The sequence below is a fragment of the Gallinula chloropus genome, assembly GCF_964237585.1.
Source record: "Gallinula chloropus genome assembly, chromosome: 2".
Lineage (NCBI taxonomy): Eukaryota > Metazoa > Chordata > Aves > Gruiformes > Rallidae > Gallinula > Gallinula chloropus.
The window spans coordinates 136,030,848-136,312,933 of record NC_140086.1 but is presented as its reverse complement, the minus strand read 5'-3'; the positions used below and the strand labels follow the sequence as shown (position 1 = coordinate 136,312,933).

The 282,086-nt window shown below is 39.9% G+C and overlaps 5 protein-coding genes across 9 annotated transcripts; 3 read left to right on the top strand and 2 right to left on the bottom strand.

Annotated features, from left to right (window-relative positions):
* Nucleotides 1-14,969: 14,969 nt before the first annotated feature.
* On the top strand, nt 14,970-25,026 carry MIOS (meiosis regulator for oocyte development; the record flags this gene model as incomplete). Of its 2 annotated transcripts, XM_084280254.1 has the most annotated exons (10): nt 14,970-16,283; nt 16,484-16,571; nt 17,495-17,752; nt 18,942-19,111; nt 20,721-20,786; nt 21,455-21,613; nt 22,355-22,507; nt 23,762-23,966; nt 24,469-24,598; nt 24,839-25,026. In XM_084280254.1, 10 exons carry the CDS (start codon nt 14,970-14,972, stop codon nt 24,933-24,935), a joined length of 2,640 nt encoding a protein of 879 aa, XP_084136380.1. In that variant the 3' UTR covers nt 24,936-25,026. The 2 variants fall into 2 exon arrangements, with proteins under 2 accessions (XP_084136380.1, XP_084136381.1); XM_084280255.1 differs by lacking the exons at nt 21,455-21,613; nt 22,355-22,507.
* A 4,469-nt stretch (nt 25,027-29,495) lies between these two features.
* Nucleotides 29,496-33,262, bottom strand: RPA3 (replication protein A3). The gene is made up of 4 exons (XM_084280564.1): nt 33,122-33,262; nt 32,731-32,805; nt 30,547-30,655; nt 29,496-30,048 (listed from the first exon to the last, which is right to left on the bottom strand). The coding sequence occupies exons 1-4, from the start codon at nt 33,218-33,220 to the stop codon at nt 29,966-29,968; spliced, it is 366 nt and encodes a 121-aa protein (XP_084136690.1). The 5' UTR covers nt 33,221-33,262; the 3' UTR covers nt 29,496-29,965.
* Nucleotides 33,263-40,990: 7,728 nt separating this feature from the next.
* Nucleotides 40,991-113,139, top strand: UMAD1 (UBAP1-MVB12-associated (UMA) domain containing 1). The gene is made up of 3 exons (XM_084260008.1): nt 40,991-41,103; nt 95,584-95,669; nt 112,670-113,139. Exons 1-3 carry the CDS (start codon nt 41,022-41,024, stop codon nt 112,925-112,927), a joined length of 426 nt encoding a protein of 141 aa, XP_084116134.1. The 5' UTR covers nt 40,991-41,021; the 3' UTR covers nt 112,928-113,139.
* A 34,720-nt stretch (nt 113,140-147,859) lies between these two features.
* On the top strand, nt 147,860-203,620 carry GLCCI1 (glucocorticoid induced 1; the record flags this gene model as incomplete). 4 transcript variants are annotated; one of them, XM_084259960.1, is made up of 8 exons in its annotated part: nt 147,860-148,319; nt 167,346-167,497; nt 175,963-176,049; nt 183,272-183,385; nt 186,387-186,539; nt 195,096-195,306; nt 201,140-201,260; nt 202,332-203,620. In XM_084259960.1, 8 exons carry the CDS (start codon nt 147,860-147,862, stop codon nt 202,678-202,680), a joined length of 1,647 nt encoding a protein of 548 aa, XP_084116086.1. In that variant the 3' UTR covers nt 202,681-203,620. The 4 variants fall into 4 exon arrangements, with proteins under 4 accessions (XP_084116086.1, XP_084116085.1, XP_084116088.1 ...); XM_084259959.1 differs by having other exon boundaries at nt 183,269-183,385; XM_084259962.1 differs by lacking the exon at nt 201,140-201,260 and having other exon boundaries at nt 202,332-202,515.
* A 15,144-nt stretch (nt 203,621-218,764) lies between these two features.
* ICA1 (islet cell autoantigen 1) lies at nt 218,765-275,812 on the bottom strand (the record flags this gene model as incomplete). The annotated part of the gene is made up of 14 exons (XM_084280294.1): nt 275,781-275,812; nt 273,162-273,333; nt 271,659-271,731; nt 269,986-270,109; nt 267,610-267,808; nt 242,905-243,030; nt 242,619-242,717; nt 235,132-235,226; nt 233,182-233,231; nt 229,542-229,604; nt 229,375-229,416; nt 225,275-225,556; nt 220,449-220,544; nt 218,765-218,886 (listed from the first exon to the last, which is right to left on the bottom strand). Exons 1-14 carry the CDS (start codon nt 275,795-275,797, stop codon nt 218,765-218,767), a joined length of 1,560 nt encoding a protein of 519 aa, XP_084136420.1. The 5' UTR covers nt 275,798-275,812.
* Nucleotides 275,813-282,086: the final 6,274 nt, after the last annotated feature.

The window sequence follows — 282,086 nt, the reverse complement described above, 5'->3', positions numbered from 1 at the left end:
GCTTTTAATTTACAATAATCAATTTTAAATTTCATTAATAAGAAAGATATCCCTCCTAAATCCTCTTTTCAAGTCCAGCAAACATTTACATACACAGAAACCAGCAGTGTAGTTCTCTAGCAACAGCAAGAAAATACCATAGCTTCTTAGCTTCAAAGGCATTCAAAAGCAAACTGCAGACTGAATAAGCTGTCAGTGCAGAAACTGTGTCCAGTAGGTCATGTTTTGTACACAAAAATAAAGTAATCTGTAAACAAACAGCCTACCCACTTATAAGTGGCTCTACCTTGCATCTAGGTCCTTTATGGTCCATTACTGCTGTTTAGTTGGACAAAGTTTAAGTGAAGATAGTCAGGCACTTAGCCAAGGGCTGAGTGGGAGACCAAGCCATTTTATTAAAGGGACAGTGTCAGTCTAGGAGCACAAGTGCTTTCCTGTTTTAAACAACTGAACATTTACATTAAAAGCCTCACTTCTAGACAATCTGCGTCTTTACCCATCACTTTGTCAGCCACACTTCTTCAGCTTGCCCATCTTAATGCTGCAGCACTGGCTAGATCAACAATGTGAGAGTAATACATTATTATTTGAAGGCTAGAACTAGAAACTTGCAACAGTTTGTGAGTCTGACAGGACCATGAGTATGTCTCAAAAGTGGAAATAGAAGACAAGTTTAAGAAAAAATAAATCTTCATGAGTCATTTTCCTCAGAAATTCTGATCTTTAAATCATCTGGGGGATCAGACACAGACAGGATATCTAAAACAGGGCTGACATTTAGGTAGCTCTTCACATGCTGCATGCAAATTTTATTTGCTCAGTCAAACAACAGACTTCTTGTATTGTCACAGTGTTAAGTTAAAAAATCAAGAAAGTATGCCAGTGGTGTGTCTCAAAGGATCATGAGACACCTTCAGAGAGTTCTGCACAGATGCCAAGCAGGTCATCGCTTAGGCACTGCCTACCAGGCAAAATGTCCCTCTGCACCTCAGTGCCAGGAGAGAATGGAGAGCTCCTTTGCATGGTGCTGCAGAAGGAAGAATCACAGAGTCATGGAATGGTTTGGGTTGGGAGAGACCTCAAAGCCCATCCACTTCCAACGCCCACTGCCATGGTTGCCCTAAGCCTCATCCAACCTGGCCTTGAACACTGCCAGGGAGGGGGCAGCCACAGCTTCTCTGGGCAACTGGTGTCAGTGCCTCACAGTGAAGAATGAGGAGTCAGCCTTCATCACTGGGATGAATCAGGCCCTTGGACTGCTATAACCTACCTAAATACCCTAGAAATTGCACCCTTTAACTTTTCTTATGACAGATTTTCCAGACTTGAAATCAAATTGGTGGCTTGTGTCTGGGACATTACTTAGAAACACACACACCAAAAGTAAATTCAGTATCTAATTCTATGGGACAGTGATGTTGTCTATTCACTGGGGGTTTTGTGTGTGTTCTTTTTGTTCCAGCTCCTGATGGAAGTTTCATGGTGAAATTAATACCTCTCATTAACCAGAAGACACTTGCAGCAGGGTAAGTAGTGGGCAAAGCTTAGGAAGTGTTGTCTTACCAAGAAAAATATGAGTGTTGGGGCTTTCATTCTCTGTAAGTAATTTCTGCTCTTTTTTTTCAGTTCTGTAGGTAGAGCACATCTCCAAGATGAAAAGGCAGAGTATATTTGATTTCTAAACTTTGATTTTGATATTGAAGATTTAATTGGGTATTTAGTAGAATCAGAGTGAATAACATGTTTATCAATTGCCATTGGTGTATCTTTCTTGAAGGCATTCAGCTTTCCACGAAAAGCTAAAGCACATCTGTTTATTCTGCAGGAAGCACAGCTCTTTCCCAGCATGCCCTCAAGAAACATGCTAGAGTACAACATGGCAGAGTGCACATACTTACTCTCAGAGAATTCCTGGTCTCCTGATCAAAAGATTTCATTAACAAGGCTGATGATTTGCTATGATCCAGATTTTATTATGGGAAAATAGAGAGACAGAAATAAAACCCCAAACAACAACTACAAATCAAAAGATTAGCATTAATGTTGTTTCATATGCTAAACTAAAAATGCAAATTGGAAATGATTAGAGCCATTTAGAGATTCCCTGAGCCTAAGGAACAAGAAGGGCTTCTAGAAGTGCACAAGTAGCAAACACTGACCTCCTGTGATTATAAATCCACTGAACTATGCCTGCAGAAGCCTGTCTACTACACCCATAGAAACCCAAATCTATTAAAATTAATGGGGAATATTTTACTTACAACAGACTAAAGAAGGTGGGGAAAACATTTTTTCTCTCTTGCAGAATCCCAAGAGCTTCTTTTCTAACTCAAGTAAATTTCATGCAATCAGCCTTTGAGTTCTTTGGCTACTTTCTACGGGATTTAAAACAGGGATCCAAAGTTTGTGCACCTTTGATAAGAAACAGGAGACATGTAGTGAACACAGCACTTGGTGACACATACTACCACCAGCCCCTGACACAGACACACAGAGCAAAGAGCTGTCAGCCCTCACCTGACTTTCCTCCACCAACTGCTCAGTCCAGATGAATTAATGAACTTGGCAATCAGAGCCCAAGGCTGCAAACCAGGCACATCATTTAATAACTCTTACCAGAACAGAGGGAAAGATGTGGGCAGCTGGTAGAGGTGGTGGGAGCAGTGAGGACTGGGAAAGGGAATGAAGATAAAGAACTTAAGTAATATGGGAAGGAAGCAAAAGTACCACAAAAGAGGACCAACTAGGAGTCTTTAAGTAAGCAGAGTACCTTTCCTGCTGATATCATCAAAATTCTGGTGAAGGGGAAACAACAAGGAGAAAATAATACCGTATCACTGACCAGTGAGCAGATACACATTCCTGCCTTCATTCAGGCAAGTAGAACTCCTCATCTGGCCTGGAAGCAAGGTTTCCTCTATCATTAGAACATAGACTTTTTGCATCTCCAGTGGTAGATCTATTCTAAGAAAGGCTGCCAGTTAGAAATCATACCTTGCCAAACACCCACAACCTACTCGTGTGCTGTGAGGCACAAGGATGACAGCATATATAACTTATTTAAAGAGTGAGAGAAGACATACTAAGTAACCCTGTAAGGTTACCCTCTTACCAGAGTTGGAGATAACCCTCATCTGGTTGCAGGAGAGCGCTGTACACCTGCCACATCATTGTACAAAGTACCATTCCTATGCAGAATTGTCAGCCTGTGCATGCTTTGTTAACATGAAGAGTGCTGGAGGAACATGCTGCTTCCAGAAGAAAACCATACATGCACTGCTGCTTACACTATTTCCCCGTGTACCCAAGGAAGGATTAGCTGTCCCAGAAGCTGCATCCTGCTGCTGAAAGGCCTCCTCCCTAGAAAGCACTACATCATCTTCTGTCACATGAGGTACAAGCTTGGGCTTGTACAACTGAGGTTAACTGAATTAATTAAAGAAATGTTACCTTCATTATAAAAGCTGAGAATAAAGTGTTTTAATGGAATACAGTATTTCACACCAAATATTTGTTAATGCTATATATAAATGATAATGGCTGGCAGCATCCAGAATCTGTTTGATCATACACTAGGGTCATGATTAAAAAGTATTTTATTAGTAACAGATCAGTCATATGGATCACTCATACCATTTACATGCTTATTCTTACACTTATGCATGCTTAGATCAAGACTTGTAAACAGTCTGTCCATCCAGAAACAGATCATCAGCTACCGAATGCTTTTTCCAGGAGTCATCAAGGTTTATCTATACTATGTGCCAAAACAGAACTGAGTGAATGGATTTCCAGCTGTTTTCAAAGATTATTCACATTTTTGGTACCTGCAAAACTGAATCTCATCTGGCTGAGATCAGAAAATGTTAACAATTTATGATTTCAGACATAACAACCCCTGACTGGTCAGATACACATATAACCTGGTAGTTCTCATAGAGGTCAAGCTTGATTGTATTTCTCTGGCTAGAAAATTTGTAGGTCTGTTACATACTGTGAGTAATTTGTCACTGAAAACAGCCTAAGCTCTTATTCACTACTCACCATACTTTGGAAGTACAGTAAAAGTCATGACAGTTCTGTTACAGGATTGCATATTTACAATTCAGTGCTTTATTTTCTCACTAGTCTTGCCAATATGTAGTTTCATAACTTTATATTCACTTGGAAATCAAATCTGATGGAAGTAATGCCTCCAGATTTACAGCTGTGCTTTTAACACTACTAAGACTTCTTGTTAAGCTGTTTTTTACAGCAGTGTTTCAATGACCCACACGCTCTGAGCTACAAAACATCTAGGTACATCTAGCTCCCAGGACTATCCAATCTGTTTAAATGCACTCATTACATGGCCATACTAAAGCTCTGGTTTGCAATAGACTTTTATCTGTAAAGCTCATGTTTCTATTGAATTTTGAGTTAAAAATACTTTAGTTTCTGCATGCATGCTAAGTCACCTCTTGTACTGGATAAAAATCATGTATCAGCTTTATTTCCTGGTACAATACCTATCTTCCTTGAATACTTCTTGCTATTCTCTTTACTGCAATTCAAAAATGGTAAAGAAAAAGTAAAAGAAACAGAACGAGCTGACAAAGATAAGAGATAGCTTCTGTACAAAGACAGACAAAGTAAATGATGACCCTGTAGCTTGGAAAGCCACAACCAAATCCAAATGTGATACAGATCTATTAAAGTATGAAATAAGTGACTATTCTATAGTAGATGAATGCAATATGTCAAAAGGACTTGACTTTGGATCGGTTTGGTTTATGGTATTAAACAAAACTGACAACTATAAATCTACATTTTACCCTCAGAACGCTCTTCACTCAGCGAGGATAGCAGAATAGTCACTCTAAAGAATGGTAAGGTTTTTTTTTCTGGATAGTGGGTGGAACTTGCAGTTCATATTTTAAACAGTTTTTAAAACCCACTCTTCCTAATACTAGATGTGTCTTAATTCAGTGCCATTGTTATTCACACACTGTGTACATAAAGGCCTTTCTAAAATCAGACTGCGATAAATGTATCAAAAGGATCATTTAGTTGCTGAATTCAATTTATCTAAGCTATAAAGATATTTATGCTATCTAAATCCTGCCCTCTGGTGTATCTACACGATAATGCATAACGACAGGAATTCCTACTTGGCGACTCACTCAGCATTTAATCAGAACACAGCTAGCAAATGAGGCTACTGCCTGGACAAAATATTTGTCCTCTTGTAATAGGAGGTGGAAGCTAAAGGCTAAGATATTAGAAGACTGGGATACAGTGCTCCAAAAAGGAGGATACATCTCCTGGAAGAACTGGTTTGACTCCTCAGCTCCTATCTGACCCAAGAAAGCAAATGCTCATTTCACACATTTCTCTCCTGCAGATACCCAAGCTGGGTGACCTGGGACCTGACACATGGATCCTCCAAGCACTGCGAAACCAAGGAAAGCTGAATGTCACCAGTGAATGTATCAGCAGAGTGGTATGATCAGCCAGAGTAAGCATAGCTCAGGGCTTTCAGAGAATCCAGATGACAGTCTTGCTGTGTCACTCTGGAGCACATGTAATACAGGCCTCAGAAATGTTCCCCATTAGTCTTAAGGTAAATTATTACTTGCATTTTAAAGAAAACAGAGCAAGGATTAAAACAGTAACTGTTTCAAACCATAATTCCTTTATGTCCCAGCAGTCTAGTTCCTGAAAATCCACTCTCCTTTTGGACCAGGCTCACCTTGTTGTCTCTATAAAAAACACCCAAACCACCCCCAAAAATCTGAATTTAGATTTTGTTTTTAAATTAAATACTTTCTGACAAAAGATGACAGAAGTTTTTATGTGCTGTGATCACATCACCTGTTATGTAGTCACAAAGTAACTGCAAAAAATAATTAGTTTGGGGAGGTGCTTTAGTCAGGCTCAGCAATAAGGAAACTGATGAGAAGATAGCGTATTTGATCTTCAAATCCTTTAATCCTTGTAAAACATGTACACTTCGATTTATTTTTGTAAGCAAAACACGTTCCAAGAAGAACTGGAACTTTAAATGTTCTCAGTCACATAAATCCCTTGTTCTGTCCTTTTAAAATCACACTTTTTGTTCACAGGTCAAATTCGGACCTTGGACACGCAAACCTTGGGATCCCTTTGGTCCAGGTATTGCATTCGGACCCTGAATCCTTTAGATACCATAAAAAGATAAGGTAGGAGATTAACTCCAAACCTTTCATAGATTAGTTTTTCAATTAATACAATCTATTACCTTCAAAAAGAAAGTCTTGCAGCCTTTATTTCAAGTCCCCTCGCTCACATTTCTATACATCTCAGTGAACAAGGACAGCAACAGCTGATAATAATGGAACAAACGAAGCTCACCCAACCCTATGCAGTGGCACAGGATGCTCTGCCTTCTGAAAACATTCCCCCTCCTCACTCAAAAGCCTTATAATTTTGAATGCTTCAGTTAGTGAATGCTCAAGATGAAAGACCTGGTGGAAGAACTGGAGCCTCAGTACCTTTTTCACCGTGAAAATATTTTATTGCAAAACATGCTAACCTAAGCAGCGAAGAGCATGTAGATATAAAGGTATGGTTGCCAGCCATCCTTTCCTGCCTTGCTTTCTTTGGCACCTGAAGTATTAAAAGTGTTTTGGAATCATTACCACAATCCAGCTACATACTATAACAAGCAACAGTTGTATCGCTGAAAGTACAAGTCTTAGTAAACTCCATATTCCAGACTAAGATCTCTAAGTTATTCCTTTGTTCTGGAAAGTGTACAGCATTCTTGTTGAACACTTACATTTATGGGGAATTCTAGATGCAGCTAAATGATCCATGGGACCAGTCCTACAGGGCATTTCTCACGATCAACAAAACAAGCCTTGTGCTCCCTAAATCACCAAGGTCAGAACCTTGCAAACAGTTTTTTGCCAAGTATCACCTCTGGCCAGGGCTGGAGGGAGTCTCACATGCCTTACAAATAGTGACAAGCTTCACCAACAGCAGTGCTAACTGCATGCTATGGATTAGAAGTTGCAACTGGTTTTGTGAATTATTAGTGTCTTTTTGCCACAGTTCTTGAATCTCTACATTGAACCCTCTCAGTAACAGCATCAAACAAACCATTCTTTGAACAGCTGAGTTTAAGAAAACTATTCATTTATATCCTCTGTGTAATTTCCTCCCCCCAAACCACCACTTGCAGGGATGGTACATTCTACCTCTCCTCCCTGCTGACATGGATACACATCACCATCGCTGGGCAAAAGGCGACATATGTCCTTGACAGTTAAAGAGTCAGATGTGCTAGTTGGATAGTCAACATTCAAGTACAAAGTGGCCATCTGGTAACAACCAAACAAGACAAGTAACACCTGAGTTTTCCCTGTCTGCCTCTTCTTTAAAAAGGGTATTAATGAGGTACCTTTATTTCCCATTCAAAAAATGGTATAAACGTTAAGTATCTTTGATACATGTCCTCTTTCCAGTTTCACTGATGTTAACCCTGCAACTAAGAACCTACAACACAAGACAAAGTGACAAACAGGCAAATAATGACTTGACCTCCCCCACTGCTTAGAAACCTAAGCTAAAATTTAACTGCAGTGCTATTACCTTCCCACCTGGAACACTTTCTCCTCTCGACTCTTAATCATCTTTCAGACCGTCAGATCCAGGAGGTCCCTGATGATTAGAAAATAGACCCCTGCTTCAAACTCCAAGGAAATATAAAAATCAGGTATTATGCAGCAGCAATGAAAAGAATCATCTAGGTATGGCCTTAAAACAAATCTTCTTTATATATATATACATACACGTTTACATATTAATATATAAATATATTTATATTTAATAATATAAATGTAAATTTATATTATTTATAAATAAAGACGCTACTATTGGACAGAGGTGCAAATGTAGAGATACCTACAGGAAAACTAAAACTGGAAAATCACAATGTGGAAAACAGAAGCAAAGATCCAAGACCTTAAAAAGCTCAGAACTTTTGAGAAATTCACAGCTTCACTAAACAATTACTGCCCAAGCCTTTCTTTTGAGATCAACATAGGAAATGCAATTTCTCACTAGGGTAGAGTGATTTATAAGATGTATATGCCTCAAAAGGTCATGTGATCTAGTAACTGTGACACAGTGGCCTCTGAGAAGGTGAAGTTCTCTTGCATTCTAAAACCCTGAATAGCTCTTCTGTTAAACTTCCTTGGTACCTGTCATTAGAGTAACAGCATTTTTTGGGTCAAAATACAACTTTTCATTTCTACATTTCTCTGAATCTCTCTTGTCCCAGAGATACACCAAATGCCCCTTCTGTAGCTTGTGTATATATGTCAGTAGTGCACTTGGACCAATATTAAGGCTCAAGAAATGAGTAAGGTGCCAGGTATTTAAGCTGCTGCTTCCCTACTACCTAAAGAACTTTCTCTTAAAATCAAACTTGGATAATGTGATTACTGCAAGTATTATTTAAACTCATGTTCCCTACTTTCATATGGAAAAATGTTAGGAGCATACAAATGAGGTTAATCTGTTATAAAAAGCACCAGTAGGTGATTATTTGAAACAGATGTGAAAAAGTCATTATGTCCCATTCCAACAGTAGCAGAGGAAGTAGAATGATGAAAAATTAAACAAATAAACATGAATCTACCCCTTTGCCTTTGAAATATGATAGACTACTATATTTGAATTTGAATTTTTCCATCCAATTTCCCCTACTTTATTTATCAAAACAATTGCTGAGTTCCTAAAGATTCTCACTATTAAGGAAAAAAAAAATACTGGGTTTACAAAGAAAAATGCTTTTAAACTGGAAGGAATATTAGAATGAAATCTAAGCCAACTACTTATTGTACCATTAGACTACATTTGTGGCTTAAATTAATAAGACCTGTTAATATATTATACACCTGGAATTATTTATTGGATAATACAAATACACTATTTGCTGTTACAGTGAATTACCGGATCAGACCTCTGTTTTGCAGAAGTAGGCATCTCCTTTTACTATTAAGTAGTTGTTTTGTTTTGTATGAGAAGTCTGTCATGTATAGACAGAACGTAGGCTGTAACAATACCCAGCATTAATGCAGAGCTTCAAATACAGAGATTATAGAAGCCATAATCAAAATAACTAGTACATACTCAAAAGGAAAAGCTAATTCAATCTGGCCTACTTTTACCTTAAAAATTAGTTTAATAGAAGTCAGGTGTGACTTCACCTGGAAGACCAGCTGACATTTTAAAGTATTACAGACTGGATACTGCAGTGACAGCTTAATTTCTGCATGGAAATTCTGACTCCTTTGTTTCTCTCCTTAACGCCTTTCATGGCAGATCTTCAGTCTCCCTCATCCTGAATATTCTTCTTTCATGATCAGCAAGTATAACAAATGTTTTTTTCTTAGACAGCAGAAAGTTGGGTTTGCTAAAAATACTAATTTCGTCTACTATCAGGAAATGACACTGTCCCCTGGAGGGAAAAATGAGCAATACTGCTTTAAACTATGCAGGATGGAATTTAGGACAGAAGTTGCTTGTTCTGACTTGAGTAAACTCTCATTAACTCTCTACTCTCCTAACCTCAACTCTGTGTATCTGTGGTACTCTGCATTTGCTGTACTCTTTCATCTACTCCAGAGATGCTCACGTCCAGGCAGCTGCACAAGTAGAGTAGGAAAACTGGTCCTCACTTTGTCAGCATACAGAACTAGCAATATATGACAATGTTTATGAGATCCCTGTCACAGTAAGCAACTCTCTACAGATTGCTGTCTCTCCTCCAAAAAGACTGTAGAAGTTAAAACACCCACCAGCTGCTTTAACCCTTCACAGCAACTGCCAGAAGAGTCAGGGACCTGCCACTGACAACAGGGAATGAAAGAAAAAAAAGCATTGGGCAGTTGCTACCAAGAGGACTCTTCCTTTTGATTTTCCTCTGAATCAGCATGGAGCTACTGAACAACCACAGCCTTTCTGAGGCTCCTTCTTTGCCTGTTGGAGGAATTACTTTGCCAGTCATTCTGGGACAGTGCGGAAGCTGCCACTTTGGCTACTTCAGTAGCCTGCCAGAAATTCCAGCAGCAGGGAAAATGAACTGGCAGGTCTTAGGTGAAAGGTGTTGTAGTTTTGCATGGCTGGGTGGAGGAGGGGGGCTGCAGGGGTGGCTTCTGCAAGAAGCAGCCAGAAGCTCTCTGCAGACCCCAGAGAGTAAACAACAGCCAGCTCAAGGCCAGAGTTGTTGTTGACCAAGGCTGAGCCCATCAGCGATGGTCACAGCGCCTCTGGGAATCACATTTAGAAGAAAAAAAAAAACCACAAGCAGATGCATTTTGCCTCCAGAGAAGGGAGTGAGAAGATGCAGACACCAAGGCCAGGGAAGGATATGGTGGGGAGGAGGCGCTCCAGGTGAGAGAGAGATTCCCTTGCAGCCCGTGGAGACCACAGTGGAGCGACTGTGCCCCTGCAGCCCACGGATGATGACCGGGAGCAGAGATCCCATCTACAGCCCATGGAAGACCCTATGGTGGAGTGGGTGGAGACACCTGAAGGACACTGTGACCCTGTGGGAAATCCATGCTGGAGCAAGTTCCTGGCAGCAGAGCTTCCAGCCTGTGGAGAGACCGACCCACGCCAGAGCAGGTTTGCTGAGGGAACTTGTGAAACTTGGGGGGGACCAGGCTGGAGCAGTCTGGCCTGAAGGTCAGCATCCCATGGAAGGGAGCCACGCTGAGGCAATTGGTGAGGAGATGACACCCCAACAGAAAGGACTCACGGAGACATTTGTGGAGGACTGTCTCACATGGGTAGGACCCCATGCTGGAGTAGGGGAAGTGTGTGAGGTATTCCCCCGCAACTTAGAAGGAAAACAACTCAGGAGGAACTGACTGAAACCCCCATTCCCCCATTCCCTGACCCTCCCTGTGCCACAGTGCAGGGGAAGAAGGCAGCAAAATCATGACTAAAGTGAAGTCTGCTAAGAAGGGAGGGATGGAGGGAGGTGCTTTAAGATCTGGTTGCACTTCTCATTGTCTGACTCTGGTTTCACTGGGTGTGCAGTGCAGTGTAACAAATCAGAGAGTTTTCTGTCCTTTATTCTGTGTTGAGTCTGTTTTGCCCATGACACTGATTGCGGAATGATCTCTCCCTGTCAGCTGAAATGGGGAGTGACAGAACAGCTTTGGTGGGTGTCTGGCCAGGGTCCAACCACCAGAAAGGATAAAACATATCATAGCACATACCATACAGAGGGTTCGGTTGAACAGCTGACTGTACCAACACGGCTCTCCGCCTTGTGCCAGGTGTGCAGCAAATTCTTGGAATCACCAGAATATATTATTTTTTGTCCCCAAATGTGAACCATGTAGCAGTAAAATTAGACTGTATGAAATACAAAACAAACTCTGAGAAAACTATGCAAGAATACTTTTAAACTTTATGGCCACAAAATCCTTTAGAGCCAAATGGACCTTCCAGTCCCTACATATAATGAAAGACTAAAATGAAACATTTTTCTTTACTACTATTTCTTAATTATTGCTAATATATAATTCCTAACCATTAGCTTAATAAGAAACTCCATTTCAAACAACGGGCCAATATTCAGCATTGAAATACCCTGAACCATCCTCTTTCATGCCAAACGAGGTCTTTTATTGCCCTTCATAACCCCTCCTTGTTCACTGTAGTTTCTGATAGACAGCAAATGTTTGTTTGTTGTTTTTGTACAGGTTACCTAAAAAAACTTCATCACCCTCCCCAAGAGATTAAACGTAAAGTTTTCTCTGACACTCTTTTGACATGCAGAAGGCCTTCAAAACATGCCCTGAATAACTACCTTTTTTTTTTTTTTTTTTTTCCTGGCAAAACACTTTGGTTTTCTAACAGATTCTTCAAGTTTAAGAGATTTTATAGCTTTTTCATGTGACATATGAAATTTTCCTCTCTAATGATGTTTCAACCTTTGTTTTCCCCCTGTTAATTCCCTCACTCCTGAGGAGGTATTACAAACCCCAAGGGAGACACAACATTTCCCGTGCCTTCAGAATGTTACCATGCCACAAACCTACTGTTTGCTTTGGCAAAACCTCTTGCTTGCCTTTGCGTTATTGAAATACTTTGCTTACTCACTGCTCTCTAGGAATTTATAAACATTTCCATTTCATCTTTGATGTCATATGTAGAATGTGAGGGAAACCACTCAGAATTACCATCAATGGGATTTAGTTGTGATCCACGTGATAAATGCGTGCAATTGCAATGATACATAATCATAATCTACAGGTGATGTACAGCACAACTGCTCACCAACCACAGCCAATACACCACTAGTTCTCCAGTCAAACTGCCTCCTGGCCCATCTCCTAGTTATACATGGAACATGACATCATATCGTATAGAATATCCCTATAGCCAGTTTGGGTCACCTGTCCTAACCGTGTCCCCTTTGGCTTCCTGGGTGTCCCCCACTTTCTTGTTAGCAGGGCAGTACGAGAAGCTGAAAGGTGCCTGACTGCTTGGCATTATCAACATGCTTCTCACCCTAAATCCAAACCACTGCACTACTGCAGCTGCTAGGAGGAAAATTATCCCAGCCAAAACCAGGGCACTCTGCCAGAAAACATCGAGTTTCTACTTCCAGTCACCGGCCCTTGTAATGTCTTGATCTGCAGGTTTAGGAAGCACTCCAGTATCAGGTATTTCCTGAGAGATCAAGAAAATATTTTTTCCATGCTGCAAATACTATTTTTTAGGTTTGTTTTACTTGTTTTGTGAGGATTTCCAGCTTCTATTAACAAGGTACCGCTAATAGAGGGATTTTATGTCATCACCTGCCCTGCTCTGACTACAGCAGCAGCTCTGCAGTGGGCTTGCACATCCCACTGTTCAGCTCTCTCTACGCCCCACGGGCAAGAGGTACTTCTTACTTGCAGCAACCTGCTTTGCCGACGATGACCAACACAAACCACACCCCGGCGGTGGCTCCAGTTGGGACAGAAACATTCTTCCCATGGCAGTAACAGGAGCTCCTTTCACAGGAAGCAAAGCTACTCCTCGCAAAGTTAAAGTTTCAGTTGGGAAGAGGCCTGAAGCCCCGGCCGGGAACAGTTCCGGCAGTTTCTCATCAGTGGCGGCAGCTCCTCTCACGCGTGCGCGGGAGGAGCCGCGCTTGCTGCGCGGCCGGCAGCGCGCCGGCTGCCGGTGCCGCAGCTCGCTCCCGCGCGGGACGGGGCAGCCAGGCGGCGAGCAGAGAGGCGGCAGCAGGCAGCACAACCCAGGAGACTCTCCTGAGGCCATCCCAGTTCACGCGCGCCGCGTCTCCCTGCTCCTGCCCGTTCCTTCCGCTGGCGCGGGGCCCGCCACCCCTGTCGCCGCCTCCCGGTGATGACCCCGAGCGCCGTTACAGGCAGCGGGTACGAACAGGGACGGCGAGTGCCACGTGACCCTCCTCGCGACGTGACGCGCGCTCGCGCAGCGCTACGAGCCCTTTGCCAGCCCCCGCTTGCCGGCTTCCGCCGAGCCCACAGACCCAGCCTGGGCGGCTCTGGCCCCGCGGAGCTCCGGGCAGCTGGCGCCACTGCTCCCTGAAGCTGCCTGGCCCCCGTGTGCGGGGCCCTGCCCTGGCGTCCCTGCTCCCTGACAGCTGCCTGGCCCCCGTGTGCGGCGCCCGGCCGTGGCACCACCCCCGGCCGGTAGGAGGGGCTCCCGTGGGCCAATGACAGAAGCGCGGCCCGAATGCGGAAGCGAGAGCGCGGCTCCGCTTGCCGGAAGGCGCTTCGCGCGCCGGAAGCACGACGCTTTTCTGCCCCCGTGCGCCGGAAGCGCCGGAGTTTTTCCTCCTCTGCCGCTCCGCAACCGGAAGTGCTGGTGCGCAGCTCGTTCTTCCCTGCGGACGGTGGGGCTGGCCGGCCGCCGCCTCTTTGCCCTCGGGCGGCCGTGATGTTGGAAGGCCCCGCGGGGTGGGTGAGCTGCTGCAGCGCTCGGTCGGGGTGGGGGGTGGCGGCCGCCCGCGCTCCGTTCCTGCGGCCGGCTCGTCCCGGCCGGCCTCGGCGGCCTCTTCGTTCCGCGGCTCCTGCGCTGCGCTGCCCCTGGGCGGGGAGCGGCCAGGCGGGCCGGGGGTTCCCGCGCCCCCCGGGGCACGTCAGGGCCGGGCTGGGGAGCGGGGTGACCGGCAGCACGCAGAGGAGGCCCGGGGGGCGTGCGGCCCTCGCTCCTGAGACGCGGGAGGCTTGCGGGAGCTGCGAGGTCTCTGCGTACCGGCACGTTTAACGGTTCTGGGCCGCGCCTGCTGGCAGCGTCCGTGGAGTACAGCAGTGGCGTACGTGTGCGAGCCCTGCTAGGCCAAGTGTGAACAAAGGGAAGGTGATGTTGGGGCACGAAGTGAGCTCAGGAGCTGTGGGTAGGATGAGGAGCGGGAAGTTGTATTTCTGTAGGACTCCCCAAAGAGGGCAAGCCTGCCTGGCCTCCAGGACAGGCCTTGCAAACAGGTGCTGTTTTTTGTCAGTGTAGCTCAGTAGGCAGAGGAGTTTTTATCTGTGTGTTTCAGGGAGTGGCTTACCAGCAGCACACCCACGTACGATGCCTCAGCTCATCCCTTCTTCCTTAGTACTGGTGTGGAGTTTGTAAACACGGCAAAACCCTGCTGTCAGTTTGTGGGTAGCTTTGTTGGCTCTGTCTCCTGGGGTATATACCAGCAAACCCAAAGTGTGCTGCGGAGAAAGTGATGTAATGCAGGGAATGCTTACGGTTTTGGCCTGAAAAGTGTATGTGTTAAACCCTTGGGCTAAAAGTCATTAGGAGCTGTGTGTTTGTTTGTTTAAACATGATCTCAGATTGCAAAGGAATTGGATTTTGATAGCATTCCTACAAATTATTTTCTCAACAGTTTCCACATGCATGGATATCACCTGAATCTTCTTATAACTTCTTAAACTGTGTGTAGACTTCCCCTAAACATGAGTGGCTCCAAACCTGATATTCTGTGGGCCCCACACCACGTTGACAGATTTGTGGTATGCGATTCGGAATTAAGCCTTTATCACATTGACTCTGCTGTAAGTTCAGAACTCAAGGCAGGGTCCTTGCGGTTATCGGAAGAAACTACAGCTACGCTCCTGTCCATAAATTCAGATACACCCTATATGAAATGTGTGGCTTGGTATCCAAAGTATGATCCCGAATGCCTCCTTGCTGTTGGACAGGCCAATGGCCGAGTGGTGCTTACTAGCCTTGGTCAAGATCACAACTCAAAATCTAAAGACTTAATAGGCAAAGAGTTTGTTCCCAAACACGCTCGGCAATGCAACACCCTTGCGTGGAACCCACTAGATAGTAATTGGCTTGCTGCCGGGTTAGATAAACATCGGGCTGACTTCTCAGTATTGATCTGGGACATCAGTAGCAAGTATGCCCCAGAGACTGCAGTTGCTACAGAGAAAGTAAGACTTTCGTCAGGAGATCCGGAAGCAGGACTGGTAGTAACAAAGCCACTGTATGAACTGGGACAGAATGATGCGTGTCTCTCTCTCTGCTGGCTTCCACGGGATCAGAAGCTGCTTTTAGCTGGAATGCATCGAAATCTGGCTATCTTTGATCTGAGGAACACAAGCCAAAAAATATTTGTAAACACCAAGGCTGTCCAAGGAGTGACTGTCGATCCCTATTTCCACGATCGTGTAGCTTCCTTCTATGAAGGTCAGGTTGCCATATGGGATTTAAGGAAGTTTGAAAAGCCAGTTTTAACCTTGACAGAGCAGCCGAAACCTTTAACAAAAGTTGCATGGTGTCCAACAAGGACTGGACTGCTAGCTACTTTAACAAGGGACAGTAACATCATTAGACTGTATGACATGCAGCATACTCCCACCCCTATTGGAGATGAAACTGAGCCAACAATAATTGAAAGAAGCGTCCAGCCATGTGAAAACTACATTGCATCATTTGCCTGGCATCCCACAAGTCAAAATCGAATGGTAGTGGTGACTCCCAATAGGACCATGTCCGACTTCACGGTTTTTGAAAGAATTTCACTCGCATGGAGTCCGGTGACGTCCTTAATGTGGGCTTGTGGGCGACATTTATATGAGTGCACGGAAGAAGGGAAGGCTAGCTCCTTGGAAAAGGACATCGCAACCAAGATGCGGCTCAGAGCTCTGTCAAGGTACGGGCTTGATACCGAACAAGTTTGGAGAAATCACCTCCTAGCTGGAAACGAAGATCCCCAGCTGAAATCGCTTTGGTACACTCTGCATTATATCCTTTATTTTACTGTAGTTTGCATCTTAGAAGTAATATGCTTTTATATGTAAACCAGTTACAGAAAATGCATGAAAATTTTAAATATAATGCAACACCCTGTAAATATTTTGCATATGTTAATAGAATGTGACTTTAAATTAAAGAAAAAAAAAGTTTTTCACATATTTGGGACAAATTAGGCTTCCTATACATGAAAATACTTATGAAGCAGTATACTGAAGATATGGATCAAAAACTTACAGGAAATAAAGGCCCCTTAGTTTATGCCGGCATTAAATCAATTGTGAAGTCATCTTTGGGTAAGAATGCTCCAACTTAGATAAGTTCTGTTGTAGTATGTTTAAGAATGATGCACTCAATTTAAAACTTGTTGAAAGGCTATTTAAAATACAGGGATTAAGGTATTTTTGTTTGTGTTTTAATATGTGTAAGTTGAGAGTTTACAGTAATTTCCAGAATTCTTGGTATTCTTGGAAAGTCGGTAATGGGAAAATGCAAGTGTCCTCAGATGTAAATTTGCAACTGAACTATTTCAAACATTTGGGTTTTGAGTATGGCACTGAAAATTCTTTCTTCCCACAGAACGAATGTATTCTTTGAAGTTCCACGTAGGGCTGTAGTTCTAGGAAGCTGACTTTACTGTAGTCACTGCTAATGTACTAAGTACCTTTGTGTAGCTAGCAATAAGCTGTCTTGTCCTGAAGTGGTAATCACCTCTGGCACATGACATGACAGCTCTCATGCTTAGTGAAGTTTTTATTAGTATAATCTATTAATGGAATCTTCCCCCCCTTTATTCGTTATGTGTCTTATTAATATTTATGTGCCTTGGAGCAAAAAATAAGTCTGGTGGAAAATCTTCTAGCACATTGTTGCTTGCTAAGTGTAAAACTAGTAGAGCAGATGCTTGTCTGTGTATTACATATTTTCAAATTGAACATACTGGTAACTCCTGTCAACTCTTAACAGGAACCTCAAAGATCTTAGGAGGTGGAGGAAAGAAAAAAGACTTAGCAGGGGGCGTGTGTCAGGTTTAGATGGGTGACTTTTAGCAGATCAAAACAACTTTGTGTATGCTGCTCCTTACCATGGAGTTTTTGGTGATGTTAAAGTATTAAGATATGATACTCAGATACTCCTTCTGATAGAAATCAAAGCATTGCCTTGTGATTGCAATTTAAATTGCAATTTAAGCATAATTTACCTTACTTCCCATTTCTAGGAACAACAGAGAACCTCAGGCACAGCAGAAGTGGATCTGATAGACAGGCAGATATTATTCAGTATCTGAGTGAGGAGCGATCCTTGGCTTTGCAGCTCTGTGGGTGGATAAAGAAGGGAACAGACTTAGATGTGGAACCCTTTTTAAATTCATTGGAACAGGAGGGGGACTGGGAGCGAGCTGCTGCTGTAGCACTTTTCAACCTGGACATACGGCGAGCGATACAGATTCTAAATAAAGGGGCTTCCTCAGGAAAAGGTGTGTATTGTGTTTAGCATCTTTTGTTTTTGTGTTATATTGCCCTAGTAGATTTTTTTTTTTCTGTAAAAACAATTATGGAAGATAGTATGGAAAAGATGCCTATTATCTTATAACCACTTCAAGTAACAGTTTTGTATTTGAGCCTGAGAGTTGGACAAATCCTGATCTTTAACTCCTCAAACTATCATATGCCTTACTGTCTAGTTAAAATTGATTGTATGTTTCAGAATTTCCCATTGATACATACCCCAGGAAGTGTTACACTTAGAACTAGGGGGTTCTTTTATATTGGTAAAATTACATCTTGGCTAGATGTCAAGTAGACCTGCTTTTGTTGGGGTGTATGCAGCTTTCTGCCAGTGCTGTGGCTGTGGAGAAACTGAAATTTAATGTTCAGGGTTTGCAGAAAACATTTGTTTTTGAGTAATATTTGCTTAGAGTTGTAGTGTATGAGGGAATTAAGATACTGGGCCCTGGAAGTGAGGCTTTTTTTTTTTTTTTTTTTCAGAGCACAGACATGTTATCTTGAAATTCAAAAATAAAATTGAACTTTCTGTCAGAATGAACACTTCCCTGGCAGTGTTCAGGGCCAGTTTGGATGGGGCTTTGGGCAACCTGGTCTAGTGGAGGGTGTCCCTGCCCATGGCAGGGGGTTGGAACTAGATGGGCTTTGAGGTCCCTTCCAACCCAAAGCATTCTGTGAGTGAAGTATTTACATGAAGTAGATTTAATGTTTTTAGGAAATGTGTTAACTTGAAGCTGCTATATGCAGTTGTCATCTTCCAGCTAGGACTGTTAAGCGATGGTTATATACAATCCTATCTTTTCACTTCTTGTGGATATGAAATATGGTAGTGGCAATCTTTTATGTAGTGATGGAAACATATTTAGTGGTTTAAAACTGTTTCAAAAATACCAGAACTGATGTAATGTTGCTTAAATTATAACAAAGGCTGTCATGCATGTCAGCTTGTAACTTCTAGAACTGCTAACGCATCTGAGCAGAGGCATTCAAAGCAGAAACTAATAAATGCTCTTGCATGCACATTCATTTTAAGTAGTGTTAATTCTGCAGCATTTTGTCTTGTGCCCTGAAAAAGCAATTTCAAACTGATGCTTTCAATTACAGTTTTTTTTTAAGTTCTTAATTCGAATGTTGTTTTACTGATTGTTTCTAATAAATCAGGTGATCTGAACCTTAATGTAGTAGCAATGGCTCTATCAGGCTACACAGATGAGAAGAACTCACTTTGGAGAGAAATGTGCAGTACTCTAAGACTGCAGTTGAACAATCCGTACCTGTGTGCTATGTTTGCTTTCCTGACAAGCGAATCTGGTTCATATGATGGTGTTTTGGTGAGTAAACTTCTGTTATGTTAAAATTGCTTTAATTAAAATGTGCATATACACACACATATGTAGGGGAAGTGCTATATACTCCAGTAATTAATCAGATTAGAACGTATTATGTTCTCTTTAAGCTGGCAGATAACAATCACTGAGATGTCTTTTTAGCACAAAAAATGTTATGTTGGTGAACATGCATAAGCAGCCAAAATATTTAGTATAGTCCACACTTTTTTTTTTTAGAGGGAATGTTTTTTTTTTGGTGTGGAGTTAGTAAACCTCTAGAAATGTGGTATCAAAATTGTTTAAGCAGAGGCAGAAAGGGAAGAGAGGTTAATGATGGAAATGCACAAAACAGAGTAAAGTGCAGGGGAGTTTGCAGAACTGTCATCAAGCTAAATTTGCATTGAATTGTGTACTTTTCTTTGTTTACCTGTTAAAATAATTTGACTGTGCAGAAACAGTAAACAGAATCATTTCACATCTTTTGTAATTGGTACCAAATTGCTGTGTGAAGAGCAAAATAAATCTTTAATTGCAAAACACTTTGAGCATTTGGAGGAGTAACATATTCGAACCCTGGTTAAAGAACAACACCAATACTTGATTCAGTAGGAATTATTTAGCCCAAGGGAGGACTCCTGTGATGCAACAGGGTAACTGGCCTAAACTTGTTGAATATATAAAGTTGTCGTAATACATTGCTTTTAGGATATTAAAAAGAAAAAAAATATCCCAGAGGAGAGAAACGTGAGTCTTCCCCTGCACCCCAGGAGAGAACGGTCTTGTTCTATGGGTGTTAGGTAGTAATTTTATAGTTGTGTTTTTATTGATGAACTGGAAACTGACAGATCATAAGGTGTGGGGTTTTTCAAATTTTAAATTGAACTTTCGTGAGACGTGTTGAAGTTTTCCTGAAAAAGATTCTCCCAAGCACATCTTGTTTTGTCAATCACAATTTCATTGTGAGATATCAGGAGGGAAAAAATAATGGTCACTGCTATGTATCAGAGTTAATTTAATCAAGGATTATTTTTTTAATTCAGTGTCACATTGAGTAAAGGGAATAAAACCCAGAAATAAATATTACTGCATTTGTTGCACCTTGAATGCCAACATATTTGTGAGAAATCCCTGTCCTGGGTATTTGGACTGAGGTTTTGATTGTTTAACTTTCAGTTGTGATTTTAGGAAGGAATTCAGTGGTCAGGCTACTTATTTTGCAAATATGGTAAATGAAGGTTGGTTTGTTTTTCTTGCCCCTGTGAATTGGTGAGACTCTTGGCTGTATGTGCTAGAAGAGCTAAACCCAGCTCTACATGATGTGCAAAGCTTCTTTTTCTAGAGTTTTGTAACCACGTAGGATGTGCTGTACCAGGCTTTCCTGCCGTTTGAGTTGACTGTTCCAGTAGCTGCAGTCTTGCTCTGATACCTGTATCTGAGTATAATCAATTAATATATTTAGTGTTAGCTTTCTTCAGATGTGGTTTTCTTTGTACGTACTCAGCTTCACAGTATTAGTTATAAAATAGTGCAAAAGTTCTGACTGCTACAAATGACTTGCTAAAAAAGTGGAAACTTGTGTGTGATGGTGGTGTTCCTGGTTTTCTCTCCCAAGTACGAAAATAACGTAGCTGTACGGGACAGAGTGGCATTTGCTTGCAAGTTCCTCAATGATGCTCAGGTAAGTTTCTGTTTGCACATTTAAGCAAGCTGTTCATCTGGGCTTTAGAAGCAAAAGAAACTCAGGTGGAGGGGTGAACGGTGGAAGCAATGAGTCATGAGTGGTATGTTTTAATCTCACCATAGTAGGATGTGGTATAATCTGGTCTTCAGTTTGTACCTTCAGCTTGAATTTTGCCTTTGTTTGTTTGGTTTTTATTAGTATTTGACATGTGAGCTTAATAAATGCTGTTGCATTGCCTATATATCTGTTTTACTGGAGACTATTTGTACTTACTCAGTATTTATTTCCAGATGCTTACATTCTCTCGAATTAAAGTTTGGTTTTATAGCAGGAATGTTTTCTTTCAAATGCACTCAAGTATTTAAAGAACATGTAACATCTCTCTTAGCACTTCCTATCAGGAGGCTTAAAGTTTGCATAATAAATACTTAAATACTTGTGATAAAATGGATATAGGCATATAAATTCTGTGTAATAATTCTTGCAATATAGTGGATATAGCTATATAACTTCTTCTGGAACATCTGGCAGGCAGCATATTCTGTTAGCAGCAGATACTCTTAAGGAAAGCTTTTCAAATCCTGAAAAGTTTTGTCATATGCCAACATAAATGAGTTAGGGATGAACAGATGGCAAAAGTTAAGTAGTTGTTGGGTTTTTTATAGCTGAACAGGTTCATTGAAAAGCTGACGAATGAAATGAAAGATGCTGGAAATTTGGAGGGAATACTGTTAACAGGGCTGACAAAAGATGGAGTTGACTTGATGGAAAGTTATGTTGACAGAACTGGAGATGTTCAGACAGCAAGCTACTGCATGTTACAGGTTAGTGCTGCGCTCAAAAATCAGTCTTTGTAGAGGAGACCTAAATGTAGTTTCTTTAGCAGCGTAATGAATCTCGTGAACTAAAAACTAGTTTCTATTATAAATTGAGGTTATATCTATCATGCCTGTTTTGCACAATTATCTGAAAGTGTTAACTATAAACATGTATCTTCAATCTCTGGTGTAGGTAGCTTGAGGAGATGGTAGGGGAAAGAGCCAAAACCAGTTCTTTTCACTAGCTGAACTGGGGATGCCCACTGCTCTGCTCCCTGCTGGTGTGTTTCCTGATGGGTGTTTTTGTTTTGGTGTGTGGTTTGTTTGTTTGTTTTCTTCTAGGATTTTGAGAAGAGAACTGAGGTTTTTTGTTTAGATAGTGGGTTTGGGGTTTTTTTTTTTAGGAATTACTTGTTTTGACCCTTATGCAGATGCAGCTCTTGGTAGCAATGTGTTTAACTCCATATGTAATCATAACAATAATACAGACTGTGATATGCAATTGAACTATAATCCTGTATCTGACAGGCATGAGTTTCTAGGACATGGCATCATGGGTATTTTCAACCAGAGAGGCAAAGTGAAAGTGTATTTTACCAAACTTCATTACAGTTTAATAGAAAAAGTTTAATAGAAAATCAATCTTTTTCTGGAAAAATTACACTATATAATGTAAAGCCTTTGGAAGAGTGAGTACGTATTGTTTATCTTCAGTGTGTGTCTGATGTTTTTTCCTGTCTGCTTTAGGGTTCTCCATCGGATGTACTTAAGGATGAGAGGGTTCAGTACTGGATTGAGAACTACAGGAATCTTTTAGATGCTTGGAGGTTTTGGCATAAACGTGCAGAATTTGATATCCATAGGAGTAAATTGGATCCCAGTTCAAAACCATTAGCCCAGGTAAATGTAATTCTTGAATGGGTTTGACCTATCCGAAAAGGAAGTGGGATGGTACACAGAAAGTCGCTGGCTGCACCTTGACTGTCATGAAAATTCATGTGTAAATGAAAGATTTCAACTAAGGCTGCCCTAAAAATATAGCTGTGGCTTTGCTTTTATTTGTGGGGTTTTTTAAAAGTAGTATTCTAGAATGCTAGAGAGCACAGGAATATGGTGAACGAAGCTATGTTCTTCATACCTAATCTTCCCTACCTTTTGTATTTGTGGTATCTCTCTCTTTTTAACCTTTTTATTTCAAATACCAGGTTGTCTTTCAGAAACTGTAACTTTTCAACACTTCTGGGGATTTTTTTTTTTCACCCCATGATGAAAAACAAAATCAGGTATTAATTCATCTGAATTCTGCATCATAATGAAGACAATTCTGAACCCAGGGAATTGAACCAAGAACCAGTTCAGATTGAGGTTTACTTCAGTAAAAAGGAGCCACAGCTGTTTTGAAGCCCATTAACCTTAAACTGAAAGTGAACAGCAGCAACGTTCATTATCAGTTCTGAACATAAGCTAAACCAAAAGCTGACACCCTGTCCAAGCGATATCTACTTAACATCTGGGAGCAACTCTGGCCAACGTGGTCTTACCATAGCACCCTCCACGCTCGTGTCTGCTAAGAATGTGCATTACAAGCCTTAGGGCCAAAGGGTTTCTAAGGCATGCTATTCTGGAATTCATGTATGCATCAGCTGTTTAAGGAAAGCTGCATCCAGCTCCCTTCTCCAAGTGGGAGGGAGTTGTTTACTACTTCTTCCTAATGTGATCGACATCAGTAGCCCCTGGAGGGTTTAACATATTGCCTCACTTGTATCAAGTCATAACTTGTAACAGAAGGAAAATCCTCACGTTGGGGACTGTAGAGTGGGTCACCTGACTATAAGGAGGGAAAGACCAAATTTAATTAAGCATTTTTTTCATTACAGCAAGTATAGCATTTTAATATCTCAAATAATGCCTTTCCAAACCTTACCCATTATGCATGCTTTTATGTGCTTTTGAGGTAAATGGGCATCATTGGGGTCTACTTCTCTGTGCCAGATGTATAAGCCAAGATGTTAGGAACTCCTTCACAAGTACCCTTGGCCTTCCAGGACATTCTCTAGAATATACAGTATATAAGTCTTGCTAGCTTGAACAAATTCAGCCACATTTGTAACAAAAATGGAGCCAAGAACAATAAAGGGTTTTTGTTCTCTTTAGGTGTTTGTGAGTTGCAATTTTTGTGGAAAATCAATCTCCTACAGCTGCTCAGCTATTCCTCATCAGGGGCGAGGTTTTAGCCAATATGGAGTTAGTGGTTCACCAACTAAGTCAAAAGTTACAAGCTGTCCTGGTTGCCGCAAACCTCTTCCTCGCTGTGCACTTTGTTTGATAAACATGGGAACACCAGTTTCCAGCTGTCCAGGTATGTCTAGTCATTCAGCTAGAGTACTAATTAGAGACCTAATTACCAGTTCCTGTTGGAAGACCTTCTGTTTCACCTTTTTCTTTCTATTTGTATTCATGCTATAAATACTCACATGTGTCATTTTGCTGCTTTTATATGTGCATGTGTGTAATTTTTCTTTATTTATAATTACTGCAATAAAACAGGTCTGTAATTCACTGGAACATAAATTCACTGAAACATAAATCACTGCTGAAAGACATTCTGTCTAAAATTTGTTTAATAGGCAAGTTTAACGTGTCTGTAAGATGAAAACAACAGCTGAGCAATATAATTCTTGTTTTGGCTGTCCACCAGTTCTCTGTTTAATAATTTTACTGGCTTCTATTTTAAAGCCAGGCCACCCTTTCATGATGTTTGTCATTTCAAATTTGTTCTAATAGCGCTACTGGGACTGAAATATAAAAGCAGCATACTGATTTACATGCATATTTGTGGGGGTGGGTTTGCCTCTGCACAGGAGGATCCAAGTCGGATGAAAAAGTGGATCTTAGCAAAGACAAGAAGTTAGCCCAGTTCAACAACTGGTTTACTTGGTGCCACAACTGCAGGCATGGTGGACATGCTGGGCATATGCTTAGCTGGTTCAGGTAAGTTGATGTTAGTCTGTCTTACTTAGTATGCATATGTATGCCACAGTGAGTGAGTAGGACATGCCTCCTTTGCTGTATCCATCATTACAGTGTTTTGTTGGTTTAGAATGTAGGCAAACAACTATGATGCGGAGTTTGAGATACACTCAGATGGGTGCAGGGACATGGTATCTATAACAAAATTCTTGTTAAGTCTTATTTTATGTGTTTTTTCTTTTCTCTGCTATTGCTATCTAGGGACCATACTGAGTGCCCGGTTTCTGCCTGCTCTTGTAAGTGTATGCAGCTGGATACAACAGGGAATCTCATTCCAGCAGAGACTGTCCAGGCATGAATGCTGTAGTGGATGTCCATCATAGTCCAAGCATGTGTTTTAGACAAAGGTCACTTGTGACTTACTGACTGTGAAAAAAATAAAGTGCTGTCAGATTAGTAAAATGATGTGTGTGTGACTGTGCTTGGTAGAAACTGGTAATTCCTGACATGAGCCTCTGGGTGTACTCTCTGGTCCTCCTTCAGAGGGTTGAAGCAGTTCAGTTCAAAAACACTCCTGGAATTGTGGACTCTTTGGATTTGCTAAAATCCAAAGAACTTTATTAAGAAGTTTCAGGGTAACGCTGATCTGCCCTTTGCTTTGTTCAGGAAACAAATTAGTGTTTATATGCCGCAAAAGCCGTCTTCAGCAGATTGCAAAGTGATGCTGTGGATTCCTCTGTTCTTGTATGTAAATGATCATTTCCTTGTAAGCTCAAAGTGCCACTGCTAATTGTATTCTAAAGAACTATATTTTAAAGAAAAATCCATTTCTTTGTTAGTAGCAAAACAGTATCTTTGCAGTTCAGGGTCTGTCTTAATTTACCTACATATCTACCTGATGTGAATTGTAATGCTAAAGAGTTCTGGGGTCTTGTCTCCTAGCCATGTCTATATCCTAGAGCTGAGTTGCCTGAAAGATCATTTGTCTTGTTTCAGTGCAGAGTGCAGGCAAACTATAGGAGGTTTCACTTGATTGATTGATTTAAATGTAGTACTGTGAAGATCTGAAATCTTAAGGACTGGAGACTTGTAAATATTGAAGTTTTAAATTACATTCTGGGTTTTGACTACAAAAACATTTGAAGGCTTTTGGATAATCAGCATTGCCCCATACTTCTACGCTGGGAAGTGTAAAATCCACCTCTCTATAGGCTGTACTATTTAAAGGTCACTGACCAGAATTAATTCTAGATGCGTCACCAGCTTGAATGAAGATTACTTGCTAACTTGAGAGTCAATATTTTGCTAATACTGTGCTAGAAGCTAATGGGTAATTGTTGTCATTGGTTTTGTAGGCAACAAAATTCACACAAATTTGGGGAAAACCTGTTTTAAGGTATGTGATGATAACATCAGTTTACTTGGTGTGTGTTTATTTACTAGTAGAAACAGCACACGTAACACTTAGGTGCTGTGAAATACTCAATGGAATGCTAGCAATAAACTGGTACTGTATTGACAGGACTGTGAAAATTGGTGTTTTAAAAGAGAATATATTGTAATACACCACTAGTTCTAAGTACTCCAGTGTAGTTGCAACAGGGTGGAACGCAGAAACATTCTCTGTAGATGTACATGACTACATTCAGGACTTTGGGTAATATTTTCTGATTTAGCATTAATGTTGTAATACTTCTGCTACATTTATTCTGATCTAAAATCCTTGCCTAATTGACAAAGATCGTTTTTTAAGTTTAAAAATCTAAGAGGTACTTGATATTTGTAGGCATGGGAGAGCAGTTGATTTTTTTTTCTTGTTAAAATATTTGTCTTTACAGTGTTTTTTGCACACTTCATGTTGTTGAAGAGCTCTTAAAAATGTTCTCCCTTTATAAATGTAAACTGGGGTTTAGTGTGTGATATGCCTGATGTACGTAATACAGGCAATAAAACTTGCTTTATGGAAAGAGGATTTCTGAGTGTCAATGTTATGTTTTTATTCCTCTGTAGTAACAACACTTACTAAATTTTCCTAATAAATTCCATTTCCAGGTGAATGCACCTACTCATTTACAGTGTCTCTTTTAAGTAAAGAAAACTCGTTTATAATGTTTTCAACTTGACTATGTTGGTTTGTGCCGAATTCTATTACTTCATTAAATTAAATGCTTATTTTGATACTCAGCATGTTTTTGAAAATATTTGGATTTTAAATGTGGAATTCAAATGTGTAATTGGTAATCACAGTTTGCAAAATTTAGAGAGGTGTTTGGTTTGTTTTTAATAATCAGATTGTTTTTCCTTGTCTTTTAAATTAATAAAGCTAGGGTTTCAGGGGGTTATTTGTTGTCTTCTAACAGCTTCTACTAGCCAAGATTGCTTTTAGAATCTTCCAAAATTCCAAGATTCTAAAAGCAATCTTGGAATCACAGAATATGTGACCCATAATGATCATCAAGTCCAACTCCGGGCTCCACTCAGGCCCAGGCAAGTTTTTTTTTTTTACACTAACTGTTTTCTGTAATTTATTGAATTTTGATAGAACTAACTAGATGAAGGTGGCTTTGCATGCTAAAATGTTATTGACCCTATGGTTTCATTATTATTCCATTACGTGTCTGTCCTCAGCTCCCCTCCATGCCTAAGTACAAGTGTTTTCTCATCTTCCTCCTCACAGCCTGCTTGCGAATGAGCATAACAGGAGCTGTGGATGTGTCTGCTGTGCTTAAGGCAGCAGAGCAGGGCTGGCGATGGTAACCAGGCTCAGCTGAGAGGCTGTGAGTGTCTGCTGAGTCCATCGTGATGCCCCTGATGAGGCTTCTCCCTGCCTCCCCTCTTCATTGAGCTGATTTTCCCCAAAAAATTGGTCTGAATCTCAGTCTGTTCATTTCAGACTCAGGGCCAGTGCCTTAACCAGCTGGGACACAAACCCATCCTCCTGCTGGGCTGTCAGAGTGGAGAGGGAAGTCACAGTAGCATGCAGGCCCACACAGAGGGCTGCTCCTGACTTTCTCACGTGGGTGTCCTTCTGACCCACTGTTAGAGGGCTTTGTTCAGGAGCGATGAGGACTGCCATGTTGATCACCAGGGTCACTAAGGAAAAGTTTGGCTGGAAAGAGTGGGGGGTCCTGGATTGCAGCATGGGCCTTGTTACACTCGCCATGTCCTATGCCTCTGCAGCAGGGCTGCTGGGCTATGGCTGTGCTATTGCCCTCCTAAAGCATGATACTGGGAAGGGTGCTCCAGCTATTCTCTTAGCAAGGACAGGGAAAAAGATGCCAGGTTCCAGAAGCGAGTCACAAGTGTGGTGGGAGCATGGTAAGCTTGCTGTCCTGCTCCAAATGCCTGGGAAAGGAGGTTCCTGTCAGGCCTGATTACATCACTCACTTCATACATCTCTTACCCAAGTTTCTACCCTTCAGTGCCCTGATGTCCTCACAAAGAAACTGCTAGGTCTTCTTCACACCTTCCCTTACTGGCCCTGATTTCAACAACATCCCTCTTTGCCTTTATGATACAGCTGCCCTTGTGACCCCTTTGGTCACCAACCCACAAAACCACAATTTCCCATTTTATTATCTACAAGGTCTTTATCTTGTTAGTGCAGTTCTGAGGGTTAGCAGGTCCCATGGTTATTCCTTGGGTATCTGCAATGGGCTGGTGGTTTCCCATATTGCTATCCCATAAGGGCACATATGGCCCAAGCATTATTTTTCCTTTAATAGCAAGATTTTACAGTTCCTTGCATTGCTGCTGTTAGTATAGCTGTTCAGCCATCTGGCCAGGGTTAGGCTACTGATTCACACACCTTGAGAGCCTATAGGAAAGAGGATAAATGAACAGCATGTAGTGGAAACTTCTAGTTGTATACCACTTGCCTAGCCACGTCTCATTGCTGCAGGGCTGGATAAACAAGAGTCTTGACTGGTGGAGGGAAGCTGTGGGATTCCCCATTCAGCTGGGAAATGTACTCACGAGACCAGTTTCCCCAAATGTGTGTCTGCAGGGGAAGGTACTATAGCCATCTAGTGGCAGGCTGCTGTCTTAGGCCTGGAGAGTTTTGGCACATAGCTACATGCTTTACAAGGTTTCTACACATCCATAAAGTATCAACTTTCTGAAGTACAACAGTACAAAATACTTTTAAATGCTAGGAATACATGTATGCAGTTATTAAGAATGACATTTTGTTCTACTGAGCACTAAAATACAGAGCATAGCATCATACCACATATACCTCATGTTCTTGCTTACTGTATACAAGACCAACCCTTACTTCAGAAGCCCCCTCCTTCCCAGTGACAGTAACTTTGTCACTGCCTGTCTTCTAAGTAGAGAGGAAAAAAACCACATCACCTGTTGTCATCCACCCAGCCAGCAGTAACTGATAAATAAGAGGTCTTTAAAACATAAATTCCTTGACTGAAAACAGAGATGTCTACAAGTAAGCACAACACTAGCAATCTTATTAAGGTGTTAAATCTAGCTATTAAACCTGAAATCTGTTTGCTTTAAAAATTAATGAACATGGCTAACATTTATTTAAAATACTTTGCAGAATATATCCAAAGTTAGATTTTACTTTGGCTGTGCTGCTTTAAGAGATGTAAGGATTCTGCTATGTGCTCTGAGTAGCTGGGATAGTAACAAAATCAGGAACTGCCTGGAAGTGTGTATGATTAGTCATAACAAGCTGTTTGAATCTGGTATGTCTGCTTAGACTCCCACCAAGAATGAAGTTTGTGATGGGAACTCAGCGCTTGAGTTCCCCAAGCCACACTAGACGTCTTCTGAGTTTACCATCAGCACAAAAGGCACTTCGTTAAAATAGTCTGAGCCAGGTAAAACCAAACAGAAGTCACCACGTGTCACTGAAACCAGCACTCTATGATGCAATATTGACACAAATAGTCAAGTGTAGTCTGATCTTTTTTATTGGAGAAAATACCATTTTCAAGATGCAAAATACTCCCCATATTCAGTAGGTTTATATCAAAGCAAATGAAAAAAAAGCAACCTTTACACTAACACACCACCAAATGTCTTCAATACTAGTTCCCTGTCAAGTATCCTGTAACCTTTACGAACAACAACAAAAAGGTGCCTACAAACCTTCAGTTTCTCACAAGTCCAGTCCTTAAGGAGAACACTTCTCATGGACACAGAAGGTTTAAATATATACAGACAGTGAGATACCCACAGAAGTGTTCTTCTTGCCGAACAAGTATACTTTCAGAGATAACATTACCCACTTGCAATACAGTGCACAAGGAATAGCATCTTTTCAGTATATTTGCTGGAAATAAATGCAACTGTTACCATGCTGTCAGGAAAGAAAGCTACAGAACTGTTGTTCCCTCTGAAGCTCTAAATATATGCCAAGAAAAATCAATTGCTCCTCCCAGTACCGAACGGGAAGTATTCAGGGAATTCATGAATAATTTTTAGTGCTTCATTGTAGAGTTCCAGATCTGAAAGAGGTCAAAGAAATTGCTGATGATGCATAAGCTAAATTCCCCACCAGCAAATGACAGCATTAAAAAGCATGGCTTATTTTAAAGCGGTATAGCTGAGCACTCCCAGCCTCCCCCATCCTCCCAGTTTTCCCAAGGCAGCCACACTCCCACTGCTTGCTTTCTGCAGGGTTATTTTTGGACCTGCTAGCTATTTGACCACACAAGGTCCAGGGCAAGTCAAGAACCACATGGCCAGGAGTGGGAGAATGATCAGACCATGGCAATCATCTAGACTGGCTCCTGCTTTGAGCCAGTCCCTACAGTTCGACCGTAAACCAGTGTATTTTGTATGGATTTTTTCCCCATGACACTCCCCTTTTCTACATCCTACTCATTCCTGGCAGTGTGAAGAAACAGCTTGCCTGTATGAAAAGGTAACCAGGCTCTCCCTTACTTATTGAGTAAGCATTCAGAACTCAAAATTAATTTGTCATAATGTATATTCTTACTTACCAAAAGGACTTTTGTCTTCTCTGAACTGAACATATGACATGCACATGATGGTTGCCTGATTTGTTACTCTTCCGACTACTTCAAGAACTCCCGAGATCTCTTCGTCCAGCTAGAAAATATACCACTAAGTTAGCTGCTGTCTCTACTGCATAGCACTTAAGCTACCAACTCCCCACAGCTGAAGGCTTGCTCATGATTGATTCTGTTCCACGTCAAACGGTGCAGTACTACTGAGCAGCTCCACCTCCATCCCCCCAAAAGACCACAAGAGCCTTGTGCCACTTTACTGATCTACAGGTCTTATAACAGCCAATTTAGTACCAACACAAAAATGTATCAAGAAGGATCAGATGAAAGATACCGGTTCAAAAGCATATAAAACTGTGTAATTTAACTACTGAACAGAGATTAGTCTAGGACACAGAGCAGAAGAATCCAGACTTTAGTGCACTGCATTCAAACACGAGTAAATTACGGAACTCTGTCAGAGCTAAGGAGGCACCACGCATGCCAGACAGCAGTTCCAGTACTCCAGATCCAGGAGGTATAACTGGAAATCATTTTTACTGTCAGCAAGTTTTCAGAATACAAAGACATTAGCAATAACAAGCTTTTGTTTGAACAAGGCGGGGGGGAAGACTAAAAATTTTATTTTACTCTAAATGATAAAACCTGAACATGTTTTCTTTCTTTTTTAAGATACTAATTCTATGATTGCAGTACTATTTCAGTATTGCTCTTCCAACATCTAACTGTTCCTTTCAACTTTCCACTAAGTCTCCTGGAACACAGCAATAACTTCCCTCCCTACAATTCTGGGTTTCTCCATTAAAAGGATGAACTACACACATACAAAACAAAGGAATCTATTGGGGGAGGAGGGTAGCTAGAAAGCATTTTGATTAGCAAATATGTAAGTTCATCCACTAACACGAGGCAAACCAGAGAGATGGACCTGCCATGTCCTTTCTGCACACACCAGTTTCTCCTACAGACTGTGAAGTGCCCCAATGTTGCAGCTATACATTTACTCTGTTATGGGAAGTTGTGGGACCATTGGTCAGATGCTGACATCTGAAGTTTTAAGAACCCAAGGCAGGAAACCTTTTCATGAACTGAAAATGGAGTTAAAAGAGACAAGCAGAGCTTACAGAATAAGACATTTTCTTGCAGTCTGAAGATGAATTCAGCAAACTTTACATTTCTACCACAAAACTCTTTGCCAGATCAAACTGCATTTTTCATAAAAAAACCTCCTGTCTTGAGTGTACCACGTGCAATTCTCACACATGGGAATAGTGACATTTCACAAGTGTTTAAGAACTGGTTCAGAAAAAAAGATGTAACGACTACACCCATGCTCAGTTAAGCTTGAGCATTTGCCATCACAATGAAAATAATCCTTTAATTACAACATTTGCTAGAGAGCAAATATATTTAAAGACAGAAGAGAATGCCAGGATGTTATTCCTTTAGTGGCCCATGATAACAAAGCAATATTTTTTGTGCAGTAATTATAAGCATATCTTATATATTGCATTCATTGCTTGATTTTTCATTTTTTAAAAGAAAGAATGCTTCAAACTAACTAAAAAGGTTACTAGAATGCTATGACAAGTATTCTAAGAGGATACAGAAATGTCAACTCGAAAAACTCCTGAGAATACCATATTTGAGGGTTGTGGCTTTTTATTATCTTCATAAAATATTCTGCTAGGCACATAAAGGCAGTATGAAAAAGAGAGGGGGGAAAAAATAAAGTTAACACACATAGTGGAATATAATACACCGTAAACACAGAATAGAGTAAGGGAAAGTAGCCAGCCACAGCTGTGTCTGACAAGGAATGAGTTCTCTCTCTTAACACCAGTGGAAAACTGATGGAGACTTGCATATGAAAACTGCATGTTATCTAGAAGATATAACAAGCAGAGGTAATCAAACTTAGGAGGAGAAGAGAGAAGCCAGGGATTATTATTTTTTTCAGACTAAAAATACATGCAAAGTATGCACGGACTTCAGAAGGGGCAAAACTTCAGGGGAAAAGGAAAAAAAAAAAAAGGGTTTTTTTCCCCTGACTAAACTCCCAGTACATGCAAGGCATACCCAGCTTTCCTAAGAGACAAAACCTCCGCCGTCCTCAAGAGGCAACACCAAGTATTTCCAAAGTATTTCTCAACTTACAGGTTCGCTCAGCTCCACGGTCGTGTGTTTTCCTTCTCCATCCGAAAGCACGAAAAGCTTCCCGGTGGGGTGAATCTGTACAAGACATGAGGCCTGTGAACTCGAAAGGCAGCTGACTGTACGCGCCACAGGCTTAACCGCCTCAACCAGGCGCACAGAGGGACTTTCTCCGACGGAACCGGCCGCCTCCCGCCCTGCCCCCAGCCTGCCTGGAGCCGCCGGTCTTCCTCACGGGAAGCGGACAACTCCCCCCTCCTCCCGCCCACAGGGCCCGAGCCCAGAGCGCACACCGAGGCGAGGCCCTACCCAGGGCGACCGGGGCAGCTACACCTCCCGAGGCCCCGCGCCGCGTCCCACAGAGCGCAAACCGACCGCCGAGCCGACCGCGGACCTTCTCGACGCGGCCCACGAAGCAGACGGGCTTCCCGATGTGCTGCGCCAGGTGACCGGTGGCGATACGCGGCCGCGGTACCTCATGAACGTCCACCATCGCGGCGCGATTTCCCGCCCTTTTGCGGAGGGGAGGCGCGCCGTTACCCGCGGCAACGGGAAGGAGGGGAGGGCGAAGCGGCGGGGGAAGGGAGAAGCAGCAGTGGGGTGGGACTTCCCCTTGGCCTGACGCGATCCGGAAGCGGTGGCGGCTGTTGGTGAGCGGCTGCGGTAGCGGCACCGGGCGGCTGGGCCGGTGGGTGACGGCGGGGCGGGTGTCTCCGCGGCGGGGAGGCCGGCGCGGGGGGAGAGGGAGGGCTGAGCCCCGGGGAAGCTTCCCCGGGGCTCAGCCCTCCCTCTTCCCCCGCGCCGGCCTCCCCGTTGCTGCTCGGCTGGCACCTTCCAGCCCTTATCCGACGTAGATTTTGCTATTTAATTACTTTTCTCTTAAATTACCCCGTGTCTTCCCTCCCCGAACGGCCGCTTTCCCTCTGCTTTTCAGGCATTGCCGGTTCCCCTCAGGTCACCCGTCGCCGGTCTCGTAACCCTGGCTCGTTTTGCAGGATGCGTTTGACATTCAGAAGGCTGCGCGTTACTGCTGGGGTACCCACGCATTCCACACAGGCGCAAGGATAAACTGGGGGAGGAGAGGCAGGAGAGCTGCCCTGTAATAAGGGATCTGGGGATGCTGGTGACAGCAGCAGCTCAGCAGGATGCAGCCACGCGCTCTTGGCAGCCATGAGGGCAAACCAGGGCAAACCGCATCCTGGGGTGCACTGAACACTGTATAACCAAACTGGGCAAGAGAGATGGTTATCTGGCTGTAGTGAGCATTGGTGCAGCCTCACCTGGGGTACTGTGTGCAGTTCTGGGCCCCACGACTTAGGAAGGACTTTCAGGTCCTTGAATTGGTCCAGAGGAGGGCAAGCAAGCTGGTGAAAGGGCTGGAAAGAATGTCCTGTGAGGAGCTACTGAGGACTTTGGGTTTGTCTAATTTAGAAAAAAAAAAAAAGGAGTCTAAGGCATGACCTCATTGCTCTCTGCAACATCCTGAGGAGGGGAAGTAGAGAGGGAGGTGCTGAGCTTTGCTCCCTGGTATCCAGTGACAGGACACATGGGACTGCTTCAGAGCTGTGCCAGGGGAAGTTTAGAGTGGACCTTAGGAAACATTTCTTTACCAAGAGGGTGCTCAAACACTGGGACAGGCTTCTGGAGAGGTGGTCAATACCCCAAGCCTGTCAGTGTTTAAATAGCATTTGGACAATGCCCTTAATAATATGCTTTCAATTTTGGTCAGCCCGGAGTTGGTCAGGCAGTTGGACTAGATGATTGTTGTTCTGTTAATTTAATTTAATTTCACAATTAAAGAGTTTACACTTAATCCCCAGGATGACAGTGACTGGTGAACAAAAGACAGCTAGCATCTGGACGTGGCACTCTTGCCACACTTCTTGCCTTTTTCCTTGTGTTTTCCTAGACTGTCCCTTGCATGGAGACATTGTTCCCAATTGCCTGTATGGCAAATATGGCTAACAGTGTCCTGGGCTGCATTAGGTGTAACAATGCTAGCAGGCTGAGGAAGGCGATCCTTTCCCTCAGCTCTGGTGAGGCCACATCTGGAGCATTGGGTCCAAGTGCTGGGTACTAGAGATAACGTGGACAACAACAACAACGATTAAGGGACTGAACATCTTACATATGAGGAAAGGCTGAGAGAGCTGGGGCTGTTTGGCCTAGAGAAGGCTCAGGGGGATCTTACTAATGCATATATATATTGAAAGGAGGGCATGAAGAGAATTGAGCTGGTGGTACCCAGTGACAGCACCAGAGGGAATGGTCACAGACTGAAACACAAGAGGTTCCTTCTGAACATCAGGAAGTACTTATTTTGCTGTGAGAGTGACAAAGAAGCACGGGCACAGATGGTCCTCGGCAACCAGTTCTAGGAGGCCCTCCTTGAGTAGATGGGGGTTGGACCAGATGACCTCCACAAGACCCTTCCAACCTCAGCCATTCTGTGATTACCTTTCCACTTCCAGGACTGATGTTTCAGGAAATACTGGAGAGAACCTAACTCTGCCCTGGCTTAAAAGGGTGATCCCAACACCTGCTTGCTGGCTGTCTTTTCTAACCAGTTACAGGTTAGTTTAGCTTGCTTACCAGCAAAAAGTGGGTTTTGTTAGTTGGCTGGGCTAGTGTTGACATGGTTCTACAAGTTGAACCAGCTTGCAACAGAAGCAAGGTACAGCTAAAACCTGTGCAGAACCAGCACATGGCTAGGGAGTGCTGTGGGGTTGTATCTTTGATGGTGTGTAACTAGTTGTCATCTCCTCAGTGTCACTGTGCCATTCACCTTTTCAGTAGTTTATTACCAGAAAATACTCTCATCTCCTAAGCATATCCTCAGTGACTTTAAAGGAGAGATCTCATAAATGTAACAATTGGATCAAGATGCAGCAGCCTGCTGCAAAGTGACTCTTGTAGGGCTATTTGTCTGCCATGTCTGAAGGGTTGGCTGTTAGAAAAATACCCTGCAGAAGTTCATACATACAGCAGTATCATGCTTAGAACCTGTTGATGGTTTGGAGTCAATAGAGAACTATTTTCAGGGAAAGAAGTAGGTTTTAAGCTATTGAGTATTGCACCTAATAAGCACCTAGTTTTCTATTTCAGAATTTTCTATCACCTTCAGGGTTTTGAATGTTGACATGTTATTTCACTCCTGGCTTTGCCTTTGTCAGCTATGCTTCTATTGTCTGACTTGATTGTGGCTGATTATTTATGATTCAGCATGTTGGAGTGTTTTTATACTGTGGTAATTTGTCTTGGTATTTCTGCTTCCCTTAAATTTTCCTAAAACTTTAAAAATAAACATTCACATTTTATGTAAGTAAAAAAGTCTTTACTAGTGTGTTGTTGCATGCATATCTGGGGTTTTTTTTTTGGTATTTGCGTTTCTTTTGACACCTTCCCTCTGTTTTCAAGAAGCACAAAGTAAAGGAATATGACTAATGTTAATGCCAGATAAAACAAGTTATATGTTGTATTTTTTTACTTCTTCATGTAGGAAGTTATACTAGGCCAAAAGCTTTGGTGTTCTTTTGGTGTCACAGAGAAATCTTTCCAACATGTGTGTTCTTGACTCTTAAATCGTTTGTTTTCGTGTCACAGGCAGGGCTGTACAGGGCTGTAAACATCTTGCTCTTTTTCTGATTGCTGTTTTATTGGTGAATCACAGCGGATGCTGACACGGAAGACAGATTTGCTTTGTTTTCTCCTTGCATAGATTATATATCTTAAATTGCTAGATGTGAAACTATTCTGGTCCTTTCTTTAAGGCCAGTTTTATATCTTGTTCTGACCTCATTTCATCATTTACGTAATTGCAGGCAGTGCCACTGCAATTTTGCTCTGCTGTATTTCTTGGTATCCTCTCTTTATCTTACTCTGCATGTTTGGTGTTTTTAATATTAAATTACCTTCCTCCTCCTGTCACTTGTGAATGTTGAGGGAAAAAGCTGAAAAGTAACGCTAAATATGCTGGATCTTTATTGTATGGAAAAAATTTATTGGATTAAATGTATTGGTTTGGCTCAAAGGTCACCCATACTTCTTGTCAAAGGAGACTGACAAAATGCAGGAGGAATAAATTAACCCCTTTGTGCAGCTCTGTAACCCATCTTTGTCCAATCCCATGTATGTTCTGGGAGCCTCACAGAAAGATAAAATATTTTCTGCAGCCTCACAGAATTGCTGTAGTTCAGAGTTTATTACTTGCTAATGACTGAAGCAGTGCCAAAAGCATTATTCTTAACTATCAGCGATTGAGACCGAAGAAAGAAAAAGTTGTGTTCACTTTTTTGGTGTGGGGGAAACATGAGGAGAAGGGAATTTCATATTCCTACCAAGGGAGATTTTTATCTTTAGGCAATGAATTCAATTTCAGGTCTCCGATAGAAATAAAATTAATCCCATCTGGAAGGGAAAAGTGCTGTGCTGTGTAGGAGAAATTACTGCAGGGACGTGGTGCTGTCGCTGAATGGAGGGTGTATTTTCTGTGATTTTGTGCTGACAGCTTTAAAAAAAAAAACAACCCGCAACCACATTCTTTATCCTCTGGTCTGTGTGACCATGCACCCAGGTCCACAAAATTCAAATTTAATTTTTGTTCTGCAGTGAGATTTGTGTGGAAACCGGTAGTTCTCAGCTTTTAACTGAAACCTCATCTTATCTATAAGTAGTAAAACTCCAGCCTGATTCTGCAAGTGCTGAAACTGTGGTGTTATCTTCAAGAGCTGGAGTGTTTCCATTCAACTATGTGTTTCTTTGTTGGACGGGGGCTTTGTTCTGGTTTTAACATCTAATTCAAGAAATTTAGTGATTGCATTTCCTGTTGCTGGAGAGATTTATGTTTCCTTTGAAGCACCACAGTCGATAAAATGCTTAAGAGAACAAGTATCACAAATGTCCCAGCATTGCCTGTCTGCAGTTTTCCCTTTACCTATGCCATACTGTATACAGGTCTACTTTTCATTTCTGTACCCCCCTTCTATTTTGGTGATTGTTCTTTGTTGTTTAAACTTAATATGGTGTGCAACAAAGGTATGGAAATACTACAAGTAGTAGTTGGTGAGCTCCTTCCTCCACATCAGTTACGTAGACATGAGATCTACAAGCACATGCTCTGTTTCCAAGTGGTGAATGCTCAGAGAAGGAAAGATCCTCACTGATCATGTTAGTCTTTTCAATACATGGATTCCTTACCACATCCCCAACATTCACAGTCACAAAATACATGTGCTGTTCTCTTACTGCTTACTTTCTTACTAATTTGAGGGCTGAGTTTATGGGGTGCCTTGCTTTGTTTGTTTTTCTGCTTCAAGCAAGAGGATGTCTTTTGGGTTTTTTGTGTTTGCTTGTTTTGTTTTTTGTTTGGGAAATACTGCTGGCAGTGGAATTAAGTTAATGCTACTTCAGAAACTGAAAACCACAAAGTAAAGATCAAGCCTCACGTATGTAGACAAAATTAATTCTGTGGGTTTTAGAAAAATTTGGGATATTCAGGCTGCCTTCTGTCAATAGAAGGAAAAAAATCTAGCATGTGAAAGTGCTTGTAACATTAATTTGGCTAGATCGAATTGTACAGATTGTTAATTTACTCTGAATTGAAATGTCAGTTTTCCTTTAAGCAGTGAAGTTTAGATATGTTAAATATGCAGGATTCAAAAGACAACAAATGGCTGGTTTCCTGCACAAGTCTTCTGTGCCATGTATATGCCTATTAAGATGCATTTCTTTGTGCAAGAAAGAGAAAACTATTTGATGGAGCTGAAAACTGTACAATAGTGCAGAGAAAAAGAAAAAAAAGTGATAGGAGCAATAGCAGATCTGGCACCTGAAGTGGCTGGCTGGAATCTGAGCCTTTACCAAAGCTATCTGTAAGATTTTACACATCAAGTTGATTTTGCTTCTTGTTGCACACTTCGGATGAAGGTAAAATTGCATTTTAAACTGTTCCACAACTGCCTCTCCTTCATACATCATCGGAGCAGAAACCTGACTCTCGAGCATTACAGCACAGGTTTTTACCACTTGAGCTATGGGACTGACAACCCTAATTGGTAGCAGGAGAAGACTTATTCCCTGAGGGCTGAAAAAGGAATATGCTGCTGGCGCCATGTGTTGAGCCTGGGTGTGGGAGAAGGTAAGGAATAAATGAGGTAATTAGGAGTTTCTACTGTGTAATCTCCACAGAACTGGAAATAGCAGCTTTTCATGTAGTAAGGTAGGAAAGCAAGCAAAAAGGAATAAAGTGGAATTTACTTTATTTTTAAATTATTATTACTTTCTGCATATGTGGGGCTGTTCTTGTGTACATCAGTGTAGTTTATTTGGTTGATAGTAATTGCACTGCGTCAGCATAAGCAAGCAGTAACTGGCCAGCCTGCGGGGCGTTCAGTCTGAAGTCTCAGGTATCAGGCCACAGTTTGAATCCTTGCTGCTTTTGCCATGTTTTATTTATATACTGTTCCTTCAAGCTGGTGCTTACACATCATATAGGACTTTGTGTGATCTGGACTCTCTGCTATTGCCCGTAACAGAAGACTGTGAGGCAGTTTGATGAATAGTCAGCTGATTGTGCAGTTCATTGCTACAAGTCACTAGGACCAAAAAAAAAAAAAAAAATTAAAAAATATATATATATTGCTTGTGGTACCATGAATATTGGGGTGGGCAGTGAAGAATTCTGGCAAATAATTGATCCAGGATTTTTATCTTAGTAAAAAGTGCATAGTAGCACTCTTTTCTCTTTTCCACCTCCTAAAGAGTCGTCTTTGTTAAATTTAGTGTGAAATAGTGTTATTGAAACTTGACACAACTTTTCTTTAGACTGGACTCCTTTACTCTGTTGGGAGTGTGTATTAGAAGCTGTTACTGGTTTGCCAGTCTCTTCTCCTTTAAACATTGGTGTCTGCAAAATAAATCAGGATTCTTCTCCTCAAACTACTTGAAGTTACATTATTCGATTTTCCCAATTTTATATTGGTATTCTAACAGAGAACAGCTTCATGTACCTTTCATTAAACCTTCTTCCTCTGTGTTTGGCACACAGCACGTTTCAGACAGACCACAGGCTGCTCCATAGGGCAGCATCGTCCAGTGGTCCGAGTTCAGACCTCAAGGGCTGGACGCCAGTGCGCCTTCAAGGGGTGACCACTGCTGGGGTGTCTCTTCTCATTGTCCCAGCACTGTGGTTGGAGTTGCTGTTGCAGGAGGAGGCTGGGAAGACTCAGTTGCTGCATTCAGTGGTGCCATTTATGTAGAAAATAGGGAGTAGGTGGTGGTACATGGGTGGTCCACTCCATAAACTGAACTCGTGGATATGTGCTTTGTGTGGTTCTCCTGGTTGTTCTTCACGTGAATGATGCTTCGGTATAAAGCTTTTCTTAGAACTTTTTTTGGAAGGAGAGAAACTTCCTTGACTCTACATCTTAAAATTCAGAATAATTAGAGAATTTGTTTAGAAGAATGTTTTGTCACGTATCCATGTTCTTGGGGTGGTTCAAAGGACTTTTATTTGTAGAAGCTGGCCCAACTGCCTGTTGTTTGGCTACTGTCTTCTTGGGGTTTTAAATATGAATTCACCCTTTTAAACTATTCAGAATAGTTTTTATGTAATCTTCAAGTCTTGATAGAGAAGAGACACTGAGCATAAACATTTTCAGTTAATGTTTTTATTCCACTGGTTTCCTTGTTTTCTTCTAGCTGTTGTGAACTCAGAGTTCATAGTTTCTTTTAAGGAAATCAGTGGTAACTGTTAAAATAGACACTGCACTAATATTGTAGGCATCAGCGCATTGATCTTAATTTATGCACAGATGCTTAAAACTGAACATCTCTAATGCAATCTGCTTCATTCCACTATTCCTGCATTATAAAGCTGCATTTTCAATAGGATCATATTTTGGACTTCAAAATTGAGATGCTTGAGAACTAACTCTGATGAGAAAGTCTGTGCAACCACAGTTCTAAGTAGCAGAAAAATATGGAAACTGAGTAAATGCTGAAGGGAGTTTCCTTCTTTCAGTTTCCTTTAGAAGGGTTGAAGTTTGTTTTGTTTTTAATAGTTCCATTCCATTCCTAATTTAAGAGAAAAGCCTTTTATCCTTAACTCTCTTTTTGTGTATTGAAGTAAATATATACAAATGCTTGATATTTCAAATCTGATAATAAATATTAAGCTGTAATATCATGTATGTGGCCACTGGCATGGTGTGGACTTCTTAGGTTAAACTGTTATATTTATTGTCCATGTTTTGTCTTCATTTTAGATAAGGACTTAGAAGAAAAAAAAAGAAGAGATGTTCAGCTTCTTCCGAAAAAGTCAAGATTCAAAGAAGGTTACAGTGCCAGAGAGAGAAGCAGATGGATTTGTTATTGTGGGTAGGTGATACTTCTATATGATGTCATTCTTATGTTCGAAATGTAAAAGTTTCTTTGAGATGCTTGGATCAAATGAGATGCTAAGAGAAGCTATGGTAAAAATTGTTCAGAATTCTTACTTTTCCTGAAGGGGTTACTATTCCTAGTCTCATTATTTGGACTAAATAGTTGAAGTTTAATTTACATAGGTACAAAATATTATTCAAGAGCATTGAAAATGTGGGTTCCCATTTTCCTCTCATATTGTAATCAAGGAGAAGTTATATTCTTCCCAAACAAGAAAGCTCAAGAGTAGCTTTATGAGTTGCGGGAAGAGAGTAACAATGCAGTTGTTAGAGGAGTGTTTCTTATCATGTTCCTGCCTTTTAGTTTTACCCCAAAGTCTTTTTATATTGGAAGCCAAGAAGCATTTCCAGACAAATGCCGAATGTAAATGTTCTGTCTCAGAATCTGACTCTTGCTTAGCTTGATGAAAATTAAGCAGTTCAGCATTTTCAAAGTCTTTTTGTTCCTCATAAATTAATGTGAAGTGTACTTACCTGTGAAATGGCTAAATTTGCAGCTTTAATCAAGCTCTTTTACATTCTTGTAGGATGGCTCAAGCATGCAGAAGATAAAAAATTTATTGCTGTCATGCTGTAACTGATCCTTTTTCCTCTTCTGAAAATTTGTGTTTTCCTCCTTGTAAATCTGTCATCATCAATATTCAGCTTCTGCTGCTCTGATTTACAGACTTGTTCTTATCAGGAATCTTACAGTGTTTCTCTATTTAAGTGATACTTCTTCCTGAGCTTTTTCAAATTATGAAAGCCTCTGTATTACCAATATCTAATAGTAGGGATTTCTGGAACTTGTTCTAAGGATAACTTGCTTACTTACATTCTTTGTAATAGTTCTCTATTAAAACAAATATCCCCAACTACCTACCAGTTGTTACATCTGTGACTGTATTGCCATGTTTAATGGTTGTCTTCCAGTAGTTTTTTTTTAATCTGCAGTGGTTTTGATGGATACATCAAATCACTTCAGCATCCGTGTTGTGGAAGGGTCAAAGGAGATGCTTTGTTGTCCCAAAACGTCTGGAGACCATTTAGAGTTTCAAGTTATGTAACAGGCAGGGAGGTTCTACACCCAAATGTTGCTTATGTCCCACAGTTGCCTATCATGATTCTGCATTGAGTTTAACCTTTTTCCTAAAGCACTGTTAGTGACTAAACTTTTTTCATGTAAAATCATAAATTAATCTGTTAAATATAAACTTTAAAACGAGCAGTTTTGCTTGAATCTTTGGTTTTTGATTTCTTTGTGCTGACAGAAGTCAGTTTAGCAAACTGCAGTGAAATGGTCGGTAATTTCATTTTAACTTTTACAGGGCAAAAGAATTGCCATCAGCCTTGTGAGTGGCACATATCACTATCTTGCTAGGTGGATGTAAGTTGCAGAATTACAGGTCAGCACTTAAGCAGATACTTATCTACAAGTTTTGTTTGTCTAGGAATAGTGGCAGTCCAGAAAACCCACAAAACCACACCTACCTACTCTGCTAGCTACTGTTTAGTTACTCAGGTGGGAGGTTCTGAAGCTTTTTTTAAAATTTAGGTGTAAAATATTCTAAAATACCAGCACTAAATGTCTAACAAATCTCAGGAGGATTACAGAGCCATTTGTGTGAATACTGCTGCAGGGTGTGAATGCTTTTGAAGGGATGAGAATTTAATTTCTTATGTTTAATGTTGGTTCCTAAACCCAGTCTTTCCTTCAAAGCATGTAAGAACAAAAAGCCTAGTTCCCTGACACGCTGTGGACATGGGAAGAAGTGCTTTTAATTTCTTTCCCGAATTCCATTGTTGTGGTCAGAAGAGCTTGTCTGTCATAAATGCCTTGCAAGATGGTTCACACCATGCAGCACTGATAAGGGCAGCCAGGAGTCTTACTGGAAGTCTGAATGAAACTTATCAAGAGAGAATAAAGTGCCCTGTCCGTTAAAGTATAGAATAACTGTTCAGAAATACAGTGAGAGTACTTAGCATCACATTTAAATGTAGATAATTAACTGTGATTTTCCTAACAATATTTGATTACTTTAAGCTCTTTCTGTATCATCTGATATTTGAAAAAAGGGGAAGAAGTTTCATCACTTTGAGGAAGATCCATCAGAGCTATCAAACCTGTCAAATCTTGAGGATCTTTTTTTCCTGTTTTTCATAACCCTTCCAAGTCCTATTATATACTGAGATATTTTAAATCTACTTTTGCTTGTGCAATATAAATGCATTTGGAATTTCAATATCTGAATATCTATTATTTGAGTAGAAGATGACATAAAAACACTGGCAGCAACAAAAACAATGTTGGAGCATAGTAGCTGAAAGAAATTCTGTTTTTGCTTTTGGGGCAAGGACTGCATGTGTGAGAGTCAAGAAAAAAGAATTTGTAATTTATCCTCTACAAAATAAATACGAAATGTAATTTTCTACCAGGGACTAAAGCATTTTTTGTGTAAGTACCAGTTCACATATTTTCTAGATATGGGTCATTTCATTTGTTCATGAAGCTGTAAAAGTGGTGCTTGTTCTGTTACAAGCAGAACTACTATTCTGAAAAGGGAGAAGAGGTTTATGAAATATGCACAGCACATACAATTGGTTTTGAAGAGTGAATCAGTTACAGAAATATGAAGAATGTTTCATCTTGCCTGATCATCACAAGGTGGTTTTGAAGTTAGCGTTCCGAACACCAGGATTCAGAAAACAAGAAAGCTTTCAGTTAGCGTGGGCTTCTCCACAGCTCTTTGCCTGGACCTTGATGGATATGCTCAGGCAGCATGTGTCAGTGCTGTTCTTGGACATAGATGGCCATACCCCGTGGGGCTGTGAGCCCAGTGGTGCCCTGATGGCTGAAGGGCAGCGTTGGTTGCATTTTCTCTCACTAGTGCCTGGAGGGAGCAAGGTTCTCTGAGGAGCTTTTGATCTGAGCCTTTGACCATGCCTGATTTCAAGTCTGCTTTGTTTACTTTTAAATTGTATTTCTTAAAAAACCCTGTTTTGTGGATTTAAGAGTTGTTTGGTTTTAGTTTTTCTCAGGGACCTTATTATGTCATAAATTGGAATGGAGTAAATGGCTTAGAGAAGCAATTCAGTTGCTGGCCCTGATAAACCTGATTGATAAATGCATGTGGTGGGTTGACCTTGGTTGGACATCAGGTGCCCACCAAGCCATTCTGTCATTCCCCTCCTCAGCAAGACGGGGAGGTGGGGTGGAAATAAGATGGAAAGAAACTGTGGGTGAAGGTAAAGGCAGTTTAATAAAGCAAAAGCAATGGCCATGCACAGAAGCAAAGGAAAGACAAAAGACTTATTCCCTACTTCCCATCAGCAGGCGATGTCTGGCCACTTTTTGTTAAGCAGGGCTTCTGCACATGTTGTGGTTTCTCTGGAAGTCAAACAGTGTAAATAACAAATGCCCTCCCTTCCTCCTCCTTTCTTGTAGCCTTTCTTGCTGAGCAGAAATCACATGGTTTGGAATATCACTGAATCATGGTGGTGTAGAATGGTTCATGTATGCAGGCCTCCGGGTGTTTTTGCCTGCCTCTCTTTGTTGGAATGCATCACTCTTAAGCTTAGAGGTTATCCTGGAAGACTAACCAGCTTTCTTGGACCCCTCTTCCTTCCCTTTGTCCCATGGTACTTTACCAAGCAGGCCTCTGAAGAAGCCAAAGTCTGCTCTTAGGAAGTCCAGGGTAGTGGGCTTGCTGTGCTCACTCCTCACTGCCCTAAGGATCTTGATCTCCACCACTTCATGGTCACTGCAGCCAAGGCTGCCCTTGAGCTTTACATCCCCACAATCCCCTCTTTGTTGGTGAGTTTGGTCAGTTGGTCCCTTAGGCGAGTTTGGGTCAGCTGTCCTGTCTGTGTCCATCAAGGTCTTGCCCACCCCCAGCCTCCTGGTTAGGGGGAATGTTGGAGAAGTACCCTTGATGTGTGCCAGATGCAGTAGCCAAAACACCCTCCATGCTACTGACAGATAGCACAGTGCTATGGGGGCTGCTATGGGGAAAATTAACCCCCATTTCAGCCAGACCCAATAAAGTGTATTTAACTTCTGTTTCTTCCTTGAACTTAGGACAGCTTCCTGTTTAATTATTTTAGGTGTAAATTAACATGGATTTTCTACAATGGCTAATGCCAATACTGGCATTTTCAACAGTGGCTATTGCTTCAGAGCTCTGCTGTCAGTCTCAGGTGCAGATCTCTGGTAGGTGGTAGGGAGTATTGTTACTGACTTACAGAGAACACCTGAGTGTCACCTGAAGGTTGTTTTCTGAGACACAGCACTTTTGCTGTAGTTTTTTTAAAAGTTTCAAGAGTAAGTACCCAAGGAAAAATGGGCAGGCACCGGATTCTTCTTGGTGTAGAGTGTCACGGCTGTAGGAAGGCTGTGGCCAAGGTGAGAAAGGTTGGTGGGAATTTTATAATGAAGATAGATTCCTGGTCTGTAAGCCTCCTGTTTTTTCTACTGTGCTTTCCTAGATTCTTGGGAGTCCATCCAGAACTAGTAAACAAATTTTGGATTAACACCTATTTGTTATGCTTTGCACTATTGGAAAAAGCATGATTTTTGCCTGTTATCTTTCCTCTCAAGAGAAAGTAAACGCTTACAGACACAATTGTTTTGAAATCTCTTCCCAATAAGAAGGAGGATGTGTGCTATTTAAATGAATCTTGGATCTGTTCACCAGTCCAGGGAGGCAACTGTCCTGCTCTACGCTGCGCTGGTGCACACCTTGAATACTGTGCGCAGTTTTGGGCACCACAGTAGAAGAGAGACATAAAAATACTGGAGAGTGTCCAGAGGAGAGCAACAAAGATGGTGAAGGGTCTGGAGGGGAAGTCTTATGAGGAGAGGCTGAAGTCCCTTGGTTTGTTCAGCCTGGAGAAGAGGCGGCTGAGGGGAGACCTCATTGTGATCTATGGCTTCCTGAGGAGGGGGAGTGGAGGGGCAGGTGCAGATCTCCTCTCTTTGGTGACCAGTGATAGAACCCAAAGGAACGGTATGAAGCTGAAACAGGGGAGGTTTAGGTTTGATGTCAGGAAGAGGTTCTTTACTGAGAGGGTGGTTGGGCACAGGAACAGGCTCCTCAGGGAAGTGGTCACAGCACTGACCTTGACTGAGGTCAAGAAGTGTCTGGATGATGCACTCAGTCACATGCTCTGACTTGGCTGGCTCTGAGTGGAGCCAGGAGTTGGACTTGATGATCTTCATGGCTCCCTTCCAACTCAGGAGATTCTATGATTCTATGACTTGACCAACGTGTACCTTCTGTTTCAGCGCTGATGTCTGAAGAGAAGGAGCTCCACAGAAAAGATGTGGTCAGGTTTACACCAACATCTAAAACCTTACAGAAAAGGAGGTGGGGAACTACAGTTTTTCATCCTGTGAGATGAAATAAACAGTGTAAGGCAAATACTTCTTTCTTATTAAGAAACTAGAAGAGAACTACTATCAGGTGATACGTGGGCAAGTTCAGGATTTTTTTGGTGAGAAACAAGGTTTTGTAAATTCATCACTACTACACACTGTGACAAAGTCAGAAACATAATGGGATGCAAAAAGACTACACAATGAGTTTGATAAATTAGGATGTATGAAAGCAGATACTGGTGGCCAGGTATAACTTACTGTTTTAAACTAATCTCTGCAAGGCATTGGAACTTTGGCTTTATCTTAAATGAGGTACTTGAACCCTCCTCTGATGTATTCAATACATACATTACTGAGGTAATTTAGTATTATAACTCCTTTGTATGGGATCATCCTCATCTGTAGGCAGGAGCATCCTCACTCAGCTGTGGGAATGTGAAAAGTACAATTTATAGCCAACTGAGTGTTTCCCTTTATTAACCGCCGTTACATTTCAAAAGAACATCCCTAACAAATCAGGAAGTCTTCTGTACTGAAGATCAGAAAAAGTAAAGTGATCAACACAAATCAGTCTCTGGTTCTGGAAATCCTGACTGTTTTTCTGAATACCAATTTTACATATATTGCCCCCTTCTAACTTCCCCTTTCTGTTTTGCCATGAATTTGTAGTGTTTTGGGTGTTTTTTATGGTGGAAAAAAAGAAATTGCATATTTGAATTAAGGGACATCCCCACTGTCATCCAGCATGTAAAAAGACATTACATTTGATCTTAATAATACAGATCTCTACCTATATTTTGATGAACTCCTTAAATGCTTGCTTCTGAGAAAATATGCAATTTAAAAATCTTCAGGGGTGAGCCTGTTATGAAAGGGAAATTTAATATACTGGACCCCCCAAATCAAAGGACTGCCCCTGTACTAGTTTGTTACTGCAATTCCAATAAGTTTTGATTTCTCTTCTCTGCGTACACACCTCAAGGATAAAATTAATCAAGAGATACATAAAATCCTAGTGTTAGTGGTGCTGTTTGTTTTCTAGGAGCCAGTAGTAATGTGTAGTAGATTCCTGTGAATCTCTACATTGTTTTTTCATTAATATTTAAGGAGCTTTTAGTGCTGCTAGTAGGGAAGGCTGGGCTGCTGCAGTGTTTCAAAATATACTATTACATTAAAGAAATGCACAAGGCTTTGTGCCAGTTGGGAAAAAGGAATGTCTCAATGTTCTTTCACTTTCTGTATCAATGGGCTTATATTACATATTTTTTTTATAACAGTAAGTACTTGTGTAGTTATTTCCAACCTTGAGGTTTTTGAATAACCACTCTGCTATTTCATTGTGTTGTTTAAATTTAAAAATACTTAATACTTACTTGATAATAATCTGAGATTTGGGAAAATCTTTTAATGTTCTTATCTAATGAATACTTTAGATGTGTCAGCCTGTGCCAACATCACTGAACACTTTTGACGCACACCAAGAAGTTACTGCATTAAGTGACCTGTTTCTTGAAGCGCTGCTTTATGGGTTTAATACTTAAAAATCATTAGTAGCCCATTTGAGCATTGGATTTTGCAGAGTTGACTGAAAAGGGAAGAGGAGGAATTCAGAAGAAACAGTCCTCTGCTGTTACTGATCCTTAGTTGCATAAGGAGGTAATGGCTACCCTTCATTCAGTAATGAAGTCAAACTAATCCTCTTGGGTACTAATTTTGCACAAAAACAAACTGCATTTTTCAGTAGAGCCACTAGATGGGGATTTCTCTTGTATTCAAGAGTTGTAGAGCTTTTCTCTCCCTTTCATGCACATACACACACACACACACAAAGTGGAGTAGTAGTAATTATCAGCGCACCATTTTATTAGACTCTAGGTTTTCAACAGATTTATAAAAAGCTTTTTAAAGCCTAATATCAAATCTGTAATGGCATTCCCACCTAAAAAAAATAATGAAGCTTGAAATGTTGACAGCATGTATCTCGATGTTGGCTTGTAATTCCTTCCAAACAGATCTGTTGAGGCCCATGTGGGACCTAAATAACACAAAGAAGTAAATTTGCATATTTTACAGCAGGGGGAAAAAACAGAATGCAAAAACATGAATAATTAGGAGCACAAGCTTCATGCTATATTAATACTGTTGAAAAGCATGTGTTGATTGTATTCTGAAAGCCAGTAGTGATTTGGTTGAGTGAACTCAGTCAGCATCTCTTATGCAGATTAAAGGAACTGGGTTACAGAACAACTGAAATTCATTGTTTTGCTGTATAAGGAGGTATATTTCTTAAAGGATTCTTTTTTCTTCTTCTTCTTGGATTCTGTACAGCAGCACAGGGAATCTTTCTTTTTAATGCCTCATCAAAGCATGTTTTTGTTGACAAAGGACTGTGCAATTCTTCACTTACTTGTAGACCTCTAGGTTTTAAAAGCAGTTCTCTCAGCCACAGATCAGATGTTAGTATTTTTAGCACTCTAGTATACATGACCTACTTACTTCTCAGTCCGTAACTTTTTTTTTTTGCTTTCTAAGGCTTGAGCCCCTGAAACACATTCATGATGCCTCCATACTATGAATTTGATTATTTAAAAATTTGCAGAAATGCCCTTTTAAATGTTAGCATACAGGCCATTTTAAAATCTGAATAATACAAATCAGCATTGGCTTCTGTTGATTGCAACATCAGATCTATAACATGCTTCTTGTGAAAAAAAAAGTTACATACTTAAAAATGGTAAATAGTGTTAAAAGAGATTTATCGATTGCTTTGGATGTATATTGTTATGGCTAATTAACCAACAGCTATCTCAAAAAGTTACCTGGTTTTGAACGCTCAAGAGAGGAGAAAAGAAGATGAAGACTTCCAGTTTAACTTTTGCAGCAGTTTTCATTCTGGGGAGGAAAAAGAAGTATCTGCTGCTGTAGTAGAGAGGTTTATTTTAGGGCTTCAAGACACACAAAAACGCACAGAACCGAACATTTTCAATCTGTCTTTTAAACACATCATCTTAATTTGCATAACCAAAGGAGGAAAATGGTAAAACGCACCAGTCTTTTTAGAAATTGATGTAATTGTAAGAGGTTAAAGAGGCATCTGGCAAAAGGTTGTTTTGAGGTCACACATGCATCTGACAGTTTGCTGCCAGCCCTCTAAGAAAATATTGGTTGGAGTTACGTTCCTGTTTTTCATATTAACTGCCTTCTGACTTGATGTATAATAGTCATTTTCTGCATGTCCAGATCTCCAAACTGCTCCTGAGAGGTTTGGTCTTACTGATTTTAACTCTTGTAAATAGCGATGGAAGTAAAATATGCTGAAGTAAGAAAATACTTTTTTTTTTTCCCCCTAGAAATTTATCCTCAGAAAAGATGAAGGCATTTCTTGATCAGGACTATTCTTCAGTGATGTGTTTACATAAATTACATTGTGTTCTTTAACCTTTGCTTATAGTAGGGTTATCACTTTTGACACCTGAGTTCTGGCAGTTCTATTCCCATACATAGTAGTTTGCTCTCTAGTAGTAGTGCCTTAGTCTGTTGGTCCATATAGCATGCTTAAGGCAATTCGCACACTCATTGGTTATTGTAAAATAGAGTAAAAATAGCAAAATGTAGTGTAAAAGTAGGGATTTTCAAGTGCTGGTTGTAAACTTTGTTTTCTGGAATATGCTGGTCATTAAACCTCTTTTAGAATTTTTAGATGCTTTCCTTTATAATGCAAAGAAAACAGTCCAAGGTATGATCATGTATTTTTAGCCCAAGTCTGATTTTCCTATATAACGTGAACAGCTTGTATAGCTTATAGCTAGGGCTAACTGAAAAACAAGAGGTGGAAAATGTTTTGCAGGAGTGCAAGTTGCTATTCCAGCAAGTGATAAATTCAGGTTGAAGCCGCTCTTTCAGCAGTTTACAGCAGTTAGATCATTCTTTGCAAAGGGAGCCCTAGCCATTAGCCTATGCAATCGCTGCCTGTCTGGTTGGAGTCATTCAGACTTCTACATATGTTAATCAGTGTTAATTTTCTCTGAAGGAAATGGTACGTTGGCCAGATTTTACACATCCCCCTCCCTATCTCTGACAAATAAATGGGTTTTGTACGTTTTTTTCAGCGGAAGAAGAAAAATTACTTTGCCAAAGGTACATTGTTTTGTTCATTTTTAATTATGGCAGTATAAAGACACTCAGGAAGGTTAGGTTCCATGTTTCACAAGTGTTTAAATTTCAAGTCAGTCACCTGGTAGGCCTGAATGTGAAATAGAAAGGTAAGTGTAAGGCTTTTCTTTATAACATGAAAGATGGCTTGTCACTTTGTGCATAAAGGTGGTTTTTTTCTTTAACTGCTCTTTCTTGATCTACTGGGTTAAGTACCTTTCAGTAAGGGCCAAAGAAATTAAAGGACATAGGTGATTTATCCAGTCAATTGTTTTGCACTTCAGTGCTATTTCATCTACTTCTGCCATAACGCATCTTCAGTGGTTGCCAGAAATGTAATGTGCTTTCTGATCTCTGCTCACACAGCTGAATGATCTTCATCTTTTTCACGCTGCTTCTCCCCCGCAAATGAGGGCTGCGTGGAGTCAGTTCTGAAATTATCCTCTCTCTTCTTTCAGTCAAAAATAACCGTTTGCTCGCAGAGCTGACCATGGCTTGCTGGGGAAATTATATAGTACTCATTTTTTGTGACCATGATCACTTAACTTTGTGCTTTCTATATCTTCTTTTTATATCTTTTTGTTGTGGGGAGAAGTAGTGAGCTGCTTTGTTTGCGCAGCTTGTTTCTTTAATAATTAGCGCACACTTTACTGTTATTACAGTTAACTATGTACATCACAGGATGTAATCACAGGCTTAACTCTATATTGTTTCCTCAATTTATGCATGGTTATTTGCTACAAAAACTGTGTGTGGAGCAAAAATTATAATGGACAGAAAATCATTCAAAAACTTAAGTGAGTTTAACTCAGGAATATTGATTGATACAGTGTGAGTGTTTCTCTGTCTCTTCCCCTCCCAACAGCTGAGATAAATGTGGGACTTCAAATAGAGTCAGCAGATGTATGCAGTCTCTTCATTTCTGTTGTCAGGGTGCCTAGGTGAAGTTAGGGGAATATGGATTAGGTAAGTATAGATTTTGTATTTTGTTTGTAATATCATGAGTACAGACCATAGAGAGAGCGCTCACAGTTGGTAGTATTAAGTTATCAATGGTGAAATTATTTTGTTTTGGTGTTTTTTTGTTTTGTTGAGGTTTTTTTGTCTTTCAATTACCCCGCAGATTAATGAGCTCTTTGAGCACGTGACTGACATTAAACATGTACAATATGCTAAATTTTTTCCAGTTAAAATAGCAAGCTTTCTTAAAATGATCCTGCATCCTGGACCTTTCCCGAAACAACAACAAAGTTTTGCTGCTAGACAGTATCATTCTAAATCTCTTCCCGCTGAGACCTGTCTAGGCCAGCAATATACTGCAGTTGCTCAGGAGTTTAAGCACATACTTTTCCTATTCCAGGATGAATAAAGGAGAGGAACAAACAACTTAAACCCCATAAGTTTAATTGTTATCCATCTTTTAGTTTACATGTAGCTTCAGTTTTTTGAAAGGGAGGGTATTTTATTTTTGTCAGTGAGAACTCGAATACATCATTTCTTCTGAATGATTTCATCCTTAGGCCTTACAGAAGGGGAAGTCTATGACTACGGAAGATTTGATTTACAAAAGCATTAGCAAAGCTATTACAGCAGAAAGCGGCCAATATTATCCTTAGAACATGGTTTTTAAATACACATACCAGTGCACCTTTCATTAGGAGAGAGAATTAGGGGGGAGATTTTCCTTTTTGCTTGAACTGTTTTCTTTCACTCACCCACAAGTTGTGTCAATGCTATTACAAAGACATGCACAAAGAGCTTTCATTAGATTTAAACAAAATTTAATATATTGACTACAGTTGAATATAAACTTCAGTTGGATGTGCCGACACTTATTCCTACTTTACCACTGAGTGAAGCAGAGGTGAGACCCGGGAAGGAAACAGTTATGGTGTTCAACTTGTGCACTGTGTTTTAAAAAAATAGGAATGAGCAAACCAAGAAGTAGAAGTAAACGTGTCTGAAATTCACTTTACAAAATGTATTTTGAGCATATTTGTCTAAAATGACCCAGTGGCAAAAGTGGAGACCAGCAGCAAGCCTAAATTCTTGGTATGCTCTGGAGCTGACGTGTCTGAAGCAAGGCACTGTATATCAGGCATGTCTGTCCACTTGAGTCAAAACCAAAAGCTGAAGTTACAGCATGTTCTTCTTGAAATATATTTGGTGTGTACTTGTGCTTATTCAAGCTTTCATCCGAGAAGTGGGAGACCTCAGATCTGGTTCTGCATAAGCTTAGTGCAGGCAGATGCACATTTCCTTGCATCAAAGTCTAAAATAGTCCAGTCGGGAGGACTTCCATTGTTTATATTGGCTGCACAGTGGTTCTACTTCAATAATACAGGATGTAGGAGCTTCTCTGATACTGCATTAGTCATTGAACTACAGTGACCTGGGAGTAATGAGACTGGAATACTGGTCTTACTCCTTAGCCTAATGTGTGCTCTGAGTTTATGCTTTTTTTCTTAAACTGAAATGACTAAAGGTTAAAAAAAACCACTACCAAACACCACTCCCCCTCCCCCCCAACCCTGTGTTGCCAATTCTTAGGCATCAGGCTCAGTTACTTTCTGATTTGTTTTACCTCTGTCCCAGGCATCCTTTCCTTTTTTGGTGAACCAAGTCCAGCTTCAAAAGGGAGGGGAAAAAGATCCTCCAAGTAAAATAAAGTGTATTTGATCAGGAGATCTCCCTGTGGGAGGCAGGAGCCTGAAGACCGTTGGACTACAGGGCCCAGTTCTCAGGTCCATTTCTTCTCAAGTGGGCTTGTGGGGAAAGGCAGAATCTGCTCTGGTCTCCCCTGTTTTAATTTCCTGGGAAAAGGTGCCTGCTCTGCCTGGAGCATGCTGTGGGCAGGCGAGGGGAGGCAGGAGTTAAGCTGCTTCCTGATCAGATCCAGGACGCTTGTGTTCATGCTCAGAAGCGACAGCTAATGAATTTAGATCCCTAATGCATTTTGTGGCTTCTGAGACAGCTGCTTTTTTAGATTATTGTTTCGAGTGTGCCTTTCCAGGCATCATACCCATTCTAATCTTGATAGCAAAATGTGTACTGTGTGAAGATAATGAGTCGTGGTTTGTTGTAATATGCTTTTCATTTTAAACAGCATTAAACAGCAGTCAAATGCTATACTTTCGAGTCTTTGCTATTATACTAAATTACCTTTTTAGAAGTATTAAGAAACTATTAGAAGAAAGAAGGGGGGGATCTCTCAGAAAAATAATTGAAGAGCATACTTTCGGGTGATACTCGACTTGGCACAGCTGCGAACGCATTCATTATCTGTCAAAAGTTGATTAAAATAAGCCCTACTTTGTTGCTGGGAGGTGTGTTGCAGGCGCAGCTGTTGGGCGGAAGAGGGTGCGTTTTGTTTGTGCCTGCTCCTTGTTCGGCCTGGCGATCCGTCAGGCACAGGCCTCAGCTCCCGGGCGGCTAGAGCTGCCCACGCTGGCTGGGGGAAGAGATGGCGTCTTCGGTGTAAAAACAATAGTAAAAGCTGCCTACCTGGCACGTTCTGATTCCAGGTTTGATGAGAAGAAGCTATTGAGAGCTTAAGATTAGAAAATGTTTTATAAAATTTATTCATGTCTCTATTTCTTTTTTTTAAACCTGAAGCACACAGTACTGCTGTGGAAGTTGGTTTAAAGTTGTTGAGGGCCATGGTGAAATAGTGCTGGTCTGCTCTTTTCCCTTAGACCCTGAGATAATTTATCTTGCATTTTTATTTTAATTTCTTTTTTAAAAGACTCCCCTTCCCCCCAGTGTTCTCATGATACCTTTTACTGGTTAAGCAATATAGATATCTTTCAGCTGCATGTCTTACACGCTGACTTACTTAACAGCCACTCTTGAGCAAGAAATGCATTCTTTTCTAACCTCTGATGAATCTGATGGAAAATCTAAGGAAGCCTGTGTTGCTCTTGGGTTCTTATTTCAGAAGGTATGGTCGGTTTAAGCGGACTTGTCTACTACTTCCCTTCTCTCTTTTTTCTACCTTATTCCTTGTGTGTGCCTAGTGAAACTTTGGAATCCTCTGGGTTTATATTTCTTTAAGTCTTTGCGCATTCCTGGCAGCATAATCCATCTGTTTGCTTACCTTCCATACCTGAAGTCAATGAACTTCTTGTGTGGAGAATGAATTATGAAGTTAAGACATATCTGTTGAGAACATGTCTAGGCACTTTTGATCTTGACCCTGGAGATAAAGCTTAACATGGGCTGCATTCTTAGAGGCTCTTGCTTTAAAACTTTTATTTTCATTCTAATACTGATGACTTTCTGCATGTATACCTTCCATTACCTTTGCCAACTGGAGAGCAACAAGAAATTAATTCTGTTGTCTGACTGTGTGACTTAAAGTAGCCTAAATACTCTGATGTGATACCTGTAGTATTAAGTAGAGTCTACTGATGCAGTGTTTCAGGAGTCCAGTGAATTCTGCACTTTTTGAGAGGAATGAACCATGTGCTATGCTGATGTGCTTCAAGCAGAAGATGGCAGCTGGTAGACTATGGGGATATTGTTTGACTTCTGCTTTTAGTTTTGCTCTGCGAGCATGTCTGGGATACTCTTTATTACTGTAAAACTACACAAAAGAACAACTAAAGTTGAAGTGAAAAAAGCTGGCAGTTTTTGAGAAGTCAGGGTTTTGAATGTATTCTTTAAGATAACTAGATAGATAAATGCCATGTAAAATGCCTGAAGGTCAGAACATAATGTAGCATGGTCCTTGTCCTTCTTTCTTCCCTCCAAAATGATGCCACTTCTAACTAGGAGCTCATATTCTGAACTGTAAGTTGAATTGTATGAAACCTAGTTGTGAAGTACAATGTGCAGATAAGTAATGTGACCTCACTACTTTAGAAACATGCTGAAATGCTAGTCAAGCAGAGGCAGAAATATTCTGAAATGCATCTACTATAGCTAGTTGTTAAAATCCTGTCTACTTTTAAATATTCCTAGCTTCTGATGTATTTTTTAAATATAGACAGATAGAGTCTCAGCATGTACACTTGATGGACAAAATATATTCAAAAGAAGAGCTTTCTATATCCTTATGCTCCTGACACTCTAGAGAGATAATAACTAAAACAAAGCAGTTTTTCTTCTTAAATGGAAACATGTTCTTTGTACATGTTACTAGTCACTCTGAATCTTAAGCATGATGGACTCTAAAGCAATGTGGTGAAGTCTGTAGATTCCCTTGAAACCTTAGATATGTGTTTGGGGTTGTGTCTGTGGCCTTCCTAATTTCCAAAGGTGGATTGATATACAGTTGGTTTTGTTGGTAAAACTGTTGAGGTTCCCTTGCCAGTGAGCATAATCCATGCTATAGTCATGGTGAAAGTGTTTGGATGTTTTAGAGTTTGATGTAAACTTTTATGTAGATAGATCAAATAAATAAAGTTTGAATAAATAGGGTTGTGGATGGGAGAGGCTTTGTTATATTTAGTTTTTGTAAACTGAGTGTCTGGTTACCTTTTTACTCCCTTAAGTTCTGTCTCTGTTTTAGTGTGGGAGGGTAAAATTACACAATGTAGAGGAAATACTAGACTATGGAGTTGATCCTTATGGATCACTACTAAGAGTTTGCTGCATATGCACCACCTGCTTCTGAACAAAGTATTTCATAGCAAACCATATGTATATGCTTTTCTATTGCCAATGAATGATTTTCTGAGCAGCAGATTGAAGGAATAGCCTCTGTTAAAATAAGTGTGTGCACCAGAGGTAAATTTGGTGTAGTATTAAAGTTGAAAAGCGTCAAAGCTAAATGTGGTGAGACCTTCCAGTGGAGATCCTCAACCAAGCAAATAACACGTAGGCAGGGTAGCAGAAAGCTGATTAAAGTTGACTATCTTGTCCAGTCTCATAGCACCGTTTAATTCTTGTATCCTGGTACTCTTCACTTCACGTGTTTTAGTATCTCCTATGGTCATGCCCTGTTGACAAATGGGAATTTCAGGATGTTAAACATTGTGTATGGTGGAACAACTGCAAGTAAATCCTCTGTCAATGCCTTCCAACATGAGAGAGACCAAATATGTCTTTTATTTACCTTTGAACTAACTGATTTCAGGTGGCCTGTCCAGTAAGTCCCTTCGTCCATGTAAATTAGAGTGCCCTTTTGACCCCAAAGCTAACAAATTTTAAAGTGAAGAGGTAGACAGATAGAAAAAGCATAACTTACAAAGGCATGATGCAAAGTATTAGCTGTTCCTTTCAGAAATCAGCTTCTGTTGTTCATAAGACATAGATCTTACAGAAATCAATAGGCCTTGGCCAGTTTCCAGACACTTGGGGGAAATTTTAGGTTATACTTATGCTTTACAGCTTCTTTAAATTAAAAAGACCCCGAAAACACAATGTCATGTTGCCAACAATTGTGTCTTAAGTGCTTTCATTAAAACACATATAGTACTAATGAGAATATTTACTACTTAAGAAAATGAGTGAAATCTTTAGGAGTTTTTATATGTGAATATATTTCTCAGAGGTGTATGATTATCTATACAAATTGTTAGTTTCAGGATTTGGCCACACTGAGGTTGTTTGATTTTTTCCCCCCATGTAAACTGAAAGCAACCTTAGTCTACTTTTAAGTATGCTTACCTGTTATTTTTTGCATTGGATGTGTTGATGACATATATTTTGTATGCAGCTGTCTGTGCGTTTTCAATATAGGAGGAAATACAATCAGTTCAGCATGACTGGATTACTATAAATAGTTCTAGAAAATACTTTCATTTCCTTTCCACATTTATTTTTGTCATACGCCTTACCGACTCTTTAAAAATCTGTATGATGTAATCAAAATTGAGTGTTATATTTTTATTTTAAAAATCCAAAGTTATGACACAGAGTAGTGCCCATGCTCAAGAAAAATAACATCAAAATAGAGCCCATCTTATTAAAAAAAAATGGGGCATGTATTTCATTTTTTTATTTGCATTTTAGGGAAGTAAGGAATTTAATTATTGCAGATAATAGTGATGAAAGCAAGAATGCAATATATTCTTGTGCTAAAAACTTAAAAGTTATTTTGGGAAGTAAATAGTAAATTTCTACATTAAAATGAAAAACACAGATTTCATTCCACTTTTTTTTTTCTTCTAGTGGAAACTAATTAGATAAAAATAATTCTACAGTATTTCTAACTTAATATTAATTTCTATGTAAAAAAATATGACATTTTAAGTAGAGTAGTCATGCTGTCTAAATATATCATCGTCTGCTAAACTAATGTGACTTCCCTGCTTCTAACTAGTTCTGAGTATCATGCATTTTGTGAGCCAGATACGTGCAGGCTGCAGTAATGTGCCATGCAGAATGTATGAAAGGAAAAGCACCTTTCAGAAGAACTTGGCCTTCCATTACAAGCAGACCCCATACACCCTGCTCTCCTGCTTCACTGCTCACTAGCTCTAGCCCTCCTCCTTTATCCTCCTTCGGTCCCACCCCTTCTCCCACAAATCTCTCCTTTAACGGCTTGGCAAGGAATGGCACTGCCGAGACCAGCTGGTGTGCCGGTCCAAGGTCAGGTAGCCAGCCCGCGGGACAGTAGCCACCCTCCGATAAGCCTGATGGAATACCTGGCTTTGGGCTGCTGGTGAGTGACAGCTGAGTGGAGAGGGTGAGCTGATCTGGTTTAACAGTTCTGTTTTAGGGACTTGATTGAAGCTTGATTGATAGGAGCCAATAATAAGTTATTAATGAATAAAGAAGGAAAGCATGTGCCATCCAACTGCAAAAGCCTTTTGAAAAAAGAAATTTTAGCTGTATGCTACTTGAAGCTTTAAAAATATGAGGGTTTTTTTTTTAATACTCCTTGTGGAAGGATGTGTATTGTTACTCTAACATGTAGAAATGTTTTTCAAACTTTTAAAAACTTTGTTGTAGCCATTCTATAAAACTTTATTAAAACCGGGAAAAGTTTTTGATTTTCATGTGGAGTCACTGTTATATTTGCTTTCAAAATCAGGTGGTTCATTAATGTATTCCTTTTTTTAGTATCACAGTATTGTTTATGTATACAAGACTTGGCAGATGCTTAGCTTGTTCCACAAACACAGCTGAAGTATTGTGGCACTGGATTGATACTTATTCTTTTGTTTTGGGTTTTTTTGATTGACACTATTTTTGTCATTTGGCATAATTTGATTAGTACTTTCACACTGTAAGGTGGGAAACAGTTGAGAAATCCCTGAAGGAAATGCACTGGAGTGTGTACCTCAGCATGGTCTGTCAGTATACAGAATCCTTGTCTTCCCATTCCTTGCTATCTGCACCAGGTTGAAGAAAATTATATTAATGTGGCAAATAAATTTTCCATTATTTGTGCCCATACCCGGGAAGGATGACAAGCCATCTAGCCATATAACACCTGGATATTAAGGCGTGTGTCTTCCTCTCAGAAAACTTGTTGCAATTGCCAAATTCAAAGTAGATGAGAATGTGTGCAAGACATCAAGAACAACAGAATAAGGGAGTATACAATGAAATAAGTGTGCTGGAATGAAGATTGATCGGGGTGACTCTCTGCAGAAATAAAACTATGAACTTTGCTGTCCCTGAAAGCATCTCATTAGATGAATTCAAAGCCTGTCGATGGTGAGCTCACTCGCTTGGGTAGAAATAACTATAGGCAGCCTGTCTGAGAGCAACCATATGCTAGAAGCTGACTAAAGAGTATGATAAGGCAGTGATGTTTCACAGATGCATCTTTCCATAAGAGAAAGTTACTTGCTTTTGCAAATCTCTATGCTAGCTAGATAGTTGGATGGTTTGATACCTCAAATAGAGTCCTTTAGAAGGGAGAAAAGGCAAGTTTACAAGTGAAACATTTAAAGAAAAATGGTGGGGGGAGCATGGGTTTTTAGAAGACACACAGATTGGGAACTGGATGCCACAGCTTTGTTCCTGAGAACACAAGGTACCACCTGGAATTGTATTGGTGATTGAGAATAACTGCATGAAGTGTGATATTTAGTGGAAGAAATGAGTCAAGTCTGCAGAGTTATTGCTTGGTACCTGCAGAGCTACCTAACTGTTAAAGCCCAGTTTCATCCAAAGATAATGAATTCCTAAAGTGATTGACGTTGGAGAAAATACAAACTTAATGCGTGTATGTATACAGCTGCACCTGCATAGCTATTGCAAATTTGGTTGTTTTAGCTAGTAGATTCCAGGGTGTTTTCAACTGTAGTTTAGGTGTTTTTACTGGTATGTTAAGATGCTTGCTACAGTATCTTGATATGTTTAAGGAAAGGTGTTTTATAATCAAAACTTTTTCACAAGTGGAGTGAAAGCAGGTTCTTCACATTGAGTTTAGCACATGTGCTGTGTCCCACAGTGAGTTCAGGTTGAAGAACGTTCTTTAAGAAAAGAAACTTATTCTTTTAGTTTATCACCATGGTGACTTGTGAGAATGAAGCAGTGTAGTTGGTAGATCTGGTTTGATATTGAAGGAGTTCATCTGCCTACATTTTCTACATTGTTCTATTTCTTTCTGTTCTGTAAACCTTGCTAAATTTTGATGGCCTAGAAAATACAGAATAGAAAGATGTATCTAATTCTGTTGTAAATTAAAAAGTGCCTGTAGTTAAGACTTATTCTAAAGTGTGCCACACACACTTTCAAAGTAGGTTTTTGGAAACAGCTGAGTAAGGGCAGAGCAAATGCCCATTTCCAGAAATCTTTAGACAGAAGTTGGAAGCAAAGGAATACAAAGAAATACTCAGTATATAAGTGAGAGCTGCAGCAGTTAATGAGGTGGATTGTGTGGAATAGGTCTAGAAGTTGAGTGTAGCTCTGCCATAGAGAACTTCTGTTGGCTGTGCCGACCAAAGCTTAATAGTAGCGTCAGCCACGAAAGGTTGATTTACTTGGCTTTTGCTGTCGTTACACACTTCAGTTGAGGAAGTGTTCTGTGGCATGTGGACAATGGTAGTAGCATAATATTTTGATGTCTTTCCAAGGATGTAAGAAAGGCTGTTAGGAATTCTGGGCCTGCATACTCTCATGTGTTACTGATCCAGATTTCATATGGTGTTTATATTAATTACGGATATTTTTTCATACCTCCTTCCATTTGATCCTGTCCATGTACAAACTAAATTCAAGTTCTGTCTTCCAGTGTGTCATGGTTTCACCCCTACTGAGAGCCGAGATCCATGCAGCTGCCTGCTTTTTAAAGGAAAAGAGGAAGGGGAGAAGAGGGGAGGGGGTGTGAGGCAAGGGAAGGGAAAAGGAAGGGGCAAATAACAACCCCAAAACCAAGAAACCAAAAGCCCATGGGTTGGGATAAGGATAGTTTACTAAAAGAGCAGAAAGATAAAATATAACAATACTAACAGGACTTGAGAGCAAGAAATCTATGAAACTGTTGATACACAATGCAGTTTCGCACCGAACCCACAACTCAGGCCGTGCCACCCAGAGCCGTCCTGGAACCCGACCGTCCCCCCAAGAACCTCGCATCCTGGAGCCGTCCACTCCTCCTCCCATCAGCCCCCCTTTATACTGAGCATGACGTAATTGGCGTGGAATACTCTCTTTGGCCAGTTTGGATCACCTGTCCTGGCTTTGCCCCTCCTTTCTCATTAATAGAGAAATATGAAGAACTGAGAAAGTCTTTGACTGCTTGACCACAACTAAAACCATCAGGGTGTTATCAGCACTGCTTCCATTTTAACACCCAAACACAGCATTCCATCCACTGCTACAAAAGAAGTTAACTCCATCCTGACCGAAACCAGGACACAGTGCCACAGCAGATAGATGTGGAGAAATCTGTGTATTAAAATAACATTATTTCTAGGCTTTCAGTACTGTGGGTTCCAGAGCAAGTGAGCAACACCCTCACATTTGGCCACACACTGGCCACCCTGGTGTTTCAGAATCCACTTAACTCTAAATAGTCTTGCTGCTTTTGCCTGTTGATGCATCTGAGGTGAGGATTTCCTAGTGACTGGAAGACAATGGAGTTGTGTTGGTTCTACAGGGGACTTTCTAGATGGAGCTGTTGTAGGCGGAGCAGCTTCCCCTCTCTGTACATAGTCCACCAGAGGGAGATGAACACCAAAATTTGTTAGGAGCATACCAGCTAGGGGATTGGCCTGGCCAGCCTTTCTGCATCTGAAAGTACAATACCTTGCTGTCACCCCTGTGTGTCAGACTCAAGATGTGGAGTGGTGGGTTGTTTGCTGTACTCTTGCACAAAGAACAAGGCCATCACTGTATTTTTAACTTTTTTCTGCTCTACCTTTACCCTAGCAGACACTTGCAGGAAAGAGAGTCGTAGTGATACTGCTGTGGACTTTCTTAAGCCTTTCTGCCTGGATGGCCTGTGGCTCTTGCGATTGATTTAAAGTTTTATCTTTAGTGTGTCTGGGTTTGTATGGATGAGTCCAGTCACATTCCAGTTCATTTAGCTTGAATTCTGCAGGTTGTCTGGACATGGGACTTCTGTACTTTTTAAAAATGCGTCAGTGTTGAACAGTGCCTGAGCTGATGACCTACTGAGAGCAAGGCTTTGAATACTGTGACATTGATGACACGGTAATGGAGCTACATTGTCTAGGCTGGAGCTGCATTGGCTTCTGCAAGTGTAGAAGGGTTGGCAAAGTAGCTTGTCCATTAAGATATGGCTGTGTAGGCACATTCTCAGTCTCAAGGGCAAGCATATTACTCATTCCTGTCTGGAAACCAGGTTGTTTAAAAGAGTATTGAGATGAGTGGTTCTTTAGGTTCCAGAGACCAAGAGAACTTCAATAACCCACTTAATTTATTACTAATGGCTGCTACAGAATGTATACTGTAACTCTCTTTACGGTGTCAGACCAGTAAAATGTAACACAGAGAGGCTATATTTGAACCAAAGGTCATATGTCTTACAATTTTCGAGCATGTTCCAGAAAGGGATGTCCTTTCAACTGCCTTTTTTGGCATCAGTCTTGTTCCAAACCTGTTTAATCATAACTTCACTTACATCTCTTGTCAACTGATGTAATTTTCCCAGGAGTGGCTATTTAGTCAAGCATTTTAATTGAAATTGGGAGCATTCCTTAAATCTTAGTATTTATCCCAAACAATTCTAACAGTTTATTGTATTTAAAGAGTGTATGGGATGATAAACTTTCTTCCTTCAGTTACGTGTCCCATCTTTAGAAACTGAAAGCAGAGTTGTACTTTCTGAGTTTTGCTTGTTTGTTTTATATTGCACCGTATCATTGATCAAGTGATCAGAGACAGACCATTTGATTTTTAGCACATACCATTTCTTTTCTTATGCATTAGTAAACAGAAGAAATTGGGAAAAAACCTTACATGTGGATTCTACCTCACTTTAGAGCTCTGTTTTTAATAGTGGGTACTGCACATTATCTAGGCACACTATACTATCTTACACAGCACGTTATCTGCATATCTTTTACTGTTCTTTGTATCTGCTCACCTGAAATCTGCTGATTTCATAGTAGTGATTTCAGTAGTTCTGGCCCACTCTTCACATTAATAGACTGTCTGGAAAAGAATGGAAATTAACATCTGAGGATGTTTAGACGTGCCAGTAAACGAAATCATTGATTTCTCCTCGGGCATATGTTTAGCACTTACTTAAAAAGTGGATAGAGAAACTTTCTTGATGGAGAGAAGTTGAGAAGACAGTTCTTCTCCTGCTGTGTGATTCTGCTATGAGGGTACATGTGTGCTTGTTTTTTACAGATATGTCTATGGTTTTCAAAATACAAGCTGATTGGGATACCTAGGGATATTTAGCCAGAGGTGCTGTCATGTTCTTTAACCATTTATTTTTAACATTGTTAACATTAAGACTGCAGTAATTTCCATTTTACCTTGATCTAAAGTGTTTTATATTAGTAGCTGATGAAAAATTTCAACTTGGAGGGAGGACAGTGTTTTTTTCCCCTCCTTTGTGTTTAACATAACATAGCAAAATTAGCCAGGTTGGCAGGGGTTGATGTAGAAGTCTTAGGAGAAATTTTCCATTAACTGGAAAGTCCTGTAGATGTCAACTTTAAAGCCAAAATAGTTAAAGTTGTATACAACATGTCGTAAATAGTTGTCAGGTATATTTACATTTGATTTTTGCCATGGTATTTCTGGCCAGCTGCTGATTTTAGGAGAGTCACTAAAATTGCAGATGTGGAATATTTTGAAAGCCCCTTTTTGGGTTTGATTTTTTTCTTCTGTTTGCTGAAGAAATACATTCTTTGACAAATAGCACAAATCTGCTCTAGTAAATAGTTGTTCAGTTTATCTGTAATAGTTCAGTCTGTGTTTGGTAGAGATCTTGTCTGATTCTTTACTGTTTCTTTCATATTAAGCACTGCATGTATCAACTTGGATGGTATGGGGGAATCCAGGCCCTTACCACTAATTGTCTCCCTCTCAGACTTTTATTCTGATCAGTGAATTTTATGTTTTGGGTTTTTTTTATTATACATTTAAATGGTAAACCGCATTAGTTTTCCACTGCATCCTGTGATAAGCATGTTTAGCGAGCAAAGTATCTCATCCTTGGTCTTTTTTCTTTCACTTTTATGTTCAGCTGCTCCTGAATAATATACTAAAAATAAACTAACATTACTGAGATCTGTTGTTGACATTTGTATTCAGTGAGTCATTGTAGTGTGTTGCTATATGATTAAGATCTATTCTGGCTTTTAATCATACATCCATGTGGTGTGCTCTTGAAAACAAGTAATTGAACATTGAAAATTATGATTTCTGTCTCACCAATTTATTGAAGTCTAAATCTCTATATAATACTAAACTTAGCAGCTGTCTGTTGTCAGAATAGATCAGGACTCAGCTACAGTGCATTTTTTAATTGTTTTTTTATTTATCTTTTAGTAAAGGACACTTTTGGTACGTTATGAGAAGAGGGCACCTAGAATCTAGGCTTCAGCTAATTAATTTCAAAGCAAGCACACGAGAGACGTGTCGTAAGACCTGTGGGGTTTTTGAAGTAACTTTTGTGCATGCAATGTTAAACTTTCTGTAAAAGCATTGTAGAGCTGATGTAGATGATATAGAAATAAAAGCAATATATCATTTGCCAAATAGTATATGTGTCAGTTTATATGGATTTATATATAGCATTTACTCTTATCCATGATGTTTGTCATCTTGCATGCTATCTTGGGATAACCTGGCAGATAGTTTTTGTTGGTTGATGGTTCTGTGGTTGGCTTTTGCATGCCTATATGTGTATCCCCTGAAAAGTGGCAGCAACACACATTCCATGTGCCAACATTGCTGGTGTGGCTGCACACAAGTTGGATCAGAGGCTGTTTCAACTGATCAGGTACACCGTGAGAGTCTGGCCTGAGGGCGATGATGCAGCCTGGTTTGGATGGGGATGCAGGTGGAGAGAGGGGGTTTAAGCTGCAGCTGGTATTTAACGTTGGTTGAACTGATTGTGAAACCAGTCCTCAAGGTAAACCTGTAGAGTATATGTGTACTTACTACATTTTTGTAAATAAGGGCGCAGTAAGGAAAATCTAATGCTTCTCATGAAATTATTCTTACAGTTGTCTGAGTTTTCATAGTAAATGTTGCTGTTTCTCACAGGTGTGAATCAAAGAATGTGTGTAGGCAATGCAAGGGAGGTGTGCTTGCTAGAGTAGTTCATTTTCTGAAAACTAGTCTTTTTAAAACTCAACATAGAAAAAACTGAATAGAAATATATGTTAGAATTAAGCAAGCAGTGTATTTAACATAAATTTAAGAAATTAGGTTTGCTTATCATGATTGTGTTGATTCTACTAACAGTTACTCAGTAGTTAGATCTCTTAATGGTCTGGCTTGCTGCTCTTACTCAGGTAATACAAAAAGCCATCAGGTTAAATCAGTGAGGAGGTAGAGACCATGACACATTTGCATCCACATTTCTGAGGGGTTTTTGAGTCTATTGTAGGGCTCTGTAGGTGTAAAATTCTGTCCTGGCACAGTTTAAGGCAAATAGGAACCTTAATTTCTTAGTATGGAATATATTTTAAGCTGCTGCAAGATTCTTAGTATGAAACCATAAAGTTTTCTTCCATAAAATATCATACCAACTGAAAAGTCATGATTCATTAATTTATGGCTCACTATGTCACTTTATATGTGTGACTAAGTAATGGTGTTTTTCATGCAGTACCTTATTTTTTTTCTTCCTTCTTGTTTTATTGTTGCGATAGAGTATCACCAAACTGGGTAATAGCACGTTTGAACTTCAGAACTCTTTTTTCTTTTCCTAAGCTGGTTCCCTACAAAGATTTCAAGCCGTTATGTTTCAGAGTTTAAAACCAGAACATATGCCTTCATAGATAGTCTTGCAAAATTAGGAAGCTGTGTGCAAAACTAACTGCTTCCTTACACCATGCTTCAGTGCTGTACAACGTATTTCAAGGTAACCAAAGTTAGCACAGGTGTAAGATCTATGTATGTGTCTATATGTATTGTATATATGTATGTGGGAGGGACCTCCCCATCTCAGCTATAAAGAGTTGCTGCTTTACTGTGCTAATGTAGTTACTTCATTATAATTTTAATTTTCTACTTGGAAAACTTACAGCATGGCATCAGCTTTGTGCACGTTGCGTAAAAAAAGTTTTTAATCATGTATTTGCACTTTACAGCTTTCCTTAAAATCACACAAATGAAGCAGATTCTTAAATGTCAATGAAGATGTAGGTGTTCACACACTTTTCATATGCAAGGTATTATACCTCTGTTTGCCGTGATAGTAAATATGTTTTGAAGAACAATTGAAAATCAGTATTTTGGGAGTTTTTAAAAAGAAAAGGATTGTCAGATTTGTCTACTTAGTTGATTGCAACTTTCTGTTAAATAACAAACTTTTTTTGCCAAAAAGTTCTGTTAAACACAGAGCAAAAATAATTTATTCCTTAAAACTGAATTATTAATTTTTTAATATCTATTTGACACAGAATGTACAGTTTTAATTGACCAATATAAAGTTTTGAGTTTCAGTCTAGTTTTGTATGTGATATTCCAGCAGTCACAAAGATCTGATCACAGAGCATGGGACTAAGTGCATGAAATAGAATTTCTTATCTATTGTCACTGCTCACTAACCTGAAGAAACCATGTAGATACTGACACCATCATTTCAGTTTTGATCAGACATGCTTTAAAAGACTGTATTAGTTTGTCAAGAATTAAATCTCGCTTTGAGAAATAGCCAAACTTTAATAAATCTGTATCCAGTTCAATTTTCAGACAGTGTACAAGTAGCAAATGAAGGAAACTACAGAATGAAAGAAAAATCACCTCCACTTTACTGTATAAACAATGTTCTCATAGAGCACTGCTCAAGTAATAAATCTTCATATTTACCAAACTTTCATGTAATAGAAAGATATCCAGCTGATAAGAGTTCGGGTTTTATAGCTTCATTTATAGCCCTATCACTGTCCACAGAACTTGGAATGTAATAAGTGACTCCCAGAAGTAGTTCAACTAAATTATAGTTTAATGCACAGTGCTGGGTCTAGTGGAGGAGTGATTAGACTCTGCCTGAACACGCCTGCTGTCTAGTCGTTACAGGAAGGGACATTGAATTATTCTCTGTGCATCTAGTTCTCAAGTCCTTGCTGAAGCAAAATACTGCTTTCCTTGGGTTCTGTTACTGGCCACCAAAGAGGGGAGATTGGCACCTGCCTCTTCACCCCCCTCAACAGGAAGCAACAGGCCACGATGAGGTCTCTCCTCAGCCTCCTCTTCTCCAGGCTGAACAAAACCAAGGGACTTTAGCCTCTCCTCCTAAGTCATCCTTTTCAGACTCTTCACCATCTTTGTAGTTGTAGCTAAAATGATGCCTGTGCCATGCATAGGGACAACTTGTAGAGAGCAGTGGTAGTGACAGATTTTTATGCATTACTTAGAGACTTTTAAATTAAGTTACTGTATTAACTGATGCAGTGAGTTGCCAGGGATTTAAAACTGATTTTGTCATCCTGACCATCATCTCAGCAGGTTTCAGTCCTGTTTTGGGTTACTGTGCTCCAGACTATTATACACTTGAGCTTCAAATACTGGCTTTTCAGACTGAATTTTTACCTGTGAAGGTTTTTTTCTAATCAGTCGTTATATTAAGGCCATTACTACCTTTTAAAATACAGGAAACTCAATTAGTTACAGTAGTTGGTACTAATTTTTCTCCAAGCCACAGTCACAGTGCTTTCTAGGGCAAACAGGCCTAACGTTTTGCTTTGAAAAGAGATGCAGAACATCAGTGTGGTCTCTTCTGCTTACTGTTCTGCAGCTGCTCCAACTGGTGTCACATATCCCCACTGAGATAACATGTGAGACCGTATTTGAGATTTTGGACAGATGGTGTCAGTTATGGAACCGAGAACCGAACTCAGGAAATGCAGAAGTAAAGGCTTGATTACACTGTGTTAACTGTTTATCTGTACACATCGTATTAACGGCTCTAATTAATGACAACAGGCTATTTTAAAATAAAACTGTTTAAGATGTGACCGTACTTTGCTTTTTGTGCGTAACAATGATCTTTGCCTTATGCTAGGGATTCTTTGCTCTAATATCTTTGAACTTAAAATTGCAGAAATTTAATTGAATTTGCCTCATATTTCAAAAGGAGATTAGTCTTTGAATATTTAGTTCAGATTTTCTCTCCCTAAACCACAGTATATGAGAACATACTTACATGTTGTATTGAAAGCTTCTGTATTTCTTTTCTTCTCAAAGGAAATGTTGAACAGTTTTAACTCTTGAGGTAACCTGATCTCTCAGTAATTGGTATAGAGATTGCCTTCCAGAGCTATTTTTTGATTGATTTGGGTTTATTTTACAGAATTTGTATGTTTATTTGGTAAAATGCCTTTAGACAGCACAACTTTTGTAGGCAGAAGTAATAGCTCCTATTAACCATGAGACTTTTGGAGACACCATCCCTACTTCAGGTGTGAAGATGGAAGCTGCTGCTCCTCAGCCGGATAGCATCCAAGACAGTTGCTCAAAATGTAGGTAAACTAAATCATTCTGTGAAGAAGAGGGAGTTAGTGCTTTTGAAAGGAAAAAAAGAGCCAGTGGGGTGGAAGGAAAGGTGATAGGGATGCAGGTTTTTATGGGTGGGAGAGGTTATCAGAGGATGGGGATTTAGCATTGCTGTAAAAGAAAGATCTTTCTTGTGGCCACAGTTCTGGTGGACATTCATCAAAGAAAATAACCGATGCTACTTGCATCCGTTGAACTACAGGTGAACCTTGTGCAAACCTGTAGTCAACTCCATAAATTCATTTTGCACTCATACTTCATTTTCAAAGCTTAATTGCTTCTGGTTTTACACTCAAAGGACTTGCGGGACCCAAAGTCTAATATTTCTGTCTTCTCTAACTGATCTAATATATTACCTTTATTAGACTTTTTCCTGCAAGTGTTCTTAGAACTTTACAACTACAACAAACCACCAGTGGAGTTATTTTTTGAAGTTGCTTGTTAGTTGCCCATACTCTGACAGAGGATTTTTTTCATTCTGGTAGTTCTCTGGGAGCTTGTGTCAACCATTAAGAGATCATCTTGGATACTTACTTCCCCCATTGCTCTTTATTGACCATCGTTTTCCATTTGACACAATCTTCTGTTTGGGTTAGGCTTGTTTTTCAGTGAGATAAGTAGTTATAGTTGTTGTTATCCCAAAGATAGATCTGCTGTATTGTTACTGGGACCGCAACAAAGCATGTGCTTAAACTGGCAAGTTTAAAAGTGCCAGCCCAATTTAACTTTTCTGCACTAAATGCAGCACTTGTATTTGTGTGTTGTTTCCAAGTCAATTATACACATACGTTTAAAAAGCAATCGGATCTGGGCTGTTAGGTCCAGATAATATGAACATAAATGCACATTCATACAAGTAAGACGCCCTAAAAATACAAAGTAGAAAAACAAATGTAGTGTGAAGTGCTGTGTAAAATGCAGGCATGGCATAATTAGCAAAGGACAGTAGAAATGCTGTTGTGACCTGAATAGTAAAAGTCAATTAATTTCTCACAACAGGAAACAAAAGCATTTAATAAAGAAACATCATTTCACTCTACATAATAAAGGCTGTACAAAGAACTACAAAACTGAGACAATTAATATATCATAAGTCATGAATTAGAGACTGACTTCTTTGCAAAGAAAACTGTATCTGTACATTTGAATAATAATTGATATATTCTATTTAAAAAAAGTATATCAATGATTTTATTTTAACTCAAGCATATACACAAAGCAAAGCTAGGTATTTATGTTGCAGTAAATAACATGTACAATGTAATTGTAGGCTGGATAACCTAGGCATAGCTACCATTTGTCAAACTAACTGTAAAAAAATCAGATTATCCGTTCAAAGTTAGCTAGCAAGAGTGTGATTAATGCTTCTTCCTTTTCCTCAGTACCAGTATAATGGAAGTGATGTAAGTTGCATAAACAGAGAGGCAAAGCAGCATTGTGTTAGATGCAGAAATAGAGCGGTTACAAAAATAAATCAAGAGCTCAAGCTCTTGTAATAAAGTCAAACCTGACGATAAAATGTTTAGAGCTTCTACTTAAATGCTTTCAATTGCCCCCAGAAATGTTCAGTGATGATATGAACTCACTAGGCTCATAATACAGGTACCTTCAGTGAATTCCTTGTATTAGAACATGTGGATCTCTGCGACAAGTTTATCTTCACGTATAGAGGGTAGAACCTTTCTCTTCCTTTAGTAGGCTTGATCTTGCATCACTAAAGTTAATTACTTTTCATAGGACCAAGATCAAACCCCATTGCAGGATATGAGGATATTTTAAGGGTATCACAATTAAGGGGAGAAATAACATTATCTGGAAATATTTTGTTATCTAGAATTTTCAGTTTACTTCTCCACAGCTTTTTCAGACGTTACATGTGAGGGCTGTTGGGAAAGGTGCAACTATCCATGTAGTTCTGCAGAGCATGTGGGGATCTGCTAGCAATTTTTTTTTTCTAGTTGGAGTTATTTTGAGAATGATAGATGCCATATAGATATTCAGTAGATTTTAATAGATATGTTAAGTTGGCTGGTGATACCATGGGTTTTGATGGCGCTCCCTTTTGTTTACTTAGCATTTTGAAAACCCTGTTACAAAGCATGCATAATGTGGTATTACTCTTCTGGTTATTTAAGAAAAAACCCCAGATCTTTCCTTCTTTCTTTTTTTTCCTCCCCCCCCCCCCCCCCCCAAAAAAATAATATATATATAAAAGAAAAAAAATATATATTTGTGCCTCATTTAAAAGAGAGAGATGAAGAGTAATGTAAATTGATTCCAGAAACTGGATAAGGAGGGAACAGGGAGAGAGGGGAAAACAACTTGACTCTGCATTGCCTCTTTTACCCACAGAGGAATGTTGCCAAAAAGAATATGGACTTGCTGGAAATGAAGTAAAGTGATCCTTCTCGGAGCACAAAAAAAGTAAAATAAATACATCTGAGTTGCTGTTTTTTCGATGTTTTTTATTTCTGCTGCTGGGCCAATGCAGCAACACAGTATTAATTAATCACAGCAATCTAGTCCAACAGTTATACACAGAGTATAATATACTGCAGTCAGATATATGTGTAAAAACCTTGTCCAGCAGTTAATGTTTAACTTTACTGGTTTGCCTTTGGTTTGCATGTTCACAACTGTTTTTTCTTTTTTTCTTCTGCAATGTTTTAAGATATTTATGCACTGCAGAAGCACTTCAGGACTAATGCTGGAGAGCAGTAGCAACATCTTGGAAATTGTGAATCCCACAAAGGAGTTGGTAATAAGGACTTGAAAATGTACTGATAACCTGAGGAATTACAGAGTCAAATGAAAGTGAAATTTAGGGTATGCACAATGTGACATTTCATACTAAGTTCCAAAGTAATTTGTATTCTATTGGACATGGATAAAGTGATTTTTTTTTTTCAATTCCCCTACTTCAGCTCCAATAGTTTTGGGTTTTTTTTATCTGGGGGGATACTACTGTGCCATTGCAATGTTAAAATCCCATCAGCTTCTGCTGCAAACAATTTTAAAGAGATGTTCTACTGAAGGATAGTTTCAAAGCAAGGGGAAGAATTTGGAAACAATTTTTCATATATGCCCCTGGAGATACCCATCACAGATATTTAATATAAAGTGTCTGACTTCCAGTGCCAAAACCAAGGTGCTTTTTTGATTGGTATTTGCATATTAAAACTTTGTGCAATAAACAGTGTTGCATTATGTGTGGTAAGTGGTGAAATTTTAGGGCTCAGTGAATTGCTGATTTTCAGTTATCTGCAAAAAATACCCATTAAGCCTCCACACAGACACCTTTTCTGGGGCACTAGCTACAAGTGCCATTCTTCTCCTTCTCTTAAAAAAAAAGAGGGACAGATAATTTATGAATAATGGGAGAATAATCTCATGGGGCTTTGCCCAAGAGTCTTCCACTTAAGGTGCAGATAGGACTGATGAGTTCATGTAACAGATCACTGTCACCAGAAGGAGCTGGCTGCTGCTGCTCTGCACCTGAGTCAGTCTAGCCACTTGTCTGATTTCTTGGTGATTTGATTCATTTCACTAAGCTGGTGAAAAACAAGTCTAAGCTGGTGAAAAAAACAAGTCTCTTCCCCCACCCCCCTCCATGCTTTGGGGTTTCCTGCCTGCTTAATAAACTCAACTGTCTTGGCAGAGCACCCTGTGAACAGCAGAGACCAGCTCCTCTAGTGAAGTCTTACCTTGGCTTAGCTGTCTTAAAACTACAGGCTTGGAATGACTGCATAGTACATAATTTGTAAGAAGCAGAATCATGTTACTTCAGGTAAATACTCTGCAAAATCAGTTTGAGATACCGTTCTGAGGTCATGTTTTTTGCAGTAAAAATGCAAAGATGTTCTGCTGCTGTTGAATGAGAATTTGAGCAAAGATTGAGAGTAGTAACTAGAGCACAGAAAGGAAGTGGCATAACTGGGAGAAAAAAAATGCATAGAGGACCTTCAATAAGAGCAAAAGAAGACAGAAGGAATTGAAGAAAGGGATGGATTTTCTCTTCTGAAAACAATAGCTCTCAAAGTCAAACATTGCCATCAAGAGAAGCCAATTTAAACTGTGTCTGATACTCAGAGGAACACGGTCTTCTGAAATGTTGACTCCTATTTGCCTTAACTTTTATGTGGGCCCAAGCAGCAATATCACATATATTTGTGCTCTATTATGTATTTTTTTAAAAAGAAAATTAACCCTTTTGAAATTCAGTAGCTTCATGTTTGCATTGCTTCCTTAATCTGAGGAGGTGTAAAGCAGTAATTGATCACTGAACAAGTGTTTTATTGGTTAAATGGGAGCTTGCAGGGAGTGTGTTGCTGCCTCTGTGTTGTAGTTACTTCACTTCTCTAATCTCTAAAACTTGTGTGTGGTAAGATCAGCACTTGCCAGTTCTCTGAAATGCTGCAGATGTAGTGAGAAGCATGAACGAAAGTGTGCAGAAGCTACTTGACCACCAATCTCAAGCTGGAGAAAGGAGGTCACTGTGCAAACTGAGTGAGTGTCTTTGTGAAATTTGAAAGTGGAAACCTGTCCATGTAACTTAAAGTCTTCACACGCAAGCTGTGTTACAAAGGCACTGTGTCAGTGAGTTCAGCCTCTCAGCCTTACCTTCCAGGTCTTTTGCCTGCCACTCACAGTGCCTATTTTCTGGACTGACTGACCTTTTCAGAACAAAGTTGTGTCAGTAAATGCTACATTTGAAAACAAAAAAAAAAGCCTAAACTCTGTTGGCTATTGTTATCAGTAAACAATGCAAGCTGTAAAACACATCCTGGCTTTCTACATAGCCATTGCTCTGAATGCTCCTCCATGTTCTGAATGTTATAGTCCCTGGTAGGACATCAGTAATAAGGGAATTATGAATTATGGAAAATCTGCCACTGAAGTAAGAAGAAAGTCATGTTGCTTTGCCATGTATGTACATTTATATGAATAATATTAGGGTGGTAGTATTGAAGCTAATAATCTATTGCCTCAAAACTGTCTCTTTCAGTTGTTCACACTGAAAAGGACTTTCGTAAGGGGGTTTTGTAATGGAAAATGTGCTGTAGATTCTGCGTCTGGTGGTATTGCACTCTTTCAGATATCAGTGTCAGTACTGCTGCGTTGAAATTACTGGAAGTGCAGATGATTGAGAACAAAGGATTCATGTGATTTAAATGGTTTTAATCCTGGATTATTTCAGTCAGAACACAACCTTAAAATACAGTAATACTAAATGGGAGGCAAATGCTTTTACTGCATTTCATAGTTAATGAGAATGTATCTAGGTTGTTTAAAACATTTCTTAAGATTTACTTCCTAACTGAGGTTATGATAGTATCCAGTTGATTCCACTACTGCCAGGGTATTTTCTTAAAGTGACAATGGAATCCAAACACATTCTGTTGCCCCCTGAAATGCTGTTAGGTCTGCTGATTTCTGGTTCTGATCTTATTTTGATCTAGACTTTGTAGGTTGTGCCTTGCACTTTGTCACAAAATCTCTGACCAACTTAAATAGTTGGGACTGTAGTAACACTACTTTGTAGCCGTATGATACCCAGTGCAAACTTTCAGACCTCCCAGTTGACTGACATAATGACTGCTGTCTATGCTTAGTGTATTTTGGTGTTCGTGGAACTATATTGATTTTGGTTGGTTTTTATTTTGCATATCTAAATGTCCAAGTTTAGCTTCCTTTTGAAGGAGCTATGTATGAAGAGTATATGGTTGAAAGTGTTGCTTCAAAAAGGTTTTGATGCCTTTCTTAAGAGATTTTTGACCTTAGTTTACATGTACCTTACTAGTTTTCTTTTGAGACCTTAAGGAATGTCGCCTCATGTATCTTACTAACATTGCTGTAGTAGCAGGTCTTCCATCTGAGTGAATTGGAAAGTATTATCAAAAGTAAAAACAGCAAAAAAGGAGTTTCATAATACTCTGTAATGGTTAAAACAACTTACTTTAATTTGCATCCTAATGCTGATTCCGCATTTCTTTCAATTCAGAAGCTCCAGACTGGATAATGTTCTTGATGAAACATTTATTACATTATTAAAGATTAGATTTTCTTTAGAGTTTCTCATTCTACCCATCTAAAAATAATCAGTTGCCATAACAAAATGGTGACACGTGATCCATACACATGCTAGGCATTAAATGGTTTGGGGTTTTTTCATTAATAAATTGTAATATTTTTTTTGCCCTGCGTCCTGTCCCTGATGAATTCAAGTGAGACAACACTTAGGTCTGTCTGTGATTGAAAATAAGGATTCAAAATGGAAACAGCTAGCAAACAAGTAACTTTTCCTCTTTACTGGAGGGCTTGGAGGAGACAAGGATCCTAGAGCTTTTTCAAGTGGCCATCGTTAGGAGAACTAGTATAATGAGAAGTGATTTCTTGAAGAAACTAAGCAAAAAAAGTGTGCTTGTGCTATTTTATATGCCATCTTCCCAAAGGGAGCATACAGTTGTACAGTTACTAAGGAGTAGCTTCTAAAATGAAACTGGTAGTTTTGCTTCAAGAAGTTCAAAAGTTGTGCTGATTTAACTGCCTCAAAGACTTAAAAAAACCAAATCAAACAAACAAACAAAAAAAAGAAACAAACCAAAAACCAGCCTGGAAGTAGCAGAATAACTTTGTGACAGGACCTTATTTTTCTTAGGGTCAGAACTTGTCTATAGAAAAAACAAACTAAATAAAAAAAACCCCAAACAAATCAGTTATGTACTGTGAAATGCAGGGTTTACAAAGTGAAAGTAGTGTTTCCATTGAAATTGGAAATTATCATTTGCAGACAAACATTCATTTTTTCTGCATCTTTCACTGTGTCTTTTTTTGCTTACAGAACAGACTAAAATACCCTTTAAAAACAATTTACAAATCTCTTAACCTTTTCATATAGTGTGTTGACTTGCAAAGCCACATCCACCAATAGGTTTTTAAAATACTGAAGATTTTTTTAAGAAAGGGTTAAAATATAGTCAGTGTTTTCAGTTTCTTATCCTGAGCTATGACTTTCAGACTACATTGAAAAAAGCAATAAATATGTAAAATTTGTTTATGATCATTCTAAAACTGCAGTGATACCTGTAGCCTGAACCCAGTCCTTGTTAATTTGCAACACAAAATCAATTCTTTTCTGACCTAAAGGTAGAAGGGAAACTAAGTTAGACTAAGTTTCTGGGTTTTTTTCTCTTTGTATACCCTAAACTTAGTAATATTCTGAAGCCCTATGTAATGTCTAGTCTATACTTAGCCTGGTGTTTCTAATCTAACTCAAGTACAATAGGGAAAAAGACAAAATAAATGAATAGGGAAGCTACAGATAATTCTTTAAAGAAAAATCCTTAATGCAGCTCAACTTTTCCCCTCCCCTCTTTTTTTTTAATTATTGGGAAATAAGAGAATTTGAACACTTTGAAGGAGATGGTTCTCATTTCTGCATCCGTCGGCATTAGCTTAGGAAAAACTCCTGAATATTTTCATTTGAATAAAATGGAAAGTGTTTTCAGTTACATCCGAATTAGTTTTGGCTAAGTCATTAAATAAATCTAATGTATCAAAATAACTAAAAACCTCTCAGAATCTAACTAACCATTCACTATATTTTGAAGTATAAAAGTTAGCTGTAAAGTGTTTCCTGGACACATGCAAGCCTGGCCACCAAGGAGGTCTTGTTAGGATATTGTAGGAAACATATGTAAGAGTTTTAGTTTTGCTTTAGTATTTTTGTGGGTGTGGTTTTGGTGTCTTACAGGATTGGGTTTTTTCGATTATGAACACCTCCATTTTGTTGTGGTTATCTAGAAAAATGAGGTGACGCATACAGAGAGTGTGTGCTGCAGGTTGTATTATGACTTCATTTGCTGCACTTTGACTCTAAAGAGGTTGTTTTATTTCATATCTTCTGGAGATATGTGTGGTCTTGGAGAGCAGGTGATCAGGAGTTGGCTGATATTTTGTCTTGATGAAGGAGATCACAATTTTTTATCACTGTGTTAATGTGTAACAATAACAAAGAATTCCATGAGCTACCCTGTCACTGAATATTTAACCACTTCAGTGGAAATCAGCTGATCATCAGCAGTATCTTGGTTTGCTGGGGTTTTTTAAAGTTAAGAATTGCAGTTCCTATTTAATACAGCTGCAACCTTGCTGTAGATGCTCACTGAAAGTATCTACAGGAACCGGTGTAGTGTGTGTGTCCCTGGGGGAGGGGGTGGTTTGGGGTTTGTTTTTTTCATTCGTAGAGGAACACTGACGTAGAAATCAAAAGCTCAGAGTAAAAAGAAAACACTTGTTTCCAGAATAGTGAAGACTTCTTTTTTTTTTTTTTTTCAAGTCTTTGAAAATTTGGAAGTAGTGTGGTTTGTTTTTATTGTGAAAACTCTTGGGACGAACAATTCAGAGTCGGTGCCATTCTTCCCAGCTGAATGGTGCTTGGTTTGTGAAATGGAGCAGCTGCGGTAGTTTTAGCTTGGCTCACAAAACCATTTGCTTTTTAATCAAGAACTTCAGATTCTGGGGTGGTTGTTCGTGATGGAGATGGCCAGCTATGCCCTGTGAGACAGCTGTAGCATAATTGAGACAGACTATGTGAAGCAAATATAAATGCTGGATGGATGTATTAAAAGCTGGATATTCACTAAACTGTAGCTGAATTTTTAAAAGGATGAGAAGCGTTTATACAGGCAAGAATTTACTACACGATGAATACTACTCTATGTGCAGCGACGTTCTTAGGGACGTTGCATAAAGCAGGGTTTAAGTCTTGAGCATTAGCATTCAAGTTGCACAGTGCAGTAATGCAGGTTTTGGTGAAGTGTGTTTATAACTGTGCAATGAGAAACGCTCCCTTTCTCCAAAAACATTATTACAAATAGAGTTGAGGTATCTTTCTTAAACTATCTGGGATGCATTTTTGTCTGATTGTATGTATATATGTCACACATTCATACGTGTGCTTATTCTAAGAGGTAAAGAGGCTTATATTTTATCAAATGGAATAGAAAGCTACCAGAGGCATCAAGAGAAGTCAATAATCTTTGGTGGCAGCTATGGCAGTTAAATGTTTAGAAAAACTTTTTTAGGCAAGTAAGTATTGGTGCAATAAGTGCTTCATCTTGTATAATGTGAAATCTCAGACTGACACTTTGGTTCAGGAGGGATTTTTCTAAATAGCAGTGTTTGACTAAACCAAAAATATCTGGTTTCGCATCACAAATCAGAAAGTGCTGCCCACGTAGTAAAAAAAAAAAAAAAAAGTTGAGTTTTAACATTTTGTCATCATTTTAAAGTCACAGTTAATAACTATTTTTATATTTAAGTGGCTAGTTGTAAGTTTCATGCTGAACTATACATTCTTTATATATGTGACAGGCTTGTTACAGATTAGTTATACAGGTCAGAATGTGTTACTCTATCCAGACACTCTGCTCCACTCTCTTGCTGCCATTTACATAAAGATTAGCTTAACTTTTAAAAAGTACTATTGCCACACAATATGAAGATAACGGTCCATGTGGCAGAATATGATGTTGCTCCTAGATGTTCTCCTTTGTTTTCAAATTCTTTGTCCCATTTTATGTTTCCGATGTGTGCAGTCCCCAACCTCTTTGATGCTGACTAATTGGGGGGGGGAGAGACACACAATGTAAAAGGGTTAATCCGTTACACTGGTATTAATGAGTCAGCTGGATCCCTGCCATTCTCTTGTTTCTGGTTCACTTAGCACCGTTTAGTGCAAATGATGCTTGGTTTTGTGGGAAGCAAGCTGGGAAGACGGTAGGTAATGCAGACCTCAGATGAGAACAGCCTGATCTCAGGTTAATACAGGTAAATAAATCCATGCCGTGAGATAAGAAAATAATCCTGTTTTCCTGCCAGACCCCTGGAACAGAGAGTGTTAGTAGGGCTGGGGTATTTTAAGCTCACACGTGGTAGATCAAAAGGTGGTCGGGATGTTTTCTGAACTCTGTTCTCTGATGTGCTGCTGGGGATTCAAGCTTTGGATATACTCACCTGACACCCATGTATTAGAAGTGAGAAAGTTAAGTCATTGTCTGCATGTTTGTGCAGCTGAGAGGCCCTTAAATCCGAGACCTCTTGTAACAAAATTTTGAAAATGTTTGATTGATATTAATACAGTGCTAATGCTTCTGTGGTCTGTCTTGAACTTTTAATTTGGGATTCTGGGACAGTAATAAAGAGAAACCAATTCTAAGATGTATTTTATTTACTTTTGGTTGTGACTGTAAATTGATTAAAGAAGCAGATGAGGAGAAGGAAATCATGCTTCAGAACATACTTGTAGTCCAGTTACTTTTTACAGTGGTTTTTTTTATTAATTTAGAAACAAAGCATGGCAAGCTCAGAATATCTCTTATACTTTCATTCAACATATACACTAAAGTCCAGGTGAAGCTTGTGACTCCTGTCCCCTAGTGTTTCTCATTTGGATCTTTCCATGATTAAGTCAGAGCCCCCTGTTCCCACCTCATTCCTTCACCAAAGGCATTATTTCACCTGCATGGATGCCTAAAGGAAAAGTTGTGCAGGGTGGCTGCAATACAGTGTGGACCTCAGATAACTAAAGGAGGGATGAAGTGTCTTTTGTGCCAGAGCAGTTTCTCTCTCCCAGAATCTTTTCAGTTGTTGGGATGCTTTTAGAGGCATGTTCACATCCCATATCCAGAACTCTACTCGCTGTAGCAGAGCTTTTCTTCTGATGGCAGCCTTTCAGAACAGGTGCCTAGGTTTGGTCTACTCTTCATGTTGGACAGTGGTGTAGAAGTCATGGATTAGATCACTTAGAGGAGTGTTTGACTTCAGATGTCTAAATTCAGGAGCAATTCTTCAATTTAGTCACTGGACAGAAAGATGCTTCCCTGCATACAGACCAAGTGTTTAACATAGATGCCTCCTGGTCACTTTCTGGGAAGCCTGTTAGCAATGGCTGCATGAGCAGCCTGATCTCCTCATTTATGAGTCTGTGTTGCAGCTGTTCCCCTTTCCCAATAATGAGATTAGCCCCAAAGCATTCTGTGCATTTGTACACCACACCTACATTTTAACAAATCGCAACAGGCAGAGTCTTCTAACCTCCAAGTTGCCCTGAAAGTTTGATCCTGGCTGGTTTTGAGGCCTTCATTCCTGATAAATTTGGGGCAGGACAGTAAAGCAAAGCAATTTTTTTCTAAGCACTTCAGTAAATCTTACTTTGCCCCAGCTCCAGTATTTACTGAACTTTGTGAATCCACTGAATTCCCTGAAAAAGATAGGTTAATAAACAGAAAGTCTGATGTTTGTTGGTGTCATGCAAACAGGGCCATCAAATGAGAGGAAGAGGAATTCCCCTCCTTAATGGCAGCGAGTGATTCTATCAGCTCACATGGTCTCACAGAATGTTGCCTTTACTCAGACAGTGCTGAAGACTGATGATCAGATTTGTAGAAATAGTTGCTCTGTTGAGAGAATCACCTGTCTTAGGCCAGCTCTGTATGTAGCTGGACTGATCTTTTGTCCCCCGACAGAGGGTTGTTCCTTCATCCCAATTCAGACTCTACACTTCTTGCCATTGTTGATTGGTCATGGGGTCGGTAAAATAAGGGGAAAGACAGAAATGGGAGGTATGAATGGAGATGCATCCTTGGGCATATACCTGATAGGGGAGCCAGGGCTGCTTACTAAGGTGAGAGCATTCATCCAGGTGAAGCTGTTCTTTCGAGTAGAGGGCTGAGTGGACACCCCGAGGAATGATGCCAGCCTCAGAATGGATGAGAGGAATGGCAGTAGCAAACAGGGCACAGAGGAGAGGCAGGTCCACCCAGTTTGGTAGCATTGGGTCAGTCTGACAGCAACTATAGAGCTTGTGTGTGTAAACCTCTGAGTGAGCACTAAGCCTGTGTTCCTTGCCTCTTCTCAAAGAAGATACAAAATCAGTTGTCCTCCAGACAACTTTGGGGAAGAAGGGGGTGTCATTTTGTGTTCATGGCCCTGGATTTTTTTTCCTTCTATCTTTTCTGCACATTAAGCTGCATAATAACTGTGTGGAGATCCCAGTGTGAGGATGTTTGGTTCTTGGTGTTGGGTGCGTTCCCGAGTAGGGCACGCATAAAGCAGTAACTGCATCATGGAAACTGAATTCTCTCTTGTTCTGTGAAAATCATTAATCTACCGTAGAGGCTGCCTATCAGATACTGGAGTTCAGGTCTTTGTGACCTAGAATTTCATCTGCCAATTTCAACCAGTTGAATAGATATCTGGTAACACAACCCTTTGTGCATGGGATGGGTTGGTTTGTTGGCTTGTTTTACAGGGAGACAGCAGTTCAAAACGGAGAGGTGATAAGGAGTATGGCTAGAAATGGCAAATAATATCATTGTTTTGGGTCTCAACTTCACAAAATTCCTCATGTTCAGGGTTCATAAAAGTGCGTCTTAAGCAAAATTGCATGACCCTATCTACTTTTTACTGCTGTACCTACAAGTAATTAAATACTTGTATGCAGTGACTTTGCCGTAATAGTTGTCGAAGCCAGTTTATGGAAGCCCTGAAAGAGCTGTCATCCAGACTAATGCTGTTTGCTTCCAGAGGTGGCTCCTTGAACACAGCAGTTCAGCTTTGTGCAGTGGGTGTTCACTTGTCTGATTCTCTGGGGCTGCCAAACAAGTTTCTCATGAGGATAAAGCAAAAGTCAGAAAACAAGTTGTACTGTTGACCACTTAGGAAGAAAACTAAAAATATGTATTAACCTCTAGATTCCTACAACTTACTGATAACAGCAAAAAGGAGCATTTCCTAATCTAATAAATTGTTTGGGTTTTTTTGGTATGTTTAAGAATTTCATCGTGTTTTTTATATGGGAGTGCTAGCACACTTTTGAAACTTCCCATGTTACTTTGTATAATGTCCAGGCTATTTTAGGTTAAAAATTTTGCCTTGTTTTGGGGTTTTTTTCCTGATGGAAAGCAAGACTGTTGCTGTGGTTGGGTATGTTACACAGGACAGCGGAGCCACTTCTCTGTCTGAAGAATGGGTCATCCTGCTTCTTGCTCCTGGAAGCAGAATTACTTTCCATCATCCTTGTGCCAGCTCTGGGGATCACTTGAGGTCTCTGATTTCGCTCACTAAACTGGCAGAAAACTAATCCAGCAAGAGGGTGAATATGAATTTATCTTTTTTAACCAGTTCAGTGAGGTCAGGAGGCTCGCGAGACATCAGGAGACTCTGAGAGCCACCACAAAGCAAACAGGAGGAGCACTGGGGCTAGGGGGAGAGGCAGGGTTGCTCCTTTTGGCAGCACTGAGCTGTTAGCCTGACTCAACCATGTTGTGAAAACTCACCCTTAGGTAATAGTGTTTGCGCTACACATTGACTGACAGATCTTCAAATAGTAGCCAGAAGGGAGTTACCAGAGGTACGTGGTTTGTTTTTGTAGTGTGGCCTTCTCTCGTTTTGGTGTGATGTATTTTGAAACAGATACTTATTCTATTCTAATCGTGTTGTTGCATGAAAACCTTCTGCAGAAAAATTACATGTGCAGGGCAGACCTGTTTGGGAACTTGACGTTGAGCAAGTGGGTAACGAGCCACAGAACCTGGAAAAATTTGTGCTTTAGTCTCTGTGACAATCTGCCCATTGTATTTTGGAGAATTCAGAAACCTTTGTTCTTATGGTCTGCTGAACATTGCAAGCTTGAAAGCCTGAGACAGAGAGTAGTCCTTCATCTTTGAACATCAGGATGTTTTTCTTGGAAGTTCTGATAGCTGACAGATCACCATGGATCTTGAGCACTCATAAGCCCAGATTTCCCTTGAAACCCTGTCTGCAGAGTTAGAAACACACCGAGGTTCATCCCACCGGCTCCCCAAGGCCTCTGGGGAGGTGGATGATTGCTGTCTCAGGAAACAAGAAATGCTCTTCTTTCAAAAAGTGCCCATCTGCCTTTGCATTCTTGAAGCTGGCATGATCCCATGTGGGTAGTGGTTGGGTTTTTTTTTTGAGAGATTTAAATGCTTTGGTTTAAGCTGGAGAATGCCATTTCTCTACAGACTTTAAGGGAGGGACTGATGTACAGCGTAGGCATAACTCAGCATAAATTGTAGCCTTCAGACAGTTCCACACCGTTAACAGCTAATGATAAAAGTTGCAGCCAGCTGTGACCTTTCTTCATTTTCTCCATGTATGATAAGAATATGGTCCTGGCAGATTTTTTTTTAAAAATGAATTATTCAAATACTGCATAATTAATTTTTTTCTTTTTGCTTTGTGGACAGTGTAGTGTCACTTCTTGGTGTACACATAAACCTTTGGAAATACCATTGAGAGGTGGAGCCAAATCATACTGATTGCCCTCTTGTCTTTGTAAACAGATATTTTTGTGTCTTGTGCCTTATTTAGGTTTTGTAAATGAGATTCCTCTTTTCAGAAACTCTCTCTCATCTTTTTTCCCCAAAAATAACTTGAACTTTCCTCTTTGGGTACTTTTAAAGAATTCTGCTAATGCTTTTTTGTGCAGCTACTTCAATTTTTTCTAATACATCTCCCCTGCTATGAAGGAGAATGAAATTGAAGGTCCAGACAGTGGTCAGAGAGGTTTTGTACTGAAGCCAGAAATACTAAAAATCTGTGAATATTTAATGCTGTTTATATCATTGCCTTTAAAACCAAACAATCTAGCAATAATATGTCAAAGTGAACATTTCCATGTTGTTTACACACAAGTCAAAAGTAAACAAAGTGTTCCATAACATAGTTTAGTCTACAAAGCTGGCTTTAAAATGAAGTTCCTAGATATAGTAAACCATCTTAAAGCAAAAAAGTAAAAGGAAAATGACACTTTAATCCTGGTTAATCCATATTATTGACCTATGTGTGCTAATAAATAAATAAATAAAATTACATAGTCCTTTAATCATCTGCGTGGAGCTGGTTATTCATGAGAGAGGTCTGATCCAAGGATTAGCTACTGTGCTGTTTCTGAGGACATGTTAAAATGGGTTTGTGTTTTATTTTGTGAGGAGGCTGCCTAGTTCTTAACTTGTTTTGTTTGGGGTTTTGGTTTTAGATCCCTATCCTAGGACTGAGATAGATCACAAGATGGTAGTAATACAAAGGAATTTCCAATGTAATCCTAAAGTGATATTCTGGAGGCACAGATATTTTGTTTGTTTTATTGAATAATTTATTGAGATTGCTTTTGAATGTAGGTTTTTCTTTTGTTTTTAATATTAAGAATTTTTGTGTAAGAATTTTAGGTAAATTTATAAACTTGTACTTATTAGTACAGAAAATCCAGAGTTTATACGTCTTTTTAGAAGAAAACAAAATATGCTGTATTCAGGGATACTCTGCAAGCATGTTTCAGAAATGCAAAAGCAGCAGTGGATGTCACAAATTCTGCTCAGAATTGACATTATGTAGATTGTCACAGTGGCACAAGATTGTCAGGCTGCTTTCTAGAAAATAACTTTCAGAAAAATGTGTGGCGGGAAGCTTTTTGAGCTGCAGTATTTGCAAACCTCATGATGGAAGCTTAGATATTGTGATTGAACTCTCTGCCTCAGGTGTATTTGTGCCTGTGTGTCACACAGACACATATAAGTTGTGTATCAGTTTGTCTATATAAGTTTGTGTGTTGTCTCTGTGTTTTAAATTAATTCCACTTAACTTTATTTCAGAATTGGGTGGGTGTTTCCACGCCTCTGAGAGGATGGTAGCACTTACAGTATGAAATGATTATTACTTTGGATAAGAGTTCTTATAATTATGTCACACTGAACACTCATTTAACGTAACGTTTGTCCTGTGCAGTAATTCTTCTACCTCAGTGTATTAACTCACCTCTCTAGTGTTTTCAGGGTTTCTAGGAGATGAGACAAAAATTGTTCCTAATAACTAACATGAATATTGTAGGGAACTGCTCATGCATGAAGGCTAGTTGTTGGAATGAGGCTGTATATGATCTCTGCTCATCACAATGCATCCCACAGCAGCTAATGGAATGAAGATGTAAGTGACCCTGATATGGGTAGATTGAGTGAGTGACTCACAATTTTTTCTGTTGTATTTTCCCCTCTCCTTCATTATGTTAAAATTATTTATTTTTTAAACATACCTAAAATGCTGTCAAGATAGACTGAAACATGGCATTCACTGGATAGGAGAAATGATGAAGTTCAGCTTCTCCCAGACCTACTTGAGGATCTCATCGTCCTACCCCACCACAATAGCCCTGGCTGTTTCCCTCCATTGTTATAGTGGCCTTCCTTGCCTTCATTCCCAGGGACCGAACGCAGCAATATTTGCCAGTGGACCTGCTAGCAGGTCCTGGACTCCTGGGCTCTTTGTACTGTCCAGCTGCAGGTGACTCTATTCTGTCTTCTGTCTCAGAGAAGACTTCTCTCTCTGTGCCGGTTTCAACCACATTTGACAATGTTTTCCTGTGTTGTCAGAGACAGAAGATTGGTCATGTAAATCTAATTCCTTAGGAAACCAGCTTAAATTTGCATTATTTGTTTTCTACCATGATTTGCATTTATGTAGCAAGGTTCACATGCAAATGTCAGGTTATCTGTCGGTGCCTCAGCTTTTGACAGGCAAATAATTTTAATGTGTGCCGGACCTACTGACATGTACGTCACAGGGTGTAACCAAGAGACTGAGCAGGTGGACCACACTGCTGATTTTTAAGTGCTGGGAAGATCTCCGTCCTTGTCAAAGTGGGCTTCAGTGTGCTGTTTTCATTCTGGACAGGATTGCTTTTAGAACCACATCATGAATAAAACCGGAGGAGGGGAGACCTAATCTAATAGTTAATTGAGTATAGTGAAATATTCTTAATTTCATAGTGAAAAGTTGAATGTTCTTATAAATATTTACCTTTTGAGCAATGCCTGTAATTTGAGATAGGTTTCATAGCTTGATTTAACTAGTGACAAGAAAACGACACTGCTAAAACATGTTTAAGAGGGGGAGGTTGCTTGCCAGGAGTACTCTGTGTGTGCTGTGCTATTGTCTTCAGCTGAGTTTGTTGTTGTTACTAATGTTTTCCCAAAGCCTTTTACTGCTTATGGGGAACTGAAGAGGTAAAGACTTCTCTTGTCTTGAAGTTGAACTTTTTATCATCTTTCCAAGCAAAATTAGAAATTGTGAGTATCACGACTGTTGTATTCTCATCCAATGTAAAGAACACAAGGTTAGGCAAGGGAAATGGAACAAATAAAAGCACATAATCTTGTCTTTATCTCCCTTTCTTGGAAAAGCTAAAAGGAGCTAACAGGAGACTGTAACCATGGAAGAAAATCTAGCCTTCAAACTGCTGCTTCTTTTGCACTGCTGCATACTAGCCCATCCATATAGGAAAGTTGGATTATGCCAAGTTACCTTTCACTACCTAGGAAGCAGATTGGAGAATGAAATGGAAAGGAAAGAGATTATAAAAATTAACACCAAACTTCTCCAAATATCTAAGAATTTAAGGGGCTCCTTGTTTTATTCTTAACCTTAAAACAGTGTATGTATTCTGTGGGATGATTGAGCTGGTCTAGATGACCATGACAATAAGCTAATATGCAGTGATTAGATAAACAATACATCTTAAAAAAAGGAAATAATAAACAATTTATAAAACTTTTCAAAAAAGTAGACTAAATGGTTTACTTCCTCAGAAAAGTATGATTCACTTGGACTCGAAAGGTTCATTTGTTTTGATACGAAGAGGAGGGGCTTAACTGACAGGTAATGTGAATGACAGGAAGATTTAGTGGTTCTTTAGGAATGTCAAGAACTGCAACTTACTGCTTGTAGAGACTGGCCTATGGCATCTAATCTATGTCTTCCAGGCAGTTTTGCAGGTTGGGTTTTTTTAGGGACAATGTTCATTGTAAATGCTAAGATATAATAGATATGCTGGGGGCTTATCCACAGAACAGTATCAGTTGAACAAAGGGAGAGCAGTGAATAGTTTTGAGGCTCTCCCCGAGGCATGGGCACACACACCCTGATAAGCACGGTTGTTGAGACTTAGAGAACATACACTTCTCTTGTGTAGCTTTTGTTTTCAACTTCTTTCTTATAAAATTATTGAACATGTTAAGGCCTTACTTGGATCTGTACTGAGTTGGTTGCTTCAGTACTAAGGATGTATTGAGGAGCTGATAAGCCATATCGCCTGCTTATTCTGATAGCAAAACTAAGCAGGAAAGGTGCAGCAGCATCTAGAGTGATGAACACTAGAACGGGATTTCCCAATAGCAAATTGGAAAAGTGGGAACTACTGGAAGATAGGTTGTGGGGAGGGGGGTTCACTGTTTTTGTTGGCTACTTAGAAAGGCTGATATGTGCAGATACTGGAGGTGAAAGTAATTCTGTGGATTGATCACACCAGTAAAACAGAATGAGATTGGTCCTCGGCCTTTCTTTATGCCTGACATGGAAGTATCATAAAGTCAAAAAAAAAAACCCCAAAAAACATTTCACCATAGGGGTTCCTGACTCATGGGTGAATGCATTCTACAGCTTTCTTTGAATGTGGCTGGGTACCTGGAGGTAACAAATGACAGAGGGATAACAGAGAGAGAGACAAGAGAGGCTGTGGAATCTCCATCTTTGGAGACTGAAAATCCAGCTGGACAAATACCTGAGAAACATAGTTTCAGTTCTCAGTTAGCTGAACTAGAGGTTGGAAATAGCATGACCTCCAGGGATTCCTTCCAAATGAAATTTTGCTATGAAGCTTTGGCTTTTGATTGAACAGATTTCAGAAAGAGTTGGGCATCTCTTAAAAGAAAGCCATATAAATGGGGGTTGGGGGAGTTGGAATGATTTAGCCTCAGTTAAGTGCTTAGAGATGGAGTTGGATTTAAACTCTAAGGGTATTTTGGTTTAGGATCCAGGAAAGCTTTGAAAGAAGTCAAACTATTAAGAAGTTGGAAATACAAAAAAGCACAGAAATAAAAATGTTTTTTGCAAACTTTAAAGTATGTAGCTTTGGGATGCCGAAATTCTACAGGAGCCTCTGATCCTCTCATATTATTTTTCTATTCATATCTTCCTGAAAGTTTTCATTTGGATGAATATAGAAAGCTTTTCTAGGGGTGTTTTTAGTCTGTGGTTTTGCCTGTGATCTTGATAGTGAGGTGTGTGTTGAGAGGACCCTCGGATTTGCCAGATTTGTTTAGGAAAATGAAGACTCTGCATTGAGATCAACTGCAGAAGAATGGGATACCAAAATGAAATTGGGTGGCAATTTGGAGTGCCACTCCCATAATCCTTGGTGTCATGTACTGTAGTTGGATTTGCTACTCCTCTTAATTGGGAAAGGACTGAACTTTGTTGCTTCATGTCTGTAAATGCAAAAACATTCAGGTTAATGTTTTCCTCATTGAAGTTTCCCCATTCCCTTTTACGAGTTTAAAGAAATCAGTCTTTCAGAGTTCTCACTCGGAAAAGTTTATATAGATTTTACTCATGGTTTGCCAGGATAATTAGAGAAGATACTGGTAAGTTCTACTCCTGATCAAAGATTTATTTGTAGGACCCCATAATACACAGCTATAAAAACATTGTTGAAACTCAGTATATGGCTGCCAAAGACTTAACCATGTGCCTGCTTAGGCTAACACAGACCTCTGCCTTATCATGGGCTTACACAGACTTCCTTCTCATTCTCCCTTATGCAGCATAAACTCATAAAGTCTTGTTTTGCTGAAAGCTGCAGCTGTGGAGAATCTTCTTGCTGATATATTGGATTTTTTTTTTAAGGGAGTATTATTAGCTTGTTGAAATGAAACTGCTGTTGGTACAAAAAGCTTTAATATGAAACCAGGATGAGGTGACCTGAAACTAGGATGACTTCATTGTTTTGCCAAATATACATATTCTTGTGAGGCTATTATGTCTTGGCCATGTGTACATGGAAGCTAATGAGGATTAATGTGTAGATTTTATAGCACTAATGCTAGACAGAATGGTAGACCCATTTTTAATAAAAGAGAAGAACCATCTATCCATCAATACCCCATCTCTCCCATTGAGAGAACAGCAGCTGGCCAGTGCCTCATTTGGTTCAGATGGAACATTGAGTGGACTGTTAATCACCAATGGGAACTGTCAAGTTGCTTACAGCTTATTATATTTTACTATAATTGTGTACAGCGTATTGAGGGGGTTGGACTATATGGTCCTAAACCATTTTGTGGTTGTATGCATATTAGTAAAGATTTTTGAAGTTCTTCCCCCTGTCTTCTGGTAATTGTCTTCACCCCATCAAACCAGTGGAAGTTTGTGTTGTTGGTGCTGCTGTCAACGTTCCCTGATACCACCCTCTCTCAGCCCCCATCTCTCTCACTGGGTAGGACTTGGCTGGTAAGCATATTTGACCAATATCACGGATTGGCAGCCCAACACTTTTCTTTGGTACTAAATGTAGGTATGGGCCCTTCTGGAAAGGAACCAGGGTGATTGAGATGAGGCTTAAGGATGGAGCAATGGGGAGAACAGAGGGCACATGAAGTCCGTTGCTGATTGCCTATCGGCTGATGCACAAAGGAAGGAAAAGAAGTTTCTACTAATAAGCTTTCAGTGGTGCTGGAAGTAAATGGAGGCTCTGAGACCTTGGCAGTAGGTGCTGGAGAAACAAGCAGGGCTGGGGAGAGACTGAGCAGAAATGCCTTTCATCCCTGCTGAAGGAGCAGGAGGCTGTTTAAATGAGGCTAAGAGAAGAGAAGGGCTCAGAAAAGTGATACTATCAAACCCCTTTACATGGAAGAGTGATAGTAGGGACATCTGAGACTCAGACATTCAGAGAGGAGAGGGAATTACAGTACCTCTTAAATACCTCCCAAGATTGAAAACGCTACCTTATTGATGGACTGAAGGCTGAAGTTCTGGTAATTTATTCTGGATCAGGGTTGACTTAAAATTGGTGTGCCTGGCCTTTCTTCCTTATCTCAGGAAGAGAGGGGGAGATTTATGAGTAGCAAAGAGAGGCAAGAAACTGCAGTAAAACCTTGATGTTTCCACAGAGTCAGCCTCTCCTGTTTTCAGATCTTTCTAATCCTCTCTTAAAACATTTTGTCTTTTTGCTTCCATGTAGAAGCCAGAATGCTCTTTGTTTTCCCCATTTCTATGGAGGATGAAGGTAATGGCAAGCAACAAGGAGTTAAGTAACTAACTAAAGTAAAATGGAAAATAGATGTCTTTCATTTTTAAGTGTCGACATCTGAAAATCCATGTATTTGATAGCTAGTTAGTGCTTCTGAGTTCCATATTCTGCACTGTCTCACAGGATTCTTGCACAGATCAGGACATACGACAACATGAGTTACAGAAGACTAAAATATATTTACAATTGGTTTTAATTTTTTAAAATGAGGATGGAAGAGACTTTTAAATGCTGTGTGTGAATCAAGAGACTACACAGCTTGAGGATAACAAAATGCTGGAAGAGGAAAGAGTATAAATAGAAACTCTACTTCCTTGTTGAGTAGAAGCCAAGCCTGTGGTTGATCCTTTCTATACAAGAGTTTCCCGAGGTCCACTTAGGCAGCTGAATGCAGATGTCATAGAATCATAGAATGGTTTGGGTTGGAAGGGAATTCAAAGATCATCTAGTTCCAACCCCCCTGCCATGTGCAGGGACACCCTTCACTAGACCAGCTGTCCAAAACCCCATCCTGGCCTTGAACACTGCCAGGGAGGGGGCAGCCGCAGCTTCTCTGAGCAACCTGTGCCAGCACCTCACCACCCTCACAAGGAAGAATTTCTTCCTAACATCTAATCTAAATCTACCTGTCTTACAGCTTAAAGCCATCACCCCTTGTCCTGTTTCTACCTGCCCTTGTAAACAGTCCCTCTCCAGCTTTCCTCTAGGCCCCTATTAGGTACTGGCAGTGTGCAATAAGGTCTCCCTGGACTCTTCTCCAGGCTGAACTACCCTAACTCTTTCAGCCTGTCTTTGAAGGAGAAGTTTTTCAACTCTCTGATCATCTTTGTGGCCCTCTCTAGACTCATTCCTGCAGGTCTGTGTCCTTCTTATTTTGAGGGCCCCAGAGCTGGATACATTACTCTAGGTGGGGTTTCACAAAAGCAGAGTAGAAGGGAATACTCATCTCCCTTGACCTGCTGGTCATGCTTCTTTTGATGCACCCTAAGATACAGGTGTCTTTCTGGGCTGCAAGCTCATGTTACCAGGTCATGCTGAGCTTCTCATCAAACAACACCCCCAAGTCCTTCTCTGTAGTGCTGCTCTCTATCCATTCTATACTCAGTCTGTAGATGTGCTTGGGATTGCACAGACCCATGTTCAGGACCTTGCACTTGGCGTTGTTGAACTTCATGAGGTTTGCACAGGCCCATCTTTCAAACCTGTCAAGTTTCCTCTGGATGGCATCTCTTCCCTCCAGCATGTCAGCCACTGAAAGGACCAACAATTTCTGAAGAAACAAAAAATTCTGTGGTCTGAAAGGGAATGTACATGCACTGAAGACTGGACTGGGTATTTTTTCCCTGGGCAAGTCCTGGCTGCAGTTCTTGGAAAAAGAAGGTTCGGTGAAATTCAGAGAATATTGGGGTAAATCCAACACCAGCTCAATGAGAGGAGAAACATGTGTCTGACCTTTCAGTGTAGCACCAATCATTTGGACCTAGAAGAGGCTTTGTGTAACTTAAAAACAACCTCCCAAGACTAAACAAGTGAAATATGAGCTTATCTGGACAGTAGGATAAATTTGTCTACTGCTTTCTCTTCGAACGTGAAAGTATTTTCTTCCACTGATAAATAAAGGAATATTTTACAGCAATAAGTGTGCTTATTTTTTCCTGATACTTTTTTCTCAGTAATGTCCTGAATATTACAGACCAAGTTGCTGATATTTAAACCATATTACACTGAATTACATGAGTGCCCTTCAGTTCTCATTCTTAGTCTCTACATTTTTAGATATGTGACTTAGATTTTTTTGTTTTAATAGCAGTTTTATGAATAAAATTTTCATAGTGCTTTTACACCAAGGGATATATGAGCCAGAATCTAATTGTTTTGTAAAATGAATAATTTTGCCTGTCATCTCTTAATTAAACTATAGCTTTAAACTTGCTCTAGTTCAGACAAATGAATTCAAGAAATCTTATGGCCTGTGGTTTATACAGAAGGTTAGGCTAGATGGCTATGGTGGTCCCTCTGGCCTTATCTATGAAAGTATTTGCAATTCAGATCTAATTAAAGACTTTTTTGGGGAGTGGTGGTGGGTATTTGATAGCCCTTTCTACTAAGATCATGTGTTTGATTTTTTCAGAGCAAGATTTCAGTTGCTTAGTTTGGCAAAATTGTAATTATATACCTGTTTTCATCAGGATTGTATAAGGGGAATGGTTTGGGGTTTTTTTCCAAGGTGTTTGGGGAGGAGGGATGGTTTGGATGGTTGGGTTTTTTTCCCCAGTAGAAACCTTTCAACCAGAATATGTAAAGTGCTCAAAAGAGCCCACTTTATTTCTTCCTCCCAAAGGTCTGTGCTCTCATGGGATGTCTGTCTATTCCGTGTTTATCTTCATCCACCTTCCCAACATATAGATAGGCATGAAGAGGAGATTGCAGGGCTGCAGTGGAGGAGAAGGAAGCATTTGAAAGGCTCAGCCTGAAGAGAGAAGAGAAACTATGCTGTCCATTTAAGGGAAGAGATCTGAATTTAGGTCAGTGGGAAATCAAGGCAAGCTGGACCAAAAATGAAAACTAAAATGGGGTGGCTAAACAAGATGGGTCAGCTATGGCAGGCTTGGTAAGGTTGGAAACTGGTGGAGCTGGGGAGGTCCGTGATAATTTGGGCTACTATAAATAAGGATGACTAATCTGTTTGGATATTTGAGATAAGAACTGGTGAAAGAAGTGCACTGAAAATACTAATTTTTCTGTAAAACTCCTCTGTCCTAGTGGACATCTTGGGCAGTTTGGTGTGCAGCTGGTTATAACTTTAAACTCCATTAACTCAAAGGATAACAGTCTATGCAAAGATTTGTGGCTTATCCTTGCAGGACCATATGCCTGAAAAACTGGAAAGATGTTGGGCTTTTGCCATTTGCTTTTTTTTTTTTTTTTAAAGCAGTGGAGAGCTCTGCATTAAAGTTCAGTTTACAGAGGCATTTTAGGTTGTGAAACACTATAGATATTGCTACATTTTGGCCTCCTTAAGAACTTATGACCTCTGGGAGTTGGATGTCAAAGTTCTAAGTCAAAAAAAAAGTTGTTTCTCTCCAAATGAGCTGTTCTTATTCTTCCTTTCCTGTGAACATTTTTACATTTTTGACCTTTTGGTCCTGATTTCAAACAAAGATTTCTTTTCATCTTAAAGAAAACTAATTGCAGGGAAAAAAAAGTATATTCTGGATAGCATTAACACAGTTGACTTTGTTCTTTTGTTCTTTGCATATAAGAACTTCCAAGTGCTTTCTCAGGCACTCTATGTAAAGACAAGGAATAAAAAGTTGCTTCTTGTGCTTCTTAAGTCTCCAGTGTAACTTTCTTTCCGTGTGTTTATGCATACACACAGCTTTACCCAGTATGAGTCATCTCACTGAGCTCAATTAGCCATCCCTTAGCTACTGACTGGCTACCTAGCTTGGTCTTTACACACTTGATGAGTCTTCCTCCAGCTCTCTGCAGCCTACTTGCATCTTCACAAGTCAGCATAAGTTAGTTCCCTTGACAAATTTTAGGGAGGGGTATCCTGTGGAGTCTTTCCTCCTGCATCCTTCGTGGAATGTAGGACTGGAAGGAAACACAAAAGATCATTCATCTTCTTTGTCTTGGCAGGAGTGAAACCATTCATGACAGATGTTTCTTCAACCTACCTCTGAAATCTTTTGTAGATAGACCACTGTTTAGAGAGACCATTTCCTTAAGTTTTTTGAAGTGCTCAAGTAGCCTTACTCCTAGAGAAACAGTTCTAGCCTAAATTTGATGCAATTTAAACTTGTTTGCAGGCTCATCAGCAGTAAATGTAGCAAAAATATGTCTTACTGTCCTCTTCATGTCTGTTAACCGTTTTCATGCCTTCCCATGTTTTTGCAGTCTTTCATTTTACACTGTGTTTACAAGACCTCTAATAATATTTCTTTGCAGGCCTCTCTACTTGATTACAAATGTAAACTAATGTTTTGACATAATTTCTTTGAGTGGCTGTTACTTACCTCTTTATCTTATAGGCCCTTGCAAACTCTGCTTTTCACACTATTGTGGGGTGGAATTGAAGATGAACTGACTCCTTATTTCATTTTGGTCTACCTTCCCCCTCTCTTTTTCTTAAGAGATGATGTGAATACAAGTGCTTTGGAGTATTTTATGCAGAGAATTGCTACTTTACTGAAAAGCATTTTTCAAGTTAAGAAAAGACCATGAGAAGCATATACATCAATGGAATCAACAGGCATTAATGACCTACAACGAAGATAATTTATTGATGATTCTCAAAGTACAGTGTTAGGAATAAAAATTATGCCAGATGACTGAGTATTACTGTTTGTTTTTGTAAGAGACTTAAACAGATCTTGCATTGTGCCTGGGGTTTGTGGCCGGTCAGTCCTTGGGGCCAGCAATGATGTGGAACAAACATGCATGGACTTGGGTGTCATTGGCTTCCAAGCTAAGTGGTCTGGGCAGAGGCTGCTGTTCCTGGTGACATGTGCCAGGTAGACTGTCTCTAACTAAACCTCTGGAGAAAATGGAACAGGAAAGCTGAAAACACAGGTTTGGCAAAAGAGTTAAACTACAGTAACATGAGCCCTTTCATTTAGTATTCTTGCTGCAGGACTCTTTAAGGATACAGACTTTGGGAATAGTCCCTTACAGAGGGCAGTATCAGTTCAAATAAAAATCAAATCAGAATTAGGTTACTAAGTCCTTCATCTTTCCAAATTGTCTCCTCTCATGAACTGTTTGCTGAGTAGCACTAACAGCAGAAGGAAATAAGCCACAAAATCTTTACAATTTCTGTACACCATACCACTGGTAAAGAAGATTGGAGAAAGGCTAGGTTGATATTGGTTTTACAGTATCTGCAGCAGAAACAAATGCTGTTTTTCTTGGTTTATTATCTCTATCTTTTAAATTACATTAATAATGTACCTTCTGTCTTTAAAATAAATGTAAATACTCTTGTGTCTAGTTTGTTGCTGTGATATGCCCATCTTAGATTGGTACCAGATGCAGCTTTTTGGTTGAACAGAATCATGTCTTCTTAGTGAAATCCAGAGCAGAGGTAGCCACGTCTCTGCAGTGGGAGGAGGTTAGTGCCCATTCTCCAAGTAGTCATTGTCCCAGCATGGGCAAAACCAGACAGTTTCATTCAGTATGTTACATTTTTCTCTCAAGTACTAGTGCACAAATTTCCTCTATATGGAAACGAAGTTACAAATTAGAGTAAGAGTAGCAGTATGTGTGTCCTAACCTGATGTCCGATTGGGACGTGATGGATGCTTGCACCTGGCATTACCTTTGCACCAGATACTTTTACCGCTATGTCTCCTTTGTTTGACACTTTGCCAGTATTAGAACTTAATGGTCCTAAAATATGCAAAAATAGGGGCCCTGTTTTTTTTTTTTTCTGTGTCTTTTTTTTTTCCCTCCAAATTTTTCTGTTTAACCTCTTGACATGGATTTAGTCCCAGGTTTTGCAAACCACTTTTCAATATTTTTCTCTTTCCTCATGTTCAGAATTGTAAAACGTAAATGTGGCAACAGAGTTCCCCCTTTCACAGGGAATTGTATAATTTGATTTTAGGAAGACTCAAGTTTTTTCTTACTCTATGTAAAATATGAAAGATTTTGGTGATTTAATAGGTTGGGGTTTTTTATCTTGCTAGGTGATACAGTTGATGATCAAAGTAGAGAATCAAAGGATAAAACTTCATTTCCAGAGACCAGACCGATGTACAACCAGCCTCCACAGGTAGGACACTATTTCTTTATGCACATATGATGAAACTTCTCCATTTAAGAAGCATGAACGTCTTGCAGGAGAAGGTTTCAACATACTCATATTGCCCACTGACTGAGCGCATAATCAGCCTCCCTTGTCATCTATCATAAAAAAAGCATTACTAGTAATTAGATGACAATATTATTGAGGCCACCAATATGGATTTGAAAAAGAAATAGTAAGAAAGCTGGGCTGCATGGTATCACAGAGTATCTTATTTTTATACTTGAGACATGCAGGCATGGAACTGTAGCTAAAATGTTAATGAATTGCATAGAAACATTAGTGTGGTGAGTAGTGATGGAAAATGTTAAACATTTACATAAGTCATTTATTTCCACAGCTACCATCATAAGTAACATGTTGTAAATGTGTGAGTATTATAGACTGTCTTCATTGCGTGTTTGCTTTCTGTTTCAGTATTATGTAGCTGTAAATATGGTCGTCGGCTTCTTCATCTGCTTTATTTAATATTTAATACATGTATACCAAAGCAGGCTTTTCAGAATATATCTCTGTGTGAGCTACAGACATTTTCTTCTCTGAAAAAGTTTTTTGAAATGAGTATGATCCTTTTTTCCACTGCCATATAGTTTTGGTTACTTGCGAAATAACTGTGAGACATTTTGCTTGGACTTTTTTTGCTTTCATGGTGGTGGATTTTTTTGCTTAGCCTACACTTTCTCTATCTCTTAAACCTAGCCCTGGAACTAAGTGTGTCTCTGTCTCAATGCCATTCTAGTATCTATTATTGTTAAGTCCCTTGGTATAGCAGAGGTGCCTGTGATAATCGTAGAATAGTAGAATGCTTTGGGTTGGAAGTAACCTCAAAGATCATCTAGTTCCAACCTCCCTTGAGGGGTCCTACAGGAAAGTGGAGGAGGGACTGTTCACCAGGGAGCATAATGATAGGACAAGGGGGAATGGCTTCAAGCTGAGAGAGGACAGGTTTAGATTATATTTTAAGAAGAAATTCTTTACTATGAAGATGGTGAGGCACTGGAACAGGTTGCCCTGAGAGGTTGTGGAAGCCCCATCCCTGGAAATGTTAAACAGCAGGTTGGATGAGTCTTTGGGCAACCTGGTCTAGACAAGGTGTTCCTGCTCATGATGTTGCATCTTTAAGAGTGGTCAACGTGTGTGTGATCTGTAGTCTCATATTAATTTCAAATAAAAACTGTGTCTGATTCAGAAATCTTTAATCATAAGTTGGTTTGCATTCTGATAAGAAATAATCGCTAAATTTTAGTCTGACTTCTGAATCCACACACATCTGGTTTGCAGCTGAAGTCCTGCTGCGTTGAGGCAGTGTAAGGCATTGATGTTGTGGTTGCCTATTGCACAGACATAGTTTCCCTTAGAGTGATGTTCTCGCTAGGTATTGTGAACCACCAGTTATTGTAGCATTAGTGGTTTGTTCAGTTCTGTGGAATTTTGGTAAAATAGGAACTTGTGTAGATTTTAAATGTTTCCGAGTTAAAGGAAAGCAGTTTGCAAAATAAAATAGCAGATAGTACACTGAAAATAGAACAGATTTACTTTGACTTTTCTGTTAAAAAGTCTTATATATCAAAAAAATTCTGAGAATTCTGAGCACTGGACCAAGTTGCCCAGGGAAGTGGTGGATGCCCCCTCCCTGGCAGTGTTCAAGGCCAGGTTGGATGGGGCCTTGAGCAGCCTGGTCTAGTGAGACGCATCCCTGTCCATGGCAGGGGGGTTGGAACTTGATGGTCTTTAAGATCTCCTCCAGCCCTAACCATTCCATGATTGTATGATTCTGTGAATTCTCAATAGAGTAACCGGGGGTCATGGAAATGAAATAGGTAATTCTGGCCAGTAGGGAAGCAATGTTCCTATTTGCAGTGGTGAATGTATTTTTATAAAATTGTGGGAGAACTCTACAAATTTAGTGAAATTAGAAGAGCATTGTACTACATGTTCAAGATGTCATTGAGATGCAGAACATTAGTTGAAATAATAAACTTGTTAGCATTAAAAGAAGAATACTTCATAAACATAGTACAGTATATTAAAAGGCATTTATTAGACTGCAAAGTGTCAGGTACTTGTCAAGCAGAGTTAAACAGAAGAACGTTTATTTCTTCAATTGCATTTTTTGATTGATGGAAATTTACTTTTATTTTTAAATATAAATTATTTTACAAATTAATCAATACAGACTGTGAAGCATGGAAAGTGCTTTAGAAATGTGATTTAAAGAAGAATGAAGTAATACTTTGTTCATAGGTCACTTCCTTATTCAAAAGGGAAATGAGGTTGACTTGGATTTTTGAATAAAGTGTCTTGTGGAGTATTTTTTGTAACTGTTGTCATCCTTGGAATTTCCCATTTGCGTAGGTGCAGTTGGAATTGTTTGCTGTACAATTACTGAATTCTCAAGTACATATATTTATATAATCTTGCATAAATTATTTGAACTAATACATAAATAAAAGCTGTCAACATGTAACAGAATCTCTTGTAACAACTGCCATAGCTGCAATCTGCATTGTTTTAAGAGGTTTTGGTGTTGCATGCAGGTTAGAGGAACTGCAGGTGCTTAGAAACCTTGTTGGAGGAAGGGTATTCTCAAAAGCCAGCTTTAGTCCAAACATTTCATTTTACACTGCACGGATTGGGAACAGAAGCTCCTGCCTTGAACTGCTGTGTGGAGTATCGTTTCCATCTCTTGAGTGTGGTTGAAGGTTTGGGAGGGTCATCTCAGGGATGTCAGTCATGGGGAGATGCGTTGTCCGGCAGGGTAATGGGTGCTTTGGGCCTAACCGAGCGTGTACAGTCCCACTAAAGTTGCTTCAGGCTCATGAACTAAAAGTCACAAACACATTTAAGTGCTTCTCTGGATCGGGGCCAAAATGCTTAGCACTCTGCAGGGCCAAGAACTTAAATTAGTCTCTTTGTGACTCTGAAATACAAAGCTTCTAATTTTAACTGCAACACCATCATAATAGAAGAGATATTACAGATTTATTTTTTCATGCCTGTGAGATTTCCATTGTTATAGTACAGTTTCCAGATAATTCAATCCTTATCTGCTTTCACTGGGAATTTAGGGTTATAGAAACTAACAGAATGGAAAGGTTAGTTTCGAGATATAAAGAGAGCTAGAAACCCTCATAATGTGATGGGGTTATTTTTGATAATAAGCTGTTGCATTGGTAAAGCAAATTAGCACAACCATGTATTTTTGTCCTACTGTGAGATCAATTATGTAGCATATCTATTAGGAGACATAAAAATATTTATGACAGATGGTATGGCTGTGAATTAGGATTTATGAAGATTATTGTATGCCTGGTGTCCAGGACACCTGGGATTATTAAATTGATGTGAGAAATGACAATTAAAAAATTACGTTTCTGGTAATAGCTGCAGTATTTTGTATCTCCCTACTGTCACCTTAAGAAGCAGCTCGTGTTTATTTGATATTGTGCTTCTTGATAATCTGACATGTGCTCTTTAGCCAACAGATGTCAGCAGATTTAATGGGTAAAAATTGTACCAATAAGTGTATTAAAATAAGCTACCAAAATTGAGAGCTGTATTTCAATTGTAAATTAAGATTTTTCTCTTGCTGTATATTGGGTTTTTTTTTTCCTCTGTAGTCCTATTTCTCCCTCAGTTACTTAATAGCTATTGCCTCCTATCTAAGGAGCTTGTTACACATTTTCTAGGGCAAGAGAGAATCCCCCAAGGGATTGCTTAATCCACAATTATCTAATTTATATGTTGTTGTTATAGCCACTCTTAATTATATACCTTGCTGTGATACTTACCATCATAGGACATAGTTTTCTTTATGAATTGCAGTAGGTCTGGTGTGGTTCTTGTGCCCTTTCTCTTCATAATTTGCTACTAAAAATGAGAACATAGCACATAGAAGCCCAGGTTTCCTGAGGTAAATTTAAAATTATCTATGGTTTTCTGCATGTAGATACTGCTGTGCACCATTCTGGGCAAGTATCTAAATAAATTAGAAAAAAATAATTATATCTGAATTGCCAGATAATACCCTCATTCAATTGATCCTTTGTAAAGCTGCTATGTCAGGGTTCTGAACAGATGTAAATAACAGTTTCCTAGGCATCAGGTTAGGGGTTAGATTAGTAAATTGGAAAGACAGGAAAACTATGAGATATAAAATATTAAGGAATAGATAATGGGAGTTGAGGGCACAGAGTAGGAGAGAAAAATAATTTCATTTTCTTTTTACTCTTCTAGAGAAATTAGCAAGTATTGCTGATGTTTATAGATTTTTAAGACACCCTTTTGAGCAGGTACCTGATAAAATTCCAAGGCATAGATGATGCTGATGTTATCTTGTTTTCCTTTAAAAAAAAAAACCTAAATAAATTGATTCTTCCAGACCTATTATTGCCCAGTTTTTACTAAAGCCTGGCTATCTAGATTCTTTTTACAAGTTACTGGAAAAGGAGCTGTTGCTGATCATGTCTCTGTTCAGTCACCAAACCATAGATCTGCTGGAGTGAGTCCAGAGGAAGAACCCAAATGTGATCAGAGAGCTGGAGTACCTCTCCTGTGAAGACAGGCTGAGGAAGTTGGGATTGATCAGCCTGGAGAAGAAAAGACTAGGGAGACCTTAGAGCAGCCCGCGATTAACTGAAGGCGCCTACAAGAAAGCTGGGGAGAGACTGTTTATAAGGGCATGGAGTGATAGGACAGGGATAATAGGTTCAAACTGAAAGACAGGTAAAGTTAGATTAGATATTAGGAAGAAATTCTTCCCTGTGAGGGTGGTGAGGCCCTGGCACAGGTTGCCCAGAGAAGCTGTGGCTGACCCCTCCCTGGCAGTGTTCAAGGCCAGGTTGGATGGGGCTTTGGGCAATCTGGTTGAGTGAAGGGTGTCCCTGCCTGTGGCAGGGGGTTGGAACTGAATGATCTTTGAGGTCCCTTCCAACCCAAACTCTTAGTTATGGTTCAGAGGTTCTCATATTTAAAATCTTGACAGGAGTGTTCTGGACTAGTTTTATTGCACCATTTTAGATTTCGTACGTTTTCTGTAGAGAACCTGGTTTATATTTAAAAATTATTGGCCAGTGTTTGTGATTAGTTTGCTCCATTTTGACATAGTGTCTATGGAAAACACTGCTTAGACTGACTTTTTTGCTGTAGCTTTAGTAAGCTAGAATTCTAGTCATACCCTGGTTAGATTAATTGCTTGTCATATGTCATATTAATTCCAAGATCTTCTTTTTAACATATAAAGCCCTTAAAGCATGTTGGTTCATATTTTCTCCTTAATTGGGTATGTAAGCAATAATCACTTAATGAAATTACCCACTCTTAGAAGGGACTGCAATAAGACTGTCTGCAGCAAGTCATCCAGCATGTACTTTGAATGCTGGTACCATCAGAAGAAAGATGTTTCACTCAACTATTGTGTATGATCCTAAGCTATAGGAAGTGAAGTTTTAACATTACCTTTAAAGAAGGATGACTAGTTTTCCATGTTAGCAGCAGACATTATCTTTCTTAGCACCCTTGGCATATATATAGCTGGCAGTTCTTTGGGGGAATCCATGTGCAGCCACAGATGAGAAGTGTATGCAAAGTAGAGCTGCCATATGATAATAAAGGCACAATGTATGGTTGTGGTCTTTCTGAGAATAAAGGTAAATATCCCAATCAGCTAAAAAATCAACTATTACATCTTGCAACTTTTACTGTGCAGTAGTAAAATGTTTTATAAGTCTTCATTATATTGTAAGGTTCATATTGCTATCTGTTTGATACTTTACCAAAATATTTAAGAGGTCTTTTCTTACTAGGAGAATCTCCAGAATATATGGACCAGTGGAATTCCGTTTGCCCTTAACAGCTGGGCAACTTTGTAGGGAGGGTGTATGTACATATAGTATATAAGTACATTAGGTATACATGCATAGGTAAATTTAAGCCATGCGATCATGCATTAGAAAGTTTGCTTCTGCATGTCACAAAGGGTTAGTTGTGATGGCCTCACAAACAACGTTTTATGAACTCTGATTCATGTGATCTGTTGAACAAGGGTCAATCAGTACGACCTGGGAATGTCTTGTAAGACATTCCTTAAGCCTTGTGGGGTTTTTTCACAGTTCTAAAGTGAATGGTTAGACTTGGTATCTGTGTAACGTGATACACAGCTGGGATTTTTTCAGATACTTAGTAATTGTAGTGACATCAAAAATGCCGTGACAATTGTCGTTTTCTTAAAGGGAAGCGCTGTATTTTTAGATATAGGGAACTGGAGTTGGAGTTGAGAGCTGTGAATTAATGTGGTTGTCACCAACTTCCTCACTGAACTTAGAAAACAGTTAATTTTTTAAGAAGTAATGCAGCGCTCTCTTACCAAGCACTTTGCCACTGTGAAATACTGTTAAACCCTTTGTTCAACTCCAGTTGAGATTTCATTACGACAAGAATAGAGGAAGGCTTTCACAGTCTTTTAAGATGAGACTTGAATGTTCTGTCTGGCCAGCAAATACACATCAACACAGCCTGTGAGTCCGGAGTCACTGCTGCGGTCAGTTTGTACCATCAATGAGGTCTGAGCAACGGAATACAAAATCACCGCCTGCCATTCTGGGAAAGAATGGCACACAAGCATGGTGTGTTTTCACTGTTAAGTGCCTAAAAATACATGTAAAAAGTTCATAAAATAGTAGAATTGACCTGATTGGCAGTTTCTTCGTTTTAAGATCTAGGCTTTAGGAAAGGAACATACACACCAAATAGTGACCAAGACACGTGTATCCAGAAGCACAATAGGCATACCTCCCTATTTGGCTTGGGCAGAGACTCACTATATGCTTGACTTAATTACGTGCTTATTCAGTTACATTGGGTGCTTATTTGTAGCAGGAGATGCTCAAATTGGATGCCCAGATGTTCCCATCACATTTTTAGCCTTGTTCTAATTTTGAGATCTTCTGACTAGCTTAATCCCCAGATAAAACTACTGATTATCCTGTATCTCTTGCCCAAACACGTGCGGTTGGACTAAAAGCCAGTAATGCTGGTTCACTTTGCTGCTGTCAACAAATTGATTGGTCAGTCATCTTGCCTCTGGGAGCAACCCTTCTGGGCTTTCCAAATATTAAAATTGATCTAAAATGCAGTGTAGATCATACATCACTTGATGAGACTGTGCTAATACAGCCTGATGGTACCATGGTACTTACAACATGATGCATTAGCGTAAAATGGTGGCTGAAAGACTGTGGTGTAAGGCAGCTTATTAATAATTACTCTAAGCACCAAGAAAGGAAGGAAAATAACAATGTATTTAGCTCAGTTTCACTGCCACATTTTGAGGAAAAAAAGCCCCAACAGAGCAAAACCCACCACAAACATCACTGGGCAGTCCATTTTAATTGAAAGGAAGTATGACTGGAACACTGCCTCATTTCAGACCAAAGTACTAATATTGGTACAACAGAAATATGTTTTTCTGTACTTCACATCAGTATGGCTTGATCCTTTCACCACAATGTGCTGCTGCTGTAATTTTGGCCTTACAATATCCCCAAAACTTCACCACTCTTCAGTCACATCAGACTTGTGAAAGACTCTGCGTTTGGTAGCACATAGCCAGATTTTGTTCTAAAGCTCTTTTTAAAAAGAAAAGATAAAATGGAAATTGTGTGTTTGCAAGTTTCTTTTCCTTGCTTCCACAGTATTAAAATTTTAGGAATACTTTTTTGTTATTGTAATGCAACTATTAGTCCTGCTTGGTAAAAACAAGTCAGTTTTAAAAGCCAAAAAAGTACCCTTCTTCCCTTACATTATGGTCCTGTTATCTTTCTTCCATAGAGAACCAGGAGGCTGAAAGAGGCCACTTTAACTGCAAGAGATGACCAATATCTGTTTATTTTTAATTAATTAATCTTTAATTAATTAATTCCTTTACTGCTTTAAGTCATTGTGCTTTTATTCTCAAAACCTAAGCAGTAGGTGCTGAGGACAGTAGGTGCTTGTGGTAACCTGTTTGCTGAAGATGCTGTTGACAAGTGCTCCAGTATAGACTGCATATGAAAGTCCAATATCCATTCTTCATTACCCTTACTGACTGGAATCTCTGTGGAGAGAGCAGGAGGACAGTTGTGTTAGGAGATAACTTGCCTAATTCACTTTCTAGGCATTAGAATGTTTTTAATCTGTAAATAGGACATATTGCTGGTCTTGCCACGTGCTTGGGTTATAAGCAGCACAATAAAAACCTCAGAACAAAGCATTTAAAACAGCAGTTTTTATTCACACATCTTCCTGTGAATCCATTTATGTCCTTCAAGGCTGAGGAGAGAGACCTCTAGGAATATCCAGGGGTTGAGTTACCTATCAAAACTTCCGAGAGCATGGCTGTTGTTTGCAGGCATCACTGGATGAAGCTTCACCTGGCTTCAGACTAGTAATTATTTTCTCTACACTCGACTTAATCAGCTTTTTTTTTTAAACTGAATCCAAGGTAATTTCCTTTTCCTTTCCATTTAGTGTAGGTGGAAATTGTTATCCCAGTGTTTTTCCTCTCACTGATACTAATGTTCAAGGGAGACATTTCACGGATGTTGCTGAATACTAAATTACTGAAGGAGAGATTTCCTTTTCGTCTTGAAACAGTAACTTGTGATTTACAAAGTTTTTCCCAGTTGTTGCAATTTGCAGAAAAATTTATTGACTTCTTTGTGAAACCATCTTTGCTAAATATTTTCTTACTAGTCTGTTATGTTTAATTATCTAAGTTCTGTTCTTCAGTAAACAACTTCCTTTCCCATCAAGTCCTTTGATTTTCATATGCTTAGTATGCAGTATTATCCCACTTTTTTTTAGAGGTTCTGCTTCATGGACATCTACTATCTCAGAGAAACTGTCATCTTTTTTCCTGCCATAGCAGGTTACCATGTTGGAGCTTCTACAACAGCAGGGATTCGGAACAACAGGTAGAAACATGGAGGGGGATACCCAGTTTGCCTGAGCTCCTCCTATTCAGGACATCAGCTTCCCAAAATGTCTTTGGGATTTTATTTTTTTTTTGCTTGGAGCAGTAGAGAGAAATGCAGTTGTCACTAACACCATCAACCAAATGTAGCTGCTAAATTAAAATGGATTATTTAAATACCATTTATTTCATATGCTATTAAAGTTTTATAGAAAATTATCTTAATATATTCCCTGGCTGTATTGAAAAGTCACCTGAGTTTTGTATTGCATCAGAAATGAAGGTAGCAGCAACCTAAATGCGAGTACTTTGTGCTTTTGGATGACACTGAAGTTACAGAACAAATCCATTATCAGCATTTATCAAACTTCTCTATTCATTTTGCAATATATTGACTTGTCCTTCACTTCTGATTTGTGGCTGTGAAACACGCTGCTGGATGTCTAGAGCTGCCTGCATTTTCATTTACAGATCCTCTGTCTTGCAGTTTACTTACGTAGTAATTTTTAGGAACTTTTTAATCTTTCAGCGTGCATGCTACAGGCAAAAGGGGAAAAAAATCTGGCCTAGTTAGTAACATTTCCTGGCACTGGCAGGAGCAGAATGAGCTGAATATTGTTCATGTTGCTTATTACAATGTATGAGATCTTTGCTATGAATAGCTTGCGTAGCTCTTTGAAGGAACAGAGGAACTAGATAAACTCTGCCTTACTGAACCCACACCTCTCTCTTTCTTCTAAGACAATTCTTACCAAAATACTTATGTTGCAGAGGGGAACTTTATCCAAAATTCACCTGTTAGGACAGTACTCAGGGTCCTTCAGAGAGGCACAGGTAGGAACAGGAACCCTACTATGGAGGGGCCATAAAAGCTGATACAGCTCTTCAGTGGTCAGATTCAACAGTGCTAAGAAATGGGTTGGGATAGAAAGAAAGGGTATAATTGTTTTAGTTATGGTGGGAAATGAAGACTTAGCATTTTTAGTAAAGATCTAGAATCCTTTTCTACTTCCTTCTTATTTCTGGTTTCTCTTAGTTCTGCAGTCTGTCTTCATGTTGCATCTTAGCCTTGCCTGTTCATAATTCGACTTTCTCATTATAGACGCCCACTATTGACATGTTATGATTCTCTGTCTTCAGACAATTATTTAAATAATTGAATTATATGAGTTAGGAATAAAGGAATAAAAGTAAGAATTAGGAATAAAAATATCATTATGTAGTTTTGGTTATATTATGTTCAACATATTTACTCAATTTATCACCAACCCCTGTCCAAATATTTTCTGTGGCCAGTTGTTGCTGGGGCAGATTGAGGCAAATCAGAACCTTCATCTTGTTCAGGTTTGAGTTTGCAAAGTTGTTAAGAAAAGAATTTGTTTTTCTTGTAGGATGAGCAGATGAGATAGTTGGTTTAGACACTAGATATGCAGCCTTTTGTGGTCCTTAAGAACTTTTCAGGCTAGAATTATAATCTGTAAGTGTTTTAGAAAGAAAACTCACAGGCATCTCTAGTATTTGCTAGGAGAATGAAACTAACACACTTGAGCTGTGGAACATTTGTTGTCTCCACAGTTGAAATGGCAGCCTCAAATTCTTCCCCTCTGCAGACATTAACAATTTTAGCTGTTTGAGAATTGTTCCTACATTAGAGGAAAAGCTAGTTCTGGATAATTACACTTTTCTAATTGCTTTAATGCCAACAATGGTGCACATTTGTACATCGTTATTGATACTGAAAGTGTGGTTTAGCAAAGATTCCCCTACTGTTCTTTGCAGGCCAAGATACTTGGTGGGGAGCTTTGCTATAATAATGGAAAACTAGAATGTCAGAGGTACTTTTCACTGTTTCTTTGGAATTCTTATTCTTTAAGATTTCAGCAGCATTAACCTGACCTTGATTTTGTTCTTGTCTGAGAAACAGCTGAAAAGCATGCTTTTAAAAAGGAAAGTGAAAAAGAAAAATACCTAAATTGTCGCAAATAAGTAAAATGTTCTTAAATGCTTATTTTAAAACCTGGTTCTGTTTTACTCTGAAAAGCAATATTGATAAATGGAGAACAAACATGCTGCCTACTAATCACACAAAATTTGTCCAGGTAGCAGGAGCTTTTTAAGAAAGACAAATCACTGCTGTATCACAGAGTGAGAGCCATAAGAAGCTGGGAAACAAGACCCCAAAGCAAATGAGAAAGCTGATTTCCATTGACAGCCATTCTTGCTTATAAAAGCCTCTCCAAGGACTCGATCTTAGCCCGAAGCTTTCAGCGTGGAAGTCTGCCCTGTTGCAACCACTGACAACACCAATCTCAGGCTAGTATTACAGTCCCATTCACTGCCTTTCTGTTAAAGAAAGAAAGCAAGCGACCAGAAGCCATTTGGATACAGCAACAAGCTACTGCAAGGTCTCTGGCACCACTTCTTCCCTCTACTTTTGTTCTCCCAAATACTAATTACTTTTTTCTTGAGTCCCTGGAGGGGATGCTGACTAAACCTTTGAGTGAGCCTCAAAAGAATAGCAGCTCTCATGATTCACCTGAGGTTTTCTGATGCTTGGAGGCATCTGTATTGTGCTTGTCCAGGTGGGTTTCTTGCCTTCTTAGAGGTCTGTAAGCATATAGGGCACACACTTAGTGGTGTGCTGGGGGTGGGGGTGTTTTGTTGTTGGTGTTTTGGGTCATGTTTTTTATGACATTTTAAAACTTACCATGTCACGTACACCTTTCCCCCCTGCAGCAAGGTTTTACTGATTCTTTTCTCCTAGCTTAGATTATTTTTTAATACAAAGTGCTGAACATACAGGGAGCCTTAGGAGTAATTTTTCTTTTCTCCCTCTGTTCCTCTTTTCAAATGAGAACAGTAATGACAAAGTGAATCGTCATCAATGGAGATGCTCGCCCTGGAATTTCTACAAGTATTTTCAAATGCCCTAGAAAGCATGAATTGAAAAACAATTGGAAGAACAATTCCCTAAGATAATTTCCATTTCTAGATATGTCAGAAATAACTGCATATAAATTGAGATGCGATATGATACACTATTTGCTGTAATATTACAAAATTGCCTGAAATAAAGATAATATTTCTGTATCATCATTTCTATATCACCAGTAGTGCTGTACATCTTGTAATTATGATATTACTGGATATTTACTAAATACTCTGGAAGAGTGAACATACTGTTTGTTTCTCCAGGCTTTTCTTAGGTAAAATGGATCTGCTTCTGAAAGACCTCCCCCCCCCCTTTTTTTTAACAGAAATTACAAAATTCGTAAAATGAATTACTCTTTTTGCTAGAAAACCTTGTCCAGTAATTTGGATGATAGTAATGCTAGCGCTGATCTTTGATTTTTCTTCATAGCACTGTAAATTCAACTGCTCAGTACATTGTAAGCTATGCATTTTTTTTCTTCTTTACGACACTCTTGGCAGACTTTATGATTAGCATACAGAGATGCAGCAAATTAGATGTTTTTAAAGGCAGCTGAGAAACATTTTTCTTAAAAAAGGTCAAAGGAAGAATTTACTTTAGAGGTTAATTTTGTATGTTGTTACTTTTCAAATAGCATATAACACCCTTGCTGTCAGAGCACAGTCAGTACCTGGTGTCCAGCTACCATATGTATTTACATAGTGTTTCTTTTATCCCTGTTCATTTGCATTACAAACCAAGAATGAAGAAAACACCTTGCTTATTTGAATTACATTGGATTACCATATCTTCTGTAATTTTAACTGATTTTTTACTCCCTGGTGTTTGGTGAAATATAAATTGTTTGGTGATGTAAGTGCATTAAATTAATACTTCTCATAGCAGGATTGTCTGTCATGCATTTGGCAGTGCTTTGTTTAGATAATGTCCAGAGAATATGCTCTGAATAGATTGTATTCTGGATAAATGTTAGGCATTTCAGTAGAAACCAGTGTGACTAATGTGGGATATCGAATTCTCTAGGACTTGCAGTTCTCTATATGCTTGAAGAATGCATGCGTGAAAACACAAGTCATTTCATAACCTTGACTTTGATTGCATCACATAGCTTTGTGCTGCTGTTTGCGTTGCAACCAGCTGGGGTGATCTCAGCCATGATGAGTGTTTGGTGTCCTCTGCTCTAGTGTCCAGCCCTTTGTTACATTACCACAGTCACTGTAAAGCTGGCTGGTCAGGTTGGTTTCATCAAGGTCTTTTCAGTGATGTGGATTGTCCAGCATATGAGTGAAAAATGTGTCTTAGACCATTTAAATGATGTCTTTATAATTTGGAAGCACAAAAATATGTCTGGCTTGGGAAGATCTTGCATGAGGCCAGTGTCACTGCAAGAGTTCCCAGAAACATGTCTGCACAGCGAAGGGCAATGATTGCCCACAGTGACTGTGCGAGGCAGAACTGAAGAATTACTTGCTCAGCCTGCAGTGTTCAGGGGACAAACTTCTTTCTTTGTATGTAGATACCTAGCATATCACATATAGATAATAAAAAGGACCTGTTACAGCAAGTCCAGAGGAGGGCCACAAAGATGACCAGAAGGCTGAAGCACCTCTCCTATGAAGACAGGCTGATGGAGTTGGGCTTGTTCAGCGTGAAGAGGAGAAGGCTCCGGGAAGACCTTAGAGGAGCCTTCCACTACCTGAAGGGGCCTATAGTAAAGCTGGAGAGGGACTGCCTAAAGGGTTTGGAGTGATAAGGACAAGGGGTGAGGGCTTTAAGTTGAAGGACAGTAGATTTAGGTTAGATATTAGGAAGAAATTCTTCCCTGTGAGGGTGGTGAGGCCCTGGCACAGGTTGCCCAGAGAAGCTGTGGCTGCCCCCTCCCTGGCAGTGTTCAAGGCCAAGTTGCATGAGGCTTTGGGCAACTTGGTCTAGTGGGAGGTGTCCCTGACCTTGGAACTGTAATATCTTTGAGGTCTCTTCCAACCCAAACCACTCTGTGATTCTATAATACATTCCATAATTCATATGGCTCACTGTGTACCAGAGAAAAGGATGAGCTGTACAGTATTCCAGCAGTTAAACTGCAAATGTGACAGTTTTCCAGCAGCCTGCCTTCAGCTGTTTCAGGTTAACAGGACAGCGTTTTTCTACCATGTTTAGGTTTTAGATACTGCATTAATGAATCCCCAGGCTTTGTATCTTTCCCTATTGTTTAATTTGTTGGGACGTTGGTCCAGTAATAGTAACATACAATATGACTTGGAATAAATAAAAAAGTGAATGTGAACATTTTAAGACAGCGAAAAATCGCTGGTTTTATGAGAGAGATAGTAGTGAGTTTTGTGTGAAACTGAAATAGGAAATATCAAGTCCTTTTCTCATTTCTGCTGTACACTGATCTTACCATATTGGACCCAAGGCTTTCTTAGGAGGGGCTGGGTAAACTGGGACCCACAGACCATTTGTTCTAGGACCAGAATATACTGACCCAACACTTTTTTGCTCTTGACTTAACTGTACTGTATGTTTCGGGCTTTACTTGCAATACTGTTTTCACTCTTCAGATAGTATCAGCATCTCTAGACGATTCAGTACTTTGCTGACAGCATGCAGAGATTGAGCATGGTAAAGTTATGATTAACAGCAAAATAATTCCAATGTAATTCACCCTTCCTTGCTGCAGGCTTGCTTTGAAAAGTGCAGCGGGACTGCAGAGTGAAGAAAGCTGGGTCTTGCTCTGCTGTCAGTCCATAGTATCTGCTGTGTGCAGAAAGGGCTTTAATTTCTGGGGCTGCCCATTTGGCACCCTTCTGACAAATACAGTGTTTGTGGAGGAAAAAAAGATGATCCAAGAAGCTTTGCGCCCTCCAATTCATTTTTTTCCTCTTTGAAGTTAGTTTTGCCATGTGATTGTCTAGTTTGCATTTTAAATTGAGTTCATGCAGCTTGTAGGACAATTCAGATATAAACAGGTGCTCATAAAAGTGTAATTTGCCAAACAAAATAAACATTAGATGCTAGGGATTTCTGATGATAATCAGAGCTATGGGAGTAGGACAGCAAGCGGGGGATCATTTTTCCCTGGAATGCAGGAGTGGGGGGAGGCAGAAGGGTCTTTGAAGATCTTGTTTAATTGATTCCTAGACACAACCTTTTCCTGTTTCTCATTTGGGGCTTTCTGGCTCTGCTTTCCCTATCAGAATATGGGACTGATGTAGCATGAGCAAGTGCCAGGTTATTTCTTTCAAGAGGGCACATAACAAATTTGTGCAAAGTAGAAATTAAGTGAAATTACATTTACAGCAGCTACAAGTTAAAGTACTTATTTGAAGTATTGGGGGGTGTGTCTGATAAATATTAACATTAATCAGTGTTCTTGTACTTGGCAAGAGAATGTGCCTATAGCAGAAGGGGTTTATGAATTCTGTAAGCTTTATCTTAGTACCTATGGAAGCTAAAATCCCTTCTTAAAGTGAGGGCTGCTGATGTTCAACTTGAAGATGCTGGTGCTGATTACAACAGATAAGTGCTAGAGGTTTTAGGAGTTTTCCTGAACTAAGAGGCTTACAGTGCTGTTGCTTGTGGGTTTTTGCTCAGAGCTTGTAAGGCCACAGTAGGAGAACTGTGCAGGCAATCTTCATAACTTCTCTGCTAGCTTTACTGCCCTCTGAAGATACCAGAACAAGTAAGGAGGGGGAAGGCAGGGAAGGGAGGACCCAAATCAATCAGGATTTATACTAGGAAGTGAATCCCAGCAGCTCAGTGGGAAGGTGCTTTCCTCACTTGCTTCCTTTGGAGTTCATTGGCTCCTCTTTTGCATTGGGTCATAACCAGTAAGCTTAGTTCTGAGATCCAGTCCTCATTTCTTTTATTAAAATTTCTTAATCTTGGGAAAATTTACATTATTATCCTGTGACATAATAGTAACAGATCTTCTAATCATCACTAGTATAAATGAAAGATTCCAAGTGAAGATCCATTTCAGGGCGTGCAGCTCTACTTCTGTCCCAGTAGCCTGTGGAGGAGCAAGCTTCCTCCACCACCTAACACCAGTACTGACTCTGGACTGATTTAGATTGGCAAGATTATCTATTTCATTGTTGGCAGTTTAATGGGAGTTTAATGTTTGTTTACCTGTCCAACTAGATGAAATGCTGGGTTACATAAGGAAAGACTAGCACTCAGGTTTTGTTGAAGTCAGATGCAGTCCTTCCTTGGAGAAGGAGATGTGGTTACCTGGCCAAACGTTTGCTGTGTTACATATTCCCAGGCTAGAAAACTAACTACCCCCCAAACACCCCACCACCCAAAGTGTCCTTCAGTCAGAGAGCCAGAGCCTCAGGTTCTCTGTAACAACCATGACCTGTAACCTCCAACTCCAGCACAGGTCAGATCTTGAGCAGCACAACTCCCCTAAAAGTCATGGAATAATTTAGGATGAAAGTGACCTCTATACAGCTAGATCCATCAAACTCTTATGATCAGTTGAGCACCATATTAGTAGTTAAAGGTTTTGGTGCTCTCTCTCCCTTCCCTAATAGCAGTGCAAGCTTTGGATCTCTCTGGCTGTGTGCTAAATATGGAGGGTTGAAAGGAAGAAGTCAGGTCTGCAGTCAGAAACTCGTGTCTAATGTTCTTGACTCTTGCATGACTTGTTAAGCAATTTAGAGAAAATCACCGAGTATCTCTGTATGTGTGCTTATAGAAAATAGAAATCCATAGAACAAATGTCTTATTCCTAGAGATGACATGAGAGCTATCAGTTTGCATAGCATTTTATTGCTATAAATAATAAAACAAGTTAGATTTGATAAATACACAGTAACATCAGACGGAGAAATCCTACTAATCATTTAAAAAAATAAATCTGTTGTTTTAGCCTGAATTCAAGTCAACCTGACTCAAAGAATTATATCAATATATATTAAGAATAGCTGGTTTAGAACTTCCTGAACCAAATGCTGATTTTGTTTATTACTTTTTTTTTTTGGTTTTCATTTATTAGTAGGTCGTGATGGTTCTCAGTACAAAGCCTTAGCTGCCTGATCAGTGGTGTCTAAATTTCTGTTCTTCTGTCCCTTTTAGACAAACACAGGGCACCGATCGCAGTTGACTGTATCCAGTGCAGAGGTGGGAAATGAAAGGAATCAAAATTTGGAAAGCAGCCCTTTCATGTCAGATCTTCTGAGCGATGTACCCTTTGCCCTGGCGCCACATGTGTTAGCGGTACAGGGCACCCATAATGACGTTCCTGACCGATTGCTCACCTACGACATCAATGATAATTTGTCAAGATTTTGGTATGACTTTACACTTGAAAATTCAGTGCTTTGTGATCTGTGATATTTTCTCATTTTTTTGGTGTGGGCCTGTGTCAAGGAACAAGTGTTGAGGTGAAGATAAAGACTTACTTTAATCAACAATATTTTGAGGGCCTGCCACATTGGATCAGAAGGATTATTATTCACAACTGTGTTGTTTTGCTTAGCTTTAAGTGAACTATGTTAAATATTTTGTTTATCTCCAAAGAAGTCAAGCAAAACTGTTTCAGCCTGAGTAGGAGACTGGCTGTTGGTGTCTACTTCCAGTAGGTAGGCTGCAGACACAAACATTTCATAACTTTAAGATGAAGTCTATGCATGCCTGCTCTGTTTCCTTACTTCACTCAGATACTAAACACATAGATCATGTTACATGTGTTTCTTTTAGATCACCTCTGATTTTGTACAGATAGAAACCAGTATTCACAGCAAAGCAACACTGCTTTGTACGACCGGACAGACAGATTTCCAGTTTAACCAAGTTTTTAAACTCAAGAGTTAATTATGACCACTTAAAATAATTATGGGGACTTAACAGAATTGGTTAAACTTGCCAATTTCAAAGTGAAAAGCAGTTGCTCTGCTCCCTTTCCAGTAGATGGTATTTTTGTCCACCTCGTTTTGTGCCTGGAGAAGTCCTCCCCGCCTGCCTTTGGGCTGCTGTTTGTTCTCATTACCACATGTGTTCCTGATTTATACACTGATCAGCTTTTCCATTTTAACCTCTTTGCCCCCTGAAGGAGGAAATCTCAGGACACGTACTTTTAATGGTCACACCCTTCTTTTTTTAATTTGTGTGCCAGAGATACAGATGGCAATGTTTAACAACAGGAAAACATTACATTGTTTCTTATCCAGCTAAATTAAATGGCTGAGTACCTAAACATGCCTTCTCACAGACCACTGTGTCCCCCCCCAAGTTCTGAGCGTGTTTTCCCCGACTAAAACCAGAGCTGCTGTTGCATGAGCACCAGCTCTCTGATGTAACGGCGTGATTTGTGATGATGAATAATGGTCCGTGCTGCACAAAGCACTACACTTGTTTTCTCTCTCAGCATAGAATATTTATGTGGTGCCAAATGTTTGTGGATACTTTCATATATTTTCAATGCTCTGTGATAGTTTAAAATACATGTATTTCCAGACTTGTGTCCTCTTACAGTATTTGAGAAAAATACTGTAAATGATTGAGAAATTGCATTGTGAATATGTTTTAGGTTGTTAAATATTCATGGTTTATATTTTTTTTTAAATGTATGTATTTAATACTTGTGACAGTTACATTCATAAATGTTTTGCAGTTTCTGTTTCAGGGAAGGTATGTGTGCTGCACATCAATAAAAAAAATGCTAAATAATGGTTATTTTTTTATGTGTGAGAGTAATAGCTTGGCTTCTCCTGTATTGTTTACTGTAGCTGCGACCAGTCAGCCTTGAACTTGGAAATGCATTTTGGAAATCTCTTAAAAACATTTGGAAAAGTATTTTAAATTATTTAAAAATCAGGGTCCTTCTAATAGATCACACTTTCATCTGATCTATTCTGTGCACTGTGTTGTTGATATGGAAGCAGTTCACATGGCCTCTGTGACACTGCTCTGAGGATAGTGTGGCTGTGAGCTGGGAAGTACTCAGACCACTTTAAAGGAAGAAGTCATTTCACCAACTTCTTTAGAACTGTTTTGTGTGCTGAGCTTTCTAGTTAGCACATACCTGAAGTACTAAATTTAATTTTCATTATTGGTTTATATTTAATTGTTAAAAAGGTTAATCATTATGCAGATAACACATTGCCATTTGAGTTATCTGTTTCTAAACCAAAGTGTTTCTGCTGCTGGTGTAGAAGCAAAACACTGTTGAAGACTGGACAAACAGACAATGCTCATTCTTTGCTAGCTGACTCGGCATATAATTCATTGCAATTTTGCTTGAGGTTAAGTCATTTATCTAAAATAATTAAATCTTGTCACAACTGTGCTCTGTTACTCTCACGTGCATCCTTTAAAAGTAAAGGAGAGGCAAAGGAAAGGGGGGAGGAGGCTGTACTCACCCATGATGAGAAATGTCAACAATAGGTTAAACATTTGGCCTTCATCCTTAATCGTGGTCTGTAAAGGGTAAATTTTGCACCTAGCAATGAGCAGGGGTGCTGGGAATGTGTCTGACTGCCCACTCTTTAGGAAGGGCTGGGGCTCAAACCTTTCCCTCCCATCATCCATAAAAAACGGATTGAAGCCTAATGGTATCCAGACAGCAAAGGTGAATTTCTTCTCACTGGGGTAAGGAAAAAAAATACACTTAAACTGTTATAAATTAGAAAGATTTATTGATATTACTATTTGCCCACTAATAAAGTGAAGATAAATCTTTAGAAAATTGAAGAATCAAGAGAGTCCTAGTTAATGTAAAAATGTGCATTGCTTGTGCTAGATGTGTTTGATATCATATGCTAAGTGATTACTGCATAAAATATTTGTGAGTATATGTGTATCTGTCTCTGTCAACAAATACTGGACGATTCTGTATATTGTCATTCAAAAATTTGACCACCAGTGGAGGAATATAGTTATTTAAAAAAGAACAACTAGGAAATATTAAAATACAGTCAATACTGATACCAAAATAGTAATCCACCCTGGCTGTCCTCTCTGTGTGTCCTACGTGTAATAATGAGAACTGGAGTAGAACTGGGTGTTGTATGCTATATGAGTGTATGTAAATTGTTTAGGCAGAACTGAAAGATATTCCATAGCTGATGTCATTAACATCAGAATCAAGACAGGTTGCCAGCTCGAGGACTAATCAGGAAGGGCTGAGGTGTGATCCGGGGCCAGCGAAGTGCTGCCTGCACGAGCTTTGTCACTGCCATTCGAGGGTCTGTCACTAGGCCTGCAGTCCTGTGTTAAACAGTTTATGTAGAGTTACTTTGGTTCTTGGGAGATTTTGAAGTTTCCTTGCAGTTCTCTATGTTTTCCCTGCAAGAGATGTAATCTGCCTTGTGTGATAGCTTCCTTATGGAACTTTATAATAAATCAAACATAACAAGACACTTCTTATTTCCTCTGGAAAAGTTGTAAATACAGGCTCTGGAAAAATCTAATTTTAACCATAGGAAAAGGGGAGCAAAGCCCACATGTTCAAAGGTAAATCAAAGAATAATTGCATCCAGAGCTGCCCTACAGAAGGCTGATCAGGAACTGGTCCCTACAGACAACTCCCTGGTGACAAACTCAGAAGTGGAACCAGACAGTGTCATGCCCGGCAGGTCAGTCGAGGAGGTGGTTACAGATCCAGTTTCTGATGTTTTCTGTAAAGTGTGATCCAAACCCAGATACTCCAGTACTGCAGCTGGCAAACTTACACTTGTGTGGTCACAGATGAGAGGCTTTGACCCTAGAGCAAACAAAGGAAAAAAGGCAAAGAGCATATTCAGCACAGTAATTACAGTACCTCAAAATAACACACGGCTTACTGCATTCTTAGCTGGAGAACCTGTTGTGTTCACAAAAGCACTAAAGCAGCCTCCTGGGCAAGATGAGTGGGTTGTTCTGAACAACAGCATAAAACCTGAGCTCGAGAAACCGCTCTCCTCTCCTCCCCACAACCACCCTTTTCTTATGACATGATAATTCGTCTTGTTTTTGGGTTTTCTCTGCTCAGCCTAGTGAGCATGGAGAGGAACCAGAAGTGCAACGCCCAGGGGTAAGTCCTTCCCTTCTTAGGTAACTGCCATTCTTCTACTGATGACAAGGCAATTCCAGCTTAACCAGATTTCCTTTTGAAGCTGGAGAGTGTCTCTTACAGCAAGAGAGAGGCAGAAAATCATCCTTAAAATCCAGAGGTAGGCTGCTGTTCAGTGCCATAGGAAGAGGCAGGTTTAATAAGTGAAGTTGGGCTTGTTCAGCCCATCTGCTGCAGCTCTTCATCAGCATTGTTTGGCATTATGCAGTTAGAAATAGTTATATTAGGCCTGATCTCTTACCATAAATATGTCCAATTTCTTAAACTAAGGAAAATTATTGATCTCCCTGCATCCTCCATTGAGACCCTACTTGTTCTTTACCCGTTAGATCTTCACATCCTTTTAGTCTTCTTGAGAAATACTTCTCTTTTTTTAGCATCTTTCCAAGATGAGTCTGTTTTCTGAAAAGAGATCTGGGCTTCACTGGGCAAAAGGGATCTCTTCCCATAGACACTTTCTTTGCCTTCCTTTTTCCTGAATCACAGATGTTATTTCTTCTAGTTGTACAGGAGGAAAATCACAGAATCACAGAATTGTAGGGGTTGGCAGGGACCTCAAGAGATCATCGGGTCCAACCCCCCTGCCAAAGCAGCTCCCCAGCTCATATTGCACAGACAGGCATCCAGACGAGTCTTGAATATCTCCAGAGGAGGAGACTCCACCACCTCCCTGGGCAGCCTGTCCCAGGGCTCTGTCACCCTCACTGTGAAAAAGTTCTTCCGCATGTTGGTGCGGAACTTCCTGTGCTCCAACTTGCAGCCATTGCCCCTTGTCCTGTCTCCACAGACTACTGAAAAGGGGCTGGCCATTTCCCCCTGCATCCCCTGCCTAAGATACTTATAGACATTAATTAGATCCCCCCTTAGTCTTCTCTTCTCAAGACTGAACAGCCCCAGCTTATTCAGCCTCTCCTCAAAGGGGAGATGCTCCAGGCCCTTAATCATCTTCGTAGCCCTTCTCTGGACTCTCTGCAGGAGATCCCTGTCCTTTTTATACCAGGGAGCCCAGAACTGGACACAATACTCCAGGTGGGACCTGACCAGGGCAGAGTAGAGGGGGAGGATCAAAAAAATACATAGTAGTATTACATCAAACTGGGGCGAGGGTGGAATGTAGAGAAGTTTTCATAGAATTTCTGTAGTAGCTACTATTGGCTGTAATGAAAATATGGAAACTAAATGAAGTGCTGGTGGTAAGAATGTGATGACACTATTGTCTTGGTGCCCCAGGTCAGGAAGTAAGTCAGTGTTATGCATCATGCATTCATGTAGTAGATGGCACAACAGTCCTAACAGCTCTTTGCATTCACATAAATAACGGGAGAGTAATGATGGATCACATACACCTTTCAACATCCCAGAGCAGGTACTTGCTTTTAGTCTGCAGCCGTCCATGCTACAGTCTGTCTGTGAGGTTTCACCAAAAAAAGAGACTGTGAATATTCCATTGAAGTGTACTTTGTGGTGAGGTTTCAGGGTAGCTCAAAGAGCTTTGTGCAGTCACAGCTCAGCCATTTGTCAAACACATCCAAGGGTCCGAGCACACTGTGTGGTTCATACAGTAACCCGGGAGCTGCTGAGCTTTCAGCATTGTCCTGCAGGTTGCAGCGAGATGTTGGACGAGCCTTTGTAAACTTGTGTGGCAAAACAGAGTGTCTAGCGGTGGAAGTTTTGATGGCCCCAGAAGGATGCAGCAGCTGTAGAACAGAGACAAGAGAGGGCTTAGTTCTGCCAGCCAATTCAATTCACTTTTCCTTGCTGCAAAGATAAAATAAACTCTTGAGATCAAAGATCTCCTTTACAAGGCTGTCCTCTTAAGTCAGTCAACACATGCGCTTCAATAACAAAACATAAAAGAAACTGCTCACAAGCAAACAAAAAAAGATGAGCCTCAATTATAAACATCCTTCATCCAACTGCTTGAGGATATCAGCATTATGGTTCGAGGAGCCACTCACCTCCCCGTATTCATGCAACTGTGCAGCGGTCAGCCTTGGGCATCCGTCTGAATCTTGCCAGAAAAGAAGCCTGAAGCAGATGGGCTCAGAAAGCAAAGACTGGTGAAATGGACCATCATGGTTGCTTTAAAGCAACCAATGCTCGTTAGAACTGAGAAAGTTTATGGGGCTTCAGCCTGACCACTGTGTCACCCTTGTCATGAAGCGATCTGCTATTTCTCTGTTTTCCTTAAGAAAATTAAGCAATGTGTGATGTTTTGGAAACTGTACTGTAATTTCCTTTTTCAGCTGTTTTTAGAAACTACTGGTGCATCTGCTTGGCTTATTCTGCTTTTAAAGATATTTTTAGATTCCTGTAACTCTGGTTTTGTCGATTATATAGTTAAATAGGGCTTTTGTCAAAGACTTAATATTTATCTTGCCAACTGATTCAAGGATCTTTTTGTTGCTTCTTGACTTTTATGTCTTTTGCAGTTTGGTTAGTTCTTCAGTTGTCTCTCAAATAAAACCCATTTACTCTTTTCCTTCTACTTGGTAGGCTGGAATAGAACACATGCATTAAATTTATCCCCAAAAAGGCATAAATTTTGTTTCAAGTAGTATTACAGTACTTGGGGATATTACATATCAATCTTAATATCATTATGGCTTAAACTGGACATACAGGGTTAAAAATCTCTGTCTGTCAATGTAGTTTAAGTCAAGTTGTAGTTTAACTTATGTTTTTGGGATTAGCAAAGTGGGAAGGTGTCATATTACTGATTGATGGTTCCTTTTTATATGTTTACTGCATGTAGTGTGCTCATTGATCAGGTTCAAATAACCGTGCCAAAGCTAGAACCAGCCATCAGGTTTCTAAAGGGCATCAAATAAGAGGCTGCTGATTGAGAAATGGAAATGTAGTGCTTTGCTGCAGACCTCTAAGATGCTTTATGGTAGAAATTACTATTAAGATTCATCTTGAGTCTTAACATCATAAATTAAGTTGAAGATATTTGAAATCTTAGGGCAGCTGTAAAAAAATAGAGTGAATGAACAAAGATGGCTGTTGTGGTTTTGTTTATTTAGAGGCTAACCAGCAAAATGATTCATCTTGCAGTTATTTCCATAACACCTTTGGAATGGAGGGCTATTGTCCTAGCTATTGGTTTGTACAAATCTAAGAGTATCTCTTCAAATAAAGCCATTTTCCAGGACGATAGGTTTTGTCCAAAACTGTTTGCCTCAATATTTACAACCTCTAAGTCTTCTCCAAACTAACCCTTTTCACCACCACCTCCAATGGCTGCCTCTCCTGCAAAAGAAAGTTGCATCCTGTTTTAGAAACCTCAGTCCTAGGTGTGGAGGGAAAACCCCTCAGCCTCCTTGGGGACAGCCTATTCCATCCAGATGGGCCTTGACAGATGCTTTGCTTCTGGGATAGGGCATATCCTGGTAGACAGGCATCTCAAGGGTGATGGTCCTTACAGAAAAGGATGTTGCACAACAATACCCTGTGTGTAAAAACAATGCAGACTTGACTGACTTATGTTCCTGTCTTGTACCTGACCAGTCACACAGTGACAAAGATGTGGCACAATTATTCCAAGCATGCAAGGTGGTGCTGAAGTCCCACCCTGTCTTCTCAGCAAACAATTTACCTTTAAAATCTTTGAATTCGGCATGATCATATTCTGGTGATCCACCAATCTCAGCAGATTGCCTGAGCCATTTCACCCTGCTTAGACCAAAAGGGAAGATCTAAGCCAAGATGCTAAAGGCTATCTCCTAGAAGAAGTCGTCTTGAGACTCATCTGTTCACCACAGACATCAAAAGCAAGCCAGATGAGACTTACTCTGTGAGGACCTCCTGTAGAAATTGAAATCTCTGACTATTTATAAAAATACGAGCAGATGGTCTAAAAAAATCCCTTTTGGGTATTAGACGGGTTGGTGTATCTTTGTCTTTATGGCATAGAGTAGGAAAGATGATTGTAGTGTGTCCACTGCAACAGCAAGCTTCCTGCACAAAGATTAGTTTATCAAAAATAATTGTTGGTTAGGAAGAATAAAAGTCAACTAGTACACCATTCTTAAACAAACAAGGCAAGGCAAGTGAAGGATAAAATCTTACTTGGAAATTTGCAAATAGATTATTGTGGTTTGAGATAAATTGCAATTAACTGAACAGGGCCTTTCTGGCATCTACTGCCTCATCTTGCTTCAAAGAGTTACTTTGGCTTGTACACAAACTAATATTCTGCTTCCCCAAAGGAATGAACTATGGAGATAATGCTGAAAAAGTTCTCCTTTGGAACACCATTTGCTTATGATATATCACTTCAGCCTGAAAATCATAACCCAGTAATTTATCAGTCTCCAAGAGAGTAGTCTGCTCTCATTTAGGACTTACTTTAAAACTGGTATCTGAACAGATAATCTGTGCAAAACCATCTCAGCAAACTGGAGCAGTAGAAGCGTTAGAAGATGAGAGGAGGCATCTCCACAACGGGGTTTAATGTAAAGCATTGGTGGCATTAGGAATGAAAATAGCTTATGCTTTTCATTTAAATAAAAAAAAGGAAAAAGTGAGGTGGCAGCCTGGCACGTGGATCGTATTTTTTTAAGCACTTGTAGTAACCAACAGAAATGTTTTTGAGAACATGGTGGTAACCCAGTAACACTTGGATTACTCTAACTTTTCCTCCCTGTTCATCTTAAACTCCTTCGACCTACAGAAAGCCTCTTCTACAGTGTTTACTACATTATTAAGGTGATGAAATTTGGGATAAACAGAGAAGAGGGATGATACTTATCTGAGAATTTCCTCCCTTGAACCTTTTGTCCCAGATAGATTGAACCTGGACTTGTAGCTGGCTTTCCTGAGTGCCTGCTGGCATGCTGGTCAGGCCAAGCCAGAAGCTCCAAGCAGGGAATTGCTGAGATCCAAATCTCGTCTCTTCTTCCTTCATGCTGATGTGCTTAATTATGATCCCAGTCATCCATATTTCCATCTGCTCACAGGAAAGGAAGGAAAGAGGAGCTCTTCAGCCAACGTTAGGATGAGAGTCACCCTCTGGCTTGTCCTCTCTTCCTTTGGCTGGCTAAGCACAGAGCCAAGCGTGACTGCTGCTGCCAGAGATGGCTCCAGCAAAGTGCCTGGAAACGGGACGGATTCATCTCTCTCAGCCGTTTTGTCCTACTTTTCTCCTGAAGAATTACTTCTGCAGAGATGAGACCTGCCATTAGCAGTGGAAGGCTTTATTACAAACGGGAACTAATTTACTTTTAAATAAGTATTTTGATTTGCCCGGAATGCTTTAAGTCCTGGCAGTGTGGTCTGGGAAAGGTTCAGCGGGATGTTTCTTTGCTTCAGATACAATGAAAGAGCTGGTCTGTTGCCAGCCATAGAGGGAGGAGGAGGAAATTAGAATATGCAGCATTTAGGGAAAAGTCAGATAAAAATAAAACTTTGTTCTCTAGATGCAGTTTTAGTTATGAAGTGAGCAGCAGTTCAAAGCAGAGAGATGCAGACGAAGTTAATTTATAACGATCACTTCCTAAAAGGGATTGAGGTGGGATGCAGAAAATGCTGTGCGGATGTAGGCCAGCAACAGGCCCTTTTCAGTCTGCTGTCCTCTCCAAATGTGTGAGAAAACGACCAGGTGAATTCACCTAACTTCCAGGAAGCTTGTTGGTGCCTGCGTCATGTCCTCAGCCCAGATATCTTTTACACACACAAAAAAGCAGCTCTGAAAGGAAGAAGGGAGTTTTGCACATGCTTGGTTTTCAGCAAAGTTCTTGCAATCCACCTCGTCACAGCTCACAGGGTTTGTCCTGAAGGTTGCAGCAGAAGTAAGGTAAGAAAGGTTGGGCAACAGAAATGTGTCATAACTGCAGATATATATATATATATATATGGAAAATGTATGTATATATATCTGTGTATACAAGTAGGTACAGATAGACAGACAGACAGACACAAACAATGATGTTTCACAAAAAGATGCATTGTGTGAGATTGGACTTCAGTTCTTCCAGGAGAATTTTGTGCCCTTTAATTCAGGTGTCAGATGCTTCACATGACTCTACTGGATGGAAACCTGGGTTGTTCTTTCATATACACTGTTCAAGTGCCATGTCCAGTTCTGGGCCCTCTCTACAAGACAGACCTCGATGGCGGCTGAGGGAGCTGGGAATGCTTAGTTTTGAGGAGAGGAGCCTGAGGGGAGACCGTATTGCTGCCTGTAGTTATCTGAAAGGAGGTTGTAGAGAGGTGGGCGATGGTCTCTTCAGCCAAGTCACAGGAGATAGGACAAGGGGAAATGGCACTAAGCTGCACCAGGGCAGGTTCAGATTAGATGTTTGGAATGTTCTTCACTGAAAGAGTTGTCAGGGCCTGGAACAGGCTGCCCAGGGAGGTGGTTGAGTCACCATCCCTGAATGTGTTTAAAAACAAGTGGATGAGGTACTTGGAGATATGGTTTGGTAGAGGACAGGTACAGTTGGGCTCGATGATCTTAAAGGTCTTTTCCAACCTAGTGATTATGTGATTCATAACACAGTTACCAGCTAGACCACTTGTACAAAAAAATGGTGGGGTTGTTTTCTTTTTTTTTAAGCCAAATAAAAACCAGTACTTGCAATTTTCCCATTTGTCACTTGTGTGAAGGCATTAAGTGCTTATATGCACAGGTGAAGCTGCAGTTTCTAGTCCCAAGTCTTTGCTGGTTTCATGGGAACCGTGTGCCTTTAAGAGCTACTCTCTATCCTCATAATTTCTTGTTATAGGAAATTGCAGTTGGCAGCAATCAGGTTAAGTATTTAAATATTTTACATTTAATTGAGGGGATTAAAATCACATTTCTAATTTCAAATGTTTTCCCATCTTAACTACAAACCTGGGGTGTATGTTTTACAGCTTTTTAAAGATGTTAATGCTTAGTGTGGAAGTACTGGATTTCCAGAATACCAAAGAAAGCACCGTTACCTTTTTCTTGTCATGTAAAGACGGACACGTTGTCTGGCAGGTACCAAGTTGTTTATTATTTCGATTGCCACCTTCCCTTCACTCCCCTTCTCTTATCCCTTTCCCAGTGTTTGGTTTTAAGTGTCAAATGTGGAGAAAATCCTTGTAACAAAAGAGCTGGCAGAATCTGGTCAAGAACAATGATCCCTCTTTGGTAGGGGATCACATCCAGCTCATTTTTTTGTACTCTACATCCTCCTGCTTTATTTTTTTAGTGTAAGTGACTTAGGTATTTCCAAGAATGAGGGTCGGGGAAAAGGAATCGCAGTGGCCTCTTCTTTGAAGTAAGATTTAAGAAAAAAAAGTCGGGGAGAAACTCTATTAAAATGTGGCTGCCTTCCATGCTTTTTAAAGCTGTGCTGTTTGCACGTGCAATGCCTGCCAAGGAGCCCGTCCGCATCTTGTGTGTTGCAGTCAACAGCTCTCACCCTGCAATCTGCAGCTCGTCTCCCTCTTCGGGCAACTCTGCCTCACCTTTCTGGGTTCATCTTGTCTTAGGCTTGTTTTCCTTTTGTAATTCTAGACAATTTCAGCCATTTAATTCTAATCTAAAAGTGCATTAAGATCACAAAGCTATGCATGAGAGTTGTGCTGCTCTGGGGGGGACAGCCTGCATCTGGAGCATTCCCTCCAAAGTGGCTGGTACCGACAGGCTCCTAAAGGCAGCCAACATAGGAGCTGTGCTGTGTAGGCCAGCTCGCTCAGCTAATTTGCCTGTCTCACTGACACAGATTGGAGCCTGCAGCCCCTCGCTGGGTTCACCTGCTGTTCCTGGAGACAGAGTGATCATTGATCTCAGTGGAAGCAAGGAGATCAGTTGGGAGCCAGGAGCTTTTTTTCTTATGAAGGCAAAATTTTGCTCCCGTGACTAGTTGTTGCTCCCGTTTCCAAGCTCCTGCTGGACCTGATCCCTGCTTCTCATGGATGTGGACTCCTACTTCATAGTTGCCAGTAATTATACATCTAAATCAGGGGTCAGGAAGACTTCTTGCCTCTGACACACACCCAAATTGTATCCTGGGTACAGATCAAGACAAGGCCGTGGCGTCTGGTATTTTTTTCTCCACGTTGCCTTCATTTGGAAAGAATGTGTGTGGGCAGAGGAGGAGCTGTGGTGCATTTCAGCAGATCCCCATCTGGACCATCAGAGATCCAGGGCTGCAGGACACAGCTTCCCACATCCCAGAGCATCCCTTCCCATTCAGCAGGCTTTCACGAGGGGCTTTTGACCCTCAGGGTTAAATCCTTTCCTTCCCCCTCCACTTCATTCAGTGGGGTATATGTTTTACCTTTAGAGGTGGGCTATAACAAAAGGTAGGTTTTAAGAAAAACAATCCAAGAAAGATGATTTGAGTACAGTCTGTTCATAGTGAAAATAAAGTACTATTGGAAAACATATGTTTCCAGGTGTTGCTCAGAATGAAGGATGAACTAGGCCTGATGTCATGGGCAAACAAGTTCTACACGCTCAGGTTCACCACAGCAACAGCTCCCTCCGTGCCTGAGGCAGACCAACACGATCTCTGCAGGCTGTGGAAGTGTCGCTCAATCCATCTGCCGCTTACTGGGGTGACCCGTAAGCTCCCTCAGGGTGGACATGGCATAAACACAGTTTCTTAACCTGCTGAGTGAGGGTGCGGTGGGAGTGGGGAGTGATGGAATCCCTGGGTTTGAAATACTTACAGGGTGGTCGCGTCTGTGCAGGACAGGAGGTTTCCCCAAAATCCCGAGCCCTGCCCAGTCTCTCAAATGAACACTGGCTTAAGGTGATACTCTGGGTACTACCCCTTGTTAATACCCAGAGTATTAACTCTTCCGTTCAGCGCTGCCCATGCCATACTACCACAAGTAGTGCCGCCCAAGAGGGGTGGATCTGCAAAGTGAAACCCCGCCAGGCTGAGGGTTTAACACTTGTTGCTACAAGTGCTTTTAATTTAGAGTGTCATTGCTCTTGTCCTGCAGGACAGATGTCCCCTGGACTCCAACACACATCTCCTGGGTTTGTTTCATTCAAAAGAAAAGCAGCTTGCTCTGAGATGGCTCCGTGATTCCAGCGGGGACATGGGACGTTGGGATGATCTGGAGACGGACTCCTGAGCGGAAGTGCTGACGTGTCTGCTAACATGCATCTGTGTGTAGGGCTTCACCGCAAGAGCTCGGCAAGCAGGGGCTCGGGCTGAAGAGGTGCCGAATGTTCCCCTGAAGTCACAAACCAGGGATTTGGTGCATCAATTATGTAATTATTACGTAATTGCCACAAAAGTGGGATTTGTCATAAAATCAGTTATCCTCTTATCCTCTCGATGCAGATCAGATAACTATATTTTGATTCCAGAATCCCATCCAGTTTCCTACTTCTTTTCACTCTCTGGATATACTAAGATACCACGATAAATTACTCTGAGGCGACTCTTAGCTCTCTGTGCCTTGCCTTTTATACACATTACTGTTGGGGAGACAGATTTTTTTGTGGTTTTTGGAAGATTAAAAAAAAAATATTATTACAAATTGAAAGAAAACACATTCATCACGGAGACACATAAAAGAGGTCACTTCTGAGTTTGCATTACTTAAAACTGTAAAGTAATATATAAAAAAACCTTTTCCACTTTCAATACTCATTTTTTGGCACAGTAATTTTGAAAACAAACATGAGCAAAATGTTGAAATAGGTATTAATAAAAACCTCTTCTTTCCTTTCCAAATGGAAAGTTGCCAGAATAGTAAAGCGTGTGAAGAGTTTAAATTTTGATGACTATTGACTTTTTAGTGGAAAATACTCTCAGTGAAACTGATTAGTTGCTTCTTTAAAAGTAAGGAGGAAGATGATAAACAATGCTTAGTTGGAAAATGCCTTAATCTACCCAAAAGCAAAAGCAACTATAAGATTTTGAACCCTCCTTCAAGTTCTTCATAATCATTATCTCAGATAGCCTTCAAATTGTGATTGCCATGGTTAGTGAACTTGGTGAGGAGTATTTTTTAACTGGAAAAAGAAATAGGAACACAAACTGTGCTTTCTGTATGGTGCAATAGCTTTCATAACTTTTTTCTAACCACACCATGAGATGTAATACGGCCAGGTAGTGCCTACTAAGAGTTTTGGTGAAAAGAAGAAGCACTTTTCATGATCCAGCCTTCAGATTTAGCTTTATAAGACTCCTATATTTATACGACTCCTTTATATGACTCCTAAGTTGAGAAGATTTATGTTTCCCCTCCAAACAGAGCCATCTTCCCTAATCCATACTGTATTGAACAGTTTGAAAATAACATTATTACTGGGCAGGCAGTCACCCACAGAAAGCATAATCACGTTTCATTTTAGAAAATATTAACAAATTGAACGCACTGCCTGGATCTCACTTGCCTATCTGCCTTTTACAGAAGGATGTATGGGCTATGGATAATTTATAAACAATAGTATTATATTATTGATCACTAATCTCCATGGTTACTGGGCTCCTCCAGTTTCATCTTGGCGCCTATGTAATTAAACCTTGTTGCACACATACCACAATGTAAACCAGATTAGGCTGGAAACACCAGAATCATTACAAAGGACAAAGAAAGAAATTAGCTTTATTTCTCACTGTGGCGTGGCTGGCAAAGCTGTTCTGTCTCTACATGTGGACCTGGTGAAGGAAAAAGCAACACTGTGCTCAACACACCAGAAACCAAGTTCAGAATCTTCCGTGCGCAGAAGTTAACAGCGTGCTGGTCAGATTTAGGTCCTGATCTTTGTCCATAGATTTGTAACAGACCTTTTTGGCACTTTCCATCTGTTGTCATGCTGGGATCTGTAAGAATACCTTCAGCTTGAGCATCACTCTGTTCTAATGTAATCATAAAGTAGTATTGAGTACTCTGGCTTATACAGTTAAATATTTAATTATCTTTTCTTCCTTCTTGCTGTGTGAAAGATCAAGGCTATCAATGGTACTGGTACTATTTTTAAATAAATAAAATTTAAAAAGAAAAAAAAAGGCACATGAATATACCCACAACATATTGTTAAGTACCATAAAATTGAGCTTCCCCTCCCTTTATTCTTCAGTTACAGTAATCTTGGTCAGTTCTTGGAGCAACGCTATGTGAAAGTTTAAAGCAAACTTCACCAAAGCTTACTTTTTGAACAAATATGTTTTGAATACTCTCCTATGTCACCTTTGAACTGACCTGAAGCAGGCTTGTTCTCTTCTAGATACCTTGAGTCCAAGATACCTAACTACTTTAAAGGCAAATAGGAAATAGTGGAGGATGCTTTTGCATCCTGAAATAACTTTTAAGGAATCCCTTTCAGTCTCCATTCACTTACTTTTCCTTATCAGACTGTTTTCCATTTAACTTTAGTTTCCCTGTTTCTGGATTCAATTTCCCCTGGCTTCATTTATCCTGCCACAAGCTGCTCCCCGAGGCTGTGGATATCTGTTTTCCAATCTGATTGCAGAGGTAACTGCTCTGAAGGGCACAGTCACCTTTACCATGGCAGCTACTAAAGGGCTCTCCAACTGCTCCTTCTCCTGCATTTCTGCATAGTTTCAACCTTCAAGGTACTGCCTGTTAGCTGGGTCAATATTTTCAGACTCTGTGGGCTCTCTCCTCCCTTTCTGTTTCCCAAAGGCCATAGGTTCCTTCCCAAATAAAGCACATTAATGATTTTAAAGTTTTTTTTTCTCGTTCCACTGTATGTTCACTCCCAAATACAACACTTTCTGCATCGACCATATCTCTTGAGGCTCCCAATGGAAGTGGATATTCACAACTAGTAGCAGATAATAAAAACCAAAAATAAGATATACAAAGATTTACAGAATATTATTTCCACATTATCCATTTCTGGAAAAGCAGCAGAAATGAAAGGGTCCACATACACAAAACCCATGAAGTTGTTAAACCAAGATGCTCAGGTACTGCTGTAGTCACAGGAGGTCCGTGAGTGGCAAAGAAATCCTCTTCTAAAACACTAAGTATGTACAAGACCATAGAAAACAAAACATTCAGTGTGTGGAAAGAGGATTTGTGGGTGGTTTTGGCCAGATCAAATCCCAAAAGTTGACAGGAAGAGTAATTCCAGAATTGAGATGACACTTTCATAAAAACAACAGCAAAGCAACAATATAATTCTGTATTTCTGCACAATTGCATCACTCCACCTGCAGGGTCTAATTCCCTGAAACTTTTCCCTGTCTTGAAAAAGGAAAATAGTGGCCAAGAAGTGAGCCCAAATGAGTCCCCTAGTGAGGACTGAATATAGGGAATTGCAAAATGAAGTGTATAGAAAAATTACCTCGATATATATGTGTATTAAAAATTCTAAAAAGTGGCTTTGGGAATCAAAGAGAGCAGTTTGGTTTTCGCTTCTTTCTAAATAAGAATAATAAATTGCAAAATCTTCAAGGCTGGGTCACATTAGAGAATTCTTGTAAATTATATGTTACATAGTTGGACATTAAACTGTTAACAGAGGAAAGCTTCGGAGTGTGGGTTTCCAATTTCCACTTTATGAAATTTTTGTCAGCACAGCTTCCTGTGGTCAGATGACGTATCCTGTCAGTGCCAGGCTATTTTTTTCCCCAAAATACTTAATGGAATTTTAATGTCATGCAGAAACTCACACACTGGTGTTGGGTTGAAAGGCGGTGCCAGAGCCCACTCTGCTATTTTGCCCCCGATTGTACCTTCGTGATTTCTCACCATATTAATTCCTGCAAGCACGTCTAATTTTCTCACCCAAGACTTAGCCATGTGAGCCTTAATTAAACACGTTAGTAGTCATGGAAAAATTGAAGTAAGTCTCCATCAGAAAGAATTGGTCTGCGGGGAGGAGCAGCCGTGGAGGAAGCGTTCTGTGTGCGAGCACTTTATTTACGCTGAGAAAACCCCAGATCCAATCAATAACAGTTTGCCTAAAGAAGAAGCCATCATGCCTCATGGACTGACACTAAAGTCTTCTTCTTGCCTATTATTCTTAATACACAGGCGCTGTCACGGAGCTTAATCAGAATTCATGAAGCTGCTGAACCCAAGAAAGATTATTGATCTTATTAAAGATGTAAGAGCACCAGGCTGAGGAGACGGGGCCTCCAGAGGAAGGAGAAGACAGGAGCCTCCAGGGGAAGCCGAAGCAGCTCTACTTCGCAGCAAGGATCCAGCAGCGTGTTTCTTCCCCAGATCAGGAGCTTGAAAGCCTGGGCACAACTGCTCCACATCAAGCACCTAAATCTCTTTACCTATAGCTTCTAAGTATGCCTTCCCGGCCATCATCAACAACATTTTAATTAACTTGGAAGGCTCAATTCTGTCTTCAGTTAATCCTCTCTAATGCCACTGAAAACAAAGGAGTGGCCTAGGTGTAGCTGGATGGGAATTTAAAAATTACAAGGATGTTACAGATGTCCTAATTTGACTGACACAGCCGGTACTAACACGGAGAGACATCATGAAGGTGTACTTTTATATCCTGGGGTTTTTTTGCTGTATTAACTCTCTTTAGAGCGCAAATTAATTGCTGTATTTATAGAAACTGTTGAGTGATGACAGCAGAACTAGAGCTGTGCAAATGACTTTTTTTTTTTTTGATCAGTTGCCAAACTGAAAAATTAAATAAAGTTTCCTTAGAGTGAGCCAAAATTATTGACTTTCATTTTTCCTGATGAAAATAAAACTCAAAAAAGCCGCCATTTGAATAACTTGTTCCATTTGACAGGAAATTAGCTACCTTATTTAGGGGTGGCTATAACCAGGAGGACTCAAAGGGGTCAGTTTGCAGAAACTTGGAGTTGGGGGATCCCCCTGCTGAACAGCTGCAGGGTCATGCTGCGTCAGGCAGCGAGACGCAAGGACCCAGATTAAATTTGGAGGGATGCTCCAACCTCAGGAGACAGGAACTTTGGAGCTGAATCTCCCTCAGTCTCCGCTGCTTCAACCCTTCAATCCCACTTCTATATAAAATGCATAATAAATATTAGGTCAGTCAGAGCCCATCCCTTACTTCTGTCCCTCGCATCTTTTTCATCTGCCAAAGGGATGGAAAGAAGGACAGTGGAGAAGGAGAGGCACTGGCTCTGGCCTCCCTTCACCAGCCAAGGAGGGCAGAAGAGCCTGCAGCTGGACACCTTCAGGGTGGGGACCTGCAGCTCCTCCTGACCTTCCCCCTGCCCTGCTTGTAGAGGTGCTGCTCCACCCTGAGTGTTTAATTACATACACAAAATACACCAGTATCACAGGCAGGGACTGGGGACACCACCCAGTAAAAGCTAGTAATATGGTAATTAGAGGACTAATTTAGGTAGGAAATTAAAAATCTGAATTCAAATAATCTCATGAAGAGGAAGGTCTCAAATACCCCACACCCATGTTCTGCATTGTGCCAGGTACTGCATCCAAGAATGCACAAACCTTTCCTTTCCCTCCTCCAGCTTTACTTATCAAGGGGGGGAAAAAGTTAGCTGAAACTACTTGGCAAATCTTGTCCAGATTAAAGTGGGGGTGAAACTAAACCCAGTACTTCTGATAATTGCTGTAGTCACCTAATGCACTGACCCAGCTGAAGGCCACGGTGGTATTCTTACAGCACACCCATGCAGGCAGGATCCTCAAGCTGGACTGGAATTCATTTTATCTATCCACAGCAGGTGAAAATTAAAACTGAAACCCAGAAGGGAGTAACAGAGGTTTCCTAGCCAGCAACCACTCTCCTGATAACAGGTGACATGCAGCTGCTCTTATCGGGGTAAAAAACTACTGCCAGATAGGTAGGAAAGAATGTTTGGGTTCGTTCCCATTGCACAAGGTGGCAGGTTGGCGCTGGGTGAGCCGTGATGCTGGGAGGTATCCTGTCTGGCTCCTTACCCTTCCCAGAAATGTCTCTTTCCATCACAGTGTGTCCCTCTGTGCCAGCCCAGGCAGTTTGTTGCTTGCAGGGGGCAGGGGGAACATACTCATGTCATTCAGCAGGAAGAGAGAGGGGCCGGAGCACTTGCTTGCCCTGTTTGTCCACCAGGAATGCATCACTGCAACTGAAGAGAGAGCTGGACCATGGCTGTGTGTGTGCTTACAGGCTGTGCTCATGCTGTGCTTGAATTTCATGCCAGTGACGTCATTTCCCAGCAACCACGGATCAGGTTGGGCTTTCAGTCCCACTGTGTTGTTCAGGTAGTGTAATAGATTATTATTTCATCTATAATTTCTATAATATGTATTTACCCAACCAATTTGAGAGACTTTTGGTTGCGAAAAGGAGTTATGGCTTCATCAAGGAGGTGATAAGTAAAATGCCATCTCAATATTATCAAGCTGGATAAAATATTTACAGAACGTCTTCCATTGCAAAGATGAATTTTATTCTGACTCTCCTAAATTAGAAAAAGGAGATTTTGCTTCCTATGACAGTCCTTTGAAACCAACCTTGACAGTTTCTGTGGTGTGAGGGCTGATCTCAGCTTGGGCTCATTTGTGGAGCCAAGTGTGTCAACCCACACGTGCCAGGTATGTTTTAAGCAAATAATTTCATGCATATCGTCATTTAACATCCACGTCAGTCTGAATAGTTAAATTCAGTGGCATTATGTATTCACTGAGCTAAGAAAACCATTTGCAGCGTGGAATCTACTACAAAGCCAGTGCACACTTGACACGGTAACAGAAGAGGCTGCCCAAATGCAGGGATATTCTTTTGCAATGTGTTGTGTATCACTGTGCCCCTTCAAAATCCATATTAAACATGAACATAACTAAGAAGAATTGTAAAGGGGTTTATTTTCAGATGGGGACACTGTTCCAGGACAGGTAGCAGAGAAGTGAGACCAGGAGGGGGGACCTCTGAGGGATTTTTCTCCCTTGGCAAGAAGGGCACCATAATCAAGCTCTCTCTGATCTGCTGGATGTCTTTGTAAAAAGACCAATGAAGAAAGAGACAACTTACTCCAAGGTGCAGCAGACACTATGCTTCCACTGATGATGGGTGCAAGTCCACCGTGTGCAGAGCGTATTATATCTTATGCAAGGAATGAAAGATGATCTCAATACGGACAGAGTGACAGGAAATACCAGCTCTGCAAAATAAATAACAAGAGGGCAGCTACATGGCATGCAATACCAGCAGTAAGGATACTCACCAATAAAGACTTCAAAAGGGTGGAATTACCTTAGTTAGGAGTGCTCTGTCTTTCCAGAGTCAATGCACTGTAACCAATACCAAAGACATGCTCTAAGAAATCATATGTAATTAGGTCCATTTATGATTGATTTGGCAAAGTGTGAAAAAGCATCACACAGGGAATCCACAGACATGTTTTGTTGGTGCAAACAGTTACACATTTCTCTGCGTATATCATATGCTCCGTATCACACGAGCAAAATAAGATATGCAGATATAAAACTTAAGCAGCAATTCTTACTCACATCATCTAATTAATTTCTTGTACAAGTTTCTTCCTTACGCCATGAACTATATCAGATCACCCTTATTATGTTGTTATTCTATTGCTGTACCATCTTTATTTAGAAATAGGATAACAGTAGATTGAAATCAAGGTTTCTCTTTCCAAACTGCTGATATATAACAGAATTTGGCACACCAACTAACCTCCTTGGTTTTCTTAAAACCCTGTCATGTAATTACACTAAGCATTTCATTTTCTCTCTGAACCTATATGAACTCATAATCGTGTACTTTTAAAGCTAATGCTTTTCTTCTGAAGATTCAGGTTTCCTCGTTCTGCAGAATCCTTCCAATTCACACACAGTCATGAAGGCTGGAACAGTGGAGGATGCTGGGTTTTGGAGCTGCTGCTGTGTGCTCAGGAGAACACTGCATATCCTGAAAGAAAACGGGGGCTTTAAGACAAACCTAAATGTCTTTGTAACAGCTCGTTCTGTACTTTTAACTTATGCTGCTTTTCTAAAGACGCTACATTTGAGTTTAGACATAGGTTCAGCCCAGTACTGTGCTATCAAGTGTTTAAAGCTGCTGGAGGGAGCAATGCACTACAGGCTATAATTTAGGGGCAGGTGGGAGCTGCCTGAAATACATGAATCTTCATAAGTTATTTCTAAAAAGCTGTTATTACCTGAACTCTCTTCTGGTTCCAGAACTACATATCCTTTCCTTCCCTCTGCACTGGAGTTGAAAGGCGATGGGAGGGAAGCAACGCTATTTTTCATTTCCATGGCTGTGGAGCTGTTTTGCCGCTGCTGGCTCAGCCACTAGCTGAGGGATGCAGCTGGGCTGCCAAGGGCTGGGCCAGCTCTGGGCAAAGCAGGGGTTCCCCAGGGCACCTTCAGGAAGGTGGCATTGGGCTAAGGGCACGGTTAACAAATACACAAATACAAAAGGCTACTACAAACTCAACAGTGAGAGGCGTTTATTGACACGGCGTTGGGACGCCGCAGCAATGTCCAGGCGATGGATCCCAGTGCCTGGGTCAGAGGACCAAAGCAATCACGCTAGTGTGTGTATCACAGTTACCCAGAAGGCTACTGCAAAAGCTAAACTGATGGGATCTTTGTTCTCACAAACTTCATTCTTACACAGAGACTTCCACAGCTGTTCAAGTTCTTGAGTGTTTCGACGAAACTCCTACCAATTAAAATTCTTCACTTGCCTATAATAAAGTCGGGTATTTTTAGTGCTCGTTAGCATAGCTAACTTGCATAAATGGAAAATAGCAATAAAATACTAAAAATTAAATGTAACAAACTGGTTGATGGGAATTCGTAAATGAGAACTCCTCTTTGGGAAGTCTGCCACTCGAATGAAGAAAAGCTGTTTGACTTGGGAACTGAAACCTCCACTGGACAGCATATTCCAGCTTCTTGGACTACTGGATGGACAAGCCGAGCTTCTAAATCTTTTCTACCCCCATGTTTCTGATGACTGTCGTTACTAAAATTAAGCAGCAAGAAGCTTAATTCATAGGTACGTAGGAATAATAAAGCAGATACACAAACTATGTTTATGCAGCAGTTCTGGGTTATTTATCACAGGGCTGTTGGGGAAGCAGGGAAATGTCTGGGAGCTGGCAAAACACTGAAAGTAGGCTTCCACTTCTATAGAAAAACAGGAATAGGACTTCTGATATGTCTTTTAATATCTTTTATTAACTCAAATGTTAATATATACTAGGGAGTAGCATTTTTGAAAATGTCATCTTGTTTTCATCTACACAGGCGCAGATTTCCTGAGTGGCAGAAGACAAAAATCATCTCTTTGATAGCTGCCTGAAAAGTAATTAGTTCCCACATAAATTTATGATAATATTTAAAGTGTTTTTCACCATCCTACATGGCTGAGGATCTTAGTATTATTTATACTTCAAACCTGAGATTGGAAGAAGGTTTTTTTACATTTTTGTCACACTGATCCAAATTATGTAATGAGTTCTCCATGTTTGTAATCTACAGATATATTTACTTTGTAAAGTATAAACCTTTAATTAAGGCTCTCCTGAAATCAACTTCACACACCTCTGACATTTTATCCATCTTACCATTTCTCTCTTTTTCAAGAGAATATCTAATCAACAAATCCACATTCTTCTTTCATCCACTCTCCCACTTTTTCCTCTCTCTCCCAATCACTGATCCTGGCAAGTCTTATCAGATTTTCATTTTACCCCTCCTCCTTTACCAGTAATCCTCTAATTATCTTGTTTGTTTGTTTGTTCTTTATTTTGCTTCAGGCTTGTAGCCATCCCATACATAAAAGGATATCTGTCTCTTACATATTTTTTTAAAATCCTACATTTGACCTCATTTTCATCTTCCATTTCTGCTGAGTCTTCCCCGTGTACCTGACTTCTAAAATTAAAAAGTGCTTTGTCTGAAACAATTACCTCAGATGGCTTTGTGCCAATTTCATCTTTCCCCAAGTCGCCTTCAATTTTGGCTGTGTAGACTCCACTCAGCTCTTCTGAGGTCACTATTAATGATGTGACCGAATCTCAGGACTCCTTCCCTCTCCACAGCCTGTGACATTACTGAACATATGGTGACTCTGAAATCTTGTCCTCTTGACTCTCTGTCTTTCCTTGTTTTCTTTTCCAAACCACTGCCAGTTCCTTAACCTTTCTCTCAGCTGTGGGAGATCTCCGTCCTAGTTTTCTCTTTCAGCAAGTACCTCACCAGGCTCTACTTTTACCTCTAGTTATTCTGCTCACATGTTTTCTCAGGTGATTTCTTGTGATTGCATCAACCCAACTGTTGTCTCTACAAGGCAAGTTCTCTGCTTTTCGTTACACATACCTGGTTTCCCCTTGGGCCTAAAATGTTGAAGTCAGGATGACCTTTCTGAATTCCTGCTATGATTTTATCAGCCTGTCTTTGTATCCTTTCCTGGCATTCCCCTTCACTGTCACTCTGCATACAAATTGGGGCATCTATTGGGCACTCATTTATAACCTTATCTTATATCTTATTGCGCAGTTCTTTGTTCTGAGCTGATGAGGCCATTTTCAGTTGCCCATCTACTGCTTTTTCTTCCATACACTTCTCTCAGGCTTTCTTCTAGAAAACTAGCCCCAAAATAAATTAAACAGCCTTCCTCCCCAAGTTATCTTAAACCCCACTACTGTCATGATGCCTTGAGGAAACCAAAAACTGGTATTGGCCTGCTGTGGTTTTGGTGAGGAGTGGTCTTTTTAACTTACATGTAGCTTCATAAACATATTGTGTGCTGCATTTCGCGGTGCAGGTATCTAGTCTGTACTAAATACATACTCCTTTTCCCTTGTATTTTGCTTTAATTTCTCTTATATTACAAGCTCTTTTGCTATAAAAACTGCCTTCTTAGGTGTGTACGATAACCAGTATAACACCCCATGATACAACAAACAATACTAAATTTTGTTTTCAGTCCTACTCACATGACACTGATGAGGTTTCCAAAACTGTGTATTCTCCACGGGCACCTGTGAAGCAGATACACAACCACAAGGCTCAGCGCTAAATAATGCAATGGCAGAAAAAGGAATTAAGTTCAAAGATGTCAGCTGGTCTGAGACATCACTACTGTGGCATGTCAGCCCAGTTCATCACATTAATAGAATGTAAAAATACAGTTTGAAAACCAAACCTATTCAGTACCGCCTGGTTCAATCCAGTCAAAATATTTCCACAATCAGGATTTCACCCCTGTTTTTAGGTAACCCTATAGAGGTTCCCACTGGTGCCAGTCAGAGCCATATATATAAGAACGGAAAAGGGGGATGGAGAAGTACCTATGAACTGTGTACACACAATGCCAGACATAATGGGATCACAATTAACCACTAGGTCACTCGGGTGCTATGACAGTAAATAGGAAAAACAATTGAATTCAAGTTGATTAGGGAATATTTTTAATTTACTTTCTTTAAGGTGCAAGTATCCCAGGCCAGCTGTTCCAGATCAGCATATTCTAATTTAACATAAAACCAAAAAAACCCCAAAATACAAAACTCAAGCCCACTGGATTGCGTAACTTATAAATCACTTCAAAAGAGCTCAGTGTGAAAGGTGATATGAAAGTGGAAGTCGTTAACCACCATCACAGCTGTCGGAGCGTTTTGTTTATTCTCTAACCAGATTCTGCTTCAGAAGTCTGCACCACAGCTAATTAACCATAATGCTTTATAATTGTATAAACAGAATATATAATAGATCTGTATGATATATAATTAATTCTGCCCTTAAGGAAAGCTTTTGTAAGTCAAACCATGTACTGTTTGAGAACTGCTTCTTTATGTTCTTGCTTATAAGGCAGGCATAGTTCCTTGCCAGCAAACCTCGGGGAACACTCTAGAAAATAATGTTCATTAAAGCTGGCTGGGTATTGTCTTGGAGGAGTGACTATTGGGAGCCCATTTGCAAAGCTGAGGTGGCTGCAGCTACCTCCATTCCTTCCTTATGCAGCCCGCAGTGAGGAAAGGGGCTTCTGTACAGAAATATGTCTAGTTTTAAAAAAATCAAGCTCCCATGTTGTTGTCATACAGCAGTGGTTTGTTTCATCTTGGGTTCTGTGAGCCTCACTTTTCTGTATCTTTGTGTATATTCATTTCTAGGCTCAACTCTATTGCTGCTACTGGATCTGCAAGAGCAGAACAAAACCTGAGACAAACATGGTTGTTTTGTGTCTGGATTATGACCCATCCAGCACAGCCTGGCGTGGTTAGAGGGTTGCCATTCTCCCATCTGCTGTTTCATGTGCTTGTCCTTTCCGTGAAAAGAAAAAAATAGTAGGACATGCAGGAGTTCAGGAGACCTGGGGGATCACACACCTGATTTCACTGGCTGAGGGGCTGCTTCCTAGACGTAACAGAACAGGCAACATGACCCACTCAAGCAGAGGTGTGGAAGTGCCACATCACCCTTGTGTGGGGACCGGAGCATTGAGTCCCAGGCTGTAGCTGGTAGAAGGCCTGAAACACCAGGCTTAGCAGAGTTTGGTGAAAGACTCCACCAGACTGTTTTCAGAGAAACCTGTCACTGTAGGATGCTAATCAGAGCCAGCAGCCATCCAAGCACCTCAAGTTGGGAAACTCCCATCTAATAGCACTCTGCTCATCTTCAGTTGGAGATCCATTTCCAAGGACCACTGTGCCTTGGGGTGTTGTTTCACATTTCAGGCATCTTAATGTACATGATAAATTAATATGAAGATAGGCTGTTTGCTGAAAAAAAGTAAAAAGAAAAAAGGAGAGGAGAGGAGAGGAGAGGAGAGGAGAGGAGAGGAGAGGAGAGGAGAGGAGAGGAGAGGAGAGGAGAGGAGAGGAGAGGAGAGGAGAGGAGAGGAGAGGAGAGGAGAGGAGAGGAGAGGAGAGGAGAGGAGAGGAGAGGAGAGGAGAGGAGAGGAGAGGAGAGGAGAGGAGAGGAGAGGAGAGGAGAGGAGAAAGAAAAAAATCCAGTGAGCTAAGAGCAGAAGCCTCCTTGATCTAGCCACCACTGGGCTGAACAGGAGGCACAGGTACACATTACACTCCTCTGGAATGATAATCACACCCTTCCTCAAGCCTGACACACCACTGGGAGGATTATCTTTGCAGGGCAGCCTAGATCCTTCTCACTGATAAAGGTATGTGAGAAATATTTGGCAGAACCGTGGCAATATGCACAAACAGAAGAGCTGACTCTCCTAACCTCAGAGGCTTGGTATAGGGAGTAGTCTGGGTCAGCTCTTGTGCCCTCCAGATCAACTCTGCAGATCACCTATGTAACTTGTAGAACAAAATACACCATTTCCTTGGGGAGCTTTGAGGTGGTTTCATTAATTGGCTTCCAAACCTTCTGAGCTAACCTTTTAGAGGTAACCTTTTTAAGGTAACATGCTTTTTTTTCTTCCACTGCTTTCCTCTCCACATCCATTTCTGAATTCAGAGCTGTCCTTTATCCCTTTGTGAGCTGAGAAGTCACAACATTTTCCCCCTCTTCTCCTTTCCAAAATTAATTGATGCAGCTTCTCCTTCCCTTGCATGATCAATGGCACTTCTTACTCCCTTTCTCTGCAGTTCTTGTGATGAGCTATCTCGCATACCATCCTTTTTCCAAATACATGTTCTGTTTAACACTCCCTCTCACGTAGCAGAGATACACTGTCTGCTGGATGAGCCACTCAGCACTATAGGAGAAGACCTTCCCCTTGAGTCATTGCATCATCATCTTATAATAACTGAACAGATTACATCAAAGAGTTCAATTTCTGCATGCTGGCACTGATTTCAGCTGTTTACTCAAATTTAGCAGTTGTATCTCCACCAGTAGTGGTAATGTAGCATCTCAGGGAAATGATGAGTTCCTGCACCTACCTGGCTGGTCAGTCCAAGTTTATACATGACAAACTCAGAAAGAATTTCTTCAAGCAATGTGTGAGCTTGTTGACAATTAAGACTATGAAGACTCTGAAGATGTACTTCACTGGAAGCATCCTGATCTCATAAAGAAAGAGGTCTCGTTCTGGCAAACAACACATTCAGATGGATTTGCCAAACAATGCTTTTCTTTCCAAGGGCCCATAAATCTCATAGTTCTCTTGGGAGTGATAAATGTTGCAATAGTGCTGTTCTTGACCACAAACAAGACTCTAACAGCTCTGACCAGTAGTGATTCCATAATTACGTTTGATTACAGACATGCTCCTACTGTACAGATGCAAAGGGGTTATCTGTTGCCTTCTATCAGCCTCCTGGATTCCACTGGAGATCAAGAGCATGCCATGCCAGCATGCACAGCTTACTCAGCTGCCTTCCTGAGAGCTCTGTCACTAAAGCGTAGCATTTCATAGCAGGACCTGTGATAACTGGGTGTGCAAAACCTTTTATGGAACTGTAATTAAAACACTGTGTAACCATATCAGGGGTGGGCACTTTCTAAGAGGATCCTGAATTTCAGCAGTTCTTGAGGGCTTGATCTTGGAAATAAAGTTTTATTTTACAGTGCAGGGGCTGAAATGACTTATGTCTTTACTGTTTTACCATTACAGCAAGAACCAAGCTGACAATGAAAAATCAAGGGGAAACTATATCTCTAATGTTGTTCATGCTTTCTACTACTACAGAACTCAAAAAGGAAAAGCTCCATTAAGTCAGGTGTCCTTCCCTCTGTCAATGAACAACATCATCAACAACAAAAAAATCATGCTTTACAATTTACCCTCCAGTGCTTTGTTTATTTGGTATTAAATGACTCATAGAATAAGGTTTCCACCTCTCCCCATGGGAGATTATCCCAGCTGCTAAGACCTACTAGCAGTTCCCTTTCCTTTGTCTCTCTTTTAATGATGCCTAACTTTTGCATTAGATTTTAGTTTGGGATGTAAAAGCTACAAAGGAAATTTACATCCCCAAACCTGCTTTTAAATGCAACTAAGGCCATGAATTGAACCCACAAACCCAAGGAAACCTGCAGTTAAAACAGAAACGCATCATATATTTCACTTAAATACCATGCCACCTCAAAGGTACACTTTTAAGCTAACTGCACACTTTCTTGTTTTTATGGGTTTGTTCCTTAGTGTTATGTAAATGCACTTTTATTCTATGTAAATTAGCATTAGGTGAACTGTTAAAGCTTGTTGTATAGCTGTCACACCAACAAACAACATTTACAAGTAAATATTTGTTCTCCAAGCACACATATTACCTGCCCGGAAATCATAATTATTTCCAGCATTTTGTCTTGGTGCTCTGACTCCATTCTGGCCCCACAACCTGTTGGATGCACAGAACCTCTCAAAATGGAACATCCTTTTTAAGAGTACGTTGCTTATGGAGTAAAGAACTCTGAAGTTCTTCAAGCAATGTGGCACTCTAACACATTTTATTCTTATTCTACTTACCAGGCTGAAAAATCTATTTAACAAGAGAGTGTGCTCTTGCTTTGAGGATGTAGGGACAGCACATTTACTTCCCAGTAGCGGTTGTAGAGCCGGGTGTCAGACACAGCTAGGGCACTGGTAGGGCATTCACGGTTAATGCGGTTCAAAGTGAACAACAGAAAAAACAGATACAGACCAAATCAAGAAATTTTAATGGAAAGATATCAGGGACTCTACTATCAGACACTTATAACTGTTTTAATGGATCATAATGGCTTCAAATCTACCTCGTTAAGGGGGTGGTGTTCACTTAAAAAGTAAAATGCCATATAAATCAAAGTACAGCACGTCTGTGCTTTCCTAATGTCCTCAGCAAGGTAACTGCTTGTATGAAACAGTGCTTTTCCTTTCACCGATTACATCTGGTATGATTAGCAGTAAGTACAACAATATAAATACATTCAAATTGTTACTGGTATTTAGTTACCATTTCTATCTTTTCCATTCAAGGTACTGTTGCTGTGCACACATAACATAGAGTACCCAAGCTACCCTGAAAACGTAGCATGTCTTCTCACAAATGGTTTTATGATGTTGCATGAGGGCGTTTTATAAATATGAAGAGTTACTTTTATTACATCCTTGCAAAACAAAGTATGGCATTATTTAGCTACTATTCTTGATACTTTACAGGTAAGAGAGACAAGAGAAATCAAGGTAAAAGTACTAGAAGTGACCATGACTTTCTGACACCTCAGGTTATCAGAATACTTACCATTTGACACTGTTATATTAATTTAATGCACTGTATCAATCTGCTTCACTTTGGTGTTCAGCAACCCCGCAAATTTGGCCTCAAGTGTCCTCATACCGATTGGCTAGAAATAGAATAAAGGGAAAACAAACTACTCCTGTGAAAGGACTTGGGCTCAGTCCCAGCTGTGCCAATTGGGTTATTTTCTATGATGAACTGGGGAATAGGAACAGAGTTGGTGCTTGAATCAAGAGACTAAACTCAAAACAGTAACGTGGGGCAGGGTTGCAGGCTGGAGAAAACTCAGCTTCTCACAGGGGGAGGGGTGGGGGGGTGTGGAGGGGTAGGGGTGTGTGTGTGTACAGTCTGGCACAGCTGACTTGCTAGCTGAAGGAAAATGTTGAATGGAATTACCTGTACCAACTTCACACTGAATGAGGAGCCTGGAAAGAAGGAGGATCGGTGATTTTTAGCTGTGAGTTGAGTGTCTGCTTTTACGTTAAAGCAAATGCCTAAGGAATACATAATTCAAAGGTCCCAAGTGGTTGGCCTATTTTCCTGGAGAAGAGGATGCAACAGCAGGTCTGATTCCAGATGAGATAAGATTTTCTTATAACAAAAGTAATGGTTAATGGGCAGGTTCAGGTTTATGTGAGTGAAGCAGTATCACAAAAAAAACCTTCAGGCAAATAGGAAAAAAAGAAATGGTATTTAATTTTCTGAAGGGAAAATCTTATGGCTCTTTCTCTGTAGTTTCCTGGCTTGTCGGTTACGCAGTTGTTATACTCACAGCAACAATCCTGTGCACTGACCCCAGTCTGAGAAGCATTTCACTAAAAGACAGCACTATAATACCTTTCTTGCTGAAAATCAAAGCTAAACTTAATTCTGAATTTTTCCAGTTTGTAAATATTCATAAATTTGACTGCATAGGTCTAACAAGCCTTTAACTTAATGCCTTTTCCCCGTCTCTAGGAAAACAAAGATATGAGGAAAGGAAATCTAACACTTGACCATGTTTGGCCTTAAACTGGATGATCAGCAATGTGAAGGCAAGTCCTCAGTAGTGGGTTTCCTTTTGTTCTTGGAAAATAACTTGAGCATGTAGAGACTTGAAGGTCATGATGAGTTGGGCGTGCTGTAAGTGGCACTGAATGGGTAGACAAAAGTTTTGCCTGCCTCATACTTGCCCTGTTTTGGCTCCTGCTCTCCTTTATTTTCTCTGCCTAAATCCTGGCCCTCCTACCCCATCCCCAAATTCTTTCCTTCTCTTACATATACATTTATATTTAATGTCTGTTCCCATTTCTCAGTCCTCTGCATTCCACCCAGACTTTTCAACTCCAACATCTTCCCTGGTGAGCGTCAACGAAACCATGAGTGGGGATAATGACTTTGTATCAGCAGCCCTGGAGAATTTAAGGGCACAATTCCAAGGTAATTCCCAAGAAGCCTGTGGACAGAGAGTGCTCAGCAGATCTGAGGAGATCCTATCTCTGCCATCGAACGTTTTGGAGCTGTGAGAAGATGTAGTGTGCTCAACAAAGGCAGTGTCCAGCTGTCAAAACACCTTGCAGTAAAAAAAAAAATCCATGTGTTTTTTTCCCATGACTTGTTCTAGCTAGGATTTTTTTTTTTTTTTTTTTAAGGCATAATAGGCCAAAACCTAAACCAACATGCCCAGAGCATGAGATAGACAGTTTCTAGGAAAATTTGCAGTTCCTGCTTCAGCGGAGCTACGCTGTGTCAGACAGCAACATTTCACATGGGGGACCCTAACTACAGCTGGCACTCCTGTTCCTGCCAAGGGATGCTGCAAGAGCATGCTGGTGAGCTTATTTTAGACCCAGTTTTATCATTTGAGAGCTACACCTTGGGTTGTATGGGGTTGTTCAAGTCTTTGGCGACAGCTAATGCTTTCTGGTTGTCTCTTCCAGAATATTACTGGGATGTAAGTACTTTATATACTGTTGTTTCTCTCTTCCCAAATACAATACTCCCAGTTGTATATTCATTACAAATAAGTAGAATAGAGGGAATGGATCCAAAGACACGTGAAGATAAATGTACCCTTTCTCGTGACTATTTTGTGTTAGGAGCTGTGTGAAAACCTCAGAGACAGTCACAAAGGACTCGTTTCTAAGTGGAGTGGGCAAAGGGCAGCAAAGAAAATATAGACAGAGGGAGATAAGAGAGAACTAAAAATAACAAAACAAGCAAGTAGATACACTGGGGGGAGAGTATTGATGGACTTATGCCCGAGTAAGAACCTAGAAATGGAAGGTATGTCCAGGTTTAAAGAGTTTTTCCTCTCTAAAAAAAGGGGAAACAAACTAAGGATTAGGATTGCACCATGTCTAGGCACTGTCTAAACTTTCCCAGTTTCTATGGCTCGTGGCATTCTAGTAATTAACGACACTAGGAGAGAACTGTGTAGCTTTGCTCCACGGTTGCCTGTTGTTGCCCCACTCCTTGGGTTCATTCCCTTGCTCCCACGCTCTTGCTGTGATGTGTAATTTCCACTGCTTTCAGGATGCCTCTCCCAGAAACTGTGCTAAGGACAGCCATGCCTCCAAAAGGATTTAAGTTTCAGAGATAACCCGTTACTTCCAGTGTAAACTCCCTTAAGCACACGCCATCAGACAAGGGAGTTTCTTAAAATGAGGAGTAAGAAATGCCTCTTGCGAGGCTTTTGAAAAGCTGTCTCAAGGTATTTAAGGCAAACATGGGGTTTTGAAAGGTAGTAAGATTCCATCAGGAGCTCAAGTTTTTGCTTCACTTTCCTTCTTGTATCTTCTGCTGAATAGTCCAGGGCAATGGTATTCCCTGAGGGAAGTACTCTGAAACCTAGACCAAAAACAGAATGAAAAATTCAGCAGTTGGCATACTGCTTTAACATCAGGAAGAACACTTTCCTCTTCTCTCCCGAAATCCCCGTTTCCCAGGCACGTGGCGCAGTGCTGTTCTACTGCTGCCAATTCCAGTCAAGGAAGGGATAAAGATGGAAATAACTTTTGGGGAGCAAAACCTCCCCTGTACAGCTGTTGATGTGCCTGGTAACAGTCTGACTGGAGGTGACCCCAGTGGATCTTTTCACTTGCTTTGCAGGCCATGCAGGGGATGCGCCTGTTCGGTTTGGACTGTAAGGTTATGGCACGGTCCACAGTTTGCTTGGAAAGGAAGACTTGCTACTGATAACTGACACTGCCATGTCCTATGGATTGGGGGGGAGTGTGTGTTGTTTTGGGGCTTGTGGGGTTTTCTGTGTCACACGTTTACCTTGTCTTTATGCGTTTGTTCTTCCTGCTCAAGTATCTTACTTGTTTTGATGGGGAAGAACGTGATGGAAGTACTTGCAAGGATTGCAGAATAGTGTCTAAACAGCTAAATTCATGAGTTATACTACCTCACCTTTACTGTAATCCAATGTAACCCTGAGCACTGGCAATAGCTGCAACACCCCAGCTATTGTTCTAGCCAGAGATGCACCTTCTCCCTCAGCTGACACCAAAAGATTTTCGGTCTGCAAGACATTACTGTATCAGCAATGTTATCTGACAGTTGGAGATACAGGAAAATGTGCTTACTGTTTAAAACACTGCCGATGTTAGTGTGGGCAGGCTACTTCCACAGGTGAATGCTTTCCAGCCATTTTGATCCCAGTGCAGCGAAGCAGAAAAAATAAACTAGATAGACTTCATAAGCTGTGATTAAGCACAGTGCAAAATCCTTGGGGGGAAAAGCCTCTATGCCACAGTTACACAAACAAATTTGGCTCATGCCAGCAGAAAAATTAAAAAAAAAAGTATTAAAAAAATAGACTGGACTAGTGGAAAAATACATGGGTGCTGATTGTTCTTAAAATTAATTTATATGAGTGGCTTTGTTGCCTGAGCACATGTTTGTGTGGATGTGAGGTGTATTATTCCAACCCTTTCTGTAACACAACCGCGGTGACTGCATCACATGGTGCTAGTGCAAACAAAGTCTCCTTAACAGCCCATGAATAGATGCATTTTCCTAGAATACAGTTTCTCATTGGGACTATCGACTGGTTTCTGGGCTACCGGGGGATAAGGATAGGTATGGACAGCTTCAGAAACATAAGAGTAGTAACCTGCAGCGCGCTACAAAACAATTGAGTGTTTATCCTATCATCAAAAAGACTACAAAGGATATAGTTAATTCTGTGACACTTTTGGTTGATTACTTGGAGGCTGTACCTTAAATAGTAGAATATAGCTTGTTAAACACCAACCGTTCCGCTTCTATCTGTATTCTGTCTCCTTTTTTGTTCCCCTAAAGCCTGCATGTTGAATCGGAGAGGCCATCACACTGAGCTGGCTTCCTCCACAAAGCAAGACTCACTGCACTTTTCCTTCACTCCATTAGCATCCTATATGCGTCAGATCCAACATAAACACTGCTCTCCTGATGGACTCAGCTCAACTTATCTTTCTGATCTTATAGCCATTTATTTTCTTAGCTATTAAGCTGCTCATCTTAATCTTTATTTTCTTTCTGTCCCATTGTCTCGTGTTATCAATTCATCTAGTGGGAGCTCTTCTTTCTCTTAGAACAAAAGCTTAGAATCACTGTAAAACTTTTTGTTTTCCTCTTGATGTTCTCTGGAAAGTGTTTTTGGACATACATTAGAAGCAACAACAAAAAAAATTCCATATAAATACCATACAAACATATATAAAATGACGAAACCACACTTAAGACTCTGAAGAACATCTTGATCTTTTAGCAAAAGGAAAAACATTGTAAAGGCTTGACAGTCACATGTGATGATGTGAATAAACTTTGTTGCAGTCGCTTTTGGCTCTGCTTCTGAGCCTCCCCAGCACGGGAGTGGAGGATACGGGTTAGAGGCAGAATTCTGGGGCTGGGGGCAGCGCAAGGCTTCATTCAGGGTTCCTGCTCTCTAAACCAGCATCTCCCTGAAATCAACTTTAAACTCAAGAACCCCGGGGGCTGCGGTCCTCCCTTTGCACCGTCTGCTCACACAGCCCAGCACTCCCGACACACTCAGCCCCGCAGGCCCGGGCATCCCTCCGCGGCGCCTCCCGGAGCCCCCCCGGCCGCGCAGTCGCCGCGCCGGGCGGGCGGCAGGGAGGCCGCGGAGGAAGCCATCTTTACCGGCCGCTCGCGGTGCGGGCGGCGGCGGCTTTACAGGCTGAAATCGTCCGTTCTCCTAAGGGAAGAGCGTGAATAAAACACAGCGGCCCCGGGCCGGCCAGGCCGCCTCCGCCCGCGCCGTGGGACGGGTCCTCTCCCCCCCGCCCCGACCCACCGCCTACCGCAGGGCGGCCGCAGACCGACAGCGCCCGGGCCACGTGCCGGCGGGGGCAGCCGTAACCGCCTCGGCCACCCCGACCGGCCCGCGCCACCCCCGGCGGGCGGCACCCCGCCAGCCCCGCACCGCCTGCCCGCCCCTCCCGCAGCTGCCACATCCCACTTCCCTCAGCCCGCCTCCTCTGCCGGCGGGGGCGGGCCTGGACCTGCCCGCCCCGGCCCGCTCCGCAGCACTGCTCCGCCCCCCGTGACTCGGCGGCGTCCTCTCATTGGTCAACAGCCGAAAGCGACGGCGCCGCCGGGCAATGAAACCCGCGCTGGCGCCGCGGCAGCGCCCAATAGGCGTGCGTGACGGTCGCCCAGCCCGTCGCGACCGGGCGTCGGGGCTGCGCGTTGCCATTCGGAGGCAGGGCGGCGTGGGGAGTGGATGGTGCTGGCCACGGCTCCCGAGCGCTGGTGGGGGCACGAGCAGGAGCGGGCTGCGAGCGCTTCCCCACCGCCTCATCCTACGCCTTACGGCTGCCTGCGCCCTCGTCGCGCCCCGCCGCCGACCGCCCTGAGCCGGCAGAGCTGTACGATGTGAGCGGTCGCGAGGCTCGGCAGCGCCCCCGGTGCCCACGACGCTGGGGCGGGCAGCGATGGCCAGAGCCTGGCGTAGGAGCAGCCGCCGTCGCAGATAGGAAGCGCCGGGGGCAGCTGGGCAGGCGGCGCGGAGACTCCCTCGGGCCGTGAAGCGCTTGTCCCGTACTGCCCCGCCCCCTCCCTCCTTCCTCCCCCCTCCTCCTCTTCCTTCTCCATCCCCCCCCCCCCCCGCGGCCGGTGCATGCGGGGCGCCAGGGGCCGAGCTCGGGCCCCCCGCTGCCCTTCGAGCGAGTGACCCGCCGGGTCCTGCGTATCCCCGCCATGTCCTCCTCGTCCAGCTCCTCGCAGACGCCCCCGTCCCACCACCAGCCCCCGCCGCAGAGGATGAGGCGCGGCGCCGCCGGGTCCCCCACTGCCGGCGGCGGCACGGCCGGGGGCCCCGGTAACGGCGCCGGGGGATGCGCGGCGGGGACCAGCCGGCTGCTCCAGCCCATCCGTGCGACCGTCCCGTACCAGCTCCTACGGGGCAACCAGCACAGCCCGACCCGGTCCCCCTCTGCCTCGGTGGGCAGTAATACCGGGCCGGGGGTCGGCGGCGGGGGTCGCGCCGGAGGCAGCCCGCCGCCGCCCAGCGCGACGCCGCCGTTAGCGGCGGGAGGCGGCGCGGCGGAGCCGGGCAGGGTGAAGGGCAGGCAGCGGCGCTCGCCGGACAGCGGCGGCAGCGGCAGCAGGAGGAGCAGCTCACCTGAGAGACGGAGCCCCAGCTCCCCGGTTTACAGAGGTAAAGCACCGGGACAAAGCCGGTGTCCCGTTTCCTTGTATCCCCCGGGAGTGCTGACTGGGCTGGGGCTGTCTGCCTCCGGGCATCCCCGGCCTCAGCTCCCGGTGTGGGAGGCGCGCCCTGCCCTACCCCGAGGCAGTGGGGGTGGGAGCCCGGGGAACTGCCAGGCGGGCGGGAGATGCCCCGCTGGAGTCTCGGGGAGCGGGGCGGTGGGGGAGGCGAGGGCGAGCCCTAATACACCCCCCGGAGGGAGCGGGGCAGGTGCCGTGCTTGGGTTCGTCCTGCCAGGAATGCAGCCAAGTGGGGGAAAGCACCTCGTCTCGCCGCCTCTTCCCGGGGAGGGGTGGGCGAGACGTTAAATGTCATCCTCCTCGGGCGAGGTGGGGATCCAGCTTGGGAAAAAACCCCGTCCTCCCCCCCGCGTCGCCTGCCAGCGCCGGCCTGTGGAGGAAGTGCCTCCCCAGCGGAGCGGGGGCGACCCCCACCATCCTCCCTGCCACCCCCGGGGAGTTGCTCCCCCCGCCTCACCCCGGCCCCTCTGCGGAGGGGAGCAGCCGGGGGCTCTGGCAGTACTCCTGCTCCCTCCTGCCCTTGTGCACGGGCTCTGGGAGTGGATGTGTGCAACACAGGGACCGGTCTAAAATTAACCCGCTTCCCTGTCTACAGGTGTAATTATTTTGTACGGGTTGTTAATGGGCCAGATCTATATCTGGGGTGGCACAACCCGGTTCTTAAGCGTGTATTAAAACCGAACCTCAAACGCTCTTCCGTTCTGCAGAGCTTGGTTTCTTAAAACCTTACATCTTCGTAACATCTTAGGTTGAAATATATAATGTTTTCAAGCACAGGCTCCAAAACAGAAAGGAAATTCCCGTATTGGGATGCTTAAAAACAAGTAACACTCTCTGCCTCCTCGTGTTACTTAGTACTGAGTGCCTGAGACTGTAAGAAACAAAAAAAAAAACCCAACCCCAAACCCCAACATAGCCAAAATAGGCCTGTAAAGTTTAAAATGTAAAATTGATTCCCGGCAAGTCAAACTTAACCTGTGTCAGGTTGTCTGCTGAATTATTGAGTGTATTAAAGTGGCAGTGGCCATCTTACCCCCCCGCCCCTTCCCCCCCCCCACTTTAGCAGCTGAATGAATCAGACTAAATGCACTTTTTATGTTGGCCTGCTGTAGCTATCAGGTATCACACATCATCTCTTTCTGGGAACGTTTTACATGGTTCAATACCCCTTGCTTGTCCTGTCCCTTCCTTGAGCCCTTCCTGTGCTTGATTTCTGTGGCAAATCGTGGTCTGTGTTGGTTGCCAACGTGTTTTGTAGCAGTGGAATCTGTTACTGTCTTACACCCCCTTTCAGTTTTAATGTGTAGTAAACCCTTGCAGTCTGTAGTATTTGTAACTTCAGCGAATCTCTGTCATCAGAACTGTCCTTAGGACGTGGGCAGCATTTTGCAAATGGGTAAACTGTCATTGTCAATTACACAGGGAGGTAATTTGCCTTGTCCAGTGTTTGTGCTTATGCAGATGACCAAATGCGTTGTGTTACAATCGGAACAGAGATACTTCGTAACTTATTTCTCAAAAAGTTCATCTATTTATGCAGAAGTTTTTACATGCTTGAAAATGGAACTAAACTTGAGTGGTTTTACTTCATTCAAGCTCTGTGCAAAATTTAAAAGATCATATTTTCCCCACTGTATGAAATAGTAAGTGTAGATTTCATTTTTTTTCCTACTCAGCCTCTGGAAAATGCTAATGGGAAACTAGGCAAAACAAACAAACAAAAATCGGTGCATAAGAATAGTGACGGTGCTGAATACTGTAAATTATTTAATTATGGGAACCTGGAGCAAAACATTGTAGTGGTGCAGTGTGTAAAGGTCTACGCTTCAGGTGTATTGAATAGGGAGGAATGTGGGTAGTCACCTGCAAGCAAGGAAAAGTACTGCGAAGCTGCGAGGTGTTTCATTATTACGCACGATTTTCTTGTTGGAGGGGAAATTTTAATTTTAGCAAGTGGGTTCAGTCTTCGTCTGTGGGCTGTTTTAGCCTTAATAAATCAGACTATAAATTAGTACTGAATGACTTTTCTGTCATTAAACTTGTTTGAGCCTGCCTCATGGTGAACCACGTTAGCAGCATACACGGCGTGATTTGCTTTAATGAGAGCAATGTATAAAATCATAAATGGCCCGTCAAGAAATGCGCCCTGTAATCTGTATGCGCTGCGAGGAATTTGTTCCCCCTCCTCCAGGTCAAGCCAGCTGCTGCTGCAGAAGCTGACATCCTCTAGCAAATCCTGAATGAATGAATGAAAACAACGTGATCGCCCTAATAATGACCACAATTGCACACGTCAACAGCTTTATTTTACCGAAATACAGGCACCATTTTCTAGCAGGCAGGGTAATAAGATACCCATTTCTTGCTTTTGCAAATGAAGAAAAGATTTTTGGCCCCTGCCCCCCCCCCAAAAGACCCCCCCGACCAACCAACCAAAAAAAACCAAACCCCTAAACCAAATCGAAAACTGCTTTTACACTATCCGGAATATAGTTGCATGACACGGGGCAGGATTTTGTCTTTGTTTCCCTGCTTGTTCTCAGCATTTTAGTACGCGATGTATGGATCCTGAAAATGATGTTTATAATCTGTATGGTGATAGTAGTATATAGAAAATTGATTGCTGAACCAGAGGACTGCTGCAGTAATAATGGAGGACTTGGGGGGGGGGGGGGGTGGAAACATGTTCTGTTTTCAAACATGGACCATCTTGCTGTGGCTTGTTAAACAATGTGCTACTCTGGCTATTTATAGTTGTTGTCAGTATGCAAGTCTTGGGGAAGCAACTTAAATCAAGTTGGGGTTTTTTTGTCAGTTTTCCCAACCCATTTCCCTGTGCTGTAAAACGTGAGCTTAGGCTCTAGGTATAATCCTGTTGTTTTTCTCACCAGTGCGGGAGATCTGTTTGTCTTTGGCTCTGCAGCCTGACTTAGATTGTTTCACGAATTTGCTCGTACCGGAGACTGCTTCTGATTCTGATGGGTAGATGTTTTTCTCTCAAGACCTCTGCCCCTTCCCCACCTCCTTTCAGACTTTTCCAGTACAGATTCCTTGAACTGGCTGTCCTGCTAAGATGCTTGGTTGTGGATATGTTAGTGATTTGCCAGAGATCCTTTTTGTAAAGGAGATTTCTGTGAAAACACTCCAGCTCTGAGCCTCTACAGGTCAGAGCAACTACCATTGCAGGCGTTGACATCACTACTACATGAATGAAAGCAGCATGCTCTGTTTCTTCTCCCATCGTCATCTTTTCTTTCCCTTCTTTCTAGGATGCCATGAATGTTTTTGTTTTGCAGCAAAACCCTGCGTGTTTAGAACTGAAACTTTAAGAATTTGCTGCTATTTTATTTAAGGAAATTTTGGGATTTGCAGTGCTTAGGAAACCAGGTTTCTATTTGGTTTAGTATTGATACTGCATGGATGAGATCATGAATGCTCTGTACTAATTTCAGTATGCTAGAAAAGGAAAAAAGAGGGGGAAAACCTTCTGATATTGTAGGGTAAACCTGTGATGTGTGAATCTACTCTCTTTTTTTTCTTAAGCACGTTTATTCCTTACTAGCAGATACGTTTTTATAGTCTGTATTCATGCTTTACAGTTGGCAATGTAAAAAAGTGTCTGGCTGAATGTAACAACACATGGTTTTCTTAGAGGAAATGTATCTGATACATCTCCGTTTGCATACATGTAACACCAGGAGAAGCTGTGTGGTTTGTGACAAAGGATGCTTCAATAATAATGCCAAAAAAAAAAAAAAAACATCCCTTGAACTGGTCAGGCTAAACTTATTACTTGCTCCTGAACACATTTTACAGAAAAGTTGTTTGTTTTCTTGCCTTACCTGGATAAAAGCAGTAGTTTCTGTTATTATGTAAAGTAGCCTATATAAATATAAGAGAGTAGGTTTCCTCCTTAGATTGTTTTTTCCTATGGTATGTGATGTTTTGTATACAAGGAGGCTGTAAATGACTTGTGTGTGATTCAAGCTCAATATGGCTTTTATCAAGTGCTTTGATTAACAAATTGAAGTGCTAACTCTGGTAGTACTTTAATATAACACTTCATGTTTTTCTAACTTTCACTTACATAATGTATGATGCAAACTTTTTTCTGTATCAAATTTTGGAGGTAAAGGTTAGTTTTAAGGACATCTGAAAAACATTGTAATCAGTTTGGGTGTTAAGGGTTGTCAGTATCTTTTACTTCCCAAAATAACTCCTGAAGCGTCACCAACATTAGTGAGAGAAAGGAATTAAAAAAGGTGTGAAACAACTGCACAACCCAGTTCTGAGTAGTCAGTGTGTATATCTGTTGCTGTGCTAGTACATAAAAGGTTAGTGCAGTGAGGAGTGCAATAAGATGGACAACACTGCTGATCTCTAGGCTTGTAAGGGATATCAGTATTTAAAAAAGCAAAATTCAGACTTCAAAAGGCAGAACTACTTTAATATCCTGGATGCAAGCCAATGGATATTTTGGTATCATAAGCATTTATACCAGAGATCAAGAAGACTTTTATTTCTAACAAATGTAGGTAAGGAAGTAATTTTTGTGACGCTTCCTATTTCCTGATGCCCAAATAATAGTAGCATTCCCATAATTGTATGGTGAAAACAGTTTTGCTCCAGCTTTGTCCCTCTTTCTCTTCCCAAAATAGCTTTCATTGGAATATAACATGGTGAAATAGAAGACACTGGCTAAATCTGAACCAGTTGTGTTGAACTCAAAGGCTTTTTAGCTACATGTTTTAACATTATAACTGTGAGACTAGTTTGTTAGATGCCCTTAAGTATGTTTCATAAGGAAAATTAATTTAGCTTCTTTCAGGTGTTTAAACAACTGCAAGAAAGAAGAATAGAAAAGTGGTTTCTCCATTCAATGCGAATGATATTGTAGGAAGGTATTAGCTATTAAAAAAAGCATCTTCCCTGCCCTATAGAAAAAATAAAGTGTATGTATCTATCTTTTTTCAGATCACTACCCTGACTTTAATTTTTTATTCTTTAGACCCAAGCAAATATTAGTGTACATATGGCCAACCTGAAGGTACTTGCCAACATCCATGCATAATAAAACAGTGGTTAATGCTGAAATTTGGTTTCTGAAATTCACAGTTCCTGTTTTTCATTCTTTCCCATGGTGGGGTGAGTTCTTAAGATGCATCTCAAAATGTAGGGAGTGTAGGTTGGGGAATGTATGGCAAAATCATGCAAAAAATCTCAGTGTTTGTCAAGTAGAGACTGACGCATAAGCTGTTGAGCTTTGCTGTATTGCTGAAATTCACAGTGGAAAGCTAGTTATTTTCAAAATGGGGTTTATGCTACTACTTCAGAGATCAATTAAAAAAAAACCCATCCACTAATCTGATGCAGTAATTCTGAAATTTCAGTTCAATGTGCCCTTAGAAGCAATAGTTGTGGCTATGCAAAATGTTTTAGAATATAAAGTACATGCTCCTCGGTGTTTCAGTGTAAAGGAATATTTCAAATCCTTTTTTGATGTGACTTAATCAGTTGAGTAACTCTCTTCACCTGAAGAAGGTAATATTTTTTTTTTGGCCACAGTGAAAAATGAAGGTTCCTTTTTAAACCAGCTGGCAATATCTTCAGTGGAGAAAAGCATTGCCAACACTTGACACAATAGTTAGTTCCCCATGGATTTAGCATATGTTCAAACAAAGGGTTTAAACATCGACTAGCATTTCTTGAAATGTATCTAGTATTGATGAAAAAGACCCTGTAGTAAAGATGCATAACTTGAAAATTTTGCTCAAGACTTGACATAGTTAACTGGGTTAATGATCATCCTTTTGCTTTAATGTTAATATTTAAATGCAGTGAGGTGTCTCTCTTTCAACACTGCCTCCCTTGTAAACCTGTAGCGCTTAAGCAATGGCTTAAGGCTTTTTCAGGCAAGTAAAATAATATTTACATCTCATTGTTGGAAGGGATATATCCACAGTGACTTGACAGCCTGAGGTTATCCCCTTTTCCTTTGTGTCACCATTTTTAAGGTACAGGCTATTGCAAAATGAAGAGAATGGGAAAAGAGAATGAAGGAAAAATAGGTGTTTTTTATTAATAATCTAATTCTTATATTTTGAGTGCGTATTTACTTCTGCAAGATTAGGTTTTAAGTTTTTGCCTCCTGATTTGACTCTGAAGTTCACCACCACTAATTATATTATTTCTATTTTTTAAACAAATTAAATCCTGAAGCTTGGAAATAACCATTGGGTACTGAAAGGGAGTGAGACTTCTGCACGTAGAGTATTATGATACAGAGTGTAATAGCAATTCTTTCAAAGGGCGAGTCAGTATCTCCTTTCCAAGGCTAGGATCTCATCCATGGAAACACTCACCCATGCTTGGAACTGAACTACATGTTCTCTCAGGGACCCCCTTTCCTGCTCTTCCAGCTGTGTGAACATGGACTTAGGACCAGAGCGAGCTGTTTCCTTACACAGTCCCCTTGGGCCATCTGGTGATGACTCTGCTCAATGTCTTCAGCTGTTAGTAAGATAGAGAGGTCATGCAGCCACTGGAGGTCTGTCTTATGGAAGGAAACCCAGCCAGGCCAAGCACTACCTGTACTGGGGAGGGCCCTCAGCCTGCTGTCCTTATCCTTGTAATACTGCCTCTGCCCTCATCCTGTTTCTCTTCTGCACCTTCTCTGCTCCTTTGGTGTCTGTGCCACTCTTTACTAGCTGCTGCTGTATCCTACCAAACTGTTGACTATCACCTTGTTAAAAATGGATTAGCTTTCTCTGTTGGCAGGGAGGGAACCTTGGAGGTGTGGTTGTCTATACTCAAGTAGTAACTGCTTTCTGCAGAATGAATTTGTAAATAGGGATTAACCTAACTGGTTGGTGTTGGGTCAATGGAAGATGGTTTTGATGGAAAGCTTTCATTTTTTGGTAGTAGTAGATCTCTTAATTAGCTTTTCATATTAGCTGTTGCTGCTTTGGAGACCCAGCAGGTCATAAAATGTTAGGAGCTTGGGTTTTGAGACCTTCATGCAAGGTATGGTATTGGTTAGACCTTCCTATTTAGTACTTCATGTGCACTAACAATAAATGATGACACACATGTTGGTGTTTATGCAGACTTAACTTTCACTGCTGCTAGTGTTTAATCAAGGAGCAGCAGTTTGTAATGGATATTATCCTCTGAGTGCAAATGAGTAATAAACAACACTGGTTTTTATATGCCACTTGTTTTGTCCAACCTGGAACAAGTTTGACCCAAATTTCACTTTCCCCTCACTCGCAGGAAGAATCACGTTTTTCTCATAGGAGTGGTGACTAAGAACAGTACAATAGCAGTTGCATTGTGGTTTTCTTGCTTTGTCATGAAATCAATTATTATTCCAGATTAGACTAAGTGTCCCTTTCCTTGAGCAGTGCAGGCCAGCTATTTGAACAAGATTAGTATCATCCCCTTTTCCTACACTATCATCACTAGTCATTAAGCAAAGAGATTAGTTGTAGGCACACTTCTGAATTTTGGTAATTATTCAGTCATGGCAAGAGCACTGGTGTTCATGCCACAAACTTGAGACTCATTTCTGTAGCTATATGAATTTCAATATCAATGTAGTGGGTATAAATCTGTCTTTTGGAAATTTTTTTTGGAACAGTAAGTGCTCGGTTGTGAACTGATAAAGTGTATGGCAAAATGGGTATTATGTTGTGTGCCTTTTAATCTCTGGATTTTGGTGTACAGTGCCTGCTCTGGATTTCTGATAGAAATAACTGTGAGGCTTGGCTGGCTGGATTACCTGTATACCTACAATTTTAAACAGGCTTCATAGTTAGAAAAAAAAAATAATAATAGATGTCCTTAGGCTGCAGTACTAAAATAAAAGTTTTTTTTAAAAACAAAATCAAAACATGAATAATTTGGTGACATCTGCCAGCATTTGGAAACCAAGTTGTGATTTGGAAAGAAGGCGTTCTTATCAGGAAATGAATTCTGGTTATTCAGTACTTGGTCACTAGCTAATTCTATTAATCCTGGAACTCAGGCCACTGATGGCATGGAGGAGCCAGTGAGTGGCTCTACAAGACCTGTGGTCTCTGCAGGTATTGAACAGGGTTTCACTACCACTCCTTCTGCAACCTCATGGCAAAGCTCATTAGGCCAGTAGGACTAGAAGGTGCTGATGATTACAGCAGGTATCCATGCAGTCCGTGCTCTAGGAGGGTTTGGTGAGCCCAGTTCTCGCGCGGAGTCAGCTTAAATTCAGCACCGTGTGGCAGCTAATTAGTCTTACTGGAGTCTGGAGCGCTGGAAAGTACATTGTAAAACCCAAGTGGCTTTGTAGTGTTGACTCTGTGCAGTTAGGTGCCATGCCTCCGTGTCCACTATGTCATATATAATTCAAAATCTTTCTGTTAACAGAAATTTAAGATACTGTGTGTATCCAAAGTAATGGAGAGTTGACTTGCTCTGTAAAAATTAAACCCAGATTTACGCGGAGTGTCCTGGAACAGACTTTGAACGGTGTGACTCTAAAAATATCAGCTAACTGCTGAAGAATGCAGAATAAGACTGAGGTTTACACAGTAGATGGGAAGCTGCCAGGTTAAAGGAGAAGCTGTCTTCGCAGAAGTGAATTTCAGTTGAGGTCTTCAAATTTTCATTCTTAACTGATAGCTGTGTTTGCTTAATTGTGGCAATTTATTAGTGGCGTACTCAATGCATCCTTTCTCTCATACTCTGATTTCTCTGGTATTTCACCTTCAGTGGCTCCTTTGTTGTACCTGATACCCTGCCCTGAATAATCATCTTTGCAGTGTTTTCTTTGCCCCTAAAGAAACCATAAAGTACATTTGAAATACTGTTTGGGGGAACAACAAAAGAAAGTCCTAACCTGGTAGACAAAAATTTCCCATGGACAAAAAATGTGATTAACTCATACTCGTTCAAAAGTAATGTGTGTTTGAGAAGCATCCATACAAGGAAATGGCTGAAGAAACCTACTCAATTTAGGCAGCTGTCCACATGGAAGGTGCAGATAACCTTTGGGCATTAGTGTAAGAGAGACACGTGCTTTCAAACAGAGTGTAGTCTGTATATTGTTTAAAATACTAGTTTTGTGAAACTGTTGTATTCATCTACTTTAATTTCTTCCAAAGAAGAAAGATGCCTATCAAGATTATTGGAGTCCCATGATTTTTAGTGGTGTGTCTGTCTAATAGAATGTTGGAGGATGCAGGTACATCTTTTGATTCCAAGAATTCTAGTAGAAACTCAGTTTGGCCTCAATGAAGATAGAAATTACCCAGTCTGACAACTCAAAATCTGGGAGAAGAAATGGCGGTGCTGGGACTTGTATATACGATAAATGTTGTATCAGCAAGGCCTTTTTAAATCATGCATATACAACAGAACAAAAAAATCCTACATAGAGAGATGTTCTAAAATGGATAAATCTGGAGTGAAGCTTCAGATTTCGGAAGTAAATAGTTTGGAAATTTGGCTAAATGAAGTTTCTCTGACTTCCCTGTGGAGAGAATCTGTTTTAACGAAAGATATTTACAATATTGGAATATTTAAAAAATGAGGAAAAACTCAAGGATGTGATCTGATTGCATGAATGCTTATCTCGAGAAAAGCTGCTTGGGAATAAGCAGAGAGCCTGCAGGACACAGCAGGAAAAACTGGGAAAAGAATATTACATTATCAACCAAAAGGTGAATCTTGACTGAAAAAGGTTAAAACCTGAAGACTTGGACTTTGTGTGTTTTAAGACAGACAAAAGAACCATGTAAATAGAAAAAAAAAAAAAGGAAAAAGCAGTTGCAGCCATTCAGTCCCAAGAAAAAATGATCTTAGATAGATTTGCTGGGATGTATGGTTTCAAAGTAAGCTCCAGTGTAACAGTAGGAAAAAATCTCTGAGGAAATAGCAGATGTTTGTTGAGTCCTTTGTATTCACCAGGATAAAATATAAGCAATCAGCTTTCAATAAGGACAGTGATTTTCAACCCAGGAAGTTTAAAAAAAAATAAAAATTAAGGGGTAGGCTAATTTGGAATTAGAAATTACCACAGACTGCAGATTTTAATAAAGTCAATTCGGCGATCTCCATTGCAGGATTCTAGAAAAGCCTGCTCAGAAATTCATGCCTACCTTCAATTTCCTAAGGCAATCTACTGAATAGGAGGTGACACCATTTGAGAATAGATACTGAGTTAGCAGAGACAATCCTAATATTTTTAAAATGTGAAAAATTTTGGGTCCAGTTCTAAACCATAGACATCTGTTGGTCTAACTTCACCTATAGGCAAAGCTTCAGAAGAATTTCTAAGGGATAGTAGAAAATGGTGAGAAATATTAAAGTGCAAAATGAGCTTTCCAAATTGTGTCATGCTAACGTGGTGGTTTTGATAAGAGAACTGATTTTCTAGATGGGAAGTAGATCTTATCTGGCTAGGCAAATTTTAAAATTAGGATGATGAAACCGTTGATTAATTTTGAGAGGTTTAATTAGTATGCAAGAAGATTGTGCAACAGGAGTTGAAGGACCTTGGGAATTGAAATAATAATGTTTGGAAGTGGGATTTAAAAGTAAAAATTAGAGATATATGTATTTGAGGTTGTACTTGAGCTGTATATCTTTTCCTCTAAGTAGCAATGTGTAATTTGAAGATGCTGGAGGGCAGTGTTGGGTGATGGTGGGATCTCTCAACTACCAACATGAAGTGACTGAAAAAGTACTGGGTACAGGTGAGGTCTTGCAGAAATGAGCAACCTGCTGCATAGAGGCCTGATGAGACATCATCTGGGTTACTGCATGCAGTTTTGGTGCTCCACAATTTAAAAAAGGTAAAATCGAATTGGAGTAGGCTCAGAGAAGAAAGGCTAGGTTAGGAGTTTAACCCCACAGTGATAGGGGAAAAAACCAAATCTATGGTGGATAAAAATGCAGTCGCTTCCTTGGAATCCAAGTGGGGAAGGGGGTGGAGAGGTGGGAGGGAAGATCTGTAAGTTAGTGCTAGGATATGAATGGGTTGATTGGTTTGACAGTGTAAACGTTTGTGGAAACCGATAAGAAGACCTGAAACCATGAGCAAAAAAAAGTGTCATCTGGAACATCTTTCCAGTAGGAATCACGAGGGCAAAATACCCAGGTAGCACAAAACTGAGTTTGTAATCTGTGTTTAAGTGATTATATGTGTTATGTCACTGATGGCTGAGAACTGGGCTCCTGATTTAGGGAGCTGTTTCTAGACTTTCATTCCCATGACTTAACTGATAATGAAACAATTTGTTTAATCAGCAAAGTTGAGCAGCCTCATTTAAGCAGTCAGTTTTAATCTGATTTTCTGTTTCTCTTTTTCATATTTTTTAAATCCTTGTTTAGTATAATTAGCTCTAGGTAGCGGGGTGCTTTCCATCTCTAATCACTGGTGATCATTACAATGGCATTGTCTACCCTACTGTGCATTGATTATGGTTCTGTGTGTTGTTTGATTGTGAAAATGGTGAATCGTGCTTTCTGCTTTTTTAATTTTATTTTTTTATTCACGATTATGTCCAGATGCATTTTGATGGAAAGTGGAATTAGATTAAAGGTCTACAAACCCCTCCCTTTTCTACAACATTTTGTTAAATTGTATTAGCATTATAAGGAGCAAAAAAAAATCCCTTCAGAGTCGTGAAGTTTATTCAACAAAGGCGGTGGTATCGTTAGTTACTGAATTCATTGCATGTTTATAATTTCCATCAAGATTTTAATTGCTAATGAACTGGAAGGAAAAAAAAACCGAAAACCAACAGTGCTGCTCTTGATTCCCAGTTAATTTCTCAATATTGGATACATTTATCATTCATAAGAGCTAATTTAATGAACTAAAATGAAGAAAATTCTCTGTACCTGCAGAAGTGCACTACAGTTAGTGGTTGGTTGTTTCAGTGTGCTCTTTTTCCCAAGTACCTGGCTGTTTGAACTTTTTAAAGTAGAAGCAGTTTTGAGGCACTTAAATGATACTAAGTTTGGGGATTTGCATAGTGTTTAAACTTGAAGTGATAACCTGACAGAGAAATAAATATAAGAATGTGAAATATATAAAAATCCTCAGGGTTTGGAGCCAGTGTTTTACCTTCCTGGTGTCCTGTTAGAGTGTGAGCATGCAAATTACAGCTGTTGAACAAACCAGACTTTTGTGATACAAAATGCTTAGTCATTTTTATACAGGTCCTATACCGGCCAGCAGTAATCTTTGTTGCAAGAACAACTTAGTTTTAGAGGGCTGAAACTTTTTTCCGTATAGGTTATTCACTTTTCTTATTGAGATCAGTGTGTTCATTCTATGCTTGATCTCTAAGGATGATGTTTATTTTAAACAAGTGAGTTTTGCTATGAACATCATCTGACTTCTGAAATATATGCATAGTCACATTTTACTTGACCTGTAGCTGATTGGAATAGGGACATGAGGCAAGAGACCGTGTTTCAACATATGTGTAGGCAACCAAGATTTTGCAGCTGTAGGTCTGATGACATTCCTATGACTACAGATTTGTCCACCTGTCTGTCTTCTCTGGGTGTCTATCTATAGCCTAGCTCTGAGTACCATGCCTTCCTGTGTACTTAGGTGAGTAGAGCTGTACATCCATGAAGAGTCATGCATAAAACCTCCTTGATGGAGAAAAATGCCTTGATCTACCTGTTGGGTTTGGTGACTTATCAGAAGACCTCTTCCCTTTGCAGGGGGAAGCCCTGGCAGACAGAGTCATAGCTATAAAAGATAAAACAGTTGATTCCCCAAATACTTACCTTGAGTCTGTCTCGTTTACTAAGTATAGGACTTGCTGTTTCATGCAGTTCAGTTTGAATTCTCGTAAGCACCATCAGGTACAAAACTGAATATGCCTTGACTTAACAAACTGGAATGACCTATGTAGAAGACTGGTGTCTCTCCTTTGTAACCCCTCCCTGTCTGGGTTGTTTTTTTTTCCCTTCTGAAGAATCTTGGTTGTAGAAAGTACATCATTTGTGAACCTGGGTCTCTGGAAAGATATTGCATCTCAAAGTAGACTGCTTTCTGCTTCTTCATTTTGGTTGCTGGAGTGAGCCTTGGTTAGATGATGGTGCTGTTCTGCGCTTTTTGTTTGGTTGGTTTAGTGTTCTGAATAATGAGAAGAAATGAAAGTGGATTATGTCAGTCTGTTCAGACTAGTTACTTCAGAATGTCACCTCCCTTCATTTTTAGTCATCCTCTGTCTCAGTTTCTCAAACCAGAAATTTGAGAACAGTTTCTGAAGTCAATACAACTGAATCAAAACCAGTATAGTGTACAGGCATAGCTGAATTTAAAGCATTTTTAGAAGTTTATCAGCAGGTAACTTAGAATGACTATCTTGTCTTATGTCTTCTTAGAAATATCCTTTTGATAGCAAAACACTGTACTGCATTTTATGTTTGAAAAGGCTAGTATTCTGCTTCATTTTCAGTTATTTAAGGAGATTAAGATGTTTAATTTGAAATTATAGAAGGGAGACTGTCATAACTTCATATTTTTTCCATTCAATTACACATTAGGGTGTTGTGTGTTTTAAGTTGCTATTCAAAATCCTATTTTTTTTGTTATTTTGTGTGAACAGTACATGGCAAACAGTATGTTCTTTGTTGTTCTGCACCACTCTGAACTGTTAATGCAGTCACTCAGCCAGTTTGCAGATTGGGTCAGAAACAAGTCTGTCACTCACTGGTAACTGGGAAATGTCTTTTGAGCCAATAAATCTATCCTGTGGAGTAAAACTTCTTGGGACCCCAAATCCCTTGTTAATCCTTTTCTTGAGAGATTTTGGCTCCAGTTACAAGAGAAAAGCCTTCTTGAGAGTGAAGATTGAATTTGGGTTGGGTCTTTTTTAGTGGCCTCTAAATCCCCATTATTCGATCTCTTTCCTCGCAATGTCACAGAGACAAATTCTGCAAATACACATGCACCAGTTTGTCCATTTAGCTATGTACTCAGAACAGGAAAGACCAATGAAATGTACATGCAGGAATCAGTACAGCATCACTATATACTCAATTAAAAAAATAAACAGGCAAAAAAGCCTTTGGCCAGGCTCTTCAGAGAGTGTTCCTCCTCTTCTGATAGTCTACTTTTGTAGTCAGGGAACCATTGTTGGAAGCAAGCAAGAACAGCGGTATCCCTTTTCATGCTTGTAGAAGGTGTAACAGAAGAAGGGACTTTTGACTATATGTGTGGGGCAGTCTGCAGCAGCCACTGCTGTGGTAACCATGACCTCAGTGTTGGGCCACCATTCTTAGTAGCCTGTGGGTCACCATTGCTTAATGTTCGGTTTTCCATGCTGCATTCCCACGTAATTCATTATTCAAGAGGCATTCATGCAGGCACTTCTGAGTCATTGGATTTGTAGATTGTTGTAAATTTGTTGTCATCTCTAGTAGGAGTGTCCTAGAAATACCCAATACTCCTGTATAATGTGATATCTAGTCTCTGTATCTCCTTTGAGCCATGCTGCTTGAACTCTGACTTTGGGGCTCTTGAAGAGTCTTAAGCAGACTAGGATAACCCTCAAAGTGAGTCCTTCCAAGAGTCTTTAGTATATTTTTGAAGAAAATTATTTCTGATTAGTATTCATTTCCTTGGTAAAATCTGAATTTTTTTTTTAGGAATGGTGAGACCTAAGCATGGGACTAGTTTCACTTGTAGCTCTGAAGGTGAACCAGAAGGTTCTGCAGAGTGTTACAAACTGAACTGAAGAAAAACAACATCTCATTAAACTTTTTTGTGGAATTTGGTACTGATATTTCATGGCATCATGACTTGCTGTCTTGGGTAACTAGTTCAAGTAATAGATGAACTTACAAGGAAAAAAAAATCAAGGATGTTTCTTAGCCTTTTGGCAGGAGAGCTTCATTCTGACATCAATAATGAGATGGCAATATTAATACTTCTAATTTTAGGGAAGAATTAACTTGATTTTTATTTCATGTTTAGTAAAAAACTTGAGGACTCTGTATCATCTGAGAAGTTCTTAGAGTAATTTTAGCCTTTTTAAGCTGGATACACCCATGCAAAGATGTGAGCAGAGAAGTTTTGGCCAAATTTGAACTGCATCTGCTAACTGCTGAAAAGAGAGATGGGAAGAAAAGATGCTGATGGGTGAGTTCTGGTGGATTTCACTGAAGTGGTTTTTATAGTGGTACCAATGTTAGCTGTCAATCTTGCTGTTCTGCTGCAGGTGATTTTCCTCATTGCACGCGTGGCAGAAAGCATTTTTTAAGCTAAAATGGACTGCAAACATGGTTTTGAGATTATATGCAGGTTAGCTGCCACTATGTTGGATGGGAAGGCAATCTCTTCATTTTAGAGCTGTAGCAGATGGTTTTATTTGAGCCCTATGTCCTTTTCAAAAGAGCTGTCGTGTTAGTCTCTTACTAAATTACATTTTGCTGGCAGAGAAATGGAAACCTTTTTTTCAGTCGGTCTAGGTGGTATAACTAGAATTCTTTTGGCGCTCAATGCAGCATGCAGAACCGTAATTTCATGATTTCATGCAGTTTATTTTAGTTGATTCCTGCTGGGTGGTAGGATCATGCTGAATTTCACCAGCTGTAGTGTTCAGGTGGACCCTTGTGCTATTTTATGTAAAATAATTTGTAAGTAGGAATGTATAGCAATAGCCCTGTAATATGTACCATTAACATTGGATGGCATATTTTAAATAATGCACGAGGTATGTTGCTTTCCTGTGAGCATACATCTTTTGCAATTTCTAGCTGACTTTCTCAGGTAACATGCTTCTTAGGTACTATGTTCCAGTTTACTTGCTCTGGAGCTGAGTTCCTGGTGAGATACATCGCACATCACGGCAAAAGAGAATAGAATTGTTCTGACCTAGTGCTGTGGTAAAATCCATTCATCCACTCAAATACTGTCAGATGTGCCATAGTCTGAAACTTGGGTAAAATCATTCTGTAAGTTTCAAAATTTCTGGATATTGATGAAACTTTTCTGAATGCTGAAGTCTGGCTAAGTTCAGGAGCTGTTGGAAGTCCTTCAGATAGCAGATGGCACATACCACCAAACAAAGCCCTGTGGAAGGTTGGGGTGATTTGTTTTTTGTTTGGTTTGTTTTTTTCCTTTTTTGAGAAAATTGGAATGTGATGTTTCCATCTGACCAAAGTGATGGGGAATGAGGAAGGATATGCATGATAGGAGCATTAAAATCTCTTTGGTAGTGAGTGTTTGGGGAGAAGCAAAAGTTCTGGAGTAGCTCCTGGAGTAGCAAGATATCAGACTTGTAATGGGGTGAGAAAAGCAAAATGATGAAATAAATCCTGAGAGCAGTTTTCATATTTAGAAAACAATTTAAGCTGATCTGAGCCACCACTATTGTGGGCCAGTTCAGCTTGCTCTCCATGTCATCCAGTCATCTTTAAGTTCATTACTGTACAAGACAATTTGTCAAATGCTAAGTTGTGGAAGTTCTTTAAAATTTTATGTTTGCAGGTCCCCTCTCCTTTATTTGTTTATGGTCTGAGGTTATATATCATAAGGGTCAGAGGCAAAACTTACTCAACAGACCTCAGCACTGCTGCAGCCCTGTTGTTCCTCCTGGCTCTCCTGTGGTTGTGTCTGCCCCTCATGTTATGCCATCCTGCCTGTAATGGGGGGAAAAATGCGTGTTCATAACTTTTATTGGGCAGGTTTTAGTTTTCTATGTTTAACTTGGTGAATCACCTTAGTGGGTTCATACATCTGCACATACTGTCACCGAGTTGATGGAGGGAGTACAAGCAGCAATGGAACAGGGTTGACATTACATGACTGCTAACTTGCATTGGTTTATGAACTTGAGAATTGGTGTCCTTATTTATTTCCTCTGATCCAAAAAATATTGAAGAGTAGTAAGGACTTAAGAGCCTGTTTTGAACTTCTCCCAGCTTCAGTGTCTGACAGTGCCCTATAGTTCACTGCCAAGATTACCGTGGGAAAACAGAAATGTAGTAACTCCTGTTGGTGTCCACGTTCCTGGCATGGTAGTGCTCTTATGCCAGTTGTTAATGCTGGGTTTGCTGTTGTCTTTCCTCTGGGTGTAGAACAAGACATAGACCTGAGATCATTCTCTGGTTGTATATATTTTATTTGTCTGTTTTGGACTTGTGTTCTCTTGTGGTTTGTTGGTGGGTTTGTTTTTTTTTTTCTTACTTCCTCATCTTCACACATTGTCTTGCAATGGTCTCTTAACTTGTTTTAAAAATATTTTCTTTTTTTTTTTAAGAACATACTTAAGTACTTACGTATTCACCATATTCCTGATAGCTTTTCACATGTAACGTATTTCAAATGAACTGAGCTTTTTGAGGGATTTCCAAAACTTGGTCTCTCTGGGAAAGTAACATAGTGGCATAGCATGGTGGAGAAGGCTGAAAGGATGCTGTGTAGGTATTCACCCTTTAGGTTACTTTGGTGTTTCAGTGTAACTAGAAATGTTGCTTTCATGTTTAAAATTTGTCACCTTTATTTTGGATGTCAGGCTTTCTTACTTTTAATAGTTCAATAATATCTCTTCAAAGGCATATTTGTGACAGTTGGAGTCCTGTGAGGCCTAGGTCTGGTTGAAGTTGTAGGGATTTGGTTTATAGGTATAATTGCAATCAAAGCAATTACATTATATGAAGGCAACGTGATACACTATAATGCTTTCAATTCACAACATTATTTAGAGCTCTTCACCTAAAACTAGCTGTTAATGAAGTGTTTCAGCAGCTCTGGATTTCTCTAAAATAGTCTGCTGTAGTATTACCGTGCTCATATATCATACTACAAGCATGCTGTACTCATGCAAGCTGTACCTGAATCATTGTGCTGAATGCCATGTGAACCACTGATGATGGACCGTGCCTTTTGAGATCCAGCAATTCTAGCTTGATGTACAGAGACAAAATGCACGTGGAGGTCAGTGCCCATGTTTGGTCTCAGAAATGTGCTAGCAGGTCTGCTCTCATGTTCTGGGCAGTAAGCAGGGTTTGGGTGGTGGGATCAGTCCATAGCATGTCACTAACTTGAAAGCAATCTTGCTTGCAAACTGCTTTTAGTAGGGGTAAGCAAGACAGACAGTAGCTGCAATGAAGGGCTTAGGTTGGCTTATGTAAAGTCTAGAAGAGGAGTATATGAAGTAATTTTGCCTAAAGGACAAAGCAAGATGATCCAGAGAGCATGCTGTAAAACTCAGATGTGGGAAGGAGCAATCTCGTGAATCACCCTACTCTGCTTTCCAAATGAAACACAGGAAAGTGTTCCATGATCTAGGTGTATGGGGAGAGACGTACAGGGAGGAGTCAAAGATTGCAGGCACTGCGACGAGTGAAGGCAAACATGGCAGCTGCCTTGACCTGAGCTGTGTCAGAGGGAAAGTGTCACACGCTTCCAGCTTGCTAAGGCCTGTATTTGGGATCTTGTAAATTGTAGGGAATGATGTACTCAGGAGCAAGAAATTGGACGTGCATCTGCAAAAGAATCATGAATTTGGTCATGATTTGTGGTCTAGTAGTTAGAAAGCTAAGCAAGCTGACTTAAAAAACCCCCACAAACATAACCTAATACTGATACTGTGTTATTTTTTTATTTCATTTTTCTTTGTGTCTGGCTTTCCTGAGTTGCATCATCACTGTGTTTAAATTTGATGGCTTTTTGTTGATGAAAATATATCGTATAAGTAGCCCGGTTCTTTGCAGATATGAACACTTTCAGTGTTGTTGTTTTTTGTAACTGTCCCTTTTGTATTTTTTTTTTTTCTCCCTTGTCTGATGTTATTTCCTTTGATGTGATGGCATTCTTTCCAGCTTGGCAATTAGACAAAGGTTTCTGATGTGTTCTTGCCGTTGTGTGTCATAGCTAGCTTTATAACATTTCACATCAAATTTAGCCTGACTTTTTTGTTGATTTTGTTCTGGTTTTCTACAGTGGACAGGCCAAAATCCCAGCAAATCAGAACTTCTGGTACCATAAGGCGAACTTCTTCTTTGGACACAATAACAGGACCTTACCTCACAGGACAGTGGCCACGTGATCCCCACGTACACTACCCTTCATGTATGAAAGATAAATCTACTCAGGTAAAAGCTGTAAAACAAGGCAACAGAGATGTTTCATATAATTGATGTCTTCCTCCTGATAATACTTTTATCACCTGCTCTGGAATTATAGTTCAACTGATTTCCGAAGAATTGTGGATTCACTTAATTTTATTATAAATATGAAGCCCTAACAAGAGGGTACAGTAGTGCTTTTTCAATCAGTGTCGAGTCAGTAGCATGGTATGTGGCAGATAATATTTTTATGCTGTTAGAAAGCAGTTGTTAAAAATAATTTTCTGTATGTGGGCAGATCTGTTGAGGCTAAATAAGCAGATCTCAATCTCAGCCTCGTATCTGGTTTGTTTTGAAGCTGCTATATGAAAAATTGTGCTGACTGTTACTTATAAAAAAGAATTCCATAATAGGAGCGACTGATAAACTAAAAGTTTTACTAAATCATGGTGATAAATCTGTAAGTCTCAAACAGTGTATTTGGGGGAGGAGAAAAAGGGAGATCATTAAGAAGAATAGATCAGTTTGTTACTGGAGGGGAAATCAAGAGGAGGAAGCTGGGAGCGAACATGCGCTGTGGTCTTGAGATGTTCCTTCTGCTGCTTAGGTGCAAGAAAGAGAAACACAAATGCTCTGTGGAGAGTTGGCTCTTGAAGCCAGACAGCAGAGCAAAAGCATTGCCACCAGCTATGAAGGGAAGGTTACTGAGCTGATTTATGGCCTGATACCCTTGGATCCTCTTCATGGCTCTGTCCTCAGCAGGCAGGTTAGCTGCTGTGGCATTCATCGTGCTCTAGGGCTCTTTGGCTAGAAAACCAAACGTTTTCTTGTGTGATTTCTCCTCACTCAGGAGCTTGTTGCCTACAAAGATCGTTACTATCAAACAGGTAAAAAATAGGCAATTCTAAACAAAACCAAATTATTAGCCAAGGAGTTGCATTCTTGGCTTTTCAGTAGTGTTATTAGGATGTAGAGTAAGTCACCTGAGTTTGTGGTCTAAACTAAATTGTAAACTAGAAAAATATGCCTATCTTTGGATTTTCAATCTACGGGCCATGTAGGGATGGCTGTTAAATCAGTTTTCTCTCGTGTCATGATTCTGGCCCACTGTTGTCATGGGTGTCCTGTGGAGAAAAATGATACTTCTGTCATTCCACCTTTTTTTCTTACAACTCTCTTGTGCCATTAAGAATTGTTTTAGTGGAAGCTTATGTTGTCACAATGCATCTGATAGCTTTAAAATATCAAGAATTTTTCTGTCATAACTTCATTTCTAGGTGTGTAGGTTTTGGTTAGTTTACACTGACTTGTAACATACTTGTCACCCATTCTGTCACCATTGCTTAGAGCAAACGCAGCAGCCCTTTAAATTGATTCTAGGTTTTAGTCTTTTGTGTGCTACTGGATTTCTCAGGATGAGTAACACTGTACAAATAATTTTCCACATCTCTCTAAAATCTACTGTAACGCAACACAGGAAGCCCTCTGATGGGGGAAAGAAAAGTGTAGAATGCCTAGGAAATAAAAAAGATCTGTCTGTATGATCCAGAAATCGTGTTTAATCAATTTGGGAATCTGATGATTAAAATTATTCAAGGAAACTTTTAGAAACTCTGGTGAGGCCCTTTAAGAAAATTCTGTCGTAATGTCCTACTCATTAATTTTGAAACCAGCCAGCCAGTTTTAGCGAAAAAGAAGAATAAGCAGTCAGCTTTACTGTTGTGAAAGGTCAGCATAAAAAGCCTTTAATCCTGGATTCAATTCCAAGGTGTCTTCCTTTTACAGTATTGTCATAAAAATTGTTCTGTTTTGGAGGCAAAACATGCTTTGTAGTTACTCTATTCCTTATCCGCTCTCTCATAAAACATATATCCATATCAAATGTTGTGAATACCCTTATGAATAGAAAATGTAGAATATTTAAACATTCACAAACAAACCTTTTCAGTAGCTACAGAAAAGAGAAACAATCTTGTTCTATAAATATCTGAGCTGCAAGCATTTGGCAGTAAAATTGCTTTCCCAGTGAGCTCATGTAAGTGTTTAGGTTATTTGACCTGTTGGCTGCCACCCTTTACCTCATTCAGAAACAGAGCTCAGGGAGGGAAAAATGAAAATAAAATTAAGCTTTACCTTTTCTGCATAATCAACTATAACAGAGAGGAAAGGCAGCGCTGTTACCATTACCAAGTGAAGTATTAGTTTAAAGGGATGGGGGAATGGTAGCTTCATGGTTTAGATTTGTGTGGGTATCTTCTAATAAAGTATTACATGAGTTGTCTTCAAATTACTTTAAAAAATCAAGCATTTACCAGTGTTTGAGTTGAAAAATGTGTGTCTTGACTACTGAGGGCTATATGGTAAAATGTAACAGGCATGGTGATTGTTACAGTGGATTCCAGGCTGTTTTGTTGGTTGTTTTAGTTCTATGTTCATTAGGGAGGTTTATAGATGAACTTGATCATAAAGTAATTACTTGATTTATGTTATTGTTATGTAGGGTTTGTTTGAGCTCTGCGTAGTTTGCAGTATATCTAATTTCAAGAAGTAAGGATGAGTTCCAAGTCATTGATAGGATGCATGCATGGCAAATTAAGTTAAATTAAATTAGAACCTTGCTCTCTGCCTGAGTACTGGCACAAGTACTTCCACCACTTCATGTTTGTTGGCTAAGTAACAGTTCAGCTCATGGGAGTTCATGCAGTTTACAGTAGCTAGAAATAGTAACACCTGGTAGCAGAGTAGATGATGGTAACAAACAAACTAAACTAAAAATTAAAACCGAGATAATGAAAATCAATAAACCATTTTTTATGTTCTGTTAGAGAATAAATTATCTCTTGTTTTACTTCTAAACTCATGAACAATACTGTCAGTATAACTTACATTGTAGGTGGAATAATTATTTCTCTTTCAAGGGTACTTTTTGTCCCTAATTAAACATTAATATAAAATTCAGATTTTGTGCAGTTTTGTCAAGGTGGTGATTATGGCTGTTAAAGGTTTCTTAGAATTCTTGTATTTAAAAAAAAGTCATATTCTGTTCTTCACTGTAATCGGATGAATCTCTAATGAGTTTTATTCCAAGTCTTTGTTTTCCATATAAATTCTTTGAACCTGTGTAGTGCTCATGAGTAAAGTATTTCTTCTTGCTCTAAAATTAAACCGCATTTAAAAAGAAAAAATCATTAATATTTTATTATTCAAATAGAATAAACAGAATTTTGTTTGTGTTCAAGTTTTGTTGCATCTTTGAGAATAGTAACTGTAGTTCCTATTTTCTTACCCACCTTGGGTGTTTTGACTGAAAACGCTGAAGAGAAATCAGGTTATGTTTGCTTTGGAAAAATGTATTGTGTCACTCAAGCATTGTGACATCTACATAATTCCAAATTGGTAAGAATCCTCCATGAATTTACGCTCGTGTGTATACTTATGCATATAACTAGCTGACGAGCAAGTTTTGGATAATTAGAGGTACACCATTTTATTTAGTAATATTTTAAGTATTTAAGAAATGCAGGGAAATATTATTATAGGAGGTTATGTGTGTTGATATACTTGGTGATCCCCTTCCCAAGTTCCTCCACTGTCCTATTCCCCTTTCCTTTTCAGTAAAATTTGAACTTTTCATTAAGGACACTCAAAACTCAGTATACCTTCCCTCCCCGTTTTTTCCATCTCTGTTGGGAACACTGAGGGAGAAATTTCATATAGCATGAAGGACAAGTATACATGTAAATATTTTCCCCTTCCTAGTTTAAGGAATAAATCAATGTTGTAATGATTATGTTTGACCTCTGAATCTTCAGAAAGATTTGGATAATCATCATAGTTTATTAATAAAATTATTTGGCAGGATCTAAATAATTTAAAAGACTTTTATAAAATTTAAAAGGAGGAAAGAGTAAGAGTAAATACATCATGTTGATATCGTAACAGAGACGTTGGCAGTTAAAGTTCATCCTTGTACTCTCTCTAGATCTAAGTGACACAAAGAAAAGAACAAATGAAATATGATTCAGTGATTCCCTGCATGCACTATCCTCCCCCAGTTGACTTCTTAAATTGGATTAAAATATGCCAGGATATGCCTTCCTCATTGTATATGGCAATTAGTACGCAAACAGAAATGAAAGTTTGCAAAACACCTTTCAGAATTTTTAATTCTTTCTAATCTCAAGAATCATGCAGGGTTATTAAGCTGGAAAGTTTAGCGAAAATATGTTTCTGACCTTCTAGTGTGTGGGTCAAGGCTTTAATGTAGATACCTCTCATAAGTCACCTGAGTAATGCTTTGTTTTCATTTGGGTAAAATTGTTGTTTAGAAATTAACATCCTAAACCAGGAGGCTCAATTTTATGAAGCTTTTTTTTATTGGTGTATTAGGTGTCATTGCTTTAATGAGATTTTTTTGCCATGTGTTTTGCGGGAAGGGACAAGGAGAAAGAGATATGTCACATAATTATGAATTTATCATTTTAACTTTTCTTAACCTTTCTGATGTTTAAGAGGAGTCAAAATAACTTCTACTTCTTCAGGCTGTTTCTTTCTGTAAAATTTCCATAGGGTCTTTGAATGCTTTAGAAACATCTGAGCGCTTAGCAGACTTCATCTTCTAGTGCTGTTGAATTTCTTTTGAACATGGAAGTTCTTAAAAAATATTAATGCTTCCCTTGTTAAGCCTAGACCTCTGTTCTTAATCTTTGCACCCATCCCCCAATGCAGCTAATCTGGAACACAAGCTAGATATAGTAATTAGAGTGAAGGGCTGGCAATGAAACGTGAGGTATTTAGACTAGTTCAGTCTTATTTTAGGTTTAGGTAGGTTGGTACTCTGTGCAGTCATTCTGATCTAAATGAAGTGGAAAGAATGTAGGTGTATATTTCTGACATGGGTGGAAAAGCACGGCAGCCTTACCCAACGCCTTGGAAGAAATGCTAATTGCTGCAAGGTTGGGTGAGTTAGAACAATGGTAACTGTGATTTACATTAAGACTAAAGAGAGCAACCAGATGTGGTGCGCTCAGTGTCCTGTCCCATGCACATGCTTTGGCTGTTTTGCCAACTGAAACTGGGACCCTGAGCATTCACATTTTGACATACCAGCGAGGTCCTACTCTCCAAGCTGCATTGCCTTATGCAATGTCGTCAAGGTCCTGCTCCGAAAATGTTTTAAATCTCAGTTTCTGAAGGTAGACTTGCAGGAATAATCCTTCAGTTTCATGGAGTTCAGTCCATAGTTAAGTGATGCTGTAAATCTGTTTCAGCTCTGAACTGTCTCTAGTTTCACAGATAGTGCCCGTGACCTCCCTCGCTCTTTCTGACTTGAGGTGCAACAATTTTGGTTTCGTTTTTATTGCAATTCAGAATTTTTTCATCAGATATAGTTATGAGCTTTTTAAAACTTATATTATTATTTCTTTAAAAATAATTTTAACACATGAGAAGTACACTTTCAGCTTCCAAGGAAGGCTTCCATGAATAAACCTGTCTTCCAGAAGATGTTCATTTAGATGGGGAAACAATTTTCATGAAATGTGGCATAGCACGGTGCTGTACACCCCATCTTATTTGTGATGTAGGTTACAACATTCAAGTGGGGTGTGAGGGGCTCACACATGAGCTAAACTTACAAAAGCAGAATTTTTCTTTGAATGTAACAAGTGTGGCATTCTTTGGGTTTTGGGGTTTTTGGTGGGTTTTGTGTTTTGTTTTGCAGTGCTTTTTAAAGCTTTTGTTTAAATAGAAGGATTTTGGGTTACAAACCTAAAACTTACCTTCATATAATGTGGGTTACAGTATATATGTCGTGGTGTAATCCTGCAGACAGTTTAAATACCACACAGCTGCTCATCCACTTCCCCCTGGGTGTGATGAGTGAGAGAATAAAAATCCTAAAATTTGTGTGTTGAGATAAAGGCAGTTTAATAGGACAGCAAAGGAAAATAGTAATAATGATAAAAGAATAAGCAAAACAATTATGCACAATGCAGTTGCTTGCTACCCACTGACTGATGTGGAGCCGTGATCATCACCATCACACACTCAAACATATGCACCTGCCCAATCACCCCTCCCCAATTATATAATTAGCTTTGTCAGACAATATGGAATATCCATTTGGCCAGTTTGGGTCAGCTGTCCTGGCCATGCCCCCTCCCAGCTTCTTGTGCACGTCCTGCAAAGGCTCGTGCCTCCTTGATGTGAGTGGTCCTCAAATTAATTGTAAACACTGCTTAGCAACAACTAAAACATCAGTATGTTACCCTCCAGCAGCAATTTCTAGGCTTTGAAGAGGATTGGCTTGCTATAATGCTCTAGTAACTGCTTATATCGTGTGATTTCTTTCTTTTTAGAAACTTTTTTCCATCTAAATATAAATAGCGCATTAATACAACATTGACTGTTTCATCTAGAAACATCATATTGTATTTGTAATCTAATACTGCAAATAAAATTTGAGTGACACAAATAGTTTGCCCCCTCCATCCTGATACTTGTATGTGTGTTTTGAAAGGTTGTACTTGATTTACTAGAGATTGAAAGCAACTGTATAGTCCTTGTCTTAAGGGAGATGGTATTTGAGTGGAAGGGAGTGTCAAAGCATCTTTGAGAGTATGAAATTTAGTATTAAGAAAATGGATGTTGTGTTTTTGATTTCCAATAAAATCAATTGCAATATAAGGATTTCCACCTTTCTCTGCTAACAGTCACCAGTGAAGCTTTTCAGAGTGTTGCTGTTAGGTGGTTTCTGACCTTGCCATCCGGATCAGTATTCGTGCTTATTAAAAAACACATGCAACTCTTGCGTTCCACATTGTTGTTTTGGTTTTTAACGGCTTACTGCTTTTTGAGAAACCTTGGCTTTTTGGACACTTGATGTCTTTTTTGTTCTGTTTTGCAAGCTGTAGTTGAAAGGCTTTGAGCTTGCAGCAATCCATCCTGCACTACCGGAAAACATTTAAGCACCTGCAGTATCTGTTTTTGCTTCATTGTGGAGTTGTTTGCCAAAATGTGGTGCAGTATTGTATTCAGAATACCTTCTTTAGAAGATAAACTTTCAAAGAGTGCACCTTGCACTGATCTTTTTCTGGTTTTGTGTGAGGGTATGGTTCCAGTTGTACTTGGGATATAGTAAAATAATTTAAGAGTAATTTAAAGTGGAAGGTAAATTGTCATAGACTGTGGAAGCCCATGATATTCAAAAAGGACCAAACTTCCCAACCATTTTCTCTAGTTCTTTAAAAATCTGCAAGCCACTTCAGTGTTGAAAAAAAATTTCAAAGCAATACAATGTTTTTATACAAATTTCAGGGAGGTTGTAGGTACCAAATCTGTAAGAAGAAGAATGATTTAGATCACAGGTCCGCTAAAATGCCAAGTGAGTGAATGCAGGCACATGTAGTAGCACAGACGACGAGAGAGTCGTGGATTGGATGCCTGGGGGACTCCCATGCTTCCCTATTATAGTTTTAAGTAGCTGTTTTAGATCTTTACTCTTGTTTACTTTTTTTTTCATAGCCACGTTATCTTCTGGCTTCTTCCCAGACCCACACAGAGTCATATGATGAATACACAGAACCCTAAACTTTTATAAAGACTTATGTTTTGGTGTGGTGGTTTGCTTGGTTTTGGGTTTTTGGTTTGTTTTTCCTCGGAACATACAGCAAAAATTTCATTACTGATTTTTTTCCATTTTGCTTTCTAATTGGCCATACAACTTGCTGGGCCTTTTTTTTTTCTTCTTACGATTTTATTTATATGCCTATAGTCTTGGCTTTCTGTATGGTTCATACCCCAAACTCCCTGAATTTTAAATGTGGCAGCTGGTGACTCTCTTGTTCAGAAATGCTGGTAGATTCCTGCAATTTTCATAACAGTCTTGTATTAAGCACAGGACAGTGTCGATTTGGCTTCCAGACCTTTCTCAGTCTTTGGGGTTTAACTTGGTATCTCCTACATTGAAGGATGGTCCCCAAACTTCTGGGCTTGCAGACAAGACTGGAAAAGGCCAGCTCTTCACTGTCCTGCCTGTGTAGGTCACTGCCAGAAATGATGAAAGATGTATCAAGCCCTGTGTCAAAGCGGAGTTAACAAGAGGGAATTGATGTGGGCCAGTGATTATGGAAGACAGGTGGGAAAAGTGCATCCAGGCTTTTGGTCTCTTGAGTTTGTATTGGTTTTTTTTATCTTGTGGTTTTTGAAACTGTCCACTGAGTGAAAACTAGAAATGGATGCTAAAGCACAGATGGGAGTAGCCAGGTAAGGGGTTTTTGTGGTTGCCAGGCTTCTGATTCCTTCTTCAGTTACATGCATTGTCCTCATTCTTTGTTAAAGGCAGGTTTACAAAGCCTTAGTTTTCTATATATTCTTTAATGTGTTGACACTATTACTGCTGCATATCAGATTGTGAAATAGCAGTAATGTCTGCCAAAAGCTTTTCTTACCTATGGAGTTCAGTACAGTATAGCTTTTCTTTTTTCCTCTAGACACCTAGCTGTTGGGCTGAAGAAGGAGCAGAAAAGAGATCACATCAGCGCTCAGCATCATGGGGAAGTGCTGATCAACTAAAAGAGGTGAGAAGACTTGCACAGTGGAGCTTTGCAAGTTTTGATATGCACAAGACATTTTTTAATCCCTATCTGAAGTCCAGGAAACTGCACCCTTTCCCTCCTCTCTGTTGCTTTTGAAACAGATCTCACATCCAATGTAAGATGATTTCGAGAGTGGCTGCTGTTTTATGCCTGTTGGATTTCCTCCCTTCCTACTACACAGTGTTGGCTGGGAAGGAGTGGCCAGAGTGCCTGCTGAGGAACTTGCTTGTTGTTGCTTACTAATTTTTCTGTTCGCAGTTACCTTAGCTAGTTCTCTGTTCTTTAACGCTGCTCTCCTGACAAAGGCCAAAGGATAAATTGGTATGTTAGCATATGCTAGTTCAGAATGTTCATTCAGGTTTAAGGGTGGACATAGAGAGGGCATCACTTTCACAAATGATGAAGTGCTGATACAGTAATGGCATGATTACTTGAAATGAGCTTTAATCATACATATTTTGCTGTAGAGTACAATTGCATCTAGAAAGAACCCACCAAAACTGAAGTGGATTGGCATCAGGAGAAAGTAGAGGCAGTAAAATGATCTCAAACTCAGCTGAAATGAGAATATTTCAGGTTTTGTCACAGTCAACTCTATTCTGTCAGGAGTTCATGTAACTCTACCTCTGTCCAGTACCTAATAAATTGGTCTGCAGTCAGCCTCATGCCTCTGTCAGGAAGGGTGCAGTCTGTTTTCCAGAGCTACACCTTTTGAGAGATGAATCTTGCAGCATGTTCCTGTGAGGGGGGACTTTTCCGATATCTTCTGGGCTCTTTGCATCTTCTCTCCTGGCTCAATCATTAATAAGACATTTAAAAATGAGAAGAAACATGCAGGTTGTCTGAGAAGCTAATGTTACTGGCAATGTATAGTCCTCTTCTGGACAGCCATTGATAGTAATAATGGGTGTCAAAAGGAGTGGTTTGTTTAATTACTTCAATTTTAAAATCAGATTTGACAAATAGAGAATAACCTTGCATTCTGGTGGTGGTAAGAGCCTGATTGTAAAGATGAGGACCTGGGCCAAAGAGAGGTCAGTCCAAAGAGTTGTCTATTCTCATCTTATTGAGTACCTGTTGTGAAACCTATCTATAACCAATTTATTAGTACAGTTGCCTGGGTGACTTCATCTGCAGCTGCTAGAAGGTACTCAAAATCACAGGTGAAGTGACCAGAAATTACTGCAGAAGGAGTTTTGTTTCTGTTTGACTTAAACATTACCAACCAGGACAAAGGAATTATAGCAGCAGCAAGAATAGCATCTGTATTTCCTGGATAATGCGTGAGCTTGCTTTTACTGAGAGACCATCCTTCATCTTCTGGCAGTTCCCTATCAAGTTCTGCAACGAGCAGCTTTTCTTCACCACAGGGTTGTGACTGTCAGTGATAGTGAAACCTTCAGCATGTGAGCAAGTCTCTGCCATTTGATAAGTGAGCCATTGTGCTAGGTTGCCATCCTCTTTTGGACTGACCGCAAGAGGAAGATAAGGAATGTGCTGCTGATGGGTCTCATGGTTCCTTTCTGATAGAACAAGTAGCAGAAAAAAATGGTATGGAAATGAATCGTTTCTATCCAAATTTTGCAATGGCTGTTCACCCCAAAAACTGCTCTTGTTTTCTCCAGCTTGTGGTTTTTCATTTTTTATGTTTTCCTTTCTCCAGCTTCTCAAACAATTTTTCTTTTTGCCTTTTCTTGTACTCTGGGTTCATGGTCCCAGTATCATTCTGCATGCATTATCCAGCCAATTCTCGTGTCCCTTACTTGAGCTCTCACTCAGTTACCTTCCAGCTCTTTGTTCTGTCTCTTCATTGCTTAGCTTCCATTTTATCCCTTTCTTTTTCCTGCCTGAGGGGCAGGAAAAGTAAGTCCTGGTTCCAGCTTCTCTGGCCACTTAATGACTGTGTGGTGAGTGTTAAGAGGTTATTTAATACCAGCAATATCTAGGCACTCATTTTCCTTCTGCACCGGTTATCAGCGGTTTCTTGAAGGAGAAATTATCTGGGACAGTTCTGTTCAAACTGTAAAGCCCAACAGAGACAGAATTGCCAGCAAAAGTAGCTGACACTTCCAAGCATCTTTGTTGAACACACACACACACAGTTCTACCCACCTATCCACCTGAAATTTTTTGCTAAAGCTTTTCCAAATGTAAAGGTTTTTCCAAGAGGATAGAAGGGGCACGTTCCCAGCATAGATGACTCCCAGACAAATGTTTGCCTTTTTCTTTCCAAGCATTGGACCACAGAGTTTTCCAGATAAAAAGCTATGATAATGTGTTTTGGCACATAAAACAGTAAAATTATTTCCAGTCTCCTTTCATTTTAATCTCATTCTTAAAACAACTCTATTACATGAACTGAAATCTCTGATGGGGAAAGGGTTAAGAGCTGAATGTGCTGAATGTTGCACAGGTAGACTTCAGAGGAAATTTTACAAAGCTATAGGCAGTTGAAAGCAAGAGCTTAAGAAGTAGAAATAAAAGCATTACCTCTCCTGGGCACCTGCATTTCTTATCAGTAACATCAGTAACAGTAGTTCTGCTCAGCATTTTGAATTGTTTCCTGCAACATTCGACAGTAAACAAGTAGATGGCTGCTTATGGTTTCCTTCCCAAAAACAAGTAGTTTGGATTTGTGGTTTCTTGTGTCCAACAATTAATGATTTCTAACATCTATTGTTTTATTATGTTGATACCGTAAACTATCCAAATATCTGTATGCATAGTTTGAATTGGGTTTGTTTCTAATTGTTTTTTTTCCTAGGTTTGCTTGAGACCTGTCATAATTAAATGCATTTAACAGAACTGTGAGCTCTTTTAGAAAGATTTGCATTAAAAAAAACCCACCACAGATTGTGTATAGACTTTGGATCCAAGGCAAGCAAATGATTTCTTTAATAACATATTAAAAAAAACCAAAAGAACTTCACTGTGGGTAGTTGAAAATTATTTTGCCCTTGAATTGAAACAGGTGTCAAGACTGGCTCTGCCTAGCAATGAACTAGGCAATGTTTGCTTTCTTCTTGTGTGTCTATTAAAAAAAATTACAGTTCCCCAGCTCTCAATACGAACTTTGCAATGACAAGAGTGCACTCTTCTTATCTCCTCTTAATCAGATCTACTTTTTGTTTTTTAATTCTTAAGGTATCTACTACTTGTTTTTGCGATGTCTGTGACTATAGCTTGGTGTAAGATAGTGCCAGGCAGCTCTAACATGGTTTTAATAGATACACATCTTGACTGGGAGATGAAGATTGCTATCTGAGTCTTTGTACTGGACACAAAGCAAGTAGTGGTTTGAACCACTGGTATTTTCTTTGCTTTTCAACCTGAATAGTTAGCCTGAAATTCTGTTCAATAGGGACAATTGCGGTTATAGCTTACTCCAAACTGGACTGTCCCCAGAACTGGAAAAAAAATGGGATTTAAAACAATAGTTTTCAGTTTATGAAGTTTTTAAAAGATGTATTTCAGCTGATTTTTCACTTCCCTTTAAGCACCTCAGTGTGCTGTAGCTGTTGCATCGACACCAGCAACCCCCTGTCGGAAGGTCCCTTTTTCTCCAACAGAGTACTTGAAAAGGCCTTTGGAATAAAAGAGAATCGAATACAAGAGCTTGCACTTTTGATGTGCTTTCATATACCAACCAAAAGGTTGTATTCAATGGTTTAGGGTGAATTTCTAATGCTTGTTTTGCTCTTTGACCTACTGGTTAACTTGTTTATTAACAAACTGTTTATGAATGAGTTAGAGCTCACTCTCATTAATAAGGAGTTTGTGGCTTGTTCAGCAATAGAAAGTTACTATGTTTTGTAGCCTGCTTTGTAGAAATACAGCCTATTAGCTGCTAAATATTAATCACCATTTGGACAGGAATGGTCAGATGTGACGTGTTCCTTTATATTAATAGACTGCGCCTAGGAATCTTCAAATGAAAAATTACCAGGACAGTCAGACTGTTCCAGTGTTCTAAAGAACAGACCTTATTTGCTTATTTCTCAGGGTTGTGCCATTAGTTATTTTAGACTCTGTGCATATTACAAGTGGTATAGACAAGATTCATATTTATTTCAAGTATACTTCTAGCTGTAAAATATTCAGCAAGAAAGAAAAAAAAATAACCCAGCAAGGTTTTCTTCCTAACCTTGCTTAATAATCTTTGATGGTTGTTTCATAGTTGGCTGAATGACAGTAAGCTATCAAGGTATGACTGCAACTTTGTGTCCTGAATGACTTGATGTAGGTTTGTTACTGTTATGCTGCACTCATCACTGTGGGCTTTTTGTCTGTGTGGTTTTTTTCATGGGGTTATTTTTTCCCTGGGTGGGTTTTTATAAAGAACTGTAAAGTACATCAAGAAATAGTCTGGTACATCAACAGTATTGCAGTGAACAGTCACCTGAAGAAGAAAGGCTGAAAACTTTCTACATTTTTTTGAAATGTGCACAGATGTGTGCTTTGTGCTTCCCTCCCATACAGGCACGTGGAGCATCCTCACTGCATGTGATTACATCTTATAAAGTAGCAAAATAATTTTAAATAACTGTATCTGAACATTGGAAGTAGGGCTTAAATAGTATTTATTCCTTCAGAATAGCATGCTTTATTTGTTTACTAGATTATTTTTATGCCTGTATTGTATAATGCAAACTTTCAGCCTACCTTCAAGCTGGGTAGACAGGGAGAGACCATTGGAATTGGTATACTGAAAGCACTGTCACGTTTTATGGATCTAAGTGTACGTGTGTGTACTCTGTGCCACTGCCTGCTTAGTGTGGATGCTCTGAAGCCAGGCTTTCTGTGCTGGCTAGCCTCTGTCTCCGGTGTCTGAGGGATGAAGAAGAAATGCCAGATTCCTTTTGATATGTCATCCTTAGTTGTTGGGGGTTTTTTTTTGAGGGGGGGTGGTGGGAAGGGAGGTTTGGTTGATGGTAATAACCACATCATGGAAAGCTAGGCCTCTTCATATTCAGTGTTAAGGACAGATTATCTGAGAAGGTGTATCTGTCTCTTCACTGCATTTCATGTTTGGCTTAAGTAATCATATTGGCTCCACATACAGTCAGATTCTTCAGTGGGTTTTCATCTTTCTCCCCAGAGACCCAAGAAGCCTTTCCTTTCTGTTACTGTGAAGAACCTACTGACTGCCAAATTATACATAATCTTGAGGTGAGAACCTCAGATTCCAGGGGCCCCTGATTCCTTTCAGGACATCACAGCCTCAAAGTCTGAGACATACCATCCTATCAATGCACCTCCCATTTCACTGTCCAGATTTTACAATGAGAGGCTATGTTCTCTAAGATTTGCAAGCTGTTGGTGACAGAAATCAGCCAGCCAGGTCTCTGAGGTGGATTTGTATAGATCTTTGTTAGAGCATGCTCCTGAGGAAAGCTCAGAAAACCAGGTTTCATTTAAACAAGCATGGGAATACTAAGCACAGCATCAAGGAGAGGCAGCAGAAATGAAAGATTTATATATAGCACTCTCCCTGCTTTCTGATTATTCTTGAAGCCAGCCATCTCAGTCTACAGTTGTCTTCTGATCTGGGCATCATTCTTCTCTTCTGTTTTTAAAGGGGAAGATGATTTCCTCATTCTCCAACATTCTGATGTAAGACATCAGACTTTGTAGATGTATGTTAGTTACTTGCTTTTTCATCTCTTTGTGGAGGCAGGTTTCCTAATTCCCATTACTCCTACAGGGAGAACAGGCTGGTTCTGGACAATTATTTGATGAAGAGTGCATCTCTTCAGAGTCTTTCAAAGTTTCATCTAACATGGCGCCTGAGTTACACCTTGCATCAAGAGATTAGTCTGCCAGTTGTCTAACTCTAGCTTGTTAGAAACTCAGTCATACTGGGGCTGTCTGTCTTGATGTATTCTACACACAGACCCTTTTGGAAGTCTGAACTGTTTGTTGTTGAAAGATAAAAGTGTTCAGCCATTTCTGAGTAGCAGTTCTCTGAATATGGCTAATGAGCAAGATTTGATATGAAGCCTTGAAGGTGGATCTTTCTTTGTGAGTGAGACCAGAAACATCACAAAGAAAAGTCCACAGCCTGGAGCAAAGCTTCATCCAAACCTCTTCCTACTCTGACACTGTGAAGAGTGATGTGAAGTGGTTCTCTACGACAGAGTTGCTTTGCAAGAGCACTAGTGATATATTTAACTACTTGGAGTTAACCACAGAGTGCATGTACTTGTAAGCTGTCACTCAGAAAGAAAGGTTGCTTTCCAGCTGATGAAGTATGTTGAAATATAAATTCCATGTGTGTTCACTTCTCCTTAGTTGCCCTTCAGACTTTTAAAAATTGTATCTCTAGGTGAGTTAAAAATGAAATGGGGCTGTGTGTGCCTTGCTGTGTATGCCAGTGTGCTGAGCTTGAGTAAGTGTGGGACTTGAGCCCAAAGGAAAAAATTATCCAGTCTTAAGGAAGTGTCTGTACCTATTGTGTGAATTTGCACGTAGTCGAGTCTTCTGAGACGGTGCTTATAGAGGTAAATACATTCTTTCATGTAGAAATTATCCAGGAGGAATATAATAAGTGGTGGAATCCGCAGATGAAATTCTTTGGTTTCTTGTTAAGGAGCAGGTCAAATGGATAATGGCTTCAGTTGCATTTGACCTTTAAAATATGTAACTTCTGATTAGACATCTTTGCAGCAGACAACAGAAAAGATAATTCTGTCTGCCTGAAGGAATGTGGGCTACTTTAGCTACTTTAGCCTGCAGGGAAATGCTATTAAATAAGTTCCCCAAGATGAGTGATGCATATTGATTGGCAGTTGTTTGTGAAGGCTGTTTGCTTTTATGATGAATTATCATTGGAAAACTTTGGTTCCGTTTAAGATCAAATAAATTAAAGCTGTAGGCTTCATGGACCCAAGTTTTAACCAAGAATTGTCATTCTGACTACTTTTGTTTGCATCAGTTATTACAGGGCTTGTTTGGAAATGAAGAAGTTTGGTAATTAAATGAAACCTTCTGTCATGTTCAGGTTGGATGATAGAGCAGATACTTTGGAGAAAGTATCCCATGAGCAGAAAGAAGTTTTAACGCTCTTTCTTCCAGTGAAGGCAATTTCATCCGCTTGTAAAATCCTACAGAGTTTTTTAAATGTCTGTGATTCACTTTATATGTGAAGATTTGAGCAGTTATCCATTCGATAACTCATCATTTCACCTGAACTTCTTTCCAGCAGATTGCCAAACTGAGGCAGCAGCTTCAGCGCAGCAAGCAGAGTAGTCGTCACAGCAAAGAAAAAGAACGTCAGTCACCTCTCCATGGCAACCATATAGCAATCAGTCAGACTCAGGTAAGTAGATAGTTGCTTATATTAACAGCCCTCCCACCTTGTCAGGGTTGGGTGAATAGCCTGCTGTTTTCTTCCTGTCTGTCTTCTGTTTGCTTGCTTGTGTGGTACACTGAAACGCTTAACAACTTGATACCACTGCATCTTCATTGACATTTATCTGATGGTTGTTACCTAATAAAGGAGGCTTGCCGCTGGACAGCAAGTAAAATAGAATAAGAGACTGTATGAATTCTGAACACGGCCAGATAAGACTGCATTTCCAGGAATACGTATTTAATTCCAAGAGTAATTTTTGTGGTACGCCCTGTGCTTCTGGAAGGTATTGGCTTATCAGTTTCCCAACCCAATTTCGTCTGAGCTGATTTTAAAAAACAAGTGTCAAGGGTAAGCAGGCTGGATTGGCAGCCCAACAATTGATCAGTCTTTGAGCAGCAAGGAGAACACTTGTTGGCCTGTTATGAACAGACTTGTGATTCACCTTACCATGTATTCATCAGTAACACAGCAATGCTGTACCACCAGAGATTTGAGGGAAAAACTAATTTCCTCATTCCATTTTTAAGAACCTTTCCATTAATTTTTTGATCAATTTCTGGCCATAAAAGCAATTTTCATGTGACATCAAGGCAAACAATATAATTACAAACATGTTTACTTTCTAAAAAGAAAGTGATAATTCACCTTGAATTTAAACTCCACTGAAGTCAAGATGCTGCTTGCCACAGCATCCCATCCCTGGGGACTGGTGACTAGAGGTGTTATCCCTCCACAGGATGAAAGTAATTTTCTTCATGGCTCCTATCTAGGACATAGCTCATGGTAGTCCAGAATCATTGTCAATACAGGATCCTATCTTCTAGCATGAGAGTTTGTGGTTGCAGTAGCTATGCTACAGTACATTTTTTACAGTATGTTTTGAGAATTTCCATTATATTAAATGGAAAAAAAAATGCTGTCATCCCCAGTGTGTTCTGGTTCCGGGCACTGTTACTTAATGGAAAACCACAATCAGAGGTCGCATCTTTAGGGTGTAAAATCAGTGATTTGCATCGTTAGGGTGCAAAATACTATGTTCAGATTATGTTGATGACCACTCAAGTTGGGTACTAATGGGCATTGTGATGACAGGATGTCTCTCCAGCCATCAGTCAAAGGGTTTGGTTCCTTCCTCTCTGAGAGGTTAAGCTCAGGCTTCTAGTGTGACAGCTTCTGTTTTCTGAAGTCTCATTACTTTAAAGTGATTGTGCTCACTTCAACGCTAGCCTGGCTAAGACAATTTTTGTTTTCAGGTCATTTTCATGCTTTGCAAAGTTAAAAAATTTGCCAGTACTGAGTAAATCTTTATTTTTCCTATTATAAAGATGCTGATGTATATGAAGAATAGCTTTGGACAAATTACCTGGCTGAAGTACCTGACCATGAACCAGACTTTCAGCAGGCTGGAATGGACAATGCTCCACACAGTGTCTGCTCTAGCCATTACAAACTGCCAGTGAAATTGAAACTAAATTATGAGCTCAGGCAAGGTTCAGACTTTGTGAACCTTAAGCCACTTGTAGAAAGCAGTTAATCATGTCTCATTTGACAGCACAGACATTTGAGACCTGATTAAATTTCACCTACAGTGGATCCTTAACTTGGACCTCATGTTCCTAATGGGCCACTATTTGAACTCCTGAAATGTTGGTTCTGTCATTGTATTTCCTGGCTGCCTTTTTAGATAGCTAATGCTTGAGAAAGTAGAGGCGGAGCCATGATGGCTGGTCCTTTGTGTTCCTCCTTCTGTTTGGATAAAACCTCATGGTTAAAACTTAATCTTGTAATGAAGACATATAGGGAATTGATATTCCTGCTGAAACACTTAAGCTTCTGTAACAAAGGATCCCACTACACTTTACGTAGAAAAGGGTTTTGCTTTCCATCTCAGAGTAAGCTGTTGCAGGAACCCCTGCCACTGTTCATAGTCACAGTAAAAAAAGTGTCTCAGGCACAGACTGAAATCCACCTAGGACATAAGCTTTGAAGGCACTTTAGTACTTGGAGCTCACTTTGTTGTGGCTTGTGCAGCATTTTGATTTCTCAAGAAGGTATTACCTGATGAAGCTGGTGAGGTTTTCAGTTCTGACACTCTTGTGGGAAGCCATCCTTCAGGCAGTGTGTCCTGTCAGAGAAAGCCTTCCCACAAGTGACATGCATCTCTGGAGCTGCACGTTGCACAAGGTTTTTACATTCTGTTTTAAGCATTATGTGATTCTGTGAACAAGAGGAAAACAGGCACTGGGAGGTGAACACTGTTCGTGGCAGTCAGTGTAGGTGCATCTATGCTGTGTAGCTGCTGCCAAGGAAAAGCTTTTGAGGTTGACTGCACAAGATGCGTGTGCAGTCTTGTGATTAGTTCCTCTTGGTAACAGAGCTCCACTCCAACAGGTTTTTCTGAAAACCATACTAGTATTTATTTGCCTGCTTGACTCTTAAACTTGAAACGATTTTCTTTTAAGACCTGTGACATGAAGTTCTGAAAAGCTGTAAGCTAGTGAAATTAAAGGTTCCAAGTGAACGCTTTGTTTTTCATTCACTAGAGCCAACCAAAAGAGAGTAAAAGTGCATTAAGTGAATATTTCAGTTGAGTGGTTAAGCTTTAGGAATGTTATGAAATGCCTTTTGGATCCCAGTTAAACCATCAATGCTCCGTGTGCTCCCCATCCCCCTACTGCATATTCTGTAGTCTATACATTTGGAAAGTACATATACCTGCCTACTTACTGGTAAGTGAAGTAGTAGGGTGCTTCTATTCTAGAACACTTCAGTTACATAAAGGTTTATTGTAATGAGTTTTCATTGAAGCAAGCATTTATTTTTACTTAAATTTGCCCAGTAAAGATGGTGTCCTAGATGGCACAATTAATATACAGCATCTTTTCATTAATATTAGTACTGCTTTCAGACTTTGGTCATTACTCCATCTTCCAACTTCAAATCATATTGCTGTCTACCTTTTTAGGCTTCTATTTCCAGATCAGTTCCTATGCCACTGTCAAACATTTCAGTGCCAAAATCAACCATTTCACGTGTGCCGTGTAATGTAGAAGGAATAAGCCCGGAACTGGAAAAAGTTTTCATTAAGGAAAACAGTGGAAAAGAAGAAGTATCCAAGGTAAGCTTATATTAATATGTTTATGGTTGGTTTTTCTTCATAATCCATAAACATGTGGGAACTTTTCCTTGTGGCTGAAATAGCAAGTGATTTTCTTCAGAGACCTGTTAGTTTCAAAATTCTGTTTCAGTCTTGCAGGGTGGTGTTTGTTGGTTTGATTTTTGTTTTAAGTTTTTTTGCCAAACATGCTTTATTTTGAATGCCCCTTATGTAGAGAAATTGAAAGTGTTTGTGTGAAATGCAAATGGTTGAAAATTTATGTACTTCAGGCTACAGTAGTAAGTAATTAGAGAGCAGGAAATAATTGTATGTTTTGCCCTGGCTGGAGGCCAGATGCCCACCAAAGACACTCTATCATTCCCTTTTTCAGCTGGACGGGGAGAAAATATATAGTGAGAGGCTTAGGAGTCCAGGGAGAGATCATTCCGCAATTAAGGTCACAAGCAAAACAGACTCAACACAGAATAAAGGAAAGAAAACTCTAATTTATTACACTACAATGCACATCCAGTGACATTAGAGTTGGATAATGAGAAGTGCAACCAGATCTTAAAGCACCTCCCCCCACCCCTCCCTTCTTAGCAGACTTCACTTTAGCCATGATTTTGCTGTTTTCTCGCCCCCCCATCCCATTGTGGCACAGGGAGGGGCAGGGACTGGGGAAATGGGGGTTCTCTGTCAGCTCCTCACAAGTTGGTTTTCTTCTTAGCTGGGGGGGGCATTCCTCACACCCTTCCCCTGCTGCACAGTGGGGTCCCACCCACAGGACACAGTCTTTCACGACCTTCTCCAACATGAGTCCTTTCCCACAGGGCTTCAGGTCTTCACCAGCTGCCCCAGCGTGGGTCACTGCTATGGGGTGCAGTCAGAAATCACAGAATGTCTCTCAAGCCCAGACTGCTCCAGCCTGGTCCCCCACGGAGTCACAAGCCCCTCCCTCAGCAAACCTGCTCTGGCATGGGTGTGTCTCGCTCATCTGCATGTTTCTGTCTCTCTCCATGGGCTGCAGGTGCTGTCAGAGGCTTGCTCCAGTACAGGTCACAGTTTCTTCTGTATGTCTCCACCTGCTCCAGTGTGGGGCCTCTCCATGGGCTGCAGGTGGGGTCTTGGCCTTTTCCATGGGCTATAGGGGGACACCCGCTACACCATGGGTTTCTCCATGGGCTGCAAGAGGCATCTTTCTCTCTGGCACTGGGGGCACTGTCCCCCCTCCACTCCCAGCCCCCCCTTCCACTCCCTGCCCCCCTGCCTTCCCTGGCCTTGGTGTCTGCACAGTTTCTTACATCTTCTCACTCCCTTCTCTGTGGGGTAAAATGTGCCCACTTGCACTTTTTTTTCCTCCTAAATATGATTCCCAGAGGCGCTGTGACCATTGCTGATGGACTTGGCCTTGGTCAGTAACAACTCCAGCCTTCGGTCAGCTGGTGTTTGCTTTGTTGGGCCTGCAGGGAACTTCAGGCTGCTTCTTGCAGAAGCCACCCCTGCAGCCCCGCCTTCTCCACCAGAACCCAACCACACAAAACTACAACAGCCATTTAACTTCTATGAAACCACTGTCATCTGTCATGGGAGATCTCCATATGGGAAATACTGACAAAAACGAGGTAGCTTTGCTTATGAAGGAGAACTTTGAGCATTGGAATTGTCACTGAGGAGCTCAGATGTGACCTGTAATGTAAAATCTTGGTTACCAGGCATTACTTCCTAAATAGCTGACAAGTATCTTCTGCTGTGGGAGAACCTACTGTTTTTTCTAATCTCTAAGATGTAGGGTCTTTTCTTGTGAGTGATCATGTAATAGCAATTCAGTGTACCAGTCATACTATAAAACTTTAATCAGAGGTTTAAGATTCCAGAACCTGATATTTGTAGGTCTTCATTTCAGCAGTAAACTGAAAAAGCTTTAGAATAGTCTTGGCTTCTCCAGAGATTTAGTTGTGTAGACCAATCAGTCTTAAGAATGAAATACTATAGTAGTAGATGTTTTATGCTAAGTTTGCTTTCCTAAGGCTGTCTCTTCACTTCAGAAGGGGTGTGTGTTGTAACAGGGGAATAAAGAGAAAAACAATGCATACAAAACGAAACAGAAAGCCCAAATCAAACTTTGTTACACCATCTCCAAAGAGAGTGTAAAAGGTGTGTATTACAGTGCCACCATTAATGTTGCTATGGCTAGGGTTGTAATCTCCTATGGTTAGAGGACATTTCATTTATTTATCAGACAAATCATCTTTGTAAATGTTGTCCTTGGGCTTTAACAGCTTATTACTTGGGATGCAGAACTCAGTCTCATAAGTTACTGAATGTACTGGCTCTGATCCAGCAAAACAGTTAAGCACATACTTAAGTGCATTGTTGGACTGGGGCCAGAGGTGCTCAGCAGTTTACAGAACTAAGGCAATAGTGAACCCTTCTTCCAGACATCTAGTTGGGGAGAGACTTTAGATACAAAAGAAAGTCATAAATTAGACATTGCCCTTGAGGTCTAGTCCATCCTTGTGGGCAGAGGGTTATTTCCTGCCATGTAACAGTTAATTTCTGTGAAGCTTGGTATAGTGGGACCTAAAATGGAACTCCTAGCCACTATCTTGAGCTTACTAGATCTCATAGCTTGCTTATATAGGATCATAATAAGAGTAATTTACTCAATCTTGCTGCTGGTGAACTTTCTCCTAGTATGACAATTTAACTTCTTTTTAGCCTGGAGGAGTTGGAGCAGCTAGGTTAAAGGTTAGGAATTACTGAACAAAAGATAAGCCATAGGAAACCAAACTTCATTAGTTTCACTGCTAGTGAAACAATTTGTTTTTCTTTCAATTTTTTGCCATTCTTTCTAGCTGTAACATTATGTGGTTTTAGAATTGCAATCCAAGGTAGTTTGTTGCTTCGGGAGATGTGTGAAGGATAAATTATTCTGTAGACTCACATGTAAGATTGGTGTGGGTCTAGACTTTCAGCTGTTTTCTCTTAACCTGTTTCCACATTGACTTCACAGTTTTAAGTGTTCCAACCTAATTTTTGTGAAATGATCTATCCAGTTGCAGAAAACACTATTGTGAATCTGTATTGATTTGCAAGGAAAGCTTTGGAAAATAACATACAATCTGCTAAAAACACTGAGAAGGAGTATTATTTTAATATTGGGTGCAGCTCGTTATGTGATTTTTAATCAGCTTGGGTTTTGTTTTTCAAATTGAGGTACTACATTAGTATCTTTCTGATTTCTTCCATTTAATTGTGATAACTGGGCTCTCCCCAATAAAACAAAATTCATTTTAGTTCTGTTAACTTCTAAAATTTTAGTCTAATGTTCTTCATAATTTTTCTATTAGTCCTTCATGTCTTCAGTATAAACTTTGAAATTTTATTTTTTTAACAAACTTTAAGTTCATGTGTTGAAATCAGACTAGGTGATATATGGGACAAAAATAAGCTTAGTTAAAGCAGTTTTATAGATAGTTTTATGGATATTACTTATTTATCTCCCAGTTAAAATGGGTAACCAGTGAAACTTTCTCCCCAGTATCATACTTCCTTGCTTAGTCTTCAGAAACATGAGTCACTATCTTTTAGGCTTGTTTTTTTGGTTTTGCAGGGGCCGCTGTTCCCTACTTCCATACTTGCTGTTCTCACTTTTGCTGAATGGAATTTTTGTAATTCTGCATCTTAAAAAAATGTATAAATTGATTTGGAATATGTCTTCTGTCTTCTCTCATGCTGACTTCTATTGCTTTTTCAAATATCTTTTTTTTAATATTTTAATGACAGTAGAAATTGTACTAAGTACAATTACTTACTAAAGTAAAAAGTTATTGTAGACGTTAGTCTTGTTATTTTTGTGTTTCACAAAGATGGCTGATAATACAGTAACATAATTATGTCATTACCTTTTAATAATTAAGCATAAAGTTTAGAGGGATGTGATGAAAACATTCCAAGTATTTAATCTTTTTCAGTTTAGCAATGTATGTGTATAGTTTTTTCAGATCATTCATTAGGTGTTCTCTTTTTTTCTTTCCTAAAACCAAGTTCAAGTTGGCTCTTTTTGTGCCACTACTTAATTGCCTCTTTCTCCTCAGATTTATTAATAAAACTTTAATCCATTTAGTAATGCATTTATTCAAAGATCCTGAATGTATTTCCCTTCCTGTTTTATAACTTGCTGACAAGCTTTCCAGGAACTTGTGACGGTGTGTCTCTGTTCTCACCATAACTTGTAAGAGGGAATGACTTTTTTACGGGCTTTTGTTATTTGTCCTGGTGTGACTCTGCAACACAAACACTGGAGACTTCGGTACAAGATGATGATGGGCTTACTGTAGGGAGTGTGTGTGTGAGGGTGGGAGAGGTTCCCTCTAGGCAGAGCACACTGTGAAAATAATGGAAAGAGCCCTGTAGCAGGACACAGGCACGTTCATAGGTCTCCTGTTAGGGAAAAAAAAATATTACCAGAACTATCTTTCAAGCATACAGAAGTAATGAGAAATTAAGCAATTTTGATGGACTACCACACAATACAAGTAAAATGATTAATGTGTTCCTTGCTTGATTTGTAATCCTTCTGGAAACAAATAGCAAGATGGTTTTATGCATCTATCAGAAAACTTCACCATGTAATAAATGGGGGTTTTCTAATTTGCACAGATGCAGAGAATCCTTACTTAAATCTTCATAGCCTTCTTTTTTTTCCAAGTGCTCCTTCCCAGAATACATTATAGTTCTTTTGCACTTTCACCTTATCATTGATGACTTCATTGATGCTAGATGGGAAAAGAGCTTTCCTAGGTCTGCCTGTGTGTTCTAATCTAGAGAGCAGTTTTTAAATCAAAAGCATTGAAAGCTTTTCTCTGAAGAAATTCCTTCCCAAAGAGATGCAAGCCTTGTGAAGAAGAGAGAATTTTTAAGGCTCCCATTGGTATGCCATGGAATCACAAGACTGGATTGGATTGAAAAGGACCTCAGAGCCCATCTAGGACTGACTCCCTGCCACGGAGTCAGGGACACCCTCTGCTAGACCAGGTTGCCCAAAGCCCCATCCATCCAACCTGGCCTTGAAAACAGAAAGTATGTAAAAAGGGTGTTCAGTATACTACATTGCTGAGCTTTAATACATAAAGATTTTAAAAACTGGAATGGTTTATATTTTAATGAAGCTTTTTGCACTTGTCAAAACTTGGATTCAACATTAAGGGAAGGATAAATACATAAGTACAGTAATCTGAAATAGTTGCTGTCATTCTCTGTGCCATAGAAGTTATTTTACTTGGAAAGGGTGATAAATATTCAACCTTTTCTACTTCTGTGTATATTTAGAGCATGCCTAAAATATAGATGATTTTTTGTACCTCAAATTTTAATTCAGTGGAGGTTGAAATAATGTGATTTGAGATATACTTCCTGACTACTTAAGACTATGTTGTTTCTCCAGGTGTAGAGGAACATCTGTGTTATTCTGAAGTCTTTAATTATGTGATCACTTACAGGGTTTTTCCCCTCCCTGGAATCCTTGCTTTACCTGTTACGTAGAGCACAGTTTATGCAGTTAATGAGCAGCTGTTTGGTGTTTTTGTCTTCTAATGTTCACTATTAAACCTTGCTTTGAAGTAAAAAAAAAAATCTGAATTTCTTCCTGGGTTTTTTCTGCTATATAATAAGGAGAGTGTCTGAAATTTTGTTCTTTTTATCACACCTGTTTGGGAAGAAAGAGTAAATTATCCACACTTCATGGATGGAGAAACAGAAGTCCATCAGGCTTCTATGATGTGATTCTTCAGGTAACTCAGGATATTGGGCACTATTTCAGGTGTTTAAAGCGTAGCTCCCATAGTTGTCTTGTGCATCTGTGAATGCTGAAGACTCTTGCAAATCAGTTGTGTGTATAGACTGGGCACCCAGAAAAGGTGCCGCAGGGGAGAGGCTGGTTCACATGGCTTCCTGGTGTCTCTCAATGCTTGTGGCAGAGACAGAAATGAAAATGCTGTTCTGCACAGCAGTTATTTCTTGGTTACATTAATTATGAGACTGTTTTCTTTCTACAGCTTCAGTCTTGTTTCCTACCTCTCTCCTGCCTGTGTAACGAATGACAGAATGCGTCAGGTCTGTCTTGTGCACTGAGTCATGGGCTGTAGGGGGTGATGGGAGTAGCGAGGTGTAGTCGTGTTGTAACGCATACGCAATGTGAAACGAGCTGTTGGAACAGACCACACAGCTGTATCCAACTTCTCAGCATTTGATGTAGCAACTGTAATGTTCTCTTTATAGCGTGTTTCTCTGCTCTTAATTGAAATGTGAAGTGGTATTAACTGCGAGGCTGGTAGGAAAGAAGGAATCTTCCTGCTCTTTGTCTGCCTCCTTGTATATTTTGTGGTGGTTTTCTGGATAGGCTGTTGCTCTAAAGGGGAGAATGTGTTACTTGGCCAGTAGGTTTCATGCCCTCCTTGCTAGCAAAGCATAGAATCATAGAATGGATTGGAAGGTTGGAAGGGACCTCAAAGCCCGTCTACTTTCAACCCCCTTGCCATAGGCAGGGACACCCTCCCACTAGCCCAGGTTGTCCAAAGCCCCATCCAACCTGGCCTTGAACACTGCCAGGAATGGGGCAGCCACAGCTTCTCTGGGCAGCCTGTGCCTCACCACCCTCACAAGGAAGAAGTTCTTCTCAATATCTAACCTAAATCTATCCTCTTCTAGTTTAAACCCATTACCCCATATCTCATCAGTAACTGCTCTTGTAAACAGTCCCTCTCCCACTTTCCTGTAGGACCCCTTCAGGCACTGGAAGGCTGCTCTAGGGTCTCCCCAGAGCCTTCTCTTCTCCAGGCTGAACAAGCTCAGCTTCCTCAGCCTGTCTTCATAGTAGAGGTACTCCAGCCTTATCTTTGTGGCCTTCCTCTGGACTTGCTCCAACAGATCCATGTCTGTCTTATGTTGGGGACCCCAGAGCTAGACACAGGTGTGGTCTCATGAATACATTGGAGTAGGTGGGGAGAATCAACTCCCTTGACCTGCTGGTCACACTTCTTTTGATGCAGCCCAGGGTACAGTTGGTTCTCCAGGCTGCAAGCTCACATTGCCAGCTCATGTTGAGTTTCATATCAACTAACACCCCCCCAGCCCTTCTCCATAAGGCCGCTCTCTATCCATTCTCTTTCCAGCTTGTATTTGTGCTTGGAATTGTTCATACCCATGTGCAGGACCCTGTACTTGCCCTTGTTGAGCTTCATGCTGTTTGCTTGAGCCCACTTCTTAAGCCTGTCATGGCCCCTCAGGGTGGCATCCCTTCCCTCCAGCACATTGACTGCACCACGTGGCTTGGTTTTGTCAGCAAACTTGCTGAGGGATGCACTTGATCCCACTGTCCATGTCACTGGCAAAGATTGTAAACTGTGCTGGTCCAAATACCGACCACTCACTGATCTCTTGTTGGACATCAGTCTGTTCTCTGCAACTCCTTGGGAGTTCTTGCCTTGAATTTTAGATTCTGGAAGAGGCTGTTACAATTTTGGAATGTATAGAGAAAAGGAAAGCAGTAAAAATTTTCACTTGAAGTAAGAAAGAAAAAGACATTATTTTCCTTTCTGTAGCTAGAATATTTAAGCTTTTCTCTATGGCTTGAATACAGCCCTCACTGAAGTGAGGATAAAAATGATACTTAAATCTTGCAGGCATTTTTTCCCCTTCACTGTTATGCAAAACTGTAATTCTCATTTGATGTCTTAGATTAAAAGCAGTGTTGTCTTTAAGATAAAACTAATTTTCCACTGGGAAGGACAGGTAAGTAGAACATGCCAGCATACTGTGTAGACATGTTCACAGTAGTAAATTGCAGAATGGGATGCAAGATCACTCCAACCAGTGCCAACTCTGTTGATACGAGCAGGCAGTCCTTACTAGCTTCACTTCAAGACAAAGCTTGTGAACCTTATATAAGCCTGTGCATCATCTGCTTAGTTGCCATTTTGTCAGAGGTCACCTACAGAAGTGAAGGGTGAAATGCAGTGGTGTGCTAGAGAATTGCGCCTCACTGGCAAAACTTGCAGGGTTTCATTTGTAACTGTAATTCATTTGGTTGTTATGGCAATAGTACGCTGTTGTATTTGACATTTTCTACTTTCCCTTTTATCCAAATGTGATTCTGTCAGAGTACTTGTTTTTCTTTCGTAATAACAGTGACCTTTACTGAAAATCATATTACTAAGTATAATTGGAGATCTATTTGTTGGGGAGATTTGCTTTTTTAAAATATCAGGAAAAAAATACCCAACCCCAGGCAATATGATGGTAGCATGTGTCGAAGCCTGTGTCCTGGTGTTAACTTTGCACGAAGAGGGTGCAGTTGGCTGGGAACATCCGCACGTTGTCCCAGCATTCAGCGTAATTCACTGCTGTGTCCGCTGTATGATGCATCTCTCTGAGATAAAGTTTGTTTTTTCAAAACTGGCTCGTTTGCTGCTCTCAAGGCCTGGCCTCATTACTTGGGTTAGGAGTGCCACAGGCTGACAGTGCTTAGGTGCCCGGTCTTTTCTCTGTAACCTGAATTGCTTGTTTCTCTTGCAGCCCTTGGATATCCCCGACGGTCGAAGGGCCCCGTTACCTGCTCACTATCGGAGTAGTAGTACCCGAAGCATTGACACTCAGACTCCATCTGTCCAGGAGCGCAGCAGCAGCTGCAGCAGTCATTCACCCTGTGTCTCTCCCTTTTGCCCTCCTGAATCTCAGGATGGGAGTCCTTGCTCCACAGAAGATTTGCTCTATGACCGTGATAAAGGTGAGAGTAGAATGGCCTGCCTTTACCTATGGGAGGCATGTGATGTCCTGCTTTTACAACTACCTTCATTTTACTCATTACATCAGTTTTTGTTTTTTGTTTGATTGTTGTGGAGGGATTAAGGTTTTATCTTAAAATTGGTTTTGTTTGTTTGCATATCTTTTTCCCTCTTGTTTGTGAAACTTCACAAACATCTTCCATAAATACGTCAGAGGAGCACAGCAAACAGTCTTAAATATTTATGAAGATTCTAATGTGAAGAATTCAGATTGTAACATGTTTATGTTTAAAAAAGGTTTCAAGAAGGTTTGTGGTAGACTATATGTTTGTCGTGGGGGAGTCGCTTGCTGATGAAAATGGTGATGAAATTTTGGACTGCTTTTAAAAGTACTCTGCTTCTGAACTTTTACCATCCCACTTGAAGCTATTTTTGAGGAGCTCATATATGAGTTTGAACATTCTGATGGAGAATAATTATTTGTCTGTGTATGTTGCATAACAACCCAAAAATTCTAAATAACTTATGTGTTTGTATATCAATCAATATCCTGCTTTTTTTCGAAGTCTGTAAAATGTCTTTTGGTTTTGTAGAGGGAGTAAACTGGAGTTTCAGTAATTATGAGTTACTGACAGAACATGCAGTATGAAAATACAGGCACCAGTGTTAATAGACTGGTTGTTCTTTCTTTAGTTTTTTTTCCAACAACTGTTTACTAATGAAATTATTTTTAAGCTTCTGGTCAGGTAGACTTGTATCAGCTGGAAACATGGAGTTTAGTTTGGAGGGATGCAGGGTTGGGGTAAAATGTGCAAGATAAGAGTAATAAGTTTCACAGAGAAAGATTTACTACTGAGCTAAAGACAGCATTACGTTGAGGTAAAGTTTTTTCTGTAAATATTCTCTGTTTAATAATTCTTCAAGTAATTTGGGAACAAGACTGGAGAAGGCAGTGGGACAAGTAATAGCTTTCCTTGATTTCTGAAAAGTACTGCTTTCCCATCTTGGAGTAGTGGAAAACAAAACCACCTGCCCAAATCCTGAATTGGAGGGGGGTGTGTGTGTAAGTTAACCACGCCACAGTCTTAGCTTGGCATGATAGTTGGCCATGCTTCAAAAAATGACAGAGGTATTGGGTCCCCCCTACACCTCTCTTTCTAAGGGTGTGCATGTCAATTGTAATGTATCGTCAAGACCGAATCACTGTAGAGGCATTCGCTGGAGTATTAGGGTGCAAGGAGACATCTTGAGAGGTAAACTTATTCATATGTGTCCTGGTAACAAATGTAAGTTAAAAAGCAGAGAAATTAAAATAATAATTCCTTTTGCAGTTAGTACTTAATTGTCACAGTAATTGGAACTTTATTTGCAATATTGAGTGAAGACAGTTTGAAATAGTGCACCTAACAACCTTTTTAATGCTTTTCAAGGGTTTTCAGCTCCTCTTGGAGGGTTTTTTGAACCAATAATTGGAGTAAAATTTATTGCTGAACTTCACAATGAGGAGAAACTTACTTGTGGATTTTGTTTTTAAGGCTGGTTTTGACGCTAGGTTTGTATCAGGAGTCTGCTAGGAGCAGTGTAAAGGCAACAGTGATAAACAGCCAGCTTTGTAAAGTTAATATCATTGCATTTTTAAATCAGTTTAAGAAAGATACCTAACGCTGTGCTCATGAAAGATAGAAGCTTGAACTTCTCATCACAACTTCATTCTTTAAGGACAAGAGTGGAACTAGAGAAATGTGTAGCAGTTTTCCAACAATTTCCAACAGTTTGTTCGGAGGGTGTAAAAGTACAGTCGGAAAAGTGCCTTTTATTCTCAGATCATTAAGATCCCGCAGGCCAGTTGTTCTGAATAAAAGACATTACCTTCAAAATAGTTTAATTACAGACAAATTGAGGGAATATAGGCAAAATTATAAGGGAATAACAACTTCTGAGAGACAATTTATTAATATCCACCGTGGATGTTAATTGCTTAGTAAAACAAAAGTCATGAAGTTTTTTGCACCTTCATTTTAAAGGCTTTTGTGGTGCTAGAATTAAACTTGTCATGAGTTTGCTGCAAGGCCTGTTAAGTATTGAAAAATTCATTTATGTATATACATGTGTGTGTGTATAAGCAAATATAGACATAGAACCCAACATACTTTTTCTGTTGCTTTTCTCAAGTTGAGGTTTTATTTTTCTCTCTACGGGAGTAACTTGGCTTCCCTGTTAAAAAATATAATTATCAGCTTTATGAATGCTCCTGAGTGTGTTGCTGAATAGGAAAGGAAGGTTAGTAGTTTGAGACACATGAGCAGTGAGAGGAGCCAGCACTCTGTGCAGACACAGCACTGCTTTACATTTCTAAAGCATCCTTTATTTCTTGTGCAAAGCTGCGCTTTGGCCTGAGGCCCTCACAGCTGCTCTTTGGACTGTATCAGCTGTTTGGTTTACATTTCTGCAAGAAGCTGCTAAATCTATTGAATTTTTCAAAGGAAAGTGAAAGCTGAATTTCAGAAAAGGCCCACAATAGTGCTCCAAACGGGGCAGTGATATTAAATAGTATTGATTGGAGCAGAGGGGGAAGGGTGGGAGAAGAAGGTACTTTAATGGCACCTGGGTTTATGGTTTTGTTTTTGAGTATCAGCCTATTGCAAGGTAAGTGACTGCCTTGCTGCATTAAAGCTGCAGGTTTCACTGGTTTATGAGACTGTAACTCAGAGTGCAACATAACAGACTTAGCAGCCGTGACAGAGGTAAAGTCCAAAGGCATCCTGAGGTATAAGCAGAGGAAATGTTTTGCACAAAATTAGGTAGCATAACCTGTTTTTCAGGGATTCTGATTTAGGTGTTTTTGGGTTAGTATTGTGTATTTCTGCTGTAGCTGGCAGGCAGTTGCAAGCAACGTGTGCATGAAGATGAACCAAAGATACTTTTTAACTTCTGGGCATCTGATTTACAGTTTTTAAAATTAAAATTGCTTAGGAAGTCTTTGGGTAGTCTTTTAACCAAAGGTATTTTTGAACCTATCAAAACAAATCCCAAGGCTCACCGGCAGAGTTTTTTGTTTCCTTTTAAGTTTAGTCACTCAAAAAACTGTTGTTACAGATTCCTTTTTAGTTTGCCTCTTTCGTTGCTGTAATATATGGGAGATGAAACTTGTGGTGTGAAGTCTTCTGGTTAAAAGAGGTCTTCTAGTGCTCAGCTGCAATCTTAAACATGTTCTAGATAACAAAATACATCCATTCTGAATACTTCTGTTTAGAAGCTCTGTGTAATACGGCTCCATATTGTCTGCTATGTGCTTATGGTAACAGAACTCACTTTAGAGGTTGCATCTGTTAATCTTCAATCATTGTCATCTTAATGAAACTTGATTAGTTGGTCGAAACACGCCAGCAGAGCACGCCCTACTGGTGGGAGCCTGGAAGATGCAGACATGTCCCCTGACATGAAGGCTCATGTTGTGGCAGCCTCTGAGAAAGTTAAAAAAAAAACAACCCAACAAACCAACCCAAAACAACCCAAACCCAATGTAAATAGCTCAGTTGGAGAATACACACTTGCAGCGTCATTAAGGATTAATAGTGTGACAGTTTAGCACTTAAGAGCTTAAAGGATGCCCAAGTAGAGACTGACTTAAGCTGTAAATTCCACTTCTTACCACTTTACCTCGTGGCCTATTTTCCCACTAGCTTTCCATTCTCGCACTGCTGCTGTACGTGTGGAACCAGCACTGAGCTCGTACGTGCAAGCCTCCCCAGAACCACACGCAGTTTTCAAACAGCAGTGTGGTGTGTTAGGTCAAAATGAAGAGATAACAGCTTGGTAAGCCTTAAAGGCAGGGAGGGTAGAGAGAGAAACAGAATGGTTAAATTATACAATGTAATTTTATTAGTGGGGGTTTTTTTTCACTTGTTTAACAGCTGTCTCATATAGAAATCTTCAGCCAGACAGGGCCAAATAAACCAAAAACTTGATTGAAAACTGAACTGGCTAGACAAGGACCTAAATCTTCCAAGAACTGACTTAACTTTGAATTCATTTTGATTCTTTCCTTGGATGTACTTCCCCAGTTTTCCACTATTTGGTGGAACGAACAGTAGCACATTTTATGTCTCATTTTTTTTAAATAGAAACTTGGATCTTCAATTTTAAATATTAGGAGGGGGAAACAAACTGTCTGGGTTCTGTTAATGATTTCTGTGTTTGGAATGAGCTGTGTGGGCCAACAGTGGAAAGATGCCAACAGGACCATCATGCTCCCAGCTTGGCAAATATCTGTATTGTCTTTAAGCTTTTTCTGCCTTCATACAGTTAACACCTAAAATTCTGGAAATAAGAGTTCTGTGTTCACTCTCTGCAGCAGGAAAGAACTGAACAATCAATACACTACTGAGGTTTACTCTCTGGTAGTAATTCTCTCTCCAAAGGCAAATGTGACATTTAAGTTGATTTGTGTTATCTTGTAAAAGGAAGCAGAAATGTTTCAAGTCCTCTAATGATTAGCCTTTGTATTTGAGTCAGTGTTACACAAATGTTTATGTAGTTACTGTTTGCAGGTTGTAAAAGACAAGCCTATATGCTTTAGTGAATCTAGATCACAGTGCTTGAAACTTGTTTTTCCACTGTTGCTGAAAAGGCAGAGATGAACAACAGCAGAATAAACAAAAGGATCCAAGTTTAAAATGGCAAGGTACCCCACATCGGTGGAAAGACTCAAAAGGAGCTAAAGCAAGAGCAGTTATTTCTTTCCAAATACGGTGTGTTTTGAAGTTGGGGGCTCTGACCTTGCCATTTAATTCCCTTATGTTTTTTTTTTAAATTGTAAGTCCAAGCAGAGAATAAAGAGCCACTAATAACTAGCCTGAGATAGACGTTGCTCTTTGAAAAAGTAGAGCCCACTGCAGGAAGCTAATTTTCTGTGACTAACTATTTTTGTACCGACTTTATTTCCTTAGTGCGTTGAATACCATGTCAGGATGAGTGTTTAAATTGAACCCTTTCATAGTCCTACTTTTTCAAACTCTTGTGCTTCTGTTGTTACCAGAGTTGAGCTTTCTTCCTTGCATTTTCTGAGAAGCACAAAGAAATCTGCCTGTTGCCTTGTGTACAGAATCTTCACACCTTTAGTTCTAAGTGTGTCTGGTAAAAAACAGAGAGCTAGAGTTATGAGGAATGCCTGTATTGTGTAGTTAGTAATGAGGAGAGAATTGAATTGCAGAAGTTTTATTTCAGATACTAAACCGACTTCACAGTTCTGAAGCAAGTAAGGTAGGACACTGTAACAATGAGGTATCAGTACCTGTGTTACAAACAGGCTTTGTTTCTTTGCAGCTTCTGAACTCTTCATGAGACCAATGAGGTCAATATTCCAGTGAAGAATTATGTTTTAAAACAAGATACATGCTGTATACACACATTTTCAATAACCGTGTTTATACAGAGAGAAGGCGTATTATCGTTACCACTCATAATTCTTCAGCATGTATTATGCATATTACCTTGTTCCTTTATGGGTTTTGAAATACATAATAAAGAATGTATTTGTTTCCAGGATCACGGCTCTGCTTTGTTCCGATTGCGGTGTTCCAGATAAAAATATCCTCCTGTTATGTGTCGTTATACGATAGATTACTGCTGCACTGAAGCTGTTATTCAGAAGAAATGTGCTATACAAGGGTGTTAGAAATAGCCTGCAATAAAGGAAGCATTGTGGTAGAAGCAAACCGGCATAGTGGCTAAAATTGTGAAAGGAAAAAAAAAAAAAAGACATCTTATTTGGAAGTCGAATTTAATTAAAAAGCACTCTCAATCTCTAGTAATATAACTGCTTTAAATTTTCAGACAGTGGGAGTAGCTCTCCGTTGCCCAAGTATGCCTCATCTCCCAAACCAAACAACAGCTACATGTTCAAACGAGAGCCCCCAGAGGGATGTGAGCGAGTGAAGGTCTTTGAGGAAATGTCGTAAGTAATGCCTTTTATATCAGCTGGTATCTGCAAAGCAGTAAACCTGTTTACTGAGCCTATTCAACTGCAGATGAATAAACTATTCCAGCTGATGAGTTTTTCAGGAGCAAACTATTCTTAGAGTTTGTGCAGAAGAGACGTTGAAGTGTTCACATTGGTTTGAAGAGGAAATGGAGTCTTTTATGTTTGAACTCTTTTTTTGTACGTTTATAAAAGGCAACAAAAATCCAAGCAGAAATGATAAGGTACATTTAATTTCCTAAACACTTATGAACCTCTTTCCATATATTTTTTATTAACTCCTTAAATGTTCATGCCTTAGAACAAAAATTCTCCTTGTCATAATTCTTTATCAAACTGAAGCATAGGTTACATTTTGATAAAACATACAAAATGGAATGAAACCTATGTAAAGTGCTTGCAGATGGTAGCATACTTATGGCATAGACTTTGCTCAATACTTTTTCTGAGCAAAAGAAACTGGAGATTAAATTGTTGGGCATCGTGTCTTTTTCCCTTAGACCCAGCAGTATTTGAGCACATGCTGTTGAGATTGCATGCTTAGCTCCTGTGGAGGAAAGAATTAAGGAGGGGACGTTTCTTGCTCTAACAGCATTCGTCACCTGCTGGATGGTGAAGGAGCAATGTTGGGTTTTGGAGGAAGCCTCCAGACAAATAATGGAATATGGGAGAAAGGAGAGGTCTATTTCATGGAGGTTCTCAAAAGGATTTAATATGACTAAATGTGTTGTTGCTGTGTGGCTTTTATTAAAGAAGAATTCGTGCCGTTCTAAATTACCACGGCATTTTCCATGTGCATATGTACTGCAGATTTTTTTTTGCTGGAAGTTGCATGTTTATCGAGTAATTACCAAGTCATTTTTGTGACAGTACTAATTTAATGCTGTGGATCAGTTAGCTGACTACCAATATGGAAGATGTTTGCCCCTCTGTCCAATTAATCCCATTCCTTGTCATTCACATTTTAGCAACGTGTAGAACCACAAAGTTCACAATGTATAAAACATCTTTGTTGTCCAGGTATATAATCTTTTCTCCTTCTTGTAGGTCTCGTCAGCCTGTCTCAGCCCCTCTCTTTTCATGTCCTGACAAAAACAAGGTTAATTTCATCCCAACCGGATCAGCTTTCTGTCCTGTAAAACTTCTGGGCCCCCTTCTTCCCGCTTCAGACCTGACGCTGAAAAACTCTCCAAACTCTGGTCAAAGCACAGCTTTGAGCACCCTGACTGTTGAGCAGCTTTCGTCTCGGGTCTCTTTCTCATCTCTGTCAGATGACACCAGCACAATGGACTCTACAGAAGTCCAGGTACAGCAACCGTCCCAACAGCAGCAGCCGCTTTTGCAAGAAATTCAGACTGAAGACCATTCTTCTCCTCAGAGCTACGTGTTGATCTAGACCAAGGTGGAGCAGGCCTCTGCCCTGAAATGAGGATTGAGGAGATAAGATTTCAGATGCATCTGCATGAGGTGGCAACCTTTCAGAGCAACACGGAATACTTAGCAGCATTTGGAAAAAAAAAAAGAGTAAAAATCTCAACGCTGTTCTTGGCAGGGACAGAATTCATATTCAGCATTTTTTGTGAGAAAGCAGTAATGCCTGCAGAATCCATATATCATTAAGCATTTTAAGTGGAGACTATGCATTTCATAGTATGTTTGACCAGATTAGTACTGTGTCCCGTGTTCTGTTTCAAATTCTACAGTATAAATAAGCTCTATATATATATTAAAAAAAAAAGTTGCCTGTCTGAATAGAAAATGTCTTGCTGTGTTGTGTCCTATGGAAAATACTGTACTTCAGGATTATGTTTACAATTGATCCAGGTGTTTATGTTTCTAACTTCTGTAATACACACAATGCAAAAAAAATAATAAAATGTAAAAAAAAAAAAAAAAAAAATGGCCACAACAGTTGCACAGTGCCCACCCTATGGCCTAGCTTCAGGTACTTCTCTCGAAGTGTAAACTCAGGTAACTTGGAATGTATATCATATTGGGATATAAAATATTTTACAGCTACAAAGCTAAAGAGGGAACATCACTCTTTTGCCTTTCCTTATTTTATGCATTAATATTTCCTCATTACATTCCACTTTCTTGGAATAAGTGCATTCAGATCCAGGTGAATTGATGACCCTGGACATGGGTGAACATGAGGAGAACCAGCAAATCTGTGATGTATATCACTGTCATGTGCTTACAAGTAAAACAACTGTTGCATTTACTGTCATTTCAATGTATGTAAAGATGTGGCATTTAAAGGTATCAGGTGTTGCTCAGTTAATGACTGTTAAACTGTTGCAAATAAAGTGTTCAGTACTAGGCTGTACATGAGAAACATTCCACGTCGTGTGTGAGAGGATTTTGAAAGACAAGAATGTTTTTGTTCGAGGACAGAAATTCTTTCAGGTTTCACAGGGGGTGATGGGGATTTCCTCTCATGTTTTTGTTGGCAGTTAAGGATGTGAAATGCTACTGTTACCGTCTAAAAGTCAAATTAATGTTTAGTTTCTCTTTTGGAAATGTTCGTTCATTTGCTGGTTGGAAATAGGTTTTCAGGTTTTGTCAGGCAGTGTTAGACGAGCAGCATTTTATTTATCTAGCGAGTAATTGTGCTTGGATTAAAGTCCAAAAGTAGTGAGTGGGTGTTCTAAGAAGGGTGGGGAAAAACAATAGTTTTACGTTCATGTTACTTAATCAAAGCTCCTGCCATAACTTTCAGTTGCTTAAGTTGTGTGTGTAAAAGTGCTTTTCCCCTCTCCTTAAGTGTGAATAATAATAAAAATCCCCAATCCTTGTAAAATAATCCTGGTTTTGCAGGCTGGACACTTTCTCAAAATAGTGCACGGCAAGAACGGGTTAGTGGTGAGCTTCTCTTGTACTGGAAGATAATTTCCTGTGATACAAAGTGGACCCCAAAGGCAAAATAAACTTGATGTTCTTGCTCCATTGCTTTCAGCTCAGTGGAACTACGTTTATGCTGTCTGCTCCTAAGAGAATAAGGTTCACCTTTTCCAGGAATTGAAGAGATTAGTAGCCTGCAGCTACTGAGCATTTAAACTTGCTCCATTATTTATTTTTTTTCCTCTCTTTTGAAGAGGAGGTTGGAGGGGGGGTGACTGAGAGCGAGCCACCAATAACTACTCACTAAATATGTGCTTTCTTTGCAGATAAAGCATGGTTTCCCTTTTGTTACCGAGGTTTTGCTAGTACTATCTCACAGTATGGAATTTGCGGCCTACAAAGCAGTTGCTGGTTTTTGACTCCCCTTGCAGAACACATAGAAGGAGAGAGAGGTCTGTCTAACCATTTTCATGTGAAAAACCTTCTCGAAACACAGCAGCCATCTTTAACCCTACTAATCTCAGGCCTAGGTGAAAAACACTATATATTTTATAGACTGAAGATAAAGGGGAGAAAATACGATGTAAGTACGATTCCTTTTAATATTTTTCTTTCTTGATTAACATTGCAGTATGATGACCTTTTTATGCTCTGGTTATGTCCAGAGAAGAAATTGTAGTCTGTTATTGGTGTTAGGTTACCGGGGAATATGATGAGTGGTTTTAGATCCGTGATGAACTCTGTACAATATTTGCAATGCCATTATATGTTCTTTTTATTTTTTCCACGAGAAACTAAATATTAATTGAATTGCACATTTGTTCTTAGCAGATTTGAAGGTTTTGAACCAAATGTGTTGAAGCTAATGCTTTGCCATGTAAATTTCCCAGCAGTTGTTTATCTCAATTGTATTCTACATCCAGCTGTAGAAATTTGTCAAATATTGTTTAAAGTTTTGTACATAGTTGTACTGTTATTTCTAGCCACTGTGCTGAACAGTATTCAAGTTATCACATAATATTGCTTTACACAAGGAAATGTGTGGCTTTTGTTTTGTATTTTTTTCGGTATAGAAGTTCCTGTGTCTTATTTAAATAAAAATTATAGTTAAAAAAAAAAGAAAAAGTGGGGGAACTACACACAAAAGCAGTGGTTCATTTATTTGTTTTGGAAACTGTGTATGAAACACCACAGAATGAGATTAAAGTTCAATATTGTTCCAAATTTACATCTAGAATAATGTCAACCATTGTATCTTTATGACTAGTGTGCTCTATCTTCAAGAATAAGAAAATATCTTATCTATTGATTTTTGCATAGCACTCTTGTAAAGGAGGGAGAAAACCTTTAAAAATAGCTGTATGCTTAAATTTGCTCTAAAATAGTGTATTTTTATTTCTGCATATGATGGGCTTTCTCCAGAGCATAAGAAAAAAATCAGTTAGGTGTTATTTTAAACTGTGTATCCACTGCTGTGTTTGTGGTATGTATAATTGCAAGTTATCTGTCGAAAATTATGAAAGCCATTAGATGTTTCACTATGTGAAACTAAACTAAACCCCTAAAGGATGTGGTATAAATCTACTGACAGTCTTGGTTTCATGTTGTTTTGTATGAGTCAAGTGATTGTCATTTGACTTGCAGAATAATTCTTTCCAGATGGGGGGTGAGGAGGAAGGCTAGAAGAATAATATTTAAATACATGTAAATCCTCCAAAGTCAGTGTTTACTGAAAGTGCTATGGCAATAACTAGCAAGAATGCTTTAATGCTTAGTATCAGTAAGTGGAAATTGAAGTTTTCAGCATCCCAAAGATTACAAGGTTTCGATGTGACTATGTAAAAAAACAGTAACTGAAAGCACTGAAATTCTGGAGCCTGGAAGGGTGTAGTGTATCCCATCCTGCTTGGAAAACGCTCCATGTCCCTCAGTCAGGAACAGCTTGGTTTCAGCCACTTCGTCACCAGCTTGTAGGGCCTACTAGGAAAAGCTTTGTGACTGCCTCGTCCTCTAAATGGTTTTGGCTGCCACGGTTTCAGGCTGTCCGTGTGTGGGAGGGTATTCTCAAGAGGTACTGTGACCAAAGTGTGACGCCTGCCCTGAAAAGATGTGATGCAACTTGTACCACGGGTAACTTTTTCACCACCCCTGTGAACCTAGGCCTCGCCTGGTTAGCTATGGTTATAGTAATGTGCTGATTCCACATAAGCCACACTTCAGTGGTGTGCTTTGTGTAATTCACTGCCTACATCCTCCTCAAAGCCAAGACAAACAGTCTGAACAGTGCTAAGAGTAGAGAATAAATGAAATAGGTTTTGTCTTCCGTTCCTGCTTTGTGACTAAAAGATCTTCCTCAATGTGAAGGTTATATTTTCTAGCAATTCATGGCTCTAGAAATGGCCTCTTCAGAGACCAGAGGACTGAGTTGAGTAAGGGTACACTGTGGCTATGTACACTTGGGGGTTGCAGGGCAACATATAGTGACCTGCTTGTTTTAGGAAGCGTGTTGCTGTCAGGGAAATGATTTATGGCTTCCTGAGAAATCAGCTCTTGGGAAAGGCCAGATATTGGCCCAAGGGTAGAGCATCGGTATCTTCACAGGGTTTAAAAATAAGGCTGGAATAATACAAAATAAACACAAGAAATTGGATGGATTAGAGATGTTGGCCGACATGGCAGTTGGAAGCGAAGACTACTGAGGCTTAGCAAACCAGCTCCTGGCCTTTACTCTGTGGTGAAGGATTGATACTTCATCTGTTACTTGAGGTAAAATCCAAGCAGCTTGGAAAGGACAGATGACTAGTGGAAGTATAAATCAATTACTGTTGTAAAACAGCCTGGATTGCTATGCCAAACACAGCCATGCAAACAGAAATTGGAAGCTACGCAATTGGGAGGAAATAGCCATAGTTCCTGCAATATGTTTCCACAACCTAAACGCAAGGAAAAAGTGAGCAAAAGCTGGGAAAGTACATCCGTTCCTGGGATGTACACGTACAGCTGTTCATAGATGGTGCTCGGCTGAAGGAAATCATTTGATCAAAGATTGCTGTGCAGTTAAAAGATCTGTATCTTGTCTCTCTGCATTTGTGCAACCAGTCGTGGAAAACAACCTGCTTCAGGGGAGATGGCAAGGGGCTGGAGGAGGCTTGGGGAAGAGCTATAGGAATGAGTGAGGTACTGGAAAAAACACACAGCAAGGTTTTGTTAGCTCCACATACTTAACAGTTGAGAAGTGACTGAATTCTGGTTAGTAAATACCTACATAGGAAAGAAATACTTAGTAATGAGGTACTTTTACAGATGTGGAATACTAAACTCAAGCAGTTTAGAAAATGAAGGTAGATAAATTCACACTAGAAATGCTGATTTATTTTAGCACTAAGGATAATGAGGTACTGGGCCAACTTGCAAAGGTGGATTTTTTTTTGAGTATTCGTGAGTTTAAAATGAGATGATTTTGCAAAAGAATTCGCTTGATGATGTTTTTATAAGCCTTACTAGCTCATTATTTCTGCCTTTTCACTTTCTGGTTGGCTTTAAAGAGGTAAGGTTTTTTAAAATACTTTAAGCACTAAAACAAAAATCTGACATTTTTCAGTAGGGAATTAACACTAAAACCCAAACCTGTGTGGAATAGCTCTTTGAAGATAGCTTCTGGCCTCTGAAAATTTTTGGGCTGTGTTTTGTATGCGCGAAGTCTTCAGTAAAGCAGAAGTGCTTGAGTAGCTTTATAGTTGTTTTGATTTCAGTCATCTCCTCAATAACACCGTAATTCTTGAGAGATGGCAAGGGCCCAGGGAGTAGGTGGTGTCATTTTGTAGTTTAATAGGTCACAGAAATAGTGTGTCACACAAGTGGGGCTGATAGGAAAGTGCTGATTGAGAAGGTTTTCTCGGTAAAGACTGCATTGGAAGTGAGTGAGCATGCAAATTAAACTGCTAATTCAACTGACAGCTAGGAAGAATAGCAATCAAATGAAGCTGGATAGAAAGATGACCCCATTTTTAAGAAGAACTTGAAATTTTATCTCAGGTTCTAACAAGTTCTGATGTTAAATTGGCTGCCTTGAGCTGTAGCCTGGAAGCTCAGATGCAGAGGAAACCTGGGAGAAGAGGAAGTTGTGTAATTTCCCTCTCCTCCCCTTAAATTAGAGACTGATCCTTGATAACAAAACACAATTAAGCTAATAACTGTGCCTCTAAGTTCTGGGTTTTTTAGAAAAAAAAAAATGGTGTGTCTATGTCCATAGTGAATTGTGTGGTTAAACTTTGCAGTTGGTTGAGAAATAGGGCGTGCTCAGCGCAACGTGTGGTTAGTAATGCCCATGATAATCTCTCTCAGTACCCTTGTTTTTACCTCTCTAAATAAGCTGTAAGTAAATAGCATTACTGAAGTCCAGAGTGCTAGGCGTAGCAAGTCACGGTCGCTAATTCTGGGTGTCTAGCTGCTTACTGCAGGAGGAGATGAGGTCTGAGAGCTCTTGAGATGTTTGTGGAAGGAGGTCCTTTCTCCAAGGAGGAGAGTGCTCAAAGAAACTAGACTCCCTGTTAAAGGTTGGTGCCAAAAGGCTGGGGCATGCAATTATTCCTAATTTCTATTTGGTTAAGAATTTCTAGTCCTGCCCTATTTCTATGATCCAGAGGTTTCTCAGGGAGTAAGAGCCTTCCTTTCCGTAACATTGGCAGTATCTTTGAGCTTGTTACATAGGGAAGGAAGAATGTGTTCTTGTAAAAAATGAAAGTAAGGGTGTTGCCTTTGGAAACCAAGCGTTCTCTTTAGGAAATAGGAAAGAAAAAAATAATGCTCGACTCTGCTTATGTGGTTCCTTTGGATTCTGATTCATTGTAGCTCCTGAGAATGCTGAAAACCATTCAGCATTTTGGTGTCAGTCACTAAAAACAATCAAGAAGTTACGGATGTAGCTGTGCATCTCTGTGCCCGTGCAGGCACGGGACCATGCTGCAGGCTTGCCTTGTTTTGTACGTGGCATGTGCGTGTGTTTTAAGGATTGCCACTATAAGAGGCTTCATCTGTGAAATGAAGCTAGGTACAGCAGTGGAAGAGTGCTCTGTCCAGGAGAAGAATGCCAGGAGGCAGTTTAGACACTTTCTGGATTCAGAACCCAAGGAACTTGCTTCCTTCTCAAGAGGACTTTCTGATTTTGATGCTCTTGTGGAGGGGAATTTTAAACCCTGGGGTGGGGCGGGGTGTGTGTGTGTGAAGTGAAGATGGTAGTTGTAGGTCTTCCACTTTCTAAGCAATGGGAAAACAAAGGCAGCTGAGGGCCCTAACTGTACCTGACTTAGATGATAACCTTGTACATTAATATCTGTATGTACAGGATGGTCTTTTGGTTAGGAAGACAGTGGATGCCTTAATATGGGAGAGGAGCATTGGCTCAGGTAAGTATCATTTGTTCTCTGTATCAGGCTGTCTGTAGATGGCACCTGTGTCTCTGGTGGCATCCTAATGGAAAGGCTGTTGAATGCAGCACTGTAGCATGATTTGGGTTCGTATCTGGTAAGAGGAAATCTATCAACTCAGGAGGAAAACCTTGTTTGGGGATCCCGTGAGTACTTCAGTGCATTGTCCCAGCAGTCTGGGATCTCTAGTACCTGTGCAGTTTTTGTTTGTCCCGTGGTACTTGTGGAAGCACACCTAGGGGAAACTAAACAACTAAAGATTTATGTGCTTTCAGGATTAGGGACTGTGGAATAGAGTTGTAAGAATATTCTGGATGTAGGTATTTGTGATATAACCCTTTGGATCAAAAATAGTATAATAAAAGTCATCTGGAGCAGGTTGCTCAGGCAGTGTCCAGTTGGATTTGGAATATCTCCAGGGACAGAGGCTCCATGACCTCCCTGGGCAGCCTGTTACAGTGTTTGACCACAGAGTTTAAAAAAAAAAAAAGTGATTTACTGTGTTTTAAATGGAATTTCCTGGATTTCAGTTTGTGCCAGTTGTTGCTGGGCACTGCTGAGAGAAGCCTGGCTCCGTCTTCCAATACCCTTCCTCCCACTTCAAGATACTGATCCACAGGGATAAGATTCTCCTCTAAGCCTTTTCTACAGTGCCGAGTAGGGGGGAAGGGTTAAACTTGGAGCAAGTGATCCTTGAAAATCAACCATGTCTGTACTCCTTTCCAAGGCTGTATCCCTTGGGATTCATCCAGGCAAGCACCTGAAGGGACCAAAGTCTGTGATTATGACCCTGCTTTTTGGTTTTCCTCCTTCCTCTCAGAATTCTGAAGTTTACTCTTGGGTGGTAACTTCAGCCAAGGTTGCCACCGACCTTCGTGTTCCTGTTGGGTTGCTTTTTGTCAGTGTGAGAACATAGGATCACAGAATGGTTGGGGTTGGAAGGGTCTGTAAAGGTCATGTAATTCCAACACCCCTGCTATGGATAGGGACACCAAAAGAGAATACATTCAGAGATCTAGCTGAGCACATTCCCTCATCAGCTTCTTGTCTTGGGAAGCTATCAGTCTGCTATAGAAACCTCATGGGTTGCTTATCTCCTACTGTGTTTTCCCTCCAGCAGGTTCAAGGCCCCCAGGGAACTGGGCCTGTGAATGTGAGGCTTCTCCAGTTTTCTGAAGAAGGCCTCACCTACACCCTTCTGCTCAGGTGGCCTTGTAGCAGACACTCACCACCATGTCATCCATGCTGCTGTGCCCTCCAACCCTAACCCGTGAACTCTCAGCTATGTCGCCACTCATTCCAAGGCATCCACGCCTTCCCACACAAAGGGCAGCTTCCCTTCCTCACCATCTTGTCCAGTTGTACCTGAAGAGCCTGTATGCAGCCGTGGCAGTGACCGGTTGTGTTAAGCTGTCCCTCCACAACTCCGACCCCATTGCAGTGGTGGCCCTGCAGCTGCATACAGGCCTCTAATTCTGCCCATTTCTCCACTGACTGTGTGTGTTGGTGTACAGCCCCTTCAGGGAGCTGCCCAAGTCTCCCAGAGGTGCCAGCAGAGCTTCTCACAGTGCTGCTGTCTTGGTACTTTGCTTATTTGGGCTCATCCCAAGTGTCATCTCCTAGGTCTATCTTGACCACATCATCCTGTGCCTTCTGTTTGCCAAACCTGGACCTACCACTTTGTCCCTTGATGGGCTGGGCCTCACCATTGTCTCTGTACCATCCCAGCTGCAAATCTCCCTAGATGACAGGTGGGGTTGTCAGCAGGGAGTTGCTTGCTGCTGTTCAGGTGCTGCTGCCTCCTCATACAGCTGCACAGCTCAGGCAGGGGCTTCATGGGGCATAGCTGCCTCCTCTGGAGACGTAGATCTGCAAGTGGAGCAGACCTCCTGGTGCCAGAAAGTCTCCCAGCCTACACCATTGTGGGAGTCTCCATTTCCCAACCCAGTAAGTGCTGGCTTTGCCTGCCCCTCCTGCATGGGAGTCTCCTTTCCACCATCTCTGATGATCAGGAAAGGTTTCCTCCTCCTTGTTGCAAACTGAAAGGATATGCCCTGGTGTCCTACAGCCTTCAGGACTTAAAGCAGGCAGTCTTACGATTTTTGGGCTGTGGCAGTAAGCTGGGGATAGGAACTCGATAGAGATTTTGTTGATGCTGGTGGTATGTATGTTGGATTAAGCCTTCCTTGCTTTATTTTGGCAGACCTCCCCGTGGAAAGGAACTTGTTTTGGTGATGCTACACAACATGAGGACTTACTTTGGGGCTATAAAAGCATTTTCCTGTATCTTAAAACACTTTCCTTTTTTCACTTGGATAGCAGCCATCAAAGAACACATTATGTGCCTCAGCCTCAATTAAGCCCCTCCATTAGATCCCTCACGTGTGTATGGGGAATGGCGAGGGAACCCAAACCACTTACGGGCAAGCTGTACTGTTCATTAAAAACCACCCCAGGACAGACAGTTCAATCTGCTCCTGCAGATCACAAGTAGGAAAACGACCCATTACAGATTTGTAATGTTTTCTGATTGCATTTACTGTGTGCTAACAGGATGCACTGTTAAAATGGGTGGGGGTAAGAGGTGGGGGCCTTGAAGCAGTGTCTTCCTGAGTGCCTCTGTCTGCTTTTTAACATTGTTTCCCTTTCTACTTTGCTTTGGCAACATTCCCACAGCTGAAACTGGGAACCGTGAGATGGACCCGCACTCTCTGAGGTCCATCCAGCCTTGGAAGCACAGCAATAACAACTAATGAATGTGGCACACGCTGGTGTAGCCAAGAGCTCTCTCTCCTACCTCCAAGGAGACCCGGATCACTTCCCTTAGAAATGAAAGCAAAAGCAGCAAGTGCTCAGCGTGGGAGGGGGAAGGAGGGTTAAGGGTGGACTAAAGGAAGATCTAACTTGATGAAGGCTTTTTGTAACTATTATTTCCTTACATAAAGAGCAGTAACTGCTCTGTCTGCGTCTTGCAGGTGAGCTTGGTTGTGGTTTGGTGACAAGCAGAGGTGACCACAAGCCTGCCCAAGGGCTCTGGTAGGGTTGCTGCTGGTGCCTCCCTGCTGCACAGGCTCACATGCCTCTCTGACCTCTGCAGCTTCAAAATTTTTGTTTTAATTCTTTTTTTTAGCCAAGTTTTTACCCAGCTCGGTGCCTTTACAGTGCCTTTTAGTTGGAAGGGCCTGTGAGAACACCATGGGCTGATGGTGGGAAGGAGGGTGGTGGCCCATACTTAAGGGCATTTGGTGTTCTTGTGGCCCTGAGCAGGCTTCTGTTGACAGTGTAGGCTGGCATTTTGGGGAGAAAGCCTTGCATCTCTCATGTGCCTTTGGCTCCTTTGCAGCCCTGTCGGCTGCCACCAAATCCAGGGAAAAGGTTGGATTGACCCAAGACCCAGCTGAACCATAAATCAGAATGATGCCTCTGGGGCTTCTCTCACTCTTTGGAATCTCCATTGTCTTCTAAAAATCAAATCAAACTACAGCACTGCCACAGTGAAAGTCACTCTGTTACCAGGCTTCGGTGCTTTGAAGTTCTGGTACTCAAGATGAAGACAGAGCTGATCATGGCAGACCATACAGGCTGCTTAAGTCCAGGAAAACAAGCAGTTGCTTCAGTGGCCCATGGTTTTAATTTTTGTATTTTATGTGTCAAGGGTTTACTCTGAAGATTGTGCTTGGAATAATAGGAGGAGGAGTTTGCTTTGTCTCCTTGCTTCTGCTGCATGCTTGTCTCCTGCAGCTAGCTGTTATCGCCCACATTGGTGGAGACAGGGTAGATGATTTAATTGTATAGCACTTTTACTTTCCCCCCCACCCCCCCTCCAGCCTGTTGATGCAGCAAGCATGTGGCTTCCAGTACCTGTCCCAGGGCCTTTCCTGCTGCTGTAATAGCTGTGGAAGTCCAAAACAAAAGAAACACCCTACAGAGTATGTGTTTCTAGATTAAAGGCTGCTGTTTAAAGACAAGATTGGCTGTAACTCCTTTAGCAGCTTAGGTAGATCTGCAGTCACTTCTAAAATCCTTTATCTACCTTTTTTATCCTACTGCTTGTTTTGGTATTCATTACCCCATAAAGATTCCAACAGCAGCCAGTGTAAATACCTGACAGGTAGAATGAACCAGACCTTCACCTCTAAAGCTACAGCATGCTTCTCTAATTTAAATTCTGTAATTTTTTTTTAAGGCAACCAAAACTTCACACCCTCCCACTATGGATTAGTTACAAGGTTGGGCACATCAGGCTTTCACTATGGTAGAACAGATTTAAAAGTTGATGCAATTCATTGGAGTTGTACACCGTTCCCTAGCAAATGGCATCTTCCTCACTTAGCATAGGCTCACAGAACGACTGGGGTTGGAAATGCCCTTTAAAGGTCTCCTGATTCAAGCCCCTTGGCTGTGGGTGCCCTTCGGTAGAACAGGTTGCCCAAAGCCCCATCCAACCTAGCCTTGAACACTGCTAGGGAGGGGGCAGCCACAGCTTCTCTGGGCAACCTGTGCCAGCATCTCAGCACCCTCACAAGGAAGAATTTCTTCCTAATAGCTAAGCTAAATCTACCCTATCTCAGTTTAAACCCATTACCCCTTGTCCTGTCATTCCTTGCTCTTGTAAACAGTCCTCTCCAGTAAGGACCCCTTTAGGTATTGGAAGGCTTCTTGAAGGTCTCCCTATAGCCTTCTCCAGGCTGAACAAGGCCAACTTCCTTGGCCTGTCTTCATAGGAGAGGTGCTCCAGCCTTATGACCATTTGCATGGCCCTCTTCTGGACCTGGTCCAGCAGGTCTAACATTGCAGGTTCCCATGCAGTCAAATACCATGTGTTACTAACGGGAAGATTATACTGGTCTCTAATTAGTCAGTGAGGGGAAAAGTCAATTTTATGCTTAGGAAAGCACTGTTAATGAACACCCAGGTAATGGTCTGATGGACTGTACAGCCTTGGAGCTGGATGGCTACCAAAGGCCGAACTTGCTGAACCTGCAGGGCCTGTTTGGCTGCGGTACCTCTGTCTGCGTGTGCCTGCGTGGGGCTCTGGCGCTCAGCGGCATCGCGCGCTAAGCACATGCCGAGCGAGGCCGGCAGCCCCAACAGCGGGAAGCAGCTCGTGTGTCCTTGGCTTGCCAACGCGGCGCTAGACTGTCTCAGCATTTCTGCTTCTCAGTTGCGGCAAACCCTCTGCTGCTTGGCTTGTTGGCAAACCTAGTTGTTGCTCTGCTTCCTGCCTTCCCATATGGTGGCTTGTTTAAAAATAAGGCACTTACAAGGAGCAGCAATTGTAAAAGTGGGCTCTCTGGAGGCGGGTTTACAGTAAACGCTAGATGAGGTAGGGCGCCTGGGCTGCAGTGAGGGCTCAACTTCAGGTTACTTGCACACCTGTAGTGTTAAAAAAAAAGCCTAGAAACATACTGGGTCCCTGTCTGGCTATGGTTTAACTGTGGCAGAAGTCCAGCTCCTGCAAGTACTCCTAATGATGATGTGAGCAAGTGTGGCTGCAGGATGCCAAGCCCGCAGCATGGAAGGGCCTCCCTGCCATGCACAGCTCATCCTTGCCCACCTGCACTGGTGCATTCCTGCCAGGGAGGGGAAAGCAGGTAGGTGTTGGACCAGGTGGGTGGAAGCAGTAACTGCTTCCTGGGCAGAAGAGGAGGGGAGCTTAAAAAGTGAGGAGGAACCTAACTCTGGCAGTTGCACCTTTGCTGTCAGTGTCTTGCTGCTACTGTGAGTAATCATCTTTGGAACCGGCATTGAGTGAAGATAGGACCTTCTGGCTTGTCTTCCTGTGCCCTGGGGGCTGTTTCACCCCACATACTCTCAGCAGCCGTCTATTCCTCAGTATTCCCTGGCACCTGCAGCAGGATGTGATGGTAGATGACAGATGGCAGTGGTGGAAGCCCAGGAAAACTCAGTGTGATACATACCATCCAGGTCCTGCGTCCTCATGCCAACCTCCTGCTCTACTGAGCCTTTCTAGGCTCAGACCCTGGAGCTGTCAGGGCCTGTAGGGCTGCTGCTAATCCCACTGGGAGCAAAGCTCCTGCTGCTTCTCCACTCCATCATTTTTGTTGCTTAGATGGTCCTGTTGTTTGGGATTTTGCAGGGGCAGGGAGGGTTTGGCACGTGCCACCTCTAATGTTTGAAGGGTTTTAAAAAAGGTGTTGGTGAAAGGCAGGTGGCCATTTGTGGCCAAATAGTCCTGCTCTGAAGTATATCAATGTCAACCCCAGAGACTGTTGGATATATAAATGTAAAAAGGCAGCAGAGTAAGTCATGTTATACCCTGCTGAAAGTAAAGTCTTATCGGGTAAGGCCAGTAAAGTTACTCGAAAAAGTTTCTTCTTAGTTTCTCCATGAGCTCAGCTCCCAAGGCACACACTCCCATTCCCCTGAAGCAGCTGTTCTTCGAGTTGTAGAAACCTTGACTCACCAAAATCAATTATATCAACTTTAATAAGCTCCCCAATAAGGACAGTTAATGACTTACCACTGTTTTCATCTGCCATAGGGATTCTGCTGCTGTTTTCATTTTCAAGCAATCCACACTAAACCCGAACATGCAACTGGAATTATATTAAACCAAGGTGAAGGTTATGGGTGTAGAACAATTGATCTCTAATTTTACCAAGGTGATGAGCCAACCTCTTGTCCCAACTGCTGTTGAGCCTGTGTGCACACCACAGAAACTCCTCTCAAAGCAGGACAGGGGCTCATAACTGCTCTGCAGCCCAGGCTGCCGAGAAGCACTGGCTGTGCACTTTGTCAGTAGTAGGGAAGTGTTGGTATTAACTCTGTAATTAAGGTTTTTCTGTGAAAAATGCCTGTTTGCAGGGTGTTAACTTTCTTGCTCTAGTTTTCAGATTCAATACATGTTCGTGATAGCAATTCATTGTACATAGGGGTTTCAACTGCTCTTCTTTAGGCAAAATTACATATTGCAATAAATAAACAAATACAGAATCTGAATTAATCGATAGTGCAGTTTTGAGTGGAGAATGGAAAAAAACAAACCCCAACCCTGCAGCTGTGTAAAAGGGATGATCAGATGGTTTTCTACTTAAGAACATGTTGAGGATTCAGAACATCTGTAGCTGAACCTGTGCAATGCCCTTAATTGTGCTAGTCAAGATAGAAGACTACTTTTTTTTAATCCTGGAAGTCTAGAATCTGTGCCCTAAAAAGCAAACACATTTTTTTTCTGACTCTTAAAGAGCAGTTAATTAGCTGTTTTGAAGTCCCTACACCCTACTCTTTGCTTTCATCCTCCCTCACTGCTTTAGCTACTAAAAATGTTAGAGAGGATCATCCAGAAGTGTTTCTAACACCTAGAGAGAGACAAACAAAAAACAGAGAAGTTTAGCAACCACAGACTTGCTTAAAGTTGCAAGAATCTGTTTAATGATTTCAGTGGTAACCAAGTTGGGCTGCACATGACAGCAGCCTCCCTATCCCTTGAGCTTCCAACAGTTTTGGCATTGCAGATAATTACAGTTTGAGATGATGAGGATTTCGGGCAAAACATCCTATGTTATGAGTGCAAACTAATAGTGATAAGTGTAAGTGGACCCCAGCATAAACCATAGGTATTTCTCAGTTAATCCACTTTGCAGATGCTGTATTTACAGCCAGAAGCTGCAGCCCTCAGGAGTTCAGTCAGGAGAAGGCCTGACTATTCTTTCCAAATGTAAGTGAAAATGTGCTGCTAAACATCTGAAGAACAATTCTGGCAAAAAATTGAAAGTACCTTGACACTTGCAGGATATGGGGTGAGATTTTGAGTGCTGCAGTTTTGGACAGAGCTGTTTAAAACCTGTTGAGAGTTCAGCCAGATGAACTTCAGTCTGTCCAACCACCCCCTCCACTGATAGCACATAGCTTTTTAGCTAGGAGGTATCAAATGCACTTGAATGCTGCTCAATGGGGCCATGAAATGATGTTCTGTTGCTTTTGAGAAGCAGCAGCTCAATTCAGTTAAGTTCCATACTTATATAGCTATCTTCAGGCTTCCAATGCAGGTGCTTAGTTATCCAACAGACCAGGAGCCATGGATCAACTGAGCGTCCAGTGAACAGGTAGGGAAACGCTTCAACAATGTAAAAGGAAAACCAACTGGATTAAAAAAAAGGCCAAATATAACAAATTACAAAGCAGGTCCTATACAATCTGTAGAACTCACGATCTTAAGCAGCTGCTGACACATCTTGCTTCCTCTCCTTTGCTGTAAAAGGAAAGTGGATGCTGAGTGAGTTCAAATTTTCTTACTGTCCTCCTGGCTGACTGTTCAGAAACAGCGTGAAGGGTTGGGGACTGTCTAAAAATTGGTCAAGTGTTTTGCCTTCAGATGCTTCTTATGGACCAATTCAACAGCACACCAGCATTCCAGGGAGAATAAAAGGTCTTTTTTGTCAAAATCATTTTATTAAAGAGTTAATGTCACAACAAGCTCAAAATGACACATGCTTCAGAAATTAACCAGATGAAAAACACTCCGAACGGAAATATGAATGTAAAGCATCAGTGGCAAGAAACTTCTGCAAACAGAATTCTGTTGGTGCAATGGAGAAAATGCAGAAAAGAAGCCTGCTGGGCATGAGTTTTGTTTATGTAGTGCAGTTTGTCTAATAAGTTAAATCAGAAAGGGCACAATTTCCATGGCTGCACGGGCCCAAATGTATTCCTTCAATAATTAGCCCCAGCACAGGTTTTTCACCGTGAGTACTAACAAAACAAATTTAGTTGACATCTTAACATAGCAGTAATATATACTATATATATCTATATATGATAGATGTTTGACTCATGCAGCCTCCTCAGATACATGATTTTTTTTTTTAATTTACTCAAGAAACATTATAAAAAAATAGGTTTGCAATTTGTATTTCACTCCAGTGTTAGCTCTGCACCACCTCAGGCAAAGACAGTGTTTCAGCAGATAATCTAATTTGGCAAGAAATCTGCCCTAATTCTTAACCTCATTTTTGTAAATCCACGTAGAAAATAAACGTAAACTCTTTATACAAAACATGAGCAAATAACTGTACCTATATAAAAGGGGATTCATTCCCTTTAGTTTTATTATCATGGCACATACTTCATAGTTTCACACAGCATATTAATTTCTATTTAGTTTGTTGGGTTTTTTGTTTTGCTTTGTTTTTAAACCCAAAATAGTGTTGATGGATGGAAGAATGTGAGTTACCATAGGCAGCTGACTCATGCATTAAGCAATTCATGTTCTTTATCAGTTTTCCCAACAGCATCAGGATTGGATAACGGGTCAAGGTCAGCAAAGAGACTGAACCAGGCAGTTAAGTCTTTAGGATTCTTCACAGGTTCTGGAAAAAAAATGAAAAAGAAAAAGAAAAAAGTAGAGACTTGTCAGCTATTTTAAAACAAAACTGGCTGAATGTTAGACTGAGGTCAAACAAATGCTGTGCTATTGTTTATTACTACGGGCACTTCTGACATGAAAATCAGAATGAATAATGGCATTTAAAAACACTACTTTTAACAGAATATGGAACTTTAGTAAGAAGGAATGTTTTACATCTGTTTGCCTGTGTATTTTATATGTCTTCTGCGTGGTGAGTAAAGGAACACTTTAGTTACAAACAGAGAGAATCTCGCTCTGCCTCGCTGTGCTTCATGAAAGGTGTTTTACTTGTGTGTGTGTGCCTGCCTGCAAAAACAGTGTAAGGAAAGTGAAGGCAAATTTTACTTTCAACTTCTCTAACAGGACTGAATTCCTTTGCCTAAATCCAGCTCATGTGACTGTTCTGTGCCCGCTGTATAGGACCACACAAGGTCACTACTCATTTGCAGTGAAGTTTTAAGGGGAAGACATTGACTAGAGAGGGGAGATACGTTTGATAGCTAGTCCCAAGTACAGCTTCTAGAACTGGGGTGTATTTTTTTGATGGGTATAAAAAAAATGCGAACCAGGAATATGCTCCAACAGCAGCTGGGCTATTGCACCTATGTGTCTATATTTTCATACAGATGTCACAGAGGTCTCCTGTCTTCTCATATTCCAAAGGGCAGATGTTCAAGTCAAAGAGGAGGTGAATTTGGCTGAAGGTACATTACCACTTGCTTTGGTTTGTGTGACCCGTGTGCTTAACTTGTATAACATTGAGAGTGAAAAATTTCTCTCCACTCAGAGAGGCAGCGCTGCATAAAAGCATTCTCTGTGAAACAAGGAATTCTTAATTCTAGGATACAGGAGTAGGAATACACACCGCTCCTTCCTACTGCACTGGACATCAGTGACGTAGCTTCTGTTTGAATGTGAACGCACAGAACAGGCTACAGAATTGCAATAAGGGTTCAACATGTTTCTGGTTCACTTAGCCAGAAAACCCTAGTCAAAATCAGCAGGGCTTTGTCTCAGTAGATGGCAGGACTATGCACTCTTGGCTCAGCTCCAAGAAGTGAATTAAGTTTCTAAGAGATGATTACAGAGATGATATATGTTATCCACAAAATTTACATTTAGGACTCTTCTGCCTTATCAGTAGCCGGTATTTTAGCCACAATGTCCTCCCAGAGCTTCAAAACACTGTTCAGCTTAGATAAAGTGCATGCAGATGCTATTCTGTGTGACTTAAAATTAAAGCAGTGAAAGAAACTGTAGTTTGAGCTCCCCCTTTAAATAGTAAATAATTCTTTTGACATACTGCTGGCACTGAAGCCTACCAAAACCATACACACACATGCATATATACACGTCATCAATGCTGATACAGATTAATCCTTTCACGAGCACATGACTCTTGACAAGTAGCTACTACAAAACTAGGTTTTATTATGATAGAGTAACTGAGAGGGCTGGAAAGACACAAGAGTCACAGCAAAAATGGGAAAGCAAAGTAACTGAAAATATACATGACTGTATCACCTTTCATGGGCGTCTTGTTTGCATTCACATTCAGGCTGTTTGGCTTCTGTGCTGGCTGTGGTATAGATGGTGGGCTCACACTGTTAGCTGCCCATCCTAAAAATCAAAAATACAGCAGCATTAGCATGAAGAATTACTTAGTTAACTCTGACATCCTTCTGTCTGTTCTTCATCTCCAGATTCAGGCAAATGTACCCTCTTCAAACCCTAAACCTGGATAAAAAGTATTTTTTTCTTGTTTCTTTTATCCACTCACTGTTAATACTTGTTCAAAGAAAGGCCAGTACAGTAATCAAGTCAAGGACAGCTGTAGGGAAAAGAATATCACTTACATTTGGGAAAAAACCCCACACATACTAAACATATTTTCCACCTTTCTTTAGAGTCCCAAAGACTCATCAACTGTTCCAGAAAAAAAAAAAAAACAAAAAAAAACCAACCCAGATTCAGAGACCCTAGATTTTCTAATTAATTTTGAAATTATTAATTCTGAAAAAAATGCCTTGCAAAAGTTTGAAGAATTAAATTCAAGATGTGCCACTCTGAGTTAACTTAAAACTAGGTTTTAATGGAGTACTTTTTCTTCATTTGAAAGGATCTTCTCAGCAGGGAAAGAGTGACTATGCAGGAAAAAGTAAAACTGGTTATTCACCATTTTTTGTTCTTACATGCATATTCCATAGCCACAAAAGTCATCATAAATACAGTTAATGAGGCCAGATGAGATAGGACAGCAAAATGAACTAGGGGTGGTGTACCACAAAAAAATTTTAGGAAAAAATGGAGCATTTTTGTCCCTGGCTTAAGATACTTAAATTCTTATGCTTTATTACATTTAGATGACCAAAGTCCTATTTCTCATTTCAAGAATATCTTCTTTAAGTGTGGCCTGATCAATTATCCATACATCTCAGGGATCTAGTAAATCTAATTCTGCAGTATCACAAACAGGATATTCATCAGGGCACACAGCTAGCATTTCCTTATTCAGTCTCTTTTTTGTACAAGTTCAATGCTCTCACATCCTTTTTCTCTTTGTTCTTCCTCCCCTTACTTTCTCCTCTTTTGAGATCCCTGTCAGATACTGGTGCCCAGTGTCCCGAACAGTTACTGTTACAGCCAACTAAGTCACATAAGCCCTTCCCCTCCTATAGATTATTCTCATCACTCCATGAATTTACCTTGACTAGGTCTAAAGGTCTGAAGCTCAAGCTGCGTCATTAAGGCAAGGAGAGTGTTTCTACAAAATCACACGAATTGGGAAGGAAATTTAAAGCCACAAACATCCTCTGCATCTCTAAGTAAGCAAACCAAAACCTTCAAAATCTGGATGCAGAAGGCTCACATATATCCGTTCTAGGCAAAGGTGATAAAAGCTTATGAGCTAGCCTGTGCTGCCTGAAAATTAGATCTGAGAGTTTAATCTCCCAACTAAGAAAATCTGAATCACAAATAACAAAAAGTATGGCATTAAGACTTCAGAATGACATACTTTTCCAGGCATTTTCTCTGCTTGTGTCACAAAAGAGAAGAATGGCAGACAGCATTACACACAACTACAGAGAACTAATGCTTTCATCTGTGTGGAGGTGTGCTGCAAGAAAGTGTTTGAATAGGCCAGTGGATGGCAATGGACAAACTGAGCAGCTGAGGCACACAGGCCCAACTCCCAGTCTCATAGAAATGAATGGGAGTGCTGCCCGGAAACTGCCTGTGCGAGTCCCACAACTTCAGTGAGAGCAGGAGTTGGCTCCCAGAGATGTCACTGATGTTCCTTTATACTGATGTGACCAACAGACCACAGAGCAAAACACCACACACCAGTCAACTCCTTCAGAGTCCCTGGACTAAGGCTTGGAAAGTAGCACATCCCAGAGGGACGCTGCAGTCCCATTCTCTGTTCATTAAATCACAGGTAGCTCAAGTGCCACTTAGAAAACAAAAAGAACCTAACAACAAAAACATCCAACTAAAAAATGCTCCACAAAATGTGCCTTTTGACAACAAACTACAGTCTATCAACTTGAAAGCAGTTGTTGGCCCTGTTATGGTTTGCCTGTTCACAGGCTGGCTTCATTACGTGACTAGACAAAAGATTATCACTGAGCCAGCAAGGAAACCAAATGGCTTGCTTTTCAGCTAGCATCTTCACAAGCATGACCACAATTAAATTTAGAAATGGAAACGGTAAGCTGCATTTTCTTACCAGCTAGAATATATGCACATGGAGGGAAGATAAAGGGAGCCCTTAGTGGTAAGAATAAGTAAATGAGGCTCTAAACTTCATGAAAGAAAAAGTGGGAAGGCAACCAAACTACAAAGCCATACCTGAAAAAGAATCTAAAAAATTTGTTTCTAATATATATATGCACAAACACATTTATATGTATTTTAAACCAGCACCTGGTAGTCCCACAGCTATTCAAAGTCCCATTGTGCTAGATCCTGCCTATAAATACAGCCAGAGAAAACTCTTGAGCTGGGAATTCCTGACCGTAACAGTTTATAACCTGCATAGCATTGTGCCTGTTTTACAGATTAAGATCTGAGGCAGAGAGAAAACAAAGCCCCAAAGATTTATGAGCGTGCTTAACGTAAAATAAGTAAGTAATCCCACTGAAGTTAATAGAAAAGTTAATGTGCTTAAAGTTAAGCATGTGAGCTTTAAGAATCTTTATGGTCTTAAGGCCAAATTCACACAGGAAGTATGCAACGTTGAGGCTCCAGAGTGTAGCACCTCACACCGCATCACTATTGAGCAATCCTACCAATTAGGGGCTACAGGACATGTATCACAAGTATTTACAAAAATATCCATAGTTAACTTGTATGTCTAGATAAGTTTATACTTCAGTTAGTATTTTGTTTAAATAAAGTCTCTGTTCCCAAATTTATTGATAAGGTCAAAGTATGAAAAAAGTGCTGTGAAGTGAAATGAAATGCAGTTTAAGACTAAAGCAGAGATTTCACAAGGTAGAAAAATCAGACAGAAGTTCATCTTCTGTTAAAAAAATAAGACACAAAAAACTTTAAAAGAAAGTAGTCTATGAAAGTTAGTTTAAGTGATGCATTTTACTTGGCAACTAGAGTCAGCTGGGAACATGCTGATTACCAGATAAAAGCATTCAGCTGATTAGCTCTGGCTTTTCAAATGCCAATAGATCAATTACCACAATCTTCAGATAAAACCTTGGAAATCCACTTGAAAAGATCAACATATTTTATCCTTCCAATACCTATTTATTCTTTTTCTTATTCAAAAATATTTTGGGATACCACATACTGGAATGGGTTTTCCATTTCCAGTGTTCCTTGAAGGCAACATACCAGAGTTCTGATTTTACAGTGCTAACAGGGCTGACATGCGAGTACCTTGTGCAAATGACAGCAATAACAAGAGCCTCACAAAGGACACCCAGCTCTGTTTGCTATTTATGCCTCAAAAAAATATTTCCTTCAAAAACATGATTACATTTAAAAACACATAAATGCTGGGAAAAAAAATCTATCCATATTTCTGTTGCTATTTTCAGTAATTTGCTTAAAACCTGGTTTTGTCTCTGATGCAAGAAAGGTATTTTTCAGTGTTTCTTCTTCCCCTGTCAGTAGATACTGCTTCTGGTCACAAACTAATTTGACAGTGCAATGGCTAAACATCATGATTTTTAAGCTCATATTTTATGAGGTCAAGCTCTACACTCTTCCAGCCCCTCTTCACTCTAGCACTCATACCCATACGTGCATGTATCATAAGAACACATTAAAAACTGGATCACTGCAAAGACCACTACCCCAATTTCCATCTCAGCGCTGAAGTCAGTGAACCCAAATATCTGGCTTTAGGGGTGGTGGTGGTGGTAACTGTTTTAACTGTAAGGGAAATTTTACTTTCTCATTCATGTGAAAATATCACAGGGCATTTTATATCATGTATGATTGTACCAGCTGCATGGGTTCCAAGAAGCTGTCTCCAGGATGGAATCAGTTTGCTAGTATTTCCTACATCACACTTCCCCAAATGAGATTTAAATGATTTAGGACAGAGCCCAAAAAGGCATGTTCCTCCCTCCAGCTTGCAAAGCCCCAGGAGAAACCTAAGTGGACCGTGCTGAAGGTGAAGGTAGTTCATGATGGTTTGTGATCATCAGCCCGCCTTCCTTCTCCTGTTCCTCAAGACCAAAGCAGCAGCAGGAAAACTCTGCCCCAGTTCCTCTCTTCCCTTTTCTCTCCCCTCAAGCTTGGAAAACCAAAGAAAATGGACTGCACAGAAGAAAGGTGAGAGAAGGAGTTGTTACCTGCACTAGCAAACAACCAGCCTACAAGACAAATCCACCTAGTGTGAGACAACCCATTCTGCCTTAGCAATATCCCTCCATGCAGCAGTATGAGATGCATCAGGGGGAAAAAAGGAAAAATAATAAAAAAATAATTTGATTGATTTTTACTAAGTTATTTAAAAATTGAATTCCCAGACGAAATACAATAATCATTTTTGGTTCTCTGGCCCCTTAACAGAGACAGCAGTAGTGTTTTAACAGTAAAACCTACACAAAAATATTTTCTGTTATGGGGAAAAATGTCTTGAAGGCTTACAGAACATTTCAGGAAGCAAAATGAAAACATTCAAGGCAGTAATCTGGGGGCTTTGGGGTACTTCATTCAGAAACACTGAATGAGCAGAGATACTCACATGTTTTTCTCCAAGCCACGTTCTGCTTTAACCCCAGGGTTTCTGCAGCTATGGCACAACATAAACTGTCACCACACATAACAGAACCAAAACACACCTAAAACCAAAACACTAGCAGAACAAGATGAGTTCTCACCATGTAAAGATGACTGCAAGTCATTCATGTTTTGGTCCAACAGTTGTGAGGGTAAGTAGCCCGATGGTGTTGCTGCCACAGACGATGAAGTGCTCTCCACATCTCCAGCCAAAGAGTTCATGGTGAGATCAGCAAGTGCAACCTGTCCAAAAACAGCTGTCCACTCCTTGCTGAATTCCCCCTCATCCAGGGAGGAAGCGTTGAGGATCTCATTCAGTAATACCATGTCATCCTTATCACCAGGTTCTGATTCCAAGGACCTCACAAACTGATCCTTTGAAGCTGTCTCAGAACAAGAGTCAAGATAAATAATTTTTTAGATAAATGATGAAAAGAAGGCACCTTTTTAAGACATCCAATCTAGGCTTTATATGTTGAGAGAAAGGGAATATTTTTGCTGAGTACTTGTTTTTTTAGACCCAATTCTCTTGAACATCTGGGCTTGTAGCTTATGCAGCAAATAATTCCTTGGCTATCTTAGATAACCTCACTGCCATCAAAACTCATTTCTCATTCAAAACAATAACTATGCTTAAAAAATAAATCTATTAAACACCTCACCACAATCACTACATAGTCTAGTATTTGAAACACTGGAGAAGACTAGTTTTATGTTGCTTTTTGGGTATCATCAGATTAGTATAAATTGAAAATAAATAAGAGATGGGGATGATTCTAGAATTTTTGTGAGAACTTAACTAAAATGACCATCTGACCAGTGCTGAATTATTGGGGTATTTCCCTATGAGAACAGGTTACTTTACACAGAGTGAGATTTTTTTGTTCAATTTCCTCTCTGCTGAGAAATAACAGGCCACTTTCCTTCTGATTCCCCTTGCTAGCTTTTCTAGCACCGGAACTGCAACTGAAGAAGCTTTCAGATCACTCATGGCATTACTCCTTAAACCCAAATTTTCCTATTTTAGAAATGTTAAATAATTATATAAAACACATGAAGCTTGTAATCTGGATTGTAATTCTTTCTTCTAGTTTACAACATATTTGGAGAGTGAAAGAACCATCAAAGAACCCCGAGTGTTATTTTACTTGGAAACAGTATAGTTTCCTATAGTATAGTATACTCCACTGTAGCAGTATGCAGAGGACAAATTGGTGGCTAACAACACTGATAATGTTATGTTACAGAAGCCCAAATCAGTTCATCTTAATTATGCTCGTTTCCAACTTGCGGAAAGGCACAGAAGCAACTTCAGTTTTCCAAAATTTGGATAGATCAGCTGAGCTCTGTGAGTTGCATGCAGCTTGCAGAGATGTTTTTAACCCACTTGGGTTGGGAGAAGAGATTGATAGTTGCAAAGTGGTTGCAACAGGCCATTTTATTTAAATGCAACCGCCTTCTCAGGCAAGTTCCCTTTTAGTAGCTGTAGTAATTTATAATGAAATGGCTGCAGCTGAGTCAGAGGAGAAAAAAAAAAGCACAAAACTGTGTTTTAAAATAGGCTGATGAGTCAACACACACCCCTACGTACTAAGAAACAAATAAACCAACACGTAATATAAGCATTTTATTCATTCCTGAAGTTAGGTCTGAAATTCAGCTCCTTTCTAATTCACATTTTTATATACCTCTGCACTCCCTGACAGGGCCCAAAAATTGGAAATAAAATCATCACAAACAACTCAATTCTGATGTTCTCCCTAGACTCTAACTGAAATACCATAGAAAACAATTTGACCTTGTGAATTTGCAGGCTGCTTTCCCATCTTCAGATAAACAGCAAAGAATGTTAAGGTTGTCCAAGCACCTACAATTCCATCAAGTCTCTCACTATTCAGAAGGTGAGGTGGAGACATAAATCCTTCCAAAGGCAGAAGACACCTGCTCTTTCAAAGGCACTTAAGAACTCTGATTTCTACGGGGCATGACCACCTCAAAGCTGCTTTCAGGAGGCTCCTCCGTGAACTTGGAGGGTTTATGGGGAAGATGCAAAGAGAGCATCATTAGTAACAGACCTGCTAAGGCATACCACCGACACTGTACCTCACCACAAATGACATTTACTACAATGGAACAAAGGCTTTGCAGCAACACAGCTCAGAGCAAAGCTCTGCTTCATCTGGGTATCCCACTGCAATAGTTCCATTTTTACTGGGGAGGAAAGTCCATCATACAGCTTTACACCTGTAGAGGAGTTAGGTCTTGCTGTAGTGCTTATGGCCACCAAACATTTGAGGAACGACACATTTCTTGTCCCTGCAGTCTTTTTGACCTTCCTGCTGGGACAGGGAAGGACAGGGTGGTGCTTATGCTCTTACTGCCTTGAATAAGCAGCAGTAAGTTCCATTCTTGCTTGCAATAAAGTTTATTTTGAAACCAGTCTTGCTTACTGAGATATTGCTCACGTGGAATCTCTGCTAGATTACTAGAATGATACAGACTTTCTCATCTCACCCATAAATCTCCTATTCTTCTTTTCCTGTTTCTCTGTTTTCACTGCTCATTTTCACAGTCAAAAATCCTCTTTTTGTCTGCACATACTGCCCTATTTCCCTGAAAAAAACACCCAAACTTCCAACAGAACCCTAAAAAACCAATGGCAAGATATTCTTCTTTGCAGTTGTTTGAACAAGCCTTTAACAATTCTCACATTCCTTTGCATGTATGCCTCCTTTTGCTGGCATTAAAAATAATTAAATGTGAGGAGAAACTAAAAATGTTTATAACGATGATTAGAAACACAGGATAAAGATTTCCTTTGTGCTGCTGCATTTAATACAATATTCATCAGCCTACAGCTAGTGTGTAAAATTAGGGTAAATGGCTGATATTGTAACATTGACATAATCACCCCTATCTGAGGTAGCCGCCCTACAACTGCTTTCGTATTGACTTAAGCATTTGACTAAAAAAATTAAAACCAGCCTTCTGACACAGCTAAATTTGTTTGACTAATAACTGATTGCATTACCTTTACCTCCACTAATAAGTTCCAACAAGAAATGGAACTCAGTAAGGAGCAAGCCAGAAGAAAGAAGGTCACTATCAGACATATGCTGACATTTTCTATTAACCACCAAAAAGAAGTCATCACTACCTTATCTATCTACACTGTCCACAGATTAGTGCTGCTTCTGTGCAGGCAGCTGAGGAACTTTCCCTGTTTCTGCTTTCATGGGTGATTCCCCACATGGGTAATTTCCCCAGAGTGCAAGAGACTGCCTGCAGTGAATTCAAAGTCGAGGTGTTTGCAAATGCTCTCTACCCTATCTGCCATGAATGTTGTGCCTTAGACACCCTAAATTACACTCTCAGTCTGACTAAACCACACAAAGGGATTTTTTTCTTTGCTTCTTCACATGCTTTTTGAGTTGCCACAACTGGTTATGTTGTTGTGGAAGTTTTTTTTTACTCATTCATCTGAGACAGGTGAGTGGAAAGCAAATGAGAAATGATGTGCAATACTCTCACTGCACATGAACACTCAATATAAAACTTTTAGTCAGATCTTTCAGCTGTTACATGGTAAAACAGTACCCTTTGGAAAAAAAACCAGCACATCCTCTTGAGCTGCCACTGATCTAACAGAAGCACAAAGGTAGAAGTAGGGTCTGGAATGAAATATTGCTTTCTCATGCGTGTATGAGAACAGCACAGCAGACTTAATTAACCATCTGGTTGAAAGAAGTCACCAAAACTTATATAGTTTTCAGGGGAGTAAATAATTTGTTTCGATACATACATTTTTGATATAAAATCCTGTGGTTACTAGTGTAGTGTGAAGGGTTGTGACACAACAACTAAGGAACCAGAAAGAAAAGTCTGTGAAATATTACAGGAGGGGTAAGGTTTACAATGGAACTTACTTCAATGGGGCAATATGATATAGATTGGTATACCTAACCTTGAATCATCTGTTACAAAGTGTTTTATCCCCAGGAAGGTTTCCCTCACATTGGAATATCAGGAATAGTACCTCTGCATTCATATGAAGTGAAGCTGCCTTTATCACTGTTTAAATACTGCACCTGAACAATTTCATTCAAGCTTTCAGATTATGAAACAAGATCTAAGATTAAAATTATATTTGGTGCCTGTAATTAAAATGCAGACGAAACACACATGCACAAACGTCTCATACCATTTTCTTCAGGTTGCAGGTCTAATAAATCATCTATGGCACCTAAGAGCAAAAAAGAAAAAAAAAAAGGGAAAAAAAAAGAAAAAGAAAAGCAACAAAGGAGGATCTGCAGTACACTGACAATCAGCACGTACACATCTATAGGTAGTTTTGTTAAGACTCTTCACCTGAGTTCTGCTTGTGGTTAAAATTCCCTTGTAACGTGGATATGACATCCTTGCCATCGTCAGCTGTAATCAAGATCCATAAACATGTCAAAATGCACCTGGCACAGGACCATGCTTATAAACAATGTCACTGTAAGATCAAAATGCAATGGCCATTGGTATTTCTGTTTGCAATTAACCTGGTCACAATGGAAGAAAGGCTTAAGCTGTAAGCGTTTCTAAGGAGTGAGGATAATTTCAGTGTAACAACCTGGGAAGGATCTTCCTTTGAATCACCACCTGCCACACCAGCCCATCTCCAGGCTGAGTGCACTCACCTGAAGCAACTGCAAGAACCTGACAGGTCTTTGCTTTCCTCCAGAAACAGAGACACTTCTTTTAGAAGCTTGTACTTACACAGGCCAGGAGAGAGAACAAAAGTGCCCAGTACCTCATCGTTCCCTAAACTGCCTTCCTTGACAGTATGTTCTTGCTCATGATACTAATTCTGGGAACGGGAAATGGAATCTTCCCCCACAACACCCCAGGTCAGGATATAAGGAACAGCACCTCTTCTTCAAGAAACTAAATGGGCTAAGACCCATAGGAAGGAAAAAGTAGAGCTGAGGGTTACAGGATATCAGAGGTGAAAAAACATCCATCACTGTGCCCCAACCGTAACTACCTTAAATTCTGAGCAAGTTTCTTAGATTAGACACTAAGTCAAAACAACCATCTAGATTCCATCTATCAGTGAAGAAAATGACACCTCCCTCAGGTGATTAATTCCATTTATGTAGTAAAACAGGAGGAATGAGTTACCTGCTGAACATGCCTTTCTCTCTCCATTAAACATTGAGGAAATCTACCTCTTAGACAAGGAAGCCTGTAGCTCTAAATGCAAATGAAGGGGTTGGTCACAGTAGTGCCAGAAATGGAAGGGAAAGCTGCTGGAAGCCTAAAGTTTGAGGCTGGAAAGGAGAAATAAAGTTCTCTATAGGGGAATCAAAATTGAAAGCCAAACCCTTTCAAGAGAAACTTCAAAGTGTGTTCACAACTAAATGAAACAGAACATTTTGCTGCTTGAATCATGATTTTAACAAGGCTTTGCTAGGACAATGATAGAAATGTGCTACCAGCACTAGAATCAGCTGCTCACTTAAGGACCCACGATCACATCTGATTACATGGCTACATGATGCTTCCATAAAAGAACAGAGCACAAAGCTAAAGGGTAAAAACCCAGCCCTAAACTGACTGGTAGAAGGAAAGAAAAAAAAAGGTAAGTTCATGAAGGGTAAGAATTGGGATGGCCACAATTTTGTAATGAGAAAAGTAAAACTTGCTGAAAGCCTGCCTTAGTTCAGTGGGAAGCACATCGGAGTCAATCTCAAATCTTAAAAACATCCACACTATGTTATACTAAGGGACAATGCAGAGCAAATTATAAAAAAAAAATTGAAGTTATGAAGCAGAAGTAGTTGATGAGGAAAATCAAGAAGAAACGCAACTCCATCATTAGTAGTACTACATCTGTATTACTTCAGTATGTACAGAGTACTTTAAGAAAAAAAATAATCTCAGTAATGGCACAGACCCACTAGTGTATGGAGATGGAAAAATTTAGCAGAGCAGGCAGAAGCATTCCAAAATACTTCAGTCGCTTTTAGGGGCGATGGAGAAAGACACAACATGTTAGTTATATTATAAATGAAGGTGAAATATTTTATACCCTGTAAGTAACTGAGATTCTAGAAAACATCCGCTAAGAAAATATAAACCAGATTTTTTACCCAAGAATATTAAAATATCTTGTCAAAGAAATATCTGATCTAATTAGTTTCAAAATGTGTGAAACTTCAAAACACTGGAAAAGTTCTCATATTATGTCATTATTACAAAAACATCTCCATAACAACAAGAAGTTACAGGGTGACTCAAGTAATTATAGGTAACCATGGGCTGGTAGCTCACCATTACTCCCAGGCAAAACATTAACTGAATCCTGTTCAGTATGGGATTCAGAAAAGGAATATGAGCATAATAAATGCTTCTATAATAAAAGGTGTTTTTATGGAAAGCAGACCTAGTTAAAACACCCTGACTAATTCTTTGATAAAACTATGAACTTTCTTTGGTACAGATATTTGTTTAGAAACAACTTGATTTTGCACTGCGAAGCCTTCCAGCTAAAAAGTTAGCACCACATAATATCTATAATGAACATATTGAATGGATTAGGAACATGACAACTAACAGATGTCAAAAAGCAGCTGTTAGAAGAAATAGCTGCAGAATAGAAGTGTTTCTAGTTTAAATCCGCAAAGTTTAGTGTTATATTCATCACTATTCAATTGCTTTAGCAGTCACCTGGAAGTAAACACAAAATCACTCTTGAAAAAAATGCCCAAACAACTAACAGACCATTAGAGGTGGTAATTTGGTTTCTGTAGTCAGAGCTGGGAGAATTTAATACAACTAAGTTGTAAGTTTTATCTCTAGGAATAAGGAATATAAGCTATACTGCAGAAAGGAAGAATGAGTCCTGGAAGGCTGTGACCAAAAGGAACTGAGTCTTGATAAAAAACCATATTCAAATATGAGCTTCTATCTTGATGTTGTAGCAAAATGAAATCTCCTTATTGGATAGAAAAACAGGAATGTGATTTTGCCTTCCAGAAACATGACATGAAAGATCAATATCAGAAATGTCTTGTCTGATTCTATATTTCCCATTGTAGACGGACGTTGGAAAGTGGAAACAAAAACTGAAGAGAGTAGAGTAGATGTTTTCAAGACATCAATCTGGTTAGCCTATCAAAATGAAGATAAGAGATGTCTTGATTTTAACCTAGTATCTTTTAAGTACCTTCATGAAGGATAAAAGACTACATGTTAAATGGATTCTCCTTTAATTTAGTAGAAAAAGGCATACTACAAACCATAGCATTAGATAAGGCTGGGGATGAACTCTGGGAGTTATCTTGTCCAAGCTCCCTGTCAGAGTAGAACCAGCCATGAAGTTAGATCAGGTTTCCCAGGGATGAGTCCTGCCAAGTCCCGAAGACCTCCAGGGATGAAGATTCCACAACCCCTCTGGGCACTTTTTCCAGTGCTCTGACACCCTCACCATGAATGTAATCATAATCTCCCTTCCTGTCACTTGTATCCATTGCCTCCCAGTCTTTCACTGTGCAGCTCTAATTAGAGCCTGGCTATGTCACTCTGTCATAACCACCCACCAGGCCACTGGCAGCAGCTGAGTATGACTGTCTGGCTTTAAGGCAGAAGTTCCACTGAATTCATCAAGCTTTTAACGGAGTAAATGTTTAATCACTGGAACAAACTAGCAAGCTAAGTGGCATACTTTCCTTATTCCGACACCTACTGCTATCTGTAGATCCTTTCCCTGAGGACATGCCCAATGTAGGAATTCTGCTCCGGAAGACAAGTCATTTGACCTCTCTGAGAGTCATTGAATGAAATGCAGTGGAATAGAATATATAAAAGATCAGGTTTATCAGATCTTCCTGGCCTTGTTTTATGTGTTTGTAGGGATTTGGTGGGTGAGGTTGAAGATACATGAAATAAACAAAAATTAAAAGAACCCTGAACATGTATTACAACACTTACAAAGTTATGAGAACATGAAATAAAGTACCTGTATAGTTTGATTCGCTGGTATGGCTCTCCTCATCTAATGAAATCAACCTTAACATGAAAGAATAAGAAAAAAATTGAGAAAATAATGCATTTTTCTCTTTTTGGTCACATCGTTACAGAATCATATCAATTAAAAAACCCAGTAATTCAGGTGGACTCTTGCAGTCGCTGTACATGTTGGCCTGCTGTTAACTTTTATTTTTTCACTGGCAAAGTCTGTTAGAAACAAAAATGAGATTGAAGGCCAGCTAACAAAACTCACCACCTTTCTATTTCTAATCTAACTGAATCTCTGTAATGAAAAATAGAGAATAGTCTGCTTTTCCAGATTTGGTCTTTTGTAAGTATCAGGAAGGAGACACTACTGTTTCAAAAAAAAAACCCAACCAAATAAAATACCCAGAACCAACCCAAACCCACTTTGCACTTCCTCTTTTTAACAACTAATTAAGTAGCAAGTCAGGTGAGTTTTGTCCCCTGTCAGCAAATTTCTAAAAAAGTAATATTCAGTGGAACAGATATGCTTTCAAACTGCTATTGCTTTGCATAAAGCCATTCAACATGTAGGGAATGAAGCAGCCATATGGTGTGGTGGTGAAGAGCACTGTTCAGGCACCTTCCTCACTGACAGGATGGGAGGATTCACCTCCCCTGCTCTTGAGGATAAGCTTGGGGGAGCAGAGAAAAATTAGATTCAGGTCAAGTTCAAGTATAATGAATATTCACAGTGAATGGAAAGTTTCTGAGGATTTTACAGCCTTTGTTTTGTGTAATTCTTCTAGAATTGTAGATATTTGTTATAGTTTGTTTTAGACAACAAAATGGTGACTTTTTTCCCCCTCAGTTTTATGGCAATAAAGAAAAAAAAAAAGCATGAATAAAAAGTACAAAGATGACATGGCATCTGATGCATTGGCTGGTAGGTGTCAATGCACCTATTCTAAAATTTTGTATTCAACATTGGAAAAAAAAAAAGAAATTCTTTATTATTGTCACATGAGATGCAGCAGATTCAAGGGCCTGCTCTGGAGGCAACCAAACAGTATTTGGCTAAGCACTTTCTCATCTAAAGAGCACCAAATCTGACCAATTTATAAACTGCTCTGGGTCAGTTGTTCTGAATCTAAACACGTAAAAGGACTGGAAAATGGAACTCTTTAAAAATCTATTATTATAAATAGCCAAGCAAAACCTACTAATTATCAGCCAAGCTTTTCTCTTCTTTTTGACAACTGATCCTTTGCTGGGTGCTTCATTTAACCAGGGATAGTCAAAACAACAGGTGGCAGCAGGATTATATCAGCTCTGCATCTCCTCGCAACCGAATCCTGATGGTCCCGAAGGGCAGGGATCACATCTCGTTCTCCTGTTCTCCTCTCCCCACAGCAGTCCATTCATAAGTCTCTCTCACCTCAGAGCTACAGGTAACTCAAACCTTGATAGCATCAGCTCACTTAGATGTACTTTTTACTAAGTACCTACTGCTTCATTGGATTACAAACTGATGCTGTATACATTACAAAAACTAATCGCTGCTCAAAGCAATCAGGAATCCATATCCTATTCCCAGGTGAAAAGAGATGCTGCTGAAGGGAGAAATACAATGCTCATGTATCTTCTCCCATGTGTGGCTGTTTACCATTTCTTTTACTACAGAAAAATGAAACAACAGCTGAAAAATAAAGAGAAGGCTAGGAAAGATGAAAAACATATAAAGGTTTAATGGGTCTTTTTAAAGCTCTTAATTTCACCATAAAGTTTATTAGTTTTCATGTGCACATTACAATGTTTCAGGAATTCTTGTATTAAACTTGCTATTAGCTAGTGTGATCAGACTGGCTTTGTCTATATTTCCATTTATAAATGTTTGGTGACTTTAGCAATCAGAAAGCAGATTACAAACAAAAATACTTTTTATATATATACACATATAGGCCATGTGACTTACTGACTCTGCTGATCTTGTACTGACTCCGTGCTGTCAATCTGCAGGTCCTCCTTTTCTGCTTTTTCTGTTAGCTTATTCACAGGGTCTTGTAAGCTCTAGATCAGAACCAGAATATAAAGAAAGAGAAGATAATAAAACAGAATCAGGGAAGCAAAAGTTTGTCATTTAAGGCCAAACCAGACTACAGAACCTACATTAATTAAGCAAGAATGGTTTTCAGCTGTATCAAAACTGTATCTGACTCAAACAAGCAAAATAAAAAGTATTAGAGGATGCTCATTCAAATTAAGTTATATGAATACACTTCTATATAGGAAGGTGACTCTTGGCTACTTCTACACTCACGTTCTGTTTCCAATATTTCTAAGTAAAACCATCCATACCATGCGAAAAGTAGGCACTAAAAGCATATTTGTCATTTTGAGCGTTTGATGCTTTTTTCTCTTCTTTTCCTCCTTTCTTGGCTTTTTTTTATAATATGAGAAAAATATAATTCTTCACACCTGTTTGTTCCTCATATACTGCTTAATTTATTCTTTTTTTTTCCTGACACTATTGTCACAACCTTGGTAATTGCAACGTAGTGGGAAGGTACTATTTGCATCCTGAATCTGAAAACAAGTTAAAACCTTGTATGTTTAGTTAGACAGAGGCCAGCTGTGCCATTATGAAACTCTACTGCCTCTTTGCAATATGAAAGATCATGTCATAACAATGTTTCATGGTCAGCATTTTATAACAAAAATTTGGATGTGCAAACAAACCAACACATAAAGCATTATAGACTGACTCTGAGATTACAGAGGTAGTAAATATATTACTGGTTGTGCTTGTTATGCACTGATTAGAATCTCTGTATGAAAAATTAAATAACTAAGGATTGCAATTAAATTACAGCAAATGTTAGCAATGTGAATGTTTGGTTCTACCAAATGGTTTCGCTGTGAAGGTGAAAACATATTCCTCTTTCCAAAGTTCAAGGCAGTTTCTGAAAAATAGAGCCATGTTTCATGTGACTAGTCCTGACTGCTTGTAATGACGTTTATTTGTGTCTCTGATATTCACAGTAGCACATCTCATTCACCTTCTCCCCTTGCCCCCAAAAAGCTGAGCCTAAACCAGATAAGCCTCCTTTTGTGCAAACTTAATATACACAAAAAGGGAGTGATTTTGCATCTGAGGTTTTAACAAAACAGTACTATGTTTTATCAGAATACTAAATGCAAAAAACCCACCAACCTTTGTGGCCACTAAGCCCATCTCATCTATGGAATCAAAGTTAAGAGTCCCCAGTGCATCTGTTGTTACAAGAGAAGCACTCCTGGGTGTTACAAGTCCCACTTGTACTGCCTTGTCCACCAGGCCAGACAAGTCCCCAGAAGGGGCATTCTCATTTCTGCAGGGCTCAGTACTTGTCTGTCTGAGTAAACATCTCCTTCAGTGGTTTAAAAAACAAATTAATGGTTTACTGAAGTTGCTTTCTTTTTTTCTCTTGGTAAGTTAATTTGTCATAAGCACCTATAGCACTGCAGACATCACGTGTCAAATAGATGAGGGATCACAAACCCAGCAATAACAGAGGCATTAAAGATATTTATCTTATTCTGTGGTTGCATTTTTTTTTTTGAGATTGTAACAACACTACCCAAAATCACATGTAAGTGCACTTGGATTTTGAATAATGGACAGTAGCCACCTCAGCTACATCACATATGAACCAGTACGGTACCCTTTACCTGCATTTGTACTGAGTATTGGGGTATTGATTAGACTAGTGCTTCCTGTGCTATTAGAACTGATGGGAATTATACCATTGATGCCAAGAAGACCTGGATTAGAGTTCAAAACGTAACAATATGCAGAGAAAGATGGCAGAGCTTTGCAATACTGTACTGTTCTGGCTTCTTGAATCACCTTGGATACCTTCACAATAGGACACACAGTTCACTGTAAGCAGGAGGTGATGGTGCAACAGTATTTGTGCACTGTCTGCCCCAAGTATAGCAGCACAGAGACTGCCCCAAGAAGGATGTAATGGTTTTGAATAACAAATACAACTACTTTAACCAATGCCTAACTATACAAGTTAGATAAAATTATCAGAAATAAAATTTTCTGCATCTTCACGACGAAAACCACAGAGAATCAGCATCATTCTTTAAGGAACTGTATTTTATGATGCTTCCTTCATAAGCATTTCAGGAAATCCATATTTAAAGGACTGTGATCAAATGACGGAAACAGCATATAGAAATGGAGTTCACAAGTACCTTGGGAAGGAAACAGCATGATAATAATGGCAGTTACTATTTCCTGTATTAGAAAAATAAACATAGCTCTGAAATACAGCTTCAGTTTCAATGGAGATTACTATAAAAAATGTTAAAAATCAGCAGTTGTATTTTAAGGAATAATTAAATTCAACAACTTAATTCAGACAATATTCCCTCAAATTCTATCAGCAAATAATGAATTTTTTTTCCTCTCCCCTACTCTACAGCTTGAGGGGTACTACAAACTGAGAGATCTTTTTAAAAAGTTCTTTAAAAAAGCTAAAGAATTGGTATGAAATAAAGCCAAGTGCTAAAAAGTCACTGTCAACAGTTTTCTAAAAATGACCCCATGGTGATGTGAACACTACTGCCAGCATACGCAGAAATTAAACTATGATATTAATTGTTTCAGTTTACATCAGAAGAAGGAAAGAAGTCCCATCATCTAGAAGGTGTAGTGATTAAACACGGCTGTGAAGACACAGAGTGAGTTCAGACAAAAGCAAGCACACTTCAGTCAGGTGTATGAAGTGTCCTGACTTGGCTGACTCAGAGCAGACAAATGCATGACTTCACAGTGCTCTTCTGGGTGCTCACACAGACTGGCACGGGCTTTGTTACTAGTTAGAACAGTATGTGGCTTAGGGTAGGATTCTCACATGAGAAAGGCATCTTCCTGGCTTTGTTATTTCTCTTTTACTATGAAAAACAGAGTAAGACCATACATGCTAGCAGAACAAGGTCAGAGCCATTCCCTCTGCTTATCTTGTCCATCTCTACAACCAAAAGTCACCCAGTGGTATTTTGCTTACTCAGACTAAATATCCAAGCTGACAAGGGGCTCCTCCACTGCAGTTAACTCTGGTTCCAGCTTGGGCACTATTCTGAAGCTGACTGCTGCTCGCTTACAAAATTCCTTCACCTGCATCTGGGCTACTTTCAAGTCAAGCCAGGATCACCTGGACTGAACGTAAAACCTGTCTTCTGCAGTTAAATCACCAGAGTACTGACAATGCACCCAGCTCGCCCACAGTTCCCCCAAGTGCCTTGGACAATTAACACACTCCCTCTCGACTGAGAATAATCAAAGCCACACAGCAAAAGGTAGCTCCAGCAGCCAGGGATACATCCCAGGATGTCATGACACATATGGAGAAGTGCAACACCACTGAGGAGACAAAAAACTTGGATATGTTTCATGTGGGGAGAGAGCTGAAGGGGAAGAGGAAAAGCAGGTAGTCTCAGAATTTCCTCACAGATATTCATCAGAAAAAAAACAAGTAGCAAACCCCACAAACCCCTCACAAAACTCCTAGAGATACAGAATTATATGTAATCTTGCATATGAGTACAGTCATGGTGCAACAAACAAAACCAAGAAAGCATACTGGACAACAGCAGAGATCTAGACAGGGTTTTCCACTGTTGTAGGACCTGTCTGGACAAAGTTCTCCAAACCATGTAAGGAACACAGGCAGCAGCACTCCACTTTGTAGAGAAATAAATGGATGCACCAAGATTTACACCTTTTAGGACTACTACTTTTTCTAGGCTCATAGGAACTCTTCAGGAAGTTTGGTATTATAGAATTAAAATGTAAAAAATGCGACTAAACAGTAATAACAAAATATTCATTAAGGAACTTAGGCAAAAAAAAAAAAAAACAAAACCAACAAATTGGAAAGAGAGATTGTCCATGAAAATTTGCCTCTGAAATAAATTAGAATTTATTTGATATATGGTAATTTCAAGACAATGAAACCTTACAGGCTTTACCAAAACAGCAGCCCATATTCTTTCATATTCCAGCAATGGATACAGTAACAGATACTTTTACTTTGCGATACACAGAGTTGTTAGCACACTAATAATCATCTTCCATCATGCATAAAACTCATAGTTAGGAAATACAGCTGCAATAGCACAATTACACTACTCTCAGCATATACCCCGAAGCAAAAAAACCAAATGGGCTGCTTTTCATTAAGGGAGTTTGGCAAACATCTCTAAAGACAATGTTTTCTTTCCAGAAACAAGCCCAAGAGACATTTAAGAGTCTCTTTCCTGAGGTAAACCTAGTACATGAATAAATTCATACTACAAAATACAAATAGTAATTTTCCAGTGCACAGTGCCTTCTAATTTTTCAGGTAGACAATCTATGTGTAAGTCAAGTATTAACAGTTTCTTTAAATTCTTGCTTTAAAGTAAAACACTAATCCTATACACATGTATGCTAAGTTTAATTCAGAAGGATGTATGCGTAAAATTAAGCTGCTAGTATCAGAACTGGAATCATAAAAGACAAGAATTATTTCCAAGCACCAAATCTGTAATTTTCTTTTAGGAAAGATCTGTTTTAAAATACAAAACAAAGAAAAATATTCTAAAAGTGGTAACTCTGGATTAAACTTAGAAATGGGCACATAGAACTATTTTAAGTATATTTTAATCAATTATATATTCTAATTGTATGTTTTTAATGCAATATCAATAAAGACAGGCATCTTCACTGGGTATGTTTTTAGACCAAAAGTTTCTCCATCAGAAACTACACTTACCCTAGCTCAGTTATAGACATTTATTACACTACAAAAAAACCCCAAAAAAACAAAAAAACAACACCATGCAATCTCTATGTAAAATTAGCTTGCAGGTCCTTCTTAATACACAGTTACTCTGGCATGAACATATGATATGCCTGGGAGGGATCAGATCCCTAAACATAAACCACCCATTGTCACTCCACACCCAGGTCTAGCAGAGGAGACACAGGACTTGTGGGAGTCCCACACCCTTCAGAAATGACAAGTAGAGGTGAGGTGACTTACCCTAGTGAGGCATGTGAAATAGCAATAGGGATATAGTCTCTTAGGCAACAGTATCTTACCTGATGCAACCACTCGGTTTTGATTTAATTTCCTCAGCAATCATTTAATATAAACAAACAGAAACTACTAATTGTGGGAAAAGAGATCATGGAGGAGACTTAACTTTGGTATAGAAAATAATCCCACACTCTGGAGACCAAAAGAAGAGTGGATACTAAAAGGCAGTAACATAGCCTTATTCCCAAGCAGCTGTTTTCTGGAAGCACAGACTTCCATGAAGTTCTGTGGTATAAAACTACCTCCTGATTAGCACTGTTTCTCAGCATACATATAACTGTGAGAACAGGAAATCTTTTCAGCACAGGAGGCCAGCAATAAAAATGGTTAAGATCCATATTACAAAATTAGACGGCATCCTAAACACATTACAATATTCACAGCCACTTTTACAATTACTTTTTGCTTTAAGGGAGTGCTTGTTACACGTGTGTGGACTCAGTATAGATTGCAGTTCTTCATCAGATTCCCAAACTAATGTCAAATTCAGATTATACTAAAATCTTTCACAGGAGGAAGCTCAAAAGATAACAACCATCCACATCTCTCCCTCATCCTCTGTCACAAGGGTGCTTCACAGTCCAGAACAGCTGCATTTCCTGTACAAGTTTCTCTCCAAGATATCCAAATGTCACTATACATTTCAAAACATCGTATATACCATTCAAATAATAACATTTTTAGATACAAAAGAGAATAAAGAATAAATATTCAGCAACAACATAGGCTGCCTACACAAATTAGACTGAAATTGGTTTGTATCAAAACAAAGAGAAAAAATTCCTTGGAAACCATCTAACATGGTGAAGTTGGTAAGTTGGTACCCTGGCTCTTCAGCTCTGCTAAACCCAGGTGGTAAAACTAGACAATGGTGGGGAAATAAAAGGGACTTTCTTTTCTGGTTTGGAGTTCAATTGGTGAGTCTGTAGGCAATTACTAGCAATGTCAATGTAAATATGCCCAACTGCTGTTGATATCTGGATGTAAATTCTGGCTAAAATCCATCTCCATGCAAGAAAGAAGCTGAGGTTATATTAACTTCACAGTAAAAGAGGACATCTCCTGCAAGACAGGATTCTTCAGAGGCTGAGTAGGATAAAACTGTTTATGAGCCTCCTTTTTCTGTTGTCCTTGGTCAGGAGAGACTGTGCTTGAAATTTATTTGCTTGTTCGGTCTGTTGTGATATAACAGCAGCAGTAACAGTCTCCACAAGCTCTTTATGCACTTCAAGGTTCAAAACCTGCTCCCTCCCCAAACCACATTCCAGAAAACAACTTTAAATATAGCAGAGTCATGTACAGACAAGTTTGGTAGTCTGGGGTGAATTAAACCTTATACCTTCAGATGCTTCTTTTCCTGGAGCTCTGGGGTAGCCACAGGTTATATAGCCTGTGGGCTATGCAGCTTCCACTTCTATATGCCATATGCACAAGTGTTTCATGGACTGAGGCTATGACTTGTAACTGTTTTCAAACTGGGCTGTCTGGCCAAGTAAAGAGTGGCTTTGTCACAAGATGTTCATTCCTCACTTCCCTCCCAATGGTAACCCTTCTGTCCAACCTCCTTCAGACAAATGCGCTAATCACATGAGCCAATCACACAGTGACTACATTTTACAAAATAACTACAGGACAAAGACACCTATGGGGATAACTGGAAAGTTAATGAGTTTTTTCACTGTTCTCCTATTCCTCTACTGAACCTCAAATTGCAAGGGGCAAAAGCAACTTCATATGCAGGTGCAGGCATGACCAGGAAAATACAGTGCTGCGTGATTATTTTTAGATATTGCACATGTCCCACCCTCAAAGATTGCAAAGGCTCAGCATATGCCACTAGTCAAGCAAAAGAGTATTTCCCAGAGCAGTTAAGGGTGAAAAAAATCTGGTGTGGGAGCCCTGACCATCTACATACTCATGTTCAGTCCGATAAGGTGTTCTTAATGAGTGTGAGTTTCTAAAAACAGATACAAAGGCAAAATAGTATTAATTGTCTTGCAGGATTTTGCAACATAAATCCTTAGTTCTGCTGGATGTTTTAACTCTCTAGGAATAATCAAACTCAATCCCAGTTAGCACTTAAACACATGCCTAAGTGCAGCCCTGAACAATGTCTTCCTTTGAAATCGTTTCTTAGTCTCTGCACTATACCTGCAGTTTCTGATCAGCCAGAAGTACATTAAACAGAAAACCTGTATTTAAATAAAAAGAAAGGACAGGGATATTATTTTCAGATAATATACAGAAAAAATAGGAATCTGTGTTTTCTACATCCTTGTATGATCTTTACTTTAGCAGTGGGCAAACATATCTATGTATTCCTTACCTTTAACATAGTGAATTCATATGGCTGATAACCCTTGAAACTTTCATGGATGGCTGCCATCGTGTGTGAAGTTTTTTCCCAAAAATGAAGAAGTGTTGTCTGTAAGGTAGGATAAAATTTCAATGCAATGTTTGCTTTAACACCACTCTCTTTTCAGTGCAAACTTCACATCTCCCTTCCAATACAATTTATATATTCTTACAGTCGAATATTGCCATGGTAACCTCTTAAAAACACATATTAACAGGAAACCTTTCTTTGGGAGGTCAATATATTCTTTGGATACCTGATATGTTGTTAACACATGAGAAAGGAGGTTGCATCTGCTTGCTCCCAAAAGATCCACCTTTTGACAGACATCAGTCTTCAGTTTGTCGAAGTTGAGTTTTGCGAGTCGGACTTGGGCTTGAACCTTCAAACAAAGAGACAATTGTTTATGCAATTATTTTGTTTTTTCTCTGTTTTTCTCTCCAGCTTTATGAAAGAGCACACTAATACAATTTTGGGGGAAAAGACAACTGTCCAGACTCAGTAAAATTTGTACAGCACTTTACTGTAACATCAATCCCACTGAAACTATCATATGGCAGTCTGATATATACTAAAATAAGGCTCTATTCTCTGTGTTACTATTTTTAAAATAATATTCTGTAAAGAACTTTCATTTTCTCACCCCTGTTTATAAGACTGATATTAGTACTAAATACAGACTGAGAAGATAATAATTGGGAAATATGCTCATTTTGATATCTCTTTAAAGAAATACCAATTCAAAGCCTGACCAACAAAGTTAGAACAAAATATTTACTACATAACATAGAGGTACACAGGCAGAGATGTCTCTGTACCTACATAGAAAACAAATTACACTGACTAACTTTAAAGATGATCTGTAACTCTTGCTGACAATTTAAACACTGCAATAACTTTGAACTGCTACAGAAATTTCACTCATTAAGTCTTCCTTCTAAATCGGAGCTTTTCCTGTTGCTTGATACAAGAAGAATATGAAGGCTCCTTTCCTTAGGAGCAAACAAGTTCAGTTTCAAAGGGTTTTAGGTTTTCAAATTATTCTTCTACCACCTGATCAGTTTATACAAGACAAAGTTGGTTACACAAGACGCATATAATTTGCAATAATGCCGGTATTCTCATAAACAGGTATCAGGGTAGAAAGTTGATGTAGGCATTCATTACTCAGGAGCCCCCATTTTTATGACAGCTCTGTATACTACCCTAGTTATATTAACAAATACTTTGTTTATAACAAAATTTGTATACAAAATTTAGTTTTCTTCCAAGGAAATGTGAAATGATCAAACCACAAAACATGATGATTTTCCTCTTTCACACAATAAAATGTCTAGCCCAAAAACGTTCACAGCGGAAAAAACCCAACGAATTCAAATTAAATAACTTACCTTTCCTTAACTCCAAAGAGTAAACTGATTCTGTTCAGAATACACAGAGTCAGTGAAACAAGATCTGACAAAGCTGTATGCTCCTGATCTTCAGTAGCAAATCTAAAACACTGCAGCAAGTGCCTGTGCTTCTTGTGTGGTAAGGACACACACACCCCTCATAACATAAACTGAAATGTGCGGGTTACCATATTTCTGATTTCATTTTCCCAAACTCAGAGTTTATAAGACTTCTGAACAGGCAGAAAATCAGCAAAAGATTTGCATCATGAATTCATCAGATGACCTCCTAATGCAATTTGTGGAATCCTTGGGTTGCTGTATACATGGCAAATTTTTTACTGATCAGATAGGCTCTGCGTAAGTTGTATAACAGGGTTGCACACATTACGTAGGCCTGATATATTCATAATGAAGAAATTACCATAATTAATAATGTCTGATAAGGTCAGTGTCTCCCAGGTGAGATTTTAATTGTAGGAAAAGATAATACCTAGAAAAAATTTTATTTTTATTTTTTTAAATAGATAGCAGCAATACTCTACCTGTACAAAATAGCTTTGTACCTAGTGCATTCATCTGGAAGGGGAAGTCTTCCAGGATAATTCCACATATTACACCAAGGAATCAATGAACAAATCTTGAGTTCTCGTAATAACAATTCATCTCAAACTTCTGACCTGTTCCTGTGCTCTAACAAGAAGACTGTGGCATCTTACTGATGACTTGTTTTGTTTGGTTTTTTTGCATACTGAAGAGTTTCAAACCAGAGGCGTGTTCAGAGCTGGAAGATTTCTTGGGTAGTTAGGAGATGTTTTGGTGAGGTGGAGATATATTTGAATTCCCTCAGGAAGGAGGAAATTGCTCTCATGGCTTCCACTCCTTAGGCAAGCATGACAAATGCTAAGCTAAGATACAAAAAGCAAGGAGCAGCTACTGCCAAGATATCTCCCTCTAAAGTACGGTATTTTGTGAATAGCCTTACCCAGTCAGAATTACACTGCCATGACCTGAGGGTATCTCTTAGTCTGGGATCCTCAAGGGTCTCTACTTCTTTTAGCTTGTGCTTGGTGGAAGTCTGAGTGTGGCATCACGCTATCTGTGCCAGGCATCCCATCCTGTCACAACTGTCTAGTCAAAATAGCAGGTGGGTTAAGGGCTTACAGGGCTCCAAAATTAAGCATCAATGGGAGGAGGATGGGAGCAGTAGCAGGAGGAGTCTGGAAGCTGGATAAACCACTTTTTTCCTGCATTAGGTCTTCAAATCCTTAATTTGCTTTAGCCGCGAGTGACCCAGAACACAGATTTACAACTTCCATCTAAAAAGATTTGTGAAGAAAATAATGGTTTGAGCAATAAAGAATTTCTAACTGAAATCCAAACATTAGATTACCTACAGCTTTTGTTGCCAGCAAGAATTGCTACAACAGAAAGGTATTTAAGTAAGAGATGTTGTAGGGCTTTGAAAATCCTAGAGAGATTTGACATTAAATTCTGATCTCCATTACAGCCATGAAAATCCAGAGAAATGTAACTGATGTCAGTGGAAATGTGTCAAATATAAAGCTGTATTTTACAATGGTGCAGCTGAGATCAGAATCCTTTTCCTATTCAGTATATCATAGCACTGGTGAAAGAACAGCTGCGGCTGTGTAGAATGATAGTCCGTGTGAGCAAAGAACATTAGTTCTGGGTAATATAAATACTCTGTCAGAGATGGTGAGCCACAAAAAAACCCAACAAACCCAACAAAAAAAACGCCTGTGCTACAAAATGTAATTATTAATTTCTACAACTGAACTCTGCACCAGGACTTTATACTTCAGACTGGGATTTGGGTCTATCTCATAACCCTGACCCCTTAACAGAAGGGAAAAAGACCGCAGAACACAAAAACCCTGTAACATTTGAGTCGTAGTCTTCCTGCATACACCCTTCTGGGATAGTTAGCAAGAAGAAATACAGTACTTAACTAAATATGTGAATAGTGTCTCTATTAAAATCTGAAGCATTCATAAAGACAGAGGTGATCTGCAACACAATGTGGAATACGAGCCCATATGCTTGGCGCACACTATAGATGACTGAAAGCATTTAATGCTGCGTTACCAAATGCCACGCATTTCTCTTGCCACCCATGGAAGATGTGATACTACAAGAACTATTAAACTAAGGACGCTTTTCAGCTTTTTTGGTATACTGAAAATGTACTGAGCACATGTACTCTGCATTTTGCAGCAGTGGTGCAGAACAGCTGATAAAGAATATCAGCATGACCTTTTGACTTTTATGTGTGCCAACAAATGCATTTTCAATGCAAATTATTATTAGACATTTTTTAAGATTATTTGTGCTTCAGGAATTAGGTATAAAACCTTAGTGCTTACAAAGCATAATCTACTTAATACCACACAAGCTATCAGAATGAACCTTTGGGGTTTTTTTACTTAAGAGAAAGCTGATGTAATACATACTAATCTTCGCCTTTCCCTGCAATTACTAAAACATGAGGAATAGGACCCCATTGTTGTCTCAGCCCAACAAACTTTATTCCCATATTTAATGTCATTAAAACTGAACTTAACAAAAGTTCTTCAAAACCCTGGTCTGAAAAGTGCCAGGATTTTAATAACTAAGGCAACTGTGCCGATTCAAATGCAACTTGGACATTTTGCAGTGAAAGAGCTCCTGAACATCTGAAACTGTAGGTGTTGGTTGTGAGGTTTATGGTGTATGAAAAAATCTTGTGGTACTACTGACATACTCTTCATCTTTTTCTTTTTGGAAGCAACAACCTGGACAACCTGCTTTTAATTTCCCAATACAAACATCCAAGTACAATATTTATGGAACAGAATTAGCAGAATTCTTTGAATGGAGCACGTAAGAAAATGTAAATTTGGAAAGCAATACCATATTAAATCAATAGTGTGATAAACTGACATAATTTTAAAAGACTAAAATAAACAAGAAAATAAATAAATAAATAAATAAATGTTTAAATCCTAAATCCAAGCACCCTGAAAGTCAGACTCTGGTACAGTTCATTGTAAGGGCAAATATTTGATAACACAGGTTCCTAGACCTATATTCAAACAGAAAAGTCCTAATCTTGAATGGTGCTAATATTAAAAGAAACAATGTTCAGACTCAGTTAAAATATCCTATTGAGCACATTCAGTTAAACCACAGATTCCTCGTGTATTTTCAAGGAATCTTTATGTCATCTACAGAAAATCTCTGTTACTAGTTTCTTTTAGCCTACCATAAAATGCAAAATCTATTTTCAGTAGTAGCCTAATTTCAGGGACAATTCAGCTATTAAAGCATCATCTCCAAAACGAACTTACATTGCATAAATGCACTAATTCACTTTACATACAGTATATTTTTGTCTCAGCATTTCCAACATAGAAGCAGAAACAGATGCTTCCAGTCTAATTTGTCACCCAACCTCTCACTTACTCGATCTGAAAAGCATGCACAGCGTGTGTATAGGCTGGAAGGAGGGGGGGGTAAGTAAATCGAGAGGGAAAAATGCCTGGAATATAGCAAACTTTCCTGCTGGGGGCTCTGGGTAAACTCTACCAGCAGATGGAATCCGTACAAATCTCTGCACTAAATAAGCAGAGGACCTTCTGGCATACCTGATCGTTGTAACGACTACATGAAACTGAAGGAGGCTGTAGTCTGAGGACAAAGCGTTGAGCGCACAGTGTTCCTTACAGCATTTCTGCATGCAGTACAGGAAGCGTAAGGAACTGGATTCTCAGTTCCCACAGAACTCTAATAACTTCCTAGCTTGAGTGGTGTTATGACAAGGAGCACCCATTTCACTTTTACATGAGCATATATAAGCACTTACTGATATATATATATATATTTAAAAATCAAAATTGATACTAGGTAGTCAGAGAACAGAAAAGGCAATGTTTTATACAAAATAATGCCTGTAACTAAACTCTTCCACGTGCAACATAAGGACTTCCAACATCTTGCAGAGCACTAAACCTGATTCCAGTGTGGGTTGGTATGTTCTACATTTTGCAGACTATACTTTGACTCAACTGTTCCCTTGGGTTGGAATAGTATTTCTTGCGTTCATTAATCTCTGCTCCATCAACTTGTAGGAATAATATGTAAGAACGATGGTTAAAGAAGAGGTAACATGCTTCTGTTGGTCTGATTATTAAAAATCATCTTTTATGATTTGATGAGAAACACTGGTAAAAATTCATTATAGAAAATAAAATTTCTAAATGGAGAAATGCCTAGCAAAAAGGAAAACTACTTGGACAGTACAACTGATCCAAATAATCTCTCTCAGGTCTGTAGCTGAGCAGATGTACATCAGATAGGTTCAAGAAAGGAAACTGGTTTTGAGATTGAGTTTAGATAACTTAGAATACATAATGAGTTCAAATGATATATTTTTTTTTTAAATTGTCATTTTGGACTTAATTAATGATCATCTGCACTTGTGCACACATCCCTGTGCACCTCATCCTGTTAAGCTTGATTAAGCAAATCTGCGGTCACGTTGCAATTCATATAAAGGATTTAATTACCATTGTATGTCTGCCTGTCTCACTCTGGAAAGCAACCAAAGTACCGCCTGCCTTTCTGCCACAAAAGAACAACTGATACATCAGCTCTGACAGAGAAGTTATGTTAAGAGAAACAAATGCAGGTACACCTGCTGTACCCACTGCTGCTGCCACCTTCTCCTATGCAAGAACAGCAGAGTGGAGCTGCTACCTGTGACTCAGATTCCCAGTCACTACAGGTCTACATACAAATAACACGTTGAAATGGCTGCTGAAAATATACATCCTCAGTTGAGGCAGTTTAAATGTATCAGCAAATTCATGTGGAAAGACGGTAGCTAAGTGAAAGCTGAATGAAACACATATTAGGTTAGCTGTACAGGAAACTGGGACAACTTTCTAGTATCCAAAAGCGGTAGAAAACTCTGGTGACCTTATTAATGTTTATAAATATGTAAAGAGAGAGCCAGGAGGATAAAATCAGACAGTTCTCAGTGATGGTCAGTGATAGGACAAAGGGCAATGAGTGCAAGCTGGAGCATAGGAAGTTCCATGTGAATATAAGGAGGAACTTTTTCCCTGTGAGGGTGACGGAGCACTGGGACAGGCTGCCCAGAGAGTAGGATCTGTTCCTGTGTGATTTGGCCTTGGTGATCCTGCTTTGGCAGGGGGGTTAGAGTCTTTCGACGTCCCTTCCAACTCCTAACGTTCTGTGATTCTGTTATTCATTACATACTGACTTGATCAAGGCCAGACTATCACACCACCAAAGACGATTATTCTAATGGCTGAAACATTCATGGTGAGAAACAAACTAAATATTCAACAAAATCAGTACCTACTCAAATAATTACAAATATCTACTAGCAAATTACCTTCCATAATTACCCAGATATTTTAGATTTAACCGAAGCATCTAATTCACACGTTCGGATTTCTCACTGGAGGTTGTGGCATATTCATGACAATCCGGGAACTGAATGTAAGCAATAGAGGGAGAGTACTAAAGTAGAGCAAAGGAAAGAAAAAGGAAAAGGGAAAAAAAAAGAAAACAGAAGCAATGCTGTAACACTCCTTAAGAGAAATACAGCTTAATATGGATTAGTGTAGCAGTAGTAGCACTTCCCTGTATTTACTGGGACTAAGAACAATCATGTTTCTTTGCCAAACAACTCGATCTGAAATCTCAATTGTCTACAAACAGAATAACTATAAAGTTATTATATGCTGGTAAAGTTTTTTTTCTTTTAACCAACACATTTTTTTGTTTCCTATCTGAATAATCAAATCTCCAAGTAGCCTAGAGAAAAGAAGCAGTAAAAATTCACATTACAACTGCAGTTATTCCCCCATACCAGTCAGCTTTCACACAAAACTTGTCATTCAAACCAGCTACATTTTAGCTATTTTCACAATCTTACCCCATTTGAATTTTCATTCTTACACTTAGTTTCCCTTCTCATAACATAAGATTATTTAGTCAAAACCCAGGATTTTTCATCCACCTCAGCAATCAGAATGGGAGACAAAATAACAGCTAGATTAGTTTTAATTCGCACACAAGAACAATAGTCTCTGATGGCAATTCACATATTCCTTTGAATATGTGACTACTGCCTTTGATTTCAATAGTATTACTCATTATTATTTAAGATTAAGGTTTCAATAAGACTTAGTCCCACTGTCCCCAACATCAAAAAAGCACTAAGCAATTACAGGTCTGCCCCAGAATTATGGGATACTTCAGCACAAGCACAAGTGTGTGAAGGACAGGGGTCTTCAGTTAGGATTGTGCTGGGAAAACAAGCCCTTAGTGGGTATCCACAGGGGTGAGTGACTCTTGCCCCCATGACAGCGTTGTTTATCCCATCAGAACACAATGACATTATAGCACCACTTGTCCTGCTTTGCAAAATACAACTTGCAAACATGACCATGAAGAGCCTGCAGCACCATTCTGTCATTTGTGTGGTACAGTCCTCTTAAATTTCCACTGCATATATGGACAGAGGTGCTCACACGTACAGGTTTACTACAAGCCGACTACAAACCTTCCTAATGCAACACCTACCAGTTCAAAAGCATTAAGAGCTGCCACAGGGTGTCTGGATAAAACACATCCCAGTCAACTTCAGCTGTTCTCTGGATGTGAGAATTCTGAAAGTTTATAGGACTTAGAGTTTTTCTCTGTTTATACTGATTTATAATAAAAATATTAAAATATCCTGACTGGTATGAAGATAAAATTGAATTCTTTACATAAAATTCCAAGTTTTGTGGGGGGGCCTTTTTTTGTGATTTTTGATGAGTAATGCTGTAGGATTTTAAACTTCTCTTTCCTTTTTTTTTTTTTTCTCTTTTCCTGTCACCCTCAGGAAGAGCTAATAAAGGTGCCATAGATAGGGAAATATTTATGTACCAGGTAAGGAAAGGATTGTATGACAGAACTGAATTTCACATGGACACTTTACACCGACACATGATAGCTTTGATGCAACCACAGCTCCAAATTAGCGTGCAGCATGTAACTGACAATTCAACAGAATTTCTCAAGTCCATGAAACAAATAGAAATAAAAGAACATTTTTTGCGCTCTATTCCCATCTGATGCTGTATTATTCCATAGAACAACTTGGGGGTTAATTATTTCTTCCTCATGACAGTGATCATATGCTGATCGCTCTTATTTCTGCCTCAGACATGCACTGAATAAATTATAAATTGAAAAAAATTATAAAATTAAAATAGCTTTTAAAAATAGCTGTATTAAAGGAATTTTGGAAAGTCACATTACTTAGATCCTAAACTATATATACATACATTCACATATGTAATTATGACAGTATCACCTCCGAGAACGGAACAGAACATGAAAATCTTTTACGGTTGGATGATAACGTTCTATTTTAATAGACAAACTATTGAGATCAGAATTTGGTTTGTATTGCCCTTAAAGAGTGTGTTCCTCTCCACTGGACTATAAAGGGAACTCTTGTTGATTAAAGCGCAGACATCTATACAACAGATGTCTGAAGTTAGGTTTGATAAATCCTAACCTAAGCGATGCCCTGAAATAAAAAATCTTTCCTGCTAATAATAACTCCACATATTTAAATATGTCCCTTATTTACCATATGAATTCATCCCGTATAAGCTTCCAAGCCATGATTCTTGATAAATCCCTGGCGAGTAGATTGAAGAGCCTCAGCAACTTATACCATGGTTAAACCAACTCTTCATCTCGTCTTTGTTAAGTAAGACAGATTAACTTAGAAATACCTCGTTTTAAGTAATTTCCCCTTAGTATTCAAGTTACATCTTATACTCTTTGATACTTTTCAAGAGAGATGTGGACTGTGATCTGTGCTCACTTCAACTGTATCAAGAGACTCCTGACTCCGGCTGCCAGCTAAGCTGGGAGGAAGTGTTGATCTGCCTGAAGGTAGGAAGGCTCTTCTGAGAGATCTGGACAGGCTGGATCAATGGGCTGAGACCAACAGGATCAACAGAGTCCTGCACTTGGGATTTAACAACCCTGTGCAGTGCTACAGGCTTGGGGAAGAGTGGCTAGAAAGCTGCCTGGCAGAGAAGGACCTGGGGGTATTGGTTGACTGCTGACTGAATACGTGCAAGCAGTGTGCTCAGGTGGCCAAGAAGGCCAATGGCATCCTGGCCTATATCAGAAATAGTGTGGCCAGCAGATCCAGCGAAGTGATTGTGCCCCTGTACTTGGCATTGGTGAGGTCGCACCTTGAGTACTGTATTCAGTTTTGGGCCTCTCACTACAAGAAATACATCAAGGTCCAGGAGCGTGTCCAGAGAAGGGCAATCAGGCTGGGGAAGGCGCTAGAGAGCAAATCGTATGAGGGGCGGCTGAGGGCGCTGGGGATGTTTAGTCCCGAGAAGAGGAGGCTGAGGGGAGACCTTATCACTGCCTACAAGGAGGTTGGAGAGAGATGGGTGTTGGTCTCTTCACCCAAGCAACAGGTGATAGGAAAAAGAGGAATGGACTCAATCTGTGCCAGGGCAGGTTGATTAGATACTAGGAAAAAATTCTTCACCGAAAGGGTTACTGGGCATGGAAACAGGCTGTCCAGGGAGGTGGTTGAGTCACTGAAACTGAATGTATTTAAAATATGGGCAGATGAGGTGCTCAGGGATATGGATTAGTAGAAGACGGGTATGTTTGGACTCAATGATCTCAAAGGTCTTTTCCAACCTAGTGATTCTCTGATCTTTCTAGAATATATTTGCAAAAACTGTTCCAGAAACCTTGTAAATATAGTTGCAGAGCTGCAATTAGCAATTTGATTTTGTGAGGAGAAAATAATTACATATACAGACACCAAAAAAGCTCCTTAATCTAAAACTCCAAACATACACTTTGTGTTGTTTGCATCTCCTGTCACTGGAGATGTGACCATTGTGCTCGGGACACAAGTATACCCCAGCAAACTACTACTTCCATTCTTTGGTCTCTTTTTTGACCACAAAGCCTCAGGCTTTTATTTTGTCCTGCCTATGTAACTTTGCCCGAATTTCTAGTCCCATCCTCATCCTCTCAGTACTTTGGGTTGGATGTGTGCCTTTTTCTTCCTGGTTTGAAATCTGTGTCTATGGTCCTGGGTCAAGGAGGATGTCATGTTAAAGAGCAAAGTGCTTACTGAGCATTGCTGCATTGTTTTTTCTTTAAGAGCAATGTAAAAATAGAAGATAAGATGTTGTTAGGTACACTGAGTTAACTACTGTTATTTTTAAATCACAATAGAGGATTTTTTTCTAGAAGATACTATGCAGAAACCAGATTTACCAAACAGCCAGGTCCTGCTCATGCACCATGACGTCTTTGTGCATTTTATTCAGTAGAATATGAAATTTTCTTTTTGTGACACATTTATGCCACTCTTCTTAAGTTTTTCAGTACTCAGCCTGTAAAAATTTTACTGCCTGTTGGCTCACACACCACGTAACTGCAGCCTGGCAGTAATAAGTAAGCCATGGTCAAAACTGCTTACTTCATAACCACTGACAGTCAGCAGATGTGAGCAATTCTCTGACCCCTGTGAGGATATAAGGTTATGGCTGGCCTGAATATTCTTCCTTTTCTTCCCTCTCTGAAAAATAGTTGTACCATCTCCTGATATATTCAATGACAGTTATCACAGAAACTGAATCTTACCAAGTAGCTTTCCCTCCCTCCTTTATGCAAACACATGCAAATTTATCTTACTCCTTTCTCTCTTTTTTTTTTTTCTACTGCCACACTTCCTTCCCAGCCCTGTGTTTATTCCTGCTGTTTTATAATGCACCTTTTCCAACTCTCTTGTGTCTCTTTAAGGATGGGGAAAAATGAGAACCTCCTTGCACATTATGCATGTGATTCCATAAATATACAGTGACATGAAGGGGTTTTTTTCACTCTGTATTCTTCTTCCACCCAAAGCCAAGTTGGACCTGCAAGAGCACATCAATTCAGGCTTAGCAATATGGAGAAAAAAAAAGGCAGGCGAGAACAAAATGTCTGATCAAAGATGGAAATTAGATTCTGTAAAAAGAATGATAGATTGGGACTTTCCAGCCCAGAATAAAGAGCTGACTAAGGAAGAGTATGAAGGAAGTCCATCATACCACACAAACAAAAGTTGTAAAAAAACAGACTTTGGCCAACACAGGGACCAGAGGGCATTATACCAAGCTAGCTTCTTTGAACTCAACACAAGTGGGTCTTTACATGACACCTGCATCAGTAGGAGAGCGCTCTGATCACAGCGATCTGTTGCGACGGACAGATTTTACACTGGTTCAAAACGCAACTGAACAATTTCATAGGAAAAACCCAAACACTACATCTTCTGATGCCTCCGCTGGTCACAGTACTACGATGTATTTGCTCTATGCAAACTCCCTGGTTGCTAGCATCGGTCACCAAGACAGACAGATGATGGACAGACAGTGGATTTTTGTTTGAACTATCATGTTTATCCTTAAAAGTAAGGTAACCCTGAGGCATGTTTACAGGTCAAGGTGGGTTTGTCTGTTTGCTATACTGCATTCAGACTGCCTCTGTACATTCTCACAGCAGGAGAACTCTGTTCTGTGGTCTGTGGCAGCACAGATACTTCAAATGAGCTTTTCCAGCAAGTTAGAGATTGCTAACAACAGATTTTCCATTATCAAAATTCAAATGCAAATTGTGTTATAGAATTTTAGAATTGTAAGAGTGCTCAGTTTCAATTGCTATGCACTGCCTACACCCAAACACGCCTAAATAATAGAAAGCACGTAAAAATGCTTCATATATCATAACTGTATGACAGTACGTAAGTTTTGCATTCACACAAATTAATTTGGATAAGGGTGAGGGCAACTCTGAGATGTTCCAACATTTCTACAAATGCAACTACAGTGCACAGAGAAGCTCAGATCTCAGTACTTTACTTTCATAAAACAGTTGTGCCCCTTTGTACAGAAATCTACGTATATTTTAAGATGTGGGGTTTGAATTTTGGAAATGGATAGTCAAAACCTACAGGAACTACCTGGACAGGGCTAGCTTAGCCTCTAACATCCACTGCTCAAGTATGCAGGCAACACTCCTCTCCTCGTTCAAGTCCTAGAGGGTTGTCTACTCAGAGAATCTTTGACTGATGATATTTAGAGGGGAGTGGTGCACCTAGGAGTGTTATTGTCTACATGAATCCTCTGGGAAAAAGTTTGTATAGCTAATTTTTTTCCTCCTCTCTTTTTTATTTTTAAGAAGGTAGTTTGAAAAAAAATACTGTTAGAGCAGCCCTACTCCTGAGTTAGATATTTAATCAGACCAGGCCCATCAATTAGAGATACTCCAAACTCGTATGCCAAAAGTCTCCCTGCTATTCAAACAAGGTATCCTAATTGAAGACATATCAAGAGAACGTGGTTTTCTTCTTTGCCTGTTTAACTTTTTTGACTTGAATTGGGCATATTTTCCTCCCTGGTGTCGATACTATGGTAGCACAAAGACCGGAATCCAAACGTGTCTTTGCAGCAGCAAAGTTTTGTTAAATCCAAATCAAATTTTCCCAAGACATGAAAACTATCTGTGGCAAGCAATATTGCTCTCTGTGCTAAATAACAGCTTTTTGAACAGCTGCCCTAAAGCAATAGGAATACACTCTCTCCTCCAATATTAAAAAATAATTTAGTCCCTTCACAGGAAAAAACCCAAACCCAACAGGTTGAAAGGTACAGCCTAACGGGAAAAGAAAACCTCTGAAGTTGTTTTTCTTCTAAGGAATTACCAGGAATTAAGGAGATATTTTCTTCCTCCTCAATTTCTGCCCAATGCAGGCAGACATGGGATGTCATTTGGTGAGAGTGCAGCCTCTACAAAAGCCTTTCCACTTACCCAGCAGCTGGACACAGCCCTGATCAAAGTTACATTTCTCAGCACAACCCTACAAGTTCACCCAGCCAAAATCCAGACAACAAAATCTTTAGCTTTAAGCCTTGCAACAGCTTTCACAAGAACAGACCAGCACAGTGCAGATCCAGAACATGAATCCAGTTCCTCTACTGGCAATGAGTTCATTGTAACTAAACAAAAAATGGAATATACACACAAAAAAATTAGAATTAAAGACAGGATACAAACAACTCTCAAATACAAGATGTAGATTGCTTCCATAACTCCAACCACTATTTACTGCAAAATGAAGGAAAGTTGCTTAAATGTAAAGAAGCTAAATGCAGCAAGCCTTTGATTTTTCAAAACCACACTCAAAATTGTTACTGAAATTAAGATTATAGCACAGCACAAGAATCTGACAAAGCAAAAAAAAAAATTACTGCCCCATATTAAAAGACTCAAGAGCCTCAAAGCCTACAGTCTTAGAAATGGGAGAAGGTATGTGACTGTTCTGCAGCTTAACTAGCTGTTTTAAAAATTATTTTGAATTAAACAGATGCTACACATGTTTACACAAGACATTTCAAATTGAGTTGTTTACTTGAATTTATGCTGGGGAAAAAACATTTTTAAGCTAAACTGATAGATGCTAGTTTCAAAATGCTGCGAGTGTGCACCAGTTCAGCTCCATGTAGGCATCACCTTTCAGAAAAGCAGCATCTCTGCACAGCCATACACCTTCCCTGGAAAAAAGGGGCTCTTCCTTTAAAAAAAAAAATCATCATCTTCACTCTTTAAATACATAGCCATGTGTTCCTTACACGTTACCTATCAACATCCCTATATCCTGCTTCTACAGAAAGCAAGCTCCAAATGAATCTGTCCACACTGCATGTAGGGAAAGGTCCAACGCCAGAAGCTTTGACCCAAAGAGCTGGAGCTCTTTCTCCAAAGGAGGCTACAGAGGGAAGCAGGGGGCTGCAGTCAGCAACTACATCCCAAATGACACCAGTGCTGGCTTCATGAGGATTCTCCTCTATTTTCCTTCAGCATAAAGACAAACTACTTCTGGTTAATCTGTTTAACTTCAAACTGCATCAAAGGACAGAGTTGTCGTGCAGTCAGAAACATGATAGCTGAGAGCTGGAATACACACAGCCGCTCCTCCCAACTCACTCACATTGGGTCTTCAGAGGAATAAACTGCATGAGAGCAGCTCTGCCGCTCATAGCTTATGCCTTCTGGCTACTCTGATTATCAGCCAGCATAAAAACATCACATGTTGCTCAAGCTATTAAGACAGAAAGGTTTCTCACCATAATTTTATTAATTTTCACAGCTCAAATCAATACACAAATAATTTTTAAAAGGAAACAAGCATGAAATGACAACTTAAATAAAGAAAAGGCAATAAATATATAGTTTCTAGTCTTGCTAGAAGGTCTGGTTTTTTAAACTTTAAGAAGCCTAGATAATTTCTGTTGGTAACAAGTTTCAGTATTAGTCAGACTCAGGATGTGTGCCTTACTAGGCTGAAAGGAAAAAAGCAATGACACTAATACTGACCTTGAAGCAAGGACACACAAAAAAATAATTACGAATGATTTTTCTATTCTTGTGACCAGGACAACATTAATCTAAGTAACACTGCTTCAGATCTTGGGATACATTTCTACACTACATATCCCAAATGCTGCTCTAGCAGTGAGCACGTATTTGTAACTCTGCAGCTATGATTACAACACCAGCACACTCGGAAATCTACTATTCTAAACAGCAAATGAGTGCACATTTTTCTGCATGAACATATATCCTTTTTAGGGAAGAATTTGGGCCTGATCACTTAGAATACCTCCCCTCCTCAAATAACTACAAGGGAAATGATAAACTCCATCAGTTCTTCACACAGACTCAAATAACTGTGTATAGTCTAAAAACAAAGAGTCAGATTCTGTTAATATGATGAAAGCCTAAGTGTTGCCAAAAAAATGACTGCAAAGATTTGTAGCAAGAATCAGGTCGACCAAAATAAATGGCAAAAGTAATGATAAAAGCTTTCAGGTCTGAAATCAGAAGTAAACTGGACTTAAAAAACAGAACAATTCTCAGCACTTTTATCATAACTCAGTTGTGTTAATTGCATTAGACAACCTGAGAGCAAAGGATGATTGGCATACATAGGGCAGGGGAGACCCTAGCAAGTGGAGAGCAATTAAGACAGCCCCTGAAGGAAACAGAGACAGGTAATTACTACCTTTGAACAAAGAACTACCGGAGGGACAACGTAAACAAAATCATAATATAGCATAAAATGAATCTCTTTAGTATGTTCATGATTTTATTCAACTAGTAATTACACATTTCAGTTTATCTCATGTACTAAAGATATTTAGAGGTCTTGAATCCTTTACATGGAATACCCTCATAGTTAGAAAATGTCACTTATAGGTTTCATTTCTTTCATCCAAATTAAATTCTTCAGGGCCTGAGCAAGATTGTTACTTGACTCTGGGTCCCTTCCGAGTAGGCAGATGGGGGACATGAATAGGCTGGAATGAGATAAAGGGTTGTGAAAAGCTTAAGTTCAGCTGCAGTGACATTTTCCCCCGTGTAGGCCCCATGAAACAGTTAAGCTGGCCTGCAAGATCCGCTTGGTTGCTGCAACGGGTGGTGGGATGGGCAGATGCACAAAGTGCCAGGGAACAATGGTGACACACGGGCTGCAAAGTCTAGCTCGATGTGACACAACCCTCCAAGAAAGATACCTGCAACCATGATGACCAGGCTGCTTTTAATACTTAGGCCCTGAATGCTCTTAATATCTTGAGCACAAAGCCACTCTGCCTACCACGCTAATGCAGCACTAGAAGTCCTGGAGTTGAGTTGTTGGGTTTTGTTTTCTGTTTAGCCTCTTTCAGCACAGAACATGAGATTGCACCCACAACTAATCATGACTCATTTGTAACACAGAGTCTGTTGTACATAATCCTGTGAGTGGTTATTACTCCAGTTTGCCAGTGATAAACACAACAAAGTTATGTATCACCTGAGCTGAAAATGCTGTTAAATAGAAAAATAAATATGCCATGATTAATAAATTTCCTAGTTGGCATTCAATATATCAATAAGTACATCTTATTTCCCTAAAAACAATTATATTTTGTCCACACACAATCTGAGAAGGATTGTAATAATAGTACCAAATCTTGCTGTAGTGCCCTTCAGACTTCACAGTGTACTATCACAGAAGAAACAACATTAGAAATCTAAGCAGGGTTCAGGTAGAATAACCCTAAACCCAGATGAAACAGCATATTAGTATTTTTTTTGTTAGAACAGTTTGTTAGGTTTTTTTAAAATCCTACCTTCAATTCAGTTTCATTACTGACTAGGAAATATCAAACATAGTATCTTTGTAATCATTCAGGGCCTATATAGCACATAATTGAAGAGCAAAGGCCTTAGGAAGTAAAAGCAGATGGACTACATTATGTATGTGCCCAGGCATTTTAGGGAAGTATAAGAAAAATTCCTGGGCAGTGGCGACCATAGAAAAACTTGGTTCTCTTGTGTAAACAATGTTTTCCCCAACAGCTGTATTCCCCTTCCTGTTTATTCTTTTCTCCTGCAGAATTCTCTGAGTTTGGCCACATCTGTATTTCATTTATTTTAAAAAAGTACTTCTTTAGCCATCCTTCTAGCTTTTTCAGATTATTAAGGCTGAGGGAATTTTCCAAATCTCATTTCTCCTTTCACAACCTATTCTGTTTACATTTTTACACTTCATTTAGGTTCTGAATTCATGTAATGATCCACAAGGATCTGTACAGACACAGACAAGTTTGCAGGGATAGAGTCTTCATGTGGGCAATAGAAATTGCCTAGGCAATCATCTTTTCTAATTTTAAGGCAGAAACACAACAGAATAATTAAGTGAAAAAAGTGTTCATTTTCCTTTTTTTTATTGCACCATTACATTTAATGCTTACATACACATTTCTATAATTATTAGACATGAGAAAAATTCTCAGAAAAATTCTTTGTAACATTATATTGAAAGTGCCTTTTTAATATTGGGGATAACAATTATTACATTAAAGTTGGACTTCACAATACTTTTGATTTAAGTCACTTTTTAAAAAATATATTTGTATTTATTGTGTTCTGTTGAAGCATTACAAGTTCTGCTAATTATGTAAACCAAATTTTTTTAGGAGGTGCCTGCCTTTCCCTGAAATGAATACAAGCCAAACTGCACAACGATTAAACTAAGTCTACCTTTTTTTTTTTTTTAAATTTCAGCTAGGTTACATGAAACAAGGTTGTTAAAAAATACATTGTGTCTGAAGTCTAGCACTTCATTTTACTCTTTTTTACAGCCATTTTGCTGAGTCTCACCTCAGACTTTTCTTTCTTAAAAATAACTGAACAGATGATGAACCATCTCTCAAGAGCAAGCATCAATCTCTGGAAGCAACCATGTTCTACAAGCAATACCTCTCAAGATGATGTAATCTGTTCCAAGAAGCCTGTTTCTATTTTTAAGTGGCATAGTCTTATTATGCTTTTAAAAGGGCATCTTCATCACAGATTGTTACTTTGCTTTTAACCCAGTAACAACCATCAGTGATATTCAATCTACATGAAATGGCTTTAGAAAATGACTGATTTTATCTTATTGTCTCCCCTGGTTCTTTCAAATGGTACTTGAAACAGTAATTTAAAAGCTTTAACACTATAAAATGCTTACACTGTGCAGAGCATTTTTGCTAACCCTCACATTGTCAAAATAGGTGCATCTTTCACAACTACTGTAGAATGGTTGAGCTTTTTTTTTTTGTGTGTGTGTGTATATAAAGTATCTTGGAATGTTTCAGTTTGTCCACATATTGACACTGGAGAACCTGGAAAAAACATTACAGCAGAAACTGCTCAGAGAAAACCCTCTCAGCACTGAAACTCCATCTGCTTTTAAAAGGAGAGAGAATAATGACAAAGCAAATCCTACAATTTTGTATAAAGAGCACTTTTTAGTGTTCTGTTTTGCACTGACATAATTTCCAGGTAAGTCACTAAATGTAACTTTTCCAACACCATATGCTTTCATATAAAAAAAACCACAAACGAAAAAAAAACCACTTAAAAATAATGTTCTTACTGCTATTCCCTCTCAGGCTGAAACCAAACATACTCTTGGTGGCACAGGCATGTCACAAGAAGCGATATGTGTAGGTGTTGCTTATCATCATATTGTAAGAGCATGCTGTTATCTTTTTGTCTCTGCCATCACACTGCCACACTAAGATGTGGATCCCAGAGTGCAGCATGACACCATCTTACTAATTTTAGAGTAGGCAGCTATCTTGCTGCAAGTCTTACTGGATCTCCTGGAATATCACCTATTCATCTAATGAGCAGCAGCAATCCAAATCAGAAAACATGAGGGGATTTTTGGTTTGTAGGGTTTTTTTTTTTTGGGGGGGGGGGGGGTGTGTTGGTTTTTTTAAAGGAAGATTTTGTACCAAAGGCAATAAAGTTGGGCTATCAAAGTGATAGATTTTACCATCTCACATTCCTAACAGATACTACAAAGCCCAGCATTTTTTTCTCCACATTATAGTGCCACACACCTCTTCTCTAATGAACGGTCTACAAAAGCTACTCAGATCTTTCTGACATTTCCAGAACACAACAAAAATCATCTGCTCCCTCACATGCAAAGGTCTACATTTTTGTCACCAAAAGGCAAATAAATACACTTTAGGTTTCCCAGATGAAGTTAACTTCAGAATATAGACAGAACACCTAAAAAGAAACAGAGACAACTGCTCTCTACCTACACCCCTGCTTTGTTTGTTTGTGGGTTTTTTGGTTTTTTGTTGTTGTTTTTTTTTTTAAATTTTTAAAACATTGACTGTAGTGGCTGGCTCTAAACTTAAATCACTTACAGTGCTATTTGTAACTATGGCAGCTGAGAGTCTATTGATTACACCACTGTGACTGCAATGGCCAAAGTAATTTTTCTTTGAGCCATTGGTATACTTTGCTGCTTGGAAAACCAAGAGACTTTCCAGCTCAATATCCTCTGCAGATGTAATTATCATTAGCACATTTTCTTTTGGTTGACTTTTAAATAATTGAACTAGAACACCAACAATATCCACAAAGCTTCTAAGAGAGTCACCTTCAACTACATATTTATGAGATGTAAAAAAACACTTGGAAAAATATGACAATTTTGTTCTGGCAGAAAAAGAGCTTAGTTGATCTTTAAGGTATTTTCCATCTTTTTACTCTGTGATCCTCTGAAAGTTTGTTTGGTGTTCCTCAGCCAATTTTCTCAACTCTCAGCTTCTCAGAGTTCTTATTTTTCTAGCAAAGTTAAATTAATTTTTCCAGTAATCACTCATAAAGAACTGCAATGATCCAGATTTGCAATTTTTTCCTACTAATTTAATAATTTGATTAAAAATGCAAAATAAGAAAAAGAAAAATCTGTAATGTTATTTATAGACCTGTGTTGTTCAGCTACCCTCCATTTTGTTAGCCTCCAAATGCCTAAAGATTTCCTTTTCATTCTTTTACCAGGGACTGAAATTAAGTTTACAAGGATGGCAACTGCCAACTCTATTCTTATTTCAAAGACCAGCGTCAGATTTGGTTTTCCTCCTTTCCCAGGATTTCTCAATTTTCTGAGCTCTCCAGGAGTTTACAAATGTAACAGAGAATTTGGGGGTGGTGGGGGGGAAATCCTTCCACATATTTCCACAGTGCCTCCAGATTTGCAAGGCTGTCTGCAGCTGATGTTAACAGTTAGGTGAGAGAGAGAGTAGCAGATGATGCTGTAAAATGGTACAGCATCACATAAGCCAAAATGCACTCACACCAGGCAGTGCTAGCAGGGAAGGGGGCAGCAGGGGAACAGAGATGTAGATCCCAAGGCTTCTCTGCAAGGCTGCAGCAGATGTATCTTATCCATACTTGCTGAGATCTTTACTATGAATACATATACTTCAGCGTTTCCCTTCTGATTTATTTAGGTCTTCATTATTCTCCAGCTGTCCACATGAGCTTTAACTTCTATTTCTTAAGACATTTAACAGAACTTCCATAGATCAGCCACTCCCTACATTAGTACATTGATAAAAACAACAGTTTAAGCTATTGTTATATCATCACAAGCTCCTTTTGTTGAAATTCCTTTTTCTCACCGATTTTCTTTTCCTCTTGCCACATTTATCTTTAACATGCCATTTAAGGGCATTAATTTTCTTTCAAGTATATAGAGTGCTACAACTAGAAAGAACTCGGATAAACTGTGCCCAAAAAACTCAGCTGCAAGCTTGCAAGTTTCTCAACAGCTGCAAAGTAACAGCTATGCAGTAAGGGTCCAATAATCATTTAGGGGTTTTGGGGGAATAATCCAACATTTCTCTTCTGTGGTAGGATCTATTTCTCTTCTTAACACCACTGAGGCAGTTCAGGGCTCCACACTGTGGAGTAGGGCCTTTCTAATCTTCCAGAGCAGGGAGGCCCAGCACAAACCATGTTACTTGTTACTCCCACTGATTCCACGCAAATATATTGACCAAAACCGAACTCTTTTTCCAGACAGTACCCCACCTAATACGTACAGTTCCACAAACTCAGATAGTTATTGCTGTAACATCCAATTACCATAGAGACAGAAACAAGACTTGTACTGTATTCCAAGCAGATGAATCTCACAGCATTTACAAAGCTCAGCGAGGACTAGCCAACAGGGAGAAATAAGAATCCAACCCTCCAGGTACCCTGATCTCTGTATACCGCTGTAGCATGGCTTGCTTCAGAAATCCCAGTATGGCCACTGGCTATTTACAATACTACTCTAGCTTTGGTTCAGACCTGAACCAAAAAGTGAAAGCAGAGTAGAAGAATGAAGTGAAAAACAAATATACAAAGGATTCATTTGCTCTATCAGTGTAGCATGATAAATATCTGCCATGTAACACCTGTAATTTTTCTTTTGATTAGGCTAAAGGTCATCATGATCATTCCTGCAGTTCTCACTCTTTACCTGTTACAGGTGACCCTGTAATGCCTAGGTTTCATGAGAAAGCCTGTATTGCACTCTGCAAGCATCTGAGGTAGCTTAGCCAAGTAAACTTGAACACAGCAGAGCCTCTTCGCATACCTGTAGGCTGCACATGGAAGGGTGCTGCCTGGTGCCACAGCCTGTCACCCTGAACACTGGCATGTTCCTTCTCAGGAAATGCGTGGAAAAGGTTAACTTTTTCAGAACTGAAGGATGGACACTGGGGGGCCATCAGCACTTGGGCAATTCAGTCTGTATTTTCACAGCATCATGACAGAGCTCATGCTACAGTGTACAGTCACCAGACAGATAAAGCAGCCTGGATTGAAGAACCTTAAAAACCTGTTCAGAGTGGAAAATTTGATAAAGGGGTATTAACTCATTCAAATTCTTTAAAATATCACAGCGTTGCCAAGGTGGTGTTTAGATTCTCTCAAGCAACACTTCAAACCTGAACTTGGGATGGAAGACCTCTATATATAGAACAGTACTGAAATACCCATAAAACCTGTTAAGAAGATAACAAAAAGAATGAAGGTACATAACATTTATATAACTCTGCACAGAAAAGTAAATACCTCACCTGTTTCCTTGAATTGACTCAAGTAGCTACAATCACATGGATATCTTCAAATAACAATGTAAAAAGGCTGTGCTGCAGTGTTCTTGGACACTTTGAGAGTGCAGGTATTGCTGGGTCTCGTATTTAGACTGATGCCTTGAGAACAGCATTAGAAAATTCTTTCAAGTACCTCATTGTTTTGAAAGACTCCTAAAAAAATGCCAATGTTTTAACTCAGATTTTATCAGCTCTGAAAATACTGACTCGACTATTGATCTTTTAGCCTGAGTTATTCTGAGGGAAGGTATGAAAAACCCATCTGGATTGATTTAGTTTTGGTCTCCAAAAACATGTACCATATCTGTATGCATAATGATACATTTAAGATTTCATTATAAAAGTCTACATACTGGAAAAACAGTCCTATAGCCACATGATATAAATCCTGCTGATGCACTAGGTGCAGTAAAGATCAGTAAACCAGTACTGTTTACTTGAAATAAAAAAAGATGTTTACTGAAGTAATACTTTTGATTTTTACAATTTGAAGCCTGAGGAAATCTTTTTCAAGCACTCTGACAAGATCAGCTTCATTAACTACCTGCTAGTGTATCACTAGATATGCAGCTCCAGATCAGACACTTCTCTCCCATGATGGCATATTTTAGAACTAAAGACCTTACATCAGTAATCATGTTATCTTTCTCAATACAAAACTAGCAGGACTTCTTAAATTGTTTTTACAGATCTAAAATAGGCCCTAAAACCCCAGCATTACACTGCCACACTATGGCACAATTAAGATCTGCAAGGAAGAATAGGGGGAAAAAAAGAAAAAGACAATGCAAATAATTTCTCTGCTTTAATGGATCTAAATAATAGGTTTTGTTTTCCTATTGCATTTTTAAGCACTAAAAAGAAAGTGTTATGTCTTGTTCAGCAACAGCTATCTAGGTGTGTTATGCTTTAGGATTTTATTTTTTTAATGTAAGATTTTTTTTTTCCAAAAGGAAAAAAACTTTACTTTCTTCAAGTCTTGAAATCTTCAAAGACCAGTTTGATAAGCCTGTTGCACAGATGGGATATGTAGGGAAGTGGATACCAAGGCCATTTCTTTACTTTGTTGGCTACAAATATAGAGCTTTTTGTTCTCTGTGTTACAACATGATCTGAAATGTTTTCAGCTGACAGCCAGTCACAGGAAAGAAAAGTTTAAATGACCTTCTCCAAGTTGTTTGGTTTTGTGGGTTTTTTTAACTATTTAAAGTAATGCTACAGAATTTTAGAATCTACATTCGTTATTTCTTTATGTCAGAACACAACTCATTTGAAACCTAGCATTATTTCAAAATACTTAGTACTTCTGGTTTTTACTACTCAGTTTTGTGAGAGCATTAAAAAACCCTAAAATTTAAAAAAAAAAATATCTTATGTTTGCTGACTTTGAAGCACAGCAACCCAAAATGGCTGAAATATCACATCTAATTTTTTAGCTACAGCAGCTCACCATACAAAGCATACATTATTTTAATTACTTTGCCATTTATATAATTTATACCTTCCATAGCATTTGTTTTGCAAGAAAGCTATAAATCAATTTTGTATGACCATTACCAGTACTGCTTTATTCACTCTAACATTCCATTTTTAAAGTGTTTTTCTAATAAATCAAGCATTATACATAACCAATTGGCTGAGGCCAAGACCATACCAATTATTTTACCTGCAAGAACTTGCCATTATAAACATTTCCCACAAGGCATAATAAAATACACGTCTGGTGCCACAAGACTTTCAGGAATATCCTGTACCAAAGCATTAAAAAAAGATTAGATGACTAGCTGGGGTTTCATTTGTTCCACCCCTTCCTTAATTGCTATTGTCACCACTTCAGGTTACAAAAAAAGGCATAGCCTAGATGCACGCCAGTCCTTTCCCGCTAGGATGGTTCAGTCAGGCTGTTAAAATCCCGAATTACGTATCTTTCAGTCACGGACTCCTTACGCCACCAACGAGCAGGATTCTCTTTTGTACATTACCCACCTCTAGGCTGCATGCATACATGCACGGACCCTTTGGTACAATGCCTGTTATTAGGCCTCTGCTTTCAATTATCATACAATTTCTGTCAGGTTTTTTAACTGCCCTTGGTCAAAGCACAAGCTTTGTTATACCCGGAATCCTAATGCCTCCTGCTAGTCAAGATTTATAAACAGCAACACTGAACAAAATTGGCTTTAAGACCTCACTAGTAAATGTGAAGTACTCATGAGTGGTCCTTAAGTGACTGGGACAGGATCAGTCCAAATCTACACTAGCACCTGGCAGTAGATCCGTAGACTACCACCTAGGACTCACAACTTTTGGAAGACCTTTAGGAGAGGAGGAGTGTAGCAAATCTGAGTGACACTGAGTGAAGACAATATTTGGGGAGTGCATTCCTAGCAGTTTTAGTGTTTAGTATTTGCCGATTTCAGAATCAGGCTGAATTGCACAAGGAGCTTAAAAACAAATTCCACATTTGCAACTTCTCCCCAAAATCCAACAACAGCCAATTTTGAAAATTTTGGGCTTTAAATGCATCCAAAAATTTAGCAGCAAATACATTCCTGTTTTAGTTCCAAAAATAAATTTTCCCTTTCCCAGTTGACAGCAGGCATATCTTCTTCCATTAGTCATTCAGGTATCACAACTAAATATTTTAAATTAGATAACCCTCTTTAAAGAGTATATTATTTAAATTATAAAGATTCAGGCTGAAGTTGAACAGAATACTGAAAAATGCTGTTTCTTACTACCATCTCTTTGCTTATAGCCCACTCTGTGATATTGTATTCAATATCAGATTAATTGGAGGTCTGTCACAAGGAAAAGATTAGTTACAATAAATTGCATCCTTCGTGCTGTTGAATTATGTCTTCCTCAGAAGAATCAAAACCATACTTTGTTGCCATTGATCAGGCATCCCCTTCTAGGAAACTACAGAAAACTTCATACCTTCCTGAACTTTTCCATCTGCTTATAAAGATCTGGATCCAGCTCCTGAGACACATCTTTCATCCAGAGCAGAGCACCTCTGTATTCAGTCCGATACTGTTCCATTCGGTTTACTGTCAGCCACGTGTCTGAGATCGCCCTATATCTGAAAGTCTCTACTTCTTGATATAGTCTACTCAAAGGAGTACGCAGTGCTAACCTGTGGAAAGGCAGAAGGAAAGAAAGGAGAGAGGGGCACATGTTAAAGAAGTTTTTCTATAAAGGCAGATTAATGCAACTAGTGACACTGGTGATATCAATTAAAAAAAAAAAAATCAAATCAAAACCACATTAAGTAAAAAAAATCACAACAGCCAAAACAGTTCACTGAAGTGCCGCTGCATGTTCAGACAGTTCTGGTTGGAGATACACATAAATGGGGTAATTTTGCATGAATGTTGTGTTTGCAACTTTCCTATTCAAGCAGTGACCACTTACACATGAGTTGAAAATGAACTTTTGCTAATGCTTTTAGGTAGCCAACTGCTTATATATATATGCTATTAACATTCCTCTTTGCAAGTTGTATTTAACATCTTTAAAAATGTACCCAACGTAATTTATTACTGGATACATACCACAGATGTATCAGGATTGTCACATTAAGCCTCAGAAAAAGCACTTCCATTAGCCATTTAATCTTCAAACATACATGTAAATAAAGAAGTCATCTGTCAAGAATGATCTGATTTTTTTTTTCCCACTTTTTTTTTTTTTTTAAGGAATCCGAACAATTCCTTTGAAGGACATTTATCTTTTGGAAGGATTTAGGTATTTTCTTAAATGTTTCTCCCAGCAACTACACATTGAAAAGGCAGTAGGGGACACTGTTGTCTTCCCTATGTCATCATTTCTGCTGTTAATGGGATATCAGAACTAGGCAGAATTACTCCCACTTTTGCTTTGCTTCCTCCTGCTGCTTCTGCTTTCCTCTTGGTTGCCAGCAACCACCTCAGTGGAATGGGTTCAATCAGTTCCACACCAGTGTAGAGTTACTTTACTGCGTTACTCAGGGACTTCCTAGGCATAACAATTTCTACTTTCAGTCCCAGTAACCAGCAAATTGTGTCCTCCTGATCTCCAGTTACTGAGCTCTCTATTGGCATGCAACAAACATGAGCTCAAGAGAAGACAAACAAATGGGTTTATCTTTATGTAAGTTTATTTAAAAAGATGACTTAAAACCACATTTAGTAAGATATGTAAGAAAACGTGAATTTCTTCATATGGCTCCCCCCTCCCACCCCCTATTTTCTCCTCATTCTATAAATACCTACCCAGACATTTAAAGAAAAATCCAGTTTATGTAGATACATCATACTCTGGGATTTCTATAAACAGTTAAGCTATATAAAGAAGCGTATCATCAGTGCTTTTGCCTTACACGTGCTTCAAAGATCTCACTCATGGCTGTTACTGGATGTGCTAATGACCAAACTCTAGCCCAAGATAAACACCAGAGCTCTGTATGCAATGTTTTATTTTGAGCCAAACAGCTGCACAGTTACGCTAAAGCTGGAAAGTGTCACAATAGTTAAGAGCCCCCAAAAATTCTGTAAAATATGGAATAAAATTTTGCCTTGCAAATGATGGTGAATGTAAAGCTTTCATAGTCCAAATACTGTTTAAAAAAAAAAAAAGCATCATGATAATCATAATGCCATCAGGTACTCTTACTTTTAAACTCTGTGAGACATCAAGGGCTCTGGGCAACAAACAGCATGTGTTTGTGTGTATGTGTGTCCCTCTGGATTCCTTACCTTGTACTGATGCACTCCTACCCAACCTACATGAGCTCACTGGGGATCTAAGATGATCTTCTGGCCAACTTCACAGTGTAAGGTTAAAGCAGAAAATGGCAGACTTCTCCCTTCTCCTCCATCCATGGCCCAGCAAAAGGCACTCCCTTACCCACTTCCCTGCCCACACAAAATCCAGGCAACACCACAATGAGCCTGCTGTAGCATTTTCCTGCAGTGAGAAGCACCACCAAGCAGGAGAGGAACCTGACATCAGTTCCTTTATAACCCCACTGCTAGAGGGGCTGTTCAGATGCACCTGAACAGCTTTATAACTGCTGAGCTGAACACACATGGGTAGGGAATCTGCAGATACAGAGACATAGCAGGTCCGTAAGAAAAACAAAACAAAACCCAAACAGGATCAGGCAAAACAGCACAAAGCAAGCTCCTAATACTGCCAGTAATACAGCAGGTTTGGTCAATAACAACTTTTCTACCATTTGGTTCCTCATACATTCCAAGTGACAAAATGAATTATGCCAATGGTGAATCAACTATCATTTTCACATGTACTTTGTAAATCAGACACATATACCTTTGCTGAGAAGAAAAACAGAGGGCTTTTCCTGTGGCTTGCATCATTTTTCCCGCTCTTGTTTTATCCTGAGAACCCTGTGATCGAAGAAATTTCCCCAATTCATTTTCTTCCTGAGACAGAACTAACAAAAAATAAATGAGCGGTCAAACATGTTATTTAATAGGTTCCTAACAGCGTTCAACCTGGCCTAACATCAATCAGGTTAAGTCACTCTAAACCAAAGCAGCACAGCAAAAAAAAAAAGTTCATGGTATTCCTGCATTTACTAAACAGAAGACCTGATTCACTTGAGACATTTGTTGACATAAACTTAAGAATCACGATATTCCCTCAGTGCCAAAAGACAAGCTGGACTGCCTGGGCTGATCTTTGGTAGCCCACTTCCACTGAAGCTCATCCTGACACCCCACCCGCAGCACATTCACTCGCTTTCCTCTTCCCTTCCGTGCTTCACGCTTGACTACAAAAATGAATCATTCATGTGAAAAATCTAGTACGTCATTTTAAGGAACATTTATATTCAAACTACTTTACAAGACTGTTTTACAACTTTAGTGTTCTACGCAATATAAGCACTATTTTTTAATCTGCTTTTCAAATTAACCGATTGGTTTTTAAACAAGTTGATGATGAAGAAAAAACAAAGTGCTTTTACACTGAATTGCTGACTAGTTCCAAACTAGGACCACAGGTCTTCATGATCTCACGTCTTACAAAAAGATTTCACTATGGCATCATCTACTGGTCTTCCAAAGCATCTGTCTCCTATAGTACCAATGTCTTCTCACTATCAATAGGGAGTAACAGATGTAACAGAAGATGATCACTTTGTCTTCTGGTCATTTTTCCAAATGTTGACAGCCAAATCCAGTGCAGACTCATAACATACTCTGGCAGAACATTCTGCACACACATCTTTGCATCAGGAAACTTGCTACTGAGGAATAATTTTTCAACTCAATACATGCAATTCTGTACTCTAATTTTACCTCCAGAACCTGACATTATCCCTGACCTTCTTTGGACAACCAAAATAACATGGAAAAGCTTGAGAAAATAGGGATAACATGCAACAGTAGAAAGTAAATTGAAAGATGGCTCCAAAGTCGGATTCTCTTTTCCAGGTCAGAAATCACAGCAATGGAGAATGAAACAGTATTGATAGCAGAGGTCATTTAATAAAACCTGCTGTTTGAAACTTCCCAAATGAGGCCCATGTCTCTTGCTAATGACTACCACTAATTAATGTACACCTGTTACAGCCAAGTCAGCGCTATCAAATCCGTTGTAATAGCATGGATTACCTAATTAGAAAACTAGTAAAAAAAAGTCAATCCTGATTAAAAAAATTAACTGTTCAGAATGAAGTTAAAATTTCCAAGACATTTCTGAATTTAAACAAGCCAAGCAAGTAATAGAAAAAAACCCCACCTTAAAAAGCAAGCTTTCTCTCACAATTATTGCTACCTATCACTGCATAATAGAAAAATATAAAACTTAAGAATAAGGAAATATTCAAATAAGCAAGTCCCCATAGCTGTCTGCAAGTAACGTTATCTTTATATACAGGATGAAACTAATAGCTCCCCATTTTAAATTTTTTACTTGTTGAATGATTCCATAATGCAGACCTCCTCATCATTTTAACTACTGTATTTTATCATACTTACAACAAATCCTTTTTTGATACAGTTCAATTGCTTTCAGCAACTCCATACACGTTCTCTGAATAGAATGGAACAGCTGACGTTGAAATAAAATACAAACAAAGAGTAAGCATAAGCCAGAAACACTGATGATTAAAAATACAAGAAAGAGCTTAAATTTTGTAGAAATTATTAGAGATCACTATTTTCTTCTTGAACAATGGGTAATCTTTCCAGCTTGAATGTAATTTTTCCTTAGCTATTTTACTTTTCTTTGAATTAAGATGTCCACTGAAACTACAGATAGACCAATCATCATAACTTACAAAATGGAAATAAAGACAAAAATAATTAAGGAAACAGATCTGTTCTAAACAGCTGTCAGTTAACTAAACTACACATGCTGGGTTTTGGTTTATTTTAATTTTTATCTTTAGATATATATGAAGATGTACAAAGCTTTATTTCTACAAAATGACAGTACAGCAAGAAGTTATCAAAATGTTTATCATGTTTATAACATCTGGCAATATGCACACAGAATTTTTAATACTGTGAGGTCTAGTGAAACAAGCTTGCATCAGTATGCCAACATAGAAAGTTACTGATTTAAACTGAACTTTTTAGTGGCACAGCTCCAGTTTTCTAACCAAATTTATAAAGCAACATTTTCCAAAGGAAACTGAGGAGAAAAAAAAAAAAAGTCAGTCTTGACAAAGTTTGGAGATTCTTTCTAGGAAACAAAAAATTACTATTCTTTTTGTCTGTCAGTCTAAAACGTCCAACCCGTAATTTGAACCTAAACTCCACTGTATCAAGCATTACACAAATACAAGCAAAATAGGTGACTGTCACAGTAACTGTCTTCCTTTGCATCTGCTGGAGGCAATTCACATGGGTCTTGTCTATTAAACTGAGAGCATGACTTGTAGTTGAGAAGTTGTCCAAGTGAAAATGTGTTTATAGCTTTTTATCTGGTAAACACAAGTTTCCCTTTCCAATGCCGCCTGAGCAGGACTCTCTCTGTGTGTCACACAGCAGGATTCCTTCTCCTGGTTATCAGAACCTACTCATCTGTATAACTGCTCCAGAGGGCACCTTGTTCCTTCCTGGTATATTGCATGATTTTCTTGTACACGTGGTACAACTGTATAATGAATGTGTATACTATGGAATACTACTTTAAAAAAGATATCTTAAACTGATATAAGCAAAGGGTAAGAAAAACTGAAATAAACACCAAGGACAATCTCTGTCTTGACCTTGCCAAGAAAGGGAAAACCTGACCCTAAACCTGAAAATAAATACTACAGATGTTAGGTTCCATGTAAAGTTCAAGGTACATAGCTTTTGTGTTACAAAATGCCCCTATAATCCCCCTATTTACATTGTTGCTTTTGTAAAAAAAAGGAAAGATATTAGAGATATATACAGATACATGCATATGTGTTATTGTATATGTGTATTCATATTATGAAAACATTTTAAAAATTAAAAGAGAATACACACTATGTAAATATTACAAACCTCTAGTTTTGCATCCAGATCTGCATCTGAAGCCACAACATGTTCATCTTCCTTTTTTCCTGTAACTTTTATAAGGGTTTGTTTTGTTTTCCAGTATTTCTGTTGCATTTTATTGACCACAGATTTTTCTTGGCTTTGAGCATATTGGTCATAAAATTCCCTTGGATAATTGCTATAATAACAAAAAACAAAAAATCACAGAACTTCAGTAGGGGGCTTAAAAAAATATGTCTAACATGCTAGATTAATAATTTCCATCACAAATATTGCATTTGCATGCAGACATATATTCTAACATGCATTTCCTCAATATGCATTAATAACAGAACAATTAGTACTATATTTACCATCCTACCTTATTAATTATATATATTGAATTATACACCACTTTAAATTTTAATGTCTCTAGCATGTAGTATTGCCAAATAACGAGCTGCAAAGATTTCTTCCCAATGCATTATGGAATGATTTATTTTCATATAACTAATATGAAAGCTCCAAGTGAACTAGCAAAGTTGTTTAAGCACGTGGCAATTTTCATGCAATTTCAGCAGTGACAGGATTTTACCAAGTTAATTTTATTAATGGAATTAGATTACTTCTTGCCCTTCCTTTCTTAACAATTGAATAATGAAGGATTAGAAGAACACTCATGTCTCAAGCATGCTACGTGAAAGGTAGATAGCTCATGCCTTTCTTTACACAATGACTACATGACAACTGTGGGTGCACAACAGGTAATCTTTTTTTCAAGGATTATTTTTTATTGACAGATGGTCCTGCATTCCTGCAGCAGATCTAATAAAAAGTGCAATCTAAAGGCAAACTCCATATTTCACAATATTTAAACCATACCAAGATGGCTTAATAGAATGAAATCTTGATCTCTTTCAGGAAGTGTAGTTCCATCACTGATTTCTGCAGAAGTACATGCCTTTTCCCCTGTTGCTGTGATTTTGCAGATCTTTAGAAAGAAACAGTCGCTAAAACTTGCTATATGAAATACTCCAGAAAAATTAAAGATGTTGAGTTTATTTTGAACTGTGGTTCATTACTGAAATACCACTCACTTGCTCTTTTCATAACACAGACAGCTCACGGATGCTACCTCAAGAGGTCTTCAGACCCAACATACCCATCAAGTCATGTATTGAGACACACATATGTAATATGTGTGTGTATATACATGCTTGCTGCAAAATACTACATACAGCCTTTCTGAAACAATAAGCCATTGCTACACATTTCCCAAAATTGTGGCACATCTGCCCTACATAGTTACTAGTGACACAGTTTATCCTGAAAAGGAAGCTTGTTTCAAAGGGATTTGTTACTTGCTTTAGTTATTTTTAATCAGTGACTTAGGAGACTGTGCCTTAATCACCAAAGAGGTTGTAAGAAATTAAACTGGAAGGGAGTGAGGACAAAATTTAAAATGCACTTATACACAGCACTTCTTGGCTTCTTCCCCAAACTTTAAAAGCAAAGATTTTTACCCATTTAATTCTACCCAAACATTAGTTCCAAGAGTTTAATTTATTAATTCATTAAAATTAAAACAAGGGCCTTTCTGGTGGTACAGCACAAAATAAACACCACATGCAAAACACACTATGTTTCATGTGGAATTCTGCACAAACAAGCCATTATATTGCACCTTTAAAACACAAAAATCTACAACCTCTAATAAATAACAAGAAGATTCCCCTGCATTATGAAAAAAGAATATGATGGTCTAATAAAAACTAGCATGACTTTAAAAATAATTTAAAAATACCCACACTCATAAGGTAGTATAAAGGCTGCAGCTGACTGGCTAGTTGTGTGCCTTAACTTCTGCTACAGCTGTGCAAATAACTGGTATCTCAGTTCAGTGGGCAAGTGAAGAAAACAAAATAATCCATCTGATGTCAACCAGCCTTGATATCTACCTCACTGGAGGTCACTAGAAATTCTGGGAGCGTGGTGCAAGGAATAAAAATAAGTTACTAATGAGGTAATTAAAAAAAAAGCTGGAATTAATACATATTTCTAAATTATAGATTGATAAACCAATTGAAGCAATAAGAGTAACACAGTCTTTTGTCATTACTCACAAACTCAGGTTCTAATTTCATTTGCAGAATTTACTGCCTCCTGTTTATGCTTAGGATAGTGGAAGATTTATAATCACACTATGGAAACATTGAGTGGGCAATGTTTACTGGCAGACACTTGTCAATACCTTTTAAAACAGATTTTTTATCAAGCAATCGTGGACACATTTAGGTATTGTTAAATGATCAGAAAATACAGCTAAAAGAAGAATGTACTTTATTCTGAAGTTGATGACCACGGATAAACCTCTTGAAATGTGATAGTTCATACACTTCCTTCCATTAGGCAGGAAATTGGTAACATATTATTTTTCTGTGCAGTCAATTCATTTGTTTTTCCATTCTTTGGCAGTTTTTCATTTTTTAATTTTTATTATTTTTAAACAGAATGTCTACCAGTGACTTCATATAAATACTAGATGCCAGAACATAATGTGTGATAGACTCAGGCAGTGACAAATCAACATGCCAAACACCATGAGCTCTTTACAATAAGAAAAAAAAAATAAATCAAGGTACTTACTACTTATGACCTTCCATGCTTCTTGTTTTCTTCAGACACTTAAATAAGAAAGAAATTACCAGTTAATACTAATGTATTTAAAGCATAATTTTCAAGTTAGAAACTAGGAAACACCTTTTCACACAGAAAATTATTATGTTGTAGCATCGAGTATACCATGTTAGGACAGAGAACTTTTCAATCTGTGGACCAAACACTTTCCTCATGTAACACACAATTCTCAATTCCACAGGAAACACATTTCAGTGGTGTTGCTGATGTTACCAATTACTATATGTTAGCAAGTTTTCCATGCAAAAGCAAATTTACCTGGCATAAAACCTTCCATGCTAGCAATCTTCCTCAAGCAAGTTTTTTCCCCAACGTTTTAGCCACAACAAAGCTCAGCTGCTTTTTCACCCATGTCAAACTGATCTATTTTTTAACACTGCCTACGTGATGCCTTGAGCCACAGATGTGAAATTTAACCACCAGGTGTTCGTTTTAGATTTCATAAATTAGTATCTCCAGCTTGGATAAACAAGTCTTCCACTATACACTGAGTAGACTGGACGGCTCTCACATCACTTCTCACCAGTAAGAGGGTTACAGTCATAAGTGTGACCTAAACTTTATCAACCTCTGCAAGTAGTTGTGGCCTTCCAGGCCAAATTTACAAGCAAAGCCAAGTAGTCCTTATAAATAACAAGTACCTGCCTTCTCTGCTGCTTTCAGAGAGGACTCTTCTCCAGCATACAGCCAGGATGTGAACAGAGGCACCGCAGCACAATCACAACCAAGACCAAAAGAAGCTGGTGAAGTGGTGGTACTGGGAAATGGCCTTTGGGAAGACCAGGCACAGAAGAAACATCCCAACAGGCTGTACTAAGATAGGGAGCTGAAGGACTGAGAAAGCAGTAATGGAAAATTCAGCTAGGAAGGTAACTGCTGCATCTGAACTTTGGCACTAATCTGGGTGAGAGAGAAAAGAGGCTGCAATGGGTAGATGTGACACTGGAAACTTATCTAGCACAGTGCTGCTCACAGGCAGCACACTTAGCACTGGAGCGGCAAAGGGACTGGAACAGATTGCGGGAACACAAACAACAGAACGCAAACAACCGGAGTGCTTCCTGCAGCCGAGAGGCACAAGCACTTCCATTTGGAGCTAAATGGAGAGAAATCCCAGACTTCTGATTCTAACCTCTCTGCTGTCAGTACCTGTGAAACTTCCTGGCAAAGTTCCATGAGATGCTGCAAGATTTTATCAGAGCAAGAGATCTTCCTGAACTGGAATTTTTGTGAAGTGCTCCTAAGCACCGCAGGAGGGACCATGAGAAAATTCCTAACTCTACATTTAAACTCTGCTCTGAAGGCAAGGGCCAACAGCTAAACAAGAAAGAGGAGGAAAGAACTGTTTCTGATTGTTGCTTGCATTGTAACACCTCCATGTCAGACAATATACAAAATGGACAGCATTGGTCATGGCTTTGCTGCATTTTCCAGGGCCATGAGGCACAGATGTTAACTGCAGTTTTCTAACACCTTTATGCCTGACTTCACTGTTTTAATACTGGTCCTCCTTAAGTCAACTTTGGGTGTGTGCAAGTGAGATAAGAACACAGGATTTAGTTTGTATACACATCCATGACTCAGTTATTCAGCAGCACACTTGGTTTGACAGGAAGCAAAGAACTAGATGGAATAACATGAATGTTACGTGGAACAAAGACTAAGTGACCAATGTAGGAAATAAGTCTAAGGCACTGACTTTACACACTATACATATCCACCTGACTCTCCTGGAAACCAACTTCCCTAAAGAAAAAAGAAAAACTTACTCAGCTTCATGGAAACAGTTCTCATTTGCAAGGAATAGCTCACCCTAAACTTATGACCTAATATTTTGACTTTAGGATGTTCTTAGTCATACTCCTATGAGTCCCATTTAGCAGCCCTATGTCCTTAAGATATTATTTGTGAGGACTTTTTGGTTCAAATTGAGGACTGTATCACAACTCTTAGGACAGTCTTTTCATGGTATAAGGGCATACATTCTCTCTCCTGCTGTGTGACATGATGACATCTGGGGCATTTGAGGCTACAAGACCTGCTGGGATAGCACTGTGTGACTTGATTGCACCTGTAATGTCAATCAAGAAATGTTCCTGGATCCCATTCATTCCAGACGCTGTGAACGGCACTTCCTTAGATGAAACTGAGGCATGACTTTTGTCATTCCTTTGGCTGTTAATTTAATTCAGAAGTCTGCATTTGGTTTGGGTCCTACTCATCTCAACAGTACCTTAGAAGATTTCCATTCACACAGACCTTGTTTCAAGTCAGATATGTTCGTGTAACATTTCCAGCACTGTAAACCAATTCGTATCTCATGTTTCAGCATCACAGTTGAGCCTTACTGAAATGGAAACAGTATGTATTTACATAGGTATTTAAATCAGAAACAAAGGTAGATGAACATAATAAAGGAATATTTACTTGAGGTGGATGTAGTTGATGTGTTATTACGAGATTTCTCATGCTTGTATACAAGTTCTACTGCAAATACATTCATTTCTTGCTCGTAAAGTTAGGGTTTTTCTCTCGGGAAACAGACAGTCTTACTAGAGTGGTCATATCCTTAACTGGGTTTTCAGGAGCTCAGGACATCTGTGTGATCTTGGAGGTCAACTTCCTCAAAGCACATGAACAGCGCATATCTATGGGCAGAAAGTTGAGCACCTGTGGCAGAAGGCCAGGAGAGATTAATTTTATGAACTCAAATACAAAACTAGTGCATGTAGAAGGTGGAGGCAGGGACAAGTTACTCAGGAGAATGAAAAAGTCTTGCATGAGTATGCAGGAATAGAGTTTGGAAAGCCAAAGCCACACTGGGGTTAAACGTAGCAAGGGTTGCAAAGGGCAGTGAGATGTGCTCTGAAAAAACAATGTCAGCAAAGAGCAGGCTAAGGAAGCCACAGGCCCACGGTGTGACCGAGAATATGGCAAGGCAGAGGTACAGAGCCTTAGCTGTCTCTGGAAGGTCTGTCCTGTGGCTCTCTAGTTCTCTGAGCCTCCTGTCATGGTCTATGGGTATGTAACATTAGCACCTCGGAGTGCTAAGGGAGCTGATGTCACTGCAATGACGTTCTCTCTGTTCTCTTAGCAGTTAGGGTGCTCAAAAGAGGTGGCTGGTGACTGGAGAAAGACAAACACTATGTCTATTGTCAAAAATCACAGCAAAGAGAATCAGGGAAACTTCAGGCCCATCAACTCTACCCTCAGTTCCTGAGAAGATCATCGAGAAAGCTCTCCTGGAAACTATTCCCAGCCACAGGAAAGACAGAAAGGTAAGCAAAACAGCTGGCATGGATTTATTAAGGACAAATCATGCAAACACAACTGCAGTTTAATATGAGGTGAGTGCCTTTGGTCAATGAGGGGAGAGCAATGGATGTTGTATACTGATTTTGGCAATGCCTTTGTCATGGTGTCTCAAAGAATCCCTACGGCCTCTTGTGGGACCACATCTGAAGTAGTGTCCAGTTTTGGGTGCTCTCAAAAAAAAACCAAACCCCAAACCCAATCAAACACTAGCATACTAAAATGGGTCTATAACCTATTTGTTCCAATGTAAGACCAGACTAACAGGAGGATTTATTGCCATCTGCAACTGCTTAATGAGAAATGTAGAGTAAACAGTAAAACTCTTCTAAAAGATGCACACTAGAAGGACAAGTGACCATGGAAACAAGCAGGAGCATGTGAAATTCCAATTAGAGAGGCAGAAAATTTTTCATCATGAGGGTGGTCAAGCTCTGGAACAAGCTGCCCAGTGAGGCAAGTGCTGGACGTGGCCCCACACAACCTGCTCTAACTGGGCCTTGTTGTAGTTTCCACCCTATGTGATTCTATGAAAGTGTGCACAATGTAAAAGAAGATGAGATATGAGTGCAGCAAGTTTGCTGCTACCATTGGTTTAATATAGAAGACTTTCTACAAGAGTGGTGTAACTGAACAGCAGAATAACACTGCACCATGACCATTGTAGCTACCCCCACAAAAAAAAGTGTAATACCTTTTCTAGAAGTTATTTACAGTATTTTCAGCTTTTAGACACATTATTTTCATTCACAGATGAAACTTTAACATTTTCATTTCTCATATATTGTTACATGTACAATGTAAATTGTCCCTGCATTAATTTAAAAGGGTCATTATTTATTTATTTTCATCATCTTTAACTTTGTATGTTGTTACTGTCTATTGCAAGCCCAGGAACCAAAGATGGTTAAGATATTGGTTCAGCTGTAACAAAGGACATTATTAAAAACATCTGGGATAGCTGAAAGCAGTGAGTTTGGGGTTGTTTTTTTTAAGAAATCCCAAACTCATAAGTCTAGCCACAAAAAGTGAGAGATGTTAATAAAAGGGGACTGGAAACAGCCTGGGTAAGTATCCAGGAATTAAAAGGAACCACATTACAAGGAAGCCCTACAGTCATGAAATGCTGGCCCTGAGGCTGCAAAGAGACAGCAAGCAATGAGTATATAACCTTTGAGTACTTTAGGTTTTGAACCCTGTCTGCTTTTGAAGAACAAGACATAAATGTCCCAAATCGAGGTAACAAGAGTTGCTCTTTGGGAAGCTGACTACAGTGGAAGCATGACACAGCAATACCTTCCCCCAAAATTGCAGTCAAACTTAGAATTAACCTAAGTTATCATACAGTTTTATACATAAAACGCTGCTTAACTTTGCCACATTGAGTTGATATAAAAGTTTTCTTCTCCTTCTTTCAAGAAAAAATACTATTTAAAAAAACTAGCATTCATCATCACATCAGAAAGCATTTGTGTAGGAAAGTTTCCATTATCTTTGATGATAAAGAGTTACCCAACACTTGTGATCTCCCTGACAGCCTTTATCTTGGCAAACAAAAGGTAGGGATACTCTAGATACTGGTAGGGGAAGCAAACAGTTGCTCTATAGCACACTAGGAAAAACAGTGCTACATTACAGCTGACTGTAAGCAGGTCCACATTTATCACGGTACAGTGTGCAAGCTGAGGTGTCCTGAAGAGGTCCACAGTTGGCTCCCATAATTTTGCAAGCATTTGCCAGTGTTGTGAGACAGACAGATACTACCCCCCTTTAAGCATGAAGCCCGAGCTGGCCCTATTCATAACAAGTTTGCCCAGAACACAAGGGACCACAGTGCTGCCATTCCCATACAGAACCACATAAGCCCTGCCGAAACCTTGAAATTCCCAGGCAGGCCCCCTGAGAAGCCACCAAGAAGCCTCAGCATCGAGTTCCACAAACATCCCTGTTTGCAGACTGACACCAGAGAGGACTGGCACGGCCCATTGGCCTGGACACAGTGAAATAAAGCTGAACTTCTTCTAGATTCAGCCTGGCTCCAGAAGCAGTACAGCTGCGTGCACACAGCCTTTTGCCACCACTAACAAAACATGCTGGAACCAAGATGGACCTGCAAAGAGCCAACTATAGCACCTCTGCATCTGTGGCAGAGTTTATCTGGGTTGTAGCCTATTTACCCACAAATTATTACCGCAGGAAGCCAAAATAGCTGGAATGCATACAGAACATCATAGTATTTCTGGCATACTGCATCACTATCTGCATACTGAGATAGTTTATTTGTCATGATGCTGGAATTAAACTTCATGAAGGACACTCATTAGCAAATTAAATTTCTCTTCCTATGGAAAATCCTCTGATTCTCTGTATTCTCCAAGATTGTTGGAATTCACCATATACATTTTTTCTGTACAAACAGGAAAGTGCTTTCATGATTTTTTGAGTGATTAAAACTCCAACATATGCTAGGATTACCTTCCAGCTCATGCTCTGAGCTTTTTTCTCTTTATTAGCTTTATTATATACTTTGCTGCAGCATTAAGTTGCTCAATTTCCCAAGAGCTTGAACAACTTTATTCAAGTAGTATCTGAAGGTAATTCTGAAGGTGGTATGAATGCCTTCTCTCCAGCAGCTAAATTGATAATAATCAATGTTGTATATTAATGTCACTCATATATTTACTCTCACTGAAGAATAAAAATTAAGAAGTGTCATGTAGCAAGGTGAAGTTCAGAGCTTAACGCTGTCCTAGGTTATAAGGAAATGCTTTTTTTCTTCCCAAAAAAAAAAAAATCTTTCCCCCCTAATTCAACTTTCTCTCCTTGCCTGAGCACTGGTTACACAGATCTTACTGTGTTCTTAGCTCAGCTAACATCTTACAGAAGCAAGCAGGAAGCAACCAGAGACAGCAAACATGAGCGTTTTCAACTGTGAAGGTCAAT

What these genes read in the sequence shown, in the direction of transcription:
- UMAD1 (XM_084260008.1), top strand. Translation starts at nt 41,022, where the DNA reads ATGTTCAGCTTCTTCCGAAAAAGTCAAGATTCAAAGAAGGTTACAGTG. An exon ending in AGATGGATTTGTTATTGTGG is followed by an intron (nt 41,104 to 95,583) that starts GTAGGTGATACT and finishes TTATCTTGCTAG; the next exon opens with GTGATACAGTTGATGATCAA. An exon ending in TGTACAACCAGCCTCCACAG is followed by an intron (nt 95,670 to 112,669) that starts GTAGGACACTAT and finishes TGTCCCTTTTAG; the next exon opens with ACAAACACAGGGCACCGATC.
- RPA3 (XM_084280564.1), bottom strand. Translation starts at nt 33,220, where the DNA reads ATGGTGGACGTTCATGAGGTACCGCGGCCGCGTATCGCCACCGGTCAC. An exon ending in TCGTGGGCCGCGTCGAGAAG is followed by an intron (nt 32,806 to 33,121) that starts GTCCGCGGTCGG and finishes TGTCTTGTACAG; the next exon opens with ATTCACCCCACCGGGAAGCT. An exon ending in AGAAGACAAAAGTCCTTTTG is followed by an intron (nt 30,049 to 30,546) that starts GTAAGTAAGAAT and finishes GACCTCTTTCAG; the next exon opens with ATCTGGAACTCTACAATGAA.